Source organism: Electrona antarctica (assembly GCF_951216825.1).
Source record: "Electrona antarctica genome assembly, chromosome: 3".
In the NCBI taxonomy this organism is placed as follows: Eukaryota; Metazoa; Chordata; class Actinopteri; order Myctophiformes; family Myctophidae; genus Electrona; species Electrona antarctica.
In genome coordinates, this window is record NC_136808.1 from 19,013,334 (window position 1) to 19,221,980 (window position 208,647).

The 208,647-nt window shown below is 42.4% G+C and overlaps 10 protein-coding genes and 1 long non-coding RNA gene across 16 annotated transcripts in view; 8 read left to right on the top strand and 3 right to left on the bottom strand.

Moving 5' to 3' along the window:
• The first annotated feature begins 2,049 nt into the window (after positions 1-2,049).
• Positions 2,050-7,477, top strand: slc35c1 (solute carrier family 35 member C1). Of its 2 annotated transcripts, XM_079497008.1 has the most exons (3): positions 2,050-2,221; positions 2,361-2,872; positions 5,527-7,477. In XM_079497008.1, the coding sequence occupies exons 2-3, from the start codon at positions 2,392-2,394 to the stop codon at positions 6,099-6,101; spliced, it is 1,056 nt and encodes a 351-aa protein (XP_079353134.1). In that variant the 5' UTR covers positions 2,050-2,221; positions 2,361-2,391; the 3' UTR covers positions 6,102-7,477. The 2 variants fall into 2 exon arrangements, with proteins under 2 accessions (XP_079353134.1, XP_079353133.1); XM_079497007.1 differs by lacking the exon at positions 2,050-2,221 and having other exon boundaries at positions 2,232-2,872.
• A 16,766-nt stretch (positions 7,478-24,243) lies between these two features.
• On the bottom strand, positions 24,244-25,689 carry LOC306919675 (putative ATP-dependent RNA helicase ddx6; the record flags this gene model as incomplete). The annotated part of the gene is made up of 1 exon (XM_079496230.1): positions 24,244-25,689. One exon carries the CDS (start codon positions 25,687-25,689, stop codon positions 24,244-24,246), a length of 1,446 nt encoding a protein of 481 aa, XP_079352356.1.
• Positions 25,690-30,943: 5,254 nt separating this feature from the next.
• ccpg1 (cell cycle progression 1) lies at positions 30,944-48,426 on the top strand. Of its 3 annotated transcripts, XM_079497616.1 has the most exons (16): positions 30,944-31,075; positions 31,692-31,764; positions 32,813-32,927; positions 33,180-33,259; positions 34,142-34,328; positions 35,558-35,896; positions 36,664-36,776; positions 37,908-38,030; positions 39,615-39,864; positions 40,971-41,130; positions 42,619-42,790; positions 43,907-44,124; positions 45,117-45,210; positions 45,241-45,519; positions 45,908-46,140; positions 46,739-48,426. In XM_079497616.1, exons 2-16 carry the CDS (start codon positions 31,705-31,707, stop codon positions 46,938-46,940), a joined length of 2,625 nt encoding a protein of 874 aa, XP_079353742.1. In that variant the 5' UTR covers positions 30,944-31,075; positions 31,692-31,704; the 3' UTR covers positions 46,941-48,426. The 3 variants fall into 3 exon arrangements, with proteins under 3 accessions (XP_079353742.1, XP_079353741.1, XP_079353743.1); XM_079497615.1 differs by having other exon boundaries at positions 45,117-45,519; XM_079497617.1 differs by having other exon boundaries at positions 45,117-45,519; positions 45,908-46,146; positions 46,739-46,868.
• A 324-nt stretch (positions 48,427-48,750) lies between these two features.
• Positions 48,751-56,765, bottom strand: pigb (phosphatidylinositol glycan anchor biosynthesis, class B). Its single transcript, XM_079497618.1, has 12 exons — positions 56,266-56,765; positions 54,986-55,115; positions 54,425-54,542; positions 54,025-54,129; positions 53,085-53,215; positions 52,617-52,757; positions 52,290-52,341; positions 51,489-51,700; positions 50,973-51,037; positions 50,074-50,287; positions 49,415-49,592; positions 48,751-48,936 (listed from the first exon to the last, which is right to left on the bottom strand). Exons 1-12 carry the CDS (start codon positions 56,390-56,392, stop codon positions 48,823-48,825), a joined length of 1,587 nt encoding a protein of 528 aa, XP_079353744.1. The 5' UTR covers positions 56,393-56,765; the 3' UTR covers positions 48,751-48,822.
• A 108-nt stretch (positions 56,766-56,873) lies between these two features.
• Positions 56,874-61,074, top strand: LOC306920760. The gene is made up of 2 exons (XR_013789680.1): positions 56,874-56,998; positions 59,676-61,074. It is a non-coding gene; the product is annotated as an uncharacterized lncRNA (long non-coding RNA).
• Positions 61,075-62,990: 1,916 nt separating this feature from the next.
• Positions 62,991-82,272, top strand: rab27a (RAB27A, member RAS oncogene family). The gene is made up of 6 exons (XM_079498008.1): positions 62,991-63,236; positions 71,683-71,850; positions 75,675-75,760; positions 76,311-76,414; positions 77,770-77,893; positions 79,448-82,272. The coding sequence occupies exons 2-6, from the start codon at positions 71,698-71,700 to the stop codon at positions 79,659-79,661; spliced, it is 681 nt and encodes a 226-aa protein (XP_079354134.1). The 5' UTR covers positions 62,991-63,236; positions 71,683-71,697; the 3' UTR covers positions 79,662-82,272.
• Positions 82,273-83,843: 1,571 nt separating this feature from the next.
• Positions 83,844-100,993, bottom strand: abcb10 (ATP-binding cassette, sub-family B (MDR/TAP), member 10). Of its 2 annotated transcripts, XM_079497760.1 has the most exons (15): positions 100,369-100,993; positions 99,196-99,560; positions 98,017-98,223; positions 96,657-96,859; positions 94,774-94,908; positions 94,360-94,506; positions 93,765-93,900; positions 92,511-92,606; positions 91,519-91,728; positions 91,114-91,193; positions 89,500-89,680; positions 89,016-89,059; positions 88,003-88,037; positions 87,015-87,073; positions 83,844-86,594 (listed from the first exon to the last, which is right to left on the bottom strand). In XM_079497760.1, exons 1-15 carry the CDS (start codon positions 100,470-100,472, stop codon positions 86,401-86,403), a joined length of 2,196 nt encoding a protein of 731 aa, XP_079353886.1. In that variant the 5' UTR covers positions 100,473-100,993; the 3' UTR covers positions 83,844-86,400. The 2 variants fall into 2 exon arrangements, with proteins under 2 accessions (XP_079353886.1, XP_079353887.1); XM_079497761.1 differs by lacking the exon at positions 92,511-92,606.
• Positions 100,994-101,369: 376 nt separating this feature from the next.
• Positions 101,370-119,542, top strand: urb2 (URB2 ribosome biogenesis homolog). Its single transcript, XM_079497902.1, has 14 exons — positions 101,370-101,484; positions 102,373-102,511; positions 103,390-103,566; positions 103,955-105,078; positions 106,538-106,676; positions 107,089-107,443; positions 107,787-108,090; positions 108,364-110,282; positions 111,308-111,468; positions 111,818-111,928; positions 112,855-113,097; positions 117,074-117,170; positions 117,990-118,123; positions 118,969-119,542. Exons 2-14 carry the CDS (start codon positions 102,386-102,388, stop codon positions 119,164-119,166), a joined length of 5,088 nt encoding a protein of 1,695 aa, XP_079354028.1. The 5' UTR covers positions 101,370-101,484; positions 102,373-102,385; the 3' UTR covers positions 119,167-119,542.
• A 10,851-nt stretch (positions 119,543-130,393) lies between these two features.
• On the top strand, positions 130,394-186,457 carry galnt2 (UDP-N-acetyl-alpha-D-galactosamine:polypeptide N-acetylgalactosaminyltransferase 2). The gene is made up of 16 exons (XM_079497100.1): positions 130,394-130,980; positions 152,743-152,827; positions 156,251-156,404; positions 170,412-170,510; positions 172,576-172,643; positions 173,075-173,140; positions 174,090-174,211; positions 175,323-175,410; positions 175,777-175,864; positions 176,504-176,607; positions 176,714-176,840; positions 177,982-178,074; positions 178,180-178,263; positions 179,055-179,181; positions 179,343-179,462; positions 180,905-186,457. Exons 1-16 carry the CDS (start codon positions 130,885-130,887, stop codon positions 181,058-181,060), a joined length of 1,677 nt encoding a protein of 558 aa, XP_079353226.1. The 5' UTR covers positions 130,394-130,884; the 3' UTR covers positions 181,061-186,457.
• Positions 186,458-188,254: 1,797 nt separating this feature from the next.
• On the top strand, positions 188,255-195,378 carry LOC306920146 (chymotrypsin B-like; the record flags this gene model as incomplete). Its single annotated transcript, XM_079496785.1, has 7 exons — positions 188,255-188,306; positions 188,995-189,098; positions 191,834-191,913; positions 192,386-192,464; positions 193,604-193,796; positions 194,180-194,313; positions 195,133-195,378. 7 exons carry the CDS (start codon positions 188,255-188,257, stop codon positions 195,292-195,294), a joined length of 804 nt encoding a protein of 267 aa, XP_079352911.1. The 3' UTR covers positions 195,295-195,378.
• Positions 195,379-197,252: 1,874 nt separating this feature from the next.
• The window catches only part of smyd2a (SET and MYND domain containing 2a), a 24,363-nt gene continuing 12,968 nt past the window's right edge, over positions 197,253-208,647 (top strand). For both annotated transcript variants that reach the window (XR_013789679.1, XM_079497619.1), the window contains exons 1-5: positions 197,253-197,633; positions 200,182-200,245; positions 201,310-201,420; positions 207,296-207,356; positions 208,255-208,382. Coding sequence is in view for 1 of the 2 variants with exons in the window: in XM_079497619.1 (XP_079353745.1) it covers positions 197,461-197,633; positions 200,182-200,245; positions 201,310-201,420; positions 207,296-207,356; positions 208,255-208,382 (537 nt within the window). In the remaining variant the exon portion in view is untranslated. The remainder of the gene's footprint in view (positions 197,634-200,181; positions 200,246-201,309; positions 201,421-207,295; positions 207,357-208,254; positions 208,383-208,647) is intronic.

Sequence of the window (208,647 nt, forward strand, 5' to 3'; positions counted from 1 at the left end):
GATGCCAAATTTTGCACATACACTCCCTGGATGCCAACAACGAACCTCTGCCCCAAGTTTTCAAGAACGGTTTGTTATAGCGCCACCAGGAGGCCGACTTTTGAAAAACACATTTTTTTATATTACTCCAGATTAGGTCCAAAAATCCCGCAAATCGTTACACACAATTTCTATAGTCATGTGTTCAAGCCGGATCTGTCCGATATTTCAGATTCCATCCAAATTGGCTAACATTGGCTTTCAAAGTTTGCAGGATTGGCCTGTTTTGAACAAAAAGCCTCAAATCATGAACGCAGCGTGCAATTTACGTGAAATCTTTCACAGACTTTCCTACTAGGCTGAGGAATATACCCCACCCTTTTCACATTGGCCTGTTATAGCGCCACCAACAGGTGGATTTTTGCAAAACACATTTTTGGAACAATATGCCTCAAATCATCCAATTGCCATCCAAGGCGTAAAAAGAAATGGCACCCTTTTCACATTTGACCTATTATAGTGCCACGAGGAGGCCACAACCTGACCTGGCCTGGTGGAGACCTGTGCCCCGAGGGGCACTTTATCTAGTTTGTACTTTATTTGTACCCCCTGCCCTGTGTGTCTGGAGTAAAGTTAGAATTTAATTAAATACTCATTGCTATACAGAGTGTGTGTTCAGTAAGTCTCCATGTCTCTCCAGCTCTTTATTAAACAGAAAATGCATGTTCAGGTCGGGATACCAATATTATCCAATCAAGATAGAGAACTCAGACATGCAGGATACAGATTAAACAAAATTGGAACTGCAGCACTATAAAAAATGAAGGTAATAAATGGGTACTCTGCTCTCTCCTGATTGGCTGAAATGTTGTCACCTACCTGAAAATGTATTTTATTTTTATTAAAGAGACTCAATAGAATATATCAGAATATAGAGCTTTAACCTTTTGTTCCGCCATCTGCTGGTGGAACTGATGTTGAATATCAGGAAAATCAGGTTTTGTGTTAAAGTAGCCTTACGTGATGGGAGGAGTACAATAAATACAATCACACCACATTACTTCCTTTGTGCTACTGACATTCAAAGTGGCAGCAGTGCATATCGCGTGGCAGCACCTCAGGGCTCAAATAACCAGGCAAGTCCAAATTAACTATTAATTGGTTGGTGGGGTGAATGTAGCCCTGGTCCAGTCTCTCACTTGACTCACTAACTCGCTGACGCACTGGACCAAGGCTAGGGTGAATGTGATTTTGATAATGCTGAGTTCGTAATTATTATAGAAGGCCTAATAGTATTAGTTTACTAGTCAATTCTAAACTATATGTATAAAACAGAAACACCCCCCCCCCCTTTTTTTTTAAGCGCAGACCAAGGAGTATATTGAACATTTATTATTTACTATAGTCCTACTACACTCCAAGAAATTACATCTGGCCACAAAAGATCACGGGATCTACTGACTGTGTCAAATTGAGCCTACGACTATGCGCTGAACCGATTATTTGACATTTTGACATGGGTCGCAATCACTAAAATATGGTGTTTATAAAGCATGCCCACCTGGCTCCCGACAATGGACTAAATTAATTCCGCTCCTATGCCACCAAAATGTGGAACGCCCTACCAACAGTCATTAAGACATGCGAATCCCTTGACTCCTTCAAAACTGCTCTCAAATGGCACCTACGGACGGCTGCAATTCGAAACTGGCCCCCGTAAAATCTGAATCCCCCACCCACCCTTTCCCCCTTCACTGTATATGTTTTCCCCCCCTTTTTTACCTCCTATGATGATTTCCTCATCAGTTTTGTGTATTGAGTTGTACTTGAAATGTACTGTAATTCTGCAAACTGTTAATAAATCAATCAATCAATCAATCAAACCATCGTTGCCTGAAACGTGTGAGTGACCTCATAGACATATGATATACGCCTTCCTTTGTGGCAGACCCCTTTATAATTATATGGGCACTAGACGGGGAAGTAAGTATTCCTTTTCGGAAGGATGTATCAGTGATGTCATAACCTAGCGTCATTTAATGGAAGTTAGTTGTCCCGTGTTTCAACTTTCATCTGATCATGGTTTAATCACGACGCTAGAACAAAAATTTTCAAGTTCTGCCAAATGTTGCATCCCTGATCCCTGTAAGCTGTAAGAATATCTTATTATTGATAATACCGGTATATTATTAAACGCTTGACACGATGGGTGTCTTTGTGGGACGTCATCGACCCATCCTTGGTACGTTTGTTCGCGGAAGTGTTAACTCAAGTCAGTGTTGTTGTGACTGAAGTCAGATGTAGCGTTTAACGTCGTGCTTGAATGTAAGCGTTCTAAATCTATACCACACACACACACAACATCTCTCTGTCATGAACAGGATCCAACTGAAGCGCTCCAACATCCTCAGAATGGCTCTGAGCGGCTCCTCCGGCTCCACGGAGCAACCCGATGGGGAGACTTTCGTCTTCAGAGCCGTGAAGATCGGCGTGGTGGTGGCGCTGTACTGGTTCATCTCCATCACCATGGTGTTCCTCAACAACTACCTGCTGGACAACCACGAGCTGGACGCGCCGCTGTTCGTCACGTTCTTCCAGTGTCTGGTGACCGTGGCGCTGTGCTGGGCCATGCAGCTGCTGTCCGCGCTGTGTCCGGGGCTCATCGACTTCCCCTCGGTCCGCTTCGACCTGAAGACGTCCCGGGAGGTGCTGCCCCTGTCCATAGTGTTCATCTCCATGATCACCTTCAACAACCTGTGTCTGAAGCTCGTGGGGGTCGCCTTCTACACGGTGGGACGCTCCCTGAGCACCGTGTTCAACGTGCTGCTGTCCTACGTCATCCTCAAGCAGACCACCTCCCTCAAAGCCATCATCTGCTGCGGGGTCATTCTAGGTGGGTTACAATGGCGTAAATTTGTAAAATAAGTCGGTTTTTTTGGGTGAACTACTCCTTTAAGCTATTGGAAATGAGCAGATCCACGGGGTTCTAAATAAATCCTTTAATAACAGGGCTTGAACAAAAAATGGGCCTTCATACAGGTCTATAACTCAGCCATGGCCATAGCCCCTTTTGGGACCCTCTGTTACCTTTTCTGAATTTTGGACGCGGTACCCTAGGGTCCCTCGTAGCTTAATCCACCCTCCACATAGGACACAGATTTACCCACTCTGTTCAAGGAGAGCCGCGGCGTCGCTTGAGTGTTGGTGAGATGTTTCAAAGATGCATAACAGCTATAGGAGATGACGGAAATGTGTGCGAAACCGCATTAACCGCCGATGCCGTTAAGTATTTTTAATCTTTTAAAAAAAAATGTTGCTTCGCTTAACTCCTCTCCTCTCTCTTCCTTGACTTCCTTATTGACTTCGCATTGTACCGCCTCCCGAGCGGCTACTGGCTAGCTGCACGTCCTAGTTACTGCCTCTGATTGGCCGACCACGTGCATGCAGGATGTTTATAATGCTGTTGTGTCGTGGGAGGCGGGACATGGGAAGTGAGGAAGAGATAATTTCAGCGAAGCAAAACTTAAAAAAAAGATTAAAAATACTTAACGGCATTGGCGGTTAATGCGGTTTCGCACACGTTTCCGTTGTCTCCTATAGCTGTGTTATGCATCTTTGAAACATCTCACCAACACTCAAGCGGCGTCGTGGCTCTCCTTGAACCAAGAGTGGGCAAATCTGCGTCTTATGGAGGTTGGAATAAGCTACGAGGGACCCTAGGTACCGCGTCGAAAATTCAGAAAATGTAACCGAGGGTTCCGAAAGGGGCTAACAAGGCCATTCACTGGAGCAGCTCGGATAGTTAAAATTTAAAAACCTTTATTAGGTGCAAAGTACAAAGGAGACATCTTCATCCAAGAGGTCTGAGGAAGGGCTTGAGTCCGAAAAGTTACCACTTTCAAGTATAGATACAACTGGGAGCAGTATATTGGTGTGCAGACTTTTATATTCTTGATATGGATGTGCATGTCTCTTGGCTGGTTTTCACTTTTCAGCCTCCTCTGAGTCTGCGACATCTTCATCCAAGCCATGACAAACACAGGCTAAGGTGGCATTTGAAAACTACTGAAACTACCTAGAGGTCCAAGATGGTAGACGGAATCCGAGACAGAGTGGATCAAAACACTTTTTTATTGAAAACTACGGACCTACAGGTTTTAAACGCTGGACGTGTCGCAAGCCGACCTGACAAGTGGGGCAGCCGGGTATAAGCACCTTAGATTTTGCATTTGTACATGTTGAGACTGAGCAATTATTTTTCCTCTGAACCTTAGACTCTCGTAGATTGAAAATGTCAGAATCAATAAATACATCTCCAGAGACTAAATCTTAGACTAATGATGTACGATTGTACGATGATAAGAGCGCCCCTCATTTCACATAGGCGTGATTTTTAACTGTTGGTATTGGCTAGAGTTGGTGGGATTTGATAAAGGTATGGGTGTTCCCAATAGGCCTACTAGCGATGTGATCAGTGTTTTGATTAGCGAGAGATTGAATTCATGTTTTTTTAGGCGACGATCATGCCTACTTCATCTCGTTATGAGCAATAATGTCAATGGATACCTGAGAACTCACCAGTTTACCAACTCGCTGCAGCGAAAATTCTTCATCAATGTCTTCATCGTTATGCTAACATGCTGTCTTCATCAGTGTAGTATGTCAACCCCACAGATGTTATAGTTCATTTCCAAAGTGATCAAATTATTTTGTGCAATTGAATAGTCGGCTAGATAATGATACAAAGTTGAGTATGTGAATACCAATGATAGTAGGCCTAGCAATTCAGGATATTGTTTGCTAATTAATTACATTGTTTCGGTACTTTGGTGTTTAAACTTTAGCATTCCTACTTCATCTAGTGTAAACTCTAAAACAACTATCCTCTCTCTCTCAATTCAATGCAATTTTAATTAAGGTGAAGTAAAACTAAAATGCACTAAACCGTGGCGAGTCGGAAAACTGGCGAGTTCTCCGGATACCATGTCAATTTGGCTGTTTCTTACGTGGACCTAGCGGTGGCTAGCAACAGAGCTAAAAAAAAAGCTTTTTTTTTTAAACGCTCGATTAATGCTAATTAATCAAATCTCGTAGTCACGAAGAGTCACAACAGATTTCCTGAAAAATAACGCTTTCAGACTACTTGGCTTTCATCTGAAGGTGACGATTTTGTTATTTCAAATCACTTTCCTCATAGAATACAATTGATGCAAATAGGCTTGTCACTTTTATTATTACATACTGTAATTGCCTAATCGCAATTAGATAATCGCGATTATTCTTAGTATTTTAAAAAATAGTGGAAATAGCAGATCTACAACCTCAAACGTGCGTAAGCTTGTAGATCGGCTATTTCCACAATTTTTGTAAAAGTATAAAGTTATTCAATTATGTCAGTTCATTTCTTTGTATATTTAGGTTATTTTTCATATCTGCCATATCGTCATGTAAAATGTCCCAATTGTGACAGCCCTATTTGATATGAACAATGACAATTGAAACTATGTGATCTGACTGAGATTGCCTGCATGTTTGTCTTGTGTTCAGGTGGATTCTGGCTGGGTGTGGACCAAGAGGGCGTGGCGGGGTCCCTCTCCTGGACGGGGGTGTTTTTCGGCGTGCTGGCCAGCGCCTGCGTCTCTCTCAACGCCATCTACACCAAGAAGGTGATGCCGGCCGTCGATGGCAACATCTGGAAGCTGTCCTTCTACAACAACATCAACGCCTGCGTCTTATTCATCCCCCTCATCATTGTGTTCGGCGAGGTGGGACGCCTCGTCACCTTCAGCCACCTCATGACCGCCAAGTTCTGGGGCATGATGACGCTCGGTGGAGTGTTTGGCTTCGCTATCGGCTATGTTTCGGGCCTCCAGATTAAATACACCAGCCCGCTTACGCACAACGTCTCCGGCACTGCCAAGGCGTGCGCTCAGACTGTCATCGCCGTGCTGTACTACTCTTCTACTAAGAGTCTGCTGTGGTGGACCAGTAACATGATGGTGCTTGGGGGCTCATCCGCCTACACCTGGGTCAAAAGCCTAGAAATGAAGAGGGTCCAGACGCCACAGGACACCGACAAGGAGAAGCTGCTGCCAGTGGAGAAGAGCGATCCTGGGGTGTAAATTGTCACATTAACGGGCTGCACAGATGGCTGTGTGGGAAGGACATTTTCACACAATGACATTTGGGATTAAAGCCCGACCGATGCCAGATTCTTGGGTCCTAGAGCACCCATTACTGATATTTTGAACAATATATTTTGTATATTTTTAGGAAAAAGAAAAACACCTAAGCCATTAAAAAAGTAAAAGTAAAAAACAGCCAATCACAATGCGACACCCTGTCAGCTTGTATATTGGTTCTTTTTTGTGGGGAAAATTCTGAAATGTTTGGAAAATCCTTCACCTGTTTGAAAGTGGTTCAAAATTGGGATACACTGGCAGCATAATTGCCGATGTTGATGTCATCAAAAAAAGATGAACATCTGCCGATAATATAGGCAGGGCCGTTTCTATTTGGGACACTAGTGCAATGCCCATTTTGGGGGCATTTGTGGAGAACTGCTCATCCGATTTTTCCGTCCCGATATCGATACCCATAACTTGCATTTTGATTCCATTTCACTCAGAGTTATGGGGTCCCTGAAATTAAAAGTTTTGAGAACCACTAACATCAACTGAAGCAATCAAAATATGACTGAATGAAATCTCATGTGATAAATTACGTGGTATCGGAGTGGCATAGACTGGCATACTCACCGATACCAGCATTTTAGACACTATCGGCACCTTTTCTGATACTGGTATCGGTATCAGAACAACTCTACTCTTCTGTAATAGCAATACACCTGCCAAATGTGGATCGGAAGAACGGTTCTGAAGATATGTGAAGGACATAGGTACATTTATAACTAGATACAGAGCTACAGTATGTTGCTGCAGAGATCTCAGTTGGGTAGATTGGTGGTTTGGTTTATGATTTATAGTTATACGTTTGACTTAGTGTGGGTCGCAGTTGTTGCCACATAATGATGGCCTTATATTGCTGTGTTTTTGTAAAGCTTTTCGCATTTCATTATCAATGAATTATTTGAAAATGAATGAAGTATATTACCCAAGTGTAACTTAACTTTTTTTAAACTTAGGGTATGTTTTGTATTTTTATTCATAGACGGTGTATAGGTATCGGTATATTTATTTTTGATTGACTGTGCCATAAAAAATGAAGTAACTTTCATATGACAACTACTGTTGATGTAAAGTACGTTAATTTTCTTTCATGACTTTAGACAAAAAGTCACTAGAATATTTATCTTTTTTTGTGTGTCTGGTTCAGGAGGTCTTTTATTTTGAATTGATGATGATGCCATTACACAATGTCATTGTGTAAGTGAGGTACATTATACTATATAATCTCATGTCGGTCAACAAAACCAACTGGGATATTTTGAATGTCTGAGACAGATTTTCTATTGCAATAAACAACCCAAAGTATTTGACTCATTGTAGCCCAGTGTCCTTATACTGTAGTGTAGACTGCCAATACTGAGCAGTATTTTACCTGTTAGTATAGTGTATGAATAATATGAATATACATGATTCATGAGACTACCCCCGGGTGGTCCTCAGTTGCCAAATCTTCGCAGCAGATCTACAAGCTCAAAACGGGCTTTGTGTGTGTGCGTGCAGTGCACGCTGCACACACTCCCTGGATGCCTGAGCTGAACCTCTGCCCCAAAAAGTTCACGTGGGCCTGTTATAGCACCACCAGAAGGCCAATTTTTGCAAAAAACATTTTGTCCAAACATCACGCATATCGGTACACACCGTCTCTATAACCATTAAATGTAGGTTTCGTTTGAACCCGGGTGTTCATTGGGTTCATCATCAGCCATTTATCGAAAACACGACCTGCATTCACCTTTATAACATTACTAAGCAATATGGATATACTGTTACGTGTTATATCTTTAATATTGCCCTGTTATAGAACCACCAAGAGAGAACTATAATATATTTAAAAAAGCATGTTTATATTACTTCTACACATTTTGTCCTAACATCACAAACCTAACGTTCCTATGCTGGTGGAGACCTGTGGCCCGAGGGACCCTTTTCATCCCAAAACTGAGCCGTGTTATAAAAAGAACTTGTAACAGACAGATAGAACTTGTAACAGATCTTTGCTACACAATTCCACACCACAGCCATGCAGCTTTGTTCCCACGTATCACACCACACGCAAGCTCAAATGCCTCCACATTTCACACAACACTTAAGTACTCTGGCAAGGTTATTGGCCTATTATCCCACTAATAATGTCTCCACATATTGTACAGTAAGCGTACATTGACTTATTATGCAACACCTCTGCTGGCTACTTCCTAAAGTGGTGCACCGTCATTATCGTCATCATTTTAGGCCCCTTTTAATTCCCTTTTTTCCCCCTCTCCACAACAGATTGGACTGATTCAGGCCACACACACACACAGGCCAGTGTACAGCTAACAGTATGGTACAGCACAGTACAGTATGCTACAGCACAGTACAGTACAGTATGGTACAGTACAGCACAGTACGGTACAGTACAGTACACTCCAATGCACAGCAATATGTGTGCCCCTGTATGTCTCCATGCATGTCTCCATGCATGGATGTTCACTTCAGTACGGCAACACATATACACACACACCCATTGACCACTGAAGCAGCAATCTTTCTACAGTACAGTACAACCAACCAATGACCACTGCAGCAGCAATGTTAGTACAGCGCAGTAGAGTACAATACTACGGTACAGATACCGGCCTTCTAGTTTCTACAATAGGGTATTTTTACTTTCTTCCATCACTGGGAAATTGCTGAATGATATCTACTTCTGTGTGATCACATTGGTTCTCAAAAGTGGTGTCCGGTGACTCCCAGTGGTCATTGGGGGTCTCCCAGTGGTCATTGGGGGTGCCCTTAAAGAATTGGCTAAAGTTCAAATAATGTGGAAAAAAAGCTTTGGTGGACCCTGGATCCCCTGTAGTAACTATTGGATCACTGAGGGGAGAGTGTTTAGCAGGTCCGCTGCTAAACAAGCTTCTAAACAAGAAGCTTGTTTCTGTTAGTGTTACCATAGCTAATTAGTTGCTTAGTATTAAAGGAATTGATGAAATTATGTGTAATTTTCCCTGGTAAAGCGGCAACTAGTCAGGATGAAGCATTGTTGTTTTGTGTTGTGCGATATGAAGTTAATATTCTGTTGTTATATTTGTTACACACACGCAAGCACGCACGCACGCACGCACGCACGCACGCACAAAATAAATAAGGAAAAAGAAAATGTATTAAATCATACAAATTAATTACCAAGGCATTGACCCATGTAGTATTTAATTAGTATTATTGCATAGTGTCATTTTTAAACCTAGAGGCTTTTATGGCCTGTTGATATGCAGACCTGAGTTAATTAAAAACTGCTGATGCCCTCACTCAGCCAAGAGACTCATTTGGGAGTTAAAGATGCCTTGGGCTTCACTAGCTTTTCCCCTCACACCTCAACCACATTAACTAGGTAAAAACAACACTGTTAACCTAATCCTCTTTATGTTTTCTGTCTCTGTTCCCACTGGAACCATGGCTTTTTCAGATATGTTGCATCATGGGCCTCTTAAAGGGCCTATGACATGGTCTAGATGCTATGGTCTTTTGCATTGGCCGCCAACGGTGTTGCCAATGCTTGCATTCGCTAACAATAATGTGGGTAACAAAAATGTGTCACGTCTCCATCTATCTATGTTAAGATCCCTTTGTATTTAACTTACTTATTAGGGGAAAAAAACGAATGGATGTTGTCGTATCTTATGACACGAGACCATACAAACTTAACCAAAACACTGGGAGAGCATTGAGATAATTGTGAGACAGCACGACAGCAGATTAGATGTTCCTCAGAGATGTTGGTTTATTTCGAAGTACACAGCATAGCAAAGCATGGCATAGGCTCCTCCAGCCTCACGGCCTCGGATCGACTGACAATTTGACATAGAAATCAACTTGCTTAAGTACAGTTTTACACAATACACATAGCTCCAGACAGCTGGCCCCCTAGATAGGTAGAGACCCTTTGATCCATTTCAACAGTGACCACTTTGAACCCCTGTTTTAGCATTTGATTGCTCTAGGTGTGAGTGTGTGACTCAGGAACTGAACTCAAACAAAAGGCACTGAAGAGCCATCCACACCCCGGGGGTCCCTAGCCAAGTGCTTGAAGTTTGAGACAAGCATCTCGGACCGACACCTCCAAATAGGATGAGCTAAAATAGGTCTACTGCATGTAAACACATGTCACATTTTGTAAGAGAACATGAGATATTGAAGAATTATGGATTCATAATTCACCACATTCCCCCTTTGACAAACTCTAGTCTGTCACTATGAAATATGAAACCATAATTATCTTACCAGTTACCACCCCCCTTGATCCTCCGGTTAACAATACATTCAAGAGACCAGAATAACAGCATTACAGTACAGAACTTCCCAAATGGTTTTCAAACACAGACATTCAAGATTACACAACTCGACATAAATGATTTAATTTACAGTAAGTACAAATACAATTTCGTATCAGTAAATTAAACCCTCTTCAAACACTGTATTCGGCTGCCAATTTAATCACTATCCTGACAAGTAATCTTAAACAATGAATAATGGAAAATGATTAGTAAGTTACAATTAGCTGACGTTTAAACAAGACATTGCCGCTTTCAGGAAATTTAGGACGTGCCATAACATATCTATACGTTTATAATGCTTTAAATAAAACTCTGCTCCACTAAGGTATATAGAACATACACACCAAATCACATGAAACTCTCTCTTTGGAGTTTCACAGGACCAAAATCAAAATAAGTCTCCAGACCTATCCTGACCATAATAAGAAAATACATTAACAGGCCAGAGTTTAAGCAATATTTAACTAATTAATACTCTCTTCACGTCTCTAGGAAAACACCTATTTGATTCACAATTAGGCTACTTATGAACCAACTTACCTAATTATACGACAAAACATACCAACATGAGGCCTATTTTTTCATGTTGAAACAAACATGACGCACAATTTTGAAAACAGAGAGAAGGAAAGTCCATCTTTTCTCTGTACGGACAAAGGAAATTCTTCTGTATTCTGCATTCCGTTACCTCAAAGTTCGCTTCAGCTGCAGATCAAGTTGAGAAAATGTTCACCGCTGTTCTCGCTGAAAGCTCTCATAATCATCTCATCATCATCTCCCCCCCTCCCAGCTCTGAAACAACAGAGATGGGAAAACGAGAAAGAAAAGGCAACATCTTCATCACAGACCCCTGCTCAGGTCCGCGAAGGCCCTCAGCTTGTGTCGTCAGTCGGCCATGGAAAGCCAAGCCACCGCCACGGAGATGTGTCCTTCTTCGGCACGTGTCGTGCGTGCAATGTGTGATCAGTACACCGCATACTACACGGCCGCTGTTTGACACTGTCCTCCTGTCCATTCCGAAACGAATTCCCGAAAGTGGAAACCGCCGCGCCAAGCGTCGAGTGGTCGCCTCACCCCGTCGTGGACCTCCGCTGGCGTCCCCGTGCCGTGCTGCGCTGCATCGCTCCCCTCCACTGCTCGCCGTCCCCAGCGTAGAGTTGACGATCGAAGGCCCCCGTGTGGCTGTTGCTTCCCCGCCGACCGCTCCCCCTGCCCGCTAGCTGGAAAGAGACGCAGGCCGCCGCTGCACAACACTCCTCATCGCGGTGGTCCGTCGCCATCCTCGTCCTCGTTCCGCTGGAACCCGTCGTCGCCGTTCACAAAAACTCGCTGATTAGACTGAATAAAAAAGCCAACTGGTTCTTCTCCTAACTGGCGTAAACACCATGAAGGTCGGGATCGCGCACCATCTGTCGTGTATTATGACACGAGACCATACAAACTTAACCAAAACACTGGGAGAGCATTGAGATAATTGTGAGACAGCACGACAGCAGATTAGATGTTCCTCAGAGATGTTGGTTTATTTCGAAGTACACAGCATAGCAAAGCATGGCATAGGCTCCTCCAGCCTCACGGCCTCGGATCGACTGACAATTTGACATAGAAATCAACTTGCTTAAGTACAGTTTTACACAATACACATAGCTCCAGACAGCTGCCCCCCTAGATAGGTAGAGACCCTTTGATCCATTTCAACAGTGACCACTTTGAACCCCTGTTTTAGCATTTGATTGCTCTAGGTGTGAGTGTGTGACTCAGGAACTGAACTCAAACAAAAGGCACTGAAGAGCCATCCACACCCCGGGGGTCCCGAGCCAAGTGCTTGAAGTTTGAGACAAGCATCTCGGACCGACACCTCCAAATAGGATGAGCTAAAATAGGTCTACTGCATGTAAACACATGTCACATTTTGTAAGAGAACATGAGATATTGAAGAATTATGGATTCATAATTCACCACAATGTCAAACACGCTCACAGACACACATTAGACTTATCAATCCACGAATGAACAGTGAAAAAGGAAAGACAGCTTTTAACTTCTATGCTCCAGACAAATGGAACAAACCCCAGCACTCTCTTAAACTGGATCAATTGGTCTGAGACATTTAGGGTACTACTTGAGGACTGTAAGGACCGGCTTTGTGTAGCCCTATCGTATGTGTCTTATTATTATGTTTGGCATTATGTTTTTTTGTTCATTATATTGCACTTTATTTTAAATTGTATTTAAAATCGTAGCCTAAGTAATGAAGAATAAAACCTTTCAAAACATAACCAGACTGACTTTACCACCTCAATTGAATGAACTTATCCCCTGCCAGATTCACATTAGATCTTAGATTGAAAGGACTTCTTGCCCGCAGTGCTGCTGACTGCATCAGTTGTCCCGTCATCACATCATTTTTTCCCTTAGATCAGTAATGTGATATTTGTAGTTGCACGTCCGTTTGCAACGCATCTGTGAGGTGATGTCTGAGTCTGAACTCTGAACCATTCACTAATACTTCTCTCGTACTGCTACTCATTCATCCCACTGCATTATATGCCTCTCCATCTGAAAAGACCTTAAAGCAGCAAGCAGCTGTTGTGAGCCTGTATGTAGGTCATCCTCCTTCGATGAGCGATACTGCTGGATTAATACATGTGCAGAATAAAGCCAAGACAAGACATGTTCCAGCTGTAGTTTATTGAAGCTTATTAAGCCTCAAAGTACACTATGATAACAGAGAGGGACATCACTTAAAGGCCTATTCATACTCGGTGATGAGGTGACCACTGTTTCATCACCTAAAACTGGAGTATGAATAGGCCTTAAGTGTTGTATGTGTAACATTTTAAGTCCTTAAGGTTAAAACAAGTCAAACCAATCGAGGCAATGCAATGTAATGCTTTTTTCCTTTAAAATGATTCAAAGGCAACAGACTAGACTAGAGTGACATGTGTCACCTTGATTATAATGAAATGCACACTTTGTCAAAATAAGGACATACTACTATTGCAATGTTTTTCAAAAACATAGAACTCACATTTGCACAGTCCTTCGACAATAGTCAAAACAGCAAATTACATGGCCGGCCACGGAAATGTTTGTCTTGTTTGGGTTCTATGGCATCCTTTTTACCAAAGCAAAAGAAAGAGACAGACAGACATGAACACTCAGTCAGTGGTTTATTTGTGGTCTGGGTGATACTCAAATAGGCCTCTGCTCTGATTTGCTCCCGGACAGTGACCTAACTGTCTTGTCTTGAAATAATCGCACCCACCAGGGAGAGACTATGTCCCATAGTCAAATCCAATAGTAAAATCCATAGGAGGAAGTTGCTAATGATGCTCTGGAGAAGGAAGTCTGGACCTCTCTGTTGGAACTGTTGCCCCCGCAACCCGACTCCGGATAAGCAGTTGAAGATGGATGGATGGATGGATGGATGGACACACAACCTTATTTTAATATGAAAGGATTGTAAATTTATGTTAACTTAAGCCCTGCCCCTACTTCTGCCTCTGCCTAGATGGGTGTGGAGAAAGGTTACGCAATGACAAACTGTAAATTGGCACAGGGGATGGCATAGCACTTTGTATAAAATTCCGCAAATGGACAAAGAAATTGGGAGGGGATAGACGGAGGAGAACAGTCATGAGGGCTTCTCTAGACATTCACCTGCTTTCATACATGTACTTGACCTTACTATTGTTCTCTTCATTCTCTGCTTTGTCTTCCTCACCTTCTTCTTCTTGTGAATTACAGGCACAGTTTAATCTCGACCGAATTCACAAGGACGGGGACTTTATTTTGGGTGGTTTGTTTCCAATACACTCCTCCTCTGTCTTCCCTGAGCTGTCATTCATCTTCAAGCCAGAGGACCCCACTTGCTATGGGTGAATATCCCAATAGGAAGCTAGAAACGATAATAAATACTACCACAGGATTAACTGATGTTGTATTATGTCTACAAAGATACATCAAGGTTTCAGTGGCGTTTTGTGTGTTAGTTTTAACATTCCAGGGTTTAGGTATGCCCAGACCATGGCTTTTGCTATTACTGAGATCAACAGAAACGACAGCCTACTGCCCAATGTGACCCTGGGATATAGTCTCTACGATGCCTGTCATACACTTGGAGTTGCATTTCGCACAGCATTGTCAATGGCCAGTGGGAGAGAGGAGCAGTTTCAACTGGATGAGCACTGTGCTGGGTCCCCTCCAGTGCTCGGCATTGTGGGTGACGATTCTTCAACACAATCTATTGCCATCTCTAGTATAATAGGTTTGTACAAAGTGCCCATGGTAAGTTTTCAGCCTGAACCCCCTTTTACCATCACCAATGGTATACATACTGAATGAATGAATGAATGAATGAATGAATGAATGAGTTTACTTCGAACATTATTTGAAAACAAATACATTAAAACACTGAAACAAAACAACAACAAAAGAACCAATAATGTCAGAAAAGGAGTAGGATGAAGTATAAAACTTATTAAACTCCTACCCCCCTTTTACCAATGCAACATTCACTGGTAATGTTCAACAGAATGTATTAACAACCCAAGCATCTACTTGTTATTTAAAGAAAAACATGAAAATAGAACAAATAAAAACAATCTCAGCATTCAGCAATAACAGAAATAAAATCAATAAAAATTGTAAAACTGGTACTTCCTAACTAAAAACATCCAAAGGCCCACGATGGGCTGGATTGCAGCAAAGGTGCTAGGACTTGTGACAGCCAGAGCTGTGTTGGTCAACACCGCCCCTACTCGTCCAAGTACCTCCCAAATATAATTATTTGATATGACCTCTCCTTACTCATAAATGCACTCCACAGACTGAAATACACATACTTTTCAATTTTGAGTGAACAAAGTGTACTGAAATTAAACTCTCGTCTTAAGTTATAACCCCCTTCTCTATCACTGAACATTTTTTGAATATTACCTGGCAAAAGACTTTTCCTTGCTCTAAACATAATTAGTGCAGTCTTGAATTCAACAAGGTCTATTAACTTCATGATATGCGATTGTAAAAATAGTATATCCAGATATCCTACCTTGTTAACTATTCTAATTGCTTTTTTTTGTAGAATGGTGTTAGATTACTTTTATAGGTGTTTCCCCAAATTTCTATACAATAGGCTAATTGAAATATGTTAATTGGTAAGACAAGTGAGCAATATAATATATGTAGTGATTTATGGTCCAAAATGTGTTTTATTTTCCCCAGAACTGCAATGCTCCGTGCAAGCTTTGTTCTTACATAGCTTATAGAGTTTCCAGCAGATTTTGTGGTTCAGTAATACACCCAGAAATGTATTTTCATATACTCTTTCAATGTTAACATTTTCTATAGTCAACTGTACTTGTGTATCTATTATACGATTTCCAAATAACATGAGCTTAGTTTTGTTTAAATTTAATGATAATTTATTTATATCAAACCAATGTTTTAATTTACTCATTTCTGATGTGGTGGCCTCCAAAAGCTGCAAAACTTAATTTTGGTTGTAAATAATAGAGTTTCAAAGACATAACATGTTTAGGTACAGACAGATATTGAATAGAGCATAAAGCAGGTTTTGAAAAGGTCAATGTTTTACACATGTCACACACCCATGTACACGTGCATACTCCCATCCAGTCTCCCCTCAGATGTCACTGCCTTGTTATATTTTATTAAAAAAAACAAAAAACTGTAGGCCTATCAGTGTATGAACTCTGTTTATTATAAAGATTACTTTTATGATTGGTATAACAGTTGTATGCGACAAGAAATTTGTGATGCAAGATTTAAAAAAGAAAGGAAATTCTATTTTTGTTTTGGTAGCCCCACCCTGTCCCTGTCATAGTTTGACGTTGTTTTCCTTTGTAACAGCCACTTGTTGCAATCATATGAGAGAGTAGAGACACAGGTTTGCCACCAAAGGAGAGAGTCAAACATGTACAATACTGTAGCAGCTAGGCTATTATTACAGAACGTGTTTTGTCTTTTGCAGGTTAGTTACCATGCCATGTGCTCCTGTTTGAGTGACTGGAATCTGTTCCCATCCTTCTTTAGGACAATTCCAAGTTCTGCATCCCAGGTGAACGTCTACAGACAAAACATGTGTTGGTAAAAAGTGCATGGTATACATACATACACTTGGCAAAACCCAAGTTAGTTAAACCCTAGTTTATTGTAATCATTAATGCATATCACCTAATTTGCTTGTGTCTATTTACAGTATTTATGTGGGAGCTGTGTGTTGTATCTTGTAAATGATTAGACCGTTTCCATTATTGAGTATCAAAAGCACTTCCAATCATGTCACCAATCTTTATCCAATCAGATAAGAGCTATGCTCCAGATTATGAAGCGGTTTGGGTGGACCTGGGTAGGACTGCTGTTTAACGATGACGACTATGGCCGCGACGCCGCCCGGATCCTCCAGTATGACCTGGCCCAGTCTGGTCTGGGTTGTCTGGCTTATGTGGAAATTGTGCCCTGGGACGGTGACCCAGCTGAACTTCAGAGGATTGTCACCGTGATGAAGAAATCCACAGCTCGCGTTGTCATTGAATTCGTATATGGGATCAATGTAGTTCATCTGATGGAGGAGGTTTGGGCCGGGTTATGAATATGTGTTAATTTAGGCATTGATGATCTGAAATGAGTTGCACTGAAGACATCACAGTGAAGATATTATTTCATATCGTTAATACTACCTGTATATAGTATATTGTTCAACATATTCAACAGGTGGTGAAGCAGAATGTGACAGGTCTGCAATGGATATCCGATGTGGGTTGGATGAAACCTCACATACTCCAGACTCCTCACTTCATGCCACATTTGAGAGTCCTGGGTCTTGCCATCCGTCGTGGAGAAATACCAGGTCTCAAGGAATTCTTGTTAAAAATACATCCTGATAGCGATCCTGGCAACACCTTAGTGAGTCTTTTGTTAGATTTACAGTATTTACAGTATTTACGCTCAAATTTCAACTGACCTAATAAAAAAAAAAAATCACAAGGTATTATATTTATGTATTCATTGTGTTTCTATAGGTGAGGCAGTTCTGGGAGAGCACATTTCAGTGTAAAATTTCACCCCTTCCGTCAGAGTGGGTGGATGCTGGTGGAAGGGTGTGTACTGGACAAGAGGACCTAGAAACATCAGACAATACCCTTCTGGATGTGTCTAACCTCAGGCCAGAGTATAATGTGTACAAGGCTGTGTATGCACTGGCCCATGCCCTCCATGACATGTTGCAATGTGTGCCAGGAAGAGGGCCTTTCAGTGGGCACAGCTGTGCCAGTTTGCAGACAATACAGCCATGGCAGGTGTAATATCATTTCACAGTTTACCTGTTAATTTTTCTAGTTGGGTTCCAATTACAAATAACGAGTATAATGTCAGATCATGGCATGCCCCTTGGTTATGCAACATCTGTTGCCATAGTACTTGGAGCTCAGTCTATGACCTCAGTATTACATCGGATATGCCCATTAATGGGATACACAGATCTATTTGGATTGTTGGTTCTGAACATGCACTGCACTCCCACTGTTCTTCAGTGTGCGTCAGGGACGGATTAACCCCCACGAGGGCCCCTGGGCCGGTAATATTTGCAGGGCCCCCATAGCACACGTGCATGCAACGTTTTTGTGTTTTTCTCATCTTTTTAACCTAAATTTAACACAATTAACAGTCAATGAAGGGCCCCAGGAGCCCTTTTCAGGGCGTCAAACCTAGTACCTCACGGTCCAATTTCCACGAGCGCCCCTGAGAGCCAAGGGCCCCTGGGCCACGGCCCCACTGGCCCAATGGCTAATTTGTCCCTGGTGTGCGTGTGTGCGTGCGTGTGTGTGTGTGTGTGTGTGTGTGTGTGTGTGTGTGTGTGTGTGTGTGTGTGTGTGTGTGTGTGTGTGTGTGTGTGTGTGTGTGTGTGCGTGCGCGTGTGTTAGTGTGTGTGCACGTATGTGCGCGGGCGTGTGTCAACATCAAGGCAACTCAATGTGCTTTACAGAAAACATCGAGCAAAGGAAATGCAAAATAATAAAATTATAAAATGATGACATTAGGATCAGGGACGTGGTGGGCCCATAATTCCCGGGAAGTGGAGTTGCGGAGGCCCTCTAGGCGCACGGCCTTTAAACGGCTGGCCCAGACCGGCCTGGACTGGACCGGCCGTTCGGGAGTTGTCCCGAATTTCCCAATGGCCAGCACGTCCCTGAATAGGATGTAGAAAACCTAGAGGAAAAAAAACGGACAAAATAAAAAAAAATCGAAGAATTGATAGATAATGAATATATGTAAACATGACATTGGTGAGCATAAGCATGGAAAATGGACGTAGGTTTAAAAAAGTAATATGTCAAATATTTTCTTACAGTGATACCTTAGTAATTGCCTGGCAGTAAATGTTTTTCAGTGTTTGGAACAGAAACACAAGCCTATGGAGGATAATATTGAGGTGGTGGGTTGGTGACAGTCAGTGGTTCACAAACCTTTTCACTCAAAATTTGCCAGGCTGGGACAGTGGGACCCAAACTAGTGAAAATAACAGATGTACAAGCCTGTAGATCTGCTATTTCCACTACTCGTTAAATGATTATTATTGTTTATTATAATTTTATTTTATAGAAATTATTGTATTTTATTTCTGACTTTGGAAAATAATTGAATTGTTTTTAATTGAGTTAAATTGAATTAAAGTTGTGATTATTTCATTTTGTTTAAATCTTGATATAATGCATACATATGTTCATGTGTTGTTCATATAGGAAACAACAAAAGGGGATATTTACTCATAAATATTTACCCATATTTACTTTACCCATAAGATTGGTCCTCGAAAACATGAACACTTTATTATTGGTCTCGTCATGCATTAATGCCCCATTTTCATTTTAAAGGGTGTGCTTAATGCAACAAATGTCATATTATATTGTTTTGTTTATTTACTTGCTTATTTACTTGCTCTTCATACATTTCTAGCTTTTGTATTACATGGAAAAGATCAACTTCACCACATCATTTGGAGATCATGTAACATTTGATGAGAATGGCGATGCGTTACCAATCTATGATGTCATGAACTGGGCATGGCTGCCTGATGGAAGTGTAAAGGTTCACAACGTAGGTTTGTTCAAGAAGTCAGCCTCCGGAGATGAACAACTCATCCTTGATGAAGACAGTATCTTCTGGAGTTTTGAATCCACAAAGGTCACTTGAGTTGGTCACAACTTACGATATGGAGCAAATTCATATGCGTAATTAATTCTTAATTAATGATTAACTCATACATTAATTCACCGTTAACAATTCACTGTTAATTCTCTCCTTGCTACTACTAACCGCCAATGAACACTCACTCACGCGAAGAACACTATATTTCCGCATTTTCTTGATTTGGGCACTGCGGAACTGCTAACCTCCATGAATGTGCCTGAATCGATTCATGAACGAGCGAGCGCTCTGTGTTAAACCCCAGCTGCGCACTCTTTTGCTCGTACATGTACTTGCTTCAAGGTTTCCCACTGCCAGCAACTCTGGGGACCTGGTCTGTCTGTGTCCTCTTATTCCCATATATGGAGATCTGTATATCTGTCTGTCCATGTCCCTTTTATGCCCTTATATGAAGATCCCAGAGGTTATCAGTATGTCCATATGGGCATCAGGGGGATCAGCTATTCTGGAAAGGCAGGGGGTGCCATGACAATCAATTGGCTTATTTGGGCTACGGCCAGAGCCTTTTCTGGCGGTTGTGGTCAACTGCCTATATCCGACCGACTCTACGCTGGGCACTGTGCACTCCCTCGGGTCATCTGCAATGCGTGTGCCGAATTTGAAATCAGTCAAACGGTTCTCGAGAAACGTGGATTACAGACGTATACATACATAGCTATCCAGACGTACAGAGATTCATTTATTGTAAGATTAATGATGAATTCATGTATGAGTTCATCATTATTAAGTGTTAATTAAGCATTAATTAAGTAGCCTATATGAATGTGCTTCCTATAGTAAGTTGTGAGCTTTCAAAAGGGCTAATGATGAGCTCATGATGTGAATGTAATTTATTTTGACTGAAATTGATCATTGTTACTTTCCTAGGCACCTCGGTCAGTGTGCAGTGAGAGCTGTTCCCCTGGAACACGTGTGGCCAGAAGGAAAGGGGAACCTGGCTGCTGCTTTGACTGCATTGCTTGTTCTGAGGGAGAGATCAGCAATGAGACAGGTTCAAGTTGGTTGGTTCACATTATGTTGCTATGTTGTATGTTATCTTTAGGACGATACTGTCCCTTTAACCCTGCTCTCTTTGGCAGACTCTACAGAGTGCACCACTTGTCCAGAGGACTTCTGGTCCAGTCCCCAGCGTGACCACTGTGTCCTTAAGAGCATTGAGTTCCTTTCCTACCATGAGGCCCTGGGTATCTCCTTGACAACCATCTCATTGCTAGGCACACTTATCTGTGCCATTGTCCTGGGAATCTTCATCTATCATCGAAGCACACCCATGGTACGCGCCAACAACTCAGAACTCAGCTTCCTTCTCTTGTTGTCACTCAAACTGTGTTTCCTGTGCTCACTTCTGTTCATTGGACGTCCCAGACTCTGGACTTGTCAGCTGAGACATGCAGCATTTGGAATAAGCTTTGTGCTGTCTGTCTCATGTATCCTGGTAAAGACTATGGTGGTTTTGGCTGTGTTTAAGGCCTCCAAGCCTGGGGGTGCAGGCATTATGAAGTGGTTTGGTGCTATGCAGCAGAGAGGAACAGTTCTGGCTCTTACTTTTGTCCAGGCAATAATCTGCACAGCCTGGCTCATGTCTTCCTCACCAACTCCTTACAAAAACACACACTACCACAATAATAAGATAGTCTTTGAGTGTGTGGTGGGTTCTACAATTGGTTTTACAGTGTTATTAGCTTATATTGGTTTACTGGCACTCCTCAGCTTCCTCCTAGCATTCATGGCCAGGAATCTTCCAGACAACTTCAATGAAGCCAAGTTAATCACTTTCAGCATGTTGATCTTCTGTGCGGTGTGGATAGCCTTCATACCAGCATATATCAGCTCTCCAGGCAAATATGCAGATGTAGTGGAGGTATTTGCTATTTTAGCATCTAGTTTGGGGATTTTGGTGGCACTGTTTGGACCAAAGTGTTATATAATCATTTTGAAACCAGAGAGAAACACTAAGAAGTCCATCATGGGCCGAGGTGCCACCAAGACATGAAAAGCTTTCTTCAATGACAATACATTTTCCCTGCATGTTTTTATAACAAAAAGGGTATATGATTATATTTGTTTGCATTGTTAGTAGGCCTATATTTAGTTTTTTTTACAAGATTAAACCATTAAGTATAATAATTCAATCAGAGAATTATTATGTACAATAATTACTCTCCCTTAACGGTTCGATTTGATATTGTACTGTGCACGCACTACACTGTAGCCTGGTGTGTGTGTGTGTGTGTGTGTGTGTGTGTGTAGGGGGAGAGGGGGGGGGGGGGGGGGGCATGAAGCATGCAGTCTGTGTTGGGGAGAAAAAGAGAGAAAAGGGGGGAGCCTAAAGTGGTGATGATTATGATGGTCACCACTTCAGGAAGTAGGCCACTTCCTGGATTATGCAATAAGGCAATGTATGTGTACTGTACAAAATGTGAATATTTTGTGGGCAGGATGATAAATCGTAAACCTTGTCTGACCACTTATCAATGGTGGTGGAAAGTGCGGAGGCATGTGAACGTGCATGGGCTGGGAGTAGTGGGGGAAAAGCTGCAGCTCTGTCCATGGAGTGGGGTTTCTAATGATGAATATAACCATAGGCATGAAACATTACCCACCCAGCTGGCACCAGCATTAAGTGCAAGACCCAGGTCTCAGGAACCACAGCCATGTAACCACCAAGCAGCCTATTGTGTGGTAGACTGCAAGGCCTTTAAATAATGACTCCGAAGTAGACAGTGCAGTCCATCCCTATGGTGGCCCCTGAGGCTCAACTCTGACCGGCTACATATAGAAATGTGGCTGGTAGAGAGATGTCAGACATTGCGCAATACTCAAGAGATACAATACTTGGACCTCTTAAGCTGTTGTATGATAATAATTGGCTGATTTTGACTTTTTGACTCAAAGGCATTCATTGATATGATGTACCATATGATGATATGAGAGCGCCCCTCACTTCACAGACATGATTTTTAGCTACAGTATAGCAACATTATTCCCCAAAAATCTCTTAGGACTTAGAAGATTGGTTTAGAACAGTGGTTCTCAAAAATAGCAGATGTAGCCTACAAGCTCACAGTGCGTCACTTGTACATCTGCTATTTTTGAACTTTTTAGAAAAATCTGAATAATGAATAATAATGAATAAGTGAATAATTTTGTAACACGAATCTTCTCTTCTGGGGGTCCCTGGCACAAAGCACTTTTCCATTGGCCAAATACATATCATTTTAGGGGTCCTTGACACAAAAAAGTTTGAGAACTACTTTACAGTAGAAGGCATTTTTTTTATGGAATCAGCCTCAGGTTTTTTAGCGAAGGCTAAACTGAGGGAGTGTAGAGGATAGTTGTGGGTGGTTGTTGGTGTGGACTGGAGCTAAGACTTAGGGAAATCAAGGGAGTCCTGAGCATGTCCTCGCCTCCTGGGCCGCCCCCCTCTTGGCTCACAGAGAGACTACCTCCAGCCACTGCAGTTCTACTGTATAATACTTTACCATACAGGTGGACTACTGTAGTTATAATGTAGGCCTATTAACATTTTACCATACAGTTGTACTAGTTATATTGGATCAACACACCAAGCATACAGATGTACTAATTCAAGTATAGTAACATATAGATGTACTTTAACATAAACTATACAGTTTGGTTAAAATAACCATTGATTCATTCAAATAAGTTCCAGTTTGCAGAATGCAGAAATGCATGTGTGGGGGAAAGAAGTAGGTAAAATAAAAAATAAACAAAATGTAAAACAATTACTGGAAACACTAGTAATAACTAGATCCAAATCCCCAAAAAGTACAATCTTCAAAAGGAAATAAGGTTGTTTAGTACAGGTGATAGCCTACGTTTATGGTCATGCAAGTGGAAGAAAAAAAAAGGGAAAAAAAGAAGAAGATTATGACACGGCTCTGTAGAAGTCAAATAATAATCAATTAGACCTGTCATCCAATGGGGGACATTCAGTTTTCAGCTTCACCCAGCAGAGTGCTTCTCAAGTGAGCACTATATTTCTCAATGTCCCCTGCTGGTATCTTCAGTTTGTGGGACTCTGAATGGATCAATCAATTTACACAACAGGAAGACGGATGGAAGCTATACATTAATCAGATAGCTGGGTTTGATAAAAGAATGCAGGCTCCCGTGTGGATCTGGGACTTCATGTGGTCAATCTATGATATCAGTCATCCATGACCTACCATGATGTATGACGCCGTTTTTGGTTTCAGAATGCCATTAAATTCCATTATTATTATATCAATTAAATTCAAGTTAAATATTTAAAAAATATATATAAAGCAATGTCGAGAATTGTATTCAGGTACTAGCTTGGCCTTACTGGAAGCATGCACAAGGCATGAGGTACTGATTGATCCGGCAGTCTGCAGTATTATCCCGGGACAGACACAGACAGACCCATTTTAGAGGACTCTTCTACAGAGTTACACTGTAGAAGAGTCATCAGAAAAATGGAAAAGAATGAATTCAAAGACACAGTTGGTTGCATCTGGACATGGAGGATGGACTGATCTGCCCTGGTACTATGCCACGTATAGTCTCTTGTCAATGGTGCTGGGAATGGGTTTAATATCTGTTCCTAGCTGCTCCTCAATGCCTTTGAGGTTAAATCGGTCATTATAAGTGATCAGGTTGATGGCGAGACCCAAATGTCCAAAACGGCCAGATCGGCCAATGCGATGAAGATATGTTTCCCCTAGCTTGGGGAAATCAAAGTTAATGACGACGTTGACAGACTGAATGTCTATTCCTCTTGTGAAGAGGTCAGTGCAGACGAGATTGCGGCACAGGCCATTTCGGAAGTCATGGAACACACGATTGCGGTGCTCCTGTCTCATTTTTGCATGAATGTAAAAACACGAGTAGCCCAGCTGGGAGATCTTCTTGGCCAAGAGCTCTACTCTATGAGAGGAGTTGCAGAAAATAATGGACTGGTTGATCTGGAGCTTGGAGAACAAGGTGTTAAGACAATGAACCTTTTGCTTTTCAGTCACAAAGACATAATACTGAGTCACCCCTCTCAGGGTAAGCTCATCCATCAGGTTAATCTCGTACGGTTTATGCAAGTGAGAATTCATAAACTTCTGCACGCTGACGGGGAACGTTGCAGAGTAAAGCAGGATCTGCCTCTGTTTAGGCAGGAAGCCCAGAATATCCTCCACCATCACCACAAAGTCCTGAGACAGGAGCTTGTCGGCCTCATCCATGACGATAATTTGCACCTGGCTGACTTTGGCTACTCCCTTCTTGATGAGGTCTAAAATCCTCCCGGGAGTAGCAATGACCACATGTATCGTTTTGTCGAGTCTCATGATGTCATCCCGTAGGTTGGTTCCGCCTGTTGTTGCCATGACCTTCACCCCACCCATATGTTTGCTGACCTGGATACAGATCTGGCTCACCTGCAGAGCCAGTTCTCTTGTAGGCACAATGACCAGAGCTTGTATGCAGTCCTTCCTCAGGTCAATGTGTTCGAGTAAGGGAATGAGGTAGGCTCCGCTCTTTCCCGTGCCATTCTTGGCTCTGGCCAAGATGTCCCTTCCTGATAGTGAAATGGGAATGCTCTCCTCCTGGATCGGGGATGGCTCTTCCCAGCCCATCTCAAAGATTCCTATAAGAAGCTCCCTCTTTAGACCGTAATCTTCAAATTCGCTGCCTTTAGTAGCAGTCACATCCAAAGTTTTCAACCTTGTGTCCTTTGGGAGGAGTTTCAGAATTTTCTTCCAGTCGTCTCCAGGCTTGATGACAGTGTTGGCTGTGGGAGCTGGCTGGCTGCTAGCATAATTGATTGTGCGGGAGCCATTTATGTGGCTTAGTTGCATTTGTTGTGGGCCTCCGCCTGGTCTTCCAACAGGCTTAATGGAAATGCTACGCCGGCCATTTTGATTTGACAAGCCCGAAAGTACTGCAGGGTTCTCTGTTCTCGTGGTGCTGTTTACACAATCTGTCTGTTTTAACAGCAGAGACATTTCTACAGATCAAAAGTGAGTCCAGTTACCACCTGGGATCTATGCAAGCTGACAATTGACCTTCCCGTTGGCAAAAATGTTGATCCAAAAGCAATTTATTCAGTGTTTAGGTAATAGTGTAACCATTTAAAGACTTGCTTAGCTTAGAGCACACCTCGTATTGTCCTTTCAAATTGTTGTTGAGATTTACCCTCGGACTCTTGCAATGTTAATTTTACTTTGTAGTGTTTGCCAGTGTACAAAGAGGTTTATGAAACTAAGCCTAGCTTATAACTATATCTTCAGCAATGATGTCACTTAGTTGACATCATTGCTGATGTCACTGGAGCAAACCAACTGAAGGGCATTTCCTCATCTCTGTCAGGCTAGAAGTGACGGTCTGCTATTTTGAAAATAGCAGATCTACAGCTCACAACGCCTCACGACGCAAGGCGTAGTGAGCTTGTAGATCTGCTATTTTCACAATATTTATCTGTGGAACTGAGTCAAACTAAAATGCCTCAACTCCTACATTCCAAGTGCTTGTCAGGAAGGGGGTTTCCCAGTTCACATATAATAATTATTTTGAGGGGTCATGGCCTGAAATTACACTGCATTACAAGATGTCAGCTATAAGCTTCAACATGTGGCACATACCCTGTCCATATTGAAGCTTTAAAGTCTTTTAACATAAACAGAAATTACATTGTCCCTGTCTTTGTGTCTGAGTCTGCCTGTGTGTCTCTCAGTGGCTAATCCAGCATACAAAATGTACGTTTTAACTGTTTTGATTTTGATTGATTGAAATATTTATTAACAGTTTGCAGAATTACAGTACAATTCAAGCACAACTCAATACAAAGACTGTTAACTGTGAGTGGACGACCCAATAAAGCATTACACTTGTTTACAAGAGGGTCCACTGATGGATTTATAATTAAGATAAAACCCATTAGTTGCATATAAAATGCAGAAGGGACAATTAAGGATTCCAAAGATATAAAGGACTGTATCATACTGAATTACTGAGCTTCACAGAGCTAAAACTATAAAAAATACTTCTAAGAAAGTATTTAAAAGTACGGAGGAATACTCAGCACCACAATGGTAAATGGCTACCAAATCTTTTAGATGTCCAAGTTCACAATTAGTTTTTAACAGGATTACTTTAAGCAGGAAATACTCTTTTAGAAAAATACCTTTAAGTAACCAATAAAAAGAGGAGTCCACCAGAAGAAGGATTGTCGAGTCAGAACAATTATGGTTTAGTTAATTCATTTTCAGATCAGAGAGACAGAACAGATCCACAGACAGCCAAATTACAAAAAACTCTCACCCTGTGCGACAAACGGCACAGGGTTCTCTCTCTGCCGGACACAATCATGTGCCAGGCAGTAATACTGTAGAATACAATTGTTGATACACATTTCATTGGCTGAATCCACAGTTAATTTCCACTATGCCACGCTGGCACTGCTCATTGGACCAGCACATAGCTGATGAGACTGATATTGGGACAGCTCCCTTAATTCCGTCATGGAGAGCCATAGGCCGGGAAAGCGATGACGCTGGCGTTGCTATGGCAACCTGAAGATAACCTTTCTTCCCGGCTAGCTGTGAACTCTTACCAGAGAGAAATGCTCTCTCTCACTAGGCCTCAAGGCCACACTGATATCGAAGCAGCTGCATGTAAACTAAATCAAAACAGCACACTACAGTATGGTGACTTTTGGTGGCTACAGGCAGACAGTAAAACTTAACTTGGCGTCAGGCAACCCATAATATAATATGATATAATAATATAGGGCTGAGATGATTAGGCCTGTGGAGGGTGACATGACATAAATAGGATAAGGAGAACACGGTCTGGGCCAAAAGGAACATATTGACACAAGTCCACAAAAAATACCAAAGTAGCAGATCTACCAGATCCATCATCCACCTTGTTCAATTCATCAAAACATTTAGAGACGTACAAATATACAATTCTATAAAGCCAAAGAGCAGAACGGGAATTCATCATAAATGAGGTAAAAAGGGAAATTAAACATATACAGTGAGGGGGGTGGGGTGGGTGGGGGGGGTAGGGCGATTCAGATTTTACGGGGGCCAGTTTCGATTTGCAGCCGTCCGTAGGTGCCCTTTGAGAGCAGATTTGAAGGAGTCAAGGGATTCGCATGATTTACATTCCAACTGAACACATGACCAAACGCAAGCTCTAGATGGCGTCCTGTCTCCAGGGGAAAAAACAGCTGCAGTCTGGTTAGGCCTATGTGAACATATTTATTTTAGGAGGTGTGTGTGTGTGTGTGTGTGTGTGTGTGTGTTTTGATTGATTGATTGATTTATTAACAGTTTGCAGAATTACAGTACATTTCAAGTACAACTCAATACAACAACTGTTAATTGTGAGTGGATGACACCATAAAGCATTACACTTGTTTACAATAGGGCCCACCATTTTCAATTCATCAAAACAATTAGACGTACGAATATACACAACTATATAGTCAAAACAGGAAATCATCATAGAGGAGGTAAAAAGGGAAAAGAAACATATACAGTGAGGGGGAAAAGGGGTGGGTGGGGGATTCAGATTTTACGGGGGGCAGTTTCTAATTGCAGCCGTCCGTAGGTGCCCTTTGAGGGCGGTTTTGAAGGAGTCAAGGGATTCACATGTCTTAATGACTGTTGGTAGGGCGTTCCACATTTTGGTGGCATAGGAGCGAAATTAATGTAGTCCCTTGTTTGTGCCGAATCTGGGTTGTACATGGTTAGTTGAACTCCCTCTGGTGTTGTGGGTGTGGACTTCGTTGACATTAAGGAAGTATTTAGAAAGGTACATGGGTATCTTGGTGGTGTATCGAATCTTGTGGACCAGACCCATTGCAAGATGCTGTACTCTGTCGTCAACCCTAAGCCATTCCAGCCTGTCAAAGTGGGCAGGGGTGAGGTGGGTTCGGGGAGTGAGGCCAAGTAGGAGCCTGACCAGTTTGTTTTGGGAAGTCTGGAGCCTAGTTTTAAGGGCCTTAGAGGTGCTGTGGTACCAGGAGGTGCATGCATAGTCGAAGAAACCTTGTACGAGGGCTCCTGTTAGGGTCTTCAAGGTGTTTTTGTTGACCAGTGAGGAGATCCTGTATAGGAATCTTGTTCTTTGGTTGACTTTTTTGATTATGTTGGTGGCCATTTTATCACCGGAAAGATTTGCCTCCAGGATGGAACCTAGGTAGGTAATTTCATCTTTTCGTGTGATAATATTGTCACCCACTCTAACTCTAAACAGCTCACTGGGAGGGGGGGGGGGGGGCAGTGTTCCGTTCCCCTCCACCATCTGTTCTCTCCCCTCCAGGTAGGATTGCATCTAGCTCACTGAAGTGCTATCAAAACCAATTGCTTTCAGCTTGTTTACCAGTATGGAGTGGTTCACAGTGTCAAAAGCCTTTTGGAGGTCCAGCATGACCATGCCGCAGTATTTGCCAGCATCCACCTCTTGTTTGATGTGGTCGCTCAAATAGAGGAGGGTATGTGTCAGTGGAGTGGGATGTTCTGAAGCAAGATTGGAATTCATACATTAGTTTTTTGTGGCAAGATACTTTTGAACCTGTTCATAGACTATTTTTTCCATCACTTTCGAGATGGAGCTAAGAATAGAAATAGGGCGGTAGTTGCCGGGGTCTAATTTGCTCCCTTTCTTGTGCAGGGGGGTTACTTTGGCCAGTTTGAAATCTTGGGGGACCTGTCCCTGTTTGATGGAGAGGTTTATTATGTGGGTGATAATAAGACAACCCCCATTTGGTATATTAAAATGTGGCTTAAAAGTTGTCTATAGGCTTACTAGTAGGCCGCGATTGTGTAGTAGGGGCGACTGTGGCTCAAGAGGTAGAGCAGGTCGTCCAATGATCCATGAGTCGGCGGTTCGAATCCCGGCTCCTCCTGTCTACATGTCCTTGGGCAAGACACTGAACCCCAAATTCCTCCCGATGTGCTGGTTGGTACCTTGCATGGCTTCCACCGCAATCGGTGTATGAATGTGTGTGTGAATGGGTGAATGTAATGCACAATCTATGTAAAGCGCCTTGGATAAAGGCGCTATATAAATGCACCATTTGCCTATACTACTTTTAATCTGCTGCGTCTCTGTCTGTTTGTTCTTTATCTAATCAGGATAAGAATGAGATGTTTTTTGTGATTTAGGAATGTTTTGTTCCTGAGCCATTAAGCCCGGAAGAGCGAATATGTGAGACTGTGAATCTCTTTCCATCTTTACTCAACTGTGTTCTCACTGTTCTGTGTTCTGGGCCTGGGCCTGGACTCCACTGCTTTGTCACATGTAGTTTTAACTTGAAATACCTCCAATTTCTCCTGTAACTAAACTCATCTTCTGAAAAAGACTATTTGGAAGCCATTTTGTCTCTGAGTGAAGCTACAAATACAGTCCACTGTCCACTGTACAGCAACTTGCAATGGGTCTGGTCCACAAGATTCGATACACCACCAAGATACCCATGTACCTGTCTAGATACTTCCTTAATGTTAACGAAGTCCACACCCACAACACCAGAGGGAGTGCAACGAACCATGTACAACCCAGATTCGGCACAAACAAGGGACTAAATTCTTTTCGCTCCTATGCCACCAAAATGTGGAACGCCCTACCAACTGTCATTAAGACATGCGAATCCCTTGACTCCTTCAAAACCGCTCTCAAAGGGCACCTACGGATGGCTGCAATTCGAAACTGGCCCCCGTAAAATCTGAATCCCCCCCCGCCCCCCCCCTTTTTTCCCCTCACTGTATATATTTCTTTTCCCTTTTTACCTCCTTTTTGATGAATTCCTGTTCTGTCTATAGAAGTGTCTATTTGTACGTCTCTAAATGTTTTGATGATTTGAACATGGTGGACCCTGTTGGAAACAAGTGTAATGCTTAATTGGGTCGTCCACTCACAGTTAACAGCCTTTGTATTGAGTTTGTGCTTGAAATGTACTGTAATTCTGCAAACTGTTAATAAATTCTTCAATCAATCAATCAATCAAGTCCCACTGTATAATGTTCCCTAAAGTTTACATTACTTTCTGTGTGAATCCTAGCCATAGGCGTTCACCCACCGCGGTAGTGAATGGAATGAGGAATGAATGCCTTTGCCTTACTTACTGACTGACTGGCTAGACTTGTTTGGTCACGTGACTCGGACTCTGCATCAACATTGGGAAGCGTAGACTCGGACGTCACAAACGTCGGTGTCTCGCGTCTATACCGAAACTACAATTCCCATCATTCCCTGCGCCAAACCGTCGGCGTTGCAGTGTTTTTGTTGTTAATAGACAACTTAGCCGAGGACATGCTGCAATAATATTTACAGTTGCTCGCCGAAACGGGTTTCGACGTGGTAGCATCAAAGTAAAGGGTAAGATAGTGAAATAGCTTTGTTTTTATTGCTATTATGCACATGATGTGAGATGATAGGCACCAATGATCCAGTGTGTTTACGTTCAAAACACCGGAAAGAAGCTACGCTTTTATGTCATAACGCTATTTATAACCCTGCTTTTTTACGTTTGCAAACTAAAGTTGTCAGGTAGCTACACACGCGGCCCTTTATGTGGCCTTTGTTTCATGTTAAATTAACGTCAACATGATGTGGTTATTAATACAGTAATAGGCCGCAGCATCTTCCCATATGTTACAGCTAGGTTATGCCCCTGCGACCCAGGCCACTAGAGGGCACTTGTCTTCCCCTTGCATCCAATGATTGATAGGCTACATGGGCAATTGGGCATGGCTCTTATTTTCATCATTCTACCACAATATTGATATGATATATATAACATATTGCCCAGCCCTAGGGCTAACACTAAATAGATAGAAATACAAAATGCATTTAGCTTTTCCTGGCCAGTGGCCACCAACAACTGACATTATTTGACTAATTGACACTATTTGATTTACCACAGCTTTACAATAATACGGTATAATTCAAATGTTATGCTGTTGAAATTTCCATTCATGTTTTTCACTGCCAGAACCGCAAGAACAATGTCAGAGTCATCCAGTGACACAGAGTCTTCCTGTGGGTGGACCATCATAAGTAATGAGGTCAATCCCACTTATCTTCACTTAAATACATTTTTTCTGTTCATTAATTAGTGATAAATGTTATGTTATAACAAAAGAGATATCCTAACATGTTTATCTAATGTGAGTCAGTTGGCAGTTTTCATATTATAGTTTTTTAATGGTGGTATATTATTGTTGTTGTTGTTGTTGTTTGTATTCTAACTCAAAAGCCAGTGTATTATATCCAAATACCAAATGTTTTTTCATGTCTAAGCCTGGTAGGAGTGTCATTTGAAGTTCACTGCTAAAACACGCATGTCAAACAAGACTTGATAGTGATACGTGTTTATTTTTTGTATAAACAACATTTTTGATTGTTGAGAAATTATGTGTCATCATGCTTGAGCATAAAAGTGAGTAAAAGGGGACTTTGCTGATATTGAATGTGAATCCTATAGTTTTGTTGTGAGTAGGAGAACATTTGAAAATCAGACGCAAAGGCTTCCCAATGTGACCAGTGTTTTGAGCGCTCACGTTGGAATACCACCACTGGCCTATAAGTAAAAGATTTTCTGACTTTAATGTAGGCTGACAGCAGGAATTAAAGCTAAATTAAATGTCACGATTGAAGATGTTGTTAGGCCAAGCCCAATCTGTGATTTGTGAAACTGTGTGAAAGGGCACTCTAGTGCTGTGTTTCATTAACAATTATCACAATATGTAAAATTATGATGCTATCATTGTCATGCCAACCAGAACAAGAAATTGCAGATTGAGGCTTTTTAACCTTTGCTTTTATGAAATACATCAGGCCATTGGGGTCGGTTGAACAATGAACATGTGTTCCATTGCTAGTTTGTAATCCTAAACTAGTAACTGAAAATAGCAGATCTAGATGGGCTATCGTCGGTGCTATTGTCGGCGAGTGAGAACTTTAATCCATGTGGAAGTGATATACTAGGCCAGCTCTCCCAAGTCACAGAGTGCTGCTCCTCACAATAGAATGATGGGATTCGTGTTAAATATCAGCTAATAGTTCCCTCCTTGAACAGTTTTTTTAATTTGCATTTTCTTAATGTTTGGAAAGGGGTCAGATATTGAGACTCTGGGGTCAGAGAATCCACTGGAGTATGGGACCGACGCCCAAGAGAGAGCTCCAGAGATAGAACCAGATCTACAGAACCTAGCCACCTCCTTATCTGGTATGATAATATAATATAATATAATATAATATAATATAATATAATATAATATAATATAATATAATATAATATAATATAATATAATATAATATAATATAATATAATATAATATAATATAATATAATATAATATAATATAATATAATATAATATAATATAATATATAATGTTGCTGTCGGGCAGAAACCTCTTAACTCAATATTCTTCTCCATAAGCTTGTTTTATTTTTAATATTTATCACAATGTATTTCAGCTGGGTGTTTGGAAGATGGCGGTGATACACATGACACCTTGGAGGAGGAAACCTTAGATGAGACTTTCACTGCCTCTGAGGTGAAAGAAACATCAAAATAATATACACATTCATGTGTTAAAGTCTACTTTTCAGTCTTATTTCCATGTATTAATGCTGTACTAGATGCTGTACTGGATTAATTGAATCTTGACCATCAGGTCAAAATTTGTGTCAGATCCTCATATATCTTGCCATTTTTGTGTGGTGCAACCCATGTGTGTCCCTGGGTCTGTCCCTGGGTCCCTGGGTCTGTCCGAGCACGAAAATAGCATTATAGAGTTTGTTCACCACCAAGTGTCACAGCCTAACACACACACACACACACACACACACACACACACACACACACACACACACACACACACACACACGCACACACACACACAGGCCAGGGATTAGGGCTTGTACAGTACGTACAGCACAAGTACAGTACAGCACCACTCACTTAAGACGGGTCTGATTTTTGAGTGGTGCAACGACTCCTAAAGACAGCTATGTGTGTCCCTGGGTCTGTCCCTGGGTCCCTGGGTCTGTCCGAGTACGAAACTAGTGTTATAGCGTTTGTTCACCACCAAGTGTTACTGTTACACAGCCTAACACACAGACACACACAGGCCAGGGAGGAGGGCTAGTACAGTACAGTACAGTACAGTACCACTCACTTCAGACGGGTCTGATTTTTACTATTTTAAAATAGTTTAAATAGCTGATCTACAAGCTCACAACGTGTCGATGTAGATTGTCTGAATACCAATACACTAACGCATTAGAAAGAATGACACAAATCTTCTCTTCGTTTTGTGTCATGGGGTCCCTGACACGAAACATTTCAAGATGGGGGTCTGTGGCTGCTAAATACATGGCATACTTTTGAGAAATAACTGCTTTACGCCAGCCACATTGAACATGTTCTCCTGCAGGCAGGGACAGCGCAGGTGACTCTCTTCTCGTCCAGCGACCACTCCGACATCGTGACTTTAGGAGACACGAGGGCGGATGAACACGCTGTGGCGGAGCCAGAGGAGACGGTGGCCAGCGAGGAGGACTTCTACCTCGGAACGTCCTCTAGCAGCCAGTACACCTTCAATGCAGTAGAAGTAGAGACTGGTAGGTTTCTCATGGATTCAAGTGCTCAGTCTGATTTCAGTGATTTGGATTCCATAAACAGCCAGCGTGTCTTCCATGGAAGCATGCTGCACAGGGAAAATAGCCGATCTACAATCTCTCATCATTGCATTTGTGACACATTGAGGGGGGTTTTCAATTTGAATTTCTACTTTTTTGTTTCTTGTGACAAGCTGCTTTTTGTTTTGAAAAAAGACAGAGATCCAGGCACTCGATATATTTAAAGAGGAGAAGAATCTTTATTAAACCAACATGTTACGACCTATACCGGTCTTCATCAGGGATGATTTTTGTTTTGTTTCATAGCTAAGTTTCTAAAATGAAATTCTAAATCCATAGAAGTATGGTACGATAAAAAACAAACTGCATGCTAATATTGGTGTGGCTCATTACATGCCTACATCAATCAATATCTTGCAATTATGCAGCCCATGTGTGGGTGGCTGTGGCTCAGGAGGTAGAGCAGGTCGTCCAATGATCCATGGGTCGGCGGTTCGAATCCCGGCTCCTCCTGTCTACATGTCGAAGTGTCCTTACTCCTTGGGCAAGACACTGAACCCCAAATTGCTCCCGATGTGCTGGTTGGTACCTTGCATGGCTTCCGCTGCAATCGGTGTATGAATGTGTGTGTGAATAGGTGAATGTAATGCACAATCTATGTAAAGCGCCTTGGATAAAGGCGCTATATAAATGCACCATTTACCATTTATGTGTCCTGAATCTAATTATTAACTACATTAAAAGCAAAACTTTCATTTCACACAAAAATAGCTGGCCCCGACATTTTGATTTTAATTCAACTTTAATTAAAGGTATGGCAAGTGATTTCCTTTGGTTAAAGTGTTAAATAGCTCTATATTCTGTATTCTATAGTACTCACAGTCACTAGTATAGAGTTTGTGTTCAGTAACAGAGATGTCTCTCATGCTAGATGCCACGCCCAAGAACAATATTAATCTACCTTTGTCCAGGTCGCCACACGCCAACAAACATTACGAAGTCCATAGACTTAAACATGACGGAATTCCGAAAACCAGACCTTGGAGGGGCTAGCACCCCTCAAAGATTTTACCATTTTTATCATGAGCAATAGGACCAATTTCATGAAGATAGGTTGAGAATAGGTGAAGTTGTCCTTAAGTACAAAGGGTTTAAGTGATTAAAGTAACAGTATAATGGGGAAATCAAAGATCTTTGTGTGTGTGTGGTAGTTTTTCCTGTACAGCAGCAGCCGGTGGTGATAAACAACTCCAGCAGCAGCAGTGAGGATGACACGGCAGGCAGTAGCACCACTACGGTGGTGGTACGGAGACGGAGGTTAAGGAAGAACACCGTCAGCAGTGTGACAGAGCCCGAGGAGGAGGGGGAGGGGGAGGGGGAGGAAGAACCAGAGGAGCGCCGTGCCTTCTTCCAATCTCAGGAACGGGCAGAGGAGGAAGTCCCGGTCCGGCCGGCGGCGCAGGGTCACCGTGTCAGCAGCAGCACCCTCAACAGGTGCATCCTCCTGGCTCTGGTTGTAGCCATCAGCATGGGATTTGGACACTTCTATGGTAAATGCAAATGAGTTAATATAGTATTAGAATCATTTGAACCATATGTTATACTTTGGTTATTCAAAATAGCAGATATACAAGCCCATGGTCACTGAGCTTGTAGACTTTTATTTTAGAGAAAATTTGAAAATGTGCACATTTTCTTTCTTAGCATAAGCAAAACATTTTAACTCAAGACTGCTTCTGGACGCCACTGGTACGAAATATTTTTGCGATGGGGGTTCGCACTCTGGCCAAATACATTTAATTTTGGGGCGTCCTTGACATGAAAAACGTTGAGAACCACTGCTCTACAGTGTTTTTTTCCCGCTTCAATACCCCATTTTCCTGATTTCTGAATCCAAGCACTCCCTTTACCGTACCTCAACTACAACGGTTTGAGAAAACCACAGCAATGAATGATAAGTAACGTACCTTTTGGCATAAAACATTTTCATATGGGGATCTGCGGCCAAATACATGCCCTGGCCTAGGGATGTACCCCCGTTTGAGAAACACAGCTCTACACAAAATCCATTTGCTCAAAATTGGCCAATTTACAAGCTTGCCATGCGACGTATTGCTGTATTTTCGGCCCCAGAAAAGGTACGCTGCTAGGTATCAGGCGGTCAGTAAAAGGTACGCTGCTAGCTATCAGGCGGTCAGTAAAAGGTACGCTGCTAGGTATCAGGCGGTCAGTAAAAGGTACGCTGCTAGGTATCAGGCGGTCAGTAGCTCTTGTTTTGTAGAAACCTAGACATCTTCTACATCTCCATCTCTTACAGCCACCTTCCAGATTCAAGAAAGGCATAAAATAGAGGAGCAGATAAGAGAGAACGAACGTGAAGATGTCAGGGATGTACTTCTGGACAGTTTTCAGAAACGATTCATTGGCAAGGTGAGTAAGATGCTCATAAGACAATATCTGAGGTCCTCCTCTCTTCATCCAGCTTCGTCCTCAGTGTGTGGCACTCGGCCGCCATGGCCTCCCTCTGACTCTGTATGCTGGTGAACACCATCTTCTCCTCCTCCAGTTCATAAGACAATATCTATATTTAAATGGTCTCTCTCTCTCTCTCTCTCTAGAGAGAGAGAGAGATTCTTTACTTAGGTTAAAGTAGAAATTAACTTAGGTTAATGTAGAAATACTCTGTTACAAGTAAAAGTCTGGTATTCAGAATTTCTTCAGTAAAGGTGCAAAAGTACATCAAAACATACTTAAAGTACCCAAAGTAAAATAACTTTTTAAAATGTATAATATCTTTTTTGGGGAAAAATGGCTGAAGTATAATAATAATCAAAATCTACCAAGTAACTATTATCTAAAGTTTTCTAATAATCGCAGTGGGGTCAAAATGAAATATTTGCCTCTGAGATGTAGTGGAGGCGAAGTGATGTCGGCAAGGTAAATGTAGGCCTATATGAAAACACTACTGTCCCATTGTGCAAGTGAATTCAATGGAATAACATTTGATTGTGGGTAAATAAATATAGGCCTATACATAAGGTTAAATGGGAGGCTATTGTGCAGTCAAAGTTACCAATACAAGCTAGTTAATTCAGCATTCTTTTATTGACCGGTCAGGGCGCAGGCTTCAGGCCTACCATTGCTTGGCACATCTATGCACGGAATATCTATGTTCACAGTGAAAGGGGGTGTTGTTGAGAAGAACCACACGCCCACTCACTATGCATATTTCCTTTGGGAAACTCAGCCACTCAGCCACATTTTGGTGGCAGAGCACACTTGTGTGCACACAAATGTTTTTTTTGTGGCCTTTATTTTATATTTTTTATGGAGGGACAGACAGTAGGCTGACAGGAAATAGGGAGAGAGATGGGGGGGTGACATGCAGTAAAGGCCGTCGGGATCGGAAGTCGAACCCGCGGCACACTGCCAGACTGGATTACCAGCCAAGGTGCCTGGACCGCTGAGCCACGGCCCAGGCGTGGCAGAGCACACTTCTTATTCAATTCTTATTCACTTGTGTATTATGTATTATGTTGAGCTGATGTGTTTGTGATGTAGGAGGTGGTTGAGGACCTGAGAGAGGATGTGGATGAGCTGGACATGGTGCATACCCTGTCAGGACTCGTTGAGTCCATCACCACAGAGAACCAGGAGCTCACCGCCAAACACTCCCTCTTAAAGGTACAGTACAAGTCTCATTAATTGCTGTTATGGCCGATAACCGATATTACCGATGTCGATATGATCTCCTTCTGTATTAAACAATTATAATAATTTTGTCCATTCTGAAAAATACATGTAACAGGGTGTCTGCACTTAACTTAAATACCTTTTATATTTAATATTGTGAGCTTGTAGATCTGTTCAAGCTGTTACTTTAGGCTTGTTTATCTGTAAAGACAGACTGATTAATTAATCGGTCTGATTGATTAATCGAACCGATGCCGATTAATCTAAAAACAACTAGAATCGGCCGATATAGATGTGTTTGCCGATTAATCTCCCATCACTAGGGAGAACCCAAGCCCAACTCATAGACCTTTAGAGGCAGATGTTTAAGAGAGCCTCCTCCCTCCTGGAGGTCTCGGATCACCCACTTACAGTAGGTCTGAGTTTGAACTGTTGCCCTCAGGTCGTCGGCTGAGGGTGCTCCACTACAAAGACTAATCGGTTCAAACTATCCTTTGTCCGCTGCTATTCAGCTGCTGAACAGCAGATAGCACTTTATTTTTGCCTCTTTGCACTTTTGCTGACGCTGCTACTTGTGAATGTAATGAATTCTCTGTCTCTAGCCTGTTGGGATTTAGTCTTTTGTAAATGAGTATGTTGAATGTCGTTTGATGTATGTATTTTTACTATTACCTGGCTGCAAACCAATTTCCCGCAAGGGACAATAAAGTTAACATTGAACCTTGAATTGTTGATCTCGGGCAGAAACCTCTTCTCTCCATATTTTAACTTAAAATAATTGATGCCCTACTTGATCATACTACAGAGTCACACAAAAGCATCAAAAGTAGCAGATCTACAAGCTCAGAACACGGCATGAGCCATTCATTTATTAATTAATGGCCAAATTCATGGTGCAGGGTTGTTACAAAAGCTTGTAGCCTGTGAGCTTGTTGATCTGCTACTTTTGTATTTGAATCCTGAAAATAAACTGTTTTGGACGACGTATGAGGTTTCCCGAGAGAGACTATTTCAAGTAATGTATATAGTCGCTATTAGGAAACCGTATGCCCAAAACCGTTACTTTTCAGAAAATGGGGAGAAAAGAACCTGTGTTCCAATGAATCCTATGCAGTTATTATTTAGAAAATAACCTGTTTTCCAATGAATCCTATGCAGTTATTATTTAGAAAAGAACCTGTGTTCCAATGAATCCTATGCAGTTATTATTTAGTCGCAACCTCTTATTAATACTTTTAATTGGTTTCATTTACAAAAATAATGGTTCTTGCCGCATTTCGGGCTTGCGGATCTGCTACTTTAGATGCTTTTGTGTACCAATGTTGTATGATCAAGTACGGCATTACTTTACGAATAAACACAAAAAGTTAAAATATGGTTTCTGTCCAACAGCAACCATTTCCAAATGTATTACAATGTACTGTAGTACCAGGAGTATTAATCTCATATGCCAGACTAATAAAATGAATTAATTGAGACTCTGAGAGTCATTGTTATCAAACAAGGGCAATAATAATAATAAGTTAGTAATTGGTTTGAAGTATTTTCCTATCTGCATTTCCCACAAAATAAAAGGCCCAGAGAGACTACCTGCTCACGCAGCTGAAACAGAGCTCTGAGAAGACGGCTGCCCTGGAGTACAAGCAGCAGAAGTTGATGGCGGAGAGCGGGCTGTTGAAGAGTTCTCTGGAGCGCGAGCAGACCTCTCTGTCTGGCCTCCAGGACGAGCTGAGGACCCTGCACTCTCAAATCGCAGACCTCGAGGCCCTGCGGGGCGGCGCCGCCACCACCGACTCTATTCTACTGGAGAACCAGAGACTGAAAGGTAGGGGTGTCCTGATATATCCAAATTAAGACCCGAGGCCGATAAATCAGTAGTTCGCAAACGTTTACGTAAATAAACACATTTTCAAGATTTAAAGAAAATGTTTAACAACAGATGTGTGACGTGATATGCTAACCATGTTCATAGCTTTATTGTTCATATCAGAAAGTGTGGGTGTAGGAAGTCTGATGATCTTTGAAGCAATACGGGTAATACTGAAAAGTTTGTTTCTGTTAGGCATGAACAGTATGGTGTAGACGCATGACGAACAGTACAACAGAACCGGTTGAATAATGCTTTTGCACAATAATATAATTGTGTATAATGATCTAAACTTACGGATTACATGGAGTCTTTGCTGAAAACGTGGATGGATAAGATGTAATATGTTGATCAATCCTAAGTCTATTGTCCAGAGTGAGTCCAAGATATGTGAAACTGTCAACCTGTTCTACTGTTTTACTATTAACAGTTATTGTGCCCAGGACGTCCCCACACGTCTTTATAATTACACCCGTAGGAGTCCCAGGACGTCTGGAGACATCTTTAGGTCCTTATTAACACAATCTTTGCCAAACCCTGTATTTCTCGAGTTTATTGCTTCTTAAACGCTCCTTTGCCAAACCTGGGAAATCTGTGGTTTCTTTAATGTCTCTTAATCCAGAATTAATAGTATTTTATTTACCATTTGTTAGCTGTTTTTTGTATTCATCGCTATAGGGTCCCATGTTGTGACGTCATCGAATTTCCCAAATCACCGTGCGCACACACAGCAGATGTAGGGCTCAGATTGAGATAAAGGACGATGTTTAGCGCTTAATAAAACGTTAATCCGACCTTGCGGGTAGTAAACTAATGTTTACATCGGCACATTACATCACAGCCCTGAGTGAAGCTATGAAATGGAACGTTATCACTTCCGGTTCACGAGCGAGTTCACGGCTCTCTTCTCTCATTTTTGTGCATATTGCTGGCACTGGCTGCAGATTCCCCCCAGTGGTCGTGGGATGTTTTGTGTTGAGGTGTGGGTTAAGTCCAGTGTGGGTTGTTTGTAGGGTATACTATGGTATGGTGAAATGTGTGTATGGTGACACCCCTACTGAAAGGTGAACTGGAGGAGGAGAAGATGGTGTTCACCAGCATACAGAGTCAGAGGGAGGCCATGGCGGCCGAGTGCCACACACTGAGGACGAAGCTGGATGAAGAGAGGAGGACCTCAGAGCAGCTGAGGGCGGAGTTGGACCATCTGAGTCACAGCAGGGCGAGGTTATTATGGTTTAGAATAGAGTACCGGAGTCCTGACGTCACTTGTTCATCCCCTGGGCCACAGAAGTAATTTGTCTATCGAGAATAACATTGGGTCATATTAGAATCTCTCTCATATAATAATTGTGGTCCAAAACTAAACAAATTGTCCCGGCGATATTGTCAGAGAGGTGGCTCTGTATCGTTTACGTTAGTCAGTCACTCATATTTGATAGTCTGTTTATGGCCAAAATGTAACTTAATTCGCCGGCAGTAACATTAGTGTTTTCCCGCCGTCAGTTGATGCTTCATAACCATATAAGTCAAACCGCCTTGCTCATTTGTTTATTTTTGGAACACAGTTCTTATTTGACGCAATATTAAACAAGTCAATGGGAATTTAGAATAGGGAAAAAAAACATGACCCAGGTATGATTAAATTACGTCAGACTTCGGTACTCTAATTTTCATTATTTTATTACGTTTTGAATTCCTGTTTAGTTTTAATTCATTTTTAATGTGGGTTTGGCTGCTTTGGTTTATATATATTTTTAAAGACGTAGGGAAATAGGTTTTTCATATCCGTGGTCATCATATGGGCATACTTAACAATCTATGCCAAAACAATGGGAACATTTCTATTTTTGTGTATTTATATCAAAAGTCCATAAAAAGACAATTTTAATGACTTCCTTTGAATGCAAACATGCTGCGTGATGACGTGTCAAGTCCTGCATGAATAAAAAAATGTAATTAATCTTTCACCCGTTTGATTCCCATAGCTGTGTCGTCCTCCAAACACAGCTGGTTTTGATTACTACTCCTTTTTTAATCTCATTCAAGATGACATCCAGACAGTGTATTACTCGTGTTAAACGTAATCAGCTGAAAAATCAGCATGCTAAAATATGAAACATAATGAAAACATTATAGGTTAGAAATAAGCCACATTAGCCCGTCTCTCTGTGACTTTGTAAACAAACAAACTGCATGCGCGTGTACGCGCCGCGCATGTAGTGGAGCTACGTCCCATAGCCTGAAGGAATGAGACAGACTGAAACTTCAATGCATGAAATATTCAAAAAGACTAAAACTATGGACATTTCTCTACGATTGTAGTACATTTTAATTAATTTTGTAAACGCACATTACACTTTCACTTAGTAGTAGTTTTATTTTCTTCTTGTGTTCATTATTTGGTTAGTTTTAGTTAAAGGGGTAGTTCTCAACAAACTTTAGTAGAACAGAATCTAAATGATAGCTGTGTTTTGGACTTTATTTGGACTTCAGATTTGTTTCTAGTTTCGCTGTTGTTAATTTGAGTCTCGGACTAATTCCATTCATCAAGTGTTTTCTTCATTTATGGCTTCTGGATTCACCGTTAAGGAATGTTTTACAAACTAAACGTCTGTGTGAGTCAAAGACAACACCGGGTAGGTAAACAATAGAAATTAAGTCATTTCTTGGGTTTGAACTTTTCCTTCCTAACTATAATAACTCTTGCAACAGGTTTGGAGAAGAAGAGGCCGATTCCGAGACAGTGGGAGAGCTGCAGTCTCGCCTGTCGGAGGCAGAGACGAAGCTGAGCTTTGAGCGCCAGCGCTCGGACCTGTGGGAGCGGCTATACGTGGAGACCAAAGAGGAGCGAGCCAAAGGCGACACGCAGCCCAAAGTCAAGAAGGCATGGATTAAAGTTCTCAGTCACCACAACTGTCTTTTTCAGTCAATTTCATGTCTTCTATGGAAGCATGTCGCGCACCGGAAATAGCCGCCTATTTTTGGTTATTAGTTATATTAAGATTAAAAAGCGTTTGAATTGGTCAAAGTAGCAATATAATACATGTTCAGAAGCATCTTCCATAAAAACCCTAATGGTCTCTGATATTATGTCATGAAAGCAAAAAGCTCAATCTGTTATATCCTCAAATTTCCTCAAGAAAATAGCTTTAGAACAATAATACCTAAATATAATTCTAATAGAGTACCGAGGTCCTGACGTCACTCCCTCTACGTCATGAAGTATTTTACCCATAGAAATCGTAGATTGCGACGTATAAGAACTGTGTTCGAAAAATCAACAAATCAGCCTGGTGATTCTTTCAGGTATGTGACGCTGTGTCATTTAGGATATTGGGGTACATTTGATGCCATCTGTGTTTGGAGAACCTTTTTTGTCTTTTTCTTAATCCGATAAATTAGTACTTTTAAGATGCTTCATATTCATATGAGTAAAATTGCCAGGGTGATTTTTTTATTTTCGGAACACAGTACTTGTATGACGCGATCTAAGGTTTTTATATGGAGAATTTCTATGGTGAGAATAATCTGTGGGTCCCTCTATTGCAGTGGTTCTTTTTTGCTCAAAACCCAAAAGAGAAATTTGATGTCTCAGTTGCCACGGCTGATTTCAGTCTTGTGGATTCCAGCCAGCATGTCTTCAATGGAAAATAGACAATATTACTAAAACCTCATAATTTTACATATTGTGTTCATTGTTTAGGAAACAGCGCTAGCAGGGGGACGGCGCTCGTGAGATTTTATTTTGCTTTAATCTATGTAATGGGTTTTCTTTTCTTTTTTTGCCAATTTTGAAAATCTTTAGAATAATATGTAATAAACAAAAAATGAAGGGGTAATTACTCGCAACCCATACAAATTGGCCCGTCACCCACATATGGGTCCCGACCTACTGTTTGGAAAACAGTGCTCTAGCAGCAGTGATGTCAGACTTCGGTGCTCCAGTCTATTCTAATAAACAAACATTGATTTAATTTTTTTCTTCATTCCCATGAGGAAGGCCAAAGAGGGCGTGATCGGGAAGGTGAAGGAAACTTTTGACGCGGTGAAGAACTCTACCAAGGAGTTTGTGCACCATCACAAAGAGCAGATCAAGAAGGCCAAGGACGCCGTCAAGGAGAACCTGAGGAAGTTCTCAGACTCCGTCAAGTCCACGTTCCGCCACTTCAAGGACTCTGCCTCGACGCTCATAAACAAGGCCAGAGGGTCAGACCACAGGTAGGCCTGACACAGTCTTTACATAACATTGTAGTAGCCTGTCAGGCAGAAACCTCTTGCTTGATCATACTACAGCATCACACGAAAGCATCAAAAGTATTGTTATTTTTTTATTTAAAGTTTTGGACATATAATATCTCTCTAGAATATAACTAATCATTTTTAGTAATGTCCACAAAATGTGCCTGGAAAATGCCCAGGTATGGCTAGCCACGGTCCCAGCCTTACTCATCTGCAAAGAGAAAAGCCTGGTCACGACCTAAGGCAGAAAGTGCCTAGCCCTAAATTCAAGTCCACAGTTGAGCGTTTAGGCACTCAACTGTGGGTGAGAGGGAATGGTCTTGGCCTGAGAAGGAGCATGTTTGGATCTGGTGGGGGGTGCCTATTACAATGGCTTCGGTTTTGGAGCTGTTTAGAGTTGTAGGAAGTTGGCTGTCATCCACGCTTTATCTCCTCCAGGCAGATTAGTGGGGATGATGATGGTGGTAGGTCTGGTAGGGTCTGTTTGGGTTTTGGTGTAGACAATATACTATTATTATTTGAGCTAATGCAATTATTATATTTCCACATCATTGTCTATTCTCTTCTGACCGCTTTCAAACTGGTCCTGTTGTCCATATTTTTGACATTTAGGACAAAAAAATGTTTTTCAACATTTGCAAAAAGTTTCCATAATAGTCAAGTAGTGAAAATTGCCTAATCTACAAGCTCACAACACGTGGCGATGCGACGAGTTGTGATCTTGGAGATCTACTATTTTAAAAAAAAAAACACATTTATAAAGCATTAATATATATGGCCTGTTTTGGCCATAGTACATTATTTATTTTGATTAGTGTTACCGGTCATGATCAGTCCTTTCTTTATATACATTTCATTAATTTATCATATAATTTATCAGAAAGATTTATCTTTATTTATATATTCCAATGTTAAATGCCCAAAACAACAATAAAAATATGAATCACAATTATTTGCATGACAAACCACAGGTTTAACCAGAGAGATGCTCGGGAGGAGGCGTGGCAGCACAGCCTGCACAGGCCTCACCACAAACCCAGCAGCGACGGCCCCTCCCACAGTGGTCCCTCCCACAGCGGCCCCTCCCACAGCGGCCCCTCCCACAGCGGCCCCTCCCACAGCGGCCCCTCCCACAGTGGCCCCTCCCACAGCGGCCCCTCCCACAGCAGCCCCCACAACCACAATACCCGCAAATCAGGGGCTAAAGTCCACAACGACAGAGGAGAGACAGACCACCAGAGAGCGGACCCCAATAGCTGTTCGGGCGTTTTCGAGTGTGCCTACCAAGAGTCCATGAGACTCTTCAACAAGGGCATGGGGCCCGTGCGAGCTGATGAGTTCCACCAGCTCCTCCAGAGTTACCTGCAGCAAGAGGTATTTTGATTATGCTTGCACGTCTTGGTTCTCCAAAATCTCAATGTGACTAAAAACCGAGCTTGACTTCACAAAACTACTTCTCGACATTAAGCCCATGATGACCCACCTAATTTCAAACACACTTTGCAAGACAGAGTTAAGCAAATAGGGGGGGGGGGAGCTCACAAGGGAAGGTAAATGTAATTTTCCCATCTCTTTTGTACACAATAGTTTGTTTTTGTTGATGACATGTATTATTGTGTTCATTTTGTATGCTATGTTGATGAATTGAATACATAGTGATAGGACCACAATCAGAAACAAGTCCCCAGGATGTTTTTGTGTTAATATGTACCACATGCTGTTTACATTTCTGACTAATAATGTATTCAATTAATTAATCAAGGTGGACCACTTCCGCCACTGGAGCGAGCTGGAGAAGTTCGTCAACAGCTTCTTCCGCAACGGCGTCTTCATCCACGACCAGATGCTGTTCACTGACTTCGTCAGCGGCGTGGAGGACTACCTGGAGGACATGCACGAGTATCACGGCCTGGACGACGACGTGTTCGAGGATCTGGACGAGTACGTCTACAAGCACTTCTTCGGAGACAGTAGCTCCAAACAGTACGGGCCACGGTAACGGTATACACTCTCATTCTTCAAAATGGTCATATTTGTTTATATAGCACATTTCATTTCAATGGAAACAAGCCCTCGTGGCTTTTTGTGTTTTCCTACCATTGTATAATCGTACCACTGTACTATTTGCAAACTGTTGATACATTATTCAATCAGTCAATCAATGGACAGGAATTTTGAGTTCCCCAAAACTGGACAGAGCTGGCTGCAAATATCTGTGACGATGTCTGGGTTGTGAGCTGAATGGAAGGCTAAGAAGAAGAAGATTGACTGAGGCCAACAGTAGTAATACTATGCTAAACAATTTTATACAATGTATTAGTGGGTCCCTTTCTGTTTCATCTCTCTTATCACTTAAGAGTGACAGTTTTGGGCAAGTAAAAACTCCTGAATAGACATGAATGACTTCAGCGTTCGAGACAACGCTGTTCTGTGTGAAAGCCATTGAACCTCAGCAGTGTTCTTCACAGCTTTGGGACGGCTTTCATGACAAAGTCCATAACATCTGACAACAATTCAGCACTGTTGTGAGATTATAATTCTTTTTGTTTGTTGCTTTTATCACTTCTTTTCCTTTGTCTCTCTCTGTACACAGCAGGCCTTTTGAAGGTCCGGACCCAGGTGGTAAAGAGGAGGTGGTGAGGAAGCAACAAGGATGCAAGCGTCAACGTGCTGCCAGGACCAGACAGCACAGAGACAACAGGAAGTGGAGCCGATCGGGGAGGAACACAGACAGACACATGGTGGCTGACGTCAAAATAGAGTTGGGCCCTATGCCGTTTGATCCAAAATATTAACCACATAAAAACGCTCAATATTTAGTCGTCGCTGTCAGGCAGAAACCTCTTCTCTCCATATTTTAACATTCGTAAATTAACACCCTACTTGTTCATAGTACTACACCGCCACGCAATAGTAGCAGATCTGCAAGCTCGAAACGTTGCACCAAGCGAAGCGTTTTGAACTTGTCGTCTGCTACTCTTGATTTTGAACATGAGGTTTCCACCCGACTAAATGCTGAATTGACTGGGGTCGGCTGTGTACTGGCTGGGTCCGCTCCTTTTAACCCTCTACACCAAATCTCTTTGCCCAAACATAGCCGATCTTCAAGCTCTCGACATGTTTCGTTGCAATGGGTTGTGAGCTTGAAGATCCTACATGTTCCCCCCAGAATAGGAACGCTAGGGTTCAAGTGGTTAACAAATATGTACAGTGATTTAATCTTCATAGTTATACATTCTGTCTTGAATTATTTGAAGTAAACTTTTTTTTGTTATTGTTATTTTGCACAATGTTGACTCTCCAAATGCTACTGAATGTCCTCTAGCCTTTAGTTTTCATCACAGCTGTTTCATTCCGCTGAAATTGTTTGTTAATTCTCTGCACAAATAGGCTTGATCGCTAAGTTATTGTCTTACAATATGAAGCTAGAGGTCTACACTCAGCATATACAAAATATATGGTATTGGTAGATGGCAGCAAATTTGACTGTAGAACATATTTGATATATTTTATATCATATATATATATGTGATAGATACAATCGCTGTCAAGTGGAAACCTATGTCCAAAACGGTTACTTTTCAGGAAATGTAAAAAAGGAAACTGCCGTTCCAATGGATCCAATGTACAGTAGTTATTAAGTCAAAAGCTTGTGTTGATACTTTTAATTTTTTGGTTTCATATTTATAATTTTTAAAACACACTCTTAACCACTTTCAACCTGGTGTACCTATTTTTATTTGGCCAAAATAACAGAACTACAAGCTCACGAGCCACAGTGACATGTTGAGAGCCTGTAAATCAGCTATTTAAAACAGGCCATTTATTTATGAAAAATCATAAAAAGATTATATACAGAGAAAAAAGGTTTCTGCCCAACAGACATCGTGGACATTTAGGAAATGTAGATGGCCAAAATGATAAGGGCTTGTTATAAGGTTCCATGCTGAAGCACTTAAAACATAACCGTCATAAAAAAGACATGAGTTTTACTATTGTGGCCCCAAATAGAGAAACCACTGAAGTTCAATGTTTGTTTCATATTTTATTTTCTGGAACATATATGTAGTTTTTCGGCATGTCATAAGAGAATGTTTTCAAGCTCACACGTTGAGTTTGTAGATTGGCTATTTTCACTTTATTTTGTGGTTAAATGCTGTTTTCAACATTCCATATTTCGTTTTTTTTTAACCAGAGACTATTTCATTTTGTTCAGATGTGTTGTTGAGAGAGTTGCTGCTTCCCAATAAAGATTTATCTTAACGGAATGAAAAACGGACTCCTTCAACGTCTCTGACATGAAAGTCAGCATGTCATGCACCAAAAATAGCTTTTTGGGGGGTTATTAGAGCATTTGTTCAATCTTCCAGAAAATCCTAATGATCTCATTTCATAAATGCCCAAAGGTTAACCCTCTGGCATTAATTTTATTTATTTTTACAATCCGTTTAATACAAAATGACTATCCTTTTTTTGTCAGGGCTGGTATTCAGCATCAATCTTTTTCATAAATCACATTACATTCCATTTAATAATAAATAAAACAGTTGAGATTTTATTTTGCTTTAACCCATGCATGTGGAATTTTAAATAACCATAAACATCTCAGCATTCGAAAATAAAATAATTTATTACAGAGTAAAATGTTAATCAGCAGTGAATAAAAGAGTATTTTGGTCAGTGTCTTTCATAGATAAATATTTCTCTTCCAACTCTTCCTTCAGGAACGTGGCTGTGGAATATCTGTGCTGTTCTCCTGTATCTGTTCCCATCCAAGAACGCAGAGATCTCCTAGAATGTTCACAGGACAAATATTTAAAATATAAAAGTATGTGTTGCATTTGATGCATACTGTACAAACTGTGGTGAAAGAAGTACTGATTATTTTAAGTAAATGTAAGCAGAACCACAATGTCAAAATAAATGTTGTACATTCAAAATGTCCGCACCATAGGTGCATGCAGGCATAGACAGGACTGATTGACACATCAGTGTTGAATTGAGACGTGCAATGCATTGGTTAGCCGAGCCCACTCATGAAAAGAACATGATTAACATCTATGTAACACGCTGAAAGCAACTTACCGGTATTGTAATTATTTTGTGCTGTGGAATTTGCAACAATTTTGTATGAATGTTGAAAACTGGGACATATTCTTTTAGAGATATTTGTCGGGACTCAGTTTGAAATCGGGACAATCCCAGCCAAACTGAGACGTCTGGTCACCCTAGCTATACATACATAATATGTGTAGAGTGTGTAAATGACCTTTTCCAGCACATCAAACAGGACCAGGTGTGTTGGCAGTGAAGACTTGTATGGAAAAGCGTTCCTCAACCAGTGCAGAGGCTCTTCATAGAAGCCGTCTGCTTCATCACTGTAGCCCTCTACTCCCAGATCTGGAGGACATTCCAGGAACCTCATCCTCACTGGACAGTGCATGTGGCTGAAATGACAGTGGATGGATGAATGAATGGTCTTATTTCAGATTTAGTCACAACAAACAGCACAAAAACAACACATGGACCAAACTTATAACGCCTACCTTTTTAACCTTATAATACATAAAAGAGAAACTTTGATACAAAAGACAGAAACAAAGACAAACATTTGGACATTTCACATACTAGTAATAATATTGTATGGATTATAAATGAAGTTTTATTGCGAACGTAGGTCACATTTACTATGAAAACCTGCATCTCCCGTCAGTTGGTCAGGCTACATATGGTTGGTCTGACCTCAAACCCTTAGATTTCCATATATGGAGCTGAACTGTTCTGACATTCCATATGTTGATCCTTCTCCAACCGTCCTTCCTTATCTGACATTCCATATATATTCCATCTGACCTCATCAAACCCTGTACACTCAAGACACGCTCCATATATGGCCAGTACAGAATTAATTCTCTGACCCCAGTGTACCTGTAGAAGGGTGTGGAGTGACAGGGCATGAGGAACAGGACATCAGGTTGCGTGGTGGTGATGGTGGTGTCACATAGCTTGTGGAGGTGACCCATCACGTCCAGAGTGCCTCTCTGGTGGATTAGACCCGTGTACAAGGCTGGCAGCAGGTTGGACACCAGCAGGCCATACGCAGCAGTCTTCCTCCACGTTTTGAGATGTGCCAAAGATATCCCTGCAAAATTAACCACATGAACCCATTAAGTTCTGAGGCCGACTCTACAAATTCATGTTTCTATATCAGTGCTGCTCAAACATGACCACCCAAAATAAGATCTACAAGCTCATACAATTCTACAAATGCATTCTAAACCAGTAGATCTCAAACTTTTTCCACGGACCCCATCTGAAAATGTTTTATGTCAGGGACCCCAAGAAGAGAACATCTCCCCACTTTGACCAGGGTTCAATTCCCAGGTAGGGCATGAAAGTTAAAGATCCACTCCACTTTATTAAAAATGTTTTTCAAAACTAGCATAGATAGCTGATCTACAAGCTCACAATGAACCACGTTGTATGAGATTTCGAAAATGTTTGCCTATAATAACTTCCAAAATTATGTGAATGTATATCTAATGAATATTGTATTCACCAGGTTGAAAGTGGTTCAACATACTGTACAACACAACCGTTACTTTTCAGGATTCAAATTCCCAAATGGCAAAAGTAGCAGATCTACAAGCTCAAAACGTATCGCTGCAGATCTGCCACTTGTGTGTGATGCTGTAGTATGATCAAGTAGAGCATTAATTTACGAAAAAGCAAAACAAGTTAAAATATGGAAATAAGAGGTTTCTGCCTGACATCAACAATGTATTTGTTGGGCATTGATTTCCACAGACAAGTAAAAGTTGACCTACCACAATACACCATGCAAAAGGGCAACACAGGGTAGATGAAACGGAATTCCTTGTGAGCAAGCAAACTGGAATACAAATACAAATACCTTTTCATCTCTCTAGGGTTAAAGTGGTAAAAGTTGTTTTACCTTGAAGCCTAATTTATAATTTGTACTTGTTACTGCGAGTGACGCGGTTGGTTGTATGACAAAATGTAAATTACTGTACCTTTACTTGTAACAGTGTTTCTACATTGCAGTATTGATACTTTTACTTAACCCATTCTGGGCGGGAACCCCTTTTGGTGCATTATGTTATGCTTTAGCTATTGAAAAATAGCAGATCTACAAGCTCATAGCGCGCCACCGAGTGGCGCGCTACGAGCTTGTAGGTCTGCTATTTTTGAAAAATCGAAGAATGACTGACATAGAAACATAGCTTTTTCAGAAAACTGTCAGGATGTAGAAGACATTTTTAGAATCTGATCTCATTTATATTTTTCTTTTAGTTTTTCCACCACTACCAACAACAACGCACCTGTAAACCGCAACTGTCCAGCCTACTGCTACCAATAGTATCCTGTATCTTTTAGCAGCCACAGTGCATCCATGGAGGAAGAAAGGCAGGTGGGGGCCGACGACTACCGCAAAGCCCTGGGTGAAGTACCAGTGCCACGGATGAGAGCCATAGAACTCCGACACTCCGTGGAAGATGTTCAACTTGATGAAGTTGAACTGCACCAGTGTCCACTATGAGATGAGAGAAAACACCATGCATATCGTTACCGTCACAGTCGGGGCAGAAAAACCTCTTATTTTGTTTTTACGTAAATTAACGCCCTACTTGATACTACAGTGTCACACAAAAGCATCAAAAATAGCTGATCCACAAGCTCGAAACCTTTTTGTAATTTTTTTTAAAAACTTGTCGACCTGCTACTTTTGAATCCTGAAAAGTAGCTGTTTTGGACATACAAGGTTTCCACCAGACAGCGACATTATGTATTCCACCTTACAGACCAGGGTTATTATAGCTAAAGAAGCACTTCACGATCAACATGATCAATGGGGAATTCCAAGCTAATAAAAACTACTGAACTACTGAGCATGCTGAAATAGAAAAAAACTTTTTCATTTTTGCACAGCTTTGTGTGTGTTTTTGTAGCACGGAATGTGATGATTTGATTGGCTGAGCACGGAATGTGATGATGTATGATTAATTGTTTAATTATATTTTTAAAGTTTGAAATCTTGTATCTACACTAAACTCAAACACCAAACTAATGAAAAGTAAAAAACCATGACAACTCTGTTTCCAGAATTCAATCATTTTCTTTACCTTCCCATAAAATGCACAGTCAATTATAGTTGAAATCACGAGAGTCAAAGCCCTGCAAGTGAAGAGAATGATATATTAGGCTATAACCACAAGCAAGCAGACAATAAAGTAGTGATGAGGCGCAGTCAGTGGTTCTTAAAGTGGAGTACTGGGACCCCACCCCAGTTAAAATATGATTGTTTTGGGGTGTCCCCAGTTAAAATATGATTAATTTAGGGATCACGGCCTGAAAGGTTTGAGAACCCTTGGCCTAATACAAAACTGTGGGTCTTAGACATCAAAAAGTTTGAGAACAACTGATTTAGTAAACACAAAGAAACCACTAACCCTATGGGAACGCAGCGATGACTTATGAGTCTGAGTTTGTCCTCTTCTCGCCAGAAGTGGCTGACCAGTAGAGGGAGCCACACAATCAAGGCTGTCGGGCGGACAATGATTGCTAAGGCAACCAAAGACAAATATTTTTTACTGTAAAAAAAGAAAAGAAGAAATGTTTAAAACTATATTTTATTCCACTGTAGTCAGACAGATAGTTGGGCATCATAATAGACGAAAATAGCTGAAAAAAGCTCACAATGCATCAGACAGAGACAATATATAGGCTATAGGGCTTAAGTGCTCAACATGTGTGTGTACGTGCACATGCATGAGTGCATGCATGTGTCTGTTTGTGCATTTCTTTTTTTGAGTGACGCTGTAGTATGATCAAGTAGAGCAGGGAGAAGAAATTCGGGCAAATTGAGCAGAGTGAAATGCAAATGGCCCGCAGTAAGGACTTTTGGTCTTGTCTCTGACCTGCTGTGTGTCTTGGATCCAGGCAGAGGGTAGTAGCACAGAGCAAGTGTAGTCAGAGTGGTTTCCATGGTGTTCGTCAACGTTCTGGTGCAACAGTACCATGTGAACCAGGAGCACATCTGGCAGAACAGCTGGGTTGGGGGAGAGAGCAAGGCAAAGTCAAACATCTGCACTGAAACATGATGAAAATATCTTAACCACATGAACACTAGGGTTCCTATTCTGAGGGTTGAACATTTGGGGGAAAATAGCAGGTCTACAGGGAAAAAAGAAGTGGACCTAGTATGGTGGCCTGGGGGAAAACAGTCAACTAAGTGGTTTAATTGGTTAAATCCTGTCTATAAAATATAAAGACAAATGAGCATTATTATTAATATTATTTTCCTTAGCTTTGTTTTTTTAATTCTGTGACTTGTTTGTATTATATTTAGTTGTATTGTTTTGCTTTTGTGTTATGGGAATAAATCACTTACATATGATAGTGACGCACAAAACAAGCTCACATGCATGTAGACCCGTCTATTTTCCTTATTTTTGAAGATGTTTGAAACGTGCCCAAAATAGAGAGTGTAGTCCGTGGGTTTTATGAATATTGAATGTGTGACTAAATAATATCTACATTGGCTCCACTGGAACAAAGGTTCTATAATCCATTTCCTGTAAGTGTAAAGTAACTGTTTTGAACATGCAAGGTTTCCAGCCAACAGCGACAATAAATCAAGCAGTAATAGAAAAGTTAGCAGTTTAAATTAGATGGGGTGGCACAGTGGTAAAATATCTGCCCACAACTGCGAAGGCTGTCGGGGGCAGTCGGGCTGCAGCCCACCATAGCCCAACGGTAAATCCGGGCCTGGCTAAATGCCTAAATTGCAATTGGCTTATGACTAAATTGGGGAGAGAAAAATAAAGATGTCAGTGCAGATACAGACAGACTTTTTACCGTCCATTTGGCAACATCAGGACATTCCAACGTGTGGATGAAGGTGTAGAGTTTGACGTCTGCCATCGCAGCGAGGAGTGCTTGAAGGATTCGTGGAAGCCATATCTGTAATAAGTAAAAACCCACCTGACCAGTTGTAGGAAAACAATAGCAACTCAAGAAAAAAAAGATAATACTAAAAATATATAATACTGTTTCACAACATCGCTTCCTGGGACCACCAGGGGACCAAAATGGTCACTTTGGGGTCTTTAAATTAAGTTTTCACACTGTAAATTGAGGTCCCAGAGAGATTAAGAATGATATCAAATGTGGGTCTGTGGCCTTATGTGTATCAAACTGGGGCAATTTGAAATGAAAAAATGTTGAGAATCACTTAACTAAAAATGCATTGACTTACCAAGAGAAAAACCGTGTCGTAACGTATCAAGTGTAATATCTTGTATATAAATGCAAAGAAGAATGGGAAGGTGAATCCTCGTATGCCCGCACTCCACTCCCATGTCAGGTGGCCATAGGTAAAATTGTCAAGGTCACAACTGAGTACAAATACATTATTATCATACATACATTTAACAGAATATAATTTAATACTGTTAACCACTTTACACCTGGCATCCCTATTTTGGTCATGACACATAGGCAAAAACCTTCCCACATTTTTTGTTTTTCCTCTGACAATGTGTGTGTGTGTGTGTGTGTGTAGTGGCAAAACACGTTACATGAAGAGCGTGAGAGTCGTTACAGCGTAACTGCCCGTTTGCATACTATTACTAAGTGCGACTTGCGGTCGTAATAACGATATAACTAGTATACTGTACAGTATATGTATAGTAAGTACACACACACACACACACACACACACGCACACACACACACACACACACACACACACACACACACACACACACACACACACACACACACACACACACACACGTTGTTGTTTTGTAAAGGATATTTGAAAACCATGTAATGGGACACTTCCAGGGACTGCCAGTACTCATCAGGGACAAAGCTGGTTTGGACCAGGAAACAGTTGACAAGACGGAACACCACGCACAATACAGTCACATTAACTCCATACACAGCTGTGGAATTCAACACAATCACATATTAACATTATTAACACTGTACCTGGTTTCAATCACCAGCTACTTCCATAACAATATCCATTGTGTCTGGACAGTAAAAAGGACATACATGCAGCCGTGGAAAGTCACTTACTCAAGTACTATAAAACAAAACAAAACTAGAAAAAGTGCCCCTCGGGGCACAGATCTCCACCAGGGCAGGTCAGGTTGTGGCCTCCTGGTGGCGCTATAATAAGCCAATGTGAAAAGGGTTCCATTTCTTCTTACGCCTTGAATGGCAATTGGATGATTTGAGGCATTTTGTTCCAAAAATGTGTTTTGCAAAAATCCACCTGTTGGTGGCGCTATAACAGGCCAATGTGAAAAGGATGGGATATATTCCTCTGCCTAGTAGGAACATCTGTGAACGATTTCATGTAAATTGCACGCTGCGTTCATGATTTGAGGCTTTTTGTTCCAAACGGGCCAATCCTGTAAACTTTGAAAGCCAATGTTAGCCAATCAGGATGGAATATGAAATATCGGACAGATCTGTCTTGAGCACATGACTATAGATAGATACTGTGTAACAATTTGCAGGATTTTTGGACAAAATATGGAGGAGTAATATCAAAAAATGTGTTTTACAAAAGTCGGCCTCCTGGTGGCGCTATAACAGGCCGTTCTGGAAAATGTGTGTCAGAGGTTCATCGTTGGTATCTAGGGAGTGTGTGTGCAAAGTTTGACATCGACCGGGTGAACGGTGCAGGAGATTAGCTGTACACAGACAGACGGACGGACACACACACGGACGGACCAGAGCTACTGGTGGCAGCGGTGGCCGAACGGATAGCGGCGCGGTCTAGATACCGGAAGGTTCCCAGTTCGAACCAGCCGTCCGACACGTTAAAATTACCACCGCTGAAATGCCCTTGAACAAGGCATCAACCACTACGATGAAATGTGTTCTATGAGCAGGGCCTGGCTGGAAACAAGTTCTTGAGCTTAGCCCAGATACCCTGGGTAAATATAGATTTCATTTCATTTCATTTCATTACTCTCTCCCCATGCCTTTGCCTGGTGGTGGAGACAAAAATCCTCAGTATTTACAATACTTTTACCCCAAGACACTTTATTAACAGTCTTCTTCCACCACTGCAGTGCTTACCAGTGTTTAGAGATGACGTATCTTCGTTGATGTACAGTTGTGATTTTCGTTTCCTCAACTTCACAGGTTCAACTTTGTGCCCAAAGTTCATACGAGCACGAAGCTTCTCCATGTGTGTAGAAGACATCAGACTAGCCTGGGATAAAAAACAAAGGCTAGTAGAACTTGTATCCTCTGTGTTCTTCAGACATCGTCCATCCAACCATTCAGCTGTAATAAGACACACTGGTCTGATGGCTGCAACGTTTATCGCATCTTAGTTTCAATGAATGAAAATTACAAATAATTACACATCAAATTGAAAAGCGGTGCTTCCTGCTTCGCTCTCTAGCTCCCCACAAATAAACCAAACAACAGTATTTTCATCTCCGGTGTGATATTGTTGTCGCTATAATTAGTATTATGATTAATATTCCACCCATAGAAACTATTTCGCAGCAACACTGCAGGAAGGAACCAATGACAACAAAAAACAATGTTCAATTCTATCATCTCTGCGCATGCGCTGTAACGCATTACCGGATATGCTTCTCTGCGCATGTGCTACTACCTGCGTTCATACCGGATATGACGTGTATGTCCTATCCCATCGTCCTGTGTGTGTGTGGTCGTGTTCGGTGGATGTCCTCTGCTGTTCCACATGTTTGTTATTTCACATTCTCTATCATTTATTTACGTCACTTGTGAGAAACACTTTAATGTTATGCGGTCGTAAGGTGGTTTGGATGAAAAGGTGAGTTTTTCGTAATGCATGAAGTCCAATAATGTGTAAGAGAGGAACGTTTAAACATGCATGCATGCTGTCCTTTTTTATTCTGGACATGAACCAATGACCCCTGAACATTGAGTCATGTTATGACTATTTAACACATATTTGAACAAAAAATCACGTACACCCCCTGTATCATATACAGTATGTGTATGTCTTATCAAAATAGTTGTGATAAATCTAATGCTAACTAAGTAGTCATAACACTATAATAGTCTATCTATGATGTTTACATTTGAGCATTGATACTGAATTGAGGTGTGTGTGTGTGGAGATATTCTTACACACATTATTCATAGCATTTATGATACCATCCATTATTGTGGCATGTTGCAAGTTAAAACCTCAGCTCGTCACAATAAAACACAAACACACCGTTTGCTCAATGTCAGTATTTTCTGGAAGTTTTATTTTATTCAATAATAATAATGATAAGCCAAATGTGTGTGCTTTGCTTTTCATGATTGAAGCATTTTATTGATCCATTCTTCTGATTTGCTCAATTTGCAACACTATATTTTTAACGGGTAGCCGCAATTTGCAACACTAGTTGTTTTATAATGGGATGAATCTAGAGTTGCAATACTATCCAGTGACTGCCCAAAGTGCCCATTTATCCAAATTACATTTGCGATCTGCTTGTATTGTTTAACAACGTTAAACTCGCCAACATTGCAGCTGTAGGGAAAGCTTGAATTATCTATCCTCTTTCAAACTGCAAAGTGTTTGTTTCATAAAAATCCACCGTAGACATGGTATGATCTACTTTCTGTCAAGCAATTCTGTGCAGGTGATTATTTTTCTAAGTGTTGGAGTTTGGAAGCGCTCGTCGAAGTCAATGAACGGCCCTGCGTACCACCTATTTCGAATTTGCACAATGCAGGAGGCAGCAGCACGACCCGTTATAAAAACGAGCACGTCCACAGTCCAACACTTAGAAAAAGAATCACCTGCACAGAATTTCTTGACAGAAAGTACCTCAAAACATGTCTACGGTGGATCTTTATAAAACAAACGCTTTGCAGTTTGAAAGAGGATAATTCAAGCTTCCCCTACAGCTGCAATGTTGGTGAGTTTAATGTTGTTTAATACAAGAACATCACAATGCAATTTGGATGAATGGGCAGTCAATAGATGGTATTGCAACTCTAGATTCACCCCAATCCCATTATAAAAAAATCTAGTGTTGCAAATTGCGGCTAGGTTGAATCTAGATTTGCAACATCTGACAGCCTATACATCCAAACAGACTGTATTAACAACGTTAAACTCACCAACATTGCAGCTGTACGAAAAGCTTGAATTATCCTCATTGTAAGTTTCTAGCTGCAAAGTGTTTGTTTCATAACAATCCACCGTAGACATGTCATGAGCTACTTTCTGTCAATAAATTCTGTGCAGGTGATATTTCGAGTTTGGAAGCGCTCGTTATAAATAAGTCATTGCAATGGTTCTGCATGCCACCTGTTTTGAAATTGCACATAATGTAAATGCAGGAGACAGCAGGAGGTTGTTTTATATAATCACCTGCACGCCACAAAAGTTATTGACAAAAAGAAGCTCTCTAACATTTGGATTTTTATGACACAAACACTTTGCAGATAGAAATAGGATAATTCAAGCTTTTCGTACAGCTGCAATGTTTGTGAGTTTAACGTCCTAACAATCAGATAGGATTTTACTGTTTGGATGTATGGGCTTTTAATGGTTGGTGTTACAACTCTAGATTCATCATATTAAAAAATAAGTCTAGTGTTGAAAATTGCGGCTAGATTGACACCCGGGAGGGCAGAACTGTTGGCTAAAAGTTGCACCTCAGATCTTGTGTGAACTTGTAGACCATTTTAATTATCTACTCAGTACATTTTACTGAGTAGATAATTAAATAATTGGGTGCCTTGACTGACACTTGACAGGGCAAGGCACCTTTAATTATAGGCTAGCACCTTTCAACAACAATCAAAAGTAAGTAAGTTCTCAAGCCTTGTGGCCCATGATACTGAACCTATCCTGTTTCTGTAGCGTGAGGCAGCTTGATGTACAAGTATACCCCTTGGACCTGACGATACTATGTCACATGATGTACAAGTACACCCCCTGGACATCCACCCTCGACACTAACGTGTCGTGGATTCACTCACGCTTCCTCTATACTAGGTGTGAGTGAATCCACATTATGTGTCTGGCCAAAGCCAGGCTAATAACTATACGTCACATGTGGACTTACCCCTGGTCCAAACCTTGATGCGGAGGCATTGGGTCCCATTTTTATAGTTTTTGGTATATGACCCGGCCGGCCAGAGGATTGAACCTCGACCTCGGTCTCAGTGAGGACATTGGTCTATTAAAGAGTTTTTTGTAAAACATATATTATTCATAAAAGTTTCTATTTGAGAATATTTAGTTTGTCGGGAAATAAAAAATAAACACGTAACCTTTTTATTTAACCACTAAAGCCCTTTTCAGAATTGTTCAAAATGTTTTGAAAACTATTTCAATTGTTTCTCCTGTTGAAAGTGGTTGAACAAGTAAAATAATGGCAGATAATATTGTATGCCAGGCAGATGATATCTGCCGTTATTTTACTTTTCCTGGCTCCACCTTCAAGGTCTGAGGTAATGCTTCTTCTCTGTTCCTTCAGGTCTGTCTTTTGATGCAGAGCGGAAGACAAAGTGGAACTACTGGTCACCTACTGGACGAATGTTTCGACGAAGGATCCCTTTCCATCAGGTGGCGATGGCCACGGTGGTTGGAGTGTTTGGTGGAGTTTACATTTACAGACCTTACTTTGAGGCCCAGAGACATGGGAGCCCAGGACAACCACCACCACCACCACAACATGAAGATGATGTGCCATCAGAGGAGACAAAATTATCACCACAAAAAACAGATTCATAAAAATAAAACATGCTAGTTCATCTTTGAACAATAGAAACACATGCCTAGTATACACAGTATACAGTATGTTGGCCTCAGATGGTCTTCCTCCAGCAAGACAGAAACCAGATGAACTGGATTGTACTGGTGGAGTCAAAGGGGGACCATCAGACCTGGAGGTCAATGTGATTTAATTTCATGAACCCTTGCCTTATGATTCTCGTCTAAGTATACATAGGGTTTAAACCGTCTATACATTGTACGACAACTCGCAAATAGCCCATCTACAAGATGTGTTGTCAGCTTATAGATTTGCCATTTTAGCAACTTTGGAACTTTTTGGACAATTTCCACATTTCTTTTAAAATGCTGACAATAAATGACAAGCCCAAAAGTGTTTTTTAATGTCTTCTGATTTTGGGCTGTTCTGTGCGGTTGCTTTTTTCTGTGTGCAAAAACAAATAAATAACAACAATAATAATTATTATAAATTGATTGATTTAATTATCTTAATATCAACGTTTTGAGCAGTGCACACCACTCCAATGACGTGTCCCTGTGTATGTTTGGAGTATGTGTGTGTCCATAGATATTTAAAAAAATAGATGCCTCATTGGCCGCTGCAGTTCATTGGAGCGATGTGTCTCCAGCGAAGCTAGCAACTTCCTTGCAGTGAAGGCAGAAGTCAAGCGGAAGTGACTACTGGCCAATCACGCGTGTCAATCAATTAAATCCAAAGGAGCTTTATTGGCATGAGGAAACAAACATTTACATTACAGTCGCACCTCTGATTGGCCTACCGAACTTCTGTGATGCATGTGGATGCTTCCGCTATGCCCATTGCTTCGCAAGTAATCTCAGGAAAGCTTGCCTCCATGTTGCCTTCAAGAGATCTGTGTGTGTGTCTAGATATCAGCCTATGTATGTTTAGAGTATGAACAGCTGCAATACCGCTGGGTGACCTAAAGTAGCACTGAAACACAGCACTCTTAGTATGGGTGGAAAGTCACCTTGTATTGAATTGACCTGTATAGCGAACTACCTGTATATTACTGTTCTGTATACTGTATATGACTGGTGATACCTGACGAAGGCCCATAAGGGGTCGAAACGTTGTCATCCTTATATTCTAAATAAAATTCCTGTGGGAGCTACAAACAGTGTGCGGACTACTTCTCCTTCTCCTGTACTTATGACTGGCTTACGACTAAAACTTCTGTCCAGATGTAAAATGTAAAAAGAATCCTCACTACCACCTCTTTTGCTCCATATTCCAGAAAATGATGTTCAAACGTGTGTTTGCTCTAGCAGTTCTCAAACCTCAAACTCTTATAAACTACAGAAGAAGATAACAGGTCAGATAACATTGCTTATTACACGGCTTGGATGAATGCTTGATTCTAATTGGTCAATCACAGAATTCAGCAGGTCTGTTATTTCTGGATAATGACAGCTCGTTCTATAACAGGCCGATGCCTAATCAAACCCTCACAGGACCACCACATGAAAAACTAGAAAAAGTGCCCTTCTGGGCACAGGTCTCCACCAGGAGGATAGGACTGTGTGAGATGTTTGGCAAAATGTTTAGGAGTAATATAAACATGTTTGCCTTTGATGGCAATTGGATGATTTGAGGCATTTTGTTCCAAAAATGTGTTTTGCAGAAATCAACCTGTTGGTGGCGCTATAACAGGCCAATGTGAAAAGGGTGGGATATATTCCTCAGCCTAGTAAGAAAATGTGTTAAAGATTTCACGTAAATTGTTTGCTGCGTTCATGATTTGAGGCTTTTGTTCAAAACGGGGCAATCTTGCAAACTGTGAAAGCCAATTATAGCCAATTAGGATGGAATATGAAATATCGGACAGATCCGACTTGAGCACATGACCATAGAGATACTGTGTAACGATTTGTGAGATTTTTGGACAGAATCTGGAGGAGTAATATAAAAAAATGTGTTTTACAAAAGTCGGCCTCCTGGTGGCGCTATAAAAAGCAGATGCGGAAAATGCAGGTCAAAGGTTTGTCCTTGGCCTCTAGGGAGTGTGCATGCAACGTTTCACGCAGATCGGTGAAGTTTTAGGTAAAACATGTGAAAAGCTGCCTCATGGTGGCGCTATAACAGGCCGTTCTGGAAAATGCGGGGCAGAGGTTCATCGTTGGCATCCAGGGAGTGTGTGTGCAAAGTTTGGCATCGACCGGGTTAACGGTGCCGGAGATTAGCTGTACACAGACGGACGGAAGGAAGGACGGACACACACACACGGACGGACGGACACACACACGGACGGAGTGCAAAACATACTCTCTCCCCATGCCTTCGGCCTGGTGGAGACAAAAAATAGGCTAATGTTGTGCCAGGGAGTAGGCCAGGGACCCCATAATATGACAAGATTTGTGTTCAAATGTTTCTCACACACACACACACACACGCGCGCACACACACGCGCACAAACACAGACACACGCGCGCGCGGCTACGGCAGAGTATACAATCTTTTCAGACAGTGCTTGAAGTTGGTGGGAGGAGCTGCTGCTGGTAGTGTTGCCATGTCTGCTTAAACGCGACTTTGGGCTTGTTTTTCCTGTAAAGTTGCTTTTAAATTGCGGTTACATTTACTTGCGTGCAGTCAAGATAAACACAGCAGAGCGCTCCCTACCCTACCCTACCCCACTGACACCACAAGTCGATTTTTGGACTCGCCACAACAATTTTATTGTCCCAGGAATAGGATATTATATCCGTTCAAATAATTTGGGCTTGCTTGCCTTGCTGAAATTCTCAACCATGTTCATGTCAAGGACCCAACATTAATATATATTTGTCCACGGACCCGGGCCCCCACCATCTAAAAAGTATTTTGAGCCAGGGACCCCCGTTGCCTCGTACAATATTTGTGTTAACATGTCTTACAATTACAAATAATAATAATAATAAACGATCTACGACTACAAACAACGCATGGTGGGCTTGTAGATCGGCTATTTTGTCGCTTCTTTTGGGCTTGTTTAGTTTTTATTATAATTATTAACCTCGCCTCACCAGGCTTTCCACCACCTCGGAGGAAATTTTGTATAGACCCTGTTTGCTTACCTCACTGGCTCACTCGCAAAATCTGGCAACACTGGAAGAGAGAAGAAGCTCGACAAGTGAAGTTGAGCAAACACTGATGTTTGATTAATAGTAAAATAACAACTCATGGATCATACGGACCAGCGACCATGATGCCACTTTGATTCAGTGTGGCGACACATCGTATCAGTTTAGTTACAGCATCATTTGTGTGTTAACGAATCCAACACTCTTCAGAAGAGCAGCTCATCTGGTAAGTTTTTTTTTCTTTTCTTTTTTTTCTTCAGGAAATGTCATTCGGGGTAAATCCTTATTGTAGCATCTGTTCTGTTCTGCTAGAAAACTTAACACTACTTCAACATAAGTTACTCGCTTTTTAATAATGCTATTGTTGCAGACTTGCAACACCGCGAATTACTTTCACAACACATTCTCAATAAGCTTATTTTAGATAAGATCACCAACGGCATCGTGCGAGGCTGTCGCAAGTCGCTTAATTGCCAAAAAGAACTAAACTAGTTGTATACAACTATACACCATGCTTGCAGATCTGTTTTTTTTTTGGCAGATCTGTTGTTTTTCTTGATTGTGACACGTGTGACATTTAGTCGAGTCCTCCTTTCCCTTACTGTGTGAAAAATATATCCCACACACCTTGCAGTAATAATGTCACATTCACAATAATAATAATACATATCACCTGTCCTACAACACCTATGTCGCCAGGCTGCCCCACTGACCGAGACATTTGAATGTAACCTATCTGTGACCACTGACCTGACCTCTGAATTTAAAATCAAAAGTTGAGGTCAACCCCCCCCCCCCCTACTGCACTACTTGATGATTACAATGATTACAAATGAATAGAATACAGAAATCCCTAAAGGCTTGGTGTGTGTGTGTGTGTGTGTGTGTGTGTGTGTGTGTGTGTGTGTGTGTGTGTGTGTGTGTGTGTGTGTGTGTGTGTGTGTGTGTGTGTGTGTGTGTGTGTGTGTGTGTGTGTTGCGCATGAGGGGGGGGGGTCATCTGACCAGCAGGACAAGCACATGAGGGCCAGCTGAGGGTTATTAGATGAGGAGCTGTTTTTACTTCATAAACCAGCTTTTGTGTCATAAAATTTCAATTTCTGCTCTGCTGTGTGTCATGATGCTGTCAGCCATCTTCATGCCTCTTTCTTGTCGTCATTATCAATGCTTTCTGCACACAGACATTCTTGATTTTGATGATTGATAGTGACATCATAATTTAACAAGTTTAACATGCAGAGCATTCTTAGTTAATTACTTGAGGCCTATTACTGTACATTTAACATTAGTGTTAATTAGCTCTATATTTTGAATTAATTAATGCTATTTAGTGTTCATTAAGTAACGAGGAGTCTCCCCTTCTATCCAGCTCTTGAGTGAACACATACATTTAAAAGTCCGGTACCAAAGTCATCCAATCAGGAGAGAACTCACACAGGATACAGGATAAATAGGAAGTGACGAAACAAATAAATAACCAGACAGGACAGGAACTGTAACATAAGTTGATAGTTGATATTAGACTTTTTAGGCCATGAGGGTGACCTTGTGAGCCAATCTGCTACTCTCACCCCCCTTTTGACCTCCTCCCACGGGGAAACCCTATCCGAGTCAAGGTACCAATGTAATGCCCGGGATTCGAGTCCACGTCTCCCGCGTGGAAAGCCAACAACTAAGCCAAAGGAAATTCCCTATTTTAGGCCATCAGACTGAGGTTGTGAGCCACTCTGCTAGCTGGTTAACATATACACACTCAAGAGTTACAAATGGATATCGTCGCTGTCGAGCAGAAATCTCCATATTCAACCTTTTTTGTGTTTTTTTCCCCCTAAATTAACGCCCTATTGATCATACCACAGCGTCACTCAAAAGTAGCAGATTCACTTTCGAGCCAGCAGTTTCAGATCTGCTACTTTTGCTACTTTTGAATTTGAATCCTGAAAAGTAACAGTTTTATGAGGTTTCTACCTGACAGACAATATTATGTTAACAGTGAGGATGTTTGTTTAAGTTTATGGCGTATGGCATATGCACTTTTCCCTGAGGAGTTGGCATCCATGGATCGCATGTTTTGGACCACTGCCCACTGGGGTGGCTCCTGTTGCACCTCCTCTGACATCTGGTTAAAGACATTTTAAAGTCTGTATTTGTTCTGTGACACCAATTCTCCTCACTCCTCATACTAAGAAGCAAAAAAGGAATTCCAGTAGAAACGTGTGTGTGTGTGTGTGTGTGTGTGTGTGTGTGTGTGTGTGTGTGTGTGTGTGTGTGTGTGTGTGTGTGTGTGTGTGTGTGTGTGTGTGTGTGTGTGTGTGTGTGTGTGTGTGTGTGTGTGTGTGTGTGTGTGTGTGTGTGTGTGTGTGTGTGTGTGTGTGTGTGTGTGTGTGTGTGTGTGTGTGTGTGTGTGTGTGTGTGTCATTTATAATACCGTACTCAATGTTTTTACGTAAGCACATTGAACCATTGAGCTTGAGATTAGCTATGTTCGTGTGACACCGTCATACAATGGGAACTTCAGGGAGTATGCAATGGGGCTTAAGTGGTTAAGTGAAAGGTGAGACCTGATCGCTCCAGAAAGATGTCGTGTTAACTTGTTGTCTCCCACAAATTCCAAGTGCTTCCTGCCAACAGTATGTTGCTATAGTATATAGCTAAACTCTAAAATGACACGGATGCTTTCTCGGTTTTAACAGGTTGAGCAGCAGAAATTAAAAAAATATATTTTAAGGATAGGATATTATAAAATATGTTTTTATTATTATTATTATTATTGTCATTTATTGGGTCAAAATAGCCTAAGCCTTCCCTTCCGGTCTGAAAAGCAGATTTTTACGGGGGCAGAATTAACCTCTTATGTCCTTTAGAATTGAAAGATTGTGAGAAGAGAGAGCTTGTTTCCAGAGACTATGTCAGACCCATCTCATTATCAAGTCTTTGTTAGCTATATATAGCAGGTTGTGGGTAGATAAGGTTGAAAATGCAGTCGGTTGAGGGTCTTTGTTTTTATTCAAGCTTGTGTTTCACAAGTTCTGTGTCAGACAGTGATTATTAGACTCTAGGTAGACAGGCACAATCACATTATCGCAATCATCTTTTGCATAATCGTCATAGTCGTGTCCACGTTGAATTTTTTAATATTTTCAAACATTAAATTTTTTTTGAAAATAGCAGATACACGCTCAAGTTTTGACTCTTGACGCATTTGACATGTGACACTATTTCAACTATTCATGTTTTTTGTTTTCTTTAAAGTATGAAGTTAATAAATGATGTACGTTATTTGTCATATCTGGCCTGCACACCTTTTTGTTCATGAAGCCTAAAAGCCAAACGGAAATATAATTTGTATTCATGGTCCAGCTTGTTTGACGACAAAAACATTGTTAATCGCAATTATTTTTTATGAGCCCTAGACTCTAGTTGACATTTCCTCCTAACTGTTCAGTGCAGTACTGGTGACACTGACGGTGTTTTGTTGCCTAATTAATGCTGGCGGAAGATCTTGCTCTTGTCATCTTGTCTGTTGTCTGATCTACAAGCTCAAATTTCTCTTTGGGTCTCGAACTAAGAGGCTGGGTACACGAGGACGTCGCGGGCTGTTCCCCGCCTAAGTTTCTTATATGTAAGTGGTTATGGTGAAATAAACCATTAACACTGGTTAGTTTGGAGGGGGCGAGGGGACTATGACATCACCGTTTAAGCAAATTAGGCGGCATTTGCTATACACACAGACGAGAAAGTCGCGTCTCCTAACTTTCCCACTCTGGAAGGTAGTTTCAAAATTAGCCGTTAAAGTCCCCCAAAACGCCGTCTCCGTGTGACAAAAAGGGCAGATCGGCTAATTACTTGCCCGAGAAACACCGAAATCGCCCTTGTCTGTACACCACCTAAAACAGTTGAGAACCCCTGCAATAGAACTATGACCGCACTGCTTAGTGCTTACTGTTGACCCATACATTGTACATTTTCGATTTGATTAAAGTTTATATATATATTGTATTTTTTGATGATTTTTAACACTTGAAAATATTTGCCTACGACGATATGCTCAAATAAGGGACAACATGTTGAAACTGATTCATAATTGGGACACAGCTGCATAATTGCCTGTACTGACCTCGCTTTAGTGTTCATTTCAAGATAATGCTCTTTAGGCTAGAGGGGTGAGAGAGGACCTTCACTTCCATTTATGTATTTTTTTAGGCTAATCCACTGCCAAAAACTTTCCCATTTTAAAGGACTTCCTTACAAATCAAGAATAATTTATTTATTTCTAAAACAAAATTCACTAATGACATCAGTAGGTTTAGGAGTAGGAGTATTATCTAGAATATTGGTTTTCAAACTTCTTGTGCCCAGTGCACACCTGGACTTATCTCACGGCACACCGATTGGGAACCAAATGGTCTATCAGTGGTTCTCAACCTTTTCAGGCAGCGACATGATAAAGTCTTGATTGGGAGCTTTGCAAAGTCACAGACAGTGTGCAGACTTTTTTTTTATTATCCTGCCTTGATCCACTGCTAGTTCTGTACCTGCCCTACCGTCAACTGATTTTTCTTTCTTCTAATAAAGGACCCCCAAATTAACATGTATTTGGCCGCAGACCCCTATCTGAAAATATTGTGTGCTAGAGAGTAGGGAGTAGGGACCCCTACCTCATACAAGATTTGTGTTGTTAAATGTTTTCAATGGTGCGGCCGGGGTCCCTGGAACTTCCAGACCCACAGGAACGAGCCCAGGGTGCAGGCCTGGTTCCGGCGAGCCGCCCCATATCCGAACCGGAGAAATGACAGTTACCGTGTGGGGGTCCCTGGCGGGTCCCCGGAACATCCAGGAACGTGCCCAGGGGGCCGGGGCGGTTCAGACGAGCCGCCCCGCACCCACAATAATTATAATAATAGAAAAACAATATTTATTGAAAATGGACGATTTGTATATAGTGTTAAAGTACTATAATTTATTTTGGTGCTATATTAATTTATGTAGCTGGACTCCGGAACCCCAACAATGACCCACTCTGCAGTAGAGAATGAAGCTTCAGTCGGGAGAGGGAGGGACCACACCCAGACTGTCTTCAAGGCTGATTGCCTCACATTTCTGAAGGCGTGTGGGCAGTACAGTAGCTCTACTCTCACTTTATTTTTTATCCACATGAACAACAAAAACTGAAAGGGAGATGTTTTTTGTGACTACGCCCAAATTATTTTGGGGGGTCCCTAGAGCATTAGCTTATTGTTTTATTATTTACTAAACAAACCAACATGCCGTATAAGAGTGTATGTAGGGTCTGCACATACTGACTTTTAAGACCCCTTTAATACCAAATTGGCCAAATTGTCAATTATTACATAGGAAAGAGGCAAACATTGTGAAAATAGCCGATCTACAAGGCTATTGATAAAATGGCCAATGTTGTGAAACGCTTGCCGACGTCGGTGTGGTCCTTGTCCTTTTCATCATGGCAACCCAAACCTCTACCAAAGTGTTCTTTAGTAGAGGAATAGTTCACCCAAAAATGTACATATTTTCTATCGATTGCACGATAATTAATTAATTAATTAATCCTTGAATTCATGGAGAATTTTTTTGTTTTGTCTCATTCCTAAACCAATAATTTGGTCATTAAATTATTGGTTTAGGAATGGGACCAAAACAACAATCTCCATGAATTCAAGGCTTCATAGGGTGTGTAATTGATAGAAAATAAGTAATTTTTGGGGATGAACTACTACCACTGCTTTAAGAGAAAAAGCAGAGAGTTGTGGTTATTACTTTCAGTGTGTCTGAAGGTAATGTAGCATAAATGGTGCTGACAAGTTGCTCACTTGCTCCACATAGCTGACACTAGCTCAGTGGTTCGCAATCATTGTAACCATATTTTATACTTCAAAAATAGCATAGCAGAGACCAGAGACAAGCTCATAGCATTCAAAAAAGGACAGATATTCAAGCTCATAGCATTCAAAAATACCAGCTCTATCTGCTATTTTTGAAAAATCTTGAATATTGCTAATATTTTAATCATATAGATTATATATATATATTTTTTTTTTAATTGAATTTTTATTCCACATCTTTGCAGTGACACATTGCATAATACATACATAAGTACATGGTACATATATATATTTACAGTAGGTGCGTTTCATGGTAGTCATTGCATGTTTGTGGAAGACTTTTTATCTTTTAAAAGAAAACCCCACCAGTATTACCCCTACTCCCAAGTACCCCCCCCCCCCCCCCCCCCCCCCCCCCCCCACCCATAGAAAGAAGAGTAGCCGATAGAGGGAAAAAGAGAAGAAGAATAAAAAAAAAGGAAAAGAGAGAGAAAGACAGGGTGAAAACAGCATGTTGACTCAGCCTCAGATGGCATATGCTCCTTGTGAATTGTGACAATGATAGAACAAAGTATGCACCCTCGGGTGAATTATACACTTATCTAGTCCAATGAGATAGCTTGAAGTGAATCAAAGTGAGAGATGAGAGGCTGAGGCTGCCAATGTTTATAAATAATATATAAGTGCATTTAAAAATCCCTGGCAGCCAATACATCATTTTGGGTGGACATCCTTGACAAACACTGCCCTAACAGACCTCCAGCTGTGTGTTGAGAGCTTATACGTATCTTTATGTCGCATTTCTGTCGCAGTATATTTATCATGGATCTTGGTTTTTGCACAAGATCTTAAAGCTGCTTATTGCTCAAGATGAAGAGCTTTAGTGCTGGCCACTGTAAAAGAATGCTGGACATTTCATACTATGGTCATGTGCCGTATTCTGCCTTTTCACTGTTGGAGTGTAGGCCTACAGTACAGGGCAGGCCTTGCTGCTGAGAATATTACAACATCCAGTTGACTGAATGCATCATTTGACTGCATTTGTTATTGGCGCCAGACAGACTCAAATATCATCAGTTCAATTATTTGACTGTTTTGATGTCTACGGCAATTATACAGCTGATACTTTAAACCTAGCGGTAACAATGTTTTCAATAGTTTTTTCACATATTTTCAAAAATAGTCGGATCTACAATGTCACATGTCACAATGCAACACATATTCTATTTTTGAAAAACTTTAATCAAATTAATTGATTTTCTACTTTTTAACAATAAAGGTCTCCACACACCGGGCGCGAATCGGAAGCGAATTCGATTTTTAGCGGCGTTTCTCCATCGGTTTTCCGAAAAACGCGGCCGGTGTGCAACCACCTTAAGTGTCAAGAAATATTGGCATGGCATGGGAACGAAAAATCTGGCATTATATTATATTATTAATTTATTTGTGTAAGTTACTCACTTAACTAAATTCATGTTAAAAGTTAGTTTTTCATTTTACACTTTGTCACATAAATTGTATCCTTAGCTTAGACTATACAACTATGTAATAAGCTTCATGTCATCGTGTCAATCCATATCAGAGAAGCATAGCCAGTGCTGGGCAATGTGGGCAGACTCAGTTGAGCCCTTTCCCCGCTGCTGAAAGACGGACTGAAAAATAATAATAACCCCACATCTCTGCTTAACGATAGATGGACGAGGCACTTGGTCAGGAAGCCACCGTCTCCCCAAACAACTCCTCCAAACATGTCCACTCTTTGTTGCATCAACTGCATGCAAATTGTACTTCACTAACTCAGTAAGTGAAGGCAGATTCGAATAGAAGTACCTCCGACACTGGGGGGGGGGGGGGGGTGATCACATTACACACAATGTACATAATTTGGTGTTCATATATATATTCGAACGGGTAAGCACTTTAAGGACTAGTAGTTCATAATTCAACTGTATTGAATAATGATACTACATACTAGACCAAGCACTTGTTTGGTGCTCTTGATTAGGAAATGGTAGTAACTGAAGTGTCCTTCAGTTGCATTTTTATTTTGGAAAGCATGTAAGACAACAGCCAGAATGTTTTTCAGCAGAATGCCTTCCTTAGCTAGCCTGGCGCCGGCCTTCATCTGCCTGCACTGCATATTGTGACTTGTCCCTAGTTTCTTTGTACTTATTTGTAGTTATTGTAGTTATTTGTCATGTCTGACCTGTGCACTTTTTTATTGCAAAGCCTAAAACGAAAACGCATATTTCTTTTTAATATTCAACGCCAAAAACACCATGAAATTTATCGCAATTATTTGTGTGAAAATTAATCAACTTCAATTTTGTAATGGCGACGGTTCTAGCAGTTTGCTGAAACATGTTGGTGTGTTGCCTGACTGCCCTGACATGCCTGCCAAATGAAAGGACACTTCCCTGAGTGCTGGCATTCTTCTGCTTTTACCACTTAGCCCATTTGCAACCTTACCTTCATATACCTGTAGTTGGTCCTCTCACTAATGCTTATTCTAAGATGGCACTGTTTCTGTCTACTCACTGTGTCTCAGAGGAGGGTCTACCAATGACATGATTGGTGGTAATTGCAAAACCGTTTCTTTTTGTGTTTTCTATTTTGTCCTAACTTTGCAGCAAGATACATACTGTAGTTTCTATTAGCTTGGAATCCTCACCGATGTTGTCATTGGTATGCAGATTTAAATGGATTGCAAGAACAACGTTTTCTCTTTTAGCATGTTAACTTTCCAGGAAGAGAAAGTTAACATGAAGACATAAAGACATTTATTTATTGTCTTTTCCCTTTTCTTTTTGTTTGTTTGTTGTGTTCGTGTCAGAAATAAGCTTTCACTATGTCTGATGGGGAATATGATTACCTCATCAAATTTCTGGCCCTGGGTGACTCAGGCGTGGGAAAGACCAGCTTCCTCTACCAGTACACAGACGGAAAGTTCAACTCAAAGTTCATCACTACAGTGGGAATAGACTTCAGAGAAAGGAGAGTGGTACGTAAACTTCTCTTACTGTTTTGGAATACTTCTTTTTTCTTTCTGAGGGGCCGTGTCTACCAAGACGTCCTTTCCTGAATGCAGCATATATTTTTAATTGTTTGTGACAAGACACTGAGCGCATATTCTGTGCTTCTGTGTTCACGTTTGGTGTTTGCGGAGATTCGCCATCATAATGCAACAGGCAGCACTTGAGTTTGCTTTCAAACTGTTTCAGACGTGTTTAGAAGACTGTTTTGACTCCGATAGCGAAAATAATACACCGCAAAATAATACTTTTTAAGAAGTTTGGCAAGAGCTCTCACAAACGCGTCTTACTCCATTGATGGCTCAACAGCGCCCCATTACGTTTGGTGTTATCTGCTTACAGAGAGTTGAATTTATTTTCAGCTCTGGCATTTTGGATAGCCTGGAATCCAGACTGATTCGCTCCATTCAGCAGATTTATTTTTCTCTCACTTCGCTTCTCAGTCTGGAAATCATGATATTTCCAGTGGGACGGGACCAGTGGATTCCAATGTAAAGGCCTGTGGATGGGACGGGACAAACCGAGACGGACCCTTAAAATAACCAATCTACCATCTCACAACACGTCGGGGTGCCTTTGGCAGTTTTTGCTTAATGTTCCACCCCGAATAGAATTTCACGTGGTTAAAGCTGCAATTTTTTTGTATTGAAGTTTTAATGCTTGCAATCAACATTTTGGTTGACCAGCAATGTCCAACATATATAAACTATATTACTGTAGATCGGCCACCCTACATTTTGTGTTCACAGCCATCTCGTAAACAAATTATAAATAAATTAAGAATATAAATTAAACTTAAATATATGAAAACAACATTTCACTTTAATTATGCGATGAAAAAGCAAACGAATAGAACACCTGGGTCAACACTTTGCATGTCCCAGGCTCTTCTCCCTTTTGGTTTACAAACTCTGCCATTGCAGTCAGAACTGTACAGACACTCTTTTCTGCCATAATCTGAAGACTCACCTTTTCAGACTCCACCTCACTTCCAAGTTCACTCTCCCTGTAGTGCACTGTACCCCTTTCTGCCAGCTGCTGCCTCGATTGATGCTATAGACATATTAGACACAGTCCGAGACGGGTCCCCTCATACTAAGCATTTAAAGTATGAGGTATAAAGTACAGCAGCCTTGCTTTCCTACAACAGAAAGATTGGGTATTGGGTAAGGCTGACGTTATGTATCTTTTAGGACCTTTCACTGCTTCGTCTCAACCATTACTCGATGGCTCTGGTCGAATGTTGCCTCTACTGTTGGAGCAGCCATAAACTACACAGGTTCATCCTGATGTTCTGGGCATCTTTGTAAAGTTAGTATTAGTAAAAAGCAGGTAAAAGAGTAACATTTGAGTTACTCTACCATTCAATATAGTAGAAGACCTGCCTATTTAGACCGCAGATATGTCGTCTCCGCCTACAAGAAATACGTTTGCTGCGACCAGGGGATCCGTCTCTGAATGTGTCTATAGATTGACCAGGATATGGCTACCATGCAGACATTACTTGGCCACTCGCTCTCATGTTTTTGCTACTCTGGTTTGTTTTCTTGGCGTAGCATGTTAGTTAAACGGATGCTAGGTTCATTGTATGCCTGGTATCCCTGTATATTGTTATACTGATGCTAGGTTCCTGGTTAGCTCTGGTCCATAACTCTAATGCGTTGCATTTAGAGCTATGTTACCCTCGACTTCCGCCGCTCGCATGAATGCAGACCAGCCTCTCGTCTTTAGCGTAAATAAAAAGAGCGTTTTTGCTACTCACCAAAACAAAGGCGGGTTGTGTCATTAGAACGCCTACTTTCCTTAGTGGACGCACTCTGAGCCCCCCACCACACGTATAAACGGTACTTTTTGGCCAGAAAGGGATTTTTTTCACCGGAGGAAAAATATTCTCTATGAGGCAATTCTCTGGGCAATATCGGTGGAATATCGGAATATCGGTTCCTGGTGGAAACAAAATAAACTACACTATTATATTTACAAGGGACAAAATAAAGCCCAAAGTCTCTTATAATAAGCAGACATGGCAACACTGGTGCCAACTTACACTATCCATTAAGTACAACTCTTGCAACAGGATTACTGCTGCAGAACAAAGGAATGAGGAAGGAAGGAAAAACTGTGTTACGAGGATGGATGACTCAGTGCCTAAACAGCAGCACCCTCCTTAAGAACAAACACTTCATACCTTATTGGCAAACACATACAGTAGTAGTCACTCAGTATACTTTTATATATGTGCCGGCGGGTCGGGACCCAAGTCGGGACCCAATCTGTTAATAATCTGAGTAAATATCCTGTTTTTGTTTTTGTTTCCCAAGTTAAAAAGAAAAAGTGTGTGTGCGTGTGCACGTGTAAATAACACACACACACAAAAGTATTTCCAGGACCCTGTTTTATGGGGGGAATATTGTGGAGACCCCACACTTGATTCATAGTGCAATTTCAAAGTTGAAATGTAAAACCTATTTTAACCCACTGGTTGGGAAACGGTGATCTAAAGTACATGGTGTCTGGAACCACATTTCACAACAAATAATAATAAATAATACATCCAGACATACCTCATGAAACCTATACAAAGTATACAACAAATCCAACAATGGTACACTAACAATGACCGGTCGCAAGAAATTGTGCACAAAGTAAATACACAATGTACATTTTAAAACTGGGGAATAAATATATAAGGGCCTATGCAAAGGCTAGTAGACTACACGTCCGAACATGTGCAGGTGTTGGACTGTTCATTTAAGATGACTCTTTTGAAACTTCTCAAAGGAACTTTTGAGGCCAATTTTAGTCTGGATTGCAGGTCATTCCACATACTGTATCCACACATTGAGGGGTTTCCTTTCACCACAAAGAGTTAGTGTTTTTGGGACATAATTTGAGCTGTCATGCAGCATTGGCAATAGTTAATTCTTCTGTCACTATAACCATTACAGATATTGCAATTGCCAATGACATTGACTGAATTATTGACAGCAGTTGAGCAGGTTTAGGTAAAGTGTGATTCCACAGTCTGCTTTTAAAGAGAAGGAAGTGGTGACAGGGGCAGTTCTTGTTGCAAAGACTAGAATCTACAATCTCTTGAATCTGTGAAGTAATTTAGCCCCTACAAGCGTTGCACCTGCTTCGAATGTTATCAACCGATAATCAACAGTAGGTTACTTACTTATCACTTGAATACAATCAATCCAGCAGGCTCGCCCGGAGCCTAGTGCATGCATACTGGCTGCCCGGAGCCTAGTGCATGCATACTGGCTGAGATTAGGAAGCACAGAAGTGAAATTACTGCCACCAAAGCCAAAACATCTTGAAACCGGTTAAGGCCGGTTAAGACTGAGGTTAGGGGACTTACACCAGGCATCTAATAGAAATCTAAAATAAATCTTTATGCTAGTAAAAAATAAGTCCATATAGTCTCTGTCAAGTGGAAAACGCACATGTCCAAAACTGTTACTTTTAAAATTCAAAAAAGGCAAAAGTAGCAGATCTACATTATCGAAATGCGCCACTTCACGCCAAATGATGCTTTTGTGTGATGCTGTAGTCGGTGTGATCAAGTAGGGGGTGTTATTTTACAAAAAACACAAAAAGCTAGAATATGGAGATAAGAGGTTTCTGGTCGACAGCGACAATATGCCAATTCAATATACAATATACAATATAACAAATAGGCTTCAACAACTGTTTTTTTTTTTCCAGTGAGCAAATCACCACTGCTGTTATTTGTGAAGGCCTATATACAGTCTAATATGCTAATATCCTATCCCCTTGTCGCACCTAGTTATACAAATCGAGCGGTCCAGATGGAACCACAGGCAAAGGACAGAAGATTCATATCCAGCTGTGGGACACTGCTGGACAGGAGAGGTAAACGCCATTTTTTTCCTCATCAACAACCCACAGCCGTAGGATCTCTCTAATATTATTTACAATACAAATACAAGCTATATATAGCACCGAAGTCTGACATTCCTGCGCTAAAGCGTGCTATCCCCCTGGGTTACAGCGTTATTTTTTGCATTGGATTTCCCATAGTTTTCCACAATGTTCAAGATATAAACAAATCAGCCGGGCGATTTTACTCATATCTATATGAATTATGAAGCATCAATTGAGTACTAAAAATAAAAGTACTAATTTATCCAAACGGTAATAATATATTTATTTTTCTCCAAACACAGACATCATCAAATTAACTCAATTTCATAAGCGACACAGTCATGTTTCTGACAAAATTGCTGGGGTGTTTTGTTTATTTCTGGGACACAGTTCTAATATGACGCGATCTAACATTACCCTATAGGAAATCCAATGCCAGGAGTGACATCAGGACTTTGGTACTCTCAATTGGTTCTCAAAGTCTTGGGTTAATGAATCAGGCCTTGACTCATGAGGTTGATGTTTTGGTGTCTTTTAGATTTCGCAGTTTGACCACAGCTTTCTTCAGAGACGCCATGGGTTTCCTGCTGCTCTTTGACCTCACAAATGAGCAGAGTTTTGTCAACGTTAGAAACTGGATGAGTAAGTACTGTTCATTTCCGGGGTAGTCTAACCCTTTGGTTCTTAAAGTTGGGGTCGAGGGACGCCCAAGGGTGCTTGGGTGGTTTCCAGGTGGTCCCCAGGAAAAGTAGTTAATGTAGCATCATAATTATTTTAACCACTTGACTTTACCCATTTATACGTTGACTATTCAAAAGTAGTACATCTACAAGCTCACAGTGCGGCATGAAATATCCTCTATTTTTGAACATTTTTGGAAAATATCAAATCATTTGACTGGGCGCCCGCTGGCCAAGTGGTCCAGACGCATGTCACATATAGGCTTTGGCCTGACAGCGCGTCACGTGTTCGAGCCCCGTTCATGACTACCTTTGATGCATGTCTCTCCCCTTCTCTCTCTCCCTCTTTCCTGTCCATCTTCACTATAACTATCAAGGCGCAAAAGCCAAAAAAAAATCTTTAAAAAAAAAGAAATAATAATAATTTGACTGCTAGCCCTCCCCCAATCTGAGAATCCCATCGTCAAATATTCGGGAAAACAGCGGCCCCTGTTGACACGAGGCAACAGTCTGTCTTGAGAGACTAGCCCTCCCCTGACCCTGTTCTCCCCTTGCCGGCCTTTTTTGTTATATCTTACCTTTTTAAGACATGCTGTGTTTAGCGGGTTTTTTATCGCTCCCCCGGCCGATCGTCGACACGGACACCTGTGCTGTGTTCACAGGGAAATATATATTCCATTTGGAGCTTGTGTTCTAGCTATTGCCGTTTGAAAACATCATGCCTCACCAAAGGTGTTAGCTTCTGTTGACACTAAATATTGAAATCAAGTGTTAGCTTCTGTTGACACTAATTAGATGCAATTCAGCTAATTTCCTTGGTCGTAAACCCCTAGGTTATGGAAATATTTCATTTCGAATAATTTTCACATTATTCAGAATGAGTACCAGGAAAGTTGTCATATGACTTTCCTGGTACTCACTCACACAAAATCCTAAGAAATCAGAATCAACTCTCGCAAGTGATTGGTTCTGTTTAACCCATTAAAACCGTGTGTGTGTGTGTGTGTGTGTGTGTGTGTGTGTGTGTGTGTGTGTGTGTGTGTGTGTGTGTGTGTGTGTGTGTGTGTGTGTGTGTGTGTGTGTGTGTGTGTGTGTGTGTGTGTGTGTGTGTGTGTGTGTGTGTGTGTGTGTGTGTGTGTGTGTGTGTGTGTGTGTGTGTGTGTGTGTGTGTGTGTGTGTGTGTGTATTGCAACATACTTATTCTTGCAACCTTTGTCTTGATCGGCTTTATTTATTCTTTCTTAGTGGAGAGGAAGCACCAAAGCTTCATTATGAAGACCAGATATGATGATGAATGAACTGGTTGTGTTTTTCCAGGTCAGTTGCAGGTCCACGCGTACTGCGAGAATCCTGACGTCATTCTTTGTGGTAATAAATGTGACCTGGAAGAACAGAGGGCAGTCAGCGAGACGGAGGCCCGCGAGCTGGCAGAGACGTATGGGTATGTATCTGATTTACATCCATGAACCTCTCTGGTGGATGGATGGATAGGTAGGGATCCATGAACCTCTCCCTGAAACATAGACAGACAAACAGATCAGGGGTTTTCAACTGATTATGAACCAGGGACCACCACCCTAACTGAGAATCAACCTGGGGACCACTGTTGTGTTGGGAGGGGGGATATGGGCGTTGTGTGGGGGGAAAATTAACCTTCCGTATTAAAATCATGATGCTATTGTAACTTACTGTATGTATGAGCGAGCAGACGCATGCAATTAATTATGGGCACATTTCCTTATAATGGTGACTCAACCAGGCAATCCGGTACAGTTTCCCTTGAGATTGTACCTCCCTTTTCTGTGGAAGTTCTTGACGTCCGACTTCCCAGTAACTGACAACATCGACGCGTCTTCATATGTCACCACATCATTTACTGCATTGTTTCTCAACTTGTGGTCAATACAATAAATTAAAATACAAATCTTCACTTTCCTACATTACTAAATGCATGGTCAGGGACCACATGCAATACCTTCACGGACCACCAGTGGTCCACGGACCACCTGTTGAAAACCCATGTTGTAGATAAACGAGAAAACGAGGATGTCGACTACCTACTGTATGCTGACGTACAAAAAAATGCAGGTAGATGCATACAGTACTATATTGTTGCTGTTGGGCAGAAAGCGGTTTTGGACATATGAGGTGTCCAATTCGACAGAGACGACATACATATTGATTGATTATTCTGTAGACAGACGGATAGATGCGTAGATAGATAAAGTATGGCTATGTGTCCGTTTCAACCTCTCCCTGGGAACATTTGTCAAGAGGGCCGTGTCCTGTTTGCACTGGTCTGTGAGGCAGAATGTTGCTCTAGTTTGGTCCTCCTCGAAAGGCAAATATTGATACGCCTCTGTGAAGTATCCTGTTCCATCTGAGAGCGTACTGGACACACCTAATGAAAATCCGGTTGATTTTACTTCACCTGTTTGTTGGAGGCCTCAAAAATGTTTGTAAAGGTCTTCTGGGGTCCCTGGCACAAAACATTTTCAGATGCGAGTCCGTGACCAAATACATATCATTTTGGGGGTCCTCCGCACAAAAAGGTCTGAGAACTACTGATTTAGAAGACATTTGTAGACATCGACCTCAGGTCTTAATGGCTTAACCCATTTAGACCTGAGGCCGATTTTAAAAAAAAATCTTCTAAATCCTAACCGTTTTCTGAAAAACCTATGTTTTATGTCAGTGGTGCTCAACCTTCTTCATGTCAAGGCCCTCCAGAATTATCAGTATTTAGCCGCTGACCCCCATCTGAAAATATGTTGTTCCAGGGACTCCCCAGAAGCAAAGATTTGAGTTAAAAAAAATTGCTCGTAGCGCGGCACCAAGTGCCGCGCTATGAGCTTGTAGATCTGCTATTTTTCAATAGCTAAAGTATAACATAATGCTTAAAACACCAAAAGGGGTTCCCGTCCAGAATGGGTAAAACACAGTTTCATGGACCATCGTCCACCATAATAATCAACGTTTTCCTTTCTCGAATTAGAGTCCCTTATTTTGAGACGAGTGCGGTGAACGGGCAGAACATCATCTCGTCCGTGGACGTGCTGCTGGACCTCATCATGAAGCGGATGGAGCGCTGCGTGGACAAGTCCTGGATCCCCGACGGGACGCTCCGAGGAGGCGGGGCCAATGGGACCGCCGGCAACCCTAACCTCGCAGAGGACTCAGATAGGAGCAAATGTGCATGTCTTCAGTGATATTTGGTAACACATGGGTCTGCGTCCGGAATCACATGCTACATATAGGGATGGGACCATATTTCTTTTTAAATAGTTTATTGTGATAAAAAATAATCACACCCGCTATGGGGTGATCAGCCAATCACAAGCCAATGTTTGTGTTCACACAAACCCGGAAAGCTGGGCACGCCCCTCAAAACAATAATAATCTTATCGTCCTCTGTCATACACTAGGATTAATTAGCTTTTTGTTGAAATGCAAAATCACTACCACTTAAATCATCTATACTTGATAAAACAGACCTGTAAAGAGCACACTTGGTACGCTATATTTTCACTCTACACAAATCGATTTGCCAAAAATAGCTGAAGTTGGTAGATCTGCTATTTTTGGCAAACATTCCCCAAGAATAGGGATGATGGGTTCAAGAACAAAAGTTGCATTTTCATTTTTATCGCGAAAATTATTGCAATTATTATTGTGCTTTTCATATCGTCCCATCCCTAGCTACATACCAATCAGTATGGCATTCTTCAACATACTTTAGTGAGACGCACTGCATACACAATAATATGTTTAATTTCAGACTTACTAATCGGACCATGCTGAATGTTAGGAAAGTGCCCCATCTTGTGACAAAGAGGAGGTACTGCACGTGCAGTTTCCTGTTTCATCACTTGTGGATAGAGCAGTGAAACCTTATTGTTTTTATGGACGATGTTGTACTGTAATTTTTTAAAATAACAAAATAGATAATAGACATTCTATCTATAACATTTTCACGTTATTTTGTCGACCCATGGGACCCACGATGTGTCCAGAATGTAAACTGTCTGGAGGGGCGGACGATCATCGTTTCTTTCACCCGGAAATTATAATTGTAAACGCGATCATCGGTTCCTTAGTTATGGGCCGTTGAATATAGCTTGTTTTGACCAAAAACTAGTTATGGGGTGTTGAATATAGCTTGTTTTGACCAAAAACTAGTTATGGCTTGTTGAATATAGCTTGTTTTGACCAAAAACTAGTTATGGGACATTGAATATAGCTTGTTTTGACCAAAAACGCAATCTGGGAAAAGAAACCGGGATAAATATATTTTCTTAAATCTGAGAACGTGGAGGCCGCAGGCGGACGGAGTAAAAATGTTTCACTTCCGGTTCATTTCCGGTCATGTCCTCTTAGCGTAATCACTGAAAACACGTCATTGACATCCGGGGATATCAATGGCAGTCAGTTGGATTTGGTAAGACGTCCATGGCAGTCGATGTGTTCAGCAGGTCTAAATGGGTTGTAATAGAGCGCCGAAGTCCTGATGTCACTCGCTCATCCCCTGGTTCTGCCTGGTTCACGGAAGTAATTTCTCTATGGAGAATAACATGGGGTCATCTTAAAATCGTTTAAGATGACCCCATGATTAGCTGCATTGTGGTCCAAAAATAAACAAGCTGTCAGGGAGGTGTCTCTGTATCGTTTGCGACCGTCAGTCACTCGTATATGATACAGTCCGTTTCTAGTGAAAATGGAACTAATTCAGTAGCAGTAACAATAGTGTTTTCTCTCAGTCAGTTGATTCTTCATATCCATATGATTGTAACGGCCGGGATGACATGTTTATTTTTCAAACACAGTTCTTATATGAGGCGGTCTAAAATCCCCCTATGGGGATTACAAAGCAAATAAAAAGTACATGGACCCGTGGATTTGCGCCCTCTACCGATATTGACGTCAGACTTTGGTGCTCTATTGACATTACGCCAGACATAATGCAATGGGGCGATATGTTATCACCCCATTGCATTGTGGGACAATCTTGCCAGCATAGTGTTCACTGTTGCATACTGTAATTTCTCAAATTCAGTATGCATTCAACGTACTAAACATACTAAAAAGTCTTGCATACTAAATGGTAGTATGTTGGTATGGAATTTCGGACGCATCCATGGGAATGGGTTCAGCCTGATTTATACTTTGTCGCACGATGGTGTATACATTAAGCCTTACATTTCAGGTTGAGAACCACTGGATTATGGAATCGCATATATATTTTTTGTATGGGAATAGTTGTGTAGCTGTTGGACTGAACGATATGTTACATTATCATGTTGGGGAAAATGGAGATCTCTGTTAGTTGTAAGATATCAAGGCTAATGAACACACATTCTGGTTTTATGTTTTTGCAATAACATTTTGGTAAGCAGTTGTATAAATTGCATATGGTTATATTAAAAAGGTGCTTGATCCTTGGTTTTATCTCCACGGTGGGCATTTGCCTTGTTTAGATTGTAACTATTTTAGTAGAATATAATTGCACTTAGTATAAATAAGTCACTGAAACCACTTTTATAGAATATTTAGTGTATTGTATAATATTGCTGTATTGGGAAAATTCACACAACTCATTTATTCAACACTGCATCCATAGTATAGTGTGCGTACTGCACTGCACATGTGATTTTACTTAATAGACTGACAATTAGTTGTAGGCCTATACAGTATATTATATTTTTCACTCACAATTTTGGCCCATTGTTGGTTGAAACACCACAGCGTATATAGATGAATCAATGTAGATGATTACAGATGCCAAATGTGTAAACTATATCCAAAAATAAATATATATATTTATTTATTCTGTGTAGGTCTGTCTCATTTTTCTGTGAAGCTACATTAATGTGACAAGAAAGGCACATTGTTATATTCTCCTTGACCTATGCATGTTATGTGTATTTGATATACTAGACCTGTGCCCGTTGGCCACCGGCCTTCTTGGGAACGATGCAAGTTGAGGACAATGAAAATCTGGAATGCATACCCCACCCTAGTATGCAATACATTACCCGTTATATCTGTTGTCATAGAACCCATTTTTACCGTCTGTCTGTGTCCCTTTTGTGCCCATATATGGAGCATCCTGTGTAGGCCCATATATCAAGCTCTCTATATCTGTCTGTCCTTGTCTGGCCATAGTTGGTTAGTTGCTGTGAGAGTGAGGTCTAGCCAACACCAACTCGGGATTCCTGGATCGCTGCCCTCCACAAATTCCTATCTAACATCAGGTTCTTGAGCTCTTCAGTGTTGTCAGCACGTCTACATAGGTGGTACGCTTCTTCAATTTCAGTCAATTTACTTGCCTCAAGTTCTGGGTGCCTGACGCAGTGCCCTGCCAGCCTCATCCTTCTCTCTGACTTTGTCCGTGACCCGTGGTAGGTCCCCATAGAGGTCCACATTTCTGATGCGGTCCGTCCATGTGACACCTAGTGCCAGACTCCATCCAGGGCTTTTTCCTGTTGTACTGTGAGGGTCCATGTCTTGGCCCCATACAGCAGTACTGACTCCACTGTGAGGGTCCATGTCTCGGCCCCATGCAGCAGTACTGACTCCACAGTAGCTATGAACAGCTGGTCTTCTCCCATGTCTGATTTCCACACACTCCTCATCCCGTGCAAGGCTTTCCAGTCTGGCCATATATGGGCATATGGGGGGGATGGTCAGTTGTGGAAAGCCCTTCTGCAGTGGTAAACATCTGTGGAGAAAGTCTGAAGAGTGCAAACTGACTGTGAAAACTGTCTAAGTAATCAAATGGCAGGGCTGGAAATTGCACAGGTGTGGTGACTTGGGGCAGATTCACACTGAGTCTGTTTTATTCAAACTGTTCCCGAATACGATTGCCTGATCCCTGCTGGCCATGATTCACATTGGCCTTGATTCTTCCGCATCCGAGTACACTTCATTCAACGCTATTCAATGCTTTCATATTGCATCGATCCGTTTGAGTATATTCAATCGGTCCCGAGACTACCTCCATGCAGTCCCGGGAATGGTTGGGTGATCCGCTCTGGGGAACGCTACGTAGCATTCACACTACCACAACATCTGCCAATTGGTCCCGAGTGCGCACCCGGGACCGTAGTGTGAATCTGCCCTTAGGCTCACTGGCAGAGCCTGACAAGAGCCTTTGCTGGCGGTTCTGGACAACAGTGTATCCGACCAACTCAAGGCCGGGCACTGCATTCCGTGTGGTGGTGTGAACAGTTATCGAGTTATGTGGATTACAGACGTACACACGTGTGTAGAGATGTGGTACATTTATTGTAAGATAAAGTGATGGCTTGTCCATTGTGTAATAAGGTGACCCCCCCCCCCCTTCCCTCCCAACAGGAGAAAGACAAAAGAATGAGCAGACCAAGTACAGAGCCAAAGGTAAGTATTGAGGGTTTATGTGGTAAAATGAATATACACATTAACATGAATCCAACATTAATAGAAAAGATATTGTGTAAAATAAACAATTGACACAACACTGATGATAGTGTTTCAGACACATCTATGAGCATTGGGCTCATACCATAGACCTAGGGTTTTCCCCTCGCATGACAAAGGTGTTCAGAGAATAAACTGCAAAGGCTCATCTCTGCTGACTTTGAAGAAAGGTCAAACATACATTTTCCTTTCTCCATTAAATGTTATCATTGGGTAATCAATCTTTAAACCCCATGTTTTACATGTACAAATCATCATAAAAGGCTTAACATGTAAGCTTCAAGTTTTAAAATCGAACAAATATACACATTTTTAAATCAAACATATATAGATATATAAAGAAATATATTCAGCAGTTATATACTATATGCCATAATGGACTGTTTTTGGTTTCATTACTTAAACACAAAGTGAGACTGAATAGCAGATCTACCAGCTCACACTGTAGATTTGTTATTTTTGTCACTTGACACCATCAAATATATAATAGTATAAATTAGGTATGAGGCTAGATTTGTCAATGAAGACAGGCAGTTCACCCAAAATAAATACTCCTCCTTGTATTCATCCATGTTTGGTGAGGCTCCAAAGTGGATCTCAGGCTTCATTGTTATGTCTAGTCTGTGACTAGCCTTTTCAGGCTGCGACACCTCCAAAATAATCGTATTTGAATTGGGGACCCCCCACCCTGACACACTTGCAATGTAGGCATTACATTTTGTTTGACTCAGTTCCACAGCTAAATATTATGAAAATAGCTGATCTACAAGCTTGAGCTTGTACAATAGATCTGTTCTCTTCAAATGTTTTGCCTCTTTCTTATATTATTTGACAGTTTGGCCAATGTGTGACCAGTTTTTAATAGTTGTTGTAATGTTGATTACCTTTGATGCAGTATTGGTCTCATTTCTTTTCTTGGTGTATATTAAAAAGGTATTAAAATTCCTCACTTCACTGTCATTTTGGAACCCCGCCAAATTCATATGGGAGTCACATCCCACAGGTTGAGAACCACCGATGATGTATGATGATGACTCCAAATGTGGGCAAGGTTTAAGCCCACTTAGAGCCTCAGTGACCCCCATTATTAAATATTTCTAAAACAAAAATATATAATTTATATATAACGTGTAAAATAAATGCATGATCTTGATCAGTCCTAGCCTGGTGGAACCACTCCCCCTGCTGGACAACATTTGCATTCTGCCAAAAGGGTGAGTCTGGTATCTCTCGGGCAGAGACAATGTACTCCGGACCAATTTTGTCCGGAGCGATATGCGGCTGTATGGGGCCACTAGAGACGGGATCAACGCGAGACTCATGACATATTGAAGCTGTGCCACAGCGCAAATGTAAACTCAACCTAACAAGGCTACAACTCGATTATTATGGAGATATCAGATTTTTGTCCCGCTGCTTCCGGGTTCATCATTTCTGCTTGAGAGAGCCCAGATGCAGAGAGGAGGAGGGAACTTGTGAACTCAATACTGCCGCAATATGGCAGAGTCAGGTTAGATCAGTCCAGCAGTTTGCGAGATTAACTCTGGTCCAGTGACACAAATATAACACACACACATAAAAAAATACATTTGAAGAACACAACTCAACAGCAACATCTCATGATTCCAGACAGGACACGGTTCCTCATGATAATACATCCACAGATCTGGTTGTGAACGGTTTACTGAAGTATGCCCACCCACTCTCTACAAAGGAATAGAAAAAAGGAAGAATACAAAGGCAGCCAGTATTGCTTCCTTTGTATTTTGGGTAAATCTCTCAAGACAGATTTTGAATTTACTATGAAAATCTGTCAGCATGATTGCTACGTATATGGTTGGATAGAAGCTCATTGGAAGCAAGCTGGAAATTAGCATACAAGGTAGTAGCCAGGCCTGATTTATATGCAGTTATTTAGTCATTGAAACAAGCTTGACCCCAGACGTTATAATGTATTTGTTTTTAACCAAAAGGGTCCCCAGATTGTATTTTGAGTAAACTGCCCTTTTATCATTGCGTAATTCTTCTAGCATAAAGAAAGACTCCTTTCATCCCGTCTCTTTTTCACTCCTTCAGTGCATGATTTAGGAATTTTCACATCATGTGACTTCACTGATCCATGTTTCACATCATGTGACTTACTGACTTCACTGATCCATGTTTCAAGTCATAAATAGCAAAAGAAACTGCTTGTGGAGTTCGTAGTGCTCCACCTAGTAGTGTAAAGCCCAATTTGTAGTACTAAAAACCAGGTGTTTCACCTGGATCGGTGCACGCTACAACAAGGCAGGCACGGTCAGTCTCGGTTTACATTATATGGATAGCTAGTGTTACTTAGCTAGCATGACTTTTCAATGTATTGAAATGAAAAATAAAAAAATAGCCAAGGAGAAAGCGAAGGCTCGGTCCACAGGCGTAACACCTGTTTTTGGGGGGCGGGGGGAGTCCCTTTTTTGCTTTGCGTCCCTCTCTGCTGTCCGTCTCCGTCTCCTCTCAGCTCAGAGCCTGCTGATGTCCCTGTCGTAGAAAAGCTTGTTTCTCCATCAGCTTGTGGAACAGTCCATGTGGGTTGGCCAGCAGCTCTGCGTGTCGGCCGCACTCGGCCACGCGCCGCTGGTCCAGAACGGCCACGGCGTCTGCGTTCTGGATGGTGGAGAGGCGGTGGGCGATGATCATAACTGTCCTGCCTTTTGGAAACAGGAGCAGTATTATTATTATCATATATCGTTGCTGTCGGGCAGAAAACTCTTATCTCTATATTCTAACTTCTTGTGTTTTTTGTTTGTAAATTAACTCCCTACTTGATCATACTACAGCTACAGCGTCACACAAAAAGCATCAAAAGTAGCAGATCTACAAGCAAAGCGACATGTTTCAAGCTTGTAGATCTTCTACTTTTGAATTTGAATCCTGAAAAGTGACAGTTTTGGACATGTGAGGTTTCCACCCGACAGAGACGATATAATGTGGGGAATAGTAGTAAACATTTTTTTTTATTCCAGTGAGGCGACCAGAAGTGCCAACTAAATAAATACAAACATATTCAGCTGTATGATAGAAATGTAGGCCATGACTGCCATTGATAGATAGATGTCAAAATATCAAACCTTCCATCAAACGTTCCAAGGCTTCCTGCACCAGGAACTCATTCTCTGCATCCAAGGCACTGAGGACACATGATTATAACCGTCATAAACAACTCACTAAAGCCCTGTACAAGATTTGCAGGCAATGTGTGGCATATCTGATTTTGGTGCCATGTGTGAACCGAATTTTGAGTGGCACGTGGCACCAATCTTGCTTCGACATTTATGCCTGCTTGGGTCCTACAACATTGCAAGTATGAAAACTGTGCCGGCAGCATCATGGTTGAATCCGTTGATGATATTGCTTGCATATTTTGAGTGTGACTTGTGTTCATTAAGTTTAATTGTGTCCATAAGTGATATGGCATTATGGCAGTTTTCTAATCTAAATATGAATCTGGCAGCTAGGGGATAAGTTAACTCACGTGAGGTGATAAAGACTGGTTAAGTTTTTAAATGTTTCATTTCTTACTTTTACATTGCATCGGTCTCTGCTACAACTAGTCCAACTCACCATCGGTGATGGTCCCTCTCTCAATATAAACATATGTCGCCTAACCATGAATGGCCATGCTCTATGTTGATCATTTCAACTGCCTAGTCTGCGTGCATACAGTAATATCGTACGTAGCAAGTAGCCTACTGTACTCTACTATTCCGCCAAGAATGAGAACGGTACATACTGCAAACTGTACAGGAAAATAGTGTGAGAATGAGAATGCCTCTCCTACTGCCTATGCCGGCAACTTATGTTTATTAGTTATCCGAAAATGTAACAGTAGTTAAGTGTAACATTTGTAGTTATGTAAATGTTATACTGTCTATAGCTCTATTTATTCTTATTTTGTCTTCCTGTTCCTCCATATTGTTGCCATGCACTTTTGTTATGTTTGCATGTCTTTTCTATTTTTTAATCTGTACACCATTGGTCATTGTGATACGTGCTATATAAATAAAGTTTGAGTTGAGTTGTAACAATCAATTAACTAATTGATCAAGAGTTTCTCACCTGGTAGCCTCATCCAACAGCAGGATCTTAGGATTCTGAGGAGAGGGAGATGCACACATTTAGTTCACCTGGACATTATTTAGTGTTTATAATCTTTAGATTAACATACTACAGTAGGTCTTCAACCATAGACTGTAAATCTTCAACAGGGGGTCTGTGACCCCTAGGGGGTCCTCAGAGCTACACGGGGCCACTAAATCTTTCAGTGATTGGAACGTTTATTTTCAGCAAAGAGTACAGAGCCACAGGTCAAGTTGACTAAGTAAGTATTGAGGGTTTTAAGTGGAAAATGTCTGAAAATACACATTAACATGAATCCAACGTATATTAATATAAAATATAGTGAATGAATGAATAGCTGATTTATTTTATTTTTCTTTCAGAGAGTAAGTACTGTAGTTAGAGAGTAGTTTCAAATTAAACATTCTTTTAAGGTGAACGAAAAGGCATAGGCGGAAGCTTATAGCTTATTAGTGCCTATCCAAGTGTGTAAGTAGTGTGTAAAATAGTGGGTAAAATAATAGTAATACAAAAAATATATATAATTTACACAACATTGATGATAGTGCTGTCAAATTAGTCTATGAAGCTATCTATATCAATTTGAGGGTCCTTGGCACAAGAAAGATTGAGAACTACTGATTTAAAAGGCATTTGTAGAATCGGCCTCAGGTCTCAATGGGTTAAAAATCAGACCCGTCTAAACTATGTGGTGCTGTGTGTGTGTGTGTGTGTGTGTGTGTGTTGCAGTGGTCAATGGGTCTGTGTGTTAGGCTACCCTAACACCTTAGAGGTGACTGTGCATTATTTCCGTACTCAAGTGGACATAGACAGGGACATACATACATACAGACACACACAGCTGTTCATTGGAGTGGCTAGCACCACTCAACGATGTACTTAGGTGCAGTACTCTAGTAAATGTACTTGGTTACTGTCCACCACCACTGACGGATCACAGTCAGAGGTCACGGAGGTCATGGTTAGTAAACAATGAGAGTTGACATGCTTACCTTGAGCAGCGCTCTGGCAATGGCTATTCTCTGTTTCTGACCACCTGCGGTGACACAAACAGGACATGTTATAGCGTAGCTGTCAGGGAAAAACCTCTTATCCCCATATTTTAACTTTGTCTTTTTTGAGCGGTGTCTAACCGCTCCAATGAAGAGCTATGTGTGTCCCTATGTATGTATGTCAGTAGGGACAGCTGCAATACTGCTGGGTGACCTAAAGTGGCACTGTAGAGCAGTGCGGCCGTGTGTGTCTATGTATGTTTTTTTGCCTTACCCCTTATGCCTAAACTTTGAAGGCATTTTTTACTATTTAGAAAAACATTTTAAAATAGTGAAAGGGAACATTTTTAACTCAAATCTTTGCTTAGAAGCACAAGGGGGTCCGCAGCCAAATACATATGGATTTGGGTGGTCCTTGACCTGAATAAGGTTGAGAACCATTGCTCTAGATGTGGTGGAGGCCCGGTGCTCCACGTTGCCTCACCTGACAGCAGCACCCCCTTCTCCCCCACCACCGTGTCGAAGCCGTCTGGAAAGGCCTGGATGAAGTCGTACGCGTTAGCATCCCTGGCCACCTGGTAGACGTCCTCTGTGCTGACGCTGTCCGGATCCACCGCTCCGTACGCGATGTTCTCTCTGATGGAGCACGAGAACAACACAGGCTCCTGGAGGAAAGAGAGAGAAAGCAGTGTGTAAGAATGGTGGGTGTCTACTGTCTAGTCCTGGTTGGTTAAGCAGGACTAGTAATCTATAATCTATCAATGCCTTCTAAATCACTAGTTCTCAAATGTTTTAGTGCCCCCAAATGGATATATATATACACTGTATAATATATTTGTCCGCAGACATCCCATCTGGAAATGTGTTGTGCCAGGGGCCACCAGAAGAGAAGATTCACTGAAAAAACTAAATCACTTTCAAGATTTTTCAGAAATGTTCGAAAATAGCAAATGTACAAGCAGGAAGTGATGCATTGCAAGCTTGTATATCTGCTATTTCTGAGAACCAAATATTGTAAAGAACATTCACAATTGAATTTGAAACATTGCAGAAAATGGTCTCAAATTGTCTAATACTGTACAAGAGCCACTATTTTCGCTATTCATTGTACAACTAAGTATCTAGGGTTTAAACCTGCAGGTTTAAGCCCTAATTATATATCGTTGCTTTCTCATGTATCGTTGCTTAATTAACCTACAGTGTCACACAAAAGCAGCAGATCCCCAAGCTCAATGCATTTTGAGCTTGGGATTTTGAGCTTCAATCCTGAAAAGTAACAGTTTTGGACATAATGGGTTCCACCTTACTGAGTCAATAATTCAGTCGACAAGCCTTGTTTGGGCAGAAGGAAAATAATTGTGCTTTGACCTTTATGCAATACCTCTTTTCAACCAGTAGGTGCCCCACAACACCATGCAGGCCCGCAGGGTCTATACTTTTTTCTCTAGTCTCCCACAGACTGTAAAGACGGTGCTGTTTTTACTGTTTTGACAATGGGTTCCCAGAATGACTTTTCTCAACAGAAAGGCAGGTAAGGCAAGTATATAAGTATATTTTGTAATAGCACAATTCAACAACAACAAGGCAATTAAAATAGCTTTAAATAACCCACAGTAGACCAAAATGCTACACTACAGTTGTGTTACTTATATTATTAAAATATTCTAACCTTACAGAATGATCAAAACAACACACACACACACACACACACACACACACACACACACACACACACACACACACACACACACACAGACATGCATGTCCATGAACATAGGAGACATCAAAAGCCAGAATGGTTCCGTTGTGTTGTTTCTGTAGTAATACTGCATGTTGCACAGTTTTAAGCCCAGAAGAACACACGTTATATCGTTGCTGTCGGGCATAAACCTCTTATCTACATATTCAAAGTTTTGTGTTTTTTGGTAAATTACTGCCCTACTTGATCATACTATAGTGTCACACAAAAGCATAAAAAGTAGCAGATCTGCAAATTCGTACTTGCATATCTGCTACTTTTGCCGTTTTTGAAAAGGACATATGAGGTTTCCAACTTTCCACCTGACAGAGATGATAAGCAAATAGCATCTATTTTTACCTGACTGACGGTCCCAATATGACTTCTCAGCCAATAAGGATTTAGATCTCGCACATCCCGCCCATCTATAGTGATGACACCTGCAGAGGGGGAGGGGAAGGGTTAATCTCACATGTGAAGCATTACTCAGGTTTTGGTAAATGTGTAAACTGCATGGATTTTTATTTTATTTTGATGGCCAAGTCCTGGCTGCGATTTGTGAAATGAGACCCCCACAGTAGCGCTGTTTCCTAAACCATTAACACAATATGTAAAACAATGACGTTCTAGTAATTTGTTCCTGCTTGTCTACATACAGCCAACCAGGTGAAGAAATCACAGATTGAGACTTTAACCTTTGCTTTTATGAAATATCCGAAACCAGGGACCCTTTTGGGTCTGGAGATAAAACGTTTGGGAACTCGCCAGCATCGGGGTCGTAGAGTCGAAGCAGCAGGGAGACCAGGGTGGACTTCCCAGAGCCACTGGAGCCCACCACGGCCATGACGGAACCGGCCGGCACCAGGAGGCTGAGGTCCTGGAAGATGAGAGCCTCGCTACGGGCCGGGTAGGAGAAGGACACGTCCCTGAACTCCAGCCTGCCCTTCACCTGCTCCTCAGAGAGGATCAGTCCCTCTGGAGAGAGAAGGACGGACAGGACAGACAGACGGAAGAGATTAGGTGTAGAGCAAAATAATCATATTTGAACTGGAGACGCCCCACCCTGATAGGCACTCTGAATTATTCAGTAGACATTACATTTAGTTTGACTCTGTTTCACACAGATAAATATTGTACAGTAGCTTGTACATCGATTATTTTGATTAGTTTGCCTCTTCCTTATGTAATATTTTACAATTTGGCCACTCATCGCATGGTGAGCTTGGAATAATGATAATAAATTAACAACACAAATATTCTCTTTTCAGTGCAGGGCAGTTTTTATGTCCCTTGCAGTGTACCTATTTTCAGGAAGCGAACAAGAAAGCAACAAGAAGTCAGTGTGAGGTAACAGTTTAGTAACAGTGTGTGAAGTAATGATTACATTACACCATGTACTGTGTGTGTGTGTGTGTGTGTGTGTGTGTGTGTGTGTGTGTGTGTGTGTGTGTGCGTGCGTGCGTGCGTGCGTGCGTGCGTGCGTGCGTGCGTGCGTGCGTGCGTGCGTGCGTGCGTGCGTGCGTGCGTGCGTGCGTGCGTGCGTGCGTGCGTCTTTTCAGTGCAGGGCAGTTTTTATGTCCCTTACAGTGTACCTATTTTCAGGAAGCGAACAAGAAAGCAACAAGAAGTCAGTGTGAGGTAACAGTTTAGTAACAGTGTGTGAAGTAATGATTACATTACACCATGTACTGTGTGTGTGTGTGTGTGTGTGTGTGTGTGTGTGTGTGCGTGTGCGTGCGCGTGCGTGCAGTGTGTACCATTCAAGGGGAACTGAGGTTTTCGGTCCAGCAGTTGCCACAGTCTGATTCCAGCTCCAAAGCCCTTCATCAGCTCAGAGTAGAACGAACTCATACCTGTTGCATCAAACACAGATATCGTCAATAGAGCCAGACCCATACTGTATTACAGGGGTCTTCAATAGCGGGTCCGGGGCCACTAGGGGGTCCTCAGATAATAATACAGGGGGGCCGCCAAATATTTGTGTGATAGGTTTTTGTGTTTTTTTTTCATTAACCACTTGAACCCTACCATCCCTATTCTGAGGAGAACTTTAGCCAAAAATAGCCGCTACACGCTCACAACGGCTCATGCTGCAAGGTGTTGTGTTGTGATATTGTAGATCGGCTATTAAATGACTGATTAAAATATCCTATTAACGTGAATCTAACATAATAAAGGACATGCATTTACAGTAGGCATGTAACGATATATCGTATATCGATATATATCGATATTAATCCAGACGATTATCGTGAAAACCCGACGATATTAATCGATAAAGGTGGGCTAGTAAATTATGTGTGTGATATGAAATGTGAGCTTTAATCATATTCCATCATATTCAAGTGCTTTTGGAGAGAAATGAGACAGACTCCATGCAGTCAGTTTCAGTAGTAGAATTAAATTTTTATTTAACCTTTATTTAACCAGTAAAACTAAAAACACATTAAGACTGCGTCTCTTTTTCAAGCCTGCAGGTGACCAAAAGAAAAGTCATTGGCGGTGTGATATTAGTATGGCCAAGCCAGGCTAATAGTAATCCATTGGCGGTGTGATATTAGTATGGCCAAGCCAGGCTAGTAATCCATTGGCGGTGTGATATTAGTATGGCCAAGCCAGGCTAATAGTAATCCATTGGCGGTGTGATATTAGTATGGCCAAGCCAGGCTAATAGTAATCCATTGGCGGTGTGATATTAGTATGGCCAAGCCAGGCTAATAGTAATCCATTGGCGGTGTGATATTAGTATGGCCAAGCCAGGCTAATAGTAATCCATTGGCGGTGTGATATTAGTATGGCCAAGCCAGGCTAATAGTAATCCAGGTTCATAGAGTAGGTAATCCAAGAACCCATCAGTCTACAGTATAATGCTGTATCAAAACATACATTGAAACTATACAAACTATAGGATGCTAAGTCAACAATTGTGTGTGCAGGTGTGTGTGTGTGTGTGTGTGTGTGTGTGTGTGTGTGTGTGTGTGCAGGTGTGTGTGTGTGTGTGTGTGCGTTACCTGCCACACTGATGCCCACCCAGAAGGCATACATGAGGAAGGCAGACAGCTCTCCTACAGTCATGTGTTGATTGGCCATCATGAGACCTCCTTTATACAGCACTGACAGGATCATGATGTTACCACTGAGGCCCGTCTGTAGAGAGAGACACACACACACACACACACACACACACACACACACACACACACACACACACACACACACACACACACACACACACACACACACACACACACACACACACACACACACACACACACACACACACACACACTATTGTTGCAGTCGCTGTTTCGAAAGCTAAAACAAAATGTCTTCATATATGGAGATCCAGGTGATGATAGTCAGCTCCACATATGGAGATCCATGTGTTGTGCCAACTTGGTTCATTTGCAAGTGTGACTCACTTCAATATGTTATACTCAAATCTTTGAGTAAAAATGGCACAACATATTTTTCAGATGGGGGTCCGCAATCACATACATATCATTTTGGGGGGTTCTTGACATAAACACGTTTGAGAACCACTAGCCTAATGCATAATATCAAACAGGTTTATATCATTGTTATATACACAGAATACACACGTACCGCTCCGAAGAAGCCAGCCCTCATCCAAGCTTCCTTCCTGGCCAGGCCGAGGACCAGGTCAGCCTTCTGTGTGTACGTGTGGACCTCTGACAGCTCTTTACCAAATGCCCTGACCGTCCTCATGTTACTGATCCGCTCCTCTGCCAACTGGGAGACACACACACACACACACACACACACACACACACACACACACACACACACACACACACACACACACACACACACACACACACACACACACACACACACACACACACACACACACACACACACACACACACACACACACACACACAGTTTTATATATATGTATACGTTTTTTAAATATGAATAGAACATTTAACTTTAATTATACAATGAACAAACGCATAAGTTATGCTATGTGGGACGTTTGCTACATGTGTCCAGTACCTGCGTGGCTTGTGCCAGCGCGTCCTGCGTGCGTTTGGAAATGGAGCGCAGGAAGCGTCCGTAGACCGCGGCCAGCAGCGCTACCGGAGGGACCACCAGTAAGACGAAGCCCGCCAGCGTGGGAGAGACATAGAACTGGAACGTACCAAAGACGGGGAGGAGTAGGAGAGGAAGAAAGAGAGACAGAGAGAGGATGGGTGAGTATGAGTGTAGCTTGCTTACAATTTAGGCATTGAGCAGACACTATAGTCTTAATCCATAGCGATTTACAGTAGGCTCTCGAGACAGACCGTTGACAGGGGGCTGTTTTTCCTTTATGTTTTGACGATGAGTTCTCAGATTGGCTTAGCTGTTACATGACGTCGTAATAGACATGACTTAATTCCTATTACACGTTACTCAACCAAGAAACGATTGTACTTCCTTGTGAGCAAGGAGGAAGTAGAAATGTTTGGTGAAAGGAAAACCTGTATACACTCTATTCTAGGAATAGTGCCTGATGACAGAAACCTATAGAGCAGATAAGATAAGAAGGAAGCGGCCATACTTCCTCATAACAGAACCACAGAGCACCACACAAAGCCTTTCACACTGGAGCTCAGAGGACTTTTGAAATCTGGTAGACACTAGGGCTGTGCAATTAACCGAAAATATATCGAAACCAGACTTAATCGTACTCATTCATCCAGTGGTTCTCAACCTGTGGGTCGTGATTCCCAGGGTGGTCCCTACATGATTATGGGGGGGTCCCCAGATGACATTGAACTGACAATTTAAGGTGGGGGTGGGGGGGGACCATTACTGCATCAAAGGTAATCAACAAACTATACTATAAAAACTGGTCAAACATTGGCCAATATAAGAAAGAGGCAAAAACGCTGTGAGTTTATAGATCTGCTATTTTCAAAATATTTATCTGTGGAACAGAGTCAAATCCTACATTCCAGGGTCCCGCTTATTTTGGGGGGTCCCCAGTTCAAATATGGGGGGTCAGGGCTTGAATAGGTTCAGACCCACTGCATTAATCGATTAATGGAGAAGCAGGTGTTAATATAGGAACGATACCACACACGTCTGCATGTACTGTACGTATATTACGGTATGGCCGGTAATTATAGCATTTGGCCAGTAAATTATTAACTTACCGGTCACGCTGGCTGGACAAAGAGAATACACGACGCCCTGTCTACTCACTCGCATCAATTCAATTTGATCTTACAAATTTGATCTCGCTGTACAGGATGTCTTGTTTTATTTACGTTTTTAGGTCTGTTTCTTTTAACCTTGTGGTGAATATTGGAGGAGACACCAGTACCAGCACCAGCACCACCGCTATTCAATTACTGTACAAGAACGGACAAATCATCTCAATTGCATTATGGTGGCATATGAAAGACATTAAAACACAACCAAGACATTGAAACTATAACCAGAGAAAAGAGTGTTCAAAATGAACCATTAATATATCATACGTGTTATTTTAACTCTGAGAGTGTACACATTTTGTACGCTCTCAGAGTTAAAATAACACGTATGATTTTACAGTGTATATTTGGGTCTCTCTCAAAGACCCTCAAATCAGGGGGGTCCTTGAAATATATATCTTTTGAGAATTGCTTGTTTTCAAATGAAATGTCATGTATCATTATGATGAACACACTCCTATGATACACTATGGGCAGGTTTCTGAACTGCCCATACCCATAGCCCTCCTATGAGACACAGACGGAGTAGAAAAACATGGTGCCATTTTATCATGATTATTAGTGAGGACCTATTATTTGAAGCTGGGTTGAAAAGTGGTGAAGAAGACCTACAACTAGACCTCAAGCCCATACAGTTTTTCCGAGTTTTTCCGAACCAATAGCAGCCGTTCTTCTTACCATCATGCTGACACCAGCGGTTGCCTGGGCGACAGCCCTCAGGCCGTCCGATAGGTTGTCGGTGATCGAGCGGCCGACCAGCGCTGTGTCGGCGGAGAGGCGGTTGATGAGCTCGCCGGTGCGTGTCCGGTCGAAGAACGCCACTTCCTGCATCAGGATGGAGGAGAAGAGGTTGACGCGGAGGTTCCGAATGATCTCCTGACCTGAGGAGGAACATGAGTGACACGGTTAGAAATAGATAAAAGAAGAGGGAGAGAAGGTTAGAGCAGTGGTGCTCTAACCGGGTCGGCCCTGTACTTCGTCCACTAGACTTTATTTGCCCCATGCCTTTCCCACATTGTAGCCAAAATATTGATATGTTGGATTCATGTTAATGTGTATTTTAATAGCTCTGTACTTTGACGGTTCTGCTCTCTTTTTTCCTTCTACACCAAACCTCTTCGCTGAAAATGCCTATCTACAAGCTCACAACGCCTCACGGTGTGAGGTGCTGTGAACCCATGCAATATAAAATGGCATGGAAAGAGCTCTTCCTAAGGACCTTTGAGACACTGTGGAAGGTGGTGAGGTGTGCTGAGCAGACCACAGGGAGGGAGCTGTCTTCCATCCCTGCAGGACATACTGTATACAAACAGCAGGTGCTGGAGCAGGGCAAAGATAATTAGGGAAGGACAAACATCAACCATCAACGGACTGTTTGTAATAATGCAAAATGGGAAGCGCTGGAGGTGTCTTACAGCCTGGGGATAAACAGAGACGATATGAGATATGACTCTGCTCTTCTACCTGTCTTAAGAGGTTGTATCATACTGCTGTTCTACCTGTACTTTAACTCTCTATATATAATAATAGCTCCTCACTAATAATCATGATAAAATGCCACCATTTTTTTCTACTCAGTCTGTGTCTCATAGGAGGGCTGCGGGCAGTTCAGAAACCCGTCCACATCATCGTTAGGCAGATTTTTTTTTAAGCAAGATTTTTTTTACAACAATGTTTAGATTTCTATTATCGTGAGAACGATGGCTTTCATTTTCGCATTGCAACTTTTCAGGACTAGAAAGCCTGCAGTTTCTATTAGCTTGGATTCCCCATCGATGATGTCACTGGTGGACGGGTTTCTGAACTGCCCATAGCCATAGCCCTCCTATGAGACACAGATGGAGTAGAAAACAATGGTGCCATTTCATCATGATTATTAGTGAGGACCTATTATTTGAAGCTGGGTTGAAAAGTGGTGAAGAAGACCTACAACTAGACCTCAAGCCCATACAGTTTTTCCCCAGGCCGAGTCATTATTAGACACGTTCTGTATTTGCCGCTGATTCTAATCTTTCTCATTTTGGGTTGTGTGTCTCACCTGAGGTCTGCATGAGGTAGACCCTGGCTGCGTTGGCGGCCCCTCCACACAGGAAGACGCCGGTCAACATGATGCACAGCGATGTGAGCGAGGCGGTCATGCTCTCTGTGTCTGCCCCCGCAGTGTAGATGGTGTCGATCACTCTGCCCAGGAAGAACGGAGCCGACATGGTCACTCCGCTGGACACCACCAGGAAACCTACCGCGGCTGGATTAGGAGGAGACACACAAACACCACAGTTAGGTAGTGCCATTATTTAAAGATGCTGGAGCACTCATGCCAATGCATGCGCCTCATGGTACTCTACCACCTCAAAGGCATTAGAAGCTAAACTTCAGCCCTCTTAAAACAAACTGTCCGGGTTACTACTTAACCTCACACCTAGGACTCACCTAACCTAGCTCATTATACTAGGGTAGGATGGCTCAGGGCAAGGGATCAGTGCCCATGTACCTGTCAAACTACTTCTGCACAAACATGGGGATGAATTCCATCTACTATTATGCCACCAAAATGTGGAATGCCCTACCAACAGCCATCAGGAAGTGTATCTAGATTGCCAAAATAAATGACCCCCAGGTCCCCCACTGTTTTTCCTGTTAAAAATACTTTTACTGCTTCTAGTATTGATGATCCCTTGTATAGTAATGTAAATGTATATCTTTGTCTTGATGAAGTGAATACACAGGACCAGAATGGAAACAAGTTTCTGCCCGACAGCACCGATATGTATGTAGGTACAGTATGTAGAGTTACTTTCCACCACTGCCTCCCGTCAGTGAGGAGGGGGAGGGGACAGCCTTCTGTTACATTACCCTGTAATGATTACAGTAACCCTGAGCGAGGTGACCTGAGGTGACCTGACCACACCACTCATAACTGTTTACCATGTTGTTTCTGTCGGGCAGCCAGAAACCTCATATCTCCATATTTCAATGTAATTTTAATAATTTTGAAAAATGTCAAAATGCCAAAATGTAGCAGATCGACAAGGTCACAATGATATTTTTGGCCATTTTTGAAAAGCTTCTCGTGACAATACAATATTATCATCACAATATCGATATGGAGGCATTTGGTCAAACATATTGTGATATTCAATATTCATGATATTTTGTCTCCATTACCATATAGAATACAATAACAGGCAAACAGCTCTGTACTGTAGATAACACATACCAGCTAGTCTCCATCTCTCAGGGTGAGCGAGTTGCAGAATCCTCCGGACGTCGCCGAGTGGAACGGAGTTCGGGGCCTGATGTTCGCCGTTCACCTGAGTGGCCTGCGTCGTCTCCTTCACGGACGTTCCTTTAGAGTCCGCGGTAGAAGAAGAACTGTACAAGGACAGCGGTGTGTGTGTGCCGGTCCTCCATGACGGCTGGTGATGTCTTCTCAAGCAGACATGATGGTGCGTGTGCAAACAGCTCCTCCAGGACTGCAGAGGGAGGACCACAGCTCTCTGGAGGAGGAGGGCAGAAGGAAGCTGTGGAGCATCTCCATCACTCCTCCTCCCGTTCTGGTTCTTCTCAAACCATGATGAGAACCTGCGAGGAAGGGGGCGGGGGGAGACTAGTTAATCGGACTTGCCTTCTAAATCAGTAGTTCTCATCACAAAGTGACACGCTGCCGATCAGGGATGGATTAACCCCCACGAGGGCCCCTGGGCCGGTAATCTTTGCAGGGCCCCCATAGCGCGCATGCGTGCGACATTTTTATGTCGAGTGTTTTTATCACCTTTTTGACCTAAATTTAACAAAATAAATGGCCAATGAAGGGCCCCAGGAGCCCATTTCAGGGTGTCAAACCTAGTACCTGACGGTGCAATTTCCCTGAAGGGCCCCTGAGAGCCTAGGGCCCCTGGGCCACGGCCCCACTGGCCCAATGGCTAATTTGTCCCTGCTGCCGATGTGATCTTGTATATCTGCTATTTTTGAATAGCCAACTCTGAGCCAAACAGGTGTGCATATTGCAGAAGACTTTGTTTCCTATGAATAGCCAACGTATAAAATCTAAAATGACACAGATGCTTTCCCCGGTTTGAAGCTAGAAGCTCATAACATTTCGCATGATGCCACACACACACACACGCACACGCACACACACAAACGCGCGCGCGCACACACACGCACACACACACACACACACACACACACACACACACACACAGTTCTTGATTATTAGATTAAAGGGTAAATTATGTTTTATCATGATTTAAATAGTTCTATATTCTCATATCTCTCCTGTTTGTATTGAATTGGCAACCCACATGAAAATGTCATTGTGGTTTACTATTAAAGAGGTGGACAGATTATATAGAGAGCAAATAATAAAATAATAAAAACGCAGCCCTACCTGCGAGCACAGCAGGTGGTGTGCAGTAGTCTCCTTCCTCCAAACAGCTCCATCCCTCCACCTCTCCTTCTAGTGCATGTCGACAGGTAAACTAAAAGTCTCATCGTCGTCTCGCTTCTTGTGCAACAACACAACAATTATTCGAAATTCACAAACTGTACATTTGCCAAATTAAGAGAAACAGCTAGTCCAAGGCGATCCAAACCCTCCACCACTCGATCACAAGCAATGAAGTCCAAAACATGTCAGTCACCAGTGTCCTTGTATGCCCGGGGTCGACGTGCCACCATGCACAGCTTCAATGGTTCGAGTCCGTCTCTTCTACATTGTTGGGTTTTGACGGTTAATGACCGTTATTGTCATGTTTATCAGTTAGGTGTCAACACGCAGGGTTCTCTTATCAGCAGTCAGACAGTTCTGTTGCTGTCTGTGTGTGTGTGTCACCAACACCCAGCTGTCACTGTCATGTGTCGCTGAAGAGGAGGCACAATGTCCCACGAGCAGGCCACCACTCCCTCCCAGGCAGAACACCACACCCACCCAGACCAGTTGGACAGAGAGAAGAAAGTCGTGAAGAAAGAGGTGACCGTTCGTGTGTCGTGAATGGTGTGTTTACATGAGTAGTCCTCTGTCTGTCTGTCTGTGGGTGAAATCAATGGCCGATCATTGGAGCGCTAGCCAAACTTTTACCAGCAGACATGCTCAACAGATCGCCGATCATTAAATATGGTGCCAAGAGACAGCGCTGCAGTTTGTTTGTTTATCTCACTTTTATTTGCTTAATTATATATATATATATATATATACATTATTATATATTTTTTAAATATATTTATTTATCTCTGTGAAGTACGTATATAAAAACACTATACTATTTTAAAGAGAAGATGGGCTATTTATACATGCATTTTAATATAATTTATACATGCATTTTGAACATTTATATCAGCTCTGGTCATAGCTCTAATGCCTTTGGATTAGAAACAGAAAGGCATTAGAGTTATGGACCAGAGCTAATCAGCACTCGATTCCTTGCGTCTGCCCAAGAGGAGGTCAAAGTTGAAAGTGTGTCTTCATCTGACTGACAACAGTACGACACGTGCAGAGTGAAAACTAGTAAGTAATATTACATAAATTAAATTGTGTAGATGATTATTTCACACACACCAGAAGCGTTTTCAACTCATCTGTAGAACGGTCATGAACAGGCTCGTGGTTCCTTCAACACCACATGAGTTAGCCTGCTAGGCTAACTGTACCAGCATGTTGGATTGGTCGGCAATGGTTTGTTTATGTACAACAGTAGTTCTCAAACTTTTCATGTCAAGGACCCTGGACCCCCAAATTGATATGTATTTGCTATTTGGCCGCGGACCCCCACCTGGAAATGTTTTGTGCCAGAGTCGAGACCCCCAGAAGAGAAGATTTATGTTTTTAAGAAATTACAAATCATTCAAGATTTTAGATCTGCTGTTTTTGAATAGCCATAGCCAACATATAAATGGATAAAGTGATGAATAAATTATTAACTACTCTATCTGGGGACCCCCTGGGAAAATTAGAACTGGGACTTATAGCTGATAAATGGGTACTCTCCCCTGATTGGCTGAAGATTTGACTGTATCTGAAAATGTATTTCCTGTTTTTGGGCTGCTGGGGAGACAGGGAGGGAGACTCCTGTTAACTTAACTATAGCTATTATTAGCTGCAATTTATTTAAAAAATAATGTAGTGTTGCAAATTGCGGCTAAGCTATTATTATTACTACTACTAGTAGTACTAACATAATTGTTCATTAACCTTTTTACAAAACCCAAAACACATCATGTAGGCCCCATTTACACTGGCATCCAAATCTAGCCTGAATCAGATCTGTGCCACATCCAGATTGAAATCCGATTTGTTTAAATAAGTCAAAATGCAGACGGGTCATATGGAACCCGATTTTTACAAATGTGACTTGAGTCACATTCAGAGGTGGTTTCAAATCTCCCTCTCTCTCAGCCCAGCAGCAGTCATGGCTGCCATCTACTCCGGCATCCACCTGAAGCTGAAGAGTCCTCGCACTCCGTGGGAGGACAAGCTGAAACTGGCACGTTTTGCCTGGATCTCCTCCCAGTGCCTCCTGCCCAACAAAGAACAGGTATCGTCCAGAATTTTTAAAAAAAGAAGAAAAAAAAATCTTTATTGCCACACCAGCCTATTGACAAATTTGACACTGCTAATTGGACAACATACCAAGTAGATTTCTTATATGCAAGTTTCAAAGCCTATAAAATAAGTAAATTTAACAAGGCCTGTGCCTTGACCTGTTCTACATAAAGCACAGGGTTGATGATGGAGAACCATGGTTTGCTTCAAGATAGTGTTTTGCCATAGCATCTTAAACATTGCCTGTTGTGTGTATTACAGTTTTGTGTTCATAGATGCTCCATTTCTGACACAGGTTTAATGTTTGTCTTTAGTTCAATGTTTGTTTTGTAAACGCATTGACAGTGAAGGGAAGATTTACCATATTGTCTCTTTATTGTTAACGTTTAATGTTTGTGTTGGCACTATTTGTTTTACATCACCATTACATCACCTAATCAACATGAGTTAGACTTTAATATATTAGCGCCCCTCACTTCACACAGGTGTGATTTTTTTGTACTCTTTTTTTTTTTTTTTTTGTATTTCCACAGGGACAGGTGTGCCCATATGGTATACACCACATTGTTTACATTGTTATATTGAGATGACCGTTTAGGGCAGGGGTCTTCAACAGTGGGTTCGGGACCCCTAGGTTGTTTTTTAGTAGTAGTAGAGAGTATTAGTGCTGTCAAACAAGTCTTATCAAAAATCGATGAACGGTTAATCTGCAACACCATTTTATACTGTATGTAGTGGGGGTCCCTGCTTCATCTCTCTCACAGCTAAAGGTTCCTGGGCCTGAAAAACATTGAACACCCCTGTTTTAGGGTGACACGTCTACAGTATTGTGTACCTTTCCTTTCTTGCTGTGGTCCTCCTCCTCTATAGGTTCTGTTGGATTGGGTCAGCCACGCTCTGAGTGGCTTCTACAGCCAGAAGGTGGAGTTCTCTCCCAGTGTTCTGGAGGGACTGTGGCTTTACCTGGACAGCCTGCTCCACAGTAGGAAGATGCACAGCCTCCTGAGCAAGGGCAAGAGCATCAACCTCAGGATCAATGTGGCACAGGTCGGTACAGGGCTCAATGTTAGAGGCCCACCTGATGCCACATCTCGACCACCAACATTTATTTTATTTCATTGTTTGAATGTTGTAAACAGCACGTGGTGGTACTAAAAGCATAGGCTAAAAGAGTTACACAAAAAAAGTTGTTTCCATTGTGGTCCTATGTATTCAATTCATCAACATGGCATACAAAATGTACACTGATACCTGTCATCAACAAACTATTGACTATTTATTATGTACAAATGTTAAAACATGGAGATAAGAGGTTTCTGCCCGACATAAACTATATAATATTGGCCATAAAGATATATCCATGTTGTTGAACTGGTCGGTTGTGGCTCTGTGTCTGTGATGCACTTTCCTTACTGACACATTTTCTTTCCATTAGATCGTCCTGGACCGCCTCCAGGAGTGTGTGGGCGTGGGCGCCAGCCCCTCCGTCAGTCTGTCGCTCCTGTTGAGCGTGAGTCAGGGCGTGCTCTCCGTCCCGTCGTTCTCCACCGTCTTCACCACCAAGTACGAGCTAATGGCCGACCTGTTGGCTAAACTCTGCTCTGTGGCCTGCGGCAAACTGCAACAGCCTCTTCCCGTTCCCACGCAGCAGCCTCAACCAATCACACTGTCGCCCGTCGGACCCGAAGAGGAAGTACCGATGGCTATGTCTTTAGAGGAACAACCTATGAGCGATGATCCCGATAGTGCTCAGTCGGAGCCAATCGCACAGCAGCCAGAGAGGTCGCAGGAATCGGAAGGTGTTCGGTCGGGTCAGCTGTTTGAAGTGCTGCTTCAGGTATTGTCGAGTTATTTATCGGTACAACGGCAACAATCGAACCCTAACAGGGTCTTCACCGTGGTGACCAACCAGCTGATCCAGCCCATACTGCTCCTCAGACACCTGCTGACCTCCGGGGAACAACACACACACCTCCGCCCGCAGCTGAGCAGAGACCTCCGAGTTAAGATGGACTCCATCCTCCAATCGGCTCTCTTTCCCCCTGAACACCTGACCTCCTACACGGAAGAGCTTCTCCCGACCACCAAGGAGGATTGTGGGAAGCGCGGTCCCGGAGGTGGCGGTGGGGGGGTGAAGCAGGGCAGCCTGAGGCCCGTCGGTGTCGTACTTGGCAAAGTGAGCGCCGGGGGCTACTGCCCGCCTGCCTCGCACTACGCTGTGAAGTCCAGCTCCCTGCCGCTGTTCTTCAGGTTCTGTCTGGAAAACTACGGCAAGGCCGGAGGCGGACGAGACGAGGAAGAACAGAGGATGCTGTGTTTCTATTTTCTCACCAGGCTGATCCCTGCCTTGGGCTCTGGGCTGGCCAGACCTCTGTCCTCTCTGTCTGGCCAGGCCCCAGAGAGCTGGAGCCTGGCCCTGCTGGTGTTAGAGTCCCTGCTCAGCCAGACGCTGTCGGCTGATGTTTACAACGTGGCGGCGGACAGGATCAGACACGCAGGAGCCCAGCTTAGCTTCTACAGAACGCTGGTCCAGCAGCTCCTCTACCAGGCTCAGCCAAGGTAACACACACTCACACTTTTCACATTTTTTCCATACTCACAATTATTTACACTAAAAAAACAAGGCATAAAAAAGAGTGCATTTGGAGACGACGGCCACTGAGTGGCGCAGATGAGCTATATTATCAGAACTTGATTGCGAGTGAAGCTTTTAAACCACATTAACCCTATTATAAGGATATAGATCTGGGCATAATTAGAAAACATTGTTTTCTTTTTGTTTTGTTTGCACCTTTCTATCAATATGTTTTTTTTTTGTGTATTTTCAGACCTTTAACCACTTGAACGCTCAATACTTAGTAAACTTGACAGAGTTTATGTACACCAAAAGTCTCTTCCGAAAATAGCTGATCTACAAACTCACAATGCCTTGCAGCGTAGCATCTGCTATTTTTGGCTAAAGTTCATGTAAGAAAGAAATAAAGAGTTCCTATATCACACAAAGATTTGGCGGCCCCCTCTGAGGAGTTCCACCCCCTAGGGGTCCTGGACCCCCTGTTGCATTCAGTTTACTAAAGAGATGGGGAGACCCCTGTTACTGAATAAACACTGCTGTTTGCAGCAAAGAGATTTGGTGTTTAGGTAAAAACGAGGAGAGCCCTGGGAGAAACCGGTCAATATAGGCCAGGGCTTGACGTTAACCTTTTTAGGCACTTGTCCTTTGGACAAGTGTACATTTCCCATTCACTTGTCCGGACACAAAAGGCACTTGTCCGGAGCATGAGCACACACAAATACATTTTAAATCGACTAGTTTGGTGAATACATGAATATTAGAGGAATATTCTCAGTTAAAACGTTAATAGCCCTAGAATGTCTGCTCTTGCATACATTTCAGCATGTATTCCAAATACACAGCCATAAATAGGTCCTATCCGCACACGGCTAGCAGACTGACCTCGTCACATTCATTTGAAAGTTCTGGCAGAAAAGGTGTATTTAGTCAAATATCTCCACTTTTCCACGAGTTGCACACGGATGACATTCTCTCCGGTGAGTGGCCTGGAATGAGTGCAGGACTGAACATATCAAAAATGTGTTTATATATTAGGAAGCACAAATGTATGGAGCACACACAATAGGTGGTGATCAATTACCCCACAACAATCACAGCACACCTGCCAATTGTGTGCCCCATATGTTTGTGCTTCCCAAACATTGGCTGGGTTTCCCAAAGGAAATATGCATAGTGAGTGGGCGTGTGGTGATTATTAGGAAAGCCAGACAATATTGTTGGCTGCCTGCTAGGAGTGTCACAGAAAAAGTGAAACCAAGAGTCACAAGTAAAAATGTTATGTTAATCTTAATGCCAAGCCCTAGGCTATTCTAAGTCGGGGATCTACATCTTGTAGATCTGCTATTTTTGGTTAATGACTGTTCTCCCCAGAACAGGTATGGTAGGGTTCAAGGGGTTAATGTATCAGTGAAACTAAACTCTCTCACTCATCTTGTCCTCCAGCACTCCAGCCTGGTACCGTTGTTTGAACGTCCTACTGGGTCTGAACCATCTGATCCTGGAGCCAGACCTGGACCAGCTGTTCTCTTCAGCCTGGGTGGACTCCGAGTGCATGGAACCCCGCGTCCAAAGAGCCAGACAGGTCCAGAACCAAGCCCGTTTTAACCTACCGCATTTTCATATTGTCGCTGTTGTGTGGAAACCTTGTACATAAAAAAAACAACATTTGAAAAAGAAGTGTTCCAATGGGTCCAATCAACGTAGTTATTATTTAGTCAAACAAGCTTGTTAATACTTTTCATTGGTTAAATATTTATAATATACATTCATTAAAAAATATATTTTATTTTATTTTTTTAAACAGAAACAAATAGGGGATCTACACATCATCTACAAGCTGATCTAAAAGCTTGTAGACGGTCTACTTTTGTTAAAGTTTGTGTGCCAATGTACGTTGAGTTAGGGCATTAAATTGACAAAAAGAAAAATTAAAGTTTAATTTTGCCCGACGAACTATGTGAAAAAATCCCTTCAATAATTTCCCTCCTTCACAGCTCTTGTTGTCGGCTCTCCTCCACACCTACACCAAGCTTCGCCAGCTCCCTCACCTCTTCTCCCGACTCCTCCCGGTCATCTGCCAGCCGGCCGCGGGCCCAGGCCGCCTCCGGCCCCCGCTCCTGTCCGAGGGTGTCTGCACCTCCCTGAGTGACTGCCTCCTCGACACGCCTCCCTCCCAGAGCTTGGAGATCTGCTCCCTGGTGCTGGGGAGCATCAGGAGGTACGTTCTGCCCCATCTGGAAAAGGAGCAAATGGAGGAGGAGGAGACGGTGAAGAAGACAGAAGAGGAAGGAAGAGACGAAGAGTCAGGGGAAGGCGGAGTGATGGAGACGGAGAGTCGAGGGCTGGACGGTAGGCCTGTCACAATTATTAAATAATCACCTAATTTGCAATTATTTGAGATAATCACAATTATTTTGTGTAATCGTTGACATTCAAAAATAGTAGAAATAGCAGATCTACAAGCTTACAACATGTTGTAAGCTTGTAGATCAGCTTATTTTAGGATATTTAAATTATTTGTCATATCTGCCTTGTGCGATTTATTTTTATTTTTACGAAGCCTAAAAACAAAACAGGAATGAGAATTGTATTGATATGCTCCAATGTTCAATGCCAAAAACACAATTCAATTGTTAATTGCGATTATTTGTGTGACAATTAACCGTCAACTCTAATTTTGTAATGGTGACAGCCATAGTGGACGGCGAAAAAGGAGACTCCTCGCTGAAGCTCCTCTCTCTGAGCCAGCTCCTCCACGCTGTGCTGTTCAGCGTGAAGACTCTGGACAACACCTCTCCTCTCCCGCTGGTCCAGCAGACACACAGCCTGATGGAGGACATGGCACAGGCTGTGACGGCCTTACTGCAGCTGGTGTCGTCATCCCACGAGGAGAAGACCTCGACCACAGGCCTGGGAACGGAACGCGAGTGCAACATCATGGACGAAAAGGAGGTTTCAAATTCATCATCCCCAGACCCAGAATCATCGCACTGGAGGTAGCCAATTATTTTGCATGATCGTCATAATCGCCTATGTAGAAAGTTTTTCATATTTTTAAGTATTAAGTTACTTATACAGTATTTCAGTCATTTATTTTTATATTTACGTTATTCGTCATATCTACACTTGTGCAACTTCAAAGCCTAAATGCCAAACAGAAATGGAATCTTTATTCATATATTCAACGAGGAAAACAGAATAAAATCATTAATCGCAATTATTATTGTGTGACAATTAATGGTCATGTAAAACATTCTTAATCGTGACAGCTCTAACTGGAGGCAGACAATGCTGGAAGCGGCTCTCCTTCTCAGATACAGCTGGGTGGAGATGACTGCGCTGTTCCAAATCCACTGCAGCAAATACACAGACACCGAGACACGGGAAACGGCCGGTCCGAGCCCAACCCCGGCAGCCAGCGCTTCAGTCCTGGCCCGCATGGAGGCTCTGCTCTCTGGGGAGATACTGATAAACGGTCCCCAGGGCTTCCCCACCACCCATCCCTCCTCCTCTAGCCATATGAGCCGCTACCTCTTCAAACTCCTAGCCTTGCAGCAGCTGAAGAAGGCACTGTTGGACGGTCCTCTGCTGGACGAACCAGGCACTGCGGCGACCCTACATAGGGCGGCGCGGTTCCTTGTAGCCAGACAAGAGCTCGAGGAGGCTGGGTTACATGGGAAGCAGACTTGGAACGGACAGATGGGAAGTGTGAATTCCAGCTCCTATCACGTTGCTCACTGGTATCTGGTCACATCCAATTTGCCTTTGATCGCTCCATACCTGAACGAGGAGAGCATGGATTGTGTAGCGGACGTTCTTCTCAGCTCGCTGCTCAGCGGACAGACAGACAGCGGGAAGGCCAACAGGGGGCCACCCGTCTCCCTGCCCAGTGCTTTGTCTGTCTCGCTCATATCCTCACAGTTCTTCCAAAGCCCTGTTCCGGTCGAGTTGCCTTCGCTGCACTCTGCCATTGTCAAGCGCCTCTTGCAAAGGGTCTTCGGAGTTCTCATGGCGTCGGGCATACCCCAGGTTTGCCCGACGATTCTTGAGTATCACAAAGTAGGTTTTTGTCCGGGGAAAGACGACAAAGTGAAGCTAGAGACTTTAATTGAGGAGGTGACGAGGGCCTCTCAGACGGGGGTGGGTGTGTCCTTAAGTGATGCACAGACAGAGGTGCTGTTGAACTTACTCCACGTCGCTTCACAGCTAAACCCGGATGGGATGAACGCCCAGGATTTCTCCAGCCTCTTCCTCCTCCTGTTCCTCACCCTCATATTCACCTCCTCGCAGCCAGAATGCGAGGCTGGTACCCCTGGTAACAACACAGGAGATGACACTCCGATCCTGGGCAAGCTGCTGAGACTTCTGGCCTCTCTTCTAGAGGGCAGAAACTCCCAGAACGTCCTAAAACTGATCCACGGCAGCAGTCTGCTACAAGTCGCTGTGTCCTCCCTCCTCTCCTGTAGCGACAGAGGAAGACTACGGTCCGGCTATTCGGATTGGTTGGCTTTCCTAAAGGAGACTCAGGGTTTCGTCCGGTCACTGGTCCAGCTGATCATACACAGAAACAGCAGCGTTCAGCTCAACCTGGAGAAGTTTACCTCCTACCTCACCAGTCAGGAAATGTCAGGCAGGCAACTGGCGGCCATTACAGGACAAACATCCGCAGACCGTCTAGTGGGGGTTCAGCTTCTCCTGGCCTCGCTGACCTCTCTCTCCCAGGCGATGGCCTCCAACCTGGGGAAGAGTCCACAGCTGGACCAGATGTTGACCCAGCTTCTTACCAGTACCACGGCCGCGCTGGGACGAACCGTAGGGGCCGTCCTAAAGACTCTCCGTCAACTCTCCGTCAATAACCCGGCCGGCGCCCTGGGCCAAACGTTTCTAGTCGACGTGGTGAGAGTCATGCTGCGCTGTGAGCTGTCCTACCTGAGCGACCAGGAGGATCCCGGTCATATGACCCTGTACCGCCAGTTCAACCAGCAGCTCCTGAGAGAGATCAACTCCGGTGGCGCAAGCAGGCCCGTCGACTTCCTGGTGTCTTCTCTGCGCTTCATGTCCGTCTTCTACCGTGCGGTCCGGAGGGGGAGAGAGAGGGAGAACCGAGCTGAGGAAGACGGGACGAGAGGAGAGGAAATGGACCAGCTGTACGTTAACATACTGGTGAACGTCTACAAGCTGCTGGCAGGTATGTAAATGTATCCCTTGCTGTTATTTCCGCTCCAGACTGCATCAGAAAACCGACTACCCAGGCTAAGGGGTCCAACTCCCTGAGTCCCTGGCACAAAATATTTTCAGATGGGGGGGGGGGGGGGGGGGGGGGTCCGTGGACAAATGCATATTATTAATCTGTGGGTGCTTGACATAAAACAATGTGCGAACCACTGGTTTAAAAAAACATTAGGAACTAGGAAGCAAGCCCAAATAAGCTACATTTTAAAAAGTAAGCCCAAAGTGACTTAATATTAGCAAACATGGTAAACGGGGAAACCTCTTGATTTGCGGCATCCCCACCCCCCTTACTCCCATACCTAGCCAGAAAAATGCGAAGAAAATGCGAAGGTTTCCGGGCCTCTGTGTAACTTTAGTTGTGCCATTTGCCTTATTCCGCATTTTTCTTTGCATTTTTCTTTGCATTTTTTGCAAGGAAAAATGCGAAGGAAAATGCGGAATAAGGCAAATGGCACAACTAAAGTTACACAGAGGCCCGGAACAGCTTGAACGATAACAGGTGTAAATGGGTTAAAAAATAAACACACACAAGCTCACAAGCTCCCACACATTGTCACAGTGTTGTGTGTGTTTCAGCTCTCTGGCTGTCATTCAGTGATGTGTGTTTTTCAGCTCTCTGGCTGTCATTCAGTGTTGTGTTTCAGCTCTCTGGCTGTCATTCAGTGATGTGTGTGTGTGTGTGTGTGTTTCAGCTCTCTGGCTGTCATTCAGTGATGTGTTTCAGCTCTCTGGCTGTCATTCAGTGATGTGTGTGTGTGTTTCAGCTCTCTGGCTGTCATTCAGTGATGTGTGTGTGTGTTTCAGCTCTCTGGCTGTCATTCAGTGATGTGTGTGTGTGTTTCAGCTCTCTGGCTGTCATTCAGTGTTGTGTTTCACCTCTCTGGCTGTCATTCAGTGTTGTGTTTCAGCTCCTTGGCTGTCATTCGACATTCAGTGATGTGTGTGTGTGTGTGTGTGTGTGTGTGTGTGTGTGTGTTTCAGCTCCCTGGCTGTCATTCAGTGATGTATGTGAACTGGAGCCAGCTGTGGAGGAGCTGCTGCGCCCCCTGCTGGAGAAGAGCAGCACAGAACAGTTCAACCAGTTGCTGCTGCTGATCAGAGAGGGGCTGGATGCCAGAAAATTGAGGGCTGGAAACCACACGGTCAAATATCATTATTATTATTATCATCATATGAAATTATTGTTTTTATTGAAGCTTGTACACTTTAGGGATGAAATGTCAGAACAGCTTAAATGCTTCTTGCCAGAAGCCGTCTTTCCATATATTGTCAAGCAAATTTCTTGCGAACTTCAGAAGTCACTTAGTAAATGAATATATTTGGCAGTTTTAGAATTGCCAATCTGCTGAGCTTGTAGATTCTCTCTTAGAAAAATATTGACAAATGTTGATGTTGCCAAAATGAATTAGGTGTCCAATTTGGGGGTCTGCTTGATCAATAACGATCTACTGTCTGTCTGTCTATATTGCTGTGTGTGTGTGCGTCTTGCAGGAGGTGTTGTCTGCAGTAACCATGGTGAAGCTGATGTCATGCTGTCATCTACCTGAGGCTTGCTCTAAAGCACTGTGGCTCATCGCACCGCAGATCATCTCTGCTATGGTGGTGAGAACGCGCACATACACGCGCACACACACACATGCACACACACACTTGTGTGTCGCGTATGTAACTACTTAAACAGCTCTAAGGTACATTAATGACATAGTAAAATGTTGAAAATGAGTGGAATGCCCCTTTAACCCATTAAAACTGGGAAAGCATCTGTCATTTTAGATTTGAACCACTAACGATTATTTTTATACTTTGGCCATTCGAACATTGCAGATCTACATAGCGTGTCACTTCATGCAGCGCTATGAGTTTGTACATCTGCTATTTTTTTAATTGAACATTTTTAACTAAAATCTTTGCTTCTGGGGGTCCCGGGAACAACATATTTGGATATGGGGGCCCACGGCCAAATACATCAATCATTTTGTGACATGAAAATGTTTGAGCCCCACTTATATACCAGTTTTTCAGAAAACTGTAAAACAACGTTTGAGCGCTTCACTGCCGCTCATTGACTTCAATGCTATGGAGCATGTTGTCCTTCCGGGTTAAACAGGAAGGTGGGGGCTTCCGGAAGTGGAACGACACCACACAACACAGCCCCCAGCCTTTAGCTAGCATAACAACCAGCTACATTTTCGATGCGATACAAAATCACAAATGATTTACAATCGTCGGGTGCGCGCCGGCTCACCATGGACAGCTCTCGAACCTTTGGAGATACGGCGCTTTGAAAATCGGGTTATAAATGGAGGCTCAACGGAGCTGGAATTAAAAAAAACATCGCTGTTGGTGAAGGAAGAGGGCTATACTAGCCGGAGCAATGCTAAAAGGTAAACAGACCAACCGCGCATTCATATATGGATTAAACATATGTCCACGCTTATAAACGTAGCTGGCAAGAACAGGTCCCAAGGGGGGGTACGTTTATAAACGTAGATGGCAATACAATAATGAATGAGTTAATTTGTTTTCAGTTCCTGGTGCGAGCGTCCAGTCAGGATCACTCTCTCACCCTCCATCTCACGGTTCCCACGGTAACGGCGATGACAACGCTGCTGCGCCAGGGGGAGGGGCTCATCTCAAACCCTCAGCATGTGACCACGGCTCTCGGGGCTCTCCAGTTGGTTCCCCTGGACCACCTGACCCCATCTGTGTACCAATCGGCTTTCCTGTCCGTTCACGAAGGACTCTTCACTATTATCCAGTGTCATCGTCAGGTATGGATGGATGGATGGATCAAGTTGTTTCGATACCAGTATCGGAAAAGCTGCCGATACTGCCTAAAATGCTGGTATCGGCGAGTATTCCAGTCTATGCCATTCCGATACGTCATTTATCACAGGATGAGATTTCATTTACATGAACAGTCATATTTTGATTGCTTCAGTTGATGTTGCATGACTGTTTTACACTCTTACTCTACTATTATTTACCTTATTTTACTGACTTCTAGCTTAAACCATTATCAATGGATTTTGTAATTATGCCTAGATCAGTTGTTCACTAAATGGTTTTGTAGGCCGCTTAGCTGAGAGAGATGAAGCAGGGACCCCCACTATATATTGTATAAGATTATGTTGCAGATTAAACGTTTTCATAGCTTTTCAATTCATAGATTTTCCGCACTATCAACAATGTTGGAATCTTGTTCATATGTATTTTCAGACATTTAACCACTCAAACCCTCAATACTAAACATTTGCCCCCCGTACTAGTAACTCTGAGGACCTCCTAGGGGTCCCAGACCCCCTGTTGAAGGCTCATGGTTTAACAGTGAATAATTAGTTGTAGGGCTGTTCGATTTTGCCTAAAAATAAAATCCAGATTTTTTTGGGGGTAAAAGTAATGCACTGTCTCAAATATGTTCTTTTTTTTATAAAAAAACTGTTAAAGAGAGCTGGCTCTCATCACCCTCTCCGCCTGAACACTGGTCTACTCCTGTTTGCTAAGCAGTATAGTAGCCCAGTATGCCAGGACTTTCACTGTCGTCTCTTCGTCTCAAAATAGCTGTGCTACAAATCACTAGTAGCTAAGGTGTTCAAAACACCTCTTCAAAAGATAAAACCATTACAAGTGTTTCCCGTCCATACATGTACATCTTAGTACTGTATAGTTCCCCTACAGAGCTGTTGTGTGACGTGTGTGGTTGCGTACAATATTATGTTTTATAAAATATGCCATTAATGACTTCTAATATTATGCTATAACACATTTGACTCATTCTGTAGCCTGGAGACACCATTTGTGGCGACAAAAACTAACACACTGTATAAAGCACACACACACACACACCTCTGAAAGCCTGCTTGTATGAGGCTATCAGGAGCAACCCTAATTAAAAACTTAAAAGTATCCTCTCTGTATCGTGCTCACAATCACAAGTTTATGCAGTGTGCGTAAAGTCCCGACGCGGGCATCAAAGCCGGCATGGGAGACTCCCTATGCCTCCCACATGTTCGCTTGTCCCGAGCTCACTTCGTATGAGGCGTCTGGGATTGAGGGATACAGGGGAAGATATATATACACACTCAGAAACTTTAATCTATGGCTCTTATGAGGCAGAGATTTATAGCTTCTTTTCAACTTTTCAACAACGAACTCTCGTGAAGAGCCTCAGACTGGTCGGTTCATAGCATACAATTCTCACATTGTTCCGCCTGCATGAACCCATATAGAGCACACACAAGGGGTTAAATGTTAGAATACAGTATACATGTGTGGCAAATTTATTTCAACCGGCTCCACTGAGGCGTTGAAATATAGCCACTTTTGACCTAGTTGGACTGGCACGTTGTGCGAGACTTTCCAGCCTGTCCTCCCTTTCTCCGTCCGTGGAAGGTTGAGAGAGGTGGCGAGCGGCTATCATCATCAAAACAACCATTCTTGATCGGGGCATTGCCCGGATTCCCATGCCTCGCCGTCTTCCTCCCCACTCTGGGAAAGATAAGCACTGGCAGGCTGTTGCTAAGAATTCAGTTGTTAAATCAACAAAACTTACCCCATCGAAGTGACAGGAAAACCACAGACAACGGACATGTAAGTAGCCTTGCCGAGCCATGAGGCCCAACGGGCAGGAGCCTATCTCCTGTTTCTGTAGCGTGAGGCAGCTTGATTACAAGTACACCCCCCGGACATGACGCTAGTATGTCGCAGGAACTTACCCCCCAATCCAACCCGTGATGAGTGTCAAGCAGGGAGGCACTGGGTCCCATTTTTAGAGTCTTTGGTATGACCCGGCTGGGGATCGAACCCCGACCTCCCAGTCTGAGGGCGAACACTCTAACCACAAGGCCACTGAGCTGGACAACAGACATATTATTGGCTAATCAATAACACGGGAGGCCATCGTAAATTACGGATAAAAAATAGTTTATTCAAGAAATTAGGTTACAGAAATAGTGAGAATGGTTTGTCCGTCTGTCCAACTGTCGTGTTTATGGTGACAGTTGACGCGGCCTCTCTCTCATGCTGTTAAGTTACTAGCCCTGGTCCAGTTCTTACAGCGAGAGAGACTCGCTGTAAGCACCAGGGCTATTAAGTTACAACTTACACCTATTTCCTTTTAATAACCTGGGTAAAATGTGCAGCATTGGGAGGCAAAGGGAAGGCACTCATTATTGTGAAGGGGCAGAGGATGCAGGTGCTGTTGTTGCTGCGTGTCGAGACTTGGAGTAATGCCTGCCGCGTGGATTTAAGCTGTCAAAACTATTTTGTAAGTTAAATATGCCACAGACACTTTCCTGAACTGTGCAGCTGATACACAGATACAGCATTGTCATATTTAAAAGCGCTGTATAGCTTCTCTCAGCTCAAAGCTTGTATCGACAGAATATGAATAAGAAGATAAATGAACAGCTGACGTCGGTGGGAGAGGAGGAGTTAATCTGCCTCTTCTTCAATGTATGCATCCATTACATTATTGCAGTCGCTGTATATTGTGTTTCTCCTAACAGCAGACATTACAGGTTGACCTTGGCCAGAAATGAACTGAAGTAACCCTTTACGTGTTCACGCTGGGGTTATTTCAGTACAGCAGGCCATTTGAGGACAGATGCGTGTCCACGGACATGTTCGCTCGTGCAGGCACGGGGCTGGGCTAACTGGCGTCCTGGGCAACCCCCCCCCTGAGGCTATATTACAGTAGGAACAGACAGCTTGGTGTAAATGTCTCATAAAGGAGGTGAAAAGCGTCAAATGGAGTCTGTACGCAGTGTACGGCCGAAGATAAATGAACACCTGACGTCGGTGGGAGAGGATATAAATCCCATCGGCTGCCATGCAAAACACTGTTTCATGACACATCATTTAAAATAGTATTACAGTAACACAGTAGGTGAAAGTCATGCACATTGTGTCACACCAGCATAACGTATGTCCTTGTTACTGAGACGCTCGGGGGTGGAGATCTTAGGGGCCACATTGGGACGTCACTGGTTCGCCACTCACAACAAAAACTAAAAGCAAACTTGTGAATTTTCCTACGGAGACTAAAGTGCTTTAAAGGCTCAGATGAGAAGCTCAGGAGGTCTGGTGGGGAGGAGACCACGAGAGAGGGGTGTGCTAGGGTTTATAGCTCATACTGTATAGCTCTTTTCAACTTGTGAAAGCTGATATGCTTTGATTGTGAAGGCAAACGTTCAAGGTCTCACATCCTGCATATTTCCACATGCCGAAAATAGACGATCTACAAACCACAACGTGTCGCCGACGCGGAGCATTGTGAACTTGCAGATCAGCTATTTTCACCATGCGACACGACGAAGCATAAGTCAGGGTTCACTTTGTTTTTGGCTGAGCCGAGGCAATGGCTTCTCGACGGAAAATAAACAGTTAATCTAACGGACAGTAGGTCGGGACACATGGTATTGATAAGCTACTGTATGAGCTTTTTTTGGTGGCACGTTATGATCAAACAACAATGTTCTGTGTCTGCGTGGATCAGTGCGAGTGAGCACACACACATCTTAGAGTTGTGAGCTGCATGCACCAGAGAAATGCACGACAGAGTAAACATTTTGGTGTGTTTGACTCAGGTTTATTATGCTTTAGCATGACCGGGCTGGACTTTTGGTCCTGTGCAGTGCTTTTTTTTATTAGTAATTACTCATTTTTTTTTGTTTTTTTCAAAACATCTGATTTCCATTTAAATTAGATTATTCGCCAAACCCTAATTGGTTGTGTCTGTTCGCAAAGGTGATACAGAAGGCTGCTCCATCGTTTTTGAACGTCTTCCATCGCTTGGTGGCTTCCGTAATGCATGAAGGTCGTCAAAGAGGAGACAGTGACACAGGTACGCACATGTCTCTCACACACACACACACACTAGACATACTGTACAATTTTGAAAGTGGTTAAAGGAATACTCCACTGTTGTCATCTTTATTGGTATGATTAATGATCAATACTTGTGGTAATTCAGTCAAAGCTCTCTGTGTTGTAGAGCAGGGTTGTAGTAGTGCTCTCTTCATGTGCCACAACGGCATCCCACCCACCAGTCTTTTGAGCAGGAGTGGGGGAGGTCCGTGGCTTTCAGATTAACCTGTTTACCGCCAACAGCGCCATCTTGTGGTGGCTCAGGGCGCCATACAGTCATTTTTTTCTGAAAGCCTTTTCACTCGGAAACCGAGAATCAGGAAGTGAATTTTCACTATGTAACAGGTGCCGCGATTGTTATTTAATTCACCCAAAACATACATTTTGTAACTGAGGATCATATCGTTTAGAGAAATGAGGCACAAATCAAGCTTGTTTTGACCCAAAAAGAAGAATCGAAGATATTATGATTCTAAAAACTGCGTCCCCATAGACAGCATAAGCCACTAAAGCCAGAGGAATTTTCATCTCGGCGCAGAGGGCTTAAAGAATCAAGTCTTTGCAGGATCATAAAGCTAAGCACCATTGGACATGAAGGGTTTCCTTTTCTCAGTCTGTATTCCCACTTTATTTTTGGTGATCTTTTTTGGTTAAAACAATGTGTTTTCTTAAAAAGTGAAAGCTCTATAGTAATCCTCCTGTAGAATATCTTGTTAAATGTGAATGCAAATAAAGTCTGTCGGGGTGTGTGCGTGTGTGTGTGTGGGTGTGTGCGTGTGTGCGTCCGCATCATCAGGTCCAGACAGCGAGGTGTATGTCCAGTGTTCCAGACTAGTGGAGAGGATGTACTCTCACATAGCCGCTGCAGCCGACAGCTTCAGCACCCTGTCTGCCTTCATGGTGGCTCAGTTCGTCACCGAGCTACAGAAGGTACACACACAGATACTGGAGATGCCCCAGACCTATCCATAACTAAAGAACCCATCACTACATACACACAGCGTTTGTTTACATCCGGTTCACGTCTCGGGACCCGTGGGCCTTTAAAATAAGGGACTGGTCTCTACTGAAAAACACTGGCAGTGGTGGAAGAATTAATTTAACAGTTAATGTGTTACGTACTCGCTACAATGTAAGTCATGCAGTCATACAGTAACCTATGACGCACATTTATGTGTGTCACACATATACAGTATATACATATATATGTGTGCTTTTTTTCTTTTTCAAAGTGCTGACCATGTTTTCTGTGTGACTGTTTAGTCACCGTTTTAGTTTTCCATCAGGTTTGATGAATTCTGACCTCAACTAAACTTTCCATCCAGTAATGCTGCTTCTATTCCAGTATTTAGTTAAGACACTAAAGTACAAATTCTCACCATTTAGAGGCTGTCGTTTCGGACACTTTGCTGCTGTGACCAATCACACACAAGGGTTCATTGTTCTGGTGTCTGTGGTAATGTTCGTCAAGTTAGAAAGTCTCAGAGGTGGTGACAACTTTCTCTGCAATTGCGTCATTTTTTTCATATGGCCTTACCAAAGTTAAAAATTTCAAGGGAGAATTTAGCAGCCCATTGTCTCTCATGGACATTTATTTGAATCTACTATTTCAACGTCAATACCAAAGTGGTTCTCCGTTGTAATTAAATAAAACACCAGTTCTTATCAGCAGGCTACGCCGTCACACGACACGAGTGTGAATTAGTCCCTAATTCATACTCTAATTATTAGGGCGTGCCATCACATCTCCCCCACCATTCCGTCTCCTTCTGCAGGTAACTCTTCGACCCGAGGTGAAGTCCCATCTGACGGAGGGCGTCTATCTGATCCTGGATCTGTGTCGGGAGCAGGACGTCAAGTTCCTGTCGGCCGGTCTGCAGCCGGGCGTCAGAGAAGTGTTCAGCGAGCTGCACGGCAGCTACACACACTACCACAAAGCCCAGAGACAAGGAGAGGAGAAGTACACAGTCTGATCCACTGGGAGCAGCCATGTATGTCTTTAAAATGTGGTCCATTTTTGCCACAGGCTGTGAAACAGACGAAGGCTAATGAATAGACGGGAAGGAAACGTGACGTCTGCACCAACTTTTGATGGTTGGAAGATTGACAGCACATCACCTCGATTTGGAGTTCAGGCTATGGGATCTGTCATGGTTACAGACCTGCAGACTATTGCATACTCTCCAATGCGATTAAATCACTGTCCAAAAAATGCAGTCACTTCTCAGCCAGGGATAACCTTCTTTAGACATATAGTATAATATTTGTCATGTCGATATGTCACAATATAAATGCATTTTTATTTTTTGTATTTGGTCTTCATGTAAGGCATAAACAAATGTAAATGTGTGTGTGAACTCCAACATTAATTCCTCTGTGTTAACATACTGTATAGAAAAAGAAGAGAAACCTGTGGCATTATTCAAATCCTTTCTTGTTCATATAGAAAGTCCTGCTTTAAAGACCTGCTGAAATGGCTCTCAGTACCATATTGTGAGTGAGTGATGTATTTCACAGGGAAACGGGGGGCTTCTCAGCTAATTACATAAACCAGAATTTTTCCAACATCCAAACAGCTTTCATTGGTCCCCTCGGGCTGTGGGATGTAAACTCCTGCAGGCACTGGTCATCATAGACATAAAGGTAGACGCCTCTTCCGGCTCTGGGGCATCTGTATCTCCAGGGAAGGCAACATGGAGGCAAGCTTTCCCGAGATTACTTGCAAAGCATAGCGGAAGCTGGCGAGTACGTAATGGAAGGGGACGCTCGGTAGGCCAATCAGAGGCGCGACTCCCTCTTTCCCAGCGGCACTTGCTTTGGCAATGTAAACGGAAGTCCCGGAAAAGACGTGCTGTGATTGGCCAGTAGTCACTTGAGTGGCAGCGACGCGCAGCGCGTCTTCAGCACTTCCACTTCCTCCCGTTGGAAACCGGTCGCTCCAACCAGAGTAATCTAGTAAGAGAGTGGCGACACGCTTTGATCTCGCCGCAAAGCGGGTGCCTATGGGCTATAGTTCCAAACATTGGAACTATCCCATTGAGATAGAATGAGCACGTCCGCATTCCATTTGTACAATGGGAGTCACTCTCTTACTAGTTTAGTTTAGTTTTATTCCCACAATAAAAAACAGTACAACCCATGGAGGGCTTATATGTGTAGTTCTCACCAAAGATAATATACAAATGGTAAGTAGACAAAGTAATCAAACATGGGTATGGAAAATAACAAATACAACAACAAATACACTAGTTTCAGCATGCAATCAATTTTAGTGGTGCTATAATGACATGCGCAAACTAGGAATGGACCAGGTTGAAAGTGGTTAAAAACGTGTTTTTCGAAACACATACTTTTACATTAAAATGTAATGGTTGAAAGCATATTCAAAAAAAGGTATGCAAACTACTGTATGTAGTAGTGAATTGTGGAATTAGACAGCTAAATCCTGTTTGACTGGGTGGGGGAGGGGCACCCTCATTTTCTCACACAAACGCGATTGCCTATCCTATAAATAGTTTTTGAGGGGTGCTAGCCCCTCCTATATTCAGCTAGTGTAGATTCTTGTCCTAACAAACATTAAATGCCATTGACAATGAATGGAGAATTTTCGTCATGTGTCTGAGCAAATCGGCTATTTTTGTGTTAACATTAAAGTTCAGAATTAAAAAAAAATATATATATATATATAGTGGTTGCAACTGTATTAATTGATTGCCCGAGTCCCGTGGTGGGAATTCTGCTTTGGTCTTGGTGAAATATTAAGTAGTTCCGGTCATTTTGTGGGGGGCACAGGGGGCCACGCATTAAAAGTAAATTAATTTACAAAACTAGCGACATTTGTATCGTTGACGTTTATAACACAAGTGCTAGTCATAATGCATTATTCTGCTCTGTGGAACAGCACATAAATATTATAACTTAGGTGGTTATAAAGGCACATAGAGAAGTGCTGTAATGTCTGTGTCATAATAATGCATTATAACCAATGTGTATTAAATGGAATAATGTCTTATAAACATCAATAATATGCTATAACAAGACTTTGAGACCTTTAAGTAAAGTGGCAACATTCTTTAATGGTTATTAGCAGTTGTATCATTTTATAATACCCTATAGCATGACTTTGTGACCTTTAAGTAAAGTGACGAAACTTTGTATAATATGCTATAGCATATTTTTGATGTTTATAAGACATTATTCCATTTAATAAACAAATTGGTTATAATTCATTATGACACAGACATTACAGCACTTCTCTGTGCCTTTATAACCACCTAAGTTATAATGTGCCGTTCCACTGAGCATAATAATGCATTATAAATGTGCTATAATGCATTATAAAGACTACCTTAATATAATGTGTTACCAAAATGGGTTCACCTATTACATGACCATGTCCAAAATATGGATACCAGGTTGAAAGTGAACTTTAGATTGAGATACACTCAGCACTGAAATAAAAACAGATACAATTGTAAAAATAAAACTAGAAAAAAATCGCTGATAAGGCAGGACCAAGCATGCAGGAAGGCAATAAGAATAATATGCACAATAAGCCATATAAACATGCAAGAGTGAACTTGTGAAAAAAAAGACCATGAAATTGTGACAGGCTCAGTTTTGTGTGTGTGTGTGTGTGTGGGGGGGGGGGACAGCATTCTTGAAGACTAATACGCTGAGTTGTCTGTACTCAGATTTGAACCCATGACCTTGTGTCCCGAAGGCGCGAGCCCTACCTACTGAGCTAGAGCTATCCGGACGGCGGACACAATCAGTTGTTGTATTGTTAACAGCAAAATCATTCAAGAAGGCAATAAGCAAATATATACATGAGCTATTCGTGGTCAAAGTTTGCATTTTCAATTGAGTGCTATAGCACCACCCTTTGGCCAATGGTTGTGGGCTTCGCATTCTCACCGTTTGGCATGGCCTTCTACCATGTTGCCAAGTTTCGCGAAAACCGACTGCACGGTTCAGCCAGAACTGCTATTTTTGGCGGAAGGAGAAGAAAAAAAGAGACAATAACAAAGGACCAAGTCCTTTCAGGACTGCTTGGTCCTTTAAATAATAATAATGAATGTTTCAAAGGTTGAACATATTGCCTCTGTCGGTCAGGTGGAAATAAAAATAAAATTCAAAATTAAACTAAAAAGTAGCAGATCTCGTTGTTTCGCTCCATGTTTCGACCTTGTTGATCTACTACTTTTGCTGCTTTTGTGTGACACTGTAGTATGATCAATTAGGGCGTTCATTTATGAAAAAAAAACACAAAAAGTTAGTATATGGAGGTTTCTGCACAACAGCCACAATATGCATATTGAGAACAAGGAATTTGAACACTAGAGGGAGGCAATTACCATCCCCTCCTCCACCTGAGTCCCAAATGACACCCTGTATGGGCAGGGGTGCCATGTTGCTAGAGTACCAGTGACCACATTTAAACACCATGCTTGCTACAAATAGTTGAACAACCACTGACCTATCTTTGTAGAAATAGGTCACACCCTGTAAACTCTGAGATAACTAGTTCCAAAAGTAGACAATTTAGAGTCCTTATCACACAACAGACACGAGCTGATAAACAACATATGGTATAGACCTACTCACTAGTCACTATACTCACTGCAAGAATGAACTCTGGAACTTTGGTGAAAAATTATGAATGCTACTGTAATATGGCTATGAACTGTGTTCACATTTAATTGAAATGTCATTATCTTATCCCCCCCCTTGGCTGCCACATGGCTGACTTAATCGTACGAGAGGCATGCAGGGATGTCACAAAGAAAGATATACATTTGCAAACATTTGACATTTGATTGCTGCATAAGGACGTTTGAGCTACAATGTACAGTGCAATTTCCTCACCCCCTCTTTATCCTCCTTTCCAATTTCCTGGTCCCCTTATGGATTATGTCTACAGTAGAAAGGCTTTCCAGTATATGGACAGAAACGTTTACAGTGGTTACGTTTTTCGCCCTGTGTGCAGCCGACGCTGGTGTGTTTTCATGTTACTTAACTGACTGAAACTCATGTCACAGTGTGCACAGTGGAAAGGTTTTTCTCCAGTGTGAACGCGCAGGTGTTTCTGTAAATTACGTAATGCAATGAAACTCTTGTTGCACTGTGTACAGTAATAAGGTCTTTCTCCGGTGTGGAGACGCTGGTGTGTCTTCAGAGTACCTGACTGACCGAAACTCTTGTCACAGTGTTTACAGTGAAAAGGTTTTTCTCCAGTGTGGATACGCAGGTGTTTTTTCACATCACTTGATACAGTGAAACTCTTGTCACAATGTTTACAGTGGAAGGGTTTTTCTCCAGTGTGAATACGCTGGTGTTTCTTCAGGTCATGTGATACAGTGAAACTTTTGTCACACTGCTGACAGTGGAAAGGTTTTTCACCAGTGTGGATACGCTTGTGTCTCTCGAGGAGACCTAACCTACTGAAACTCTTGTCACACTGTTTACAAATGTAGGTTGTCTTTCCTGTGTAACTCGTCTTTACTTCTCCCTCATTAGCTAAATTCTTGGTAAACTGTTGATGACTGTTAGATTTTGGTTCATCTGTCTCTCTTTGTTTCTGACTGGCTGCAGAGCAGTTTATTTGCTGACAGGCTGCTGAGGGACTCCTCAGTGTTGGGCAGTAGAGGTTGTTGTGGTGTCTCTTGATGTACTGTAGGAAGGCACACGGATATGGACACTCCGAATATGAGACCTGAGAGTCTCCTTCCATCATGAAATCTGATGCTAATATGCTATACACTTCATTGATGGGAATGAGGTGTATGTTTGTCTGGGATTGAAAACCTTACATTACACTATGTATGCATCTAGCTCTCTTTCGGACGAAGTGACAGTCTAATTACCATTTCACGCCTTATATGAGCTGACCAGAGCCAAGTTGCCATCCATGCATAACAACGCCAATTTGCACAGGCATTACTAACCTTCCTATCTGCACACAGTTTGTCTCTTAAATGGCACTGGATCCACTTTGTCTATTGCGAACGACAAGCTAACGGTCATCATTCTCTAATAAGTCACTAGGCTAGATCACAGAGCTTCACAAGATGTTTCTAAAACATGGTCAATGTTTTAGAAAGGCCGGCACCAAGAGGGCTCACTCTGTCCTGATATTAAAATCACACTTGTGTGAAGTGTGGGATGGCTGCCACACGATTGCAGATTCATTGCCACTATATACGTTACGAGACATGGATGCAGTGTTATTGTATCAAATAAACCAGCCACAAGATGTATTTATATTGGCCACATGGCGTCTCATCCCGTTAATGTTTGTTTAACTGCTGTAAACTAACAAGTCCATAGGCTTGGCTGTCATTCGATTTTTGTCAAAAGTGCTCTAAACAAGTCCATAGACTTGGCTTCCATATGACATCATTTCAAATGCCAGGCATTGGAGGGGCTAGCGCCCCTCAAACATATTGTATGGGAAAGCATATAAGCTAGCTACAGACAGTACATACATTTGTAGAATCAGAGACTTCTCCATTTCTACAGTATTAAACTAAGACAGTTGGCAGAACAGCCCTAGTTTCTGGTGTTTCCATAACAAATGTAAATAAACCATTGATTTAGAAATAAAACTCATAACAGTTATTATGCATGGAGATACTCCGGCAGAGCAGGACATGTTTGCTGTCTCCCCCTCCGCCAACCTCAGAACCTGTTGGGATTTCTACACTCTAAGCCGGCCAAAACCACACAAATATATCCCTGTAGTTAGTTAGTAGTTAGAGTATAACTATTATAGACTATTACTCTAGTAAAACAAAAACAAACAGAAAAAGCTCTTCTGCTACAGTTAAAGGTATTAAATAGCCACTAAAGAAGATGAATGCATGCTTTAATTGAATTACTGTTTAAACACTGTGGCCCCACAGCTGGTCTGCTGTTTAAATAAAACGTGAAGAATCTGTCTGAATACCAATGATTATGTGGCTGAAAGCTGGTTATTTGGCTTCAAGTTTTTCAAATTCAAAGTACATATATACTGTACAAGTAGCCTACACCTTATAGACCTCGCCCTTTAGGGCAAGGTTGCATCCGCCTGGATGCGTGCACGCATCCGCCTGGGTGACGGCTGACGGTAGACATCTGGGCAAGGCAGCACTGGCGCTTTGGCATGGGGGGTCAGATCAACATATGGAATGAATTCTGTACTGAACATATATGGAGTGGGTTTTGAGTGTACAGGGTTTGATGAGGTCAGATCAACATATGGAATGTCAGAACAGGTCAGCTCCATATATGGAGATATAAGGGTTTGAGGTCAGATGTAGATTGCTGGCTGGCTCCATACTGTATGCAGATCTAGGTGATGATCCAGTCTTCTCCATGTATGGTTATCCAGGGTTAGATGAGGTCAGTGTCTTTGACCAAAAAATGCACAAGATCTAATGGTCTCCATGATGTTACGAGGCGTGACTATATATGGAGGCGTGATGTTACAAGGTGTGACCATATATGGACACGAGATATGGCCATATATTGACATTGCCATATATGGAGAAGGGCCCCTGGCGATGTTGTCTACGTCGCGACTATATATGCCTATATATGGAGATCCCTGATGTCACGTGATGGAAGACCAACAGCAAAGTTCGTCAGGCTTGGGACTCGAGTTCAAATATGGTTATTTTGGGTGTAAGTGTTTAGCAATGGTGGCATAATACGTGCAACAGTGTTTTATTGAAGTGGAAGTTGCACCAGTTACACATACATATACAGTATTTGATTGATTGATTGAATACTTTATTAGTAAAAACAAATAAACAGCACAGAGGTACAGTAAAACATTTAGGCTAAAAGGACACATAAAAGGTCCTGGGGAGGGAGTCCATTGTGGTAATATTCAATTCCTCAACAAAGCATAGAATATTAACAAATGAATACCGGTACATCTTCAACTACTAATAGCTAGGTTTACAGAGGAGTAAAAGGAAACGAACAGACCGTCATTTCAACAGGAATTAATATCTAATTCCAATTGCAGATGATAGACACACACATTATGCACTGTACACATTTATAAGTATTGGCCTAAAATTATATAGTCAGAATTACCTACCCTGCAATATAGATAGAAAAACAAAGCAGTGTCTCCATCCAGTACAACATTTCCTTCCATAACTGTAACAGTACTGTAGGCAATATAAACATAGACACAGACTCTCTTCAGACTGTATCACGGGGCAGCATTGAATAAACACTGTGTGTGTGCACGCATGTGTATGTGTGTGGGTGTGTGTGTGTGTGTGTGTGGGGGGGGGTGTTACATATGTGCAATACTACTGGGACACAGTTTGGGGGCATACAGTATAAAGTATGTATTGATGGTATTTTGCTCGGGGTTTAAAAGCATGTTTTGTCACGATTAAGATGTAAAATGTCACGGTAGACTGGAGCTGACCTTTAGTTTAGCCAAAGGGGCCTCAGTTTGAGCATGCCGAGTTGTGTTTTTATCAGACATTTAAATGACCTTAAAGAAATTGCATACATCAATAGCGGGATGAAGTAATTTTGATATTTATTCAACAGCATTGGTCAGGTTAGCTGGGACTGTACTCAGATTACAACAGTAAATTCAGTTTAAACAAAACGGTCACTTAGGTAAAGCGACCGGACACGCGCTAGCCCCTCCTATGTCCAGCTTTGAGGGTTTGTGTAAACACATACATTGTCCTAACACAAACATTGAATGCTATTGACAATGAATGGCCACACACACACACACACACACACACACACGCACACACACGTAATTTCCTCAACATCCAATAAACCATTTTACATTTTACACTTATTAATTCCTTCCATAATCTCTAATATTCTTACCCATGTTTGCTCTACTCCAGTGGTTCCCATACCTTTCCATACCAAGGGATCCTCAAAAAAAGCTATAGCCTCTGGTTGTGGCCCCCATTGTCAAAAAATATCAAGAATTGTAAAAATGGCAGATGTCCAAGTTCACAGAACAATGCATTACGGGATTCACGGCACATTCGATTTTAGATCTCCTATTGAAAATGTTTGACATTTTTACAATAGAGGCCTACGGGTACAGCATTAACTTTGAATGAATTGATTCAAATAATTTGACTGCAAGGAGACAATTCTCAAACAAAATTATATTGTTGCACATTCCTAGATTGATATAAGCATGTGATCCGATTGATTTAAGTATTTATTAACAGTAGGCCTATGCAGAATGGTAGTCAATACAAAAACTGTTACTGTGGACGGCACCCTGATTATTACACATGTTTACAACAGGGTCCACCATTTTCAATTCATCAGAACATTTAGAGACGTACAAATATACACTTCTATATTTCAAAAAAACTGGATCATATAAAGGAAGTAAAAAGGGAAAAACATATACATATATTAGTTGCTGCGAGAGTGAGGTCTAATGACTGTTGGTAGGGCGTTCCACATTTTGGTGGCATAGGAGCGAAATGAATTTAGTCCCTTGTTTGTGCCGAATCTGGGTTGCACCTCATGCATGGTTTGTTGAACTCCCTCTGGTGTTGTGGGTGTGGACTTCGTTGACATTAATGAAGTATTTAGACAGGTACATGGGTATCTTGGTGAATCTTGAGGACCAGACCCATTGCAAGATGCTGTACTCTGTCAACCCTAAGCCATTCCAGCCTGTCAAAGTGGGCAGGGGTGAGGTGGGCAGAGGTCGTTGTGCCCATACGCACTACCTGACGTCTGTCTCTCAGGAAGTTGAGTATCCAGCTCCAGAGGTTTGTGTTCAGAGTGACCCAGACTCTTTAGCTTGCAGGAGTCTAGTATGGGGGGATTATGGTATTAAACGCTGATCTATAGTCTAAATCTATGAACAACATTCTCACATATATGACTTTTCTCTCTCCAGGTGAGAGAGGGTGGTATGGAGAGCTGTGGCGATCACGTCATCTGTAGATCTGTTCTGTGTTGTGTGCAGAGTTGGGTGTAAGTACACTACTTGTAGCCTTACTACTTGTAGTGTAGTTACTGTAACTACACTACTTATGACTACACTAGGCTACTCCTCCAAATTGATTAATCACATTAGAGTTACTGGTCTGTCGTTACTCGTTACTCCTGCTGCTGCTTTCAGCAGTGTTGCGTTGGAGAATAAAGCCCTAACCACACCAAAGGGTCACCATGCAACTCCTTGGGTCCAAACGGTTGCAAGGAGTCTTGACCCTTTGGTGTGGTTTGGGCCATTGAATTCCATTCGTTGAATCACTAGGGTCAACGTGGGTCAACGTGCAACAAGACATATCACACCGTGGGGACAACGCTAAAACCTTCACTTGTTCAACAACCTGGTATTAAAGAGCATAAAGTAAGATCTTGTGTACGTCCTCCTTATTAGGATTATAAAGATTTGTTAAGTGGCAAATTATGTGACAATGTATCTCAGGCGATTTTATGGAGTAACGCAAAAGTAATGTAATGAGTAGTGTAACTATAGTTACTTTCTCCAGGGAGTAATCAAGTAATGTAAGGCATTACTTTTTTCAAAAGTAATGTGTAATGTGTAGTGTATTACTTTTTTGAGCCATTGAATTCCATGCGTTGAATCACTAGGGTCAACGTGGGTCAACGTGCAACAAGACATATCACACCGTGGGGACAACGCTAAAACCTTCACTTGTTCAACAACCTGGTATTAAAGAGCATAAAGTAAGATATTGTGTATGTCCTCCTTATTAGGATTATAAAGATTTGTTAAGTGGCAAATTATGTGACAATGTATCTCAGGCGATTTTATGGAGTAACGCAAAAGTAATGTAATGAGTAGTGTAACTAGTTACTTTCTCCAGGGAGTAATCAAGTAATGTAAGGCATTACTTTTTTCAAAAGTAATGTGTAATGTGTAGTGTATTACTTTTTTGAGTACCGGACCCCAACTCTGGTTGTGTGTGTGTGTGTGTGTGTGTGTGTGTGCGTGCGTGCGTGTGTGCGCGTGCGCACACTCACTGTATAGTACAGTTCACACTATTACAGTTGTTAACTTGTTGGTCAGGCTTCAGACGCGCCTCCTCAGGAGACTTATTACTACAGTATATACGTTGGTCAATCTGGCGCCCCCTGGCGGCCGCCCCCACTTTGAAAATCACTGCTGACTTGACAGTGATGCTGGCAGACAGACTGACGCGCTGTACACTACTACTCACTCACTACACAGTATTGTATGAACACTCAGATCTGCCTCATATTATGCCAATACTTTGAACGCAGGACTTTTATTTGCAACAGTATTTGCAATTAAGTAAAAGTATCTGGCACCCCCAAAGCGTGAAGCCAGCAGCAGCAGAACGACATTAATTGTTGATAGTTAGTGATACAATACATTGTATCAACCTCAACCACATGACATGACATGTGATTGTGATGACACAATTGTATCATCACCATCACCACCACCACGTGTCATGTGATGCTCAGAGTAGCGGATGAGAAAAAACACTTCAGTCTGGTCCATAGAGTATTAACTAAGGTCTGGTCAAAACAATGGTCTGCTTCCTGTCTGTGTCTGTCCATGTGTGTTTGTCTGTCTGTTCGTCCGTCCTCCACATCCTCCTCAACATAATAGTGCCAGCCAGACAGCTTTCTACACCGGAAAATAAAAGTACCCATTAGAGAATAGATTAGAACCCAAGCCGCTTCTTCACACAGATGCCAATGCCATAGATATAGAACCGTCGTGGTTCTCAAACAAGTTAATCATGTCACAGTCAGACCCAGATAAACCCAGCGCATTGATTAGGCCATCGCCATGGACCCCCATTTGATACAATCATATTATATCTGGACCCATGATGGTCCGGGCCGGAGTCCGGACCACTAATCTACATCCTCATTCCTCAATCCTCATTCCTCAGCGATAATAATTTAACTCTCCGAGGGTGTACTACTAACTAAAGGTCTCCCCATATGGGTCTTTCTTGGTTGGTCCCCTCCCTTTCTCCCCATTTCCTAAATAACACGGGGTTTCAGCCAGATATTCAGTAGATGAGGTGACGGTTCTTCTTTGTAATCTGTGGAAGGAACCGTCAGCCTTTTAAAGAACCATTATTTTTTGCGTGTGGCACGGCCAGGGCACGGCACGCCACGGGCCCTCCCCTCGCGACACGACGACACTCACTTCGTCGCACGACGGTGTCGTGCGGTCGGGAAAATAGCCGATATCCAAGCTCACGGTTCGTCGCCTCGGCGACGCGACTTGAGCTTGGAGATCTGCTATTTTACGACGAAGCATAAACCAGGCGGCGTTTGATTGGCTCATGGTAGTAGTCGGGCCGGCCTTTCCCCTCTCAACCCGCTGATGTTGGCTGCTCTCTGCTTCCTGCTCTTCTCTTCTCCGCTTCTCCTCCACCACCTCCTCCTCCTTATACCTCCACTATTCCTCCACCTCCCCAACAACACCTCCTCCACCGGACCGACCTGCTGCTCGGATAGCCTCACAGCCACAGCACATAGCCGGGGAAGGCGGAGGGCTGACGACCAAGCAAGCACCGACCACCCGACCCGACCGACGAGCGACAAGCACCCGGGCCGCGTTCAGAGCGTCCACGTCGGGCTAGAAAAGGGGATACGTAGCCGCTCGCCTCGCAGGCAGAGGGGGAAGAAGACGGAGCTATTATAGGACGCTTCCAAAACGGACAGAGATGAGAAGGAAGTCGAGGATATTGTTGTGTTTTGCCGTGCTCTGGGTGCTGGGGATTGCATATTACTTCTACTCGGGGACAACGTTGGGTCGAAAGGTAAAGAAAAAAAGGATTATTATTCTCTAACGTTCTGTTACAGTGTGTTCTGTTGCTTTGATTTTTTCTTTACCAGTAAAAAGAGGAAGCCCAACAATCGTACCGTGCCACTGGCTTGTTTTAGCATTATGAAATATTCTTTAAGTGAAGTGGTGCTACAAGCGATGCTGCTATACTGGGCAGTGTGTGAGTGACAGAAAGGGCCTGGTTGTTATCAGCAAGCCTGACATTGATTTAGTTGGAAAGCAGAAAAAAGCAGTACCCCCAGTGGCCCCCACCCCCTTCATTTCCCCTGGTAACGGTAGTGAATGAAGGGCCTCTCCTCACCAAGGGGCCCCCATGGTGGTAACAGGACTGAATGAAGGGCCTCTTCTTCTTTACCCAGGGCCCAACCAACCAACACCTCTTCCTTTTTTTGTATTTTTTACAACCAAAATAAATGTTCAGTGTTAAATGAACACATAAGATCTTCTTCCAAACCAAAGTCAAGCTTTAATTTAGACCAAACCTGAATGTGGTTGCAGCTTTGGGGGGCTTCATGCAGCCTTCTGGTCTGGCGCACGTCATCACTAAACTGTAGGTATGCTGATTGCTGACTGCTGAGTAACCGGTTTAAGACACTCATGTCGTATAGGCCTATATATATATTAGATCTATATCAATACTGCAATGTAGAAACACTCTGTTACAAGTAAAACTCGGGTATAAATCAAAATGTACTTGAGTAAAAGTACAAAAGTAATGGCATCAAAATAAACTTAAAGTAAAAGTACTCAAATATGTAGCTCTGGTCCATAGCTCTAATCTGCGTGCATTTGAGCTATGGACCAGAGCTATCAAATATGCAGAATGTCCCGTTTAACAAGGTATCGTTACGCATTGTGAACTTGTAGATCACTATCAAATAGACAACGTTTAAATAGCCGGGCTGAAGAGCTTAATGTATGTTTTGTAATAATAATAATAATAATAATTAAAATCTACAAAGTAACTAAAGTTTTTATATAATTGTATTGGTGTAAAAGTACAATATTTTCCTATGAGATAAATCAAGATGTAGTGGAGTAGAAGTAAAAGTATTGGAAATACTCAAAGTAAAATACAACAACTTTAAATTCTACTTACCGGTTAGTACAGTAGCCTACTTGAGTAAATGTAAATTAGTTCTTAGTTTCCACCACTGTAGGCTATATATATATATATATATATATATGTGTATAATTTAAGTCTTCAAGGACCACAAATCACTCCCTCAAGGTTGTAAGACACCCACCCATCCTATTATGGCCCATTATCAGCAGCCTGCTGTGATTTTAAACTAATCAAAACTGTGTTCATGTCTGCTTTTATTTCACTTCTTTCTGTAGTTTTTGCTCCTCGATATAACAGGTAAAGCATTTAATCTCTCAATAATGTGGGCCATTTGGACCATTGCCTAGTTTATGCCAGATTAAAAAATCAATTTTATAATTTGATGTTCATTGTTTATATCATTCGTGTTATTGTGCAACATCAGCACGTAATGCTAGTGTGAAACATCATACACATTATGACCTATGCACATTAATGTCTGATGTGTGTAAGTACAATTTAGGCATTTAGCAGACGCTCTTAATCCAGAGCGATTTACAATAAGCAACAAAACAAAAAGCATGGCAATACATTACATACATAAAAAGTAGTTATCATAAGTATAGAGAACATACATGATACTACATTTACATTACATACTGTAAGAGCTCCTAGTGTGTTGTTTGCTCTTAACTCTTTGTGTGTGTGTTGTGTGTGTGTGTGTGTTACATGCACTTATTCCACCAGTCGCTTGTCATATCTCCTCGACTGTTTGTTTTGCTCCAGCTAAACCACAGCAACCCTTTTACTTTTCCATTAGTGTGTGTGTGTGTGTGTGTGTGTGTGTGTGTGTGTGTGTGTGTGTGTGTGTGTGTGTGTGTGTGTGTGTGTGTGTGTGTGTGTGTGTGTGTGTGTGTGTGTGTGTGTGTGTGTGTGTGTGTGTGTGTGTGTGTGTGTGTGTGTGTGTGTGTGTGTGTGTGTGTGTGTGTGTGAGATATGCCCTCACACAGCTACTTTTCTCTACAAGCTTTTTGCAGAGTCAGACAGCGTGGTAAATGCAGCCTTGTGAACAGCTGGTAGTGACTGTGAGGTCACATAATGGAATAAACGGAAACACAATAGTAGCTACTAATAATAATGATGATGAATGTCATAATGTACTGAATCATTAAGGCTGTGATTAGCATATAATGCTGGATCTCTCTGCCAAGATCTGATGGGTTGAACTGACTGGTAACTTTTGAATCAAAGTTTTATTAACAACCTGTGGTTCCCAAACTTTTTCAGGATACCCATTGTTTTAAGATTAAAATCCAATATCACACTGTGTGTGTGTGTGTGTGTGTGTGTGTGTGTGTGTGTGTGTGTGTGTGTGTGTGTGTGTGTGTGTGTGTGTGTGTGTGTGTGTGTGTGTGTGTGTGTGTGTGTGTGTGTGTGTGTGTGTGTGTGTGTGTGTGTGTGTGACGATGATTAAAACCATAGGGATCGATGCCAGTGTTCAAGTGGATACGGTAATTGTATCTTGTGTTCAAAGCTGTTAACTTATTTAACCCATTAAGACCTGAGGCCAGAGGTTCTCAAACCTTTTCATGTCAAGGACCCCCAAAATGATATGTATTTGGCTGTGGGCCCCCATCTCAAAATAGTCGTATCCAGGGACCCAAAATAATCGTTCCAGGGATCCCCCAGAAGCAAAAATTTGAGTTGAACATGTTCGCTTTAAAAGATATATAGATTTTCACACATTTTATGCCCGGCCTTGATTCGGTGAGTCGGTATGCAATGGGTATTGCATACTAGGTTCCCAACTTGCATCGTTCCCAAGTAGGCCAGTGGCCGACGGGCACAGGTCTAGTTATTGAGAAATGTACATTATGCAAGTAGCTATAATCTTTATTTATTCTTTCCCTTTGATTCTTTTTGCCCAAGATTACCCTGATTTCTTCCCTCTTCTACACCAAATCTTTGCTGAAAATAGTCGTGTAGTTTGGCTATTTTTGCCAAATGTTTCCTTTCCTTATATTTGCCAAATGTTCGGCTATTATGACATGAAGCTGAATAGGTTTGCTAGGGTTCATGTTTTTTAATGACATATGTGTGTGTGTTCCTTTTATAGAAGAAGGTCACCCTTCAAGACAAATCCCTGACAAGCTTTCCTTGTACTGGCAATTGAAATAAAGCAATAAGGAATGTTCATTCTATTTTGACATTTTAAATGATCTTCTTGAGGCTTTGAGGTCAGATGTTAAAACACTTCAGTGACACTTCATGTGTATATACAATCTAGCTTGCCTGTGACTGACAGACAGGCAGCAACAGGATACGTATTCCTGTGTAAACAAGGATGTTTAATCATTTAACATGATACGTTGACATACCTGTATGTCCTGCTTAACTATGAATGGCTCTGTAACTTCCACTTACGGTGAATGACATACCTTTTTATAGTCGCAGTTAAAATAATGTACTGTTATTAAATGGCATACTGTTATTAATAAACAAACAGGGATGTACTGATGAGACATTTTGGCCGATATCATCGATATAATATTTTTTGCTGTTATGGCCGATCACCGATATAACCGATCACATTCTGTATAAAAAAATAACACCCTTGTGAAGTGAGGGGCGCTCTTATCATCATACATCTCATTCCGGCCAATCGCAATTTGTGTCCTCACCTTCGTCTTCAATGTTTGTGTTTACAGAAGATTACACAATGTTGTGTTTACACAAACAGTCAAACACTCAAAGCTGGCCATTCATTGTCAATGGAGCTTGGATGTAGTATTTTTATTTAAAAATGTTCCAACTTGTTGACTCTTTTGAAAGCTTCCCCAGAAAACACTGATATAAGCCTTTTTCAGGCTTTAAAAAAACCCCTAATTATTATAAAATAAAATGTCTGCTAAAACCGATTTATTATTTGACCGATTACCGATATATTGGATTAAGGCCAATATCTGGGGATGCTCCGATCAGGTTTTTTGGGATAATTAATAAAACGGATACAAATAAAAACATGTCAATAGAATTTGAAATGGTTAAACACAAATCAGTCAGGTACATGAAATATTGAAAGATACATGATTTGGAAACCTTCTTTTGTGTTTGCTTGTTTGCAAAAGGATTGATAGTTGGGATGAACCAAATGGAACTCGAATTAGATTACAACGGAGAAAAGGGGAAAACGCCGGTAGTGAACGACACTTGCTTTCTATGGGAATTCGCATTTACCTCCCCTTGTGTGGCTCATTATTATTATTAGCCCAATTAAGAAAGCAACCAGCGATTCACATATTTTAATGAATGGTGTCAAGGCATTGCACATTTTGGTGGTAGAGTAGAATGAGAATATTGTCCCATGTTCTGTATTTGGGTAATGTGCAGAGTTATGCCTGTCTTCCCCCAGCCAATCACAGGGTGTGATAATCTGTGATTACAGCACGTCTCAGGTGTGAGTGAGTGTGATAGTGGCGGTAGAGTACTACAGATAAGGCTGCTGCTTGGCAGCAGACAACCACAGTGACAAGGGACACACATTTAATTAACAAACTATTATCACATACGTTTTATTGGAACAAATCTCCAGGCCAGAGAGACCCGGTACTTTACTCGCATCATTGTGTAGATAATCTAGACTTGTGGTGTTTTGTGGACCCCTGTGGGACCTCAAACGATTGATAGTTGGGATGAACCAAATGGAACTCAAATTAGGTTTAACACTGAGCATTTTACACATGGAATGGGGGTAGTTGTGGCTTAATCCAGTGGTTCTCAAACTGGGGATTTGGGACCCCCAGTGGGGTCCCCAAATTATTTTGGGGGGTGCCCAGATGATTAGCGTCATAATGTATAACATTGTTTTCTCACTCAAGAGTAAACAAACCAACAGTATACGTGTATGCAGGGTATCTGCACGTATCTTGACTTGCCAAATACCAAATTGTCAAATATTACGTAAGAAAGTGGCAAACCTTGTGAAGTTCAGTGAAACTAAATGTAATGCCTAGGGTCGTGAAAGGTTTGGGAAAGTTTGTCTGCCTGGCTGGTGTAGGTTCTCCCACCTTCTGTTGGAACAGATTCTGTGCCAGGGACCCCAATAATAGAAGACTCGTGTTTTTGCCTTGGCTATTCAAAATAACAGATGTGCAAGCTCACAGTGCGTCACTTTGTGCCACACTGCTTGTACATCTGATGTGTTTCAATATTTTAGAAAAATCTTGAAAGTATGAGAACTACTGATTTTAGAAGGCATTTGTAGAATCTGCCTTAGGTCTTAATGGGTTAATACAGCTCCCTGGGAGGAGTTGGGGATTAAAAGTAGGATAAGTCATATTTTTGGGTTAAAATTATAATAATAATTGATGCTATATATATATACTGTATGGGTTAAAATTATAATAATAATTGATGCTATATATATATATACTGTATTAACACATTTTGGTGCATATTTTATATCTTGCCAATATCGGAGGTCAAAATTGTAGAAATAATGGCTGATATATCTGCCAAACCAATCTGTCTGGGTGTCTAGTTGAAAGGTTTTATCTTTCTTTTTCTCTCACTGTCGCAGTCTTTCTGATGTTCTCCATCGTAAAAATGTGATGAAATAATCTCTAAAAATATATTTATTCTTCAGCATGGACAAAGACATGCCTCATAGGTAGACATTGCCTCATCAGGTACGTGTAACATTGACTTTTGATAGTGAGTCGTGATCCCATAATATTTGGACAAACGGAACACTTCAACAACTGCTGACTACAAGCATCAATCAACTGTACAGTCAATATTAAAGATTAGATATTAAACACTCGCCTTCATTGTCCTAAACACTTTGCTGCTTTACCTCCTTTTTAATCAACAGTGTCATAATTAAAGGTTTATGAACACAAAGAATAAAAATGACAAGCTCACAACGTGTCACTTCATACCACACTATGAGCTTACATCTGCTATTCTTAGATATTTGTTTTGAAAAATCTCGTGTGTGTGTGTGTGTGTGTGTGTGTGTGTGTGTGCGTGTGCGCGCGCGCGTCGATACTTTTTAGAATAGGACGCAGAGCATAAAAACAGTACCCTGAAGAAGGAAGGTGCATCTGCTGAAACGTTGTTTTTTGTTCTCTGCGTCCTATTCTAATAAAGTATCGGCACTTTGGCTACGAGTGTTTGTCTTTTCAAGACTTCAGATTTTGTGGTTACTCCATTTGCCAGTACACCAGGAAATCACCCTCTTTTTCACGGTCCTAATGTTGGCTGTGTTTGTTCAGTACAGATACTGCGGATTGCAGGTCAAACCTCCCTTATATTTAAATATCAAGCAACAAACAACCACTATCAAAGAGATGGATAAAAGAAAATTGTGCCAAAATATTAAGAGAGGGAGAAAAGTCTCGAGGCTGACGCAGCTAAATGTGCCGAGCTATATAAATGTTTTCTGCCTGCCAAGCCCACTAAAGCCACTGACACTGACTGTAGCACCAGTACTGATCAACTCCTAGCTAATCTACCCATAGCCTCGCCTGCCAAGCTATACGTTTCACTCTCACTTCTCTCCATTTATCCGTGAATAGCAGCAGCAATCCAGTTACGTTAGCTAAATGTCTGATTTATAGTTTGGTTGCGCATCATTTTTCTAACCTAAAATAACCGATCTACAAGCTCACGTGTCGTGATGTGAGCTTGTAGTTTGTCTATTTTAGTTGAGCAAAATGATGAGCAACTAAGGTGAGGACATATTCTGTGTTACCCGGACAAGTATTTAGCCGATCTGCCCTTTCTGCCACATGGACACTGCGTTTTTGGGGACTTAACCGACTCTTTTTGAAACCGCCTCCCAGAGTGGCAAACTTTGGAGACGCGACATTGTCGTCTCTGTGTGTACAGCGAATGCCGCCTATTTGCTGAAACGTCCCCTCGTCCCCAACTAACCTCACGTCATCAGGCTTTCCACCTCCAGTATCACAGCTATTTTATATTTGCACATAATGTCTATAAATCTCTTCTCCAAAAATAGCCGATCTGCAGCCAGTGAGCTTGATGTAAATTATGGTGATTACCAATCTGGAAAGACAAGAAGAAAAATTGATGATCGACATTATTGTTACTAATGGTGTAATGTAGAATAGATTAGTATATAGGCTATAAAGATAGGCAGCACGCAGCCACCACTGTCTGTCTGTCCCTCTCACAGGCAGGTCTGACTGCCCAGTGCACAGCAGCATGGACCTCGTCAATGTGCTTCATCTTCTTGGGTGGAAATGAAACATTCTGAAGGTGCTATCCATGCTTCAACTCGGTCTATTATTATTTTTTATTATTTTCTTTGCAAGCAATCAGCCAAAATGTCACGGCAAAGCCTTTGTGTAACTTCAAAACTGCTTTGCATTGAGAGACCCCGGGTAGGATAAATAGTTTTTAAACACATCGTTTACGGTCCATATTCCTCTATAAACAGCCTGTTTTAACTGTTTATAATTTCACCTTGCCTATGTGCAATTTCTCTTAAGTTCTACTGCATAACCCGTGTTCCCCGCTATTTAATCCATGTTTTGGTGCTGTTCTGAGCTGCTAGGGCTTCTGGGAAACACTGTTGTGTAACATTCGATGTTCCCCCCCCTGTTTAGCCGACGAGACCGAAAATCTTAAAACGTTAACTTTGCGTTCTAAATCATCCCGTGTAATTCTAAGAAAAGATCATGTGTTAAGGTGGCCTTACACTAGCCGATAATCGGGCATTTTTGACGCTCGGGGGGTGCCCGACCGCTCAAAGCGCGATCGGGATCGGCCCGATCAACATCAAGAATGTTTGATATTTGCTCTGCCCCGCTCCGATTATCCTGTAGTGTGTGGTGATCAGATTTCAGATTGAAAAAAATCGGCTAGTGTAAGGCCACCTTTAGACGGCCCCCCGCTGTCCAGTCGCTAGTAGCGGTAGATTTAATCATACCTCCCGTTGTTGTCGATCGCCGTGTTTTGGCTACATTTAGCTGCTACACCCACATCCGGGATAACATCCGGTTCGTCTGTAAAAGTGCTCCGCTGCTATAAATCGCTGGGCAATTAAGGTGTTAACGAGCAATTATCTGACATTCAGCGGTGTTGCGCACCGAATATATCCATCTCCAAAGTCAAACTCATATAAGTTCACAATGCATCATGTCGCCCTCCGTTGTGAACTTTAAGATCCGCAAACTATGAAACTCATGCTTATGTACTGTATACTTTGTAGCCTATTTCTGGCAGAAGAGGGTAGTTGTGAGAATATTAGAAGGCTAATGTAAAATCATTAAAATTGTAATGATTCACTCGGCTACAGTTGATTATGCCCAGTAGCCTACTGAATGATTATGCCACAAATAAGGCCACAAATGCATTTTACAGGCCATGCATTGTATAGCCTACACGCAGCTTTCTCTGGGTGTCCGGAGCGTTACTGCTCTCGTCTGGACTCTGGACTACATGCATAATTAACATAACCGCAATGTGGACGCTCAAAACTTTAATGCCGGCTTCAAACTTGAACGGGTAACAGCCCGAGCCGTGTGGCTGGGGCCTAAGTATAGATTATTACTGACTGACCCCAGAGTGTGTGAGTCCATTGAAGTGGAGACCAGGAACTTAGGAAGGACTTGTGTGTGTGTTGCATTTATTATTAGGCCTGTAAGATTGCCTCCATTGGGTGCTGCTGATGTCTGCGGTCTTGCTTCATTGCTTGCTTGTGCTTATTGATAATTAATCATATAAATTAACTATAAGGGATGTGATGACGGTGTCGAGTAATCTGAAATTGAGTGTCCTATTTGCATTAACAATAATAAGCGAGCTCAACTTTATTCTTTCTATGTATTACATCCATTTGATTGCGTGTGTTATCTTATCTAATTATGAAAGCCTGTGCTAATTACTTGTCAAAATACACAGCTAAGCTATGCTTTAGAGCAGGGGTTTTCAACTGATTTTGACCCAGTGACCACCATTCTGACTAAGAGCAACCTGGGGAACAGCACTATTGTGTCAGGTGGGCTGACCACCCGTCCTGCATCTCGCGGGACAGTCCCGAAATAGCACTACTGTCCAGCATCCCCCAAATCAAAGATATGGGAAAAGAATTGAGCATGTGATACCATAATCACAATAATCTTTAATCATATTCCATCATATTCGAGGGCTTTTGGAGAGAAATGACTCCAGACTCTCAGAGGTCAGGTGCGTGTGTGTCTGTATTCAGCTGTGGTGCATGTTGATGCTCGTTGTCGTTATGCATCAAGGCAATTATGTTTCTGCACTGCACTGTCAAATAGCCCCCCCCCCCCCCCTTTAATTTATTTTCCTTCAGGGACCACCTGCAATATCTTTGTGGACCACCATGGGTCCGCGGACCACCGGTTGAAAACCCATGCTTGACTTGTTTTATCCGGAGTATTGTACTCCATTGTTAAATTTACTTGTATATAGTCTTAGACTTAAATTGTCCACAAAGTTGAATAAGAAATCTGTAAAAATCCATTGGTCAATTATTAGATGTCAACTTTGCATATTTCTGCTGTCCAAAATGTTCATTTTTCAGGAAATTAAAAATATACGTTTTTAAGGAAATGAATAAAACCTTATATTTTTTTTAACGATGCAATACTTACTGCCTCATCAACGTTGATGTTGTGATTTTAGATATTGTCAATTACTTGCATGGGAAGGAGAGAGGTGGTGGAGTTAGCTGTTTTAGCAGACAGTTTGAGGGTCCAATGGAGTTAAGAGGTTCTGTCCAATGCGTTTTTTATTACTTTCCATTGGTTCAATATTTTCGAAACAACACACAGACGTAAAGGGTGTTCAATAGCACAGATTTATGGAATAAAATCAAAAACCTCAAATTGAGTTATGAGGTTTCCTCCAGACAGCAACGATATGTAGCGTCCTCTAGTGATGTAACTCCACATTATTTTGTGGTCAAGTAGTGCTGAGCCGGCTGTTCCAGGTGGACTGAGGAGCCAATCAGTGATTGACTTTAGCTTTAGCATGACCAGCATGAGGTAAGAACGGAAGATTATGCCTCCCGGTTTTGGGGGACGGACGGAAGGGAGCGGCTTTTCAGTGTAAAATCTGCCATATCTGCTGGCACTGTATCGTCTTTATTTTGAAGAATTCCCCAGCAAAAAAAGGGGTTTAAGTGTATTTTTATTTTACTTTTCATGAAACTTCAAAAGTTTAAGTTTTCTCAGGGATTTGAACTCACAACCTGAACCTTGGGTTCACTAATCTCACCCTCCCCGCCCGGCTTCCCTCCCCCGAACACAGACCAATTGTGTTCGCATAGACGCCTGACGAAGCCAGATGCACCATGGTGGATTCCAACCCACAACCTCTGCGGTGGTGGGCAGGGACTTTACCACTGTGCCATCCCAGCGCATAATGTTGCATTTATTACAGTAACACAAATCTTCTATTCTGGGGGGTCCTGGCATCAAACATTTTTCAGATTGGGAGGTCCGCGGCCAAATGCATATAATTTTGGGGGTCCTTGTCATCAAAAAGTTTGAGAACAACTGATTTAGAATGCATTTGTAGAATCGCCTAAACTGTAAATAGTGTGTAAGGAAGAGAAAGAGACAGACTGACTGACAGACTTGGTGATTGCAGTCTTAAATTAATGTTGTCAACTACATTTGTCACCAGACAGTTCCCTGTGGAGTCTGTGCAACCAGAGCTGTCTACACTGAGTCCTCCTGATTTATAATTCGTTGTGTGTGGGTGTTGCGCACTAAAAATAGACAGTCTACAAGCAACGAAACACACTGTGGCTTGTGGGGTTGTACATTAAAAGCATCAAGAAGACATCAAGACAGAGCAAAATAAAACATTATAAAATTACGTTTTAATATAACAGATACAAGTACAGTACAAATGAAAGCGAAACATTAGAGTAGAATTACAATGCAAAACGTTTACAAGATCTCAATGATAAGGCAGCAAAAGGAACTTTTTTTCTCTCTTTTTTGGGGGGTTTGATTTAACAAAACTAAGAGTTGTAGCAGATGTGCCATTTTCTGGGAGTTTGTTCCAGATGCAGGTGCATAAAAAAAAAGAAACTGAACTCTGCTTCTTTTCTCATTTAGTTGTGATTCTGGGGACTGAAAGCAAACCTGTCCCAAATGACCTGCAAGGTCTGGGATGGTTCATGATATCAACTCGACCCTCAACTTGACCTTTAGCTCTGTACTTGGTTTGCTCTTTTCTCCCTCTTCACCAAATCCCTTTGCTGAAAATAGCTTTGAGAAGCACTGCTTTAAGGGGCCCGTGTGTGCACAGAAAGTATTAATTTGAGCTGCTTGCCTGTCTGCCTTGTCTGTCTTGTTGTGTCCTGCATTTCTACGGTAAAGACGCACTGCAGAGCTTGGCTCCTCTTGCCGTGATCCACTTCAATGCTCTCACCGTCCAGCATTTTCTTTTAGTATATGAGCTCTGCTGCTCGTTGCTGTCTCTTTGGAACATCCTGGCTGTGTCTAGTCTGACAACCCGGTCATTTACCACCTGTTATTACCACTACCATGAGAAGTTCATGTTTACCATCGTTTCAGCCAAGCTATTTGTGCTAATAATGACAGATGACCGGACATTGGTTGATCGGTTCCAATGTCTATAAACGCTGTGTGCAAGCTGCTCTAGTCTGGAGTCTGGATATGACATCATGTTGTTGCTGTCGGGCAGAATCCACTTGTAGTGTTTTTTTCGTAAATGATTAATGCCCTAGTTGATCATACTACAGTAAGTAACAGGTTAGGACATATGAGACATATGAGGTTACCAAGGCATGTTTACGATATTCTTATCGCAAACATCTGAATAGAAACTTTAATAAACTTAAAGGTTTTTTGAATTAAAAAACCTTTTGATAAAATATGGGTAATTGGGGGTCTTTAGGACTTTTCCCAAACTCTGATCATCCGCATCGGACCCCAAATAACCTGCTAATTGGGTGGAGCTGCTCTGGATAAAGAGTGTCTACTACTAAATGCATAGAGAATAGTAGCTCTGGTCCATAGCTCTAATGCGTTGCATTTAGAGCTATGTTACTCTCGACTTCCGCCACTCGCATGAATGCAGACCAGCCTCTCCTCTGTAGCGAAAATAAAAAAGAACGTTTTTGCTACTCACCAAAACAAAGGCGGGTTGTGTCATTAGAAAGCCTACTTTCCTTAGTGGGAGCACTCTAAGCCGGATCTTTTTGGCCAAAAGGGGATTTTGTTTCCACCGGGAAAAAAATGCTTTTAGTTACTCCACTGCGCCTTCTACCGATATTGCCCAGAGAATTGCCTCATAGAGAATATTTTTCGTCCGGTAAAAAAAATCCCTTTCTGGCCAAAAAGTAACGTTTATACGTGTGGTGGGGGCTCAGGGTGCTCCCACTAAGGGAAGTAGGCTTTATACGTGTGGTGGGGGGCTCAGGGTGCTCCCACTAAGGGAAGTAGGCTTTATACGTGTGGTGGGGGGCTCAGGGTGCTCCCACTAAGGGAAGTAGGCTTTATACGTGTGGTGGGGGGCTCAGGGTGCTCCCACTAAGGGAAGTAGGCTTTATACGTGTGGTGGGGGGCTCAGGGTGCTCCCACTAAGGGAAGTAGGCTTTCTAATGACACAACCCGCCTTTTGTTTCGGTGAGTAGGCGGACCCTTTGTTTCGGTATGGACCGCCTGTGTGGTCTTGTGTGTCTGTGTGTGTGTGCCCCTGTTTTGAAAAAAATATTTTTAGAGAGATGTTTACATTTAGAAAAAAGATTCATGGTGGGATTAGACACAGATTAGATAATTATTCCTGATTTACACTTAGCTGGTGTCTTGCACCGGAGAATTGCCGATCAAGCCCACAACACGCTCTGATGCATTGTGAGCTTGTAGATCTGCTATTTATTTTGCTTTAGGCTTACGGTAAAAAAATGGCTTTCATGAATTCACCATTATTCACCAAGCCATTCTTGGTGTGTTGAGTCTGACCCCTTTACATTTCCTCCAAATTTAATTTGGTAAGCAATGGGCTAAACCTCAGATCAAATGCCTGGCTACGGTGTGTAGTACCAGCCTTTAAAAAGTGTCTTACTTTCTTTGGCCCCTGGTCGTGGAACGACCTGCAAGCCAGATTAAAATTGGCCTCGGAAGTTCCCTTGAGAAGTTTCAAAAGGGTCATCTTAACTGTACATTCCAACACCTGCACATGTTTGGATGCGTACTAGCCCTCGCATATACCCATATATTTATTATTATTATAATTATTATTTATTTATTGGTATTTTTTGTTCCGGTCCATAAATGTACTTGTGTATTCGTGTGCAAATGTTCTTGTACCCGGTTATTGTTAGTGTATTATTTTGGAGTACTGTTGTATTCTATAGGCTTCTGGAGGTATTGTTTCATGGATTTATTATTTGGCTGTTGTATAACTTGACATGTACAATGTAGTGTTTGAAAGTGTAATTATGTATTCTGCCGCTTGGCCAGTTCCCACTTGAAAAAGAGACGTAGTCTCAATCTCAATGTGTTTTTACTGGTTAAATAAAAAAAAATCTCCTATAGTGAGATTAAGGTGTGTGTGTGTGTGTGTGTGTGTGTGTGTGTGTGTGTGTGTGTGTGTGTGTGTGTGTGTGTGTGTGTGTGTGTGTGTGTGTGTGTGTGTGTGTGTGTGTGTGTGTGTGTGTGTGTGTGTGTGTGTGTGTGTGTGTGTGTGTGTGTGTGTGTGTGTGTGTGTGTGTGTGTTAAAGGTTACATACTGTATGTACTATGTTCTTGTGACTTCAGGCCATATATTAGTGTCTGTGATGTCATTAAGGCCTCTGGTTTCTCTTCAACAAACCATATGGTGATAAACGCTGTCTGACTGTCTGTGTTTCTGTCTCTCTCTCACTTCCATTTCTTTCTTTCTCTCTTCTTAGTACCCCGATTTGTCTCTGCTCTTATTTCCCATCCGTTTTTTCTTTCCCGTCTTTTCTTAGCAGTGTTGCTGCCTGCTGTGACTAATATGTAGTTAGCTGTTGCCCTGAGCCCTGTCATCATTGTTGTCATTATCATTGTCATTGTTGGTCCCTCAACACAAACACCCGTTTTGGGCTCTGCCCTGTAGTTTCCAATACCAGTGATTTGAAGAGAGGAGGAGAACTGCACAGCCTTTCTGACCTTAAAAGGTTGTATTTGATTTAAGTGTGGTGGGTGTGGTGTCTGTCATCACAGACAATTTACACACCTGCGCCGAAAGCCCTAAATCAGGTGTCTTCAACATTCTTTCACCCCAAGGATTCCTTAGCTGAGAGAAAGTTGAAGCAGGGACCCCCACCACATAAAATTGTGTTGTAGTCGTAGATTGTAGTTTTTTTTCATGGATTTTAATCAAAGACTTGTTTCCCAGCACTAGTATCATCAGTGTATGTTGGATTCATGTTAGGCTGGAGGAACGAGCCCTTTCCAAGGACTAGAGGGGCGGTTTCAATTTTCAAACTTCGAGCTGGAATCCAATGCCGGCTCCCTATTGGTTCACCAACTTATGTGCCCTCGATCCTTGACTCTGTACTTGGTATGCTCTTTTTCCCGCTACACCAAACCTCTTTCCCAAATAATAGCCGATCTACAAGGCAAGCTCACAACGCCTCACACTGCTAGGCATTGTGAATTTGTAGACTGGCTAAAGTTCTCCTCAGAATAGTGATACTTTGTGTAGCACATTTCACACAGAACATCAAGCAAAGGAAACACAATTATACAATGATATTAGGATTAGGAAGTTAGTGTAGAAGAGAAATGTAAAGCGAAAAAGAAAAGTAACTCAATCAAAATTTCTGGGAGTTTTCTGGGAGTTTGTTCCACATTATGTGTAATGTTACCCGTATCTAGCTTCCCACACACACACTTTCTGACATGAACAATAAAGTCATCACATGTTTAGCACTCACAATACTAAATGCCATTGATCATCCCCAACACCCACATCGTCACTTCAGGCTCATGCAGTACGCATAAAAAAAAGAAATTAAATTGCCACTGTTATGCATTGTGTGTGCAATGTGTGCAAGGGGCTGTTAGACTCCAGCCCAGGAGGACTAACTATAGCATCTGACACTAAGCTCACTGTTTCCCAAACAGTCGGTCGGGAGCCATTTGTTGGTCGCGGACAAATCTTTATGGGTATATACCGGTAATATCGCATCCTTTTTTGTTTCCTACATTTTGACCTTCAGAAGGTCTTTATCAACTGCCAGCGAATATAAATAATACACTGTATTGCACTGTCTGGCACTCATTCATATCTGACACAACTGCTACAGGTGATTTAGGTGATATCAATCTGCTCCCTGTGTGGGCCTACTGAGGTTCCATTGGGATTTTCCAGTGGTAGCCACCCATTGACCATCAGATTAAAAAGCAACACATATACTGTCCTAAAGGGCGAGGTAGAGTATCTTTGCGTTCTCTCTGTCTCTTGTCTCTGTCTCTTGTCTTCCGTCTCTCTTTATCTCTTTCACATCATGGGACATGTAATGTCATGTGACACGCACACAGCCCAGAGTCCAGCCTGCAAAGTTTATGAATGATTGACCAGCAGCCACCTGATACAAACATCTCTTTTGTCAACTAAATGGTTCAGATAAAACGTGACCACAGGACCGCAGCGATGCATTCAGTCAAATAAGGCTGCGTGGATGCATGGAGTCAAAACAAAGATACCACAGCATGTAAACTCAGCCAAGGAGTGAAACATGAGAGGAAAGGGAAATCCACCGGACGCACGCACGCACACGGTGAATAAAATAAACATTTAGTTTGGGTGGCTTCCTGCAATCTTGGAAAAACCTAGAAAAGGTACAGTGAAGATCAAAGGAGGTCGCACACCATCCGCATACCATATAAAGGGAAGGCAGGTGCTCAACTTAAAATGACACATTAACGTCAACGATTAAATAATAAAAGTTTGCACACTGTAGCTCCCTTTTTTGAAGACTTTATTAGGTGTTGAGCGACTTTTCGAGCACACTCAGAATAGTTTGGCATACCAGACATGCCATCTTAAAGGTGGCATGTAAGTAAGGTGGCATAGGTGTTTGTTTGTTTTTTGTTAACCCATTCTGGGCGGGAACCCCTTTTGGTGTTCTAACCCTTCTGGACGGGAATCCCTCTTGGGGTTCTGTACAGTATGTACAGTATTCAAAAACTTTGATGGTGCTATATAAATATTTGAAGTTTTTCAGAAAGCTTAGGTCAGGATTTAGAGGGCTTTATAGAATCGGCCGGTTCCAATTTTGTCTGCTAATTTTGTGTCATCACTTCACTGTTTAATAAAGAGAGAGACATGGATACTACATATATATACACTTATTTAACCAAAGAAAATACTTTTTCCCTACCTTTTTTAAATACAATGAACAGGTCAAATGATCAGGTCGATCAATATTGGCCCGGTTTCCCAAAGGACACATGGTGTAACAGGTATAGTGTAGCACATGCTCAGATGCCCTCTAGGCCGCACACAGAAGCCTGTGAACATAGACATTCCGTGCATAGATGTGCCACACAATGGTAGGCCTCAGGCCTGAGGCCTGGTATGGTAGGCCTCAGGTCTACCATTCTGAAATTTAATTTAATAATATTTGGACTGCTGGACAGCTGACAGTAGGCTCTCTTAAAAAAAAAAGTATGCAGAACACATATACACACATTTGACATAACACAAAGAACAAGACAATTTACATACATAAAGACATGAAGACAAGAGCAATATCCACCGCTTACTCCTGATTAAGCCTCAATGTTGACTGGTGGACAAAGGACCTCTTTAGTCTGACCTTATTGTATGCTGGTACACCATATCTCCACCATATTCCTTGCTAACCTTAGGATGCTGTTAACATACGTGGATGGTGGAATGAATGGTAGACCTGAGGCATACCATACCATACCAGGCCTGAGGCCTACCAAGGCGTGGCACATCTATGCACGGAATGTCTATGTTCACAGGCTTCTGTGTGCGGCCTAGAGGGCATCTGAGCATGTGTTACACCATACCTCTTACACCATGTGTCCTTTGGGAAACCAGGCCATTGTATTTTGACATTCTGTTCAGACCTTCAAACCTTATCTTACATGTTAAATCTTGTATCTTTTTTTCTTTTGTTCCTCTGAATTGCACGCCCTTTGCTCCTGCGTTACAAATGAAAAAGGCCTACATATCGCTGTCAGGCAGAAACCTCCTATCTCCATATGTTAACTGTTTGTGTTTTCTGAAATTAATGCCCTACTACTTGATCATACTACAGCATCACACAAAAGCATCAAAAGTAGCAGATAGGCGCGAAATGTGTTTCAAGCTTGGCATTCCCTGAATGGTAGCTTATAGAATATTCTTCACTGGTATTCATGTTTTATTTACCGCTTGAACCCTAGGTTCCCATGCCTATTCAATTTAACATTTGTCGAAAAAAAAGAAGAAGATTGTTTTAAACCACAAAAGAGCTCAATTACATCACCTTTTTTAATTATGTTATTATTCCAGGGGGTCCCCCAGCACAAGTAGTTAATGTAGCACCACAATAACTTTAACCAGATATTGATAATGTTCTCTTCTGGGGATCCCTGGCACAAAACACAAGATGGGAAGTCTGCCGCCTGCTGTCTTCGCCCCAGCTTGAAACATCCTGACCAATCCAATCAGCATTGGTGGTGATCGGAACCCCGGTGGTTTTATAATACAATAAATAAAATAAAACAATATACAATCCCTTTGCAAAAACATAGGAACTAATCGTTGCTGCTCATGAATGATATAGTAGCAGAAATTATGTTGAATGGAAGAGAGTGAGCTGGAGCGAGACTTTTTTTTTTACCAACACAAACCTGTGCGACCAAAGTGAAGCTGCTAAAAATATATATATCTTCAGTTCTGAAAGCAGTGAAATAAAGTCACAGAGTGTTGGTTGTACATGGTTTTCACATCACCAGCCTTAACTCAAACTTCACAAGACCTGTGGATTAATAATATATTTTACATAATATTATAATTATTATTATAAGTGAGGGAATAATTTGATGTCATGATGTATTTCCAATTACCAACAATGTGATGTCATGTTTATAGGCCGTAGGCTGACCTCGGCCTATAATATGAATCCCCCTTTCTCTTGTCTTTCTCTCGCTTTCTGTCTTTTTTCTCTTTCTCTCTGTTTTTCTCTTGCAGTCTTTCTGTCTCTTTGTCTCTCTCTTTCAGTGTCTTTCGCTCTTTCTCTCTCTCTCTCTCTCTCTCCCTTTCTCTCTCACTCTACTTCATTGTTGTTCTCTCACACTGCCACACACAGAGCTACATCACAGCCATATATCATCATACTTCCACACAATAATATGCAGACAGGAAAACATAATGTACATGTGTTCCATGTAACCACTCACACACATGTTCAGTCACAGGAAGCTAATGGAGACTGATGGAATGTCTGCTACACACACACACACGCACAACCTCCCATACGCGTACAGAATGTTTTTCTCCTTCTATGGGAAAGAACGTATTTATAGTCGTGTAGTTTTTTTCTTTTTTTTTTTACACACGCACACCTCCAGTATGAGATCACATGTGCTGTATTGAGTAATCACACTCAGTGATGTTTATTCTCTGATGAGATAGAAGATAAAACACCACTGGAGTCCCATACATTATTTACATGCCAGATTTTTGGGTCCAATCCTGATTGTGTTGAAAGTGTTTTTTGTGTCAAGGACCCCCAGAATGATTTGTATTTGGCCGTGGCACGAAGTGACGTGATGTGAGCTTTGAATAGCTTGTATTTTTTACCAGCCACTATGATATAGCCAGAGTAAAACGCTGAGCGTTGACTCCCATTGGAATGCGGAAGTGCTCATTCTATCTCAATGGGATAGTTCCAATGTTTGGAACTATAGCCCATAGCACCCCGCTTTGCGGCGAGATCAAAGCGTGTCATTCTCTTACTAGATTACTCTAGAAATAGCAAGCTGAGTCTATCATCGACGCAAGCTAGTCCTCTAGTAGTATTATATAGTCCAGCTGGTTTTCTCATTGGCTGACGTCGCTGTGCTAGTCCAGAAGCTTTCTCGTGTCTGTCTGTCTGACTGACTGACTGACTGACTGACTGTGTCTGTCAAATATGTCCGGGCGGAAACAAACAACTCAGAACATAATAGTTCCGCCTTAGATCATTTTGGTTCTTACCTAAACTACTGCGCTGAAACTGACACAGAGGCAGTTATAGCGGACTCCCGCAGATAATAATAATGCAGCTGGTAATTAATTGATTTAATCAATTTGGGCTTGTTAAAGTTTGTTACACTGATCTTTATTGGTAAACGTAATAAATAAATGGGACATTTTAGTAATATGATATGTATTTTTTGCTCTCACTATGTCACTACATCACATCATGTGTTGTTGACTGAGTGTTGGAGAAATAAAAAATGTTTCTGTATCATTTAGAGATAAAAAGTGTTTTTTACGAAAAGTTGCTAAATCAAGCAACAAAATTGCTAAATTGGCAACACTGCAGACGAATCATTACTCCATCTTTTTAATAATTCACACAGCTGTCACTCTCTCTACCTCTACCCCACCCCTCTCTCTCCTCTCTCTCTACCCCACCCCCCTCTCTCTACCTCTCCCCCACCCCCCTCTCTCCTCTCTCTACCTCTCTCTCCCTGACCTAGCCATCCCTCTCTCTCGCTCCCTGACCTATCCATCCATCTCTCCTCTCTCTCTACCTCTACCCCTCTCTCTCTATCCTTCTCATCTCTCTACCTCTTCTCTCTCTCTACCTCTATCCATCATCATCCTGTCTTCTTCCACATCTTCGGCAGAATTCACAAACTGACCTGTACTAAGTCTAAGTGCCCCATGCAGAGACTTTGGGCTAGCCCTGCTGCTCTCTCTGACACTTATGCACAGAAGGGTAAAATCTGACACTTATGCGCAGAAGGGTAAAATCTGACACTTATGCACAGAAGGGTAAAATCTGACACTTATGCACAGAAGGGTAAAATCTGACACTTATGCGCAGAAGGGTAAAAACTGCCACAAATATAGAGAGGGGATGGGGAGAACAAATGTATCGTGCAGGTACATCTCTACTAAGGTTGTCTACCCAACCGCAATCTGAGAACCCATCAGCAAACGATAAAGGAAAAATAGTGCAACAGTCTGTCTCGAAAGACTAACCCCACCATGTGTGTGTGTATATACACGCCGGTGTGGGAGGCTGTGCCAGGGTCGGAGCCGGGTCCCTTTGAAATCGTGTTTGTATTGTTTGCACTTGTGTGTGTGTGTGTGTGTGGCACTAGAATGCAGATATGGTTTCAGCAGCACAATCACTCTATTGAGTCTCTGTCTCTCTCTCTCCACCTTGGTGATACTTGTCACAGTTTGTTCATTCTTGAGATCGGGTCAAAGATTGGAACATTGGACTGTCACTTGACTATGATGAGGTGTACATGTACACACTTATGCCAGTGGTTAAACCCCTAAACCTCAGCATCTGTATTGTGGGGAAGGCTTTTGCTGAAAATAGATCGACAAGCTCACAACGTGTAGCGCTGCGACACATTGTGAGCTTGTCGTTCAGCTATTATCAGCTGAAATAAAATACAAAATCCAATACATTGTCCATGATAAATTTTTCACACCTCTTTCACACTTTCTCTTTCGCACCTCTTAAGCTGCTTTTAGACCTGAAGGACACAGGCTTTTATTTTCCTTCACATTCGGCTCAAAAATGAAAAGCCTGGGGAAACGCATTGGAAAATATGGCATAGGAAGTGGGAGCCCGCGCTCGGATCGGTGAACCAATAGGATCCAATTTCAATTCAATTCAAAGGGCTTTATTGGCATGAGAAAACATACGTTTACATTGCCAAAGCAGAAAGCACAATACAACAATACAGCAATACAATCAAAACAAAAATGATGTACATTTGAAAGTCAGAATCTTCAATAGATCAATTTCTATGTACCAAGATCACTGGATGCAGGTATAGTGCAGGAATATACACAATGATTAGTCTTTAGGGTGGTTGTGTTCCGTTTGATATCCTTCTCCTATCACAGCAACTCACAAATCCACTGCCTGTTTTCGACTGGCACCCACCCCTCTAGACCAGAAAGCACACAGGCTGGGCCAGGCTACAGGCAGATTGTCCCCCGCCCCTCTAGACCAGAAAGCACACAGGCTGGGCCAGGCTACAGGCAGATTGTCCCCCGCCCCTCTAGACCAGAAAGCACACAGGCTGGGCCAGGCTACAGGCAGATTGTTCCAGCCCCTCTAGACCAGAAAGCACACAGGCTGGGCCAGGCTACAGGCAGATTGTCCCCCGCCCCTCTAGACCAGAAAGCACACAGGCTGGGCCAGGCTACAGGCAGATTGTTCCAGCCCCTCTAGACCAGAAAGCACACAGGCTGGGCCAGGCTACAGGCAGATTGTCCCCCGCCCCTCTAGACCAGAAAGCACACAGGCTGGGCCAGGCTACAGGCAGATTGTCCCCCGCCCCTCTAGACCAGAAAGCACACAGGCTGGGCCAGGCTACAGGCAGATTGTCCCCCGCCCCTCTAGACCAGAAAGCACACAGGCTGGGCCAGGCTACAGGCAGATTGTTCCAAATAGCGTATGTCATTCATTGTGTTTTTGTGTTTTCCCTGCAGGATGAGTGGAGCTCCAGTGACTCCAGTAAAAGTCAGGCTCACGGCTCCGATGACAAGACACACAGTCTGGAGACGCTACCGCCAGGTAGGGGCCAAACAACTACGCTACCCACAATGTACTGGGGCATACCGGTACTTAACACCAAAGACAGGAGACGTGATACACAGAGGAGGCACCTGACACCTTACATGACGGCACTTGGAACACAATGCCCGGCCAGACGCATCACGCGTCTAGACACACTTAAAGTGTTCCATTAGTGTCTCGTTGTAGCCAGACCATCATCAATCTCTGCCTCACTGACTCGATGTAGGGGCTAGAAACTGTGTGGAAACTATTCAGACATTTAGTTTTTCATTTAAACACATTGTTGTCGAGCAGAAACCTTGTCTCCATATTGTATTGTTTTTTCCCCCCTCCTAAATTAACCCATTCAGGCCTGACGTCGAAATAAAAAAAACGTTCGCTCTGAAAGAATATATATTCCAAGATTTGTGCCGCATTTTTACGATTTTTCAAAAATAGCAGACCTACAAGTTCATAGCGCGCCACCGAGTGGCGCGCTATGAGCTTGTAGATCTGCTATTTTTCAATAGCTAAAGTATAACATAATGCTTAGTTAAAACACCAAAAGGGGTTCCCGCCCAAAATGGGCTTAAAGCTATAATATGACACACATGCGTCCTCAGGTCTAAATGGGTTAACACCATACTTGATCATACTACAGCATCACACAAAAGCATTGAGGTAGCAGATCTACAAGCTCAAAAGACGGTGTGAAATGTCATATTTTGAGTTTGTAGATATGCTATTTTTGAATTTGAATCCTTGAATTCCTATTTTGGACATGTGTGAGTGGTTTCCACTCGACAGAGGTGGCACAGAGACAGAGCGCTTCAACAAAACAATCACTCTTCATGGTGAACAAATTAATGGCTGTCCATGATCTGCTGCTGATGGCAGAAAATGTAACATACCAGGCAGCTGATCAAGGTGCTCTTATCGGTACCTCTGTAGAAGGCCCGTAGTAGGACCTGGGGCCCCGTACCAAACTCCATCAGTCGGCTGAAGTGAAAAGCAGTGCTGTGCATTTTTGTTGAGAATTTGTAAAAAAACAGTTTTCTATTTGAGAACATCTAATGAAGGCGTTCCATAGCCGTTGCTGTGCTATGCACCCCATGTGCGTTTGATTTAGCCTTTTGTTTTGGTCCATCGTGAACCAGATCTTCACATCTCAACAGCCTGCGACCACAACATTGACAGCACAATACACGCTGTTTGAGCCGGCATTTGGAAATAACCCAAATGAAGGATGAGTTTACAGTTTACACGAAGCGAGACTACACAGTCTAAACCCCCATGTCACACACACACACACACACACACACACACACACACACACACACACACACACACACACACACACACACACACACACCAGCCTGTCATATGAAATATGCTATAAATGGGGAAAAGAAAAAGGGAGGAGAGATGGAGAGAGCAAGAGAGGGATGAAAGGAAAGATCTGTGAGAAAGGAAAAGGATGAAAGGGCGATGGAAGTGGTGAAGGACAAATGGACAGAGAAGTTAACTGAAGTGGCAGCACATTTCAACTTGTTCGACATGAAGATCAATGGACCAATAGATCACTGGTTCTCAAATATTACAAACATGTCAAGAACCCCCAAATTGATGTGTATTTAATTGCGGACCCCCCACCTGAAAATGTTTTGAAAAATGCTTCACTTGCACAAGCAGACTGTCTGTGTGCGGCCATTGACAACAGCTGCATTTATTAATATAGAGCAGAAAAGAGGAGCATCTGTGCGCTTATGCTTGCACATCCTGTGGGTTTGGTGCGTTAGGTTAGGCCACACTTTGAATGAGACCCCATTGTGTGTGTGTGTGTGTGTGTGTGTGTGTGTGTGTGTGTGTGTGTGTGTGTGTGTGTGTGTGTGTGTGTGTGTGTGTGTGTGTGTGTGTGTGTGTGTGTGTGTGTGTGTGTGTGTGTGTGTGTGTGTGTGTGTGTGTGTGTGTGTGTGTGTGTGTGTGTGTGTGTGTGTGTGTGTGTGTGTGTGTGTGTGTGTGTGTGTGTGTGTGTGTGTGTGTGAGAGAGAGAGACTGAGCTACCAAGAGAAATTACCAGCTTCTACTAATCCTGTAGATCATCAAGGATATTAAACACACACTCTTTCTATCCTGGGGGCAGAGACAGATCATCATAGCAACGTTTAGCTGATTGGCATGCAAAGTACACACACACACACACACAGCGCCTACACATTGACATATTCACATTGTGTAGACTAGATACAGTATGTACACTAGTACACACCTACACGTTCGTCTTTGTTTCTCACACACACCCTCCTTTGCATACACACAAGGAAGCTCTGTTATTATTGTCCGTGTTGTAAACTACATCATCCGTTGTGGTGACAGAAGTTGTATATCTTATGTGTTATGTGACTATATATGTGTCAGGCGGTTCAGCCCGTTTTAAGAAAAGCATCGCGTCATTTTAGATTTTAGCATTGGCTATATCAAATGAACACATGTACATGCTTGTGAGCTTGTACATCTGTTGTTTTTGAATAGCCAAGTGCGAGAACTACTGAATTAGAAGGCTATATGGTGTATATAACTGTGGAAACTTAACTTTGTCGATTATTTACAATATTTTTATAATTTTTTTTAATCCTTTATTTACCCAGGGAAGTAGCTGAGCACAGGTGCTCATTTTCAGCAACGCCCTGCACACACACACACACACACACACACACACACACACACACACACACACACACACACACACACACACACACACACACACACACACACACACATATAAATATACAAATATAATCGGTAGCATATCGAAATTGGCCTTGTCGGCCATACAAATGCCACATTGGTATCTAATCGGTCTGAAGATAATCCTGATTATTTATCAACGGGATCCACCAACCAAAGACAATTGAATGGTTATTATAGAGGAAATGTACATCATGGAAAGTTCTATGAAAAATGGGATCTCTTCCTCCAGCCCATTGCTGCTATTGTATGAGAACATTCAAACATTGTTTTTATTGTGTATTGTATGAAAAATGCAGCCCTTGTGTGTATTTTCTTTTTTTGTTTGTTTTCCGCTGTTCTTGTCTTTTCTCAAAAGAATATATAATGTAATATATCGGCCGATATGACCCTGCAAATCAGATATCGGTCATAATTTCAATATTGTGCACGCTAGTATTTTATATCATTGATTAGTCAACCTTTACAACTACGTATGACTTTGTGCAATCATGATCAAGTAGCCTACTAGGGCGTTCATTTACGAAAAAACTAAAAGTTAAAATATGGAGATAAGAGGTTTCTGCCTGACGGCAACAATATTTATATATGAAAGCTAATCAAATTATACAAATCTTGATAGCGCCGGACCACTCATACTGTATGTATGTTATGCGTTTGTAACAATCATATGATTGTTGTGTGTGTTTTTAGGGAAGGTACGATGGCAGGACTTTGACCAGGACCTGTATATTGGAGCCACGGTGGTCCGACCGGGCCAGGACCCCTACTCCAGGAACAAGTTCAACCAGGTGGAGAGTGACAAGCTGCACATGGACCGCGCCGTCCCCGACACCCGACATGACCAGTACGTACAGTATCATTGCATGACGTTCACCACTGGTTCTCAACCTTTTTCATGTCAAGAACCCCAAAATGAATATGTATTTGGCCGCGGACACCCGTCTGAAAATGTTTTGTGCCAGTTGCCCCCAGAAGAGAAGATTTGTATGAAGAAAATAAATTAAGAATTTTCAATATTTTTTTCAAATATTTTACCGTTTTGCCGCCAGCATTCATTTATCTATCGCGCATTGCCAAGGTTTTATCGCGCGCAACCATTATTTTGAAGAGCCAAATATCCGTAACCGGATGTTACATTGACAAAATGTGTGTGGTGTCTTGACCGGTTGTTGTTCTCTCGGTCGGTGGTGGAAAAACCCGACAGAGTATCGCAGCGCCTGCTGTCGGCCGTTGGAAAAACCTTGTTTTCACCAGAAACGACATTCATTGCGCCGATTTGGAGATACAGGCCTTTGAAAGCAGCACATAGAGTGCAAGTGGATGCGTGCGCATCTTCAAAATGGCTGCGGCCACTGTCCCACTTTGACTGTTATGCTAACGAGCGGCAGCTAACGATACGATCGGATCAAAACATGGATTAAAGAATATAAACCCTGGAAAGCGTAGGCTACGGTTCTGGCAGGCTAGACGATTAATTTAATCCTACAGTTACTACGGTTCTGGCGGGCTAAAAAGCAGATGTACAAGTTTGCAGAGTTAGTAACACAAAGTGGCGAGCTGTGAGCTTGTAGATCTGCTATTTTAGAAAAGCCAACTTACCGGACAGTTGGCCTTTCTTTGTTTTTCAAAGATACCCTTTTTAGGAAAAGCCAACTTATAAATTGACAAAGTGATGAAATGATTGTGATGCTATGTTATCTACTTTTGCTGGGGACCCCTGGAAAGCCCCAAGAACCTCAGAACATGGAGTGTAGAAATGGAACCAAATGCCTATTTGTACACTCTAGTCCTCTTGGATCCTAACTATCCATTATATATCTGGGGAACCTTCTCAAGGACCCCTGGGGGTCTCCGGACCCCACTTTGAGAACCACTAAACCACACAACAAATATACACTATAACACACACACACACACACACACAAAAACACACAGACCTTTTCAAGCCAAAAGCGATTGCCGTGTGTGTGTGTGTGTGTGTGTGTGTGTGTGTGTGTGTGTGTGTGTGTGTGTGTGTGTGTGTGTGTGTGTGTGTGTGTGTGTGTGTGTGTGTGTGTGTGTGTGTGTGTGTGTGTGTGTGTGTGTGTGTGTGTGTGTGTGTGTGTGTGTGTGTGTGTGTGTGTGTGTGTGTGTGTGTGTGTGTGTGTGTGTGTGGCGTTATACAATGGAAAGGACCTCCTGGGAAATTAATTCCTCCTTTGTGGCCTATCGGATGCAACCAGGAAGTGTAGTCGGCACACACATTAAGCCATTCATTTAGCGTAGTCCTGATAAGACTCGGCCAGATGCAGTCAGTGCACCACATACAGATTACAGACCATAGACATAAATACTGTATGTAGACGCCAGCATTGGCTACTGGGGCCATACGTCAATGTCAACACGCCCCCATGTTAAGCGGGGCAGCTTGTGGTTACTCCACTGCAAGAAATATATCGTCTCCATATTCTAACCTTTTGTGTGTTTTTCTTGGTAAATTAATGACCTACTTGAACATACTACAGCTGCGCATCACACAAAAGCCTTAAATGTAGCAGATCTGCTATCGCAAAACGTGGCACGTTTTGAGCTTGTAGATCTGCTACTGTACTTTTGCCGTTTCTAATTTGAATCCTGAAACTAACGGTTTTGGACATATGGTTTCCAGACGATTAATAAGTACCTGAGATTAAAACCTTTTCTGTTTTATAATCCTTATTGTTAATCTATGTATAGTGTCTTGGTATGAAAACACCACATTTTAAATGTAACCAAAGTATCCTGTGTCAATAACATTATTACTACACGTCTGCCATTTGTTAACAAATGCTAAAGTTCTAATTGTAATAGTGAAGAGACCTCCTGCGTCAATAGACATGCTTTAGGGATGCCAGTATGTTGCTGACACATCTGCTCCCCCCTCGACACCAAACCTCTTTGTCCAAAATAGCAGACCTGCTAGCTCACAACGCCTCGCAGTTCCCCTCAGTATAGGGATGCTATAGGGTTCAAGTGGTCAATGAGTGGTGCAACAGTTGGTACTCTAAACATAGGGACATACAGTTGGGTGCCACCGATATTGTCCCTTATCATTTGACCCATTTAGGCCTGACCTCAACATTTTTAAAAATCCTTCTAAATCCTCCAGTTTTCTGAAATAAATATTTTCACGATTTTTCAAAAATAGCAGACCTACAAGCTCGTAGCGCGCCACTCGGTGGCGCGCTATGAGCTTGTAGATCTGCTATTTTTCAATAGCTAAATTATAACATAATGTTTAAAACACCAAAAGGGGTTCCCGCCCAAAATGGGTTAACTGTCCTTTTGCGCAGATCACGCAAACCTCAGCAAAAAGAAAAGGACATTATCGATGGCCTCCAACTGTAGCTGTTCCTTGGAGTGGTTGCACCACTCAAAAAGCGAACACCTTGTTGTAAACCCCTGATATACTGTGCAGTCTGCACGGAAAATCTGCTGCTCAGTGCCAGGACTAGGGTCGGTATCGACCCCCTGTCTTGTCTAGCATGTCCTCTCTCTCTCTACTGTTGATTTCCTGTCGCTTTACTCTGTTTCTCTACTCTGACCTGATCTGAAAAACATACATATTTTACATAAACTTGTTGAACAGGACAAGCACTTTGTTGGAACTATAAGTAAACGGGTGCAGCAAGCGCTGCTGCTTGGCCGTCTCGGTTGTGCATCTTTTCTCAAATGATTTAAACATGTACATTTTCATGTGTTTGTTGAAAAAGACATCAAGCCTCTGGCTATTCTTAGTACCATAGTAGCCGTTTCATTCAGCAACTTTTATATTTACCAGCTGCTGTGTGAAGCACAGCGGAGCTGGTTTACGAACGATCCTTTTGCCTTTCTGCACTAGCAAGCTATCTCTCTCATTGGCTGCCGTAGTGCCCGTACCGGAGTGGAATAGTAAGAGAGTGGCGACACGCTTTGATCTCGCCGCAAAGCTGGTGCCTATGGGCTATAGTTCCAAACATTGGAACTATCCCATTGAGATAGAATGAGCACTTCCGCATTCCATTGTTACAATGGGAGTCGACGCTAGTATCGCCACTCTCTTACAATTTACAATTTTACAATTTTAGGCATTTAGCAGACGCTCTTAATCCAGAGTGATTTACAATAAGCAAGAACAAAAAGCATGGCAATACATCACATACATAAAAAGTAGTTAATCATGAAACATGTGTAAGCTAAGAACGTAACAGTGGAATATCTACAGTAATAACAGTATATAATGAAACTATATAAACTATACATACTATACTATACATATATACTATAAAGTGCTATGACTACATAAAATGCAATTCTGGTGCTGTCTACGACGTAACATGCTATAAGTCTGTATAAAATGCTATCCAAGTCTACATAAAGTGCCATCTAAGGGGCTAGGCTTACTAGTTTACTCTGGCCCGTACTAGCAACCTATGATTGTCATTGGCTGTGCCCGTACTATCAAGCTATCATTCTCATTGGCTGCTGTATTGGCTGCCTCGTCTCTAGGCAACCAGCCACTTTTTGCCTCTAGCCGACCTCTCAGCCATGGGATGCTAGCTGAACGTCATGAAGTCAAACCATTCGACACTACTTTTATGAAACTAAAGTCAAAGTAGACTACCGTGGACCCCTGCGATTTTGACACATATGAGAGATGTTCTTTAATACCTGCCAAGCCAATGTCAAGGTGCGACATATAATGGTTTGGAGAATGGCCTACCTGAGAGTGTACAATACAACCAAATGGACCCATAACATTTGTACAGTCTCAGAGTTTATTATAAAAGGGTCCTTTGGTTCCATTTGTAGTAGGCTAAGGCTACACTCTCACAGTTAGTCACCTGGACAGATCCTGTTGTTGTTTCCACACACACATAAATACAGATAGACAGATATTTACATTTCATAGCACAATTCTGGAGATATAAGGCGGAAGCTGGTAATTAATTGATCAATTCTTGTTTTACACTGACTGATCTTATAACTACATTCGACTACCAGTTTTCAATAGGATGCCAAAACAAAAAGATCCCAATGTTTTCGTGGTAGAGCTAGGCAATAATTTTGCATAATCGTCATAATTTCCAAACGTTTTAAAGATTATGGAAATAGCAGATCTACAGGCTCAAAACGCGTCACAATGTGACCGTTTTGAGCCTGTAGATCTGCTATATGTTGAGTAGTCTGTAAGATTTTGAGAATTGTTTGCCTAAAACAAAATGTTATAAGAATAGCAGTTTGAAGGCATTACAACTATTCTTTTGCATTGTACAGTGGTCTCTCTCATCGATTGTTTCTGTAAGAGGATAGCCCATATAGTCTCGCAAGCCAGACTGTTGCCTCCCACAATGTTCAAATGCTTCTGTCATACAATCTGGAGCAACGGGAGCTCTGAAAATGATCAGAGGATAAAGCAGATGTGATGTCTCGTCCCCACTTCCTTTTTCATCTTTACATTTGTCCCAATATAAATAATAATAAATCACTCGTGTGAAGTGAGGGCCGCTCTTATCATTGTACATCATCATACATACATCATCTCACTCCGACCAATCACAATTTGCGTCCTCACCTTCGTCATCGATGTTTGTGTTACGCAATGTGTGTTTACACAAACACTCAATTGTCCATTTAATGTCATTTAATGTTTGTGTTAGGACGAATTTAGGTTACACACACCAAATGCTGGACATAGGAGGGGCTATCGCCCCTCAAAAATAATCAAAACATATATAGCTTGCTGCTTACTAGACATGGAAATTCTAAAATAAAATATAATGATATTTAAAAGCGGATGACAATGTCCGTCTGATTTAGGGTCCCAGACTCTATAGCATTTGGAGATTGTGGAATAGTTTCTGGCTACGCGAGACTACCCTTTGTATGACAGTGTGTCTCTTTGTCCGTCTGTCTGTGTCTGGAGCTAATCTTGCAAACCGCTGGAGCGATCAGCACCAATGTGTTCTAAACGGAACAGGCCGGATGGCATGCATCAGATGAAAGACTTGAAACTCAAATTGGATTAGCAAAAAAATGACTTGTGAGCATGTCATTGGAGTTGACATTTTGTGAGACAAATAAGAAACCATGTCTAGGAAAACATGCCCAAAAGAAGCGGCTATAGGACACATGAGGCATGAGCACTTTAAACCTTTGCATCGGCTATTATATTTAATATATATTTGAAGTTTTTCATAAAACTTAAGTCTTAGAGGGTGTTTTTTTTTAATCGGCTTCAGGTCTAAATGGGTTAAATGATAATCCAAAAATTGGAAGCAAGCCCAAATAAGCAACTAAACTTCAGAAACAAGCCCTAAAAAACAGGAACCCTAGACTACCAATATTTACAAGCATCTTTACTGAATAAGCAAGCAGCCCAAAGTCGCTTATAATAAGCAGACATGGCAACAGCCGCAACACTGCCTGTCATTGGTGAGCTACTACAGCCAGGGAGCTTCTTGTGCTGGAACAAGTCATCCCAACAACAACCACAACATCCTCCACTAACCCACCATGACACTTCAAACTGTATGGTCACAAGCAGTCACTGTACAGGCTAGGCAATGAATGAATCATTGCCTAGCCACAACCGTAACATAAATCACGTGATATTTGGACTAATTGCTGACAGACCACTGTTTTACAACTCCTACACTCCTCTTTTACCGTTTTTAATCCTTTCTCCTCTCTTATTCTGTTTTTCTCCTTACTCCGCTCCCCTCTTTTCTCCATTATCCTTTCTCCTCTTTTCTCCTCTCCTCTCCTCTTTTCTCCTCTCCTCTCCTCTTTTCTCCTCTCCACTCCTCTTTTCTCCTCTCCCCTCCGCTTTTCTCCTCTCCTCTTTTCTCCTCTCCTCTTTTCTCCTCTCCCCTCCTCTCCTCTTTTCTCCTCTTTTTCTCCTCTCCTCTTTTCTCCTCTCCCCTCCTCTCCTCTTTTATCCTCTCTCCTCCTCTCCTTTTTTCTCCTTTTCCCCTCTCCACTCTTTTCTCCTCTCCCCTCTCCTCTCCTCTTTTCTCCTCTCCTCTCCCCTCTCCACTCCTCTTTTCTCCTCTCCTCTCCCCTCTCCACTCCTCTTTTCTCCTCTCCTCTCCCCTCTCCACTCTTTTCTCCTCTCCCCTCTCCACTCCTCTTTTCTCCTATCCTCTCCCCTCTCCACTCCTCTTTTCTCCTCTCCTCTCCCCTCTCCTCTCCTCTTTTCTCCTCTCCCCTCTCCACTCCTCTTTTCTCCTCTCCTCTCCCCTCTCCACTCTTTTCTCCTCTCCCCTCTCCTCTCCTCTTTTCTCCTATCCTCTCCCCTCTCCACTCCTCTTTTCTCCTCTCCTCTCCCCTCTCCTCTCCTCTTTTCTCCTATCCCCTCTCCACTCCTCTTTTCTCCTCTCCTCTCCCCTCTCCACTCCTCTTTTCTCCTCTCCTCTCCCCTCTCCACTCTTTTCTCCTCTCCCCTCTCCACTCCTCTTTTCTCCTATCCTCTCCCCTCTCCACTCCTCTTTTCTCCTCTCCTCTCCCCTCTCCTCTCCTCTTTTCTCCTCTCCCCTCTCCACTCCTCTTTTCTCCTCTCCTCTCCCCTCTCCACTCTTTCTCCTCTCCCCTCTCCTCTCCTCTTTTCTCCTATCCTCTCCCCTCTCCACTCCTCTTTTCTCCTCTCCTCTCCCCTCTCCACTCCTCTTTTCTCCTCTCCCCTCTCCACTCCTCTTTTCTCCTCTCCTCTCCCCTCTCCACTCCTCTTTTCTCCTCTCCTCTCCCCTCTCCACTCCTCTTTTCTCCTCTCCTATCCCCTCTCCACTCCTCTTTTCTCCTATCCCCCTCTCCTATCCCCTCTCCACTCCTCTTTTCTCCCTATCCCCTCTCCACTCCTCTTTTCTCCTCTCCTCTCCCCTCTCCACTCCTCCTTTCTCCTCTCCTCTCCCCTCTCCACTCCTCTTTTCTCCTCTCCTCTCCCCTCTCCACTCCTCTTTTCTCCTCTCCTCTCCCCCTCTCCACTCCTCTTTTCTCCTCCTCCTCTCTCCCCTCTCCACTCCTCTTTTCTCCTCCTCTCCCCTCTCCACTCCTCTTTCTCCTCTCCTCTCCCCTCTCCACTCCTCTTTCTCTCTCCTCTCCCCTCTCCACTCCTCTTTCTCCTCTCCTCTCCCCTCTCCACTCCTCCTTTCTCCTCTCCTCTCCCCTCTCCACTCCTCTTTTCTCCTCTCCTCTCCCCTCTCCACTCCTCTTTCTCCTCTCCTCTCCCTCTCCACTCCTCTTTTCTCCTCTCCTCTCCCCTCTCCACTCCTCTTTCTCCTCTCCTCTCCCCCCTCTCCACTCCTCTTTTCTCCTCTCCTCTCCCCTCTCCACTCCTCCTTTCTCCTCTCCTCTCCCCTCTCCACTCCTCTTTTCTCCTCTCCTCTCCCCTCTCCACTCCTCTTTTCTCCTCTCCTCTCCCCTCTCCACTCCTCCTTTCTCCTCTCCTCTCCCCTCTCCACTCCTCTTTTCTCCTCTCCTCTCCCCTCTCCACTCCTCCTTTCTCCTCTCCTCTCCCCTCTCCACTCCTCTTTTCTCCTCTCCTCTCCCCTCTCCACTCCTCTTTCTCCTCTCCTCTCCCTCTCCACTCCTCTTTTCTCCTCTCCTCTCCCCTCTCCACTCCTCTTTTCTCCTCTCCTCTCCCCTCTCCACTCCTCCTTTCTCCTCTCCTATCCCCTCTCCACTCCTCTTTTCTCCTCTCCTCTCCCCTCTCCACTCCTCTTTCTCCTCTCCTCTCCCCTCTCCCTCTTCTCTATCCCCTCTCCACTCCTCTTTCTCCTCTCCTCTCCCCTCTCCACTCCTCTTTCTCCTCCCCTCTCCACTCCTCTTTTCTCCTCTCCTCTCCCCTCTCCACTCCTCTTTTCTCCTCTCCTCTCCCCTCTCCACTCCTCTTTTCTCCTCTCCACTCCTCTTCTCCTCTCCACTCCTCTTTCTCCTCTCCTCTCCCCTCTCCACTCCTCTTTTCTCCTCTCCTCTCCCCTCTCCACTCCTCTTTTCTCCTCTCCTCTCCCCTCTCCACTCCTCTTTTCTCCTCTCCTATCCCCTCTCCACTCCTCCTTTCTCCTCTCCTCTCCCCTCGCCACTCCTCTTTTCTCCTCTCCTCTCCCTCTCCACTCCTCTTTTCTCCTCTCCTCTCCCCTCTCCACTCCTCTTTTCTCCTCTCCTCTCCCCTCTCCACTCCTCTTTTCTCCTCTCCCCTCTCCACTCCTCTCTCTCCACTCCTCTTTCTCCTCTCCCTCTCCACTCCTCTTTCTCCTATCCCCTCTCCACTCCTCTTTCTCCTCTCCTCTCCCCTCTCCACTCCTCTTTCTCCTATCCCCTCTCCACTCCTCTTTTCTCCTCTCCTCTCCCCTCTCCACTCCTCTTTTCTCCTCTCCTCTCCCCTCTCCACTCCTCTTTTCTCCTATCCCCTCTCCACTCCTCTTTTCTCCTCTCCTCTCCCCTCTCCACTCCTCTTTTCTCCTCTCCTCTCCTCCCCTCTCCACTCCTCTTTTCTCCTATCCCCTCTCCACTCCTCTTTCTCCTATCCCCTCTCCACTCCTCTTTTCCCTATCCTCTCCCCTCTCCACTCCTCTTTCTCCTATCCCCTCTCCCTCCTCTTTCTCCTCTCCTCTCCCCTCTCCACTCCTCTTTTCTCCTCTCCTATCCCCTCTCCACTCCTCCTTTCTCCTCTCCTCTCCCCTCTCCACTCCTCTTTCTCCTCTCCCCTCTCCACTCCTCTTTTCTCCTATCCCCTCTCCACTCCTCTTTCTCCTCTCCCCTCTCCACTCCTCTTTTCTCCTCTCCTCTCCCTCTCCACTCCTCTTTTCTCCTCTCCTCTCCCCTCTCCACTCCTCTTTTCTCCTCTCCTCTCCCCTCTCCACTCCTCTTTTCTCCTCTCCTCTCCCCTCTCCACTCCTCTTTTCTCCTCTCCTCTCCCCTCTCCACTCCTCCTTTCTCCTCTCCTCTCCCCTCTCCACTCCTCTTTTCTCCTCTCCTCTCCCCTCTCCACTCCTCCTTTCTCCTCTCCTCTCCCCTCTCCACTCCTCCTTTCTCCTCTCCTCTCCCCTCTCCACTCCTCTTTTCTCCTCTCCTCTCCCCTCTCCACTCCTCTTTTCTCCTCTCCTATCCCCTCTCCACTCCTCCTTTCTCCTCTCCTCTCCCCTCGCCACTCCTCTTTTCTCCTCTCCTCTCCCCTCTCCACTCCTCTTTTCTCCTCTCCTCTCCCCTCTCCACTCCTCTTTTCTCCTCTCCCCTCTCCACTCCTCTTTTCTCCTATCCCCTCTCCACTCCTCTTTTCTCCTCTCCTATCCCCTCTCCACTCCTCTTTTCTCCTATCCCCTCTCCACTCCTCTTTTCTCCTCTCCTCTCCCCTCTCCACTCCTCTTTTCTCCTCTCCTATCCCCTCTCCACTCCTCCTTTCTCCTCTCCTCTCCCCTCTCCACTCCTCTTTTCTCCTCTCCCCTCTCCACTCCTCTTTTCTCCTATCCCCTCTCCACTCCTCTTTTCTCCTCTCCCCTCTCCACTCCTCTTTTCTCCTCTCCTCTCCCCTCTCCACTCCTCTTTTCTCCTCTCCTCTCCCCTCTCCACTCCTCTTTTCTCCTCTCCCCTCTCCACTCCTCTTTTCTCCTCTCCCCTCTCCACTCCTCTTTTCTCCTATCCCCTCTCCACTCCTCTTTTCTCCTCTCCCCTCTCCACTCCTCTTTTCTCCTCGACTCTCCCCTCTCCACTCCTCTTTTCTCCTCTCCTCTCCCCTCTCCACTCCTCTTTTCTCCTCTCCCCTCTCCACTCCTCTTTTCTCCTCTCCTCTCCCCTCTCCACTCCTCTTTTCTCCTCTCCTCTCCCCTCTCCACTCCTCTTTTCTCCTCTCCTCTCCCCTCTCCACTCCTCTTTTCTCCTCTCCTCTCCCCTCTCCACTCCTCTTTTCTCCTCTCCTCTCCCCTCTCCACTCCTCCTTTCTCCTCTCCTCTCCCCTCTCCACTCCTCTTTTCTCCTCTCCTCTCCCCTCTCCACTCCTCCTTTCTCCTCTCCTCTCCCCTCTCCACTCCTCCTTTCTCCTCTCCTCTCCCCTCTCCACTCCTCTTTTCTCCTCTCCTCTCCCCTCTCCACTCCTCCTTTCTCCTCTCCTCTCCCCTCGCCACTCCTCTTTTCTCCTCTCCTCTCCCCTCTCCACTCCTCCTTTCTCCTCTCCTCTCCCCTCTCCACTCCTCCTTTCTCCTCTCCTCTCCCCTCTCCACTCCTCTTTTCTCCTCTCCTCTCCCCTCTCCACTCCTCTTTCTCCTATCCTCTCCCCTCTCCACTCCTCTTTTCTCCTCTCCTCTCCCCTCTCCACTCCTCTTTTCTCCTATCCCCTCTCCACTCCTCTTTTCTCCTATCCCCTCTCCACTCCTCTCTTCTCTTTTCTATCCATTCTCCTTTCACCTCTCCCCTCCTCTCCTTTTTTCTCCCCTCCTCTCCCCTCTCACTCTCAGCCATGTTCCTCAAATTTATGTCAACAGAGGATTTGTGTCTTTACACACACACACACACACACACACACACACACACACACACACACACACACACGTAGCTGCAGTGTTCTAATCTCAGGGGATTTGTCCCTTCAGTCTGTCAATCTGTGTGTGTGCATGTACAGTACTGAATGTCACTTGTTGTATTCATATATTCCTAACCCATTTAGCTAGAAGTTTTAGCTAGGGCTGCAACGATATGAAACTTGCATTACTGTGGTAAAGCAACGTAACACACACCCTTCCCCCAACAGAGCACAACCTAGATTTATTTTATTGGCCTTATCTCCCGCTGTTTCACAGTGAATTAGTATGCAAGGTAAAAGTAAAAACATACATGAAATGCAGCACGATGCTTGTTTTAGAAAACGCCATAAACAATAAAGAGAAATGTGTTTGTTTTGAGGACTAAAACAAACATTAGCACCCGTTGCTTAAACAAACATTATGTTGTAAGGTGATAAGAGCGCCCCTCACTTCACACAGGTGTGATTTTTAGTAGTAGCCGTTTCATTCAGCAACTTATGTTTTTTTACACCTTCCAACTGACTGATCTCCTGACTACATTTGACTACCAGTGTGTAGTAATCTGAGGTCTGTTTGATGGAGAGCTACCTTTCAGATTACGGCAGAAAATTGGGAGTGAGTCTGCAGTTCTAACTGCAATGGAGAGTTTGTTCCACACAGTTTCGGAGCCAGAAGGGAGAAGAGTCTGGGATGTGTGGAGCATTGTCAACTATTCCTCTTTCCAGACCAGCACCGCTGACGAGACCAGTGGAAAACTCATCAATACTGAGTTTTAATTCAAAGTCTGATTTATACTTTTCTGTATGATGGTGTGTCCCCTCACTGAAAATAGCCAGTCTACAAGCATCACCATTTATTTATTTTATTTTATTTATATGTTTATTTAACAGGGACAATACAAAAAACAATGTATCAAGTTGTAAAAACATGAAACCGTTGCATTGTACAAAGGGTTTGTAGGTTTGTAGGTGTATCCCTTGTACTGAGTAAGAAGACTGACCAAATGTGGTGTTACGCTTTGCTACTTTGAGGTTGCCGGCTGCTGATCCCCTTGTGATCCTACTAGGTGGTCTATCTGGTCCTTTTATCTGAGGACAGAGTACCGCTGCTTTGTGAGCTTGTAGCTTGCTGCTTTGTGAGCTTGTAGCTTGCTGCTTTGTGAGCTTGTAGCTTGCTGCTTTGTGAGCTTGTAGCTCGACTCTCTTCGGCAAGCAACACTGGTGCTAGTCCCACTGACTTCTTCTTCCATGGTGGTGTCGTTCAACAGAGCGGGCGGGCCGTTTGTTAAATCCTAATGTGATCTTAGATTAGTTGCTCTCTCACAGTGGGTATTTTCCCCCTACAAATGCCGCATATTGCCTCATCCACATTCACCCACTGTGCCCATGTGCAACGCAACATTTGGCTCAGAAAATGGGTCAACTGGCTGCATCAAGTATGTATGTGGGCACTTTACCACATGGACAAGTAGCACTTACACTCTGTAACTCCAGCTGTGCTTCTTCTGTTTTTGATGTCTGTGTCTTCTGTATATCCTTGCTGTCGGGCAGAAACCTCTTTTATCCATATAAATTAATTATTTTTCCCCCCGTGTATTAATTCCATATACTTGATCTTACTACAGCGTCACACAAAAGCATCAAAAGTAGCAGTTTTGGACATAAGAGGTTTCCTCCTGACGGACGATATTTTCAATTGAGCTTTATTTACCAGTAAGACGTCCTGAGGGTATGGGAGGTCAGATCAACATATGGAATGAATTCTGTACTGGCCATATACGCCCTGAGGGCATGGGAGGTCAGATCAACATATGGAATGAATTCTGTACTGGCCATATACGCCCTGAGGGCATGGGGGGTCAGATCAACATATGGAATTAATTCTGTACTGGCCATAGACGCCCTGAGGGTATGGGAGGTCAGATCAACATATGGAATGAATTCTGTACTGACCATATACGCCCTGAGGGCATGGGAGGTCAGATCAACATATGGAATGAATTCTGTACTGGCCATAGACGCCCTGAGGGTATGGGAGGTCAGATCAACATATGGAATGAATTCTGTACTGGCCATAGACGCTCTGAGGGCATGGGGGGGTCAGATCAACATATGGAATGAATTCTGTACTGGCCATAGACGCCCTGAGGGCATGGGGGGTCAGATCAACATATGGAATGAATTCTGTACTGGCCATAGACGCCCTGAGGGCATGGGGGGTCAGATCAACATATGGAATGAATTCTGTACTGGCCATATATGGAGCGTGTCTTGAGTGTACAGGGCTTGATGAGGGCCCAGGTAAGTCCGGGCCTTAATTTTCGGGCTTAAAGGGCGAGGTTGTGTGTACGCATCCGCCTGGGTGACGGCAGACTGCTGGGAGAGCGCTGTCAACATATGGAATGAATTCTGTACTGGACATGTATGGAGCGAGTGTACAGGGTTTGATGAGGTCAGATCAACATATGGAATGTCAGAACAGGTCAGCTCCATATATGGAGATCTAAGGGTGGCAGTGGGGGCAGTATCTTGAGTGTACAGGGTTTGATGAGGGCCCAGGTAGGGCCGAGCCTTCATTTTCGGGCCTGTTGAGAACTCTAGTTTTCGCCGGCTGCCGGGCGCTTCTGCACTAACTTTGGAGCGGGTCCGTCTAGAGTTTGAATCAGTCAAAAGGGAGACGAGAGGAAGGACACATGGGGAAGGATCAACATGATATATGATATGTCAGAACAGGTCAGCTCCATATATGGAGATCTATTAAAGGGCTGTGGCTCAGGAGGTAGAGCAGGTCGTCCAATGACCTATGGGTCGGCGGCTCGAATCCCGGCTCCTCCTGTCGAAGTGTCCTTGGGCAAGACACTGAACCCCAAATTGCTCCGATGTGCTGGTTGGTACCTTTCATGGCTTCCGCTGCAATCAGTGTATGAATGTGTGTGTGAATGGGTGAATGTAATGCACAATCTATGTAAAGCGCCTTGGATAAATGCGCTATATAAATGCACCATTTAAAGGTTTGAGGTCAGGAAAGAGAAAGTATTACTTCACTAACTGTGTGTGTGTGTGTGTGTGTGTGTGTGTGTGTGTGTGTGTGTGTGTGTGTGTGTGTGTGTGTGTGTGTGTGTGTGTGTGTGTGTGTGTGTGTGTGTGTGTGTGTGTGTGTGTGTGTGTGTGTGTGTGTGTGTGTGTGTGTGTGTGTGTGTGGCAGCGTGACTCGTTGTGAGCTTGTAGATCAGCAATTGTTTGGCTATAGTTTTATCGTTAAAAATGGCATTCATAAAATCACGGTCTTAACAATATTGATGTCCTCCTCACAAGTGAACTGATACAAACCTGTGTGTGCAGTTGCAGACATAAAACGTGGCAGCAGGAGCTTCCAGCCTCCAGTGTGGTCATCACCTTCCACAACGAAGCACGCTCTGCTCTGCTGCGAACCGTCGTCAGGTACGTCCCTGCCTCTGTCCTTCATCACTGTCATCAGATAGAGCAGATAGAACCGTCGTCAGGTACGTCCCTGCCTCTGTCCTTCATCACTGTCATCAGATAGAGCAGATAGAGCAGATAGAACCGTCGTCAGGTACGTCCCTGCCTCTGTCCTTCATCACTGTCATCAGATAGAGCAGATAGAACCGTCGTCAGGTACGTCCCTGCCTCTGTCCTTCATCACTGTCATCAGATAGAGCAGATAGAACCGTCGTCAGGTACGTCCCTGCCTCTGTCCTTCATCACTGTCATCAGATAGAGCAGATAGAACCGTCGTCAGGTACGTCCCTGCCCCTGTCCTTCATCACTGTCATCAGATAGAGCAGATAGAGCAGATAGAACCGTCGTCAGGTACGTCCCTGCCTCTGTCCTTCATCACTGTCATCAGATAGAGCAGATAGAGCAGATAGAACCGTCGTCAGGTACGTCCCTGCCTCTGTCCTTCATCACTGTCATCAGATAGAGCAGATAGAACCGTCGTCAGGTACGTCCCTGCCTCTGTCCTTCATCACTGTCATCAGATAGAGCAGATAGAGCAGATAGAACCGTCGTCAGGTACGTCCCTGCCTCTGTCCTTCATCACTGTCATCAGATGGAGCAGATAGAACCGTCGTCAGGTACGTCCCTGCCTCTGGCCTTCATCACTGTCATCAGATAGAGGAGTGGTTCCAAAAATGTTAAGCCTGTGACCCAAAATAGAGATTAGACGTTTGCCCAGGACCCAAACTAGTGAAAATAGCAGATCTACAAGCACACAGTATGCCACGTTGTGGCTATTTTCACTACTTCTTAAGTAGTAGTTTTCAAATGTATGGAATTTCTGAGATTGTACCTTGCTGTTCTTCATGAAACTACTGAAAAAGAATCATTGAATTATGTTTTTAATCCATGAAAATTAAAAACAAAATGTGGGAGAAAAATTAATAAAGGGAATCATAATCATAATCATTTGTCCGTGACCGTGACCCACAAATGGGTCCACCGTCCACACCCTTAACCCACACCACTGGCATTAGGTAGACTGGTAGAGGACCCTCTATCTGCCCCTTAAAGATGGAGTGCCGTGATTTTTTTCCCACCCTAAAACATGATCATCAGGTCTTATTGTTATATAAGGAGGTATGACTATTTCAAAAAAGTCTACAGTATTTGTTAAAATGTGTTTTTTATGTGGGCACGCCCACCAGTTGCCTGGTGGGTGGTGATGGGTGGTGATCCACCTGAACTGAAGCCGCACCCACAGCTGTAGTTGTATGATAAAGGGGGAGGGGTAAGGGCCAGGGAGGGGCTGATAGTGTGATGTCACTATATTACTGTTTATTTCATTGGCCCGTTTGACTGTCAAGGGTTCAGCCTCCAGGAAGAAACCCTAAATACAAAGTTAATACACCATTGCACATAAAAACGACTCCAGGGTGTCTAATGAAGTACTGGAAAAATACTAAAATTGTGGCACTCCCTCTTTAACCCACACCACAGTCATTAGGTAGAGGACCCTCTATCTGCCCCTTAACCCACACCACAGTCATTAGGTAGAGGACCCTCTATCTGCCCCTTAACCCACACCACTGTCATTAGGTAGAGGACCCTCTATCTGCCCCTTAACCCACACCACAGTCATTAGGTAGAGGACCCTCTATCTGCCCCTTAACCCACACCACAGTCATTAGGTAGAGGACCCTCTATCTGCCCCTTAACCCACACCACTGTCATTAGGTAGAGGACCCTCTATCTGCCCCTTAACCCACACCACAGTCATTAGGTAGAGGACCCTCTATCTGCCCCTTAACCCACACCACAGTCATTAGGTAGACTAGAGCACAGTTTCCCTAACAGTGGGTCGGGATCCATTTGTGGGTCACGGACCAATTTCTATGGGCCACGACTCGAGTAAAAATCCCATTTTTCTTTGGACACATGGAAAGGTTTTTGTCCGACTGCGATGCCATATTTTACATATTTTCAAAAGTGTCTGTACTCTGCAGGAGAGACCTTAACATTGACTTTAACATTTCTCTCTCTCTAGTGTTCTGAAGAAAAGCCCCGTCCACTTGGTCAAAGAGATAATTTTAGTTGATGACTACAGTGACAATGGTAAGTAAAACACCTGACGCGTACACATGCACGCACCCACAAGCAGCTGATGGTACTGTAGGTGTTGCGCTCCACCTCAGCAATCCATCTCCCAGGGCTCTAGCGCACTGCGAAGTGGGGATAAATAATAAGCCTCTCCGACCTGCTTACTTAAAGTCTAAATCTGTGATTTCTTCATTGGCAGCATATAGAACTGGCAGCAACAATATTACATCATTATACATATACCTTATGCGTATAATGTTTACATTATACAATATGTTAATTGTTTAGGGGAACATTGCTAGGGGACTCTTTCACACAGTTTTGTGAAATGACACTTGTTGGCCATACAAACATTTTCAGTCGTGAGGTTTTATTTAGCTTTAATCCATGCATATGAATGCCCGTTGAGTGTGATGATCATTGTATAAATGTGTTGTGTGTTGTAGCGGAGGACGGGGCGTTGTTGGGGAAGATGGAGAAGGTTCGAGTGCTGAGAAATGATCGTAGAGAAGGTAAGAAGAATCCTGGAAACCTGCTGGTTTTCTATCCTAACAGGACCTCTAATACTACGGCTAGTTTCATCTCCTAATCCTGCTAGTTTACCTCCTAAAACTAGCAGTACTATTGCCCCCCCCCCCCCCCAGTAAAATGTGTTAACATATAGTATCACAATCATTTTAACATTTAAATAGCAGATCTGCAAGCTCACAGTGTGTCACTATGTGCCGCGTGGCAAGCAGGTACATAGGGTCAAAGTTTAATAGGAACTACTGCCTTAGCCCATCTGTTACCACGGCAAACAGATGGACTCCAGGCTCATTAGATCTATTAGTCAGGTCTGGGCAAATTCTTTGTCAGTATTCACCATGTGGTTAACATTACATATATTTGTCTAATGTCGCCCTCTTGTGTTCAGAAAGCCCCATTGATTGAATGAGACACTGGTGGAAATTAATACAAATAAAATAAGTTATAACAAATGTTACAGATACACACAGATTATTATTATTATTATTATTATTATTATTATAATGTTGATATAAAGTCAAGACCCTGTCCACAAGTCCGATGGTGTTTCTCCCCCAAAAAAGCACTATTAGTGTTTACAGTATCCTTTTACATTGCTCAATCTTTGACCCAGTTTACTGTAGTATTCCATATCCTATGAATTATGCATGAGCTTGATCCTGCTGAATTTGGTTAATCCAGGGGGAGGGGGGTGGTTGCTGGAGGTTGTCCTCTAAGGTAAAAAATAAATGAAGTTTTATACTCCCCTTTTATTTCTTCTCCTTCTTTTCTCATCCCTGCAAGATTACCTGTACTACCGTCGGTATGAACAATAAGAAAACATTTAAAGAAGTCCTCTTCACGGGTCAAAAATGAGAGACCGGACCCTAATGGACTTGTGAATTTAGTTTGGAGTATCTTGAGTGTGTGTTTAAAATGTTTTGATGTGTTCAGGTCTGATGCGGTCTCGGGTACGAGGGGCGGATGCTGCAACAGCATCGGTGCTCACCTTCCTGGACTCCCACTGTGAATGTAATGAACATTGGCTCGAACCTCTACTGGAGAGAGTCGCAGAGGTACACACACACACACACACACACACACACACACAGTCACACACACAGTCAGTCACACTGACTGTGTGTGTGTGTGTGTGTGGCGTGACATTTTAAAGTCACATGCTTGCCAGTACTTATTATTTCAATAATCATGTGATCAGTTTTTCATTAATTGAAAAAGCTTGTAGATCTACTATTTTCATAGTTTGGGTCCCGAGGAGACATCAAACTTCTCAAGCTAAAATGTTTGGGAACCACTCTTCTAGGTGGTCAGTCAGGTGGGTCCCAGGAACGAACATTATATCTCCATATTCGTTGTCGTGCAAAGTTATCGGAAATTTGCCAATGTACAAGATCACAATGTTTCGAGATACAATGTGTTGTGAGCTTTTTCCATTTAGAAAGAAAGTAGTTAAGTGTGTCTGTGAATTTTTATAAATATTGAACCAATAAAACATTCAGGTATTAACAAGAGCTTGTGACTAAATAATAACTGCATTGGAACGCTGGTTTCCATGTTTGAACATACAAGGTTTCAGCCTGGCTAGCAATCCTCATCTCCATATTGAACATACAAGGTTTCAGCCTGGCTAGCAATCCTCTCATCTCCATATTGAACATACAAGGTTTCAGCCTGGCTAGCAATCCTCTCATCTCCATATTGAACATACAAGGTTTCAGCCTGGATAGCAATCCTCTCATCTCCACATTGAACATACAAGGTTTCAGCCTGGCTAGCAATCCTCTCATCTCCATATTGAACATACAAGGTTTCAGCCTGGATAGCAATCCTCTCATCTCCATATTGAACATACAAGGTTTCAGCCTGGCTAGCAATCCTCTCATCTCCACATTGAACATACAAGGTTTCAGCCTGGCTAGCAATCCTCTCATCTCCACATTGAACATACAAGGTTTCAGCCTGGCTAGCAATCCTCTCATCTCCATATGTTAAGCCTTTTAGTTTTAGGCCTACTTGATCATACTACAGCCGCGTTACACAAAAGTGCTACAAATCTGCCACTTTTGATGCTTTTAAATTTGAATCCTGAAAAGTAACGGTTTTGGACTAAATCAAATCTCTCCCCCCCCCCCCCCCTCTCTGTCCATCCATCTATTATCCTCTCAGGATAAGAGAAGGGTTGTATCTCCCATTATTGACGTTATCAACATGGACAACTTTCAGTATGTCGGAGCCTCTGCTGATCTAAAAGGAGGTATGTGCGCGCGCACACACACACACACACACACACACACACACACACACACACACAAAAGCGTTGTGACGTTGACTGGTTGTGAGATGGTAGATCTGTTGGTGAAGGACACAGTAGGTCGAACATTAAGTCACTGACAAACATAACTTACACTCGGTATCTGTCTCTTATCACTCCTTTGAGGGAGAAAAATGAGGATTAGACAGACTGACTGACAGAGGATTTTTCAATTTATAGTAGGATAACTCAGGTTTTTGGGGTAGGGTTAAAAAGGGCACACAAAAAAGGTCCAAAGTGGCATTTTATAAACTCCTAATCCAATCCTAAAATGTTGATGACCTCAACAAGTATTGCAATATGTCTTAGGTTTTGACTGGAACCTGGTGTTTAAATGGGACTACATGACACTGGATCAGAGGAGAATCAGACAAGGCAACCCCACCGCTCCAATCAAGTAAGTAAACATTACAAACAGTATCAGAACACAGTAACTCTGTCATTTCTCAAACAATAAATGTATAGTTGCACCGCTCACTTCACACAGGTGTGATTTTTATTGTCACATGATCAGTGTAAAACAGTGGGTGAAATTAGTTTTTGTGCAAGCTCCATCGTTAAGTGGTTCCAGAAAGAGAAAGAAAAGAAAGATACATTGTTATCATACATTTTATGTCCACCACACATTAACCAACACATATTCCATGACAAGCTCACAGCGTCATCGACGTTCGATCTTGGCATCACTTTGTCTGCTTGTAGAATGACAGTAGATTATAGCAGTGGTGGCCATTTTGTTTACCGGCTCTGGTTCCACAGATAGATAGCCCATTCCTTCAGACCATAGAGATTTCTGAAAATATTTATATACATTATTTTAAACCTGGGCTGGCAGGCTTCTGGTGAATCATGACCATCAAACATTTGATTCTGTGTCCAAAAATATTGGAAACCCACAAAAGAAGGCTGTTACAACATAACTTTGCTTTAACTTTAATTAATTAATATCTTCAGAAATCTGTGGGCTGAATGAACAAAATGGCCCTTGCAAAGTATGATTGATTGACTGATTGTCTCTCTGTGTGCTTCTGTGCAGGACCCCTATGATAGCAGGAGGGCTGTTTGTCATGGATAAGGAATACTTTGAACGGCTGGGAAAGTACGACATGATGATGGATGTTTGGGGAGGAGAGAACTTGGGTGAGTACTAGTACAGTAGAGCACTGCTGATTCAAACGGCAGATTGTAAGATGATAAATAACTGTTTGTATGATCATTTTGATTGTGTGTTGTTTGTGTGTTCCAGAGATCTCGTTCCGTGTGTGGCAGTGTGGAGGAAGTCTAGAGATCATCCCATGCAGTCGAGTGGGACACGTCTTCAGAAAACAACATCCATACACCTTCCCTGGAGGCAGTGGAACAGTCTTCGCTAGGTACCCCACACACACACACGCACGCACGCACACACACACACAGACATAGGGGATGGGACGGTAATCGTTTATCGTGATAAAACAAAACACTTATAATCGTATCGTGGAGATTTAAATTGATCGTGAAATTGTCCTCCGTCATACACTAGGATTAATTGGCTTTTGTTGAGCTGCAAATTCAGTACCACCAACTTATTCCCTGCCAAAAACGTCCATTATTTTTAAAGTCTTTGGAGGTTTTTAGTTTTTACACTAGATATACGTTTGCCATTTGCCTTTTAGGCTTTGTAAATTAAGGTTGTTCAAGAGCAGTTATGACAAATAATTGAAATATACCAAGAAATAACTTGACAATGACTGATACCAATAATCAAGTATGGCCAAAACAGGGAAGAAAGTATCATTACACTCCCATTTCATGCCAATCGAGTAGAACTGTGTTCCGTTTATGATATTGAGTTGTTTGATAGAACTATTTTAATATATTTTCTTACTCTTTCAATAAATTAGTACTTTGTCACCGCCAGTTGATGCTTCATATCCATATCATGAGTAAAATTGCTTGGGTGATTGAACGATTCTGGAAAACGATGACACAATCTATTCTATTTTCTATTTGGGACTAATCTGTGACCCAGTGGAATAGTGCCCTCTAGTGGCCCCCGGAAATGCTTTGGCCATGCCTCTTGACCCCCACCCGCCCCCACCACCACCACCAATACAAATTGACCGCTACAATAACCTTAATAATAGAGAAAATACATGATACTGAATACTGAAACCAGATATAATCATTAAGGAATGTTTATGCATGCACTGTGTACTATGTAAAATATACATTTCCATTTTCCATCCATCCAGTTGCATTTTTTATAATTTGCAGACCCCCCAAAATAATTTCGGGACCGCCCTAGGGGTCGCAAACCCCAGGTTGAGAACCCCTGCTCTGTCCTGCAGTCACAGTGCATACTAGGGCCCAGTTAATGCTTGAAACCCACCAGACCCACAAGCATAAGCTCACAGAAAACTGTTTTTCTGTGAACTGATTTAGAAGACATTTTTAGAATCAGCCTCCGGTCTTAATGGGTTAACGTGTTTTCTCTGTGTCTGATATTGTTCCCTCCCTCTCTCCTTGTCTCAGGAACACACGGAGGGCAGCAGAAGTGTGGATGGATGAGTTTAAGAACTTCTACTATGCTGCTGTACCTTCAGCTAGAAACGTCCCCTACGGAAAGTAAGAACCATTAGTTATCATGAGACCTAATTACTAGTCACTAGTCATTCCTACCTGAAAGCGTCAAATCTGATCTTATCTGGTCTCATGTGTTTTTCTCTCTAGTATCCAGAGTCGTCTTGAGATGAAGAAGAGGTTGGAATGCAAGCCGTTTAAATGGTACCTGGAGAATGTTTATCCTGAGCTACGGTAAGAACACTTATGTCACTTCTTATGTTCTAATCATGCCTAATTTATATGTTGCATGACAACGTTGTTTGCCTAATTTATATGTTGCATGACCACATTGTTTGCTGACAAGTACACAAAATAGTAATAATAATAAAGAATGGTTCAGAAGCTTTGTTCACGTTCAATCTGCCTTTGGAAATAATAGACTTGTGCATTTATATAGCGCCTTTATCCAAGGCGCTTTACATAGATTGTGCATTACATTCACCCACCGATGGTGGCGGAAACCATGCAAGGAACCAACCAGCACATCAGGAGCAATTAGGGGTTCAGTGTCTTGCTCAAGCACACTTCGATACTAAGGTCTCCTAAAAAGGCGAACCACCTACTTCACGCAGATATGAGAAGTAAACCCAAGATGGCAAAATGGTGTATTTATATGGCACCATTTTTCCAAAGCGCTTAAACATTGTACACACTAAATACCATACACATAATAAATAAGTTGACTTGGGGCACCCCCCCGGTGGCTCACCTGGTAAGAGCGCAAACCACTTCACGCACATCAGGCCTGTGTTCGAATCCCACCCCTGACTAATTTACTGCATGCCATCCCCTCTGGCATGACCCCCCCCCCCCCCCCCCCCCCCCCCCCCCTCTCTTTCATACTACAACTTCACACAAAAGCGTCAAAAGTAACAGATCTACAAGCTAGAAACGTGTAGATCTGCAACTTTGTCTATTTTTGAATTTGAATCCTTTAACAGTTTTGGACATTCAACCTTGTGTGTGTGTGTGTGTGTGTGTAGAGTTCCGGACCACCAGGACATTGCATTCGGAGCCCTCCAGCAGGGAGGGAACTGTCTGGACACTCTGGGTCACTTTGCAGATGGAGTGGTGGGCGTTTATGAGTGCCACAACGCTGGAGGAAACCAGGTACACACACATACAGCACAGCCAAATGGCTGCTAAAAGTCACATGGGTGGCGGTGCAGAATGGCTTCAGGTTTCAGCTTCATTCAGGGGTGTGTGTATGATGATGATTTGGATGAAACGTATGCTGTGGCTTTAGTGTAACATGAGTGTGTTTGTTGCAGGAGTGGGCGTTGACTAAAGACAAGTCGGTCAAGCACATGGATCTGTGTCTGACCGTGGTGGAGAGAACAGCCGGATCGCTCATCAAACTACAGGGATGTAGAGAGAACGACAGCAGACAGGTAAGATTGATAGATTGGTTGATTGATTAAATACTTTATTAGTTAGAAATGTACAGCACATGGTACAGTCAAACATTAAAGCTGCTATAAGCAATAATATGTCAACATTTTAATTACCTTTTTTTTTGAGGGGCGCTATATACAGCTTTTGACCCCACACGTCTCAATATTTGCCATTGACAATGAAAGGCGAAATTAGGCCAAATATGATGTAAATTTGTGGCAACTGGCATCAGGCATTCTGATTGGCCAGTATGAGATGATGATGTACGATGATAAGAGCGCCCCTCACTTCACAAGGGTGTGATTTTTTTAATTTTATTTAGACAGTAAAATGCTCCCAAAAAATTGTCTCTGTGACACATCTAGGGGCCACAATCAGGAAGTAGACAGGCAAATCGACCAATGGCAAAGCTTCTAGGAATCTTTGCCATCTTTCCATATCTTCCATTGTGGTCCTATGTATTCACACAAGAGTGTCAACGTAGAATGTGTGATTTAATTTCTACAAACATCCCTCTACATTGAGTCAAACTGCAAACCATAGTAAAACATTTTGAAAAGGGAAGGCTCACATCACGACCCACTTTTGTTTTTGCTCTGTACATAACTTCACAGTCACCAAACAACGTTTTGATCTATGTCAGTTCAAAACAGATCCTCTAGAGAAATGACACATAAGGTAGTGAACTCTCCATTATACAGTATACGTTAGCAAAGTCATTGGCCCCACCTGGTGACTGGACCGAAAGGCTAGATATGTTCTGTTGGGTGGAAACCTCATATTTTATGGTCAAAACACAGTTTCAGTACACAAGCTTGTAGATCTGTTACTTTTGGTGCTTTAGTGTGTTGTTCTAGTTAGTATGATATGAAGTAGTAGGGCATTTATTTACAAAAAAACACAAAGTTAAAATATGGAGATAGAGGTTTCTGCCAACAGTGACGATATGTATTATTTTGATACATCTTTCAGCCTGTTTCCCATATATACACACACCAAATTTGAAGTGTATATAGAAATGGAACACAGGCATTTTGTTATTATGCCTCAAGTCACCTGAGCTACCTTTTTAGGTGTGTCATCAAAAATAATAATTTAATTTATTTCTAAAATCTATATACTGCTTTTCTACGTACCCAAAGGCGCTTTACACGGGGGGAGGAGAAAACAACAAGATAATCTACTTTATTAGGAAAGAACACCAAGAAAAGACCAAACAAATATTACGTTTTTAATTCCTGTTTTGTGTGTGTGTGTGTGTGTGTGTGTGTGTGTGTGTGTGTGTGTGTGTGTGTGTGTGTGTGTGTGTGTGTGTGTGTGTGTGTGTGTGTGTGTGTGTGTGTGTGTGTGTGTGTGTGTGTGTGTGTGTGTGTGTGTGTGTGTGTGTGTGTGTGTGTGTGTGTGTGTGTGTGTGTGTGTGTGTGTGTGTGTGCTGTAGAAATGGGAGCAGATAGAGTCCAACACTAAACTCCGCCACGTGGGCACCAACCTGTGCCTGGACAGTCGTAGTGCCAGGATGGGTGGTCTGACGGTGGAGGTCTGCGCCGCCAACCTCAACCAGCAGTGGAAGTTCACCCTCAACCTACAGCAATAGGGGGCGCTAGTGAACCACACACATACACACAAACACCCACACATACACACAAACACAGAGCAAACGAGCGACACTTGGAGAAAGACTGACTTGTGGACGAACGGATAAAGAACTCCTCTTTCTTTACCTGGGGGGGCGGGGCATTGGACTCAGACAAGCTGAGTTGTAGCCAATCATTGTCCAGAATTCCCCCTATGAGCTCCACTTCCCTCCCTCCCGGGGGGCGGGGTTGATGTTTGCAAACATTATCGGAGGAAAGCGGAAATGTGACCATATTTGGGTGGGGGGAGGGGTGGGTGCTCATGACGATGATGGTGAACATTGCTGAAGATGACGTTCCATCCAACCCACATACCTCAGTGTTTGTCTCGCTGGTGAAATGGAACTGTTTTTCTTTTTTATTAATTTTTGAATTTTTTAAAATTTTCCGGTTCTTACCTCTCTCCCTCTCTCCCACCCCCCCACCCCTCTCCCTCTCGATTCTTTGTGGATGTTCACAGCATTAGTCATGTAGTCATTGTTCGGAATGTATAAAAACAGACGAGCTGGTGGGGGGGTGGGGGGTACCGACGTCGTTTGTTTGTTCGTTCGTTCGGTCGGTTTCGCAGAGAGCGGAGAAAAGACTCAACCACGCAGAGCTCTTCCTCTCGTCGGTTCTACAACGTGACCCCTCCGCCACCGACAAGAAAACTCAAGAACGACGGCACAAAACACAATTGTAATTTTGTGTTTGTTTTGCTACGCGTCTCTGGGTGGGTGAGGGGGGTGGGGGGGGCTCTCAACTTCCAGAAACTAGAAGTGTCTTTAAAGCTGTCTTATCGTGTGACATTGTTGTAGCACTGGATGCTACATCTTTCTCCACCCATTTGTTTTCAATCATGTCTTTTCTGTTTCTTTTAATTCAAGTTTCAATTGAAGCAAACCCGAGATGTTTTTATTTGTTTGTTTTTTTGGTTGTTTCTGACAGGATGTGCTGTGTTGCGGTTCGATTGTTCAGGGCTTTTCACATGGGGACGGCGGCACGGTGCCTGTGTTGTGCCATTGATCGGCGGAGACAAGGCCCACTGGGCTCCCCGGTGCAATAGATGCCTTTAAACCAGAGGTTCTCCACATTTTCAAGCCACGACCCCCCCCCCCAAAAAAAAATCATATTTGAACTGGGGACCCGCTACCCTTACAAGCACTTGGAATTGTAGCAGTTGAAGCATTACATTCAGTTCCACATATAAATATTGTGAAAAAATATGCTTGTAGATGAGCTATTTTCTGTACATAAATGTTTGCCTCTGTCTTAGGTAATATTTGGCCAATGTTTGACCATTTCTTATAGTTAGTTTGTTGATTACTTTTGATGCAGTAATAGTCTTATTATTATTTTTAGAGGTATTAAAAATACCTCCCCCCCCCCAAAAAATCATCGGGTCCTGACCCACAGTTCGAGAACTACTGGATTAAAACGCACGACACAGGTGGGCCGCGTGCACAAGATGAGCACAAACGCGACAGTTTTGCAGGATTGCGCCTGTTTGTCACTACAGCTGTCGCATTGCTCAAAAAAATAAATGGAAAAATTTGAATGAATTACAGACGCATCCCATGTGAAAAGCCCTTAATAGCTGCACACGCGCCCAGCCATCATTGGCCAGGTGATTAGAAACTGTTGATGACGTCACCGGAGTGAAATATTTGGTGACTTGTGAGGGACAATTGCAGAGGCCTCACCAGGGAAAAGATCCAATCCTACTATGGTCCCAAGATGTACCAGGGATTCCATTCTATGATTAATTAAATAATGTCATTTAACTTATGGCTGCGCTGCGCCTGTGCCAATCAATGTTTTTACACAGAACTTGGGCCTGAAAAATGGCCTGAGAAAGAGTATTAACCGGAGTACCCCAGGGGTCCACACTAGAACCCCTCCTGTTTTCGCTCTACGCTAAAAGTATTTTAACGAAAAATATATTTGCTGAAGATTTTCCCCCCAAATGTTCGCTCCCACATTAGGGACACTATAGGGTTCATGTGTTTGGATCATATCGCTCCAAAATGCTCCGGGAATAACGATATATAGAAATATAATAATGAACGAATGATTAATGTTAAGTCCTCTGACCTTTTGAGAATGTGAACTGAAATGGTAAAACATTGTTTATTTTTTACCCAGAAGGGAAGAGTGAACTGTTTCAAAAGACCAAAGCTTCCTTTGTAAATGAAACCTTATAAAACTCTGTCCAGTTGAAGGTCTAGATCAGTAGTTCTCAAACATTTTCATGTCTAGGACCCCCAAATTGATATGTATTTGGCAGCAGACCCCCATTGATTGATTTGATTTGAATACTTTAACAATTTGTTAACCGTACAGTTAGTACAGTCAAAGGTTATGTTAATGAGGATAACACAAAGTTCCCAGGGAGCTTGTTTGGTCATTGTACTCACAATTGAAAAGAGTTTGTGCCAGGGACCTCCATAAGAGATTTGTAAAAACAAAAATATAGATCTGAAAAATAAAACGGTGCTTAAGTGTTCAAAATGCAGTTTTCCCACAGCAGAACTGCATTTTGCTGGGGACCCCCTCAAGAACACATGAGTGTCCCCCAGACTCTGCATTGAGAACCAGTGGTCTAGAGTCTTATCTTTTGTTTAACAGATCAGCCTGTTCAGAAGGTTGAACACTGCTGTGAAATGCCCAAATCTCAAGTGTTTTGATTAAAATATATTAATATAATATATACAGTAGAAGTATCCTCAAATAGTATTGTGCCAGTTATTGGTATGTTGTCTTGACTGGAAGTTCTTCATCCTCGTTTTAGAACAGCGGTTCTCAAAGTGTGGTCCAGGGACCCTCCGCATACCTTGAAGGGACTCTTAAATGGACCGACCTTACACAGACCTGTAAGTATACTATTTGGTGTTGCCCTGCAGGTCCGTAACTCAGATTTAAGGTGCCCTTAAATTCAAAAAAAGGTTTGAGAACCACTGTTTTAGACTAATATCTGGTATTCATTTATGTACCGACTATCATCTTGGTTCTATTGGTATTACTGGTTTATTTCTTTATTGCAGTTATTCTCATTGATTAACTCCCGGAAGGTCTTGAGTGTAAATTCAAGCGTTAATTTAGCTTTGCACTCGTATACATGCACATACCAAGGTTATGTTTTTAAAAAAATCATATATATTTTGTTTTAGGTTTTATATATGTTTATAATGTGCGTTTTCTGATTTAGATTATTATTTCAAAAAGATGTGTTTAGTTTTAAATTAGTTTAATTTGTTGTAAAATGGGGAATTTGTCATAGTCAAAATCCAAAACGGTAATATAGTATTATTTTAAAACAAAAAACTCAAATAAATTTCTGTAAAAACTGGCACAGCCCAAGGAAGACAGATTTCATATCCATGCAAAATTTCTATTCTGATATGCAATGCTATTCGCTATTGTTTGGTTTTTTGAACAACCTTGATTTATATTTAATTTTATGTAACTTAATAACCTTGGCATGTACTGTATTGTCATGCACATTCATGCATGCGTACATACTTTACATAATATAGTACATGCACACATACACATGGCCAAGTACAATACATGAAAATTGTTCCATAGATTTATTGTGATGTAGACGGCAGCACATTTGTTTCTTTGTGATTTCCATTGGTTTGTGTGTAATGTACCGTATGTTGTGTTGTACACAGAGACCATGGTAGTACTGGCATCTCTTTATCTGACATCTTTTTTTTTTATCAGCAATCATACAAAGAATGCACATGTTCCTTTGAACAGCGTTGGTGCTTTTTAACCACTTAAACCCTATATTACTAGGGTTCAAGTGGTTAAATATTTAGTTTCATGAACTACCGAGTGTTTTGACGTGTCCTTTTCACTTTCTGGCTGCCTTTTCCTTGAATTTCCATATTGGCTTTTGATAGACAGATGTTAAGGGAAGCGATGGACACAGTTTGAATGCAGCAGGAGACTTTAAAGGGATATTTCACTTTCAAACAGGTTTTGGTCATTTTAATGTCTACTCTGGCTTTTGTGATTCAGTATATATTTTATATTAATTTTCTCAGACACACCTATTGCAACTTCAAACTCTATTTGAACCATAATGGATTCATTGAAAACACCTGTTATTGGTTCTGGTAACTGATATAGTCCTTCTAATACATTCAATTACATTTTTCTTTTTTTTCCCTTTTAATTTGGAAAAACAGTGCGGCCCCTCACATTAAGCCAATATCAGTCACCAGAACCAAGGACGTGTTTTCAATTTAGCTAACATGGTTCAAATTGAGTTTGAAGTTACAATGGGTTTGTATACAGTAGGCTATGAAGGAGAGTATGATAAAATGAATATCAAACATACTGAATCAAGCAATTTAAAAACTCACACAAAAGCCTGAGTAGACGTAAAACATTACCCCAAACATGTTTGAAAGTGAAATATTCCCTTTAAGGCTCGTCACATGCCTAATATCCCGATTGGAATCACATTGGTTTTAACGAGTCTGAACAGCAGAAGACCACATGGATTTTTTTGTTATGTTTTGTTGTGTTTTTGTTTGTTTGCTTATTTGTGAACCACATTCCTATGTGGTTTAAATTTTTATTCCAATCTGATTTCTAAAGCTCCGTCTCAGTCTCGACTCTGGACACTGTGACACTGAAGCCTGGTTTATACTTCATCACACAGCGGCGTAACTTGCCGACCTACGAGCTGAGCTATTTTGGGGAACGAATCGAACGATAAACCAAAACCGCTGTACGATATCTATCGGATAGCCACGCTCATGTCGTTAAATGTCACCAACAGCAACTGAATACACTAATTCAGTCTGATCACTTTGTAACAGTGTGGACAGTCAGTCCTAAAGATCAGATTGGAGAAACAAATGGGATTTTGCTTCAGCCTGAAAGCCTCAAATTAAGACGCCATGAGTTAGTTTTTTTCACTACAGGACCAAACGGCCACATGGGTCAGACAGAACACATTAACATCAGCCAAAACAGCATCTTTCTGTTTCATTATGCTGCAATCAATGTTGTTTTTGCCAACAGGGTCATAGTTTGAAATATGCCAGTTCTTATAGCACAAGAATCATGTGCTATTTATACATTGTATTAATTTGTCCTGGTGTAGTTATCGCCCCCCTGTGGAGGATGGTGTGTTTAACACCACAGAATAAGAGAGGAAAGGCAGTACCTAGAACATAATGTATTAATCATAGCATTATTGCTGTCTGCATCGATGGTTCAAATACATTGTTTGGAAGCCTTTTTCTTTTTAAATTAAGTCTTACCTATTGTGAGGATGAAATGTTTGCTGTTTTTATTTTATATTTTATATGAATGGGAGAGAAAATGGTGACAATTAAAGATGCATTCTGTTTTAATTTGGATGATAAAATGTTTACATGTCTAGCACAACGTGCCAAAGTTACTTCCTGTCTCATCACCAGGAGGTAGACGCAGTGGTGGGAAAAGTACTCAAATGTTTTACTTAAGTAAAAGTATCAACACTGCAATGTAAAACTACTCTGTTAAGTAAAAGTCCACAATTCAAAATGTACATGAGTAAAATTACAAAAGTATGTGTGAGGATGTAGATCCGCTACTTTCAAAGTGGGGTCCTCCAAGGGATCTTAATTGGTCTGTAACTCTGACAGTATACAAATGGGTCCATTTGGTTCCATTTGTATACTTGTCAGAGTTAAGTGGGCTCCTTGAAATGTTAAAGTTTAAGAACCACTGGATTGGATGTTGGGTGGAAAATGATCTTTGTGGAGTCTTCTGATTGGTTAAAATTGGTACCTGAACATTTTCTGTTTACTAACGAGCTGGAGAGACGAGGTCGAGGAGACCTAGCCTGGATACAAAACGAATCTGCCACAGGAAAAAAAATCCCTAAAAAAAAATCTACGCAGTGATATTAGTCTGGCCATGCCAGGCTAGAGGAGACCCCTGATAATGAACTACAGCTACACAATGATTACTATCACATATAGAACTCCAACTTAATCACTCAAAATAATCTTTATATCGTCTGTCGGGTAGAAACATGTCTAAAACTGTTACTTTTCAGGATTTAAATTAAAAAATATATCAAAAGTAGCAGATCGTCAAGCTCAAAACGCGAGCTCGTGGATCTGCTACTTTTTGTGTGACACTGTAGTAATGCCATTCATTTACGGAAAAAAGATGGCCTAATGGAGATCGGAGGAGTTTCTGCCCGACAGCAACAATATATTTGTTGTAGGGCAAATGCATAAAACTGAAATGAGAGAAAGGGGGCGGTGAGAGGGAGGTATGGGATGGAGGTGGGTGTTATGGAGTTGTGTGTGTGTGTGTGTGTGTGTGTGTACAAGAGTATTGGCATCAAAATATACTTAGTGTACCAATGTAAAACTATATCAAAGTTTCCAAAAAATTTCAAGCTTAAAAAAAACACTTGTGTGAAGTGAGGTGCGTTCACTGTGGCTGCCACATGATGTCACAGGGGAGCATGAATAAGACAAACATAAAAGGTCCATAGACTTGGCTGCCACATGTCATGTCTGAAAGCCAGACGTGTGGGGCTAGCTCCCCTCATAACGTGTCACATTGTATTGGCTTTTTTCGAATAGTATAGGACTAAGTGGTTATGTTTTTATTAATAATAACATCTGTAAAATAACAACTTAAGTAACTAAAGCTGCCAAATTCTGTAGCGGAGTAGAAGTAAAAAAAGAAAAAAAGGAATATAAAGTAAAGAACCTCTGCCCATAGGCCTGTTGTAGTGGAAGCCAATTTTTGCAAAACCGATTTTTCATATTCCATGAAATTGATTGATTGGCTAAGATTTGAACAATATGCCACAAGTCATGAACGATGCTATTGCCATTTTTTTATTCTCTACTCGTACAGAATGTTTAAAAAACAAACAGGGGGAACATGAACTTGTCAAGGCCAGCGTGTGCTATCTGTATCCAAGCCGATCCAACTTCAGGTCCTGAGAACTGGCAGATTGCTTTAGCCTGATAAACACCTGCAGGCAGATGGAAATGACTGCATCAGCCAACCTCAATGCCAACCTCAACATTCAGCTGATATGGACCAATCCTGGGCTCTGATTGGTGTATATGGAGCGGTTGGCTGATAAATATGGACCACCCTCCCCTCCGGAGATCAGAGTTCAGTTTCACATTGTCACGATGGCTTTCCTCTGGATCATCTCCTGCCTTGCTTTTGTCAGCGCCGCTTACGGTAATGGAAGCCCGGTCCCTCATTCAGCCATTTCAAATATGGGTTTTGTTACAGTGAAGAAATCATCAAATCCTAGTGTTTTACCTACATACAGAACTTGTAACCCTTCTGATTGCAGATTTGATGCACTTGCTCCTAGAAAATACACTTGATTAATTAGGATGATTTGGCTGAAAGAACAGCTCAAGATTTTAGAAAGGGGAGAGGAGGAATGATTTATCTTGTGATAATGTGAAAAAATTCTAAATGTTAAAACAAATTGAACCTATTTGATTTGTATTTCACCTCATAGTAAAACAAAATGTTTTTGCAAACATCCATAATTAATTACTGTAGGCCTACTTACTGTAGTAGGCTATACAGTATGGGTCTAGTTCAGTGTTCTATTATGTCATGGTCATAAACAGTGAGCGACGTGTTGATTACATTATCGTCTGTTGTTTAGAACCCTCATATTCCCAAAACGTTTCTAGATTCAAATTCAAAAGCACAAAAGTAGCAGATCTACAAGCCTCAACACATTTATCTGCTACTTTTGTTGCTCTTGTGTGACGCTGTAGTATGGCTAAGCAGGGTGTTAATTTATGAAAAAGTTAAAATATGGAGATAAGAGGTTTCTATACCCGACAGCGACGATATTTGATAGTCAGGAGTGTGATAGTGGTTAACACCTCGCAGTCGTTGCCAGGCTGCGGTAACCCCGCCATCCCCCCCGAGGTGACTGGCTATGCCCGCATCGTCAACGGTGAGGAGGCTGTGCCACACTCCTGGCCCTGGCAGGTGTCCCTGCAGGTGAGTGGCAGTCTTTTGGTTGATTGAATACTTTATTAGTCAGAAACTTAAAAAAAAGTCCTGGGGCTTGTTTCCATTGTAGTCCTATGTAGTCTCAATAATCAACATAACATACAAAATTTACACAATGTGTGTCAACAAATACAAACACTATACTGTATGTACAAAGGAGAAGAGGGACACCTCCTTTCTATGGGAATTTACATTAACCCCCCTCTATGTTCTCCTGTTGTGTTTTCAGGCCAATGTTGAAAGAAACTTTTTAATTTTTGTTCTAAATTTGGTGCGTCAGATAGGTCGGGAGATAACGGGGTGCATGGCCAAAAAGGTTTGGGAACCGCTGCTATAGACTACAGGTCTCTTTGACTATCTTAAATACCATGCAATCCCAGTTATATTTGCTTAACCCGTCTTCTACCCGGTCCCTGAGCCATCCCAAACTAGCAAAGTGTTTTGAAATTAACTTGTAGTGTATATATTGTGCCCACACATTTATGACGTGAGATCTACTTTCAAAATGACCAGCTCAACAAGATCTACCCACTGAAAAAATAAGTGTACCATTGCTGAAAATAGTTTAAATATATAATGTACCTGGGGGGGCTTTGGAATAGGGAGGGGGGAGAAATTATGACAGGCAGTTTCGGCTGTCAAAATATGTCCCCCCCGTATTTAACTTAAACGCCCAATTCATTCTCAATGGCAATAGCACAAACTTTGGCATGCTACTAGTCCTACATACTTACACTATAGAAACCCCATTCAAACCAATTTAGGTTCATCTTACGGTGGACATGTTTGCCTGAAAATCAATCTTTGAAATGTTTCATAGTTTTAGAAATATACAGTATAGTGCAAGGACACTTTGGCCCTCATTTATCAATGGAGTGTAAAATCTGCCCCAAATTCGAGTGTAGGATTCGTAGTACACCCACGTCGGGTCGGCATTTACAAAGTGATCGCAGACAGCTGTTCCTTCCTAATTTCATTCCTAGCAGTAATAAATGTGACGGCTGAAATCAATCTGGCACGCCCTATAAAATCAAGCCTCGCCCTCGTTTTTGCGACATGAACAACTGCAATACGACCTGGAAACCATGGTTACAGGAACAAAAAGTTTCCCTCGCTTGCCTAAGTTGCCTTGCTGCGGCTCTTGGCTCCGTCTACACAGACGCACGCACGCACACGCAACTTGTTGTATCTTAAATAAATAATCCTGCATGAATTAAATAAAGCTGTAGGGCTACCCTGTCTGTTTCTCCTCTCGCTTCGCTTCCCTTGCTGCCCGCCTCACCCCCCCCGCACGCACGCACATATCGCAATTTGCAAGCAACTGTCACTGTGTGTTGTTAGTTGTATATTAAATTATTAAAGTCTTTTTAATTTAATATACAACAAGATATATTGGTAAACGAAAACCTGAACCTGTGAACCATGAATTACATAACAAATAGGCACACACACGCTGCTGTTTTGCATAGGTGCTCCTCCTGTCCTGCCTGTCTCTCTCTCTATCACTGTGGTCCGTCCGTGACACCGTGACCAACTGACCATGCACCGCACGTTCGAGAGTCTATTTAGATTGCCTCGCAGTCGCTAGTTGCTGCAGTGGGGGGGCTGTCAACTGTCAATTATATGAATATTGCAGCCAAAACCGTAGCCTCATGTGGCACTGGACAGTGGTGGTGGTATGGTGGGCTGCAGGCTGGCTTAGCCTATACTATCTCCGATGCGTTCCCACTTCCGCTGGCACGGCACATTTGGCATTCGAGCGACGCGTCGGGTTTATTAAACGAGGAGGAGATTGCACATAGGCTACTGTAACTCCAGAAAGACATCGGCCTGCTGTAGATTCGGCTACAGTAGGCTACCCAAGTTGGGACTCTCCGCAGCTGCAGCGCTGCACTATACTCTCCAACGTCCCGTCATGGAAATATTTCAGCACAGACAGCCCAAATCCTCGCATGTATGCGCTCATCATGCAAAACACTGTTTAAATGGCTTGCATCTAACTTGCAACATTGTTTTTAAATGCACGATTTTAATTGCTTGCTTGCTTTTTTTTTTTACATTTAGCCCATATACATACCTATACAGTTTTATATAAACATTTTAGGAGTGAATACATATGTTTTGATGCCTGTGACAGCCTCTCAGCTGGTCAAACAATGCTGCTCCGCTGTTCTACGACAGAAAAACAGGTGAGGACAAAGCGTACGACAGCTCCCGACCAGCCGTGGTTTTTGTCTTGGCTCAAGTTCAAATTCAAACGTTGGCGCAAATCGTAAATGCCGAAAATTGCGGTAATTTCGGCGTACACCCATATTTTGGCGTACGCACGGTTGATAAATGAGGGCCATAGACACCAACTCTGGGGGAGCCCGGGTTCGAACTGGCAACCTTGCAGTTACCTCTACCCCCTGAGCCACCGCCGCTCTGTTTTGGTTTGGTTTTACTATAGTTTATGATAGAATGGAGAGAGAAAGCTAAATTCATTGACAAAGTACATTTGGAATTTGTCACCCATCCTACACACCCTGTAGTGTATAAAATATGTCAGTGATTTCTTTGTATATTTAAGTTTTTTTTGTCAGATATGACCTGCTATATTACTAACCCTAAATGTTAAACAGGAACATCTATGTTCAATGCCATGCAGTTCAATTATTCATTCAGTATGTTTAAGCTTAACGTACACTATATCATGTTATAATGTCATCCATGTTACACCTCAGCATTCCAGCGGATTCCACTTCTGCGGAGGTTCCCTGGTCAATGAGAACTGGGTTGTCACCGCTGCCCACTGCAGTGTCCAGTCAGTATCTGAGTCCTTCTTCATCATGCATTTCTCCTTCACAGCAATACTCTGTGGTTATCACACTTTTCAGGCATTAATCATCATGAACTGGGGACCTTTCCCCTAACCTGACTCCGCCAGATGGGGCAGCAGAGAGTACACTGGGTTCCCCCAGGAGGGGGAGTCGGGAGTCAGGTTACCTTGCCCCCACCCTGACAAGAATTTGGAATTGTAGGAGTTGAGGCATTAGTTTGACCGTGTTCCACAGATAAATATTGTAAAACCTTCAAATAGTAGAATCTTTTAAATATTGTGTGGTCAAATATCCTGGATCTGGATCTACCGGTATTTCTGCATATAACCAATGACACATTGTATCTACACTAAAGTACAGTGCATAAATAATAGATTACATCTGGTAAGACCATGGACCGTAAAAAGGTAAGACGTATAATTCACGCACAGAAATAAATTGTCTGTTTCATTTCAGGGCCTACCACCGCGTGATTGTCGGAGAGCACGACCACCACTCCAAGTCCGAGGATATCCAGATCCTGAAGCCTGCCAAGGTGCCAAATAAATAAACTTTACTAAACTAACATATATTTCACTTTCAGGCTTTTGTGAGCACCACAGACAGTTTTTAAGTTGCTTGATTCGGTATTCCATATACTCACACTTACACACAACCACATGCAATTCAACCAATGTTAAATGATGTTAAGCTGTGAAGAGGCTGCTCACCGTGGTTGTAAATAAATAAAAATAAATAGCACAGAGGAAAACCTATGTACAGTACAGTATTTCAAGTGAATCCTATATCATCTCTGTCGGGTGGATGAAAACCACATGTGTCCAAAACTGTTACTTTTCAGGATTAAAATTAGAAAATGCATAAATTCAAAACGTGTCACTTTGTGACACATTTCAAGCTTGTTGTATATCTGCGACTTTTGATGCTTTTGTTTGTTGCTGTTATGATCAAGTAGGGCATTAATTTACACACAAAGTTAGAATATGGAGCTATGTAGTATTGTCATTAATCCGACAATAAACAGTTAAAAAAATAATAATAATATGGAGGTTTCTGCCCGACGACAACGATATCCATATTGTCATTGCACAAGATGAATCTCTATTTTTGCCCTTCACTCCTTCACATGACTCCCTGTCCTTCTCCCTCCTCCTCCACCTTCACATGACTCCCTGTCCTTCTCCCTCCTCCTCCACCTTCACATGACTCCCTGTCCTTCTCCCTCCTCCTCCACCTTCACATGACTCCCTGTCCTCCCTCCTCCTCTTTGCTCTTCACTCCTTCACATGAATCCCTGTCCTTCTCCCTCCTCCTCCACCTTCACATGACTCCCTGTCCTCCCTCCTCCACCCTTCACTCCTTCACATGACTCCCTGTCCTCCCTCCTCCTCCACCCTTCACTCCTTCACATGACTCCCTGTCCTCCCTCCTCCTCCACCCATCTCTTCACTCCTTCACATGACTCCCTGTCCTTCTCCCTCCTCCTCCACCTTCACATGACTCCCTGTCCTCCCTCCTCCTCCACCCTTCACTCCTTCACATGACTCCCTGTCCTCCCTCCTCCTCCACCCATCTCTTCACTCCTTCACATGACTCCCTGTCCTTCTCCCTCCTCCTCCACCCATCATGACTCCCTGTCCTTCTCCCTCTTCCACCCATCTTGTTTGTCCCCAGGTGTTCACCCACCCCTTCTGGAACCCTCGCACCACCAACTATGACATCACTCTGATCAGGCTGCTCACCCCTGCTCGCTTGGGCACCAACGTGTCCCCTGTCTGCCTGCCTACGTTATCTGACGAGTTACACAATACCTTCGCCCCTGGCATGACCTGTGTGACCTCTGGCTGGGGTCAGACCAGCTACGATGGTAAGACCCTCTCTCTAGTCTCTGTAATGTCAATGGACACTGTCACTGTCTGTCCTCAGGTCCTCCTGTTATGTCCTCCTAACAGAGCTGAACATTCTAATGCATTTTACTTGCTTTTTCAGGGTTAAAGGTTAAAGGTCAAAAATTGTCCAGAGATTTTGAAGTTGTGAATTTCTGCCTCTGGGGGGGGTATTTATATGCAAATATCATGACCAATGGCATTGTAAAACAATGAACATCAATGATGATGTTTAGGTGAAAGAAGAAAAAAAAGTGTTTTTGATAAAGTATTAAATATTAAATGTTGCCCAAAAGCATCGCTGGGGCCTGCAGGGTTTTAAGTAAAACATGCAAGTACTTCTTCCACCACTGTCCCCATGCAGAACCCGACACCCCCAACAAGCTGCAGCAGGCCTCCTTGCCCCTTCTGTCCAACATCCAGTGTGAGAGGTTCTGGGGAAACAACATCTCTGACGTCATGATCTGTGCTGGAGCGGAAGGTGCTACCTCCTGCATGGTGAGATCATTTGCTGATCGCCATAATTGAGACCGAAGGTCGCAGTTAACTATGGAATCGTGCATTTCTGCTTTCTGTCCGTCAGTGTGTCACTCAAAGTCCCCATACATGGGAAAGCCCATGGTGCCCAGGTCTTGTGACATCACGTGACATCATCAGTGATGAAGATCCCTGATGTCATAGTATATGTGACCTGCTGTTGCAATTAAGCCCATATATGGAGATCCCTGATGTCATCAATATTTATGTTCTCGACAACAGGCCCGAAAATGAAGGCCCGGCCCGACCTGGGCCCTCATCAAACCCTGTACACTCAAGACACTGCCCCCGCTGTCACCCTTAATCTCCATATATGGAGCTGACCTGTTCTGACATTCCATATGTTGATCTGACCTCATCAAACCCTGTACACTGAACACGCTCAATATATGGCCAGTACAGAATTCATTCCATATGTTGATCTGATTGGCTGACTGCCAAGCTACACCAGGCTTTTCGCGCACAAAACGCGCGCGTTTACCCCCGCACGTGCGTTTAATTTAGGTCCAGTCCTATTTAAAAAATCGCTTTTTCTCACTTGTATATACTAAATTGTTCATACAACTTATGTTTAGTCTATACTCAATTTAGGCTGTACATTGGATTTATAACAGGAGCAGATTGTGGGTTTCCCTGTGCTGTTACGTGACCGTGTGTGTGTTTCTGTGTGTGTGTGTGTGTGTTTCTGTGTGTGTGTGGGGGGGGTGTAATGGTGAGTTTGTATCCAGGGCCCGTAGTCATCTAAAAGGTTGTGTAAACCCTGTCCTTGCTGTGTCTCAGGGTGACTCCGGTGGTCCCCTGGTGTGTGAGAAGGACAACATGTGGACGCTGGTCGGCATCGTGTCCTGGGGCAGCAGCCGCTGCTCCACCTCTGTGCCCGGCGTCTATTCCCGCGTCGCCCAGTTCAGCAGCTGGGTGGACCAGGTCATTGCTGCCAACTGAAAAGAGATCAACCAAGACTTAACTGAAGAGATGATCTACTTCCATTCCACAAACCAACCCAGCTCCCATCCTGAAAACTTGACCTATAGCTTTAGAAGTTGACATACTGAATTTCAATAAACAATGTAAAACAAGAATTTATTGATGAACTATCAATTAATTGGCAGCTGCCTTATTATATCTGCAAAATTGTGCTGTGTGTGTGTGTGTGTGTGTGTGTGTGTGTGTGTGTGTGTGTGTGTGTGTGTGTGTGTGTGTGTGTGTGTGTGTGTGTGTGTGTGTGTGTGTGTGTGTGTGTGTGTGTGTGTGTGTGTGTGTGTGTGTGTGTGTGTGTGTGTGTGTGTAAACAACAACAGGATCTGTACAGGTGACTGTTGTAAAAGATGGACGGAGTCCGCTTTAAGCAATATGAACGTGTGTTTATTAAGAAGAAAGGTTGGTGATACAAAAGGTGGTTACGTCTCTGTCTGTATGTTTATGCATGAACGGACATCCTGTCTGTCTGCTTCGTGCCTGTCCTATACCGTAGTACCAGCTCTACTGTGCAGTGCTGCGCAGGTACAATTGTGCAGTCACAATGTTACCGTATATGACAACTGTAACCTGTAATTGTAGCCTACTACAAATGGAACCAAAGGACCCTTTTAGAACAATGGACTGTTATGGGTCCATTTGGTTGTATTTGTCAGGTAGCCCATTCTCACATTACTTACCTTGGTTAGCTTGCGTGTTGTACTTGAAAGTTGACATTAGAATCCCTTGTTGAAATTACATTGGTGCGCAACGTGATAAAAACTAGCAGTATAAAACGTCCCTTAATGTTTATTTTGAACGAGGAGCCATGTATGTCTGTGTACATCGCCTCGGTGCAGCCTGAGCCTGACTTTGCTTCGCCGTACGACGTGTCGTGTTGGGGACTGGGAACTGGGGACTCTCCAAAATAATTATATTTGAACTGGGGACCCCCCACCCTGACAATCACTTGGAATTGTAGGCACTAGGCATTACATTTAGTTTGACTCGGTTCCACAGATGTATATTGTGAAAATAGCTCGACACCCAAAAAATATCTTAAAAAAAAGCATTCACAGCATTCACCTCCATTCACCAGTCACTACCTTATAAAAACACAAAAGGAAACCCATATAATACAAGCCACAAATACTACATTCCAACTCATCACAACATATAAATATAATAATAAATACAAAATACGGCTGGCCGTAACAGTGACTTTAGAAATGTTTACAGTTATTTGATTTAATGTTGGACATTGGTTGGGGACTGCTGAATGTGAACTACTGTGTACAGTACAGTATAGTACAGTAGGGACCATAGACTGTAAAAGTTGAAGGTGGGGACCACATTGCATACTGCATAGTAGCTCCTTTCGGAACCCTACGTAAAATGTTCTGACATTTTGATGACTTTACGTAGGGTTCCTTATCATCGACTTCAAGCGACATGCGACAGAGGCAGGAACGCGCAGATAGCCAGTTCCGGCGCTCTGTCGCAGGTAGCCAGCCACGGTGATGGAGGCGGTACAATAGGATGTCAATAAGGAAGTCAAGGAAGGAAGAGAGCTGCCAAAACGGTCGTACAAACATTAAAAATACTTAACGGCTTCTGAGCCGTTCGCGGGGGGGGTCAGAGGGTTCGTTGTCTCCTATAGCGTTCATATGCTTCTTTTGGAATATGTCAGCGTGACACCCACAGCGCAGAGATCCGTCGGAGAAGGGGAAGTCAGATTGCATCCCATGTCGCTTGAAGCCCGTGATACCGGACCCTACGGGGTAGGGGTCCAAAGGAGCTCAACCCGGGGGGTCCGGAGACGGGCTAACTGCATAGTAGAGTTGGAACTTGGAACAGTGATACTTTTCTTATTCCCCTCCTGCCCAGTAGGCGTCGTCCTTACACATACATTGGAGTCAGACGCAACTTCCTTGAAATGCCAGGACAGAAGAAGAACAAATCCCCAAACGTCGAAGAAGGCGAAGAAGAAGAAGCAAGCAGCAGTAGCCAAAACTAGCCATACATAAATGTATACATTATAATTTACATGATACAGCCTTTGTGAGACACAACAGCATACAGTAGCAACGGGAACAGAGCGGCGGTGTGTTATTCTACCAATAAAACCGGGTTAAACCTGCCTTTAGCATCCTAATGAAGAACGAAGGCATAGACGGGACGGAGAGGTTTATGAGCCCGGGGAAGAACAGAGGTCTGCGGGCTGTCAGGCACTTCAACGTGGGAGAGCTGGTGTTCAGCTGCCCTGCTTATTCCTACGTCCTGACTGTCAACGAGAGAGGAGCCCACTGCGAATACTGCTTCAACAGGTACATATGAATATGAATATATAATATATTGATGACCTGCATGCAGTCTTATGCAAAGGTTAAAGTGTAATTCAGATAGCATGTTATTTAGACAAATGCCACGTTGACCTGGCAATGCTGGAATCCTATAGAGATTGTGTAGTTGTACATCATTATTTATTTGTTGATATTATATTATACTGCTTAGACAGATGCTTGGTTAGCCTATGATCATATACTGAGGCATGTCTGCATTTGATGTATGTGTTTACCAATTGCCTTCTGTAAGTTGCTCGATCTATTCTGGACAGAGAGCATCTGTTAAATTGTAAATTGTTATGACACTTTATTATTATTCACTCATATTCATGTGTTATATCTATGCAGAGAGTGTAGCAAAGATGGGGTCACTTCATGACAGTTTTGTTTTTCTCACACTTTTGGGGTGGGGGGGGGGGGTACACTGCAGTGGCTGTTTTGAGAAGTGTAGGTTGTGTAAAAGGGTATGAGATCAATGCTAAACTACTAGTGATTGATTGAATACTTTATTAGTCAGAAATGTAAACGGCACCTGGTACAGTCAGAGTCAGACATTAAGGCTGAAAGGATAACACTAAGTCCTAGGGACTTCTCAATTGTGCTACTGTATGTATTATTCAGTTCACATAGCATCAACATATCACAACTACTGTTTATATTAGTTAGTTGATTCCTAATAAAAAATGCCTGGGTTTCCAAGGCTAGTTTATTCCACACAGTGAGTAAGATAGAGGTATACTGTAGGTAGGTACCGTACCTTAGTTAGCTATAGCTAGTATGGTGGTGACACTGTCAGCCAGGTCCAGTGAAAGGTTAAGCAGCTATATATAGATGGAACACATGGGTGGCTGCTGCTTTAGAAGTACATGTGCGTAGGACCCCATGTGCCCTGCACCTTGAAAAGCACCTCGGAAGTGTGCTGGCATTTACTCTACATATTTAGATTTTTATTTTTTCTCTCTTCTAGTTTCCTTGTTTTTATTATTTGTATTGCTGCTACTTGTTGTTGAGCAACCAAGGCCAAATCATTTTACCGTTGTGTACTGTCTTCTATATAGTTGCTGTCGGACAGAAACCTCTTATCTCCATATTCTAACATTTTGTGTTTTAGTATCTAGCAGATCTGTTTTGAGCTTGTAGATCTGCTACGTGTGATGTTTGAATTTGAATCAAGAAAAGTAACAGTTTTGGATATAAATGAGGTTTCCACCCGGTGAGGAGGCACATTGTAAAATGTGACAATAATGGTAAACGGTGCATTCATATAGTGCCGTGCCGCCTTAAAGGACCACTTCACCACTTTTCAACCTATCTTCATATAATAGGTCCTCACTAATAATCATGATAAAATGGCATGATTTTTTTCTACTCTACTCAGTCTGTGTCTCATAGGAGGGCTGTGGGCAGTTTAGAACCCGTCCTCCAGTGACCTCATCATTAGGCAGATTTTTTTTTAAACAAGACTTTTTTACAAAAATGTTTAGATTTTCATTATCGTGAGAACGATGGCTTCCATTTTCGCATTGCAACTTTTCAGGACAAGAAAGCCTGCAGTTTCAGTATTTTAGCTGTGACGTGAGCGGCCCCTCCTGAGATACTTCCGGGTCCTACTTTTGTGTCGCTTTTGTGTCCCCATAGAGTTATATTGTGACGCTCCGTCGGACTAAATCTGAGACGAAAACAACCACGAAAGTCTAATTTTACCGCTTTCCTCGCAACAACAAAGCTGCGCTGCTCTCCCAAATCTGGCTGTGACAGGCAGTCTGCCCCACACGGAATACTATCGCCATTTTATTTCATTGTGTCAACTAAATCCTAATTAATGCAAACATAGATTCAACATACTCAAGCCTGCAAACATTCTAAATATGCCCCCGAAATATTTTACTGAGCAAATGGACTGTTACCACCTTCAATAATAATGATAATAATAGTCTTTATTGTCTCCACATCATATATTTTTTTTGTCATAGACACTTGTACAAAACATTAATAATTCTACTCGAGTTGGAAGCATTAAGACCCATTTTAACCCTCAATGGCTTCCTTTCTGAAGAATAACGTCATTGTAAAAAGATTCACGCATTTAGATATTCTATTTACAATGAGATGCGGACGGGAGCTGGTGCCACTTGGACCCGGACGTAACGTAGCACTACAAAATGACGTCGGACTTATCGATGATGTCACTGGAGGACTGCCCACAGCGCTCTTATGAGACACAGACCGAGTAGAAAGAAATTGCGCCATTTTTTTCATGATTATTAGTGAGGACCTATTATGAAGATAGGTTGAAGTGGTCCTCAAAAGCATTTTACAATGTACATTACATTCACACACTTATAACCTAGCCTATAGTACTGAAAAACATGGTAGCAAGTAGCAACTGATGTGTATCACACTTGTCAGTCATCAATCATTATGTTTGTATTAATGCTGTAAATGGAAACTGTGAAACATTCTCTAGTATTATTTTCAGCTGGTTGAGATGTTTTATTATTCTAACATGCGTTCTGTCATGTGTTTGCAGGAAAGAAGGTCTCTCTAAGTGTGGTAAATGTAAACAGGCTTATTACTGCAATGTGGATTGTCAGGTAAGTGTGTGTGTGTGTGTGTGTGTGTGTGTGTGTTGTCTTGTGGCAACCCAGGGGAGAATAGGCAAGATGCACAATAAAATAAGAGGCTCAGAGTCAGAGTCAACTTAAATTGTCTTTTATTAACTTGTTAGGGAAAGGGGAAAACAGGGGGAAAACGTCAACTTAGGGTTCCTCCTGTCTGGGGCTTGGGCTTCTATGCACAGTCCTGTGGGCAGAGCAGAGAGAGAGCTAGTCACTAATGTATTCCGGTGGGGGAGTGTGCTGTATGCTCTCCCTTGTGGAGTTCAGTCGGCTTGTGAGATATCCATCATACCAGCCTCCTCATGAACAGAGTGATTCCTGCTTCCTCACTCCTCCATTAGTCCAAACTGACTCACCAGGCAGCTTGGGCGTCGGCTATTTAAAAGCTTCTGTTGATTGCCTTACTGGCTGCAGGTGCGTCCATGTCCAGGCTCCCATTGGCTGCAATACCTGTACAGGGTAATATACTCCTATCACCTCCCCCAGCCTCCTTCTGTGGGGAATAGAGCGTCGCAGTCCCGCCCCCTACCAGGGCCCAAGAAATGATTCTCCGTTCATTTTCCTCATAGACATTTCAGAAAGTATTTATTTAAACACGTTTACGCCGCGGACAAAGCCAACTCTTGTCGTGACAAATCATGACAACAAACACAATTTTTCGGGCCAAACAAAGAATTAGAAAGTAGAAAAAAACGGGAGGTTACAACACTTTCTTTGTTTTTCTTCTATTTAATTATTTGTTTGGTCCAAAATATTGTGTGTGTTGTCATGATTTGGCACGACTCGAGTTGGCTTCATACGACGCTTAAAAGGTCTTTAAATAAATACTTTTTGAAATCTCTATGGGAAAAATGCTTTGTGATTCATTTCCTGGGCCTGGCGTCGTCTTGAAAGGGGGCGGGACTGCGACGCTCTATAGGCCTGGCTGTTTCCCCTGGTTTGCCACAGTGTGTGTCTGTGTGCGCGCACATTGTGCAATAATAATATTAATAATTGTCCTCTCCTTTACTGTGTGTGTGTGTGTGTGTGTGTGTTTTCAGAAAGGTGACTGGTCCATGCATAAAATGGAGTGTTCAGCTATGTGCGCTTATGGAGAAAACTGGTGTCCATCGGAGACTGTCCGCCTGGTGGCCAGAATCATCGTGAAACAAGTAAGAATATACAGTATTATAATAGTAATCTGACAACTATCAACTAGTCTGTGATGGTATGGATTCATTAAATTGGAATCAGAATCCCTTTATTTACTGTGAGTATGCAAGCATTCAACAGAATGACATTGCCACTATGTTGCTCCATTCTTGGCCTCCTCCTTTTTCCGTCTTCACCAAATCTCTTCACTGAGCATAGATCGGATATTTTAAGTGACTGTTGGCCTATTATGTCATGCCCAGAATAGGGATGCTAGGGTTGATGTGGTTAACTGGACCAGGCAACTTCCCAAATGGCCACACAGCCTCTTAAACCTCTCTGCCTGCCTGCCGCCCCAGATCTGATCCAAGATTAGAAGCATAGCTGGGATAGTAGCACTGGCTTTTTTGAGTGGTGTAAACCACTCCTACAACTGGCTTTGTTAGTTTACGTGTCTGTCTGTCTGTCTGTCCGTACCAAAAAAAATGAGCATGGTTGCTATGGTCACCCAGTTCACATGGGTGTGATTTCATTACGTCAGACATTACGTCAGACCACAGCTGATCAGTCTATATAAGACCTTACACCACTCTGTTCACACGGGTGTCTGAAGATTTGAGTTAAAAGTATTCGCTTAACATTAAAGGACCACTTCAACACTTATAATTGGTCCTCACTAATGTTCATGATAAAATACCACAATTCTTTTCTACTCAGTCTGTGTCTCATAGGAGGGCTGTGAGCAGTTTAGAAACCTGTCCACCAGTGACATCATCGTTAGGCAGATTTTCTTTTTAAACAATATTTTTTTAAACAAATATTTAGATTTGTATTATCGTGAGAACAACGGCTGCCATTTTCGCATTTTTCAACTTTTCAGGAATAGAAAGACTGTGGTTTCTATTATAGCTGGGTCTGAATTCGTTATAATCGTGCACTTGGTGACAAGTCTTTGATTTTTGGTATGGTGGTAGGTATGGTTATAAGGTTTTCAAAAACCATCACAAACAAGTTGGGAGCGCCCCCTAGTGGTCTGTTTGCAATGAATCTAATATTAAATGGGTCAGTCTATGGTTAAAAACCATAATAATTGATAAAAGAGATTTTTCAATGGATTCTATTAGTATTGGGTGTGCTAAATAACATACTAAAAAATTAGGAAAAAATAACTTCTGGAAAGGCATCATTTTCAAGATGGCGTCCACGATGGCTGCCGGGAGCTTAAAATGCCTATAAACTGGGATTTAATACATAAAAAATCATAACAATTATACTCTTGGTGACAAGTTTTTGATTTTTGGCATGATGTTAGGTATGGGTATAAGGTTTTCAAAAACCATCGCAAACAAGTCGGGCTCGCCCCCTAGTGGTCTGTTTGCAATGAATCTAATATCAAATGGGCCAGTATATGGTTAAAAACCATAATAATTGATACAAGAGATTTTTCAATGGATTCTATTAGTATTGGGTGTGCTAAATAACATACTAAAGAATTAGGAAAAAATAACGTCTGGAAAGGCATAATTTTCAAGATTGCATCCACAATAGCTGCAAAATGCCTATAAAGCTGGGATTTAATATGTAAAAAATAAAATAATAATAATTGATAAAATATATTTTCCAATGGATTCTATTAGTATTGGGTATGCTAAATAACATATTCATTTTTTGGGTGAAAATAACTTCTGGAAAGACATAATTTTCAAGATGGCGTCCACGGTGGCCTCAGTAAGCTTAAAATGCCTATAAACTGGGATTTAATACATAAAAAATCATAACAATTATGCACTTGGTGACAAGTTTTAGATATTTGGCATGATGTTAGGTATGGGCATAATGTTTTAAAAAACCATCGCAAACCAGTTGGGCGCGCCCCCTAGTGGTCTGTTTGCAATGAATCCAATGCTGGCCTATTTAACATTGGATTCATTGCAAACAGACCACTTGGGGGCGAGCCCAACTCATTTGCGATGGTTTTTGAAAACCTCATGCCCATACCTAACACCATGCCAAAAATCTAAAACTTGTCACCAAGTGCATAATTGTTATGATTTTGTATGTATTAAATCCCAGTTTATAGGCATTTTAAGCTTACTGAGGCCACCGTGAACGCCATCTTGAAAATTATGCCTTTCCATAAGTTATTTTCACCCAAAATGTTTATTAAATGTTATTTAGCATACCCAATACTAATAGAATCCATTGGAAAATCTATTTTATCAATTATTATTATTATCTTTTACATATTAAATCCAAGCTTTATAGGCATTGTGCAGCTATTGTGGACGCAATCTTGAAAAAGATGCCTTTCCAGAAGTTATTTTTTCCTACATTTTTAGTATGTTATTTAGCTCACCCAATACTAATAGAATCCATTGCATTTTTTCTTTTATCCATTATTATGGTTTTTAACCATATACTGGCCCATTTAATATTAGATTCATTGCAAACGGACCACTAGGGGGCGAGCCCAACTCGTTTGCGATGGTTTTTGAAAACCTTATACCCATACCTAACATCATGCCAAAAATCAAAAACTTGTCACCAAGAGTATAATTGTTATGATTTTTTATGTATTAAATCCCAGTTTATAGGCATTTTAAGCTCCCGGCAGCCATCGTGGACGCCATCTTGAAAATGATGCCTTTCCAGAAGTTATTTTTTCCTAATTTTTTAGTATGTTATTTAGCACACCCAATACTAATAGAATCCATTGGAAAATCTCTTTTATCAATTATTATGGTTTTTAACCATAGACTGACCCATTTAATATTAGATTAATTGCAAACAGACCACTAGGGGGCGCTCCCAACTCGTTTGCGATGGTTTTTGAAAACCATACCTACCACCATACCAAAAATCAAAGACTTGTCACCAAGTGCACGATTTTGTTGATTTTGAACGAATTCAGACCCAGCTATTAGCTTGTATTCCCCATTGATGATGTCACTGGTGGATGGGTTTCTGAACTGCCCACTGCCCTCCTATGAGAGACAGACTGAGTAGAAAAAAATTGTGCTATTTTATCATGATTATTAGTGAGGACCAATTATATGAAGATAGGTTGAAAAGTGGTGAAGTGGTCCTTTAAAGCCAGGTCATTTTAAATTATGTAGGATTTAGAACAGTCAAGTCAATTTAATTTCTAGAGCACATTTAAAAACAACAAAGGTTGACCAAAGTGCTGGACAGCATAAAACAAAACATATACAGTAGAAAGAATACACACGAAAATACAGTAGAAACATTTTTCACGAACTTTACAGAAAAAAAACTATGAAATGGGAGAGCACAGCAACACATGATAATATAGGGGGGGCATATGGTATTTAAAAGGCCAGGGAGAACATGTGTGTCTTTAAACAAGATTTAAAAATGTCCATAGAGGGTGCAGCTTTCACAACTAGTGGCAGGGTGTTCCAAAGTCTGGGTGCAGCGACTGATAACGCCCGGTCCCCTTTTGATTTCAGGTGAGTGGGAGGGATCTTCAGGACCATCTGGTCTGCTGATCTGAGTGACCTAGTGGAATCGGGGGGATTGATGAGGGCAGATATATAGGGAGGTGCCAGGCCATAAAGGGCTTTAAAAACAAATATTAAAACCTTAAAATGAATTCTGAATTTGACTGGCAACCAGTCAAAGAAATGTTCTCGATTTTTGAATAGCCAAAGTAGCTGGGGGCGCTTTGGCGTTTGGTGACTAGTTTTTTAATTTTGGCGTGGTGTTGGGTATGGGTATTAGGTTTTCAAAAAGCTGTGCAAACGCGTTGGGTGCGCCCCCTAGTGGGATGTTTGCACAGACTCAAATATTAGATACGTATAGCTATGGTTGTAAACCAAAATAATTGATAAAATAGATTTTCAATGGATTCTGTTACTATTGGGTGTGCTAAATAACATACTAAAATTTTAGGAAAAACGAACAACCAGAAAGGCATCGTATTCAAGATGGCGTCCATGGTGGCTAAAATGAGCTAAAATGCCTATAAACTGTGTAAAACATGTAAAAAATGAATTTTGGCATGGTGTTAGGTATGGGCATAAGGTTTTCAAAAACCATCGCAAACTAATTTGGCTCGCCCCCTAGTGGTCGGTTTGCAATGAAACCACTATTAGATATGTCAGTATATGTTTGAAACCCCAAATAATGAATAGAAGCGATTTTTCAATGGATTATGTTACTAGTGGGTGTGCTAAATAACATACTAAATTCTTACGAAAAACAAATATCTAGAAAGGCACCGTTTGCACGATGGCGTCCACGATGGAGCTGCTGAGAGCTTAAAATGCCTATGGTTTCATTGCAAACCAACCACTAGGGGGCGAACAAAATTAGTTTGCAATGGTTTTTGAAAACCTTATGACCATACCTAACGGCATGCCAAAATTCAAAAAGCAGTTACCAAGTGCATAATTATGTTGATTTCTTACGAGTTCGCCCCCAGCTAAAGTATAAAATATGGTCAAAGTCAAAAATCTATTTTATCAATTATTTTGGTTTACAACCATAGCTATACGTATCTAATATTTGAGTCTGTGCAAACAACCCACTAGGGGGCGCACCCAACGCGTTTGCACAGTTTTTTGAAATCCTTATACCCATACCTAACACCACGCCAAAATTCAAAAACTAGTCACCAAGAGCCAAATTATGTTGATTTCTTACGAGTTCGCCCCCAGCTAAAGTATAAAATATGGTCAAAGTCAAACTGGTCAAACTAATTTAGCAATATAACGAACACAACTGCAGTGGTTGTATTTGGTCTCCCTCCTCCTCTATTGAGAAATTTGGAAAAGTGGTACAAATGTCAGTACTTGCATGGTGACGTGGGTTCGAATCTCCTGTAGGACATGACAGAGCTAGTGATTATCAGACTGAGAGACTCAGAGATACAGTATGGTAGGGTCTATGAGTTGGATCCAGGCTAGCTTTAACAGTAAGAAATCAGTTTATCTTCCTTTCACAGAATGGAGCAGGAATTGTGGAGAGACTAGAGGAGGAGAGTGGAAATGGTGAAGCAATAACATAATCGTCTGTTGGGGTGAAAACAAAACGTACTTTTCACCATTCAAATTGCATCACTTTGAGCCGCGAGCTGTTAGAGCTTGTGCATCTGCTGCTCTTGGTGCTGTAGTGTGATCAAGTAGGGCATTAATTTATGATTAAAATATGGAAGTTTCTGCCCGACAGCAATGACTTAATTGCTTAACAACACATTTTGTGCCCAAGACGTCTGTGGACGTCTTTGGTATTACCGCACGGGCAGAGCCCAAGACGTCTGTGGACGTCTTTGAAAAAGAAAAAAATATATATTTTTTTAATTTTTTTATTCAAAAAAATCAAAACAATGATTTTAAATTAAATAACTCAGAAACTATAAAACATTTCAAAGTAAAAAGTTCCAGCATGTGTCTCCACAGTCAGCTGAATTATAAAAAATGTGAATGGATTTTCTTGGTGAAAGTGATTTTTGGGCAGTTTTGCGTGGGCTCTCAATGTGTTAATGATGCTTGCTTCACCAAGGCATTTTTGTCACTACTACTAACTGAACACAGCACTGGCTCATTTATTGACTTATGGCAGCCAAACAATTTGACCAGAAGAAAAGTACAGCATTGGTCCAAGAACAAGTCAAGAGTATTAATGTCACCATCAGCTGCTAGACAAAACAATTCAATTATTTAAATTAATTCCTTTATTTTGAGGTTCTATTGTGTGTGTGTGTGTGTGTGTGTGTGTGTGTGTGTGTGTGTGTGTGTGTGTGTGTGTGTGTGTGTGTGTGTGTGTGTGTGTGTGTGTGTGTGTGTGTGTGTGTGTGTGTGTGTGTGTGTGTGTGTGTGTGTGTGTGTGTGTGTGTGTGTGTGTGTGTGTGTGTGTGTGTGTGTGTGTTTCCAGAAAGTCTCAACAGAACGCACTCCTTCAGAAAAAATGCTGCTCCTCTCTGAATTTGAGGCTCGTAAGTAGGCTAGTGTGTTTTGTATTCTCCGTTACATGAGTGTGTGTATACTTAATTACATATACTGTGTGTGTTACTTGACAGTACACGTGCGCGTGTCAGACCTGGATAAGTTGGGACAGTACATTTTGATTGATTGATTGAATACTTTATTAACAGTTTGCAAAAAGTACAGATGTACAAATGTACAGTTATACAAATAATAATAAACATTATTTTTTTAGCCCCTTTCATGACATAAAAATGCAGCAAAAAAAGAGAAAAACGAAAACAAAATTGCATTAAAACAAGCAAAAACAGAGTAACATTAATAAGACATTAAAACAATAGCAAAGAGCATACATCAACATGAGTGAATGAGCGAGCGAGACACCAGCCCTCTGGAGTAAGGAGTGGCTTTCCCCCCCACTCCACTCCGCTCACATGCTCTGTATTCAAGTGATCAGCAGTAAAAGTCCGACATACTTTTGGTCCGACTGTCATTAGACCGACAACCTACCTCAAACCCTAACCTAACTATAACCGCAAGCACGGGAGCAGCGCATGTTCGACCGTTGTTTTCCGCATGTCGGACCTTTGGTGTGTCGGATCTGCGTGTGCATCCCCATTTCTTTTGACAAGCTAGAAGACTTCTAGTTCCAGTTGCAAATTGCAGACAGGTGCTAGTATTTTCTGGCGGTTTTGAAGGAGGGTCGGGACTCGGGAGTCATACTTTCTGATTGCTGGTGGTAGGGCATTCCATAATGTGGTGGCATAATGGTAGAATGAATTCATCCCCATGTTTGTGCTGAATGATCTGGGCGGAATCAATCAGTGGAGCTCCTTCTGGTGTTGTGACCATTGGCGTTTCCCACTCTTTTGACGTAGTTTGACAGGTACATCACTGTGTGTCTTTCAGATCTGGATAAGTTGGACAGTGAGAAGGAGGAGTTGAATCAGACGGACATAGCAGCGCTGCATCACTTCTATTCCACACACATCCACGACTTGCCTGATGACCAGACTTTGACTGAGCTGTTTGCACAGGTGAGACTGAATGGCACAAATTAACACCCTACTTGATCATACTACTACTACTTGACCACCGAGCAGGCACACTATGGTTTAGAACAGTAGAAGCATGATGCACAGTATAGCGTTTTAAAGTCTTGGAATCCCAGTTCTACCTCGGTTCTGGGGGCTTGTGTTTAAACCACTGACCTAGATGAACCTCTGGGAGGAGTGTGGTCTTTACTGGTCAGCATGGGCTCTGTGTCAGCACGCACGCACGCACACTCTCACTCCTATTTGG

Coding starts and splice junctions, on each gene's coding strand:
- galnt2 (XM_079497100.1), top strand. CDS start 130,885: ATGAGAAGGAAGTCGAGGATATTGTTGTGTTTTGCCGTGCTCTGGGTG. Junction 170,511..172,575: donor CTGCTGCGAACCGTCGTCAG/GTACGTCCCTGC, acceptor CTCTCTCTCTAG/TGTTCTGAAGAAAAGCCCCG. Junction 178,075..178,179: donor AGAAACGTCCCCTACGGAAA/GTAAGAACCATT, acceptor TTTTCTCTCTAG/TATCCAGAGTCGTCTTGAGA.
- abcb10 (XM_079497760.1), bottom strand. CDS start 100,472: ATGAGACTTTTAGTTTACCTGTCGACATGCACTAGAAGGAGAGGTGGA. Junction 94,909..96,656: donor CCGCTGGTGTCAGCATGATG/GTAAGAAGAACG, acceptor GGTACGTTCCAG/TTCTATGTCTCTCCCACGCT. Junction 92,607..93,764: donor GGTGGGCATCAGTGTGGCAG/GTAACGCACACA, acceptor TTGATGCAACAG/GTATGAGTTCGTTCTACTCT.
- urb2 (XM_079497902.1), top strand. CDS start 102,386: ATGGCTGCCATCTACTCCGGCATCCACCTGAAGCTGAAGAGTCCTCGC. Junction 103,567..103,954: donor TCAGGATCAATGTGGCACAG/GTCGGTACAGGG, acceptor TCTTTCCATTAG/ATCGTCCTGGACCGCCTCCA. Junction 111,929..112,854: donor AGATCATCTCTGCTATGGTG/GTGAGAACGCGC, acceptor ATTTGTTTTCAG/TTCCTGGTGCGAGCGTCCAG.
- slc35c1 (XM_079497007.1), top strand. CDS start 2,353: ATGAACAGGATCCAACTGAAGCGCTCCAACATCCTCAGAATGGCTCTG. Junction 2,873..5,526: donor CTGCTGCGGGGTCATTCTAG/GTGGGTTACAAT, acceptor TCTTGTGTTCAG/GTGGATTCTGGCTGGGTGTG.
- ccpg1 (XM_079497615.1), top strand. CDS start 31,705: ATGTCAGAGTCATCCAGTGACACAGAGTCTTCCTGTGGGTGGACCATC. Junction 42,791..43,906: donor CGCAGCCCAAAGTCAAGAAG/GCATGGATTAAA, acceptor CCCATGAGGAAG/GCCAAAGAGGGCGTGATCGG. Junction 46,141..46,738: donor TCCAAACAGTACGGGCCACG/GTAACGGTATAC, acceptor CTCTGTACACAG/CAGGCCTTTTGAAGGTCCGG.
- pigb (XM_079497618.1), bottom strand. CDS start 56,392: ATGTCTTCTACACACATGGAGAAGCTTCGTGCTCGTATGAACTTTGGG. Junction 53,216..54,024: donor CTGATGTTGCCAAATGGACG/GTAAAAAGTCTG, acceptor CCCCCAACCCAG/CTGTTCTGCCAGATGTGCTC. Junction 49,593..50,073: donor CACTCCACACCCTTCTACAG/GTACACTGGGGT, acceptor CTGTCATTTCAG/CCACATGCACTGTCCAGTGA.
- rab27a (XM_079498008.1), top strand. CDS start 71,698: ATGTCTGATGGGGAATATGATTACCTCATCAAATTTCTGGCCCTGGGT. Junction 76,415..77,769: donor CAACGTTAGAAACTGGATGA/GTAAGTACTGTT, acceptor GTGTTTTTCCAG/GTCAGTTGCAGGTCCACGCG. Junction 77,894..79,447: donor GAGCTGGCAGAGACGTATGG/GTATGTATCTGA, acceptor TTCTCGAATTAG/AGTCCCTTATTTTGAGACGA.